Genomic DNA, 288,358 nt, shown 5'->3' on the forward strand with positions numbered 1-288,358 from the left:
TTTTGCTTCAGCCTCTGCACATTATGAAATACATAAACAATTTTTTAACGTATAGGTTTTCACAGTTCTTTCCAGCTCGAACACAAAGTATAGCAAAATGGTGAAGATGTGAAATATTTGTCTAGTTGTTCAGGTTTACAAGCTACATAGTTAATTCCGTGTAACGACTGCAGTTTAATTTTGTGTAATGAGTACTCGGGAATCCAATTTCAAGCAAAAACCTATCTTATATCTCTTCTGCTAATGTTAAGGTATGGTATTACTTTGCAAACACTTAAGAAGACAGATGAAATTGGAATCACCGGGATCGTTTCCATCTGGCCTGTTAATTTATTCACTGGAAAGGCTATTCATTTACATAATGTTTTAACTGGTTCCAAAATGTCGACTTTTTTTGGAAGGGGGTGGATTTTGACATCGTTTTCTTACGGGTTCTACAATGAATGTAGATGGATTCACACCTTAAATTGTAAGGTATTTCAAACATACATCTGAGACCACACAGAGGTGTAGCAAACACCTGTGTACCTACCGCCTCACTGTATCAAACCTTGGCAGGAACTATCTGGTTGCTTTGTAATATGTCATCTTGCTTAGGCTGTAGGTATCTGGTCAGGGTGGGCCGCAGGAGACATCTTGCCTGGGATTAGGAGGGTGGGAGTGAAGCAGCCATGGTACTGATGCTCCAGAGGTCGGTGCGGGGGTAGCTTACCTGCTGGCTCCCCTCCTTGCTGGCGGGCCCTCCTGCTTCCAGCTCCAGGTGCGCTTCCTTCTGTGACAAAGGACACCAGCCTTTCCTGAAGGACATCAGAGTTGGGAGCAGTGAGAGACTGACATGAGTTCCAGTCTGTCCCTAGGGGTTCCAGTTTGTCCTCACTCTCCCCCTCTTTACATCCATCTTCCCTTCCTGACTGTCTGCTCTGCAGATTTCAAGCTTCAGCATCAGATGAAGGCAACAGCCTTATAGAGACTATTGAACCAGACCTCACAAGCTCATAGTACCTGTAACACATATATTTATATATATCACTGTATATATTACATGACTACATAATTGCATAATACCTGTAGTTCATATCTAAAAAGTTACATTATATATAATACACATATATATATATTTTTTCTAGATGGTTCTCATTCTCCAACTGAACACTGATTTACCAAATTTCCTTCAGGTTTTTCATTTTTTAATAAAAAGAATCACACATTTTGGAAGATCCTTTACAGGTGATCACAGGAGGAGACGGAGACCGAGGACAATTTTAACTGCAGGAGAGAGATGTACCCTCAGGATGAAGGTCACCTCTGAATGACACAGTCTCTGGGCTCTAAGTCAACAGAGAAAAGATCGATTACTTGACTCATGGGTCTGTTATTTCTGGCAGCAGAAAGGAAGTGGCTCTTTGTTCAGGTGGCCTTGGAGGTATATATCACACCCAGACCTCTAGTCAGGAGTTTCCTCTTGGAGCTCAGTACTGAGATGAGCGTAGGGAGGAGAGAACTCAGTAGAACGTCTGATCAGCCTGTACCCGAGCTCTGTCTGCACAGCATGCAGCAGACAGAACTATGAAGGGGAAAAGTCTGTTTCTCCATCCTCCCTGTTCCTACCTCCATAACTGATCCATCAATACACTTACACTGTGTCCTTTAAGGCAGGCATTGTGCTGCACAATAGGAACAAGAGGATGACTCCAATTGGGTCCTTCCATTGACAAGCTCACTTTTCTTGTTAGCGGGGAGACAGACATATGTGAGAACATGTCTAGAACCTCCCTCCCTGGAACTGTGCCTTCTTACCTGGAAGTGTGCCTGTATCTTATTCCCCTGGAATTTTGAGTCCACAAATTCTTTTTCTTTTTTTCAGCTTTATTGCGGTATAGTTGACATTTAAAATTGTGATATATTTAAAGTGTAGGACGTGGTGATTTTATATACGCTTGGATTGTGAAAGGATTCCCACCATCAAGTTAAGAAACACATCCATTGCCTCATATATTTACTTTTTTTTATGAAAACACTTAATTCTACTTTCTTAGCAAATTTCAATTATACAATACAGTGTTATTAACTATAGTCACCATGTTTACATTAGATCCTTAGACCTTATTTATCTTATTAACTGAAAGTTTGTACCCTTTTACCAGCCTCTCCCTATTTCCCTCACCAGCACCACCCGGTCCCTGGCAACCATCGTTATTCTACTCTCTGTTTCTTTGAGTTCCATTTATTTTTTAAAAAGTTTCCACATATAAGTGATGCCACACACTATTTGTCTTTCTCCGTCTGGCTTATTTCACTTAGCATAATGCCCTCCAGCCTCATCCATGTTGTCACAAATGGCAGGATTTCCTTTTTTCTCATGGCTGAATAATATTCTATTGTGTACATATATGCCACATTTTGTTTATTCATTCATCCATCAACAGACACTTAGGTTGTTTCCATACCTTGGATATTGTGAATCATGCTGCAATGAACATGGGAGTACAGATAGCTCTTCTAGATAATGATTTCATTTCCTTTGGATATATACTCACAAGTGGAATGGCTGAATCACACGATAGTTCTATTTTTAACTTTTTGAGGAATCTCCATACTGTTTTCCATAGTGGTTGCACCAATTTACATTCTCACTCATAGTGCACCAGAGTTCCTTTTTCTCTACATCCTGGCCAGCATTTACTATCTCTTGCCTTTTTAAAAAGAAACCTGACTGGTGTTAGGTGATATCTTATTGTAGTTTTGATTTGTATTTCCCTGATTAGTGATGTTGAGTAACTTTTCATGTACCTGTTGGCCATTTGGATGTCTTCTTTGGAGAGATGTCTATTCAGATCCTTTGCCCATTTTTTGTGTTATTTTTTTTTCTATTGAGTTGTATTAATTCCTTAATATTTTGGATATTAACCCGTCATCAGATGTGTGGTTTGCAAATATTTTCCTCCATTGCGTAGGTTGACTTTTCATTTTATTTATGGTTTCCTTTTGCTGTGCAGAAGCTTTTTAGTTTGATGTAGTCTCATTTTTTATTTTGTTGCTTTCTCTTTTGGTGCCAAATCCAAAAAATCATTGCCAGGACCACTGTCAAGGAGCTTACCCCCTGTGTTTTTCTAGTAGTTTTACTGTTTCAGCTTTTAAGCTCAAGTCTTTAATCCATTTTGAGTTGATTTGTGTGTATTGTTTAAAATAGAGATCTATATACATGGGTTTATTTCTGGGCTCTCTATTCTGTTCTATTGATCTATGTGTCTGTTTTATGACAATACCATTCTGTTTTTATTCCTATAGCCTTGTAGTATAGTTTGAAATATGGAAATGAGATGCCTCCAGCTTTGTTCTTCTTTTTCAAGATTGCTTTGGCTATATGGGGTCTTCTGTAGTGCCATATGAATTTTAGGATTTTTTTTCCTATATCTATGGAAAATGCCATTAGAATTTTGGTAAGAATTACACTGAATCTGTAGATCACTTTGGTAGTATTGACATTTTAGTAATATTAATTCTTCGAATCCATGAACACAAAATATCTTCCATTTATTTTGTCTTCTTCAATTTCTTTCATCAATGTTTTATAATTTTAAGTGCACAGATCTTTCACTTCAGTTAAATTTATTCCTAAGTAGTTAATTCTTTTTGATACTACTGTAAATAGGATTGTTTTCTTAATTTCACTTTCTGATATTTTATTGTTAGTGTATAGAAACACAACTGATTTTTGTGTATTGATATTATATCCTGCAACTTTACTGAATTTGTTTATTCTAACAGATTTTTGGTAGTCTTTAGGATTTTCTTTATATAAGATCATGTTGTCTGCCAAAGAGACCATTTTACTTCTTCCTTTATGACTTGGATGACTTTTTATTTCTTTTTGTTGCCTAATTGCTCAGGCTAGGGCCTCCAGTACTATGTTGAATAAAAGTGATTAGGGTGGGCATCCTTGTCTTGTTCCTGATCTTAAAGGAAAAGCTTTCAGCTGTTCACTGTAGAGCATGATGTTAGCTGTGGTTTTATCATTTATGGGCTTTATTATGTTGAGGTACATTCCTTCTATATCCAGTTTTTTGGGAGTTTTTATCATAAAAGGATGTTGAATTTTGTCAAATGCTTTTCCTCCATCCATTGTGATGATTATATGACTTTTGTCCTTCATTTTGTTAATGTAGTGTATCATACTGATTGATTTATGGATGCTGAACCATCCTTGCATCCCTGGAATAAATTCCACTTGATCATGGTGTATGATCCTTTCAATGTACTGTTGAATTCAGTTTGCTAATATTTTGTTGAGGGTTTTTTGCATCTATGTCTATCAGGGGTATTGGCCTGTCATCTTCTTTTCTTGTAGTATCTTTTTCTGACTTTGGTGTCAGGATAATGCTGGCTTTGTGAAATGAGTTTAGAAGTGTTTTCTCCTCTTCTGTTTTTTGGAAGAGTTTGAGAGTATTGGTATTAATTCTTTAAATGTTTGGTAGAATTCACCAGTGAAGCCATCTGGTCCTGAACTTTTGTTGTTGGGAGGTTTTGATTACTAATTCAATGTCCAAATTAGTAATTAGTCTGTTCAGATTTTTTATTTCTTCATGATTCAGTCTTGGCAGGCTGTATATTTCTAGTGACTTATCCATTTCTTCTAGGTTATATAATTTGTTGGTTGTTCATAGTAGTTTCTTATGATCCTTAGTATTTCTGTATTATCCATTGTAATGTCTTCTCTTTCATTTCTGACTTTGGGTCCTCCTTCTTTTCCTTAGTTTAGCTAACAGTTTGTCTATCTTGTTCATCTTTTCAAAAAACCAGCTCTTAAGTCTCATTGGTATTTTCTATCGTCTTTTTAGTACCTATTTATTTGCAATCTGACCTTTGTTATTTCATTCCCTCTACTAAATTTGGGATTAGTTTGTTCTTCTTCTTCTAGTTCCTTGAGGTTTCAAGTTAAATTGTTTGAGTTCTTTCTTTGTTCTTATTATAGGTATTTATTGCTACAAACTTCCCTCTTGGAACTGCTTTTGCTGCATCCAGTAAGTTTTGGTAGGGTATGTTTCCACTGTCATTTATCTCTAGATTTTTTTATTTCCCTTTTTGATTTCTTCTTTGACCTATTGGTTCTTCAAAAGCATGTTGTTTAATCTCCACATATTTATGAATTTTCCAGTTTTCTTCTTGTAACTGATTTCTAGTTTCATACCATTTGTCATTGGAAAAGATGCTTGATAGGATTTCAATCTTTTTAAATTTATTAAAACTTATTTTGTGGTGTAATATATGATCCATCCTGGAAAATGTTTCATGTGTGCTTAAGAATGGTTATTCTGCTGCTGTTGGATGGAATGTTCTGTGTATGTCTGTTAGGGCCATCTCGTCTAACATGTAGTTTAAGTCCAATGTTTCCTTATTGATATTCTATCGGGATACAGGACAGTGAAATTCGTCCAGAGGAGCCTACTCCTTCTGCACTGAGCCCAGGAGTACAGCCACTAGGAGGTGCTCTTGAATCTGTTTAAAAACTGCTTTTTGTTTGATGTGGTGCTGTGGGACTTGTGAATGTAAGCCTGGTTGGCTATCAAAGCCAGGTAACTTGGGGGCCCACACTTGGGTGGCAGCTGTAAATGCTGGGGCACTAGATATGTGGACAAGGTCCTCCAGGAAGAAACGGTGACTTGGTTTCATTGTTGGAGTGAACCAGTGGGAAAGTCAGGGAAAGCACCCATCAGCTATTTGGGGCTTCAAGGAGGATCACAGCCAGCCTTTAGATGAGTGCTAAATTAGAAGCAGACCCTTGGCAGCAGCTTGAAAAGTATGCAGTCAAATCCCTTCCAGGGAAAGACAGAACGATAGGCATTTTTGTCTGCTCCCTCTGCACTGAGCCTTGGGGAAACAGCCATTGCACGTGCTCGTGTGCCCATTAAGAACTGCTCCTTTGCTTGCTATAGTCCTGTGGGTCTGGTGGATGCAAATCCCACTGGATTTCAGAGTCAAGTGTTTTGGGGGACCGGCCCTCAGTGAGACTCTTAAAAGTTGAGGTGCTGGATGTGCAGTCCAAACCCGTCACTCCTCAAGGAGAAGCTAGGCGTTGGGGATTTCTTCCCAATCGTATGGAGCTGTGCAGGAGGTGGGGCTTATGTGGCAAGAGTGTGTCTCAGACTTTGCTGTCCTTTTTTTTTTTTTTTAACATCTTTATTGGAGTATAATTGCTTTACAATGGTGTGTTAGTTTCTGCTTTATAACAAAGTGAATCAGTTATACATATACATATGTCCCCATATCTCTTCCCTCTTGCATCTCCCTCTCTCCCACCCTCCCTATGCCACCTCTCTAGGTGGTCACAAAGCACCAAGCTGATCTCCCTGTGCTATGCAGTTGCTTCCCACTAGCTACCTATTTTACATTTGGTAGTGTATATATGTCCATGCCACTCTCTCACTTTGTCACAGCTTACCCTTCCCCCTCCCCATATCAAGTCCATTCTCTAGTAGGTCTGTGTCTTTATTCCCGTCTTGCCCGTTTTGATGTTGGTATTTTCTCATTCACCTTCCGTGTGGGAGTCATTCAGCTAGTTTCTGGATTTCTCTCAGATGAAACGACTCTGTGTGTAGCTGTACATTCAGTGCATTTGTGGGACAAAGGATGCTCAGGAACATCCTACGTCTCCAACTTGGTCTCCCCTTCTGAGTTCACAAATTGTCTGTGCAAAGGATCTAATTTTCTATTTCTATAACTGGACTTAGTTTTGAATCCCCATCATGCTGGGCGACAGAATCATAATTCAGGATGACGTAAGGCAATCAGCCTCCTCCTCACCCTTCTTTCCGTGGTTGGAGAGAGGAAGTGGGTACTCCAAAGCCCTTCATGGGAAAGGAGTATCTGGTGCTCAGTCCATACTAGTGACCACTGAGTCATCTTCATTCCTCTCTAGTCTTGTGGCCTTCGGTGGTGGTTCCACCTAGGCCACAGCTAGCTTCTCTTTGTCTTCATCTTATGGCATCTCAGGTCTGGCTTTCTCTGAATTACTTCTGTGCACAAGTAAAACATTTGGTTGCTTCCTGCATCAAAGTAGCGCTTACCGCCTAGACACTCACATGGCCACAGCTACCCTACTGTTGTTGCATCATGCTTGACACTGAGGGGAACTCTGCAAGGCTTGCCACCTCCCCAGCTCCACAGGGAACAATGTACACATCCACATCCTCTCTCCTCTGAGATCTCCAAGCACATCTAAGTATCTATCATCATTACTTCTCCCACCTCACACCCAGGCAACACCCTAGGAGTGTGAGAGAGGGGGATGCATCACTACCTAAGCTTTCTTGCTTCCTTGGCTTTTGAAACTTAAAAGCATTTTGATTTCTGGTTTTGTTTGTTTGTTTGTTTGTTTTTTATATCATCTCTCTCCTGTGGCAATCAATGCAACTGACTGAACGGGGCACAGGAGGCAAAGTAATCCAGGAAGTAGAGGCCTGCTGGGGAGAATGCTATAATGCTATAAAATGTTATCTCACCACATGTACATAGGACTTTGCACTTCATTTGTATCATCTAATGTAATATTTGCAATAACCCTTTGAGGCAGGTATTAATCTCATTTTACAGAGGACGAAACTGAGGTCAAAGAAGTTAAGTGAGTAGTCAAAGGTCATACAACTGGTAAGTGACAAAACCAGAACTAAAATTCAGGTGTTCCCACCTAAGCCCTGGGCTCTTTCTACTACTCTTCCAACAGCATTTGTTCTGAGAGAGAGGAAAGAATTCTTTAACCTGGAGTTTTCAAATTATGGTTCCTGGAGCCCCAGGGTCCTGTGCAGGTGCCTTAGGGTCCCCCAGGGAGGTAGAGACTGAGGGGTGGGCAGTTCCTGGAAAAGGCCAGAGGGATGTACTCTTAGATCTCAATCCTCTCACATTCAAGCAGGGTAGCTCTGTGTCTATTTAATATATTAGAAGTTCTGACAGACTTTGGCGGGGGGATAAAAAGGGAAGAGGGGATTTTGCTACCCTAAAATTCTTTGAAAATTATTACTTTAATGTCAAAACAAGTCTTTCTAACAGGAGAATGTCATACACCAAAGCAAGTAAGGACAGTAATCTTTTGTTGAATAATGATTAAGGGCTGGGAACTACTATACATACAATCATAGTACCATTTAATTTTTTTTTTTCTTGCCCGGCACAGTGCAGCTTGCAGGATCTTAGTTCCCCAACCAGGGACTGAACACAGGCCAGGCAGTGAGTGCCAAGTCCTAACCACTGGACCACCAGGGAATTCACACCAATTTTTTTTTTTTTTTTACTTATTTATTTTTGGCTGCATTGGGTCTTCTTGCTGCACGCGGGCTTTCACTAGCTGCAGAGAGCGGGGTCTGCTCTTCGTTGCGGTGCACGGGCTTCTCACTGTGGTGGTTTCTCTTGTTGCAGAGCACAGGCTCTAGGCATGTGGGCTTCAGTAGTTGTGGCACCTGGGCTTCAGTAGTTGTGGCACCTGGGCTTAAGTAGCTGTGGAACGCAGGCTCTAGAGAGCAGGCTCAGTAGTTGTGGTGCACGGGCTTAGTTGCTCTGTGGCATGTGGGATCTTCCCGGACCAGGGCTCAAACCCGTGTGCCCTGCATTGGCAGGCAGATTCTTAACCACTGCGCCACCAGGGAAGCCCCACCCATTTAATTCTTAAAGTGAAATTCCTACTAGAAAAGCATTTACTATTAGTTATTTTACATATAAGACACAGAGACTTGAGAAAGGTTACGTAATCAGTCCAAGGATGCACGCCTAAGGAGTGACAGAGCTAGAATAAGTACCCAGATCTGTCTCATGTCCAAATTCCAACACCGCCTCCCTAAACGTGAAGGTCTATTCTGCCAGGCTGGATAAGAAGTCCTGTTTCCAAACCTAATCTGTGAGGGATAACCTAAACTAAAATCTTGAGTTTGGTCAAGAGGTTTGCTGCAAGGGCTTGAACTCCAAGTGCCAGACATACTGAGCCGTTCCAACTGCCACAATTCACAGGCCCCAAAAGCTGAAAAGGGCGATGCCCTGTGCTCCAAGGTCTGGGACTGGGCACTATGGGGAGATGCCACGCTCTGTCCCGCTTAGGCCACACACCGCGCCTCGCCACGTGCAGCAAACTTTCTCCCTGAAGCCAGAGGAATCCGCGTACGGCGCAGTCCGTACGGTTTGGTTTGATCCAGCGGTCACCTGAGGTCTCTCAAAGAGGGGGGAAAAAAAGCCCACAAATGCCCGGAGGGACCCTGTAGATGATAAAAATGGGCAAGTTGCCTGGCTGAATGCTCGACCGCCCGTAACGCAGGGGCTTCCTTTGCACCTTTACACTCCCTTCTACAGAAAACTATGTCCGTTTCATTTTTCTTTAAACACGTAACCCTCGCCTTCAGCCAGGCCAGAAATCTGCGAACAAACTACAAAAACCGATTTCACCCTCAACTTAACTCTTACAGTTATAAGAAACACCTACCCAGGACACAAACGGGAACGAGCCCACGGAGGCGCGCCAGAAGTTGAAGGTGGGCTGCGAATTCTTCTTCCGGGCCGGCAGCGGCCACTTCCGGGACGACGGCGAGCGAGGCGGAAGTGCGGTCTCCTCGCGGCAGCTGTCTTTGGGCGGGCAGAGGGAGGCTCCCGAGGCTGGGGGGCTGGGCCGGGATGGCGGCAGCGGCGGCCGGGACAGGAGCTGGGGCGGCCCAGGAGAAGCAGTTCCCGCCGGCGCTACTGAGCTTCTTCATCTACAACCCGCGCTTCGGGCCGCGCGAGGGAGAGGTAAGCGGAGCGGGGCCGCGCGCTGGCGTCCGTAAGCGGCCGAGGAGGGCGTGGGGCGGTCGTACGGCGTCGGGCCCGAGCAGCCGCGGGGTGCGCCCGGGAGGCGGCCCCGGCCTTTCCGGAGCCGGGCAGCACCTGTCACCCTGCCCTCGTCGAGCGGCATTTACCGGGCTGCTTTGTGCCAGGTGTGTGCCCGGGGCAGGGGCTACGGCGGAGGCCAGACAACGCGGGCAGGGTCTGTTCTAGGTCCTGGATCAAAGCCTGTGTATTGAGTGAAGGTTCGTCAGGCTAATCACTCCACACAGGTGGAGTCTCTCTTCTCTACATCAATCCTGGGTGATTAAAGTTGAGTTTACGTCTTTGTTGCTAGAAGTCCCCGCCTAGAAGCGTGGAACAAGAGTGGGAGACTGTAGTCCTTTAAATGCAGGCTTGGGGGATCTTCGGAAAGGTTTTTTTTTTTCCAAATTAATAAATTAAATCGGATGGGGGCGGGTGGGTTTTTTTAATGGTTATTTTTTAAGGTGGGGACGGTGACTTTCTCAACGGATGTCCGGCGGTAGGTTGTGTTGGCAGGAAATCACGGTCCTTTTAAAGGCTGTCAGTCCAAATGCCTGTGAACCTGCTGGGTTTAATTTGTGGGGAGGTGTAAATCTGTGCACCTGCACACACGCTTGTTTCTTAACAAGCGTTGGTGTATTACAAATTAGCATGAGGAAAGAAATCCAAAGACTGAGTTTTCAGAATAGTTGTCTAATGCTATTTCAGATGGCATGTGACTTACTGAATATCACAGTTGCCTTTCAGGCAGGTGGGCGTTGTTTACGCCGTGAGAAGATAATTTTTGTTTTTCTAAAAAAGGGTCTTTTGTTTTGCCAGCTAAGGTGTATGGCATGAGAGGTTGACAGTAAATGTAGCACTTTCAACAGCTAAGACGGAAAAAATGCTTATGTCAACGTTGTGATTCTGTTTCTTCATACTTTAGGAGGAAAATAAAATTTTGTTTTACTATCCAAATGAAGTAGAAAAGAATGAAAAAATTAGAAATGTCGGATTATGTGAAGCTATTGTACAGTTTACAAGGTAATACCTTTCAATGTGCTTTTGCAGAGTTCAGTGAATTCTTAAAACTTAGGCTGGAGAATTGTCCCTAACATTCTTTTAACCTTTTTAGGACCTTTAGTCCATCAAAACCTGCAAAATCTTTACATACACAGAAGAACAGACAGTTCTTCAACGAACCAGAAGAAAATTTCTGGATGGTCATGGTATTTACATACACAGTACACCTTTTTGAATTTGTATCATAAAGTGGTGGGTGATCTTTACTGTTAGGAATTCAGGAAAGTCCTCCAGTCATTGCATCTGAAGAGATGCATAAAGTTGGTGGCAGTTTAAAAATCAGACTCCTGTTTGGTGTATTTGTTATTGGGACTCTTTTAAGAAGTTTTGGGTTGGGACATGTCCAAGTTTTTTAATTTAGGGGAAAATTTAAAACACATATAGTTGATATATTGTGTAATTTCAGTTGATCAAACTTTGTAGGTTGTTAGGAATCCCATAATTGAAAAGCAAAGTAAGGATGGAAAACCAGTTGTCGAATACCAAGAGGAGGAGTTGCTGGTAATGTGTCATTTTTTATTTCATATTTTTAGAAAAAAATTTGTTAGTATCTTGAGTGACTTATTTCTTCAGATTTAAGCTATGTCACTTCTGCAGAAGTTTCTCAGGGTACACACAGCAAAATTTTATGCTTATCGTTTCCATTAGCACAATCTTATAAAAATGTATATGTACCGTCTCTTACGAATGCCTTCTACTGATCATCTGTGTTTAAAGCCCTCCTAAAAATTAGGCTTACTGGTTCATAATTGAATTTAAGTACCTCTTATTTTCAGCACACAACTACTATAGGACCAAGTTTATGAGTGTTGTATTGCTTTGCCAAGAGTCACTGTACCTTTGCTATGCAAAGACTTTTTTTGCTTTCCCTTAAATTAATATCTGTGCCATGTCTTTGTGTTGTTTGTAGGACAAGGTTTATAGTTCGGTGCTCCAACAGTGCTACAGCATGTACAAGGTAAGCGTGACATGCTTTCTGAATTGAGAGTCTAGCCAGTTACCCCAGTTTACATGGGATGCTTAAAATAATTCTTAACTCTTTACATGACTGCAAGGTGACTGTGTGTCCATTTTAGGGGGAGGAAATAATGGGGCCTTTGAAACAGTATTGAGGTTTATGCGTGCACATACTCAGTATTGAGCCCTTCTCTCTTCGCAGACTTGTGCTAGGAGGATATCTGCATTAGTAAACAATAGAGTCCATGTTCTTGAGGAAAGTACATAGTGCAGGTATTTGCATGATTGAAGAAGTCTGGCGATATTATTTATATAAACTGAAACTTAGCTGTGAGTTCAGGTTTAAAAAAAAAATGCCTAAAACACTTAGGTGATTTTATAAAATTTACAGTATCACTTAACAGTGTTTCTGTATTTTGTGACTTATAACTCAGGCTTTCTCATGTAAGTATTTTCTATATTCAGAAGGAACTGGGGGATGAAATTAGCAGAATTAATGTAAAAGGAAAAGAAGAACTTGTTATATTGGGAAATTGAAGGACATAAGAAATTGACTGTTTTTTTTTTTTAATCTTTTACACCATTAGCTTTTTAATGGTACATTTCTGAGAGCCATGGAGGATGGAGGTGTCAAGCTCCTAAAAGAAAGATTAGAGAAATTCTTCCATCGGGTAAGTATTTTGAATTTTATTTGTAATCTTGGTAGTTGTCCAAACAGACTGTTAGAGAGAGACACAGTCAGGTTTGTTTCTCACATACAAAAAAACCCTAGAAGTTGGAAATGGCAAAGAGCCTCAGGCATAGTGTGACAGGATCACACCAGTGAGGAGACTCCTTAGATTTGCACTCTTGGATCAGAGCTTCTTGACATTTGTACACGGCTCCTTAGAGCATCTTGGAGATGTCTTTCGGCTTCATCTTGTTGCACCTGTGTCTGTCCCTGTGGGCTTTACTCAAAAGCAAACTTCCTGTGTGGTGGATTGGTTAATTAGCAAAATCTCACATCCTTACAGATCGATTATGTTCACTAAACAGGCGTAATCTGTATTGACTCAAGGTGAAGTCTGTGGCTGTGACACAGACTTTCTTCCCTTAGTGGTGATTAGTGTGATTTTTCTTTCCCAACTGATGTGAATGTGTCTACACAGTTGCCATTCTCCTTCAATGTAAATTTTGCATATTTGACCTTCCCCTGGTCAAATCCAGTTTATCTTAGAGAAATGACTCTCAATTTATCTTTCTCCCTCCACTACCTTTGATGTCTATTTTTGAATTGTTTTGTTTTTATGAAGTACTTTTCTTTCATGTTTCTTCACTTTAATGACCGTAATTATTCACTCTGACTGTCCCCTCTTCCTCTTCTTGTCTTCATTTCTTTTCTGTCCATCAACACTGACTGTATGCCCTTCCAGCATGATTTTAGTATAAGATGGTATCATGTGTGGAGGTCAGTCTAATCTGAGGAGCACTGATATGAAGACTTAAACGCTTCAAAGAGAGATAACACAATGCTGAATGAGCACTACTTATGTTTGAACTTAATTTTTTGAAATTGGTACTGATTTCAAATCCAGTTCCCTGTGGCTCACCTCTGTGTTGGTCTTGGCAGTGTGCTGTTTGCTAGCATGTAATTGTACCATAAATTAAGACTAATTATTTTCAGTTGTCAGAGTACTATCTTCAGTATAGTATTAGTAACTTTTATGCCTTATTTTTTTCCTACAGTATTTGCAAACGTTGCATTTGCAGTCATGTGATCTACTTGACATTTTTGGCGGGATCAGCTTCTTCCCATTGGATAAAATGACTTACTTGAAAATCCAGTCCTTTATTAATAGAATGGAAGAAAGCCTGAGTATAGTCAAGTACACTGCCTTTCTCTATAACGATCAACTCATCTGGTAGGTATACCCTACAGCTTGGTGTGTAGAAGAAGAAAGTCTTTTAGGATCATAAAAAATAGCAATGACTGCGTTGATATCATGTTGTCAAACTGGAAGTAATAGCTGGTGGGGGGGTGGAGGGGTAGGATGCGTCTTTTTAGATATTGTTAAAATAAGGCAGTGATTGTTTAAACCAAAATTAGGGTAATTTTGTTTAAAATTACCAAGCAGGGGAGTTTAAAACTGGTTCCACGGAAGATAGAGAAAATGTTAGATTGAAGAATCCTATTTTTTTTAATTGATTAATTTATTTATATTTGGCTGCATTGGGTCTTTGTTGCTGCGCGCAGGCTTTCTCTAGTTCCGGCGAGCGGGGCTACTCATTGCGGAGTGGGGGCTACTCATTTCAGTGCACAGGCTTCTCATTGCGGTGGCTTCTCTTGTTGCGGATAATGGGCTCTAGGCACACGGGCTCAGTAGTCGTGGCTCGCAGACTCTAGAGCGCAGGCTCAGTAGTTGTGGCACCCAGGCTTAGTTGCTCCGCGGCATGTGGCATCTTCCCAGACCAGGGCTCGAACCTGTGTCCCCTGCATTGGCAGGCAGATTCTTAACCACTGCGCCACCAGGGAAGTCCCAAGAATCCTATTTTTATTTTGGTATTTTTCCAAAAACATCTTCAAAGAAACAGTATGGTAAATGTGCAAAGCATAATTTTCATACTTTTTTTTTAATAAATTTATTTATTTTATTTATTTTTATTTTTGGCTGTGTTGGGTCTTCATTGCTGCATGCAGGCTTTCTCTAGTTGGAGTGAGTGCGGGCTCCTCGTTGCAGTGGCGTCTCTTGTTGCGAAGCACAGGCTTTAGGTGTGCGGGCTTCAGTAGTTGCAGCACACAGGCTCAGTAGTTGTGGCTCGTGGGCTCTAAAGCACAGGCTCAGTAGTTGTAGAGCACAGCCTCAGTAGTTGTGGCGCACGGGCTTAATTGCTCCGTGGCATGTGAGATCTTCCCGGACCAGGGCTGGAACCCGTGTCCCCTGCATTGGCAGGCGGATTCTTAACCACTGTGCCACCAGGGAGGCCGCATAATTTTCATACTTTCTTTTAAGGAAGCTAGTTTTTTAAAAATATCCAACAAGTTATAAGTGCTATAAAACCAAGAAGTAACCCACTGTCATCAAACTGTGTTTGCGTCCTGTAGCAGGGACAAATACATAATTTCTTTGATGAAAGCATTGATACTCAAGAAGCAAACATAAACTGTTACTAAAAGCTTTCAACTCCCGAACACGGACTCTGGAGGAGCTGTGTGAACGTGCCTGAGACCGCGGGGAGAGGTCCCTGAAGACTTGAGGGGGAGCCAGCCTGTCTGTGCGCAGCTGAGCCCGGTCTGCCTGTGGTGAGCCGCTGAGGTCCGCGGGGAGCCGCCAGCTGAAAGCCCTCCGGCAGCTGCTCAAGTGCACTCGGTTTTTGTGTTTGTATCTTCTGGCACGTTGTTTGTGCTCCGAGAGCGTTGACGGTGAGCTCAAAGCAGATGGTAGGAAATACCTTAGAGTTCCGTTTGGACCGTGTTGCGTCTAAGTCGTGGATTTGGTTTTAGCAGCGGCTGTGAAAGGATTTAGCAGTGGCCCCTCCTCTGTTGGGAGGAGGGTGTCAGTTGACTGTCTCGCCCAGAGTTTTTGGCCTGTTTTTTGAGAGGACTTTCTTTTTAGTGAATTGATTTCCTTTTTCAGGGGTGAATGCTTTTATGAATAAATGCCTTAGCTATTTCTTAAGTTAATCAGAGTTGACCAGACTCTTTGATCTTGGCTAGATTATTTTACATTCAACACTTGACAGTGACATAGTCTGTATTATAGACTAAACTGATCCTACCGTGAAGGATTCTGTCGAATGATGGCCACTTCATTCTCGGTAACGCTCCCGCTGAAAGAGATTCTCGAATAACTTGGCATCGCCACCAGAAACAGAGTTGGCGGGCTCTGGAGAAGTGCACAGATCCCGGACCACGGCTGTGCGCAGCTCACAGCGCTGGAGTTGAGGCCTCACTCAGAGCAGGTGTGGAGGTCTTAGAGCAAAACAGGTGAAGTCCATTTAGCATTGAAGTAAAAACAAGGCGCAGAGTGATATATAAAACAGAAAGAAAAATCAGTCTTGAGAAAGTCGTAACATCTCATGCACACAAATGAATCAGTTGAGCAGAAGAATAATTTTTCTTTTTTTTTTTAAATCATATCAAATGACTATTTGAGAAACTTTGAGAACATCTGTACTTCTGAGCACCAGTAGGCTGTTTCCTGTTTGACGTGAGCCAGTGACAGAGTCCTGAATCATGTGGACCTGTCAGTACAGGGTTTTGTTTGGTTTTATTTGTTTACTTGTGCTAAGAAAGGAACTCTTTGTTTTTTTTGGGTTTTTTTGTTTGTTTTTACTTTTTATTTTGAGATTATTGAAGATTGACATGCAGTTGTAACAACTTTTCTCCAATGGTAACATCCGGCATAATTATAACACAGTATTACTTCATTGACTTTTGTTGGGGAGCAGGAATAGGGACGAGGGTGGCAGATACTGGGAAGAGGGTTGCTACAGTCGGAGCTAGTGGACATTCCACAACCCCGGGCAGGCCTCCCCATAGGCAGAATGGGAACCACCTACTTGCTGCTTCATGCTCTGAACAGCTGGCTGCGACTTATTTTCTTTTTAAATTTTCTACCCAGAAAACCAGCATCAAATTACTTCATGCCTAACGTTAAATCTTAATTGCAAGAATAAATGCAAAGCCCTAAGCACAGCGCACATAGTAAGTAGTTAAGAAGTGTCTTCCATTTCCTTTTAGAGGGTGTTTTCTGTTCAGTGTCCTCTGGTCTGGAGTAGTGCTGTCCAATAAGCATATAATGCAGGCCACAAGTATCATTTTAAGTTTTCTAGCAGCCACAATAAAGTAAAAAGAAACTGGAGAAATCACTTTTAACAGTATATTTTTTAGCCCAATGTATCTCAAAGATTTTTTCAACATGTAAACACTATAAAAAATAATTAACGAGCTATTCTTTTTGTGTTCAATCCTAAAAGTCCAGTGTGTATTTTACACTCATTTCCACCAGCCACATTTCAGGTGTTCAGTAGCCAGATGTACCCAGTAGCTACCGTTTCCGGAAGCGCAGCTCTGGAAGAAATTGCGCAGAGCGTGATTCTTTACATACTGTCTGCTGCTTACCATTAGCAGGCTCTCTCCACCAGGACTTATGTCTTGAAAGGAAAGTAACATCCAGAACCTGTTTTGTGTCTTCCTCCTTCTTTCCCCTGCCCTCAGTTATTTCCGCAAAAGAAAAGAGTGGGGTACCTTCTGTGTGTTTGATTTGAAAGGTCCATCTGCCCGGTCGGCTGCAGGTTACTTGCAGAATTGGTGTTGTCACAGGCCAAGCGCTGACAGTTCTCAGCTGTTTCTGTTTTGGCCTCACCTTTGGACCCGGGACTTCGTTCTACTTGGCAGGAAGCTTCAAACCTGCTTCAGGGTGTTTGGCCCCTTAGAGTTTTAGCTGTGGACAGACATTCTGAAAATGGGTGAGGAGAGGTGGTGTAGGAGGAGGAGGAGATAAGACAAACGGGAGGAGTCCAGGGAAGCAGGCAGCGTTTGTGTGCCGAGCCAGGCCGGACTTCTAACATGACCTGCGATTCCACTGGGAAAGAAGACAGAGCCCCTGGAATGTGGTGCAGAGGCTTGGTTTATATCAAGTTAGACTTCCTCAAGGATTTTTTTCAATTATCTTGAATAGAAAAAAAAACCCAGATACAGACTCATTGTCTGTTTATATCCTTATCTGAAAAACCGGTTTCAGGTAGAGTCCAACAACACCTGCTAGTTTCTCAGCACTTTCCCAGGTGCCACTTATTCTTGCCTCGTTTCAGATTGGATGGTTTGCCCAAAAGTTTGTTTCTTTCTCTTCCCACTTTTTGCCTACACTGAATGGAGAGAATTAAAATCCAAATACATTTCTGAGACATAGCGTTTTGAGTTCCCCGTCTGCAGCCAGCATAGCAGTGTGTTCAGGATGCGGGGTGAAAGAAAGTGGCCTTCCCGTGTAACCCAGGGCGTGGGCAGAAACCTGCTACCCGAAGGGAGTGTCGCGGCTGCTAACGCTCCCTGGCTAATCCCACGTGGAAGGCAAATCAAATCTGCTGTGACTTTTTACTTCAAATGGCATATAAAATGCAGGACTGTAGTAGTAGCCTTTAGCAGGTCAGGGTAGAGTTCTAGTGCTGGACTCAAGTTTAATTCATTCCATTCTTGAACTTTCCATCAAGGAAAGGGCTTCTTGATATCATGTAAAAAAAAAAAAAAGAGAGAGAGAGATGAACTTTTATCACAGAGCAATGGAAAGACAGAAGACCAATTCCAGACTTTTAACACAGTGCTTTTCTGATGTTTCAGGAGTGGATTAGAACAAGATGACATGAGAATTTTATACAAATACCTCACCACATCTCTATTTCCAAGGCATATCGAACCTGAGGTATGATGGGGTACTAATCTCTAGATAAATAGACAGATGGATAAATAGATATATAGACAGACATATATATACATACACACACACACACACACATATACACAGATTTGGGGGTGGAGTAACTTGGTGGGTGGGGCAGTTCTGATCTATATTTTACATTTTTTTTTCAAGAGTGTTGCATTCAATTAATTTAATCCATATATTTTACATTATTAGTGTGATGTTTAGTCATGCAGCTGTCCGTTGGTATCCATGGGGGATTGCTCCCAGGACCCCCCAGATACCCAAATCCACACACATATGCTCAAGTCCCTTATATAAAATGGCATAGTATTTGCATGTAACCTACACACATCCTCCCTTATACTTTGAACTGTCTCTAGGTTATCATAATACCTAATAAAATTGAAAAAAAAAACCCTAATACAATGCAAATGCTGTGTAAATAGTTGCCAGTGTGCAGAAAATTCAAGTTTTGCTTTTTGGAACTTTCAGAAGAAATTTTTGCCCCAAATATTTTCAACCTGCGGTTGGTTGAATCCACAAATGTGGAATCTGCAGATGTGGAAACCTCAGATACCGAAGGCCAACTGTATATATTTAGCGTGTGTCACTTAGCACAGAAAACCACGTATGTCAGCTTTTCTTCATTTTGTTACGTTCAAATGCAATTGCAAAGCTATGTTTTTAAGGGGAGCAATTCATTGAGTAGAGGAAAAACTGGATTTTTAGGTCGGGTTCTGGGAACTCTGAAAATGCCAGGGATCTTGGACAAAACAGTGGTTAATTCTGTGGTCTTTTCATGTGCAAACATGAGATCTGATTTTGAGTTGACTATATACTTCCTGCCTGACTTTTCCATTCTGGCACTTAATTTCTCAGTTTTCTGCAGAGAACTGTAAATAATACTGCAGTGTTTTCCGCAAAGTATCTTTTTTTAGCTTTAGTTAGGTCGGAAGTGAAAAGTGTTCGTAACCCATAACATTATCATTTTGACCCAGGAGCGCACACACGCACCCTCTCCCTAGCTCTGTTTTTTAAGGCCATGACTTGAAACAACAGGAAAAAAGTCTCTTTGATAAGAAATCTCAAGGTTTTGAGAAGGACCTGGTCCTGCACTTTGCTCCTTTCTGGGTAGTTTGAATACAGTGGCTAACGTTTCTGGAGTGTGTACCACACGCCAGACACGGTGTAAGTGCCCAGCAAACTCGCATTATCTCATGACATCCTGACAGCCATCCTGAAAGCCGGGTACCTTATCTCCATCTTACAGATAGGAGACCCAGGCTTGGGGGGCTTACATGATTTAACCCCGTGTCACCCAGCTAGTAAGTGACGGAGCCAGGACTTGATCTTGGGGTCTGCCTAATGCTAAAGCACCTGCTTCCAACCACACCCTCAGAAGGATCCTTCAGGAGGCTGTCCCGTGGTGGACGGTGCTGTTGTAACAGCAGAACACTCCATTGGTGCGTTATTATATGTCTAAAGAGCCGGGCTTATAAAATGGGAATGTACGAAGTGGCAGTGAGGACACGGATGTGTGAGGACTTCTCTCGGTACAGGCTGCACGCGTGAGACTTAGCTGTGCATTTTCACTGTTGGATTCACTGTTTTTCAGTCTTTCATTTTCAGTTACATGCTAGAATTTTATATAGGCTAGAAGAACATCAAAAAGTTTTAGAAGAATAATACGTGTTAGCTAATGTGACTATTAGATTTGGAATTTTTTTTCATTTCCTATGCATATTGAAGTAGCGTATCCTCAGCAGAAGAAACCAGGAATGGGCTACAAATATAGATCTATGAGGAGGCACCATGTCATGGCTGAAGGCAGGGACTTTCAGGTCACACAGGCTTGGGTTTGATGCCTGGCCCCTCCACTCAGGGGCTGGGTGTGTTGGTGAACTTCTTCAAACTTGTTTCCATTTCTAGAAAATAGGAAGATGGCATTCCCCGTAGGGGCGATATGAGATGAAATTACGTGATTTATGTCGTCGCCTAGCACGTATTAAACACATGGGAGATTTCAATTATTGCTGTAAAAGGAACTAAATCAGTATGTGGAATTTAGGGCACAGTGAAGTTATGATAGTTCTGTTTAAAACCAGTGAGTTCTTTCTGTACCCCTGTAATCACCCCTCCCTTTTTTTGGTGGGGAGGAATATGGAAAATTGATATAGAAAAATGGCATGGAGCCAACTAGTAAATATAAATGCTGTTTTTCAAAGCTTTGAATATAGGAAATCTAATAAGTCACTTGTCAACATTAAATTTGTTTACAGTTGGCGGGAAGGGATTCTCCAATAAGGGCAGAAATGCCCGGAAATCTTCAACACTATGGAAGGTAGGACTTCTGTCCTTTGATAGACAGTATTGGATTTTATTATCGTTTTTGGTAAAGATAAAATCAAGAACACTGAATTACCTTTGTGCTACTTTATTGACAATAATCAACAAAGGAAATTCTTTTGTTTCCAATGAATTAAAACGATTACTTTTTTATATTCTGATCTGGTGTTTTCCAAGTAATGTCTAGCTTCCCAAAAAGGCCAAATATTAACTAACACCCTTATAGGAATGCACTGTTTATATATTCCTGTTTGTAATCTGCCTAACTGAATCAAGTCATCTCTGTGCTTCCTTTTCAGATTTCTCACTGGACCCTTGAACCTTAATGATCCAGAAGCAAAATGCAGATTCCCCAAAATTTTTGTAAATACAGATGACACTTATGAAGCTCTGCATTTAATTGTTTATAAGGTAACCGTGGTCTTTCTCTCCAGGGTTACAGAGTGATACTGAAGTAAATCTTTCTTGCACGGGTGCACTAGTCAGTGGGCAGACCTCGTATGTGTTTCTTGGAACAGGTGTCGCAAGTTCTGATTATTGTAAAACTCAAAATGGGTGCTTTCTGGAGTAAGAGGGTTACTTTCAGTCCCCATTAAACAGTAGTTCTGTGATTAGCAAGAGTCACTGTCTGAGGCTGTGACTCACATGTTTCAAGTCCTGCACGCGGACAGACCAGAGGCCGTCAAGGCCCGTGTTGCCTGTTGTTCGATGCCTGCCCACGCTCCAGTGGGTTCTGCCTTCGCTCTGATTTGAAAGCTGAGGACTTGCTAATTCCATAAGGATAGTCTGAGTTTCTGTCAGGATATTATCTTGTAAGGATGTATATTTATGTTAGGTTGGGGTTTTTTTATAAATTTATTTATTTACTTATTTTTGGCTGTGTTGGGTCTTTGTTGCTGCGCGTGGGCTTTCTCTAGTTGCAGCGCGCGGGGGCTACTCTTCGTTGCGGTGCGCGGGCTTCTCATTGCGGTGGCTTCTCGTTGTGGAGCATGGGCTCAGGCTTCAGTAGTTGTGGCACACGGGCTCAGTAGTTGTGGCTCACGGGCTTTGGAGCGCAGGCTCAGTAGTTGTGGCACACGGGCCTAGTTGCTCCACGGCATGTGGGATCTTCCCGGACCAGGGCTCGAACCTGTGTCCCCTGCATTGGCAGGCGGATTCTTAACCACTGTGCCACCAGGAAAGTCCCAGGTTGGGTTTTTTTTTTTTTTTTTTTTTTTTTAATTTTTTTTTAAATTTATTTATTTATGGCTGTGCTGGGTCTTCATTTCTGTGCGAGGGCCCTCTCTAGTTGTGGCAAGTGGGGGCCACTCTTCATCGCGGTGCGCAGGCCTCTCACTGTCGTGGCCTCTCTTATTGAGGAGCACAGGCTCCAGACGCGCAGGCTCAGTAGTTGTGGCTCACGGGCCCAGTTGCTCCGCGGCATGTGGGATCTTCCCAGACCAGGGCTCGAACCCGTGTCTGCTGCATTAGCAGGCAGATTCTCAACCACTGCGCCACCAGGGAAGCCCCCAGGTTGGGTTTTTTAAAAGCAGTTTTTGGTTCAAGAAAGAGGGCTGAGCCTGTGTTGTTTTTCTTCTTTTCTGCCTGATAGTGCAGTTACGTTTTAGTTCATAAAGGCTTAGAGGTGATGCGGTAAGTGCACAGGAAGGAGATGAAGTCAGAGGATGAGGGGGATCCTGTAACTTCCGGGAAGATGGAAAGATGTGTTTGGCAGAGGAGAGTGAGGAAGCTGCAGCCTGGAATGTGAGTGCAGGACAGGGTGCGCTGAGGCGGGAGCCCGCCCGCCCCGAGGGGCCTGAGCAGCTCCGGCTTGGAGGCAGGCAGTGACCCAAGGAGTCAGGAGTGGGCAGTGGGCTTGGAAAGAAGGGGAGTGAGTGAAGTGTTGGATGTAAGCCAGCCAGCCACCTGTTCCCCATGCTCAACACAGACAGCCGAGCATCTACCCCTGGATGCAAACTGAGGAGCTTCTGAAAGGAAGTAATGACCTGGGGAAAGCTGGAGAGGCTCACGTGGATGTCGGCACCTGCTGCCCTCAGCTCCAGGCCAGGCCTCTTCACCCCGTCAGCCTTTCGGTTCCCTCATCCGGAAGTGTGACTGGGAAACCAAAACTGTGGGTCCTGAGAGATGCAAGAATGATTCTGGGATCAGAAGAGAACTTTTAAAAATTAACATCCACGAAGACTAGAGAAGTTGTATCTATAAAAATGAAATAGGACGACAGAGATTCGGGGTTATGTTAAACTTAGGTTAATTGAAAATATAATTAAAAAAATTTTTATTGTGGTAGATATGTATAACATAAAATTTGCCATTTTAACCATTTCTAAGTGTACAGTTCAGTGTACATTCAGTATGTTGTGCAACCATCAGCACTGTTTCCAAAACCTTTCTTCACCCTAAAGAGAAATTCCCAACCCACCAAGCAATAACCCCTCATCTCCCCTCCCCCTGAAAATGTAATTGTTGACTTCAGAAATTTATTAGAAGTGTTAAAGATGTTGGCCTGTCCCCGAATGTAAGATAAAATGACCAACGATAAAATATGAGCAGAAAGATGAGAGAGAGGAATTTCAACATCTAATTAACAAAGTGGAGGAGAGGAAATTAGTAAAGTGGTCTTATGAAGAAATGTGTAGCTGAAGAAGAACACGTTTTCCAGGTTGAAAGGCCCAACTGAGTGTCTAGCACAGTAAGTGTAAATGACCCATGCCTGCACACAACAGTGGGCAATTTCAGAAGTGTAGAGAAGATCCTCAAAGCTTCCAGAAGGAAAACCAGGTCACCTATAAAAGATAAAGCTGAGATTAGCAGTTTCCTTACCAGCACTAGATGTCAGGTGACAATGGAAGAAAGACTTTCGAGTTCTGAGAGGAAATGATTTTTGGTGTAGAATGGTGGCTGAGATAGAAGAGAGAGAGATTAAACATGAAAAGTCTCAAAAGGCTCCCTGTGCATCCTTTCTTAGGATGTTGCATGAGGTTGTATCTCAGTAGAATAAGTCAGGAAACCAAGAAACAAAACACCTTGGAATCCAGAACAGTGGATCTTACCCATGAGAACAGTGAAAGGAAGGCTTGAGATGACAGCACTCCTCAGATCTGCTGAGGGACTTCTCACCTGAGATGCTTCCACAGTGGACCAGAGGGGTGGGGGGCTGGCTCTGTATTAGGGGCAGGGGCTCCATAATGAAAAGAGGCTTCATTCATAAGGTAGTATGACTAAGAGCTTTGACTCAGGGACTTCTCTGGCAGTTCAGTGGTTGAGATGCGTGCTTCCAATACAGGGGACACGGGTTCGATCCCTGGTTGGGGAGCTAGAATCCCACATGCTGCACGGCACGGCCAGAAAATAAAATTTAAAAAAAAAAAAAACAGTTAAAAAAAAAAGATTTGATTCAGTATGTGATGTGATAAGGAGTGGGGAGGGAGGAGGGAATTGTAGGGAAAGTATACAAAAAGGTGTGGTCTGAAAATGAGCCAAACTAAAATAAGGCATAATTTAGAGCAGTAATTGGAGGGGAAATGTCCATTTTTATGTCAGGCTAAACTCATTCTCCTTTGAATGACTCAGGGGTAATGACTTTGATCCCTTAATGAAGGAAACACGAACCTGGCTTGCTGTGTTGTGTATTGGATTTTCATTTTTAGAGTCAACCATAGATGTAATTTTAGGTGTAATGATGGCATTTCAGTTACATTAAGAGTTCGTGTCTTTTTTTTTTTTAATAAATTTATTTATTTATTTATTTATTTTTGGCTGCATTGGGTCTTCATTGCTGCACGCGGGCTTTCTCTAGTTGTGGCGAGCAGGGCTCTTCGTTGTAGTGCAAAGGCTTCTCACTGTGGTGGCTTCTCTTGTTGCGGAGCACGGGCTCTAGGTGCGTGGGCTTCACTAGTTGTGGCTCGCGGGCTCTAGAGCGCAGGCTCAGTAGTTGTGGCACACAGGCTTAGTTGCTTCATGGCACGTGGGATCTTCCCGGACCAGGGCTCTAACCTGTGTCCCCTGCATTGGCAGGCGGATTCTTAACCACTGCGCCACCAGGGAAGTCCCTGTGTCTTTTTTTAAAACAGCTTTACTGAGATACAGTTCACACAGCGTGTATTCATCCATTTTAAGTGCACAATTCAGTGGCTTATGGTAGCAAAGTTCAAGGGTGCCCAAGATCACCTTCACTTCTCACACCAACTGCTAGTTCAGGGGTCCTTTTGAAGGATTTGTCTGGTTTTGGTATCAGGGTTAACACCCTGTTTTTTGGAAGACTTTGTGAAGGATTGGTGTGAATTCTTCCTCAAATGTTTGGTCACAGTGAAGCCACCTACATCTGGGCTTTTTTTTGTGGACAGTGTTTAAATTGTTAATTAGTCTCTTTGCTTATTATAGATCTTTTCTGATTTTCTACTTCTCTTTGAGTTAGTTTCAGTGGTTTGTATCCTTCTAGGGATTTGTCCATTTTAAGTTATTCAAGTTGGTGTATAATTTTTCATAATATTGTAGCCTTATAATCTTTCTTTTCCTTTAAAGTCAGTAATGATGTCTCCTTTCATTCCTGATTTTAGTAATTTGAGTCTTTTCTCTTTTTTCCTTGGTCTAGATAGGTTAGCTAAAGATTTTTCAGTTTTGTTGATCTTTTCAGAGAATCATCTTTTGATTTCGTTTTTTCCTCTTCTGTCTTTCTGTTCTCTATTTCAACTTATTTCTGCTCTAATCATTGTTATTTCCTTCCTTCTGCTTGCTTTGGGTTTAGTTTGCTCCTCTTTTTTTCCAAGGTCTTAAGATGGAAGTTTACATTATTGATTTGAGATCTTTCTTCTTTTTAATACATGTGTTTACAGCTATAAAGCTGAGAGACTGTAATACTAAGATGTAGTTGATTGTCTTTTATAACCATTCCTCCATTTGCTGTCTGCTGTTAGGACAATTTCCCTCTGGAAATTTAAGTGATTGTTTTTTCTATTTTTCTCCAGTGATGGTGTTTCACTGGGGAGGGAGCATTGATATGTGGACTGGGGCGGTGGATGGGGCAGGATTGTCCACGAGGTGACAGTTACTGAGACAGCGATGGTCAGTGGGGTTCACGTGTACCATTCTGTGTACATTTTTAATATATTTGAAATTCTTCAACTTTTTAAATAGAGACTTGAAAAGGCACTTTTAAAAAAAAAAAAATCAACCTGTAAGGGATCAGTTGTGCAAATGCCTGCGGCGCAGACCTAAGGGAAGCAAGCTGGATCAGGCTTCAGGACCCCGTGGCACACAGAGTTCGTGTCCCAAGGAGACCAGCCGTTGTGCAGGTCTGCCAGGTAGTGACCAGAGTGAAGAGCCAGCGGTCCCAGGTCTCTTGACGCTTTAGGAGAGGCTGGAAATCGGAATTTTGGTAGAAAACCAGTTGGCATCTGAGTCAAAATTACTTTAAACACAAAGAAACACCTACATTGGATGGAACTGGCCTGTAAGTCTCCCAGTTTGCAGCCTGTTTATGGGCAAATAATAATTATGATTCGGTTGCAAAATAGCATAAATGTTATTCACTTTGGCCACTTAAAAATAAAGTTAACAGCTGATAGAGGTTGAGAGGCAGAAGTGGGGAGAGGTGCAGGGACAGGGGCAATGTTAATATCCTCGTTCAGAAGTGGCACTTCAGGAGCTTGTGCCTGTGGCTGGTGGCGTGAGAAGTGAGCCATTTGAGGCTGTAAGGTGACCATCCAGTGGAGGAACTAGAGGGGCTGTAAGCTCTGGGGGTGGGGGGAGCGGCTGGAGAGGGGCCTCATCCCTCATGACTGCCAAAGGCGACGGTGGTGTTGACCATGTTATCTAGACCGTTAACAGTGGTTGCCGGGCGAACAGGCCTCAGAGAAGGAAGTCTTTTGCATTTTCATCATAAGCCTATATGTTCTGTTTGACCTTGTTTCTAACACTATACATTGCTTTGATAAATTTAAATATTTGGGGCTATTTATTTATGATCTGGCTTGCTGTAGGTTCCTGTTACTCATGTCATAACTGCAGTATTTGCTATAATAAAAAGTGAGATGAGGTGACATTAATTTGCTGGTTTTTTTTAACTTGTGTTAATGGAGATTATCAAACATTCACAAAAATAGATTAGAATAATGAATACCCAGGTACCTATCACACAGCTTAATTAATAATATGCTAATGTTTCATCTCTCTTCTCTACATGTTCTGGTGTTTGGGTTTTTTTAATAAATTTATTTATTTTATTTATTTATTTTTGGCTGCGTTGGGTCTTCGTTGCTGCGCGCGGGCTTTCTCTAGTTGCGGTGAGCGGGGGCTACTCTTCGTTGCGATGCGCGGGCTTCTCACTGTGGTGGCTTCGCTTGTTGTGGAACACGGGCTCTAGGTGCGAGGGCGGTAGTTGTGGAACACGGTCTCAGTCGTTGTGGCTCGCGGGCTGTAGAGCGCAAGCTCAGTAGTTGTGGTGCACGGGCTTAGTTGCTTCGCGACATGTGGGATCTTCCCAGACCAGGGCTGGAACCCGTGTCCCCTGCATTGGCAGGTGGATTCTTAACCACTGCACCACCAGGGAAGCCCCATGTTCTGGATTTTTGTTAGAGCATTTTAAATCATCTCATTTCCCTTATAAATAGTTCATTTTGCGTCTCTAACTAATAAGGACCTCTGTTTTAATATCACCACCCTGCCATTATCACACCGGACCAAAATAACGTTAATAACTTCCTTAATACCATCTATTATCCAGCCCCATCCAGATTTCTCCAGTTGACTAAAAAAGTCTTTATAAAGTTGATATATTTAAATAAAGATTTAAACAAGGCCACTGCATTTGATTATTTAAGTCTTCTTTTTTTGTACCATTTTCTGATCTTTGGTTTCTTTTTCTCCCCTCCTCCCACAGGCCATGAGTGCAGCTGTGTGCTTTATGATTGACGGTAGGTACACACCTGTATCTGATTTCACCTGATTAGCTGAGCCTTTTCTCTTCACACTTTGCTGTGGTCTGTTCCTAAATGATAAACAAGTTGTCGCAGCAACAGGGAGGCTGTATTAAGCCTCCATCTGGGGCCTCTGCCATCTTAACCAGCTATTTCTAATATCGTTAAAGTCCCAGCTTTCCTGCTTCCCAGCAGTAGGACCTGGGCACCTTTCTGTGCCTTCCTGCCCGGCAACGATTACGGGAGTACCCATCTCAAAGGGGGCTTTAGGATTAAACGAGGGACTGTTTGTAAAGCGCCAGCAGTGCCTGCCTGGCCTGTGAGTGCTGTGTAGTGTTTGTTAAATAAATATTTGACCTTCCTAGGTCTGCTGGGGGTAGGCAGTCAATTCACTACCCCGCAGGGAGTGCTTCAGTCAACATGCACAGTGAGATAGGTCTTTGCCTCTTTTTCATCTTAAATATAACTAATTCTGGCTCCTCTGTTTCTCTTCTATTTGGGAGGGGAGGGGGATCTGATCATTTAATTGTTTTATTTCCCAGATCAGTACCGTTTTCATTTGAATATTGTTGTTAAGATGGTAAAATGAAAATTGACCTTTTTAACACAGTGTCCTAACACTCACTGGTGTTTCTTGAATTACTTGTTAGCCTCTATCCAGCCTACGTTGGACTTTTGCCGAAGACTGGACAGCATTGTCGGGCCCCAGCTCACAGTGCTGGCATCTGACATTTGTGAGCAGTTTAACATCAACAAAAGAATATCTGGGTTTGTACTTTGCTTTGTGTTTGCTTTCAAGCATTTAACTGGCTTTGGAAGAAAAAGGGTGGTTTTTGCTTAGAACATGGATGGTGTTAAGGTTCGTATAAACTCTGAATCCAGAGAACAAATGTGCTGTTTGGTCCTGTCTGCAAAGCTTCCTGGGGAGCTGTTCCTGAGTTTTTCTGCCCCACAATGACGGTCGGGGCCGGGTCTTCTCTTAATGCGTCCCCTCAGCCCTCCGCAATGGTGGTGTGAACGTGTGGGGTTAGGTGTGCTAGCTCTGCCTGTGGTCTTGGCCTTGTGAGTTCACCTCACATCCCACATGACCCGCCCAGGCTGTGAAATCCACACTGGCAGAGGTAATCATCAGGGTTTTGCTTTGCATAGACGGAAAGCACTTTGCCTCTTGTGCAGAAATATTCCTGGTGAGGTTGCCTGTGACGTAAGCCAGTAGGCGTTGGTGCTGAGTCTGGCATCTTGAAAGGCTCTAGGCTGAGTATCAGGAGACTCGAGGTTAAACTCACCTTGGTTCTAAAAACACCCTGAAAAGTCACTGAACCTCTTTCTACTCTCTTCTCAGTGCGAAGTCGAATGACTGTAAAGGTAAAGTGCGTAGATGGAAAGTACTTTAAGGAATAAAAGGCTTCTTTATATGGGCTTCCCGTGTGTTTGAGAAGTTACTAAAATGCTGTGAATTTATATATAAGCTTGTGCTTGTAGTGATCATATGTTGTATGTATGTGGTCTTACATAAGCACCAGCCCACAGAGAGGTCCCACACAGGCTCCAGGTGAAAGCACGGGTAGGTTTTGTATCTGCAAGTGGATTTTTACTGCTGACAGCTTACTTAGTTTTAGAAAAGATACAGCCAAGGAATGAAAGTGCCTGACCACTTACATCTTGACAGTGCTGTTTAATCTAACTTTTTGACCATGAACCTGCCAGATTTTCGATTTTGAAGGAAGCATGTGACTTAAATCTGTGTTGGATCATGCAAGTTATGAGTGGAGAATGATCAAGTGTAGTTACCTACATCCCCAAACCCTTGGGAGATGACTGGACATTTTAACTGCTCTGCCCATGCTTTCGGCAGATATGGTGAATATCAAGTAACTCATTGACAAATATCCAGAGGTAAACTTGCTGTCTAGTACCTTTTATTTTACAAATCAGGTTAACCCTCTTTGGGATTGTACAGAAGAAAGGAGATGGCCTTGGATATTAATTATCCTATCATTAGACAGCAGTTTTCTCTCCGATATTTTATTATGAAAATGTTCAAACATAGGAAGGTTGAAAAAATTGTACAGTGGATACGCATATACCCCCACTTAGATTCTTCCATCGGCATTTTGCCAATTATGTTTGGGCACAGATCTGTCAATTCCTGTCTAAAGGACAATTTCTTGACTGTTAGGAGAATCACTGAACAGTACCATTAGCCCCTGGAGGATAGGGTACCTGGCAAACGTGATGGTAAAATAAGTGCCACACAATTTAGGGGTGTGCCCAATAACAGGAATTCTAGGAATGTAGTTGTTCTTATCTTTGAAACCATGACCTGAAGATGGTTCTCGATTCATCTGAGATGTTATATATAAGGAGCTTTGATTGCCAAACCGTAACCATCAACTAACTAAAGATAAAAGCTTTTGAGTACAAAAGATAATGTAGTTTTCTTCCAGAAATCCTTCTGACGCAAATCAAGCCATTTTACATGCCAGTCCTGGGACCTCCATAAGTCATATCCCAGAGAAATTAGAGGCAGCCCTGAGGGAGGAAAGACCCCAGCCAGCAGCATGTCAGGGGCATTGTTGGGGGGCGGAGGGGGCTATGTTAGCCAGCCGTCCTGATCCCAGAGGCCAGCTCCGGGACCTCTGCTGTCTCGGCTGCAGCCCCCGCTAGAAAGTGCCCATGGGGCTGTGCGCCAGTGTTCAGCGTTGAGTCCAGATTTATAAACTGCAGCTCTTAACGTTCCTTATGAAATTGGAGTCAGCCCTTTAAAGAATGGTGTGAAGTAGGTTTGTTTGGTGATTGGTTTCTATTCCTTTGTGGGCCACCTCAGTATTTTTCTTCTCCAGCACTTAAAATTCTATTATTTTTAATTTTTTTTCTTTTTTTGAGAGTAACTTATGTCCTTAATTTTTAAACAATTCCAAAATAGAAATATTGGAAATCTTATTTGGCTTCTGTCTTTCTGGACTTGTACACACATATAAACACAGTGACATACATACATGGTATTTTTTACACATGGACTTTTGAAAATATATCATGCTGTAAATCTGTAGCTTTAAATAAATAAGTAAATAAATATATGGTATGAGCATCAGTTTAAACCAATAAATACAGACCTACCTCATTCTTTTTAATGGCTTCATAGTATTTAATAGGAAAAGTGTGTTCTATTTGCTTAATCGTTCTCCCGTTTAATGGTTAGGGCTGGTTATGGCTATTAGTATTACAAACAGTTCTGTATTTTACAGTCTGGTACTTAAACACCTAATTATCTCCTCAAGAGAAATCCCTAGGATTGAGCTCTGGGGCAAAGGATATGCACATTTACCGCGTGGCTCGGCACCCGTGAGGGTGGAGCCATCTTCCCCTCCCGCCGGTGCCACCAGCTCCCGTTCTCCGTGCTCTCGCACTTTGACAGTGACACTGAGGTCGGGCGTCTCCTCGTCTGTTCATGGGCGTTTCTGTCTCCTGCACAAGTTGTCCCCGTCCTCTGGCTCTTTCCGTTGAAGTGCTTTGTCTTTTTTCTTTTACATCAGGTATTACTTTTACATCAAGTATTTTCTTTTACATTAGGTATTACTCCTAATGTAATACCCTTTAGTCATGTTGCATCCTCTCTCCTTTATATTCAGTCAGTTTTATTAATCATTGCCTTTGGATTTCTCTTTAGTGGCACACTTGGAGCTTTCCACCCCAATATTGTAAAAATGTCCCATTTTTATCTCTGGTACATTCCTGGCTTTGTTTTCTGTGGTAAATCTCTAATTCACCTAGAATTTTTAAGGGCTTGCAGGAGGGCTGTAACTTAAAATTTTCCCCCAAATTGATAGTTTTCTGAATCTGAGACTTTAGTTTTTGTTTCTTTCACACACTCCTATTCACCAGCCAATTCTAATATTAAATCTGAAAAGGCAGGAAGGAGGAGGAGGATGTAGAAAGTTATTAGAAACGGAACCTCTGTCCCGTGAGCAATTTTTTTTTATAATCCTTTTTTATCAGTCTTCTTGAATAAATGTGTAAAGTAACCCAGTTGCCTGGGAGGCTGAGTGCGCTGGGATTCCTACCACAAGTGAGGGGTGTAACCATTAACAGTACAGGTCGGTTATGAGCAGACCCGGGATTGGACACGGGCAGGAGCAGGAGGAAAGCGAGATGGGAAGACCTGGCCCCGGCTGTGGTCAGTGGTGTCTAATGGCGGAGCGGGGTGGAGGAAGTCTTCTTTGCCTTAAGTTTGGTCTGATAAGTGAGGAATGGCCAGTAGCCGTATTCAGCTAGAAATCATCTATCTGGCAACCTTCAGCTCTCTGGAACACAGCCCAGAACGAATGAAAACCACGGCTGGTCCCTGCTCCCAGCCAGCTGCCCAAGTCCACAGGCGAAACTCTGCGAGCAGTTAGGTGCGCACTGAACAGCCGGTCATTTCCTCCCCTGGTTCACAGCTCACAGTAACCTTTCCAGGTAGGCTTTGGAAGTTTGGAAAGGTTTTCACGTAACTGGTCCTTAAACACTTAAGTCTCTGGCATCTCAGTGAAACTGATGCTCTTTACTCATGGGAGAGATCCCTGTGACCTCTTTTTTTTATATAAATTTATTTATTTTATTTTTGGCTGTGTGGGGTCTTCGTTGCGGTGCGCGGGCTTCTCATCACGGTGGCTTCTCTTGTGGAGCACGGGCTCCAGGCACACGGGCTTCAGTAGTTGCGGCACGTGGGCTCAGTAGTTGTGGCTCATGGGCTCTAGGCGCAGGCTCAGCAGTTGTGGTGCACGGGCTTAGTTGCTCCGCGGCATGTGGGATCTTCCCAGACCAGGGCTCGAACCCGTGTCCCCTGCGTTGGCAGGCGGATTCTTAACCACTGCGCCACCAGGGAAGCCCTGCTATTTTTAATGTGAGCAATCTTGTTATCTTTTCTTTTTTTTATTTTTATTTTTATTTTTAAAATTAATTAATGTTTTTGGCTGCGTTGGGTCTTTGTTGCTGCGTGCGGGCTTTCTCTAGCTGCGGCGAGTGGGGGCTACTCTTCGTTGCGGTGCATGGGCTTCTCACTGCGGTGGCTTCTCTTGTTGCAGAGCGTGGGCTCTAGGCACGCGAGCTTAGTAGTTGTGGCTCACGGGCTCTAGAGCACAGGCTCAGTAGTTGTGGCACACGGGCTTACTTGCTCCGCGGCATGTGGGATCTTCCCGGACCAGGGCTGGAACCCGTGTCCCCTGCACTGGCAGGCGGATTCTTAACCACTGCGCCACCAGGGAATCCCCACTATTTTTAATGTGAGCAGATCTTGTTTTCTTTTATTAACAGTACGTTGCAAGTAACTTTTTTCTATTTTCGTTTTTACATCATCCTTCATGGTGGGTGGAGTGGAAAGAGGCCACATTTGCCCCTGTCCTAACTACCTAAATAACATCTCTCATGTGAATGTCCATGTGGGGTTACAAAGGGAAGAATTCCGATCTTCTTAGAAGAGTGTTGTACATGTTATAAATGAGAGAAAGAGGAACGCCACACAGAGTGTTAGACAAATAACCAGAACTTTAAGCCTGATCGAAGGTCATAGAAGTTAGTCTGTCCAAACAACTAAATTTACAACTCTTTCCAAACTTCTTTTAAAATTTTCATTTTTCCAGACAATTTTTCTTGTAGTTATACTTGCTTTTCTTAGATTTAGGGGCCTACTAAAAACAAATTCTGGTTTTATAAGAATTCTGTTTTCATTTTCCTGGGAACTAAATCGTCCACCTTCTTCCTCTGCCTAGAGGTAGAGTATTACAGTAGTAACCCACTTCCCCGGAGGTCGGATTTCCGGCACGCCCAGCCCCCCAGCGCCTGGCTGCTCCGCCTGCAGTAAGCAGAGAAGGCTTCTGGCCCCTGTGGCAGGGCTGCCCAGGCTCTCACGCAGACCCCCGATTGTGAATTTAAGGCACAGCGAGAGGTGAGGGAGGGGAGGCCCTGAGAGCCGAGTGGCCCAGCTGTCAGGGTGGCTCCCCGAGGGGTCTCAGACTCTGACCCGGGAGACAGCGAAGTAGCATTGCCCAGTCATCCAGAATAATAAAAGGGTAAATCCCAATTAAATACTTCCGAGGAGGTTGATACATTTTAGAATGATCTCTGAGTAGGATGATGGAAGCTTTGTTACTCACAGAGCTAAGCTTCTGTTCTGTGGCCGTTTACATACATGCAGCTGCGGGATAAATGAGATGTACGGGGGTCAGCAACCTTTTTCTGCAAAGGGCCAAATAGGAAGTACTTTAGGCTCTGTGGGCTGTGTATGTTCCAAGTACTCAACTATCCTTTAAGCACAAGAGCAGCTGTAGACAATACATAGGCATATGGGTGTCCCAGTAAAACTTCATTTAGAAAAACAGGGCCTGGTTTGGTCCTAGAGCCATAGTTTGCTGATCCCTTCACTGGAAGATAAATGACCTGCCTTGATTTACTTTGTTTTTTGTTTTTTAAGTGAACAAATAACTGAGTGACTGCCATTTATAAAACACTGTACTTGAAAAAAAAAGTTGTCACACAATGGTTAAAATATTTGGGGTTTTAAAAGTACATACTTGAGCTCGCTGGGAAATTCAGTCATTTTGAATACCTCGCGGATACCAAATAAGTTACTGCTGAATGTTACATCTTAACTGAGGTTCTTGATTTGAAGGCCCAGCCATTGAAAATACCACCTTAGCCATTACACATTTAGAGTTTTTACAGTGTAGTTGTATATTTGGGTAATTGTTCTTTCAGAATGTTACCACCTCAATAACATGTTTTCACAGGTCTGAAAAAGAACCCCAGTTTAAGTTTATCTACTTCAACCATATGAATTTAGCAGAAAAAAGTACAATTCACATGAGGAAAACACCCAGTGTGTCACTTACGTCTGTTCATCCAGATTTAATGAAGATTCTGGGTGACATCAACAGTGATTTTACAAGGTAATTCTAACCACCTCACCAATTAGACGTCCACTTTCTAATAAGAGACATTAAAGGAATCATCTTCAAAAACCGAGTGACCCCAGGCCCCTTCAGAGGTCTTGACCACCTCCCTGGGCACCAGTTCCAAACATCATTAAGCCCAGAAGGGGCTGGTCACTCACAGGGGGCTCCCTGAACTTTTCAAATGGCTCAAGTTTCCTGTTTCTTGTTTTAGAATGTTTTTCACAATCCAGCTATGTATATAAAATAAACAATTGCGTTTTGAAACTCTTTTCTTACAGAGTGGATGAAGATGAAGAAATCATCGTGAAAGCAATGAGTGATTATTGGGTTGTTGGGAAAAAGTCTGACCACCGGGAGCTGTATGTTATTTTGAATCAAAAAAATGCAAACCTCATTGAAGTAAATGGTAAATAGGGTTTGGTATTTGAGCAGAATTTTAATGCTACTGATATTTAAAAACTATCTTTTCAGTGTACTAAGGAGCATGCTAAATAGGACAAATCATGACTGTTGAGATTTTAAGCAGATGCCCCTGTTGCTTAAAAGAAATCATCATTTGGTCTATTCAGGAGTGGGACAGTGGGGCGGTGCACCCCAATTGTCAACTGTAAGGACAGTCAGGTGTGAGGTTTCTTCTGCAGACATCTTCTGGGGTGTATTACACTTTTCTCTCGATACCAATACTTGTATTAATAGTCTATGCATTAGAAACAACCTCAGTGAATACATGCCTCATTTATTTATTTATTTATTTTTGGCTGTGTTGGGTCTTCGTTGCTGTGCACGGGCTTTCTCTAGTTGTGGCGAGTGGGGGCTACTCTTTGTTGCCGTGCGCGGGCTTCTCATTGGAGTGGCTACTCTTGTTGCCGAGCACAGGCTGTAGGCGCGCAGGCTTCAGTAGTTGTGGCACGCGGGCTCAGTATTTGCAGCACGCAGGCTCAGTGTTTGCGGCTCACGGGCTCTAGAGCGCAGGCTCAGTAGTTGTGGCGCGCAGGCTTAATTGCTCCGTGGCATGTGGGATCTTGCTGGACCAGGGCTCGAACCCGTGTCCCCTGCATTGGCAGGCGGATTCTTAACCACTGCACCACCAGGGAAGCCCCTACACGCCTCATTTAAAACGGGAATTGAGTAAAGTCCAGATAATGACACCACTGTTGGAGCTCCTGATCCACAATTCAGGGTTGCAGCTAGAGTTTCTGTGTTTTTGAATCAGATTCCTCAAGATTTTACAAGTTGTGATCCTCACCCCCCAACCCGCGGGTGTCTTAGACACTTTGGGTTTGAGCTGTCTCAGGTCCAAAGAAGCAATGTTACATAGTGTTAAAGTCTCCTGTGCGTCAGGCCTTTTTTTCTTTCTCTCGACCTAACATTTATCAAGGCTTCTGAGATTTAAGGTCAAAATTAATGCAGACCTTTATTTATGACCAGCTTTACTCCAGGGAATTTAAGGTACTGATATATATTATATAACCTTTCAAGTGAGAATTTCTAGACCTTACTCACCGTTTTCTCTTCTTTTTGCAGAAGAGGTCAAGAAGCTTTGTGCGACGCAGTTCAGTAACATATTCTTCTTGGATTGACTGACAAGGGCTCACCGAAACATCTTTTAAAAAAACAGCTCAGCAAGCATTTTGTTTACCATTGCAGGTTATTGGTCATATTATTGACTGGATTAATGACAACAGTAAAGCAATACTTGCTTTGAAGAATCAAATTTCTACTCAGCCTGATGATCCCCTGAGGTTTTTAGATTTTAAATATTTATGTGGAATTAAAGGTAGTCAGCTACATCTCTTTCATTCCATTCTTTTGACATTATGTGACTATTTTACTGGAAAATAAGACTAATAAATTGTTAAAGTTTTTAAAATTCTGGTCTTGCATTGAGTCTCTCTGGTTGCTTGTTTGTAGACCACACCAGCCATGGGTCCCTGGTTCATCCTCAGGAATATTCTAGCAGCTAAAGGTGCTCAGAGTTGGGATTTCTTCCCCGGTCCCTAGACCTGAAGTGGTAAACTATGAGGCATTTGCCCAAAGTAATTGCTGGACTTGGTTTTTATCTTGAGCAATAATGTGATTTTTAGACCACAAATAAACATCAGACAAAGAACTTAATGCAAGTGCCCCAGTGTGCTCCAAACATAAAGCCACGTAGAACTCCCAGGTAGGCACAACCCCACCTGCATGCTCACAACTGAGATTAAGCTTGGCAGGATTTGATTTAACTTAACTTTTGGTGGTCTGGACATCCCAGAGTTTGGTTGAAAACTAGCCGGGCATGGTCTGGAAAAACCGGTACCAACCCGGCCCTAATAGGAGCTCTCCACAGCGCCCCTGCACCCAGCCTGTGAGTTAGGGTGGAGCAGGGAAATGACTTCTCATCTATTTGCAGTTATTTTCATTGTCACCCGCTAATTCACAATCTCCCTTATGATTTCCTCTTACCCTGTGAGTTACTTAAAATGGTATGTTTTAGTTTCCAGTGATCTTAGGCTTTCTTTACTGTGTGTTTATTGCTGACTTAGTAATTGCAGCAAAAATAGATCATGGCTTCTGATGTATTATTTGAAGTTGTTGCAGTTTTCACCCTAAACCGTAGTCACTGTTTTTGTCAGTGTTTATTCTCTGTTGCATCCTTGTTGCTAACTCTGTTAGTTCCAACTTTGTAGTTTGGTTGGTAAAATTATCTGTATCCTTACTAAGTGTGTGTCTTCCTGATCTGTTTCTTCCCTCATGGTTGTAGTCTTCCCTGTAATTCTCTCTGCTCTTGCAAGGCTAGTATGTACGATGTATGTGAGTAATGCCTCTCTTTGGTTGTTGGTCCTTTTATTGTTATATTTTTATCTGTATCATGCAGATGTTTGCTTTAAATTCTGTTTTGTCTGTTCTTAATACTGCTTGTTATTCTGGTCATCTTGATTAGATTGTCCTGGTACATCTTTTTCTATATCTTTATTTTCATCCTTTCTATCTGGTTTTGTTTAAGATGTTTGCCTTGTAAAGAATAACATTGAAGTGAATTTCTATTTTTTTTAAACCCAATCTAATTATTTATGGGATTTTGAAGCGGAGGAAGAGGTGAGTTAACGTGTTTGCTTGGTGATGACGGGTAGATTTGTACTTTCCCTGCCATCTTTTGCATTTTCTGTTTCCATTCTTTTTTTTATTCTTTTTCCCAGCTTTATATCAGATGATAGTTTCCTTCCTTTTTGCTAGTTTGGAAGCTTTAGGTTGTATTTTTATGCTTTTGGTGGTTACTCTTATATTTAACACAACTATTAGCTGTAACATTTTCCTAACAGACTTAAAGTATTCACTTAACTGCTGACTGCACACCTGGCTCTTTATCCTACGTTGTTCGGCCTTTTGTCCATGCAGTGGTGTTTGCGATACTGTGGGAATGGATGGGAAAGGACCAGGGAAGAGGCCATATAAGAGGCAGCATGTGAAGGCCAGGTAGGATGTGGGCACAGGGCAGTTACAAGGGGCAAAGGAGGCGTGCCAGGCTCTGGGGAGGGAGGCCTAAAGAAACGTTTAAACAACTTCACTCCCCACTGGTTTTATCAGATTCTAAATTTAATCACCAGTTTTATACTTGGATTAAAAAAAAAATGAATACACGCTCATTTAATACCCACATGTGTGTATTTTCATTCAGCTCAGTTGTCAAAACGCAGGCATTTCAGTGATCCAACCATATTAGAAACCCAAAACCCAGTGGGCCCAAGTAGTGGTATTTCAAGAAACACTTAGACAAGAAGTAAAACACAAATAATTTTATTGGGTAGGAAGTTTGTCACAGGCTTTGGTTCTAAATTCCCTTCACACCTGCTTGTTCTCGTGGCTCATTTACAAACCCAGTGATGTCTACTTTTTCTTCTTCTTATTTGCAATGGATTTGCTGGACTGGGACACCACTGTGTCCTCTTTCAGGGGGCTCGGCGTGACATTCAAGGATGGGGCATCCACTGGTTCCTTGATCACAGTGATGGCGACCTCATAGTCTTGCCTTGTGGTCTCTTCCTCTCTCAAGCTGTTCAGCCTAACAAGAAGCAAACACAAGAAGGTATCTTTTTTTGTCTTTGAAATTTCAAAACCGGTTTTTATGTTGTATGTGGTGTAAAGTAGTCCATACCTGGATCTCAACAGTTTTTGTGAACAGAACTAAACTGTCATCACTTTGCCTGAAATAAAAAGTGGTGCAATAGCTAGATAGTTTAAGACAAAGTTTTCACACATCTAAGGTGACTTGTGATGCACTTGTCTCTGAAGCAACTTAGCTAGTAAGTAGCCTTTTAAAATACTGTTGTAAAAAAATAAAATACTGTTGTAGCCGTTTTCCTTAAGTCTAATGCTCTCTTCCACAGACCAATGGGCTTGAGATGCCCTTTACAGAGGTCAGACATTTGCACTTGGGACTGACCTGTCTGCATGGAACTAAGCCTGGACAGTGGTTCTAGAAAGGTAAGCGTGCGGCCTTTGCTAGGTGCTCACCACGCACCAAGCATTGTTCTCGATGCTTCACAAACAGTCGCTCACTCAGTTCTCACAACAGTCCTACGAGGTATCACCTCCACCTTAAAGATGCAGAAACAGGCACACAGGGACAGACCTCACCCAAGGTCACCCAGGTGATATAAGTGATGGGGCTGGGATGGGAACCCGGGCAGTCTGGATCTACGTCACGCTGCCTCCTCGTGGATGCCCGGGGATGCCTTAGACAACCAGGACAGAACTGGTGGCTACGGGTTCCCAGCCCCACAGGAGGACGTGCCGCCCTTCGGAAGGCGGAGACTTTTTTTTTAATATATATTTTTAAATTATTTTATTCATTTTTTTTTTGGCTGCGTTGGGTCTTCATTGCTGCATGCGGGCTTTCTCTAGTTGCAGCAAGCAGGGGCTACTCTTCATTGTGGTGCACAGGCCTCTCACTGCAGTGGCTTCTCTTGTTGCGGAGCGTGGGCTCTAGGCGTGTGGGCTTCAGTAGTTGTGGCTCGTGGGCTCAGTAGTTGTGGCTCACGGGCTTAATTCTCCGCAGCATGTGGGATCTTCCTGGACCAGGGCTTGAACCTGTGTCCCCTGCATTGGCAGGTGGATTCTTAACCACTGTGCCACCAGGGAAGCCCAGAGGTTGTAGACTTTTAATGAAAGTGTTTGGTCCTGAAGCTTCTGGCGGCTACAGAGGACAGGAAAGAAAGATGCCCGAGAGCCCGGGAGGGAGGGATGGAGCCGAGAGGTTTTACTGAGTTACCTCGCCTCCAGCTCCTCATTCTCCATCTTCCTCTGATGGGCCATCGCTTCATTATGCAGCCTGTTTTCCTTTACTTTCTCCTTGAGGGTTTCTTCATGTTTATGTGCTTGGAAGAGAGTGTTCACAAAAAAGATGTACATGTTACTGACCCATGTGTTGAATTTTTCCTTTTGTTCATCCTTGGATTTTTCTTTTTTCTCTGGAAGAAAGTTTGATTAAAATGAGCATTAATACAGTCTTGCAGTAACTCTGGGGTCTGTGTTCCTGTTCCCCAGTTCTGTCACTTCCTGTGCTGGGCTGAGTGTCCTCATCCCCCCATAAGGTGGGTGACACTGTGCTTCTCATGGGCCTGTGAGGATTAAGGTAACTGCAAAATGCTTCAGGGACCACCTGGAACAAGGCTGGCATCAGCTGACCACAGCCATGATTGTCAACACTTCCTTTAAGTCTCCTGGTACCTGTTATTTTTTTCCTAAATAGCTTAAATATTTTGGTTTTCTAAAATTAAGATCTTAGAAAACTTACAACAGTCCCATGTTTCAGAGAAAGAAAAAAAACTCTTGGCTTTTGTATACATTGTCTTTAAAGGCAGTTTTCATTAAGAAAATTTTATTTTATTTGTTTTGTTTGTTTGGCCGCGCCACACAGCCTGCAGGATCTTAGTTCCCCCACCAGGGATCAAATCCGCGCCCTCGGCAGTGAAAGCACAAGAGTCCTAACCACTGGACCTCTAGGGAATTCCAAGAAAATTTTAAGAAGGATTTTAACTCTGAATTGAATAAGAAGGTAGGTAAAATTATTGACTTGGTAAGGAGTTGCTTCGCATCTACTAAGGCCAGCAGATACGCACTTTGGAATGTGTTTAATATAGTTGATTCCAGGAAGATAACGCTTTGGTTGGTTCTATAATATCAGTAAGACGGGGGATCTTTCAAGAGAGCAGTTGTTCTTTGACTGTGTCTACAGCTTGGGCTGATCTGCTGTTTGATGGCAGTGATGGGAGAGGAGTATGGGCACAGGTACTCTGTAAACGTAGCATTCTGTGACCCATCTACCCTCCCTCCATCCAGGAGCCACTGTGAAGGGCCCAAGAGTGGAAGACTAATGCGGAGAACCTTGATGCTGGTGCCAGATTTTTTTTTTTTTTAATTTTTATTTATTTATTTATTTTGGCTGCTCTGGGTCTTGGTTGCAGCACATGGACTCTTAGTTGCAGCGTGCATGTGGGATCTAGTTCCCTGACCAGGGATCGAACCCGGGGCCCCTGCATTGGGAGCGTGGAGTCTTACCCACTGGACCACCAGGGAAGTCCCGCCAGTGTCACATTTTACAAGGACTAAGAGAAATGAAAGCATATCCATAAAGACTTGCACACCAGTGTTCATAGCAGCATTACTCCTGATAGCCAAAAATGGAAACCACCCAACCGTCCATCAACTGATGAGTAGATAAAATGTGGTGTATCCACACAGTGGAATACTACTCAGCAATACAAAGGAACAAAATACTACTATGTGCTACAACATGAACGAATCCCAAAATAATTATAAGTGAAAGAAGCAGATGCAAAAGAATATGATTCCATTTCTAGGAAATGTCCAGAAAAGGCAAATCCATGGAGAAAGTAAGTCAGTGGCACCAGGTGGCCCACAGGCACCCCCAGGGCTCCAGGCACCTCACCCACACATACCTCCACCCTGTGGCCAGCTCCCTGTGGTGGTGAGAGTGAGCTCTGGCAGGTGACTAGTGAGCACACACAGAAAGCTGGCCCAAATCTGTGGGCCACGGAAGGACCACAAACTTGAGCTTTAGCACCGACCTTGGGAAAGCAAGGTACATGAAAAGGTACTCAACATCACTGATCATCAGGGAAATGCAAATCAAAACCACAATGAGATGGACTTATATACACTACCAAATATAAAACAGATAGCTGGTGGGAAGCAGCCGCATAGCACAGGGAGATCAGCTCAGTGCTTTGTGACCACCTAGAGGGGTGGGATAGGGAGGGTGGGAGGGAGACACAAGAGGGAGGAGATATGGGGATATATGTATACATACAGCTGATTCACTTCGTTATAAAGCAGAAACTAACACACCATTGTAAACCAATTATACTCCAATAAAGATGTTAAAAAAAAAAATAAAAACAATGAGAGGGAATTCCCTGGCGGTCCAGAGGTTAGGACTTTGCACTCTCAGTGCCGAGGGCCCAGGTTCAATCCCTGGTTGGGGAACTAAAATCCCACAAGCCACGAAACAAGGCCAAAAAAAAAAAAAGAAAAGCACCAACTCACACCTGCTAGAATGGCTTGCTTCAAAAAGAAGAGAGATGCTCTGTCAAGGATGTGGGAAAACAGGACCCTTGTACGGTTTTGGTGGGATTGTAAATTGGTACAGCCAGTATAGAAAACAGTATGGGTTTCCTCAAAAAATAAAAGAAGAACTACCCTATGATCCAGCAATTCCACTTCTGGGAATATATCCAAAGGAAATGAAAACACTATGTCGAAGAGATAGCTGCACCATCACGTTCACAGTGGCACCATTTACAACAGCTAAGACAGGAGACGGCCTAAGTGTCCCTCAACAGATGAATGGATAAAGAAGAGGTATATATACACAATGGAATAGTACTCAGCCATAAGAAGGAGGAGAGCCTGCCATTTACAACAACATGGATGGACCTTGAGGGCATTACGCTAAGTGAAATAAGTCAGACAGAGACATACAAATACTGTACATGAAAGCACAAGAGTCCTAACCACTGGACCTCTAGGGAATTCCAAGAAAATTTTAAGAAGGATTTTAACTCTGAATTGAATAAGAAGGTAGGTAAAATTATTGACTTGGTAAGGAGTTGCTTCACAACTCCTGTGTTTTCTACTTATAAGTAGAATCTATTTTTTAAAAATACAAACATATAAAAAGAGATCAGATATACGGTTACCAGAGGAGGGAGATGGGGGACACTGGAGGAAGGTGGTCAAAGGTACAAACTTCCAGTTATAAGGTACATAAGTACCAGGGATGTAACGTACAACACGATGACTGTAGCTGACACTGCTGAATGATATCTGTGGAAGTTAAGAGAATAAACCCTAAGAGTTCTCATCACAAGAAGAATTTTTTTTTTTGTATTTATGAGATGATAGATGTTAACTAAACGTATTGTGGTCATGATGTCACAATACATGTAAGTCAAGTCATGTTGTACACCTTAAACTTATTCAGCACTGTATGTCAATTATATCTCAGTAAAACTGGGGAAAGAAAAGGGGGAAAAGATCAATGCCTTGAAAGGGAACTCTGTCAAGCCAGGGGACAGAGTTGGGAGCAGCTGTCCCAGCCTAATTATATTTTAAAAGATGGCTGTACATTTTTATAAATGTTAAATCATTTATAAGCAACAGTTTGCTAATACCAAAGTTGTATAATTAAAATACTCACCATTTTGAGATAAAAGAAAGGTTAGCTCCTTTCCTGGAGATTTCAAATTCATTTTGGAAGTTTTTCCATCACTTAAAGACTTCTTGATCTTGGGCTTTTTCATTAAAAAAAAAAAAAGAAATCATAAAGCAAAATATAACTTCTGCATCATTATGGACTAAAACTAATTTTACATTATAAATAATTAGAAAAGTATTAATGAGGCCATTATCTTTATGCTAATTTGACTATTTTTAATATGCCTAAAATTTGACTTTTTAACCTGTATATTTGTCCATTAAGGAAATGAATAACAGAGCTATTGTATCTGCTGGAAGGCTTCCCCTAGGAAAGCAAAGACTAGAAAATACTCCCCGGGTCTGTTGGGAAAGTATTAATCCATCTCTTAGTGGCTTTAAGTACTATATATATATATATATAACCATATATCAATACATGCTGTTTATGCCCACATTTTTATCTCCAGTAGATCTCACCCTTGAACTCCAGACTTTGTCTCCAGCTGCCACTTGCTGTCACCACGTGGATGTCTCATCAGGCACCTTAAGTGTGACATGCCCAAACCCAACCCTTTAATTTCACCCCCAAAACTCATCTCCCCCTCAAACCCCAGTCCTCCCCTTCATGATAAATGGCAGCTCTGTTCTTCCAGTCGTTCAGGCCAAAAAAAATCTTAGAATCATCTTTGCCTTCTCTTTCCCTCTCAAACTCCACAGCCTTCAAAATACATGCAGATACTTCCAAGAGCTTCCTTACGGGTTTGTCAACAGCAAAGCCATCGTGAGCCTACTGACCCCCCTTGCTCAGGGCCCCCTCCCGGCCGGGCACTGCCTCACTCAGTGCATCTTCCTGGGCCACCCCGACGTGGCCACGCCTGCTGCTGCACCCCTTCCAACACCCCAGAGGTGCTCCCTCCTCAAGGCCCCCGCACAGGACAGTCTTCCCCCAGCTGCGCTCACGTGTGGCTTCGTCCGAAGACCTTCCCTTCCCGCCCCACCCTGTCTCTCAGTCTCCACCGACTGCCTCGCTTTCCATCGCATCACTGATCCCTCCCAAGTGTAAAGAAGTATAGCACTGCGGTAACGGGTGTAAATCCTGGAGTCGAACTGCCTGCGTGCAAACCCCCAGCTCCACTGCTTACCAGTTCTGTGACGGTGGGCAAGTTACTCGACCTCTCTGTGCCTCAGTTCCCCCTTGGAGCCGATGAAGCACCTACAGGTCGTCTGGGCATTAAATGAGCGGACCCCTGGGAAGTGCACAGCACCTGGTAAGCACCCCGAGGGTGTTCACTCTTCCTGTTCTTCACGTGTCACCACGTCCCTCTCTCCCCCGGAATGTGATGCCCACGAGAGGACAGGCTTTGTGTTCCCGCCAGAACCCTGGCACCAGAAGAGCCCTCACCACGTAGCAGGTGCGCAACAGCGGTAGATACCATGGCCGCGGCACTGTTTTCATGGTTAGCTGTGAATACAAACCTCTGATTTCCTTATCTTGCTCATGTCAAGCAAGACTCCTAACTTGCTTGAAGACGACTTAGTGCTGCCGTACTGCACCTCAGACTCCTGGCTTCTTAGCGCACTTGGACTCCTGTTCTGGGTGTTCTGATCAACGACAAACACATAGGAGGATTTCTGTTTTCCGTGGAGACACACGTGCACGTGATTTTAACGTGGTATGATTGATGTACAATGACCTGCACATAACGCACACTATGACGGTGAGTTTCGACGTGTCTACACCTGTGAGACCATCACCTCAGAGAGGGGACGTATCCATCACCCCAGGTTTCCTGTGCCCCAGGAAGCCCTCTTCCCTCATCCTCGGGCAACTACTTATCTGTTTTCTGTCACTACAGATCACTTGGCATTTCTAGAATTTTCTGTCATTGGAATCACAGCGGTATGTATCCTTTTCTGTCTGGCTTCTTTCACCCAGCATAATTAATTCACCCATGCTGTTGCCATGTGTCATGAGTTATTTCACTGCTGGCTCATTCTCCGTTGTATGGTTATAATAGGACTTGTTTATCTTGATGGATGTGCGGTGCCAGATTGGAAACCAGACGTGAACTTGATCGGATGGTTTCTGAGGCTGTTCCCGAGGCCAGCGCGTCCGTGTGTGGTTGCTGGAGTCCGCGGTGCTGCCGTCCACGACGGCCTGGATGAGTTTAAGGTGGACGCTGCACTTCCTTCCGAGCAGAGCCCCAGACCCCGCCTGTGGCCAGGCTCTCGGATGACCTGGAGGGCGCGCATCTGCTGATCGGGTGGACTCTGCGCTACTGACGTTGAACCTGCACGAGGGTCCGAGGCACATCCTGGGACTCGTGGTCAGAGGCGCTCCTTAGGTGACCAACAGTGAGAGGTCTCCCTGAGCGAGCAGCTCTGGCGAGTTTCCCCGCTGGGAGTTCCGCTGGCCCCCAACACGCTCCCTTGTGGCTCCGAATGAAGGACTCAACGATCAGAAACCCTTCCAGCCCACGACCCTGAAACCCCCGCTCCATCTGACCCAGCAGCTAGATCTTTCGGTCAACGGCCCATGCTGTCCCTGCTCCCCCAGGGCTTTGGCGGGAAGCCCAGTGTCCAGCCCCATGAGCAGGTCCTGTCCTCTGGGACGCGCCCAGCATCCTGCACACGCTCGGGAGCTGTTCCTTGGCATCTGTGCTCTGGGACGGGCGATCCACTCTTGTAAACACTAGATCATGGGACGAAACGTTTCATAAAATCCACCTCAGATGCCGTAGGCCTCGTGGTCCAGCCAGAGGAGCCCCACACCCCTGAGGGTGTCGGTAGGCGCTCTGACACTCATTACGTATCTCCACTATCATACGTCATGACCAGAAAATACATTTTCCCTAATGTAGAAAAAAGACAATACACTCCTTTCAGAATGTGAAAAGAAGTCTTAAGTTATTTCCTGAAAGGTTACAAAAGCCCAAGATAGTCTTGATGATGGTTTAACCATTCCAGAATAAAACCCATTCCTTACTCTGTAAATTCTAAGGTATTATTTGTTACCTGATTTATCACTGTATAAGTGCTTCCAGCTTTGTTTCCAGACAAGTCATCATTTGGAAAATTTAAATAGAATTTAGTCGATTGGTTAGTAACAGAGATGAGTGCGAAGCTTAACAGAGCTTCAAAGAATTCCAGGAAAACCAGCTGAAATATAAGAAAATATAAAGGGTCTTATTTATCCTGACACACCTCGAGGTGGACCAGCAGGTCTTCTGGTGTTCGTTCTCCAGAAGGTACCACCTTGTTCAGCACTCAGGCATCATGGCCGCACACCAGTCTGCAATAAAAACTACAGCATTTAAAAGATCTGTGAGGATGTACATTCTCTCCTTTGTAAGTCATTTTTCTATTTGACGGAAACATTTTATTTTATATTAGCTAATTGAGGACAGTCACTTCAGAAGTATTTCTTTCTTTCTTGGACAACTAGAGAAGTGGCACCTGTAAGAGTTGGTGCTGGAATGGCTAAGCGCTCTGGAGATGCTGGGATAGGGTGAACGTATTTTGTACACAAGGAGGATATGAATGGGGAGGGGGGGTTGCAAAGGGAAGACTGTTACGGTTTGAACTGTGCCTCCCAAAAAAGCGTTGGAGTCCTAACCCCCAGTATCCTCAGATTTACAGATAATCGAGCTAAAGTGAGGCCATTAGGGTGGGCCCTAGTTCAATGTGGCGGCTGTCCTTAGAAGAAGAGGGAAATTTGGACCCACAGACAGAAACATAGAAGACAATGTGAAGAGACACAGGGAGCAGACGACCTCTACAAGCCAAGGAGAGAGGCCTGGAGCAGATCCTTCCCCACAGCCCTCAGAAGGATCCAATTCCAGCAACACCTTGATTTCTGACTGTTAGCCTTAAGAACTACAGGCAAGATACGTGTTATATAAACCAAAAACAGGTGGTGGGGGCGGAGGTTAGCAAGTACAGATGTCCTGAGGTAGGGGTGTGGTGGGCGTATTCAGGGAACAGCTAAGCAGCAGGTGTGACTCTGTCAGATGTGGACCCAGAGAGGTGGCCGTGCTGGCACCATTGGTGCCAATCCAATCTTGGTATCCAAGGTAGAACAAACAGCCTGAGTTGGACCTGTACCATTCGTGACGCCTCTTTACAAACCTCAAGTTTAAAGTTGCTGTCAATTCCATCATGCATGAAAGGATTATCCTCTGCTATGACCTCCACAAATTTGCTTGCTGTTAATTCTTTATTTATCATTTTAAAGCTCTGTAAAAGAAACAACCAATCAAATCATAATGGCCGATAATTACAAACAGCTATATATTTTTAAAGTTAGTTTATACCAATACAGCACTTTAAGGAGATGGTCTAGAAATAAGTACCTTAAAAACTGGTAATTTTGAAAAGCATTCTGGATTAACATTGGTATTTACCTCTCTACTCCTTCCCTAATACCTCTAAGACAACAGTCAAGATTTTTTTAGAGGCATAAACATAGGACAGAGAACGGGAGAGTGGATGACCCAGATGTGAGATGTCAACACAGCTCTACTGGTGGGAAAGCGCTGGACCGATGGGCTTAGCAGAACAAGGAGCAGAGAGCTCAGGGAGTCAAGAGGCAAGTCGAGTCCACTCGGAACTCAGGAAGGAGTCAGCTCTGAAAGCCGTGCCTCAGGTAAGGCTGAACACAGGAAGACTCCCAGAAAGTCTAGGTGAAGACCCTTTCCGTATCTAGACTGAAAACAGAAGGTTGACTCGCTGGAGACACTGAAGCACAGCGCATTTGGCTCCCCTGAAGTCACAGTCCTGCTGAAAGCAAGAATGAGGGGAAAGTGCATGTGGGTAGGGCCCTCCCTTCACACTCACCCTTCCCTCCACTCTACTCTAAGAACCATGAAAACCGGCTTCATATCCCCCAGGCAGGAGTTAGGAGAAATCCTCCCCTGGAAAATCGAACATCCAAGAGAAAAGCTCTGTCAACCGTAGGCTGGTGGAGGGTCTTCCCTGGCAGTCCGGTGGTTAAGACTCCACACTTCCAATGCAAGGGGTTTGGGTTCGCTCCCTGGTCAGGGAACTAAGATCCCACATGCCGCGTGGCACAGCCAAAAAACAAAAGACAAAACTGTAGGCTGGGGAGGAGAAAGGGGAGAGGTGGGGCAGTTTCCTGGCTTGGTTACTCCACAGTGAAACCTAATCTTTGACAAGTGCCGCTCATCCACAAGCGCTTCCAATCAGCCTTAATTTATTTTATTTATTTATTTATTTATTTTTGGCTGCGTTGGGTCTTTGTTGCTGTGCTTGGGCTTTTCTCTGGCTGCGGCGAGCGGGGGCTACTCTTTGTTGCGGTGCACAGGCCTCTCCTTTCCAGGATAAGGATAAGGAGCACTTATCCTTCCTTTCCTGTGTATTTCAGAGTCATCAAATAGCTGATGAGGTAAAGTTCTTTATATCAGATTCACAGCTAAGAAATGCAGATGGAATGACGGAAAATTACTATTGTGGGACCCTTAAGGAAATAACGGATGTTAGCAATGACTGTCAGGGCTACTCGAACCACTAGTGAAAGGTTTATGGGGAATGTTGAAATGGAAGGATTCTGCTGACACCATATGACCCACTGGTTGATCTCAGCATCACTAAAAGGGAGCATCCCTGATGTGACACAACAGGAATTAGCCAGAAGCACCTGCAGCTTTGTCATGAAAAAAAACAAAACGTGAGGGACTTCCCTGGTGGTGCAGTGGTTAAGAATCCACCTGCCAATGCAGGGGACACAGGTTTGAGCCCTGGTCCGGGAAGATCCCACATGCCGCGGAGCAACTAAGCCCGTGCGCCACAACTACTGAGCCTGTGCGCCACAACTACTGAGCCCATGCGCCTAGAGCCTGTGCTCCACAAGAGAAGCCACCACAGTGAGAAGCCCGTGCACCACCACAAAGAGTAGCCCCCGCTCGCCACAACTAGAGAAAGCCTGCGTGCAGCAGTGAAGACACAACACAGCCAAAAATAATAAATAAAAATTAAACAGCTTCTTTTTAAAAAAAAAAAACAAAACCTGAATCTAATCAAGCTTCTAATTCTAGTGACCACTTTGATGGAAATAAAGGGGAAAAGGAACACCTGTCATCAACTCTCTGAGGATGCAGCCAACCAAAACTGAAGTCTGACCACTCAATCTACAGGGACAAATGGCCTCATTTCATCAATAATAAGGAACCACGGAGAAGAGGGAAAGTGAATAAACAGCTGTATAATATTCTATCCCAAAAAACCACATACTTCAAAAAAATTATTTCCTATCAATACTAGTTTTTCGTATATATGACATTTAAATTTGTAAAACCAGTTTTTGTATACATGTGACACTTAAATTTTTAAAATCACTCTATCCCCTATTAGTAGTCAATCATTTTAGTTTTACCCTTTATGTACCCACAAGTATAAATTAAAAATATCATGAAAGAAAAACTACCAAGAATATGAGAATATTGTATAAATTAGATATTCTCACTATTTTCCAAACTAATAACTTTCTTAAATCACTTTTTTGATGAACAATAGTTTTTTTAAAGTGACATCCATCCCCCCATTTTCCTTTAAATGGAAAGGTCTGCATCAGTAAAGATGCTGGAGGCCCCGCCGACCATACCCCTCGCCCCTCACTGGGAAGCCCATTGGGCAGAAGCTTCTTCTGTTTCTCTTCCTTCCACTATCACAGGCCATTACAGTTACTCTCCTCTGCTGATGGCTACGAAAATTTATCTCAGACCTTCACCTTGTTCCTTGCACATCATAGCTAGAATATTTTGCCTTTCTTAAATTAAAATCAAAGTACCTATAAATATAAAGCCAGTATCAGCCATGAGTGGTTACCTTCAACATCCAGAGGAAGTGTCTCATGTCCATTGTGAGCTCATGGGGAGGGGCTGCATTTGGTCTGCAGTAAACTGTGTAGATCTCCCAGCACTTATCCACGTAATTCATTGAATAGAGTGTCCGGTGGGCCTCGCAGAATAAATTGCCTAAAGATGTAATGGAAAAATAAACATTCAAAAGATGATTACAAAACTCTATTTTGGAAAAAATTATGGTGAATATAATCCTATTGGCTTTGTATTTACCTTTTACACGGCAGGCATTTGGGCGAATGTTCTCATTCATCAGTTTTGTAAAACATAGAAAGAGTGATGGGCTTCTGTCTCTGTGATTAAGAAGATCCCATAATCACTGCTCCTTCCAGGAGGTGGAACTTAATTCCCCTCCCCTTGAGTATGCGGTGGGCTTAGTAACTGGCTTCTAACAAGTAGAGTATAGCAAGTGGAAAACAGTAAGTCTGCAGTAGAGAAACCTGGCTGACAGCACTTAACCACGTGATCAAGGTTAACATCCCCAGTAATGAGACAGATCGACATCATTTACCTGATAGGATTGTATTCTTCCCCCAAACTCATAACCTCAGTGTGATGATGAAAAACATCAGCAAACTGAAATCGAGGGGCATTTTACAAAATAACTGACCAATATTCTTCCAAAGTGTCATGGTCATAAAAGACAAACTATCACAGTTGTAGGGGACTAAGGAGATGTGATAAACACAAGGTGGGATCCTGGATTCAGTCTTGAAACAGAAAAGGGAAAAAACTCAGGAAGTCCTAAAAAAACCTGTAATTTAGTTAATGGTGTTGTAGCAATGTTAATTCCTTAATTTTGATAAGCGTACCGTGGTTCTGTAAGATGTAATAATTAGGGGAAGCTGCATGAAGGGCATATAGGAATTCTCTGTGTTACGAGAATTGTGTTGGCGACACTGTAAATCAATTATTTCAAAATAGTTTTTTTTTTTTTAAAGATACAATATCAATTTTTCTCTGAGAAAGACAGGAAATTCTGGTCTAAGGAAGAGCTGGTGGTGACTATTTCTGAATAAAAACTTGAGGGCTATGTGCAGAATTGAAACATGACCCACGTCAGAAGGGTTTTCGGAATTTAATCTCGTTTCTCGCGGTTTTGTGGTTAATATTTGTGGGAAACTTTTGTTTCTGATCCTTCATTTCAAGAGTATGAAAAATAATAATATCGAAGAAAACAGAACAATATCATAACAATCCTAACAGTGAGCTCAGCCCTCATCCTATCACGGGGTCCAGAAGGAGTACTTACTGGTATTCTTTGTGATGGATGTGGTAAGCCAACTGCAGGAGATAATCCAAAAATGTTCTCAAAAGTATTGTTGTAAATGGAGAATGAATTTCTTCAACTGGTATGTCCTTATTGGCTAAAAGAAGAAAATTGGGGAGGATACCTGGTGGTCTCTAGAACCTTCTATCTTATTTGCTCCTGGTACACAACTCAAAGAACTGAATACAGTGGAGTACATTTTTTTCCTAGAGACTACCCTGAACAGCATATAAGCGTCCACCTAAAAATTAAGGTCCACACGGAAGAGCTCCATCTGGTCACTTTAGAAGAAACTTACGAGATACCTTGTCCTGGTGTTTTTCAAAGTGGTCTGAGCCACAGTCTGATTAACGCTGCTAATTCTAAGTGGGTTTGAAGTGTGTTTCAGACACTGAAATTTTAAGTAAATAGGCGTTAGTTCTAACATCAAGAAGGTGATCTGAGGCCTTCGAGCCTGCCTGCCTGCCACAATTCAGCTGAAAGGAATAAAGCCTTCAAAGTTGTTAATTTTACTGCAGGGACTTTTCAACTTTAAATCAAGCCCAAGCCCAAGATTATCTAAAGCCTTTTCTTTCTTTTTTCTTTTTTAATTTATTTATTTATTTTTGGCTGCATTGGGTCTTCGTTGCTGTGCATGGGCTTTCTCTAGTTGCAGCGAGCGAGGGCTACTCTTCGTTGCGGTGTGCGGGCTTCTCATTGCAGTGGCTTCTCTTGTTGCGGAGCATGGGCTCCAGGCATGCGGGCTTCAGTAGTTGTGGCGCACGGGCTCAGTAGTTGTGGCTTGCGGGCTCTAGAGCGCAGGCTCCATAGTTGTGGCGCACGGGCTTAGTTGCTCCGCGGCACGTGGGATCTTCCCGGACCAGGGCTTGAACCCATGTCCCCTGCATTGGCAGGCGGATTCTTAACCTCTGTGCCACCAGGGAAGCCCTCTAAAGCCTTTTCTAGGCTATTCCAAGCCCTCCCTGATCCTCTCTGCTTTTGACCTGACAACTGGGCAGTTCTGGGGCTTTTTTTGGCGGGGGGGGGATTGTTGTTGTTTTCTCAGGGATAGGCAGGCTTCTCTGTAAAGGGCCAGACGGTAAATATTTTAGGCTCTGTGGGCCAGCCTCTGTCACAGCCACTCAGCTCTGCTGGTGCAGGGCAAAAGAAGCCGCAGACAAGATGACAACAAATGAGCATGGCTGTGTTCCAATAAAACTTTATTTACAAGAACACGTGGTTGGGCTGGATTTGGCCCACGGGCCGACTTTGCTGCCCCTGCTAGAGATGGTCTTTGACTGTTGCTGTTATTTCACGAGAGTCTCTCCTCAGTCACATTTTAAGCACCTTGGGAACACGACCGTGTGTTGCTTTCTGGAACACCTCTCCCAACATCTGCCTTCCTCACTCCCTCAACATTTCCTAACTGGTGTCAGGGTGCTGTGATGTTATACTCTTTAAACCAGATGCGAAGGATCTGGAATACTCACCACTTAGTACCCTGTCCATATCGGTGAGGGTTATTTTATGGTGATGGAATTTGCAATCTTTTAGAAACCTCCAGAATTGAAGCTTTGTCATCAGAAAGGTGTTATCCAGAGAGTGATCACATCCTAGGCTGCTGTAAAAGCTATAGATTCTTCTTAATTCTGTAATATTTCTTAAGATAGCATATTCTACCTGAAAAGGGAAAGCCATACATATCTTCATCTTACCTGATAAGAGCAAAGGTAAAAGAAAACCTGTTTTCTAAATTAAACGAGGTAACACATGCAATAGCATTTACCTCAATAAATGTTATATTCTCCCCACCCATCCCCAGGTCAGTAAAGTGCAATTTCTGAGTAAGAGTAGAAAGACATGCTGTTATCTGGACAGTGGAATTACTTTCATACTGCTCTGTCCAATCCTATCCTGTTTCATCCTATCTCAATGACAGCGATAAAATTCTCTTGTCTACAGATCGATATCCCTCATGGACAAAGACACAAAAATCTTCAACAAAATATTAGCAAACCAGGATATTCCCTGGCGGTCCAGAGGTTAGGACTCCACACTTCCACTGCCGGGGGCCTGGGTTTGATCCCTAGTCGGGAAACAGATCTCACAAGCCACGCAGCATGGCCAAAAATAAATAAATAATCAATTTAAAAATTCTTAAAAAATAAAAGACATTCAATACATGACAGCAGTCATCAACTGCATCTTCCCAGGACTGTGGAGAGTCTGCTAATGTTTTAGCCTGAAATATAAATTTATAACAATACAGAAGGTTTTTACCTGCTTCTTTTCTTCTGATTGGTCTCTCTCCGGGTACATTTTCAGCAACAAACTGAGATCCAGCTCAATGCTCGAGCCTAACATGGAATTACTTTCACTGCCATCAAGCTTTCTGATGGTTTCTAGCAGGTGAGGACAAATATACAGGATAAATGTGAAAAACAATGTTAAAATATTTCAGTGTCATGTCAAAATGATTTTCTGCAGAAGTGTGACAGGAGTCTTCAAAAACCTATAAGAAAGCAGTTGCTCACAGGAAACTTGTGTTTTCTGAAATATTAGGTGTATTTTCAATGCGATGTTACACATTAATTTGCCTTTAGCTGACAGGTGGACGCTCCCTACCGGCACTGATGGAGGATCTGCGATACTGGTTCCTGAGGGCAGATTCTGGAGTCGTGTCCCGGTAGCTGATCAGTTCACCTTCAAGATCTGGAAACTCTGCTAGGTGGTCATTGGAAAATGGGCCGTCATACACACGCCCATTCTTAAAAGTTAATCGGCCCTGCAGAGAGAAAAATAACTTTTTGCAGCTTAGGAAAAGTGTTTTTAGAAAACCATTGGTAGGGATTTCCCTGGTGGTCCAGTGGTTAAGAATCCCCCTTCCAATGCAGGGGACGTGGGTTCGATCCCTGGTTGGGGAACTAAGATCCCACATGCTGTGGGCAACTAAGTCCGAGCGCTCCAGAGCCTGTGTGCCACAACTAGAGAGCCCGTGTGTCCCAACTATTGAGCCCGCGTGCCCTGGAGCCTGTGTGCCACAACTAGGACCCAATGCAGCCAAATAAATAAATAAATATTTTTTAAAAATTATAGAAAAAGAAAACCATTGGTAAATGTACATCAATATCTTTTTCAAGGGTTTGGAGGCTTCTGTTTGCTTGTTAAGATCTGCACTTAGGGCTTCCCTGGTGGCGCAGTGGTTGAGAGTCTGCCTGCCAATGCAGGGGACACGGGTTTGAGCCCTGGTCTGGGAAGATCCCACATGCTGCGGAGCAACTGGGCCCGTGAGCCACAACTGCTGAGCCTGCGCGTCTGGAGCCTGTGCTCCGCAACAAGAGAGGCCGCGATAGTGAGAGGCCCGCGCACTGCGATGAAGAGTGGCCCCCGCTCGCCGCAACTAGAGAAAGCCCTAGCACAGAAACGAAGACCCAACACAGCCATAAATAAATAAATAAATAAATTAATTAATTAATTAATTTTTTAAAAAAAAGATCTGCACTTAATCCACATACAGTCAGGCTCCTGGAGTCTCTTGTCACCGTGCAGATCCTCTCCTCTTCCCGATCCCCCTTCTCTCCCCTCACTGTATCTGCCCCACAACCTCCCCCCAACTTTAAGCACCCCGAGGTCGCAGAATGTGGCTTATTAAGTATGCTGATGACCAGCAGAGGTGCCTATCACAGAATGGGGACTCTCTTGGTATTTATCAAACCCAGGCCAGTGGTTGGTCTGACTCAAAGGTGGGCAAATGACCCCCAGTTCAGCTCAGTGAGGCTAAAGATGTTTGTGGAAAACTTCTCCAAAAAGAGTTTCTTCTCTCCTTCTACTTAGTGGGGTATGAAGATGTGAAGCCTGGAACCACAGCAGCCATGTTGCAGTCATAAGGGAGGGCAGCATAATTGTGAAGCTGACATGGTAGGAGACATGGATGGATGGAGGAGAAACCCTGACGTCATAGAGCTGCTGAATCAAACCAACACTGAAACCCACATTATTCTTTATCATTTATGGAAGATTAAGTTAGATTTTCTGTTACTTGCAACCAAAACCACCCTAACATACACACACACACCAGACTAATTAAATAACCTCTAAATACAAAGGAAATTGATATGTTAGAAGTTATTTGAAAATTTATGTAATCATCTTAACAAAACAGTAAGTTATCCTATGCAAAATGGATAATGCACTTTACTAGACAGAGAATGACATGCCTTTACATAAACTTTAAAATGTAATCTTCACAGGTCTGTACTCACCATGCCATGTTTTTTATTGGCAACCCATTCTCCCTCATACATGGCTCCACTGGCATAGTAGAACTTTCCATGGCCATGACGGTATCCATTCACAAACTCTCCTACGTATTCATTTCTCAAAGGATACTGGGAGTAGGGGATTCTCTTTAGAAACCATGTGTGTGTGCCAAAACCATTCTGAAAAGAAAGCATATTTCCATGAGAAATGCTCAAAATGTTTCCTCTTTTTACCTAAATCCATTTAAAATTAGGTATGAATCAAATACAGGGACTCATTTGAAGGGGCAAAGAGCACACGTGATGGAGTCTCACAGACTTGGGTTCAGCCTCGGCTCAGTTATTTACAAACCAGCCCTTTGACGTAAGGCTAATTAGTTAAGCCCTCTGGGTCTCATCTGTAATAACACCTACCACAGGTTGGATGTAACAATTGAAAATAGTGTATATAAAATGCCTGGCTTAATATTATTTTAAATTTTAATTATTTTTAACATACAGATTGGTAAAAATATTCCCTCCTCGATCCCACATTCCAGAGGTAACCACTGAAATTCATCTCTGTTTTCCCCAGGCACGTACAATCATACTAAATCAACATATTATATACATATATAAAGACATACACAATTTTTTCAACAATGGAATGTTTATATACACCATTCTTTTTTTTTTAAAATCCTATCTGACTTTATTCATTGTTATACAAGCTTAGACAGCTTGGATATATATACCATTCTGTAAATTCTGGGTGTATACTGAAGAGAAATGAAAGCAGGGAATCGAACACACAATGTGTACACTCATGTTCATAGCAACGTTTGCAACAGCCGAAAGTTGGAAGCAACCCAAGTGTCTGTTGAGGAATGAATAAACAAAATGTGGTCCATCCATACAACGGAATATGATTCAGCCTTAAAAGGGAAGGAAATTCTGACACATGCTTACAGCATGGATGAACCTTGAAGACAGTATGCTAAGTGAAATAGGCTATTCACGAAAGGACAAATACTATATGATTTTACTTAGATGAGGTATCTAGAATAGTCACATTCACAGAGACAGACAGCAGAATGGTGGGTGCCAGGGGCTGGGGGGAGGGGGAAGTGGGGAGTTATTGTTTAATAGGTACGGAGTCTCAGTTTTGCAAGGTGAAAAGAATTCTGTGGATGGATGGCGGTGACGGCTGAACACAGTGTGAATGTACTTAACACTGAACTATATACACTTAAAAATGGTTAAGATGGTAAGTTATATGTATATTTTACCACCATTAAAATTAAAAAGAAGAAAACAAAGTTGGAGTGGCCATATTCATATCAGAAAAAGTAGAGCTCAGAGAAATAAAAATCACCAGGGTTAAAGAATGACATTATAAAATTATCAAAAGTGTCAACTCACCAGGAAGACATAACAATCCTAAATGTGTATACACATAACAACAAACTGTCAAAATATATGAAGCAAAAACTGATAGATCTGAAAGGAGAAATAGACAAATCCACAACTATACTTGGATACTTAAACACGCTTCTCTCAGAAATGGATAGAAAAAGTTGACAGAAAATGAGTAATGATATAGAAGATCTGAACAACACTATCAACCAACTTGATCTAACTGATATCTATAGAAAACTCCACTCAACCAAATCAGAAATACACGTAACATTCACCAAGATAGACCAAAATAAACCTCAACATACTGAAAAGAAATGCAATTATAGACAGTATGTTCTCTGACCACAGTGGAATTAAACACACAAAAAACAATAGAAAAGTATCTGGGAAAATACCCAAATATCTGAAAATTAAACAACATACTTCAAAATAATTTATAGACCAAAGAGAAAGTCATGGGGAAATTAGAAAATATTTTGAACTGAACAAAACTTAAAGAACATAATATATCAAAATAAGTGGGATACAGATAAAGCAGTGCTAAGAGGAAAAATTGTAGTATTAAATGTTTATATTAGGAAAAAAGAAATGTCTCAAATCAATAAAGCATCCATACAACTCTAGGAAAAGAGCAAATTAAACCCAAAGCATGCAGAAGGAAGGTAATAACAAGAATAGATATCAGTTATTTTGAAAAACATCAAAGAAAACAAAACTAAAACTGGCTCTTTGAGAATTTTAATGAAATTGATCCATCTCTAGCAAGACTGATGAAGGAGAGAGAAAGCACAAATTACTAATATTAGAAGAAAGAGGGACCATCACTATAGATCCTATATATATTAAAAGAATAAGGGAATGTTATAAACAACCTTGTGCCAATAACATTAACAATTTCTATGAAGCAAGCAAACTCCTTCAGTATAACACAAACTTCCACAGCTTATTTAAGAAGAAATAGATAACCTGAATAGCACATTATTTACTAAAGAAATTGATTTTATAGTTAATATATTGTTAATTTAATCATCCCACAAAGACAACTCCAGGCCCAGAAGGCTTCACTGGCATATTCAACTATATGGCTAAGGAAGAGATAATGCCAATGCTACAAACTTCCAAAAAATTGAAGAGAACACTTCCCAATTCATTTTATGAAGCTGACATTACCCTGATTACTACAAGCTGACAAGATGTTATAAGGAAATAATACTATAGATCAATATCCCTTATGAACATGGACATAAAAATTCTCAATAAAACATTAGGAAATTAAACCCAGCAAGATATAAAAAGGATGATATCATCATGACCAAGTCGGGTTTGTCCCAGGAATGCAAGATTGGCTCAACATTTGAAAATCAATTAATCTAACTCAACTGATCAATAGACTGGAGAAGAAAAACCACATGATCATCTGACTGGAGGCAGAAAAAGCACTAGACAAAATTCAGTTATCTATTCATGATGAAAACTGTTAAGCAAATTAAAAATTAAAAAAGAGCTTCCTCAACCTGATAAAGGGTAGCTACAAAAAACCTACAGCTAACATCATGCTTGATGAGAGGCTGAATTCTTTCACACTAAGATCAGGAACAATGTGAGGATGTCCACTCCCTCCACTCCTAGTCAATATTACAAAATATCCTGGAGGTCTTAGCCAGTGCAATAAAGCAAGAGAAAAAAATGGCATACAGATTAGAAAGAAACATACAAAGTTGACTGTATTTGCAGGCATGGTTATCTAGATTAAAAAGTCCTAGAGAGTCTACAAAAAAGTGACTAGAACTATTATGGGAGTTTAGCAAGGTCCCCAATTAGTAGGTTAATATACAAGATGTCATCAGAAAATCCTAGCTATGTAAACTATATAAAATTAACCATAGAAAGCTTTCCTTTTCGGTGCAGGAAATACATAGCTTTTTTTTTTTAATTTATTTATTTAATTTATTTATTTTTGGCTGCGTTGGGTCTTCATTGCTGTGCGCGGGCTTTCTCTAGTTGCGCTGAGCGGGGGCTACTCTTCGTTGCGGTGTGCAGGCTTCTCATTGCGGTGGCTTCTCTTGTTGCAGAGCACAGCTCTAGGCACGCAGGCTTCAGTAGTTGTTGCTCGCAGGCTCTGTAGTTGTGGCGCACGGGTCTAGTTGCTCCGTGGCATGTGGGATCTTCCTGGACCAGGGCTCGAACCTGTGTCCCCTGCATTAGCAGGTGGATTCCTAACCGCTGCGCCACCAGGGAAGCCCAATACATAGCTTTTAAAATGTAAATAGTGTGTGTGCTTCCTGACTGTCCTTTGTGGTTTGTGAGAAGTGCTGATCGCAATATGTCTTCAGGAAATGCCAAAATTGGGCACCGTGCCCACCAGTTCAAAGCAACTGCTGTAATGCCAGATGGTCAGTTCAAAGATATCAGCCTATCTGACTACAAAGGAAAATATGTTGTGTTCTTCTTTTACCCTCTTGACTTCACCTTTGTGTGCCCCACGGAGATCACTGCTTTCAGTGATAGGGCAGAAGAATTTAAGAAACTCAACTGCCAAGTGATTGGTGCTTCTGTGGATTGTCACTTCTGTCACCTGGCATGGATCTACACACCCCAGAAACAAGGAGGACTGGGACCCATGAACATTCCCTTGATATCAGACCCCAAGCGCACCATTGCTCAGGACTATGGGGTCTTAAAGGCCGATGAAGGCATCTCATTCAGGGGCCTTTTTAATATTGATGATAAAGGTATCCTTCGACAGATCACCATAAATGACCTTCCTGTTGGCCGTTCTGTGGAGGAGACACTGAGACTAGTTCAGGCCTTCCAGTTTACTGACAAACATGGGGAAGTGTGCCCAGCTGGCTGGAAGCCTGGCAGTGATACCATCGAGCCTGATGTCCAGAAGAGCAAAGAATATTTCTCTAAGCAGAAGTGAGCACTGGGCCATTTTAGGGCCAGGCTGCAGCAGGTGGCCATGAGAGCAAAACCTCTTCTGTACTACTGTCATGCTTCAAACACAAGACCTTACACTCAGCCCAGATGTGCTGTGGGACAGGACAGGTCTTTCCTGCAGGGGTTGGGGAGGCCAGCCGTTCTTCCTCTGGAGGGAATGGCCTGAGCTGTATTATGGGGCAGGCAAACTGATGTGTATAGTAGTAGGATGTCACTTTTGGTCTTTTGTAGTTTTACTAAACTTGAGCTGAGACCTTGTTGATTCTTTATTTTAGGGGGACATTAGCCTTTGAGTGTAAGAGGAATTGACTTTTTGCTTTCCCTCTTTAGGGGAAAATGAGGTGTGAGAGTGCCTCAGAGCAGGAAAATTATATTGAGGGGAAATGCAAGTAGATACAGAGAATGGACCTTGAAGCAAGGTGTTTCATTTCACCCTATCTGGAGAAGAGCAAGGCCTACTACAGTATTGGCCAAGGCACTGCAATTTATGCTATAGGCTGGGTTGCAAGTTAAGAGCCCAATGAGATTACTGACATTTACTTTTACACTACTGGGAGGGCTGTATGAAAACCTGAAGCCTGGCCTCTTCTGATAAATGCCTGGTACTGGTTCTGTAAAACGATCAGAGTTAAGAGGCTTCAGTATCTTTGGAACTAAAAGGGGGAGGGGGAGACAAACACAGCGCTGGTGTTCATAGGGTAGGCTTTCTGTGTCAAAAGCACAGTGCTGGTGGCTCAGTGGTTGAGAATCTGCCTGCCAATGCAGGGGACACGGGTTCGATCCCTGGTCTGGGAGGATCCCACATGCCGCGGAGCAACTAGGCCCGTGAGCCACAACTACTGAGCCTGCGCGTCTGGAACCTGTGCTCCGCAACAAGAGAGGCTGCGACAGTGAGAGCCCCGCGCACCGCGATGAAGAGTGGCCCCCGCTTGCCGCAACTGGGGAAAGACCTCGCACAGAAACGAAGACCCAACACAGACAAAAATAAATAAATAAATAAACTCCAATCTCTTTAAAAAAAAAAAAAGCACAGTGCTGAGCACCTCGTGGCTTCCCTGGGCTTCTGTCCTTGATTTAAGGGTAGTTCATGTCCTCATATCATTGTCCTGAGGAAGGGTTGTCAGTGGGGCAAAGGCGGATTCCTCCTGGGCTTTTGAGGCTAGGGCAGAGTCAGGACTGAGAATCCTTCTGTGTATCATGTGGTGCCCTTCTGGACACCTTCCAGACACGGCTGCCCCAGCCTACCTACCCCTCCAGTATTCAGACAAGCAAGAGCTTTGAGCAGCAGTATAGAATTCCCGGGGCCTTCAATAATAGCTTATTATATATGCCAGGCACTATTTCGTATTTATTCAGTCTCCATAATAACCCTCTGAGGCAGGTACCATCATTTAGGGGATAGCTGCTTCTCAAGCCCTGTAACAAGTAGCATCTTGAAGCACTGCAGAGAAATGGTAACAGGTAATAATCCCATATTCCAAGGCAGGTGGCAAGTCTGGATCTGCTTTGGTCTTTTGACCAAACTTCTTTGAGCCTTGTTCTCTTCTTTGAAGATCTCTACTATAATGCTTTATCAAAAATGATCATCTTGTACCCAATAAAATCTTGTCTAGCCAAGTAAGTCCAAAAAATAAATAAATAAATAAATAAAATAAAATAAAATGTAAATAATAGTCCTCCCAAGAGTCATGTGACTTATGAATTTGCCAATGGAAGAACCTTGCTTGTGTGTGAGACCTCTAGAGAAAACTAAATACTAATAAAACAGCACTTAAAAAAAAAAAGGTCAATTTAGCCATAAGAAAGAATGAAATAATGCCATTTGCAGCAACATGGATAGATCTAGAGATTATCATACTAAGTGAAGTAAGTCAGAAGGAGAAAGACACCCTATGATATCACTTGTATGTGGAATCTAAAAGACGACACAAATGAACGTATCTACAAAACAAAACCAGACTCACAGACATAGAGAACAGACTTATGGTTGCCAAGGGGGAGGGGAGGGTGGAGAGGGATGGATTGGGAGTTTGGGATGAGCAGATGCGAACTATTATATATAGAATGGATAAACAACCAGATCCTACTGTAAGGCACGGGGAACTATATTCAATATCCTGTGAGAAACCATATGGAATATGAAAAAGAACATATGTACATGTATAACTGCATCACTTTGCTGTAGAGCAGAAATTAACACAACAGTGTAAATCAACTATATGTCAACAAAATATATTTTTTTAAAAAAGGCTGATTTAGACAAGTAATCATAACGTGAGTTTGTGAGTTTCTAAATTTAACACAGCTTGAATTTCAGATGACCAGGCAATACCCTACACCAAATAATTCATGGGCTGAGGATCAGCAGAGCACCTGCCTCTGGGTGTATTCTGCTAAGACCAGTAAAAGCAGCTAGCACAGTACCTGGACCCCCTTCTCCCACTGACCGGTGTACTCTTCATTAGCTGTCAGCCACCTCATCCTGCCTTCCCCATGACGCATGTTGTTCTCCCACTGACCTTCATATATATTTCCAGATTTGTAACTAGGACAAAAAAAAAATCAGTTATCTCATGTACAACATTTACCTTTAAGACTTTCTTAAACTTTCTCCCTAAATACCTTTGAAGAAATCCAATCCTTGTGCCCATACAATCTTCCCTGTATTTAAATTCAATGAATAGGCATGTGGTCCATAAAAACAATCATCTGGGTGGGTGGGGGGGGGGTAGAATAAATCACTTTGTAAAAACTTCTAATTACTTAATAAGGTGACAGTGGGTAAGAATAGTGTTTTTAACCTTTTTAAGTAATTCCCTACAGTATTATGATTGGTTAATATTTTGCCCCCAAATATTTTAATCCTTAAAATATTTGGCTCCATCAGCTCAATCTAAAATCAAGTCGATATGTCAATATCCCTCAGAAAATATGAAACTAATAATGGAGACCCATGATTAATATAGAAAACAAAGGGAGGCGGTTTCTACGTATAATAAAGTGAAACAGTATGATTAGACATCATATTTAATATGGTGTTTTTCTAAATTTTCCGAAGAATACTTCATCCCTGTTGAGATTATATTGGGGTTAATTTAAATATTCCACCCTGCTTATATAGAAAACGTGTTCTCTGTAAGTTCTGCGCCTTATCTTTAAATAGCCTATGTGAAAGTTATCTGGGCCCACAAACGCTTTTCGCCAACACCCCAAACATGGCGGGGGGATACCTACCACCTTATCCCCCAGCCTTTTTTGATGTTGTGCACCCAGTCTCCCTCGTACCAAGAGGTGCCCTCTTGATTGTAATAAATGGAGCCCTAGAACAAAGAATATCATTTTATAAAATCATCAAGCCTCATAAAACAAATGCTTTTTTAAAGGTAAAGATTAAAATGTATGATTTTAAGGAGTCTAAATGATGCAGAAAATGTCATCCTTAGGTAAGACATATAATCCGTGTTATGTTTCTGGTTTGTGATTAAGAATACTGTAAAGTGCCCACCAAGTGAGAATGAGATAATGTCACAAATCAGTTACCCCTGAATAACAAAGTGTCACATACGGGATGAAACGACTACATCCATTACATTCAGTATATTCAGTAATTATTAGTCAAATAAGTACCTAAAGAAATCCTATTTTGTTGTTACCTAAGGTGAAGAGTAGTACCTTCCTTATAACTGAAGGTCACTCTCTTTTATGTACCAAAACCAGTTTGTTTTATCCATTTTGACATCTTATTTTACTGCCTCCGAGCATAAGTGAACACGGCATAATTTTTCTTTGATGATTCCTTTAAGGGAGTGGGAGTAGCCACTGTGCAAAGCATTTGGATCTACGCTAAATGGCCTCAAATTGCTTGTTTATTCACTGGTTTATTTCTGTGTGTGTGTGTGAGTTTTCCATCTTCTTCCTCATTATCACGCTAACTTGTTCCTTCTTGCAGCCATCCTGGTGCCTCCATCTAGAAGTCACCATCCCCAACTCTCCCAAATATCTGAACTGATCTGCTTTGAGCTAAAAAACAAAAAAACAGAATGCAGAACACAAGGGAACAGTCTAAATCTGAGTAAGGTGATAATTATGAAGACAGACTTTCTTTTTCTTTTGACATTTTCTAAAAACAGTGCTACAGTATTTTATCATCCTATATAAAAGTGAAACAATAGTACCAGAAACAGCAACCTCGCCTCAAAGTACCTATAACCTACATTGCTGGTGAGAGTGTAAACTGGTTTAGCCACCATGGAAAACAGTTTGGTGGTCCTTCAAAATGTTAAACATCAAGTTACCGTAGGACCCAGCAATTCCACCCCTAGGTATATACCCAAAAGAACTAAAAACAAGTACTCAAATAAACCTTTGCACTCATAGTCATAGCAGCACTATTCACAGTAGCCAAAAGATGGAAACAGCCCAAATGTCCATCAATGGATGAATGGATAAAGAAAATGTGGTCCATCCGTACAGTGGAATATTACTCAGCTGTAAAAAAGGAATGAACTACCTACAACACAGATGAACCTCAAAAACATGATACTCACTGAAAGAAGCCAGACACAAAAGGTCACATATTGTATGATTCCATTTATACAAAATATCCAGAATAGATAAACCCATAGAGTGAGAAAGCCGATCGGTGGTTGCCCAGGGCTGGGGAGGTGGGGAGTAACTGCCTAATGGGTATGGGGTTTTATTTTGGGATGATGAAAATGTTTTGGGACTAGACAGAGGTGGTGGTGGCACAATATTGTGAATGTACTAAATGCCAATGAATTGTTCACTGTAAAATGGTTAATTTCTGTGATGTGAATTTCACCTCATTAAAAAAAAAGTGAATATACCCTTCACAGCCCCCCACCTCCTGCTCTCTGTGTTTGCACATTCTATTCATAGCCGGGGGTCGCATGGCTGCCTCACCCACCTTGCCGTGTCTCTTGCCATGGCACCAGTGGCCGATGTAGGACACGGGCTGCGTGCTGCACTTGAACATGCCGAATCCGTGTCTCACGCCATTGACCACTTCTCCTTCGTAGGTGCTGCCGTCCGGCCATGTGTAGACGCCATGGTTCATGGGGATGTTTTTCACAAAGTCCCCCTGGGGCAAAATGGTCATCAGTGTGGCAGAAAGAAGGCAGTGGAGAGATCCTTCGTCTTGTGGGCTGCTGGAGATGCGGATACCACGCCGGTCTCTCCTCCCTTGGAAGTGGTTGAATACCCCCTCCAGTTCCCACCCCCCTCCTCCCGTCTCTACACATCCCATCCTCCCACACCTGGTCCCTCCACCGGGCAGAAGCCCAGGCGGAATGAACTATCGGAAAAGCTGTGTGCACACTAAGCTCCAAGAAGCCAGCAGGTGACGTGGTACAGTGGTGGCTTCCAAGCCTGGCCTTGAGAATTTTGGATTCTGGAACCCGCCTCGAAGGCGGCTAATTCACTGGGTTCCAGCGTTACCCCCAGGAGATGCTGACGATTAGCCAGGCTCAGGGATCACTGGTGGAAACCCTAACATACTGCAGACACACCAGCCAACCGCCTGCCCCAGGATGAGCGGCCAGCACGCGGTGCCCCCACACCTCAGCCCAGAGGCATCGGGTTCTTTTCCAGGAACATGAACTCCTGGAGGCGAGGTCCCAGCAGAGGTCCCAAGAGGCCAGCCAACCTCCCAGAGGAGGCTTCTGCGAGAGCCTGAATCCTGCCCATAAACCCTCCCCTGACTGGGTGTGTGTGTGTCTGTGATGGGGGCGGGTCTGTGTCTGCAAGAATGAGCCCCACCTGACCTTCCAGAGCTGATGAACCAGAGGTCCAGGCCAGGAGGCGGGGCTTGGGGGCAGTGGGGAGTTTCCTGGGAAAGACTGGCCTGAAACGGCAGTTGGGACTCAATCCTCTGGCGGTCCTGGACCTCGGCTGTTCTCTCCCCTCCGTGACGATGACGGTGGACCCTCCCCTCGCTCTTCCCCAGCCTCATCTCCCACTGCCCAGTCCACTTAGCTGCCCACCTGGCCCAAACGTGCCTCTTTCCCTCACCTGGCTGTTGTTTGCATGTAAGCCTTACATCCCATTTTAAATACTATCATTGAAGGAGAGAGATTAACCAAGATGGCGGAGTAGAAGGACGTGCTCTCACTCCCTCTCGCGAGAGCACCAGAATCACAACTGGCTGCTGGACAATCATCAACAGGAAGACACTGGAACTCACCAAGGAGGATACCCCACGTCCAAGGACAGAGGAGAAGCCACAGTGAGATGGTAGGAGGGGCGCAATCAGAGTACAATCAAATCCCATAACTGCTGGGTGGGTGACTCACAGACTGGCGAACACTTATACCACAGAAGTCCACCCACTGGAGTGAAGCTTCTGAGCCCCATGTCAGGCTTCCCAACCTGGGGGTCCGGCAACAGGAGGAGGAATTCCTAGAGAATCAGACTTTGAAGCCTAGTGGGAACTGATTGCAGGACTTTGACAGGACTGGGGGAAACAGAGACCCCACTCCTGGAGGGCACACACAAAGTAGTGTGCGCATCGGGACCCAGGGGAAGGAGCAGTGACCCTGGGGGAGACTGAACCAGACCTACCTGCTGGTGTTGGGGGGTCTCCTGCAGAAGCGGGAGGTGGCTCTGTTTCACCGGGGGTGGGGGGGGGGTACAAGGACACTGGCAGCGGAGGTTCTGGGAAGTGCTCCTTGGCATGAGCCCTCCCAGAGTCTGCCATTAACCCCATCAAAGAGCCCAGGTAGGCTCCAGTGTTGAGTTGCCTCAGGCAAAACAATCAACAGGGAGGGAACCCAGCCCCACCCATCAACAGTCAAGTGGATTAAAGTGTTACGGAGCTCTGTCCGCCACAGCAACAGTCAGCTCTACCCACCACCAGAGCCTCCCATCAAGCCTCTTAGATAGCCTCAACCACCAGAGGGCAGACAGCAGAAGCAAGAAAAACTACAATCCTGCAGCCTGTGGACCAAAACCCACAGTTACAGAAAGATAGACAAGATGAAAAGGCAGAGGGCTATGTACCAGATGAAGGAACAAGAAAAAACCCCAGAAAAACAACTAAATGAAGTGGAGATAGGCAACCTTCCAGAAAAAGAATTCAGAATAATGATAGTGAAGATGATCCAGGACCTCAGAAAAAGAATGGAGGCAAAGATCGATAAGATGCAAGAAATGTTTAACAAAGACCTAGAAGAATTAAAGAACAAACAAACAGAGATGAACAATACAATAACTGAAATGAAAACTACACTAGAAGGAATCAATAGCAGAATAACTGAGGCAGAAGAACGGATAAGTGACCTGGAAGACAGAATGGTGGAAGTCACTGCTGCGGAATAGGATAAAGAAAAAAGAATGAAAAGAAATGAAGACAGCCTAAGAGACCTTTGGGAAAACATTAAACGCAACAGCATTCGCATTATAGGGGTCCCAGAAGGAGAAGAGAGAAAGGACCTGAGAAAATATTTGAAGAGATTATAGTCGAAAACTTCCCTAACATGGGAAAGGAAATAGCCACCCAAGTCCAGGAAGCGCAGAGAGTCCCATACAGGATAAACCCAAGGAGAAACACGCTGAGACACATAGTAATCAAAATGGCAAAAATTAAAGACAAAGAAAAATTATTGAAAGCAGCAAGGGAAAAACGACAAATAACATACAAGGGAACTCCCATAAGGTTAACAGCTGATTTCTCAGCAGAAACTCTACAAGCCAGAAGGGAGTGGCATGATATACTTAAAGTGATGAAAGGGAAGAACCTACAACCAAGATTACTCTACCCGGCAAGGATCTCATTTAGATTTGATGGAGAAATCAAAAGCTTTACAGACAAGCAAAAGCTAAGAGAATTCAGCACCACCAAACCAGCTCTACAACAAATGCTAAAGGAACTTCTCTAAGTGGGAAACACAAGAGAAGAAAAGGACCTACAAAAACAAACCCAAAAATGGTCATAGGAACATACATATCGATAATTACCTTAAACGTGAATGGATTAAATGCTCCAACCAAAAGACACAGGCTTGCTGAATGGATACAAAAACAAGACCCATATATATGCTGTCTACAAGAGACCCACTTTAGACCTAGGGACACATACAGACTGAAAGTGAGGGGATGGAAAAAGATATTCCATGCAAATGGAAATCAAAAGAAAGCTGGAGTAGCTATACTCATATCAGATAAAATAGACTTTAAAGTAAAGAATGTTACAAGAGACAAAGAAGGACACTACATAATGATCAAGGGATCAATCCAAGAAGAAGATATAACAATTATAAATATATATGCACCCAACATAGGAGCACCTCAATACATAAGGCAACTGCTAACAGCCATAAAAGAGGAAATTGACAGTAACACAATAATAGTGGGGGACTTTAACACCTCACTTACACCAATGGACAGATCATCCAAACTGAAAATAAAGAAGGAAACAGAAGCTTTAAATGACACAATAGACCACATAGACTTAATTGATATTTATAGGACATTCCATCCAAAAACAGCAGATTACACGTTCTTCTCAAGTGCGCACGAAACATTCTCCAGGATAGATCACATCTTGGGTCACAAATCAAGCCTCAGTAAATTTAAGAAAATTGAAATCATATCAAGCATCTTTTCTGACCACAATGCTATGAGATTAGAAATGAATTACAGGGAAAAAAACGTAAAAAAGACAAACACATGGAGGCTAAACAATACGTTACTAAATAACCAAGAGATCACTGAAGAAATCAAAGAAGAAATCAAAAAATACCTAGAGACAAATGACAATGAAAACACGACAACCCAAAACCTATGGGATGCAGCAAAAGCAGTTCTAAGAGGGAAGTTTATAGCTATACAAGCCTACCTAAAGAAACAAGAAAAATCTCAAGTAAACAATCTAACCTTACACCTAAAGAAACTAGAGAAAGAAGAACAAACAAAACCCAAAGTTAGCAGAAGGAAAGAAATCATAAAGATCAGAGCAGAAATAAATGAAATAGAAACAAAGAAAACAATAGCAAAGATCAATAAAACTAAAAGCTGGTTCTTTGAGAAGATAAACAAAATTGATAAGCCATTAGCCAGACTCATCAAGAAAAAGAGGGAGAGGACTCAAATCAATAAAATCAGAAATGCAAAAGGAGAAGTTACAACAGACACCGCAGAAATACAAAGCATCCTAAGAGACTACTACAAGCAACTCTATGCCAATAAAATGGACAACCTGGAAGAAATGGACAAATTCTTAGAAAGGTATAACCTTCCAAGACTGAACCAGGAAGAAACAGAAAATATGAACAGACCAATCACAAGCAATGAAATTGAAACTGTGATTAAAAATCTTCCAACAAACAAAAGTCCAGGACCAGATGGCTTCACAGGTGAATTCTATCAAACATTTAGAGAAGAGCTAACACCTATCCTTCTCAAACTCTTCCAAAAAATTGCAGAGGAAGGAACACTCCCAAACTCATTCTATGAGGCCACCATCACCCTGATACCAAAACTGGACAAAGACACTACAAAGAAAGAAAATTACAGACCGATATCACTGATGAATATAGATGCAAAAATCCTCAACAGAATACTAGCAAACAGAATCCAACAACACATTAAAAGGATCATGCACCATGATCAAGTGGGATTTATCCCAGGGATGCAAGGATTCTTCAATATACGCAAATCAATCAATGTGATACACCATATTAACAAACTGAAAAAGAAAAACCATATGATCATCTCAATAGATGCAGAAAAAGCTTTTGACAAAATTCAACACCCATTTATGATAAAAACTCTCCAGAAAGTGGGCATAGAGGGAACCTACCTCAACATAATAAAGGCCATATATGACAAACCCACAGCAAACATCATTCTCAACGGTGAAAAACTGAAAGCATTTCCTCTAAGATCAGGAACGAGACAAGGATGTCCACTCTCACCACTATTATTCAACATAGTTCTGGAAGCCTTAGCCATGGCAATCAGAGAAGAAAAAGAAATAAAAGGAATACAAATTGGAAAAGAAGAAGTAAAACTGTCACTGTTTGCGGATGACATGATATTATACATAGAGAATCCTAAAACTGCCACCAGAAAACTGCTAGAGCTAATTAATGAATATGGTAAAGTTGCAGGATACAAAATTAATGCACAGAAATCTCTTGCATTCCTATACACTAATGATGAAAAATCTGAAAGAGAAATTATGGAAACACTCCCATTTACCATTGCAACAAAAAGAATAAAATACCTAGGAATAAACCTACCTAGGGAGACAAAAGACCTGTATGCAGAAAACTATAAGACACTGATGAAAGAAATTAAAGATGATACCAACAGATGGAGAGATATACCATGTTCTTGGATTGGAAGAATCAATATTGTGAAAATGACTATACTACCCAAAGCAATCTACAGATTCAATGCAATCCCTATCAAATTACCAATGGCATTTTTTACGGAACTAGAACAAATCATCTTAAAATTTGTATGGAGACACAAAAGACCCCGAATAGCCAAAGCAGTCTTGAGGGAAAAAAACGGAGCTGGAGGAATCAGACTCCCTGACTTCAGACTATACTACAAAGCTACAGTAATCAAGACAATATGGTACTGGCACAAAAACAGAAACATAGATCAATGGAACAAGATAGAAAGCCCAGAGATAAACCCACACACATATGGTCACCTAATTTATGACAAAGGAGGCAAGAACATACAATGGAGAAAAGACAGTCTCTTCAATAAGTGGTGCTGGGAAAACTGGACAGCTACATGTAAAAGAATGAAATTAGAATACTCCCTAACACCATACACAAAAATAAACTCAAAATGGATTCGAGACCTAAATGTAAGACTGGACACTATAAAACTCTTAGAGGAAAACATAGGAAGAACACTCTTTGACATAAATCACAGCAAGATCTTTTTTGATCCACCTCCTAGAGTAATGGAAATAAAAACAAAAATAAACAAATGGGACCTAATGAAACTTCAAAGCTTTTGCACAGCAAAGGAAACCATAAACAAGACGAAAAGACAACCCTCAGAATGGGAGAAAATATTTGCAAACGAATCAACGGACAAAGGATTAATCTCCAAAATATATAAACAGCTCATTCAGCTCAATATTAAAGAAACAAACACCCCAATCCAAAAATGGGCAGAAGACCTAAATAGACATTTCTCCAAAGAAGACATACAGACGGCCACGAAGCACATGAAAAGATGCTCAACATCACTAATTATTAGAGAAATGCAAATCAAAACTACAATGAGGTATCACCTCACACCAGTTAGAATGGACATCATCAGAAAATCTACAAACAACAAATGCTGGAGAGGGTGTGGAGAAAAGGGAACCCTCTTGCACTGTTGGTGGGAATGTAAATTGATACAGCCACTATGGAGAACAATATGGAGGTTCCTTAAAAAACTAAAAATAGAATTACCATATGACCCAGCAATCCCACTACTGGGCATATACCCAGAGAAAACCGTAATTCAAAAAGACACATGCACCCGAATGTTCATTGCAGCACTATTTACAATAGCCAGGTCATGGAAGCAACCTAAATGCCCATCAACAGACGAATGGATAAAGAAGATGTGGTACATATATACAATGGAATATTACTCAGCCATAAAAAGGAACGAAATTGAGTCATTTGTTGAGACGTGGATGGATCTAGAGACTGTCATACAGAGTGAAGTAAGTCAGAAAGAGAAAAACAAATATCGTATATTAATGCATGTATGTGGAACCTAGAAAAATGGTACAGATGAGCCAGTTTGCAGGGCAGAAGTTGAGACACAGATGTAGAGAATGGACATATGGACACCAAGGGGGGAAAACTGCGGTGAGGTGGGGATGGTGGTGTGCTGAATTGGGCGATTGGGATTGACATGTATACACTGATGTGTATAAAATTGATGCCTAATAAGAACCTGCAGTATAAAAAAACAAACAAACAAAACAACTAATACTAAACTTTCATTGGGTTATTTGTATGGAAATATGTTAATATAAATGTTTCAGACATTACATGAAATTTCTAAAAATCTTATATGTTCTGGTATAATGTTATAAGTCATAATCCTAGTTATTACCTTAAAATGTATATCTCAGAAATAACTAATTTTCTTGTCAACTGCATTATTATGAACTTTCATCAAATTTTTAACTGTGGTCATTTTTAAGTCTTTTGTCATTTACAGACAGTTCTGTGTGTACTCTGATGTTTTTGCAAATATGTTCCTATAAAAGGGTTTCATCTTTAAGAAATTCATGGAAAAGACTCTGACAAGTACAGGTTTCTGGTAACTGACTGTACTGCTGAACTGAATGAATAAGCATTTTCAGAACTCTAATGAAAAACTGATGAACTCATAAAAGTGCTAACAAAAGATCAGGATGAAAAAAAAAAATTTAATTACATGGGACTGAGTGAACTGATGAGGATGAGTATAATTTTTGTGACTTTCTGTCTGAATTTAAAAAAAAAAAAATCCAACAAGGACTCAGAGGCAAAGAATATACAAATCAATTTTCACTGCAAAGTAAAGGAGCTGTTACAGTGGAGGATTACTGGACTGAATGTCAATATTATGACATAGTATGAGTGTGTTTCATGTTTGGTAATTGCAATCATTGTTGCTTTTGCTGTGGTCATCCATGTACAATGCTTGGTGTCAGTCTATTTATCTCTTGTAAAAATAAAATACAGTGTGTGTGTGTGAAAAAAATAAAATAAAAAATAAAAAAAAAAAAGATACCATGATTAAGAACCAGCAGGTACAACAGACAATAAAAATAGACTTATAAAATTATATTCCAAATTCCAAAAATAATGAGGACTGAGAATTAAATTTTATCAGTTCCTTCTTTTGGCATTTATGGTAATGATTTTTAAACATTTTTTCTTTATTCACTTAATTTAATGAACTGTATTAATAGGTCTTTTGGTGTTCAACAAATTTTACATTTCTGGGATCATATTGCTTGAATGCACTGCTATATTAAGTACACTAGTTTTAAAATGTAGGATTACACTAGTTTTCTTTTTGTGTGTGTGTATTAATCTCCACATTGGAAGAACTCTTCCTCAAAACTATCTGGACCAAATGCTTTTTGGGTTATGAGTTGGTCTTTGACTATTTTCCATTTTCTTGTGTTATTTATTCATTCATGTTTTCTACTTCTTGTGTCATTTTTGTTAATTTATAGTTCTTACAAAATGATCCATTTCATCTAGTTTGAAAATTCTGTTGGTAGATGTTGTACTTAGTAATCTCTTATAATATCAAATCTCTTTTTTTATTCTTAGTGAGCCTTGTCAAAATGTTGTCTTATTGGTCTTTTTTCAGAAAAAAAAGCTTTTGGTTTTGTTGATTGAGTTTATTGGTTATTTTTCTTTGTTTTAATAAGGCATAACTTACATATAATAAGATACAAGGATGATAAGTGGACATTTTGGTGAGGTTTTGATTTTGGGTACACCCATGTATTCGATCTAATATGCAAAACAAGATAAAGAGCGTTTCCATTACAACAGAAAATTCCCTTGTGCCCCTTTTCAATCAGTGGTTGCCATAGGCAACCACTTTATGAATTTTTGAAATCATAGAATAGTTTTGCCTTTATTCAACATAAAGTTTTTGAGATTTATCAGTGTTGCATGTTAGCAATTTGTTCTTTTTTATTTTTTGCTTAATCATATGAATATGCCACAATTTATTTACTCTATGTTGAGGGACAGTTGGTTTGTCTTTTTGTTTTTTTTTGGGGGGGGTTTTTTTTTGGCTATTATGAATAAAGTTGCTGTGATGAACATATAAAAAAAAAATACTATCATTACCACTTATGAACACCATCGCGTTAGCAGCTCTGCAACTGAGATTTTCAGGGCAGTGTTTCAGGCCCACACGCACTGTGGAGGCACCGGTCTAAAAATACACATTCCCCGACCCGGCAAGACCGTTAAGTGAGGCCCAAACACAGCACAAGCAGCCAGTAGAGATCTGAGTGAGTGGGTATGGTTTGGTCTCTAGAGAAAAAAGGTACAGAAGAGAGTGTATAACAAACTATTTGTGGGGCTTCCCTGGTGGCACAGGGGTTAAGAATCCGCCTGCCAATGCAGGGGACACGGGTTCGAGCCCTGGTCCGGGAAGATCCCACATGCCACAGAGCATCTAAGCCCGTGCGCTACAACTACTGAGCCCACATGCCGCAACTACTGAAGCCTGCATGCCTAGAGCCCGTGCTCCGCAACAAGAGAAGCCACCGCAGTGAGAAGCCCGCGTACTGCAACGAAGAGTAGCCCCCGCTCGCCGCAACTAGAGAAAGCCCATGCACAGCAACAAAGACCCAATGCAGCCAAAAATAAATAAAATTAAATCTTTAAAAAAATAAACAAATAGACTATTTGTGTTTGCAGAAAAATGGGAGAGGCTGAAGAATACCTCTAGAATATACAAACGAAACTGGAAACTGGTGACAATTTATAGAGGGTCCCCTGTGGTAACAACTTACTTGTCACCTCTGTTCTTTGGTTCTATGGATATTTTTTTAACCCATGTGCTGAGTTACTTTTATGAAACTAGTATGTTTAATTGTGGGGACCTGACCATTAAATCACATAATTCGTTTAGAACTATAACATACTATACACTTTACCTCATATTTCAATCCATCGGCCCAGACATAAGTCCCCCGTCCATGCATGAGTCCTTCTGAAAACGTACCCTTTGAAACAGAGCAACAAAGCGTTAGGCCCAATCTTGATTAACACAACTGCCACGCAGGGATTCAGCTTTTAAAATGGAACCATGTTGCACAAATATGCTTGTCCAGTGTTCAGCTGGGAGCTGGCACCACACTGGCGTCCATCCTGTTCTAAAAAGGATCTGAGGAGGAGTCCAAAAAAAACCCAGTTCCCTAAAACTGACACTAGGCAGTGCTGCGCAGCTGTTAAACTGAGCTGTAAATTCAGCCTTCCTCACCTAATTAAGCTGTTGGAAAACTCTGTAGTTCAAAAGGACTCATATGCTTTGGGCTTTGCATTTCAAAGTTTAAGGGTCTTTTGAAAATTATTTAGACTAGATTAAAACCATTATCTGGATATCAGAAATTATGACATTTGTCAACATCACACTTTGTTTTCCCTTACTGGGAATTATCAGTACGTGTGTGTGTGTATTGACACAAACACAAGTGTACATAATGTACAGTCGTCCATATCGTTCATTTAGAGTGTCTATCGTTAATGTATCGGAACTAGTTGTTAAAAACTTAACACACCTGAATGTCGCAATGCAATCAGAGAAAATGCATATAACATTACACCCAGTTCTTCCTCGGAATCACTTCTTTAGAGGTGGTGAGGTCAGGGGTTGATGACTGGAGAGAACCGAGAATCTGTAAACAGTGCCCTGACGCAGTGGTTCTAGACTCGACTGTGCATCAGAGCCACTGGGGTGGGGGGAGGTGAAAGCACAGATTACTGGGCCCACCCTGCATGCTGGAGATTCTGATTCATCACCAGGTCTGGGCTGGGGCCCAAGAATTTGTACTCTGCACAAATTCCCAGGTGCTGTTCCTGGTCCCTGGGAACACGCTTTAAGAACCACTGCCTTAACTTCACTAGCGAGAAGGTCCATTATGTCATCCATCCAGGTGAACCTGGCCGCACATCAGGCAGGGCTGGAGCTCAGGGAAATTGGCGGCAGCCAGAGATCTTCCTACTGCAGGCTGAGGTGCTCGTTTGGATTATGGAATCAATCGTGGTCGCAAGAAGCAGAGTTTTGTTTTGTTTTGTTTTTTTTAACAGAGTATTGATAGGACAGAAAGGATTGCACTTCATCTACACGGAAAGGGCAAGTGTTTCATGAAATGTTTGTTTTCAAGTTTTCTCTTTAGGAAATTGTGATCTAAACATGTGACCAATGCAGGTCTGACCCCTGTGGGTCGTGGGGCTACTGTGTCGTTCCACTGGGTCTGCCTCCTTCACCATTTAAAGGGGATCCAACTGATGATTACTATCATTCGGAAGAATCTGAGTCTAAGGAAAATATGCAAAGTTTACAAAGCAGGTAGCTGGCAGCGAGGAAGTGGGCTCCTCCAGAAATAAAGGGGTGTTTGCCTCTCATTAGTAGGAGGGGCAAGGCTGCCTGGCCAGGCTTGAGCCACCAGGTGACGGCGTACCTGAGGTACCAGGTTACCAGGGTTAGCAGAAGCTGTGATCACATCCTCAGCAGCCCAGGAGGGGTTTAGCCCGTGTGGTCAAGCACTAGGTATCTTTGGATGGTATACACACTGGTGCCTTGTAGAAGCACCACAGCGGTGAAAGAAGATTCTCATCAGGATAAAGAAACACTATAAAGGCCAGAACTGGCCGAGGCCAGACGGGACAGTCATTTTCATGAGTATCATCCAGCCATAATAAATGGTGTGGGGTTTTTTTGTTTTGTTTTGTTTTGTTTTTGGCCAGCTGCATGGCTTGTGGTACCTTAGTTCCCCGACCAGGGACTGAACCCGGGCCCTCGGCAGTGAAAGTGCAGAGTCCTAACCACTGGACCGCCAGGGAATTCCCATAAATGGCATTTTTAAGAGTTTTTACAACACAGGAAAATGAACATGTTATAATGTTAATGGGAAAAATCAGGATACTGAAACCCATGCTTTTTGACCTCAACTACAAAAATCTGTTCTCCTATAATAAGCACACGTTTCCTGGATAATCTGAACGAACGTATGAATGACTACTGCCACTGTAGCCTCATTGATAAAGACAAAAAATGAAAACACCCCAAAAGTATCTAATGATTATGGCATAGTTCTGAATGGTAAATTAGAGCACTATGCAATATTTTAAATAATTATGGAAGAGGGAATGGGAATTTAGTGTTTAATGGGAACAGGGTTTCAGTTTGGGATGATGAAAAAGTTCTGGAGATGACGGTGGTGATGGTTGTACAACAATGTAAATGTACTTAATGCCACTGAAACTAACACTTAAAAATGGTAAGTTTAATGTACATTTTACCACAAACAAACTTTTAAGTTATGGAAACCATACATTAATACAGCAATGTCTTCATAACTGAAAAAAGATTCAAGGTGTTATCTACAAAATTAATACGCCCATGTAAAAGCACTGATCCATCCATTCAAGAAATAAAAGAGGAACTTCCCTGGCGGTCCAATGGTTAAGACTCTGCACTTCCACTGCACGGGGCGCAGGTTCGATCCCTGGTCGGGGAACTAAGATCCTGCAAGCCACGCGGCGTACCCCCCACCAAAAAAAAAAAAGAGACACAGCAAATTGAAAACATTTATGGCAAAAGGATACTGGGATTTTTACTCTTTGTTTTTTACTTTAGTGACCTTAATGTTGTTTGTACAAAATAAAACTTGGCAAAAGGAAAAAATCTAAAATGACTACTTTGTACTGAAGTAGTCATGTTTTTACCTTAACATATGTACTCAGGGTTCAAAATAAAATCAGCATCAAGTACTTCCAATTTCTTTTGAGGAATCAGTGGACTTTCTGAAGATGCAAATCTAAAATTATCACCCTGCACTGTGCGCCCTGCCCAGTCCCAAAAGGTATAACTCACGCGGTAGGTGCAGCCGCCTTGAAAGATGGCAAAGGCTTCTCCCTCATACAGTCCACGGACTTTCTCCCCTTCATAGCTACGACGAAATAATGCTCAAGGCAATGAATTATGTGAGCACACCTCAGTGACTGTGTGTTAAAATACATAATGAACATCAACGAAAAAGCACAAATATCTCACATTCACTCAACAAGCATTCCCTGCCGAGGACCACTGTGTGCCTGCCCCCTTCTAAGTACCAGGGCTGCAACTGTGAACAAGTTCCTGCCCTCGGGAGTTTATGGTTCAAAGAGGAGAGACAGACAGTAAAAAGGAAACAAATGAACAAGATAATTCCAGATCGCGTTCAGATTTTGTGAAAGAAATGATCGGGGAACGTGATCAGGAGTAAGGAGACGGCTACTTATAATAAAGAACCTGGAGAAGAGGATCCCCAGGGAGAGGAAACAGCAAGTGCAAAGGCCCTGAGGCAGGAAAGAGCCTGCTGGCTCAAGTTCAGCTGCACAGCTGGACCACAATGAGTAGGGGAGCAATGGATGGGAGGGAGACCAGGGGAAGAAGAGGCTGGGCTGTGATAAAGACTTGCTATAAAATCGAAAAGCTCTAGGAGGAATCATGAGAGGGTTTTAAGAGGTGGGTTGGACAAGACCAGATTTACATCTTAAAAAGATCACTCTGGCTGCCGTGGAGAACGGACTGTGTGTGGGGGGGAGCTAACTGCCGGGAGGGAGTAGTGGGAGGGGAGAGAGATGGAGGCGTATGGAATATTCTGGACAGTTTTCTGTCTGGGGTGATGAAAACATTCTGAAAATGGGTAGTGGGGATTGTTGCATGACATGGTGAGTGTATTTAATGCCTGTGGATTTATACTTAAAATGGTTAAAATAGTACATTTTATGCTATGTGTATTTTACTATGATAATATTTTAAAATTTTTAAGATATATTCTGGACATAGAACCAACAGGGCTGGCTGACGTGCTGCCTTTGGGGAAGGGAGGTACCGAGAACAGCACCCAGATTTTTAGTTCAGCACCGAATGGATAATGTGTGATGTGTCACCTAGCTCGCCTCTAGGCTCTGAGGTAAGTGAGGTGGAAAACAAACGGACCTGTGACAGCTATGACCACATTGGGCTTATTCCAAGAATCCAAGGAAGAGTAAACATTAGAAAACCTATAAATGTAATTCATGATATCAGTAAATCAAAGAAGAAAAACCATGTTTATATCAAGATGCCAGAAAAGTATTTGATAAAATTCAGCAATCATTTTTTAAAAATTCTAATTAATGGCAGTCACTATGGAAAACGGTATGGAGGTTCCTTAAAAAAACTAAAAATACAGTTACCATATGATCCAGCAACCCCACTCTTGGGCACATATCCAGAAAAAACAGAAATTCTAATTCAAAAAGATACATGTACCCCCAATGTTCATAGCAGCACTGTATACAACAGTCAAGCCAGGGAAGCAACCTGTGTGACCACTAGGCTGTTGTGGAAATGACAGAAGGTGACGTCCGAGACTAGGTCATAAAAGACACTGAGGCTCCCAAGCTTGCTCTCTCTTGATCACTCTCCAGGGAAGCCAGCTGCCATGCTGGGAGGACACTCAAGCAGCCCTGCGGAGACAGTCCATGTGATGAGGAACTGAGACTGACGGCCACTCCAGGGAGCCACTGCGAAAGACTGTCCAGCCGGCCAAGCCTTTAGACAAACCCTGGTTGACATCTTCGCTGAGCCTCACGAGATCCTAACCCAATACCATCCAGCATCCAGCAAAGCTGCTCCCAGACTCCTGAGCCCCATAAACTACGTGATATTTATTGCTTTGATTGTCATGTTTTGGGGTGACTTGTGACATAGACAATTAATACAGGGAGTGATGTAAACCAAGTCAGCATTAGGAAGGTAAATCTACACAGGAGGCCTGGGGAGAGAGGCTAGAAGCAGGGACTCTTTAGGAAGTGAGTCCAATGGCCCAAGCAAGAGGTATGAAGACAAGTCTGTGCACAGTGAAAAGGACGAATGAGAGAAGCATGGAGGAAAAAGAAACACAAAAGGCAGGGGGAGGGAAGAGATTAGTTCTGTGACTTGGAGCCTGGATGCCCGGATAGAAACAGGGACCAAGGGAGGAGCCAAAGGCTGGGAGAGAAACAGCAGCGTTTAGAGGAACCTTCTAAGGTGCGAATACTCATTTATTTCCCCCCATTAAGAACCTGAGGCTCAGAAAGGTTCGGCGACAGGGTTCATGTCCTAGAGCTAAGACTCAAATCCAGATCATGGTACTTCAAGTCCTGCAGTCTTTGCGTTGGGACACAGAAAGTTTGAAGTCCAGTGGACGATGTCCACTAGGGAGGTAAAAATCTGAACCTAAAACTCTCGGAGGGAGAACAGTGCTAAAGACATAGACGTTTACCGTCATCTAGGGAGATGGAAGTAAAGCTACAGTAAGAGATTATCAGGGGCTTCCCTGGTGGCGCAGTGGTTGAGAATCTGCCTGCCAATGCAGGCGACACGGGTTCGAGCCCTGGTCTGGGAAGATCCCACATGCTGCGGAGCAACTGGGCCCGTGAGCCACAATTACTGAGCCTGCGCTTCTGGAGCTTGTGCTCCAGGAGAGGCCACGACAGTGAGAGGCCCGCGCACCGCAATGAAGAGTGGCCCCCACTCGCCGCAACTAGAGAAAGCCCTAGCACAGAAACTAAGACCCAACACAGCCAAAAATAAATAAATAAATAAATAAGCTTTCATTTAAAAAAAAAAAAAGATTATCAAGAGACAGAGAACAGAGAGCATGAAAGTCGTAGAAAAGGGAGCATGGACGATGCAGCTCATTAAAATCACCTTTCAAAAGAAAAAAAAAAATCACCTTTCTACTATGAGTTTGGTCAGAATGGGCTCTTCATACTGGGTGGTATCTTCATTCTGCAGATTATCATTTTTGCACTCTCTCTTGAGTCCTGGTTCTTTGAGCTGCATGTCCAACGGTGGCACAGCACCTGGGGACATATCTTGCCTAGCAGCGTTGCCATCTTGTTTGCAAAACTCTGTATAATCGGAGAGAGACGAGGGAGAGCAGGCCAACTTATCCCCTTTTTTATCTGCTCTTTTCTTTTCTTTCACCATTGCCTTTAGAAGACCTAAGGTTTGCTTTATATAGGTAAGTATCAAATGACTCCTTTGGTTGAAAGCTCTTTGTTTCAAGGCGTTGATGAGTTTTATCTGAAAAATAAAAATTATGTCTCGTTTTACAACCCCAATGTCATTATCATTCTCTTCCTACAGCCTGAAAAATTAATTACAAGTATCGAGTCTCACCAGTTTATAAAAATAATACTATTTCAATATTGCATTGGTTGTTTCCTAAAATTTTTTAAATTGGAACCACCATCTACCACTTCTTTTCAAATAGTGCTCCAGTAAGAAGAGCAATCCTGTGTGTGAAAAATACCGACTTAACCTCTAAAATCCTACAAGCCACCAGATCATGCTTTAAAAGCCCGTCTCTTTGTATGTCAGCATGGCAAAGTGCTCGTGAGCTGCACTGCCCCTTCCCAGCTGTTACTTGATGTCCTTCTGCTTCAGTTGTCAAACAGGAATAACAGCACCTTGTCTGGTTATAAGGATGAGATGATGCACAAACTCCCTATGGATCAGACAGTGTGCACAATCAATAATGAAGTGGTTATTTTTTCACTTTCCTGTTTCTGAACTTGAAATCATCGGCTACCTACTCCCTAGGACAGCACTGCCAGGGTCAAGCAAAAAATCTTGTGCTAATTATTTGCCCAAGGTCTTAGAGCTGAGGGGCAGGGCTCCAAAGCCATAGTTTCCGTGGCCCTCCCGAACTCGCCCCACTGAAGACATCCCGGTGCATCCAGCAGGACGCACAGGTGAGTCCCGGAGTGCAAGGCAAGGCCCCCTTCCCGTGCTCGCGGGGTGCAGTGGACGCCCCATGCCCTCCTCTGCCTGCATGGCATCCTCTGGCATCCTCCCGCTCACCCCACCTCTAGGCTCTGCTCTCACCAACATGGTCCGGCTTCCCTCTTCCTTCAAGACTCCATGAGTCTTCCCTGCCCCGCACCCTCACTCCATGACTGTCAGCGAAGCAAGCTGCTCTCGCTTCTAAGCTCTCCTTTACCATAGGCTTTCTGGTTCTCCATCAGTGAAGCCTGAGCTGCTAACAGGGCAAACTTCCTTTCTCGTGGCGTGTTTCCCATTAACTTTTGTATATCTTCTGTTCTCCCTGCCTTGAGACTCTATCATCGACCGTTGACCTTCCTCAGACCGCACAGGAGGGGCGCGCATTCTCTGAGCTGGGGGTTCCAGCTCGGTCCTACCCCTTCCTAGGGCCCTCCCCGCCTCCCGCGCACCTGCTCGGGTCCTCGGAGGCCGAGGAAGAGCCGGACCTGGCCGTCACGCCCGTCGCGGCGCAAGCACGGCCACCGGCCTGGGACCCCGGGACCCCGCTGGGGCGCTCACCTCGCTGGGGCGCTCACCTCGCTGCGGACGCCGTGGGGCTCCGCCAAGCCCGGACGGAGGCGGCGCGGCGTACTGATCCTGCCGGTCTCCAGGCAGCCGCGGGCCCCGCCCCGCTCTTAAAGGGGCCGCCGCGCGTGCTCAGCCGTTAGAGCAGAGCTCTGAAGCTGGAAGCACCTGACCTGGGTTTTCCCAGCTCTGCTAATTGCCGCGCGCGAGGCCTCTCTCAGCCTTTATCTTCGCTTAACACTAGAATAACTCAGGTGTTACTTTTTCATTATGGCCCTAAACGAATTACCCCAAACTTAGAGGCTTAAAGCAACACAAGTTTATCATCTCACAGTTCTGTAAGTTAGGAAACCAACAGGCCTGGTTCCTTTGGCGGCTCCAGGGGAGAATCTACGTCCTTGCCTTTTCCAGTTTCTAGAGGCCGCCTTCCTCCGTCTTCGAAATCAGCAACGTTCCTCTCTCTGGCCCAGCTGGGGAAAGTTCTCCACTTTTCAGAAGCCACGGGCTAGACGGGGCCCACCCAGCCAATCCAGGGTACTCGCCCCATCTCACCACCTTTCCCTTACTCACACCTGCCGAGCCCCTTTGGCCACGTAGAGCAGGTTTTCAAGGGTTCTGGGATGAGGACAGGTGGTCTCTGGGGAAGGCCTGCCTCCCACAAACCCCAATATGCAGAGTTCTTGCAAATATTAAATCTTAAGGACAGGTCCACCAGCGCAGTGCTTGCACAAGTGGCAATGATCATTACTTGACTGTCTCCTTACACCTAAGGGATTCTAAGTTTGTAAATGGAAGGAAGCCCACTGTCTGGGCAGAGAGGTCAAGAGCAGAGTGCGGGTGGGAGGTCCACTGGCCACTGTACCCCAACTGCCATCTGGACCCCGCAGAGGGCATTTTTACTTCCATTTCTGGCAGAGTTCAAATGGGACGAGACTCCATGAAAAACCATTTGACAACAGACAGGGATTCTTCTACCTCCAGTACCAGTCAGTAACTAGACCATCTTGCAGTTCACACTCCCAGAAAACCAAATCACAGCATCAAAGTTACAGAAAAATCAGTCTTTTATTTCCCCTTGCCTACAACGCTCTTTGCCACCCTGGCTGCAGCGGGGAACATTTAAAAATAGAGACCCCCCAGGAGTGCCCTGGTGGCCTCCTGGTTAGGATTCCAGGCTTTTGCTGCCGTGGTCTGGGTTCAATCCCTGATCAGGGAACTGAGATCCCGCAAGCAGTGCAGCGCAACCAAAAACAAAAAAACAAAAACAAAAGAGACATCACCCCACGTGGTCGATTTCTTCCAGCTGGACAGAGTATATCCCTTGAGTTTTTTTGGATTATCTTCTAAATTTAATATGCATCAGGGTTGAGAATGACTAACTCAAAATGATCATAATTTTCAATTTATGAAGTTAAACCATTATAGATTTAATCATCATTAAGAGCTGAAAGTGGCAGGCTAAAATACGTCGGGCCAGAGCAGAGGTCTAGGTGACTTCCAAAGTGCTCTCTTTTTGTAAAACATGCTCTTGCGGCTACACACCACACACACACACACACACACACGTATGTTCAAATGTGAAACAAAAAATGTTGCAAGCAATGCTCCATATGGAATGAAAAAGTTCTCAAGATCATTTCTAAACAGATCTGATGCATTTTTAAGTAGCAGGTTCATTTAGAAACAAACCCCCAAAATGGTTACTTAAAACCCTGCCTTGCAAAACAGAAAAATCTGCAATAAGATCAATAGCTCTTTAAAATGAGAAATGTTGTCAGTTTTGAGAAATGATGTCCAGATTGGCAATGTGTCTCATGGTGGGCCTTCCATGGGGACAGTTCCAGGGATGGTCCATCTCCCCCATGTGAGTGATGAGTTTCTTCATCTCACTTGTGTTAAGAGCAGTTCCAATCATCACCTGCATGTGAGACATGATGGCTTAAATTAAAGTTTTACTGGTTTTTGGTTAGAAAAGCAACTCTTCAGAAGCCCTGTTCTCTACAAACAGGCTGGACAAGATTACAACAAAAGCAACAATTCTCTGAAAAGTCCTCCCCCGAAGAACCCTACCTTCTAGTATCTCAGCCCTCGGCCTCTTTGTGAAATCCAGCCCCTCCGTGGCTCTGTCGTGGCAGCACATCCTCAGGAGAGACGCCGACCACTCCCGTCCAGGGCCAACCAGTCTCGCCAGCTCCACCAGCATCCACATCCCAGCCGACCCGACCTCCCACCATGGTGACTGCAGCGGCCCCCTGATGGGCCTCCTCGCTTTCCTCTTTCTCCCTTCAACTCATCCTCCACTCGGCGGCCAGTGATTCCTTTTAAAGGCGCGTCAGATCACGTGGCTCCTCTTCGAAGCCCCGCCTCCCACCTGGATAAAAGCCCAAGTGCATCACCTGACTTGGCCTTCACTGGCCTTAGTGCCCACACCTGCGAGCAAGCAGCCCTTCCGCCCCCACTGCAGCCACACTGGCACCCCCTTGCCTCTAGTACAAGCCCATAAAGCGAGTACCTGCCTCAGGACCTTGTCACTGGCTGTCCCCTCCACCCAGGATACGCTTCCCTCAGATATCTGCATCTCTCATGTTCCCTCTCCCGCAGGCTGCTGCTCAAATGTCGCTGCCTCCCCGCAATGAAACAGCTCGCCTTGTCTGTCCTCTGTAGCCCTCGGGCTGTGCCTAAGCACCCGGGAGAGGCTATGTCAGTTGGGTGCTCAGGGAGGCCCGAGGATGGGAGGGGACCAGGTGGGCGAAGAAGGCGTGCGGAGCGGGACATCCAGGCAGAGGGACAGCGGGCGAGGACTTGAGGCGGGAAGGACATGGTGTGGCCGGCGTGGCTAGAGCCAAGCGTAGGACACGGGGCCCACGGGTGCAGCAGAGAACAGCCCGCCCCATCAGCCCGTGTGCTGCGTGGAGACAGCGCTGCAGCGCCAGGGACCCGCCAGCGTGGGGACTGAGGAGCGGCCCGCGGCCCCAAAGATCTTTGCGTCACACAAGGACACGGCATTGTCAACGCCTGGCCATCAGCACAGGCCAGGCCCAGCTCTGACTCTTACCCCCGACTCCAGGATGGGAAGATCAAGGTTAGGCCTTTATCAAAGAACCATCTGTGGCTGAAGTCAGGTCCTAGGCCCTATTCTCTCCTCAAACTCTTGCCTGGAGGAATTTCATCCAATGCCATGGCCGTAACTTAGAAAACCTAAACCTTTCTCTCCAGCACTGACACTTCCCCTGGCTCTGGATTCACTGACTTGACTGTTCTCAGACACCTCCTCTCACGTCTAATAGGATCTCAAATACAACGTGTCTAACAGAGAAGGCTGAACCCCACCGCCCCCAAAGGTGAAAATGCCACAGCCCTTGCCCCACCTCCCTCATTTCCGTTATGACACCCTCTCTGTGGTCTCTTCCCCATGGTCACCCTCCAGCACCTCCTGACACGTGCAGCGCAGACGCCCAGGTTCGGACCAGGATCCCAAGGACCCTAAGTGGGTCCCCGGACGGGGCCCCGCTCCCATCCTGGTCCCCCGCCCCAGTCACACGGGGTCAGCCTCTGGCTTCGCCAAACACCCCGAACCTTTGCACTTGCTATTTCTTCTATCTGGAAAGTTCTTCCCCAAGGGGCTCCAGCTCACCTTCCAAGCGTCAGCTGGGAGGTCACCTCCTCAGACAGCCTCACCCCGACCGCCCGCCTCACTTCCCGGTGCTCACTCCCCACCCCCATGCTGTTTTCTGTACCGAACTTGTACCTGAGGCTGCCGTTATTAATGTTATGTCCATTTCCCCCACTAAACTGTAAGTTCCACGAGGGCAAGAACCTCATCTGCCAGGTCACCTGTGCCCCCAGCGCCCGGACCAGGGCCGGCCACCCAGCAGGGGCTCAAGGGGTCTCTGCTGAGTGAGTGAGGGGAGGGGGGAGCCAGGTGATGCAAACACACGCGCTCTGCTCTGACGTCAGGCTCATCACCAACCATTGCTATCGTCTTCTAGAACCAGTCTGAGCAGCGGCAGCCAGACAACATGCAGTGCCCGCCCCTGGGGCTCCTGTGAAGAGCGAGCTGACCGCAGGGTTCTGGATAATCTCGTGCAGGGCCCCTGAGGGCTGGCGGCACCTAATCTTTACCTACCAGTGTCATTAATACCTATAAGGTCCACAGACGAACCACGTGGATACCCAGCCAACTGCATGGGAGTGAAGAAAGCTCTGAGGACATCGCTTCAGGGACACCGAGAAAGAGCAGTAATTATGGGTCGGAGGTCTGACCTCGGGCAGACGTGCAGGGCTTATGTGTTACAATGGCTGAGGACAATGGGACTCTACGTACACAGCCTAGAGCGACCATCACCCACATTTAATAAGGCTGACAAGTCAGGGGCTGAACTGAGAACTTCCAAGGCCCACGAGCTGGAGCAGACCCGCCAGGCTCCTGCAGATAAGCTTTCTTTACTTACAGACTTCCGACAGGCCCTGGAGGCAAACATCTGCCTGACCCGGGAAGGCCGGCACATGACACCGGGGCTGTCGCTCAGCATGAAGATCAGTTCATCTATGTCCTGGGGTCCAAAGGTCCAGCTTTTACTAGTTGGCAAGGAAATCAATTTAGCTCTTTCAGTGACCGGCGCTAAAAGAAGAAAATTTGGAGAAGAAGCCGTCATTTGAAAAATCCGTTTCATTTGGGTGCTATTTGTAAGGAACATCTGAAAGAGAGGGCAGAAGCAAAACGCTTTTGCGGGGAAGCATGTTCATCTCTTATAAAACACGCCGAATTCTATGACCTCAAAGATCGTTCTCGGGCTTCCCTGGTGGTGCAGTGGTTAAGAATCCGCTTGCCAATTCAGGGGACACGGGTTCGAGCCCTGGTCCGGGAAGATCCCACATGCCGCGGAGCAGCTAAGCCTGTGCGCCACAACTACTGAAGCCTGCGCTCTAGAGCCCGAGAGCCACAACTACTGAAGCCCGCACACCTGGAGCCCGTGCTCTGCAACAAGAGAAGCCACTGCAATGACAAACCTGCGCACCACAACGAAGAGTAGCCTCCGCTCGCCGCAACTAAAGAAAGCCTGTGTGCAGCAACGAAGACCCAACACAGCCAAAAATAAATAAATAAAATAAATAAATTTATCAAAAAAAAAAAAGATCGTTCTCAGCTCTAAAAGGACACAGTTCTACAGTCCTAAGTAATAACTTACCGTTTTCATCGATAACAAAGTCAAAGCCATTCTTTCTGAATATTTCCAGATTTTCTATTAGAACTGCTTCATTGACAGCCGTTAAGTTGAGAGTCTGAGGTCTGAAAAACAGAGACCCAAACTAGACCTTGAAGTCAAACATTTGGCTCTAAAGCAGAAATGAAACTAAAATAACCATTCTGTGATCCTTTGAATTCATTTCAAAAAGCAACACGAATAACATGCTTTCAGCTATGAGCCTCTCCTGTCACAAAACTCTGAGCATTTCCTTTTAATTTCTTTTTTTTCTAAGTTCTTTTTAGAAGTCAGAGTAACTCCAAAAGTAGTTTGCCTTTCCTCAATCTGCCGTACCACCCCAATGACTGTCTTTTTTAAAATTCTCTTCTCCAAGATAACGATATGACCTAAAAATGCTATTTTTCCTCCTCACAATAAAGACGATTTGAAAAGTGGGGTTCGGTCACTACAGACATTTGAAAACAGAAGAAACAGCATCTGTTTTGCTATCCTGCTCCTTCTGCTTGCATTTTTTTTTTCTTTTTTTTAAAAGATTTTATTTTTTGATGTGGACCATTTTTAAAGTCTTTATTGAATTTGTTACAATATTGCTTTTGTTTTATGTTTTGGTTTTTTGGCCCCAAGGCATGTGGGATCTCAGCTCCAGGGATCGAACCCGTACCCCCTGCACTGGAGGCGAAGTCTTGACCACTAGACTGCCAGGGAAGCCCCCCCTGCCTGCATTCTTCATCCATCCATCTCTCCTCTTGGATTTACTGAGTGCTTAGTAAGACAAGACACCACTAAAGGCAGGAGATATAAAGGTGAGCAAACACAGACCCGTTCTCTGCTCTCATGAAACAAACAGTCTAGTGGGGAAAAAAAGACACTGATCAAACAGTCAAACAAACAAATTGTAATTACAAACTACACTGAGAATCAGGAAGAAGAGACACCCAGGGCCATAGGAGCACAGAGCATGTGAGACTTGGCCTGGAGAGAGAGGGCGTCAGGGAAGGCTTCTCTGAGGAAGTGACCTTTGAGCTGAGATCTGGGGCTGAGTGGCAGTTAGCAGGTGATGGGGGTGAGGGGTGGGTGCAGGGGCAAGTATTCTAGGCAGAGACAACAGTCTGTAAAAAGGCCCTAGGATGGACCACGGATGTTCCCAGAGCCACACACAAAGATCTGCTTCATTCTGCTTAATGGCTCTGTAGGAATTCATCAGGCCTGTCAAGGGAAAAGGAAGGATGGCCAGAGTATAGAGAACAGGAGAAGAGGGCTTAGGAACAGCTGAAGAGGTCATCAGGGCCAAACTATGCAGGGCAGGTAGGAAAGGATGCAGCTGTGGTCTTTATCCTTTCATCCTGAAGTGTGATCCATGTGGGACCCACAGTGGCCTGTGATTATCCAGGTCAACTTGAAATGCCACAAACGAGACCGTACTTACACCAAATGGCTAAAAACTAAACGACCTCTGTAACAGGGGCAGGAATAGCTCAGTATTATAAAGTGGCTCATTCAATGTCTTTACTATTACTACTTACTCCTACTGAAAATAAATATAATTAAGCCATTCTGTAGGATACAGAGTACTCAGCAAATAAACTAGGTATGTTTTCCAGCTGAGTGGCTGTTTTAGTGGTAACTTCTTCATGCTGGGATCTGCTGCTGTTGGGATCTGAGTTAATTATGTAGTTTAATTTCCCAAATGAAAATCCAAGACCTCTCCTTACGACTTCGCTTCAGAAAAGACTTCTGGTTTATATGCTACACCATCACACCGCCTTGTAAAATGGTCAGTGTAAAACATTCAATTTGGCAAAAGAGAGATAAATACCAAATTCTGCAGTGACTAATCACTGGAATTGCTCTACCATAGCTAAGGACAGACACACAGGCACTGCTGACCTTCTGAACGCGTGAATTCCACGTACTCTAAGTAGATATACTCCGTACTATAAATTGCTCTTCATCAAAAGGATTTTCTGGCCAACCAGTGATCAGCATTTTTGAACAGCTTAAAAGAACTTTAAGTATCTTTTGATACTTAAAGAATCCATCAGCTGTGTGACCTTGGGCAAGTTATTAAACGTCTCTCAGTTTTATCACCTGTGAGATGTTGGTGGTAATACATAGTAACTACTTCAAACTTTGTGAGGATTAAATATAAATTGCTTCAACAGTGCCTGGCACCAAATAAGCACTCCATAAATGGCAGGTATGACTATTATTATGCAAAAAGTATAAAAATCTGCTGCAAGGATATGTACAGCCAAAAAATATAGATAGATAGATAGATAGGTATAGATAGGTTTAGATAGAGATAAAGATAGACACACCTATAGCTAAGAGATCTTAAATTTGGGGGATGAAACAACACTGAAAATTCTGAACACTGAAATGAACTTACGCTATAAGCCTTTGACCTTGGAGAACAGTGTGCTGTTGAAGCATCTCGAAGTTGTATTTCTCATCCGTGGCATGCTGGTCCACTATGAAGATATCCGCATTCAGTTTGGTGATGATAAATCCCAAGTTAAACTGACCAATGATTTCCATTTCTGCAAACATCGTTTTGCTGCATGTAGAAAATGTTAATTAGAAGACATTTTAATTTCTTTTTTTGTCTGCGCTGCACGGCTTGTGGGGTCTTAGTTCCCTAACCAGGGATTGAACCCGCGCCCTTAGCAATGAAAGCACAGAGTCCTAACCACTGGACTGCCAGGGAATTCCCATTTTAGAAGACATTTTAAAAGATTCCTTCTCTACTTATAAAACACTAATAAAAAAGTACAAAAACAGGGCTTCCCTGGTGGCGCAGTGGTTGAGAATCTGCCTGCCAATGCAGGGCACACGGGTTCGAGCCCTGGTCTGGGAAGATCCCACATGCCGCGGAGCAACTAGGCCCGTGAGCCACAACTACTGAGCCTGCGCGTCTGGAGCCTGTGCTCTGTAACAAGAGAGGCCGCGACAGTGAGAGGCCCGCGCACCGTGATGAAGAGTGGCCCCCGCTCGCCGCAACTAGAGAAAGCCCTTGCACAGAAACGAAGACCCAACACACCCAAAAATAAATAAATAAATAAATTTATTTAAAAAAAAAAAAAGTACAAAAACATAAAATAGACAAAGTCCCTAAAAATCCCACTTTCTAAGGATAACATTAGTTATTCATTCCTCCAACTCTCCAGGTGACATTAGTTACTACTATTAATGATTTGGTCCATATCCTTCCAGACCTTTGACTATACACTGTTTAAAAAGAAACAACAAAAATGGAATCAATTCTTCATACCGTTTCACTCTCATCACTTAACAATGAATCTCAGATATTTTTTCAGACCCATATATAGACACCTACTTCATTCTTTTTAATGTCCATGTAGGAATTCATTATGTGGATGTACCAATTTGTCTGACAAACTCTCTACTAAAGGACACTTCAGTTGTATCCATTTTAAGAAACACAAACAAAGGTGCAACATCCCTGTACATAGATCTTCTCTAATGTGGATGTACCTGTATGATAAATCCCTAGATGTGTTATTATATGTGTACACTTTACTTTGATAGGAGATCTATAAAAGTTTACACTCCCACCAATATGTACAGTTGTCCCTGGGTATATGCAGGTGATTGGTTCCAGGACCCCCAGGATACAAAAATGCACAGATGCTCACATCCCTTACATAAAATGGCACAGTACTTGCATATAACCTATGCACATCCTTCCCATATACTTTAAATCATCTCTAGATTACTCATAATACCTACTACAATGTCAATGCTATGTAAAATAGTTGCCAGCATGCAGCAAATTCAAGTTTTGCTTTTTGGAACTTTCTGGAATTTTTTACAATTTTCGATCTGCAGTTGCAGAACCGGCAGATATGGAGGGCTACCTGTATATGAGTACCTTTTTGTCAATAGTGGATATCAATCCTTCTAATGGGGGCACCCGCCCCCCCACCCCCTGCCCACCCCAGGCTGAGCTTCAGACTTTGTCGGAACAGGCGTGGCTGCATTTCATTCATTTATGAATGAAAATTGGTTGGAGAAGCAGAGTGAGCAATGCTGGGCCTCCTGCCTGCTGCCAGTGGCTGCCTTGTAGGAGGAAAAGACAAGGGCATCACAGCGCCCCCTGCTGATCAAGTCTAACAGTGCACCAGGAGAAATGCTTACATGGTTTTCAGCCTCTAGGACTGCAAAGCAGGGCAAAGAGTGGATTTGGAACTGAGAGGCAATAAACTGGTAATTGGCACAAATACCAACTCCCTGGCTCTGACTGTTCTTCCAGGAACCGTCTGAGTCTGCTCCGGTTGCCCAGGCAGATTGCCCATGGGAAGAACCTGTGCCGGCCTGAAGACCCGGGTCTTCTGTGTCTTTGGCAGGTGTATCTCCCACCATAAACTAGAACCTAGCATCTGGCTTAAAGAAACAAAGTTTTACAGCTTGGTATATTTAGTTATAATTCAAAATGCAGAAACAGGAGCTGGTAAACACAACCTCAGTATCTTCACTGCTGCCTAATCTTTAGCTCAGTACTTTTTCCTGTGCTTCTCAGGAAAAAGTAAACCTCATCAGACCAGTAGCTCAGAAGTACAGCCAATCCAACAGCCGTGCCCTGAAAGCCAGAAGCCAATGCCAGGCCCTTGTGGATCAGCTTCTCAATGTGACCTTCTGGGGTACTTGTCAAAGATGCTGATTCCTGGGCTCCACACCCAAGATCCACCAGATCTACTAAAGCAGAAACACTGGAATCTGGCCATACGTAGGTCCTGCTTGTTTAACAAGCTCTCCAAGTGATTCTTAGGCATACCAACATCCAAAAACCACGGTAACAGGTGATCAATACATGTTTGCAAACTTAATTAAAATCTCTATTTAAAAATATTTAAGTAACCTGGCTCTCTTCACTGGCTCCCTCTGAGTTCACAACCCGAGAGGTTCATTTCCATTAATTACACACTTTTTAAAAGAAAGAAAGGTTCCTGAAAACCCTTCTCCGTGTAAGCTAGGCACTATGAATAACAAAGAAATTATATAACACTCGGTGAAGAATTTATAACTGAAATTAGGCAAAGCCTGTGTGGTCCAGGCTAAAAGTGCTATAAAATTGCAATGTACTTGCTGAGTTGCACTGTGCACAGGACACAGCACATTTCAGTAACTGGTGACACAAAACAAAGACAAAATTTTAAAAATAAAAACTATTTCAAAAGAATTCATCATTTTTAAGAGTCACAATGTTGGACATGACTACTGTCACGAAAGTGCTGGTGACCAGTGTTTTCTATTATCTGTATTGTGAAGATTTTTCTTTAAATTGACTTTTTCACTTAGCCTTATCTGATGCAATCTTCTTGAAATCATAGCTTTGGTAATGTGATAATTTCTCCTCATACATGTTAAAATGGAAAGATGGGAAATAGCAATGTTCCCCAAAGCTGCCCTGAATTCAATGCAGGGAGAAGTCACCATGGGCTGAAAACCTCCAGGAAAAGGAATAAAATTGGGATCAAGAAGGCCTTGATTGATTTGGACTGATGGAAAAGATACGCAGAGAAAATCTAAGGAAAAAAATTCTTGAAAGATTTCAGGCTGCAGAACTGCCTGGTGAAAGAGTTCTTTAAAGAAAATTAATGTGATGGATGTGAGAGGCAAGTAAAAGAAGTTGGTGAGTGGAAAAAGTGTTACCTTATCTCTTTTCTTAGTTCATCTTCTGCTGCTTGATTTTCTCCAGGGCAAATCTTTGCCCGAAACTTCCTATAATTTTGTCCACCTTCTCGTTGCTGTTCTTGCTGACATAACTGCTTTATTCGTTTGGCTAAAGAACTCATAGAAAAGTCAAGGGGCACTATTTTCTTGTTAATTTCAACAGCTACATCCACCTCATACGTTGAAGCGTTCTGAGTTTTCACGGACTCTGGAGGGACATCGGGATTTAAAGGAACCCCTTCTTTTTTAAAACGTTTTGCATTTGGGGATGAGAGGTGAGTAGGCTGCAGCAAAACTCTAGGTCGGGAGCCGCTTTCTTCGTGGTCTAAGTGGCAATTCGTGCCCGAAAGACGATGGTCAGTTTCAGGTAACTTCTCCAAAGACTCCACATTTTCTTGCGAAAACCCATCTTTGGGGGAGCTTGCCACATGGTCACTGCTGGGGTGGCTGCCCGTTTTGGGGGTGCTGGACCCCTCCTCAGAGCCAGCAGATGCGCTGCTGTGCCCCCAGCCCTCCTCCGTGTCCACTCTGCCTATCGGGTCACAGGGCCCCTGAGTGGAAGTCATCCCTTCCTCCCGAGGTTCAGAGATGTGCTTCCGGGAGCAGAGGGGCCCTGAAGCGCTAGGAAATGGGGTGCTGCTTTTCTGTCGTGGAGAAATCCGTCTTGGGTCGGTGGCCTTCGGGCCCCGAGACTTGTTCTCCACTGTGTGACGAAGGGAAAAAGCCTCTCTCAGTCTGGAAATGGTCACTGCCCTTTTCTCTTCCCCGCGAGTCCTTAACGGGGCGGGATCATCCTGCTTTTCTGGCACGGGCTTCTCCACCTCTGCCGAATGCCTTTTTATTAAGTGACCTAAGCAGATGTGAACAGAGAAGGGCATCAGGGGCTGCGCAGAAATAGAATAAGCGGATACTTTTACGTGAACAGGCACTTCACAAAAGAGGAGCTCCGAATGGCTGATCCAATGTGTGAACACAGTTCTACATGAACCATAAAGGAGACACGAATTAAAACCACAATGGGATGCCACTATACACTCAACAGAACAGGTAAAATTTTTTAAAAAAATGTTTACAAGGCTGAGGATCAAATGGGATGCTTAAATACTGCTGGTGGTGTTGAAATTGGTATAACTGCTTTGTAAAACTCTCTGGGAACATCTAATCTGAACATGCACACCTGTGACCCCGCACTGCTATCCTACCAGAAATGTCTACCTGTGCTGGCCTAAACCATGGATGGGGATATTCGTGACAGCTATATTCATGGCAGCCCAATCCTGGAAACAACCCACTTGTCCACACATAAGTCGTGGTATTTAAATACAACAGAACACTGTATAGCAACGAGAATGAATAAATGAATTGTCATACAGGACTTGGATGAATCTCACATACAAAATATGGAGACAGAAACCAACGATGGAAAAATGTAAATACTGGATGCCTTCAAATTAAAAACAGATAAAACGAATCCATGGTGTTAGAAGTCAGGAAAACAGTTCCCACTGGCGGTTAGTGTCTGAAAAGGGGTACAAGGGTGGTTTCTGTGGGTGCTATTTCCTGATCTCAGGGCAGATGCACTCAGGACACATTTGCTTCTGTGTGGATGCTGTCCTTCGATGAAAGGGCTAAGAAGAGGGCGTTGATTTGACTGTGCCTCAAGATGCAGAGGTAAGTTGAGCAGTTTCTCTCTGTATGGGGTGGCCTCTCTGACCACATGCGCGTGCGTGTGTGCGTGCGCGTGCGCTCAGAGCTGCCACGACCGTCCTGTTCCACAAAGATGTAACGCTCCCTACCATCCTCCGCCCCATCCCCCCGCCCGTGCGCGCGCATGCGCACGCGCACACACGCACGCACGCAGCCATCCTATCCCATGCAGAGAGTGGGCGGCAGAGATGTGAGGTCAGTAGCTCGGCCGCACTCACGGCAGCGCTCCTGTGTGCCTCTCCCACCACCCAGCAGCCCCTCCCCACCCTTAGGAGCTTGTGTCCCCACCATACTCTCCGACTGTCACAACTGCCGACCGTGGCACTTGATGAGAGCGCACCTCACTGTCTTCCAAGTCAGCCTCTCCGCCCCCCAACCCCCCGGGTGTTAGGAAATGCGAGGACAGAGCCACTCTGGGTCCCGCCCCTCCTCTTAACCCCTGGCTTATGGCTCCTGGTACCCTGGGGTTACGAAGCCTCATCCCAGAACGACTTCCTCCCACTCTCACCTGAGCTTTCCACCAAACATAATTTCAGCTTCCTGAGCTGCTCTGGTCTTCCCCCCCACCACACCCCGGAGGACACAGTGATAGGGACCCGCCACCTCCGTCTCTGCACAAACAGACGTGGAGGTCGGGGGCAGGTTGGCCTAGAGAAGCGTATCCACCCCAAGGAGTGGATCTGGCTGTCAGAAGGGGTAGCCGCCAGCTCCCGCCTCTGCTACGGAAGGCTGCTGGGGCTCAGCTGTGGACTCCTCCCAAGGTGCCCCGGATGCACTTGGTTTGGATGCAAAAGAATAAAACCAACTATTTAAACGAAAGGCTGCTCACTCAGGACCAGGAAGTAAAACAGTGATTGTGCATATTTTTACAGAGGTCAAACCAGCCTTGGGCCAAGTCTCATCTCAACATGCTACTCAGTGATGAATGCACAGGGGGGCCGTGAGGGAAAACGGCAGAGTAAGGGCCCCCTCAAATTCCCTACTCCACAAAAGATAGGAGAAAACGGGCAAAAATGGTCAGAATCAACTTTTTCAGAACTCTGGAAATTAACAAAAGGCTTGCCATGATCGGGGAGTGTTTTTGTTTGTTTGGTTTTTGGTTTTGGCCGCGCTGCTTGGCTTGCAGAATCTCAGTTCCCCAACCAGGGATTGAACCCAGGCCCCGGCAGTGAAAGTGCTGAGTCCTAACCAATGGACTGCCAGGGAATTCCAATGGGGGCGTGTTTATTGAAAGGAGAATGGGTGAGTCTTGGTAAGAATGTATCCCTGGGTGATAACGGAGGTGGCTTGCATCCGTTTTAATCCAGATTACCTTAAATCTGCAGCTACATACTTTCTAGGGTGACACGTCCTCTCTGAGCTGGCCATTACCCCCTCTGACAGCGAGATCCACTTCTTGGGGCAGATACTCCTCTAGGCCAGCCTGCCCCCCATCTCCACGTCTATTTTGTGCATTGTACAGAGATGGAGGTGGTAGGTACCGATCAAAATCTGATATTTTGTTTCATGCCAAAAAAAACTTTACCTCCGGAAAAATAAGGAAAGTATCACAACAGCTACAAGTTTTAGAAGCTGTTTATACACTTGTGTTTTTCTTACCTTCAACATCAAACAGCGGCTGCTGACTGACGTTGAGTTTGTTAACATCATTATCGAACATTCCTATCAAAGAGGTCTTTAAAACTGCCAACAAAAGCTTCTCCTCCTGTAGTAAAATTTGCCTTTTATCTGGAGTAACGTTGATGTCGACACATTCTACAGCAAAATAGAAAAGATGCCAATTGTGTTTAAGTTCACGTTTAACAAGAGAGATTTCCCCATCGACTATTTTATTCACTTGCACTTGCCAAAAGCCGTGTCCAGATTCATATTCATACTATAAAACTAGCCCTTTCAAATAACAAGGAAAAGATGAATAATTTTTTAAACACATGAAATATGCAAGCATTTGAGTAGGTAAATTGCAAAAGAAAAAAAGCAAATAAACCCATAAAAAGGTATGATAAAATTGCAAACTAAAATGTCATTTTTATCACCTATTGAATCTGGTTAAAAATTATAATACCTAGTACATTGTTGGTAGGTGTGTAAATCGGTATAACAGGATCACATTCACTGACCCAATGATTCTACTTCTAGAAATTTATCTTAAAGAAATAATCAAAAATATAGGTAATGACTTATCTATAAGAACATTATTTGAATTTCTAAAAACTGAAAACAACTAAAATAGGCACAAACATAAAAGTTTACAATCAAGATATAGCCACACATTGAAATACAATACAGCTATTAAAATCATGTTTCTGAATAAACTTTAATGACATGGAAAAGAAAATGTTCACATCTAAGGATAAAGAGCACAAAATTACCCAAAATTATTTTCTCACTCCAAAAAATATGGATAGATATATATATCATTATATATACATTTCTTTAAGGTGTGCACATATATATTTCTAAGCACCTAAAAAAAATATTGAATAACAATAAACCATAACATTAGCAATCAGAAGAAAAATAACTACATGAAATGAATTATTTTCAAAATCAGGGAGAACATTTAGTCTACTTTCTCCCTCGGCTGACATGAAAAAGTCACATTTTCCGAATAATACAATTAACGTAGTTTCTAGTAGAAAGCAGGAAAGTCTGTATAAAAAATAAAAGTCTAAAAAGATTTTTTTTTAATTAAAAAAAATTTTTTAAGTCTATAAAAATATATATCACCATTAATTGTTACTATAAAAGTCTCTTTCTGGTCATATCAGAGCTTTATAATCTCATTTTATTCTTTTAGGAGTAAGTCACCAGGGACTTCCCTGGTGGCACATGGGTTAAGAATCCACCTGCCAATGCAGGGGACACGGTTCGATCCCTGGTCCGGGAAGATCCCACGTGCCATGGAGCAACTAAGCCCGTGCGCCACAACTACTGAGCCTGTGCTCTAGAGCCCACATGCCACAACTACTGAAGCCCGCGCGCCTAGAGCCCGTGCTCTGCAACAAGAGAAGCCACCACAATGAGAAGCCCGTGCACCGCAATGAAGAGCAGCCCTTGCTCGCCGCAACGAGAGAAAGCCCATGTGCAGCCAGAAAAAAAAAAAAGAGTAAGTCACCAATTTTACTGAAATGTCAGTGGAACTTACCCATATCAACAGAAATGTTAAGAACAACAAATGGATACTGATGCCGGTTATACATGTGATAGACCTCATTCACAAGTCTGGAAACCTATACAAAAAACATAGAAAAGAATAAATGTTTCCTTCCCCCAGTTTCTAATAACATGCTACTCTAACCAACCATTAAAAGGATACATTTTGAACAGCTTTCTTGAGGTATAACTGGCCTAAACAAACTGCACTTAAAGTATACAATTTGAGGACTTCCCTGGTGGCGCAGTGGTGCCTGTCAATGCAGGGGACACGGGTTCGAGCCCTGGTCTGGGAGGATCCCACATGCCACGGAGCAACTAGGCCCGTGAGCCACAACTACTGAGCCTGCGCGTCTGGAGCCTGTGCTCCGCAACAAGAGAGGCCGCGATAGTGAGAAGCCCACGCACCGCGATGAAGAGCGGCCCCTGCTTGCCGCAACTAGAGAAAGCCCTTGCACAGAAACGAAGACCCAACACAGTCAAAAATTAATTAATTAATTAATTTAAAAAAAAATATATACAATTTGATAAATTCTGATATATATATATACACCCACGAACCCATCCCCATAATCAAGATAATGAAGATATCCATCACCCAAAAAGTCTCCTCTTTCCTCTCAAAGGGGTATCTTTAATCATAGATTCATAAAACTGAATCTTTTTCCATACTCAAGAGGCTCTTGAAGAAATGTCAATAAAATGAGGTGTGGTTTAAATGCTCATAAAACACATTCAAATGTACACAGAAATGTATTTATATGACTTTATAATGAGATTATTAAATGGCATTAGGGATAAGCCATAAAATCACACCAATTACAATATAGGTTAAAAATTTAGAAGCTGAGGGACTTCCCCGGTGGTCCAGTGGTTAAGACTCTGTGCTCCCAATGCAGGGGGCACGGGTTGGATCCCTGGGTGGGGAACTAAGATCCCGCATGCTGCATGGCGCAGCCAAAAAAAGACAAAAAAAAAAAACAAAATAAAAACTTCTACGCTACAGATGCTAAAAAATATTAAAAAAAAAAAAAAAAGAAAAGAAAAATAATAGAAGCTGAACCATATCTGGTTGATAGAAGTAATTTTGGGGAATCCCCTGGCAGTCCAGTGATTAAGACTCGGCGCTTTCACTGCTAGGTATAATGTTGCTGAAGATGCAAAGTCAAAACTGGCCACTAAAAGTGCTATAATCATATCAAGATCATCAGTTTAAGTCTGAGGCAGAAGTAATCTGGGCCCTTATTTTCTTGGAAAATGGACAGAACAAAGAGAAAATACAAAAGCATGTGCACGTGTGTCAGTCTATACCAAAAAGTCTAGATAATAGTGAATGTTTTAAAATGTTTACTTTCTTCTAATAGTGATAATTTTTACGATAATAAATATATTGGTTATTAATATGTGTCCATATGTATGCACGTGCACATATATATAATTGAAACCACTGTATGGTAGGCGTTTTTAAATGCCTAAAATAAGATAATTTATAGATAACCAACAAAGGATCTACTGTAGAGCACAGGGAACTGGAGTCAATATTCTGTAATAACCAAAATTGGAAAAGAATTTGAAAAAGAATAGACACATGTATATATATAACTGAATCACTCTGTTATACACCTAAAATTAACACAACACTATAAATCAACTATACCCCAATATAATAAAAAATTTTTTAAAAAAGAAATTAACAGCGAGACATTTTAAAGATATTTTTTAAAATATTTTAAAATGACAATATACCATTGTCTGTTAAAATAAATAATATCAATATATTTGCATAAAAACATGTTTTTAGAATAAAATTGATTAGAAGAATGAAAAAAAAGATAAAGTAATGTTTCTGAGTCAAAGTCCCAAGTTCCATGTAAATTGCCTGTGTCAGAAAATGTTATTTAATAAAAAATAAAATTAAAACTAAAAGCTAGGGCTTCCCTGGTGGCGCAGTGGTTGAGAATCCGCCTGCCAATGCAGGGGACACGGGTTCGAGCCCTGGTCTGGGAAGATCCCACATGCCGCGGAGCGACTAGGCCCGTGAGCCACAACTACTGAGCCTGCGCGTCTGGAGCCTGTGCTCCGCAACAAGAGAGGTCGTGACAGTGAGAGGCCCGCGCACCGCGATGAAGAGTGGCCCCCACTTGCTGCAACCAGAGAAAGCGCTCGCACAGAAACTAAGACCCAACATAGCCAAAAATAAATAAATAAATAAAATTAATAAAAACTAAAAGCTAAAAGAAAAAACTAATCCCCCCATATTCTGAAATACCTTTGCTGGGTCACAAGGCCGCCGATTGATAAAGAAAAACTGTCTGTCCGTTGAACTTCTTCCCACGCCGTGAGCACAGTGAGAAATAAAACCTGAGATACTGTTCAATGTTAATGCCATTAGGGCGGGATTCCAGAGCAGAAAGGATCAGACACACATCAAACAGCACATTCTCAAAGTGAAAAATAAAAACATAACCCCTGGTGACGAGCTGACAAGTATTAACATTTCAGGTAACGTGTATCTGTGCTCCATTCTGGTGAATCATTAAGGAACACAGACCCTCTGGAATGTTCCAAAGCTCCCATCGTTAACAAATCCTCCATGGGCAACCCAGCGGGTTCAAAACTGATTCGTTTCAGCTCTCACTTTCCCTATTAAATCCTTGGCCTCCACACAAGGAGTGGGTCTCACCCCACACTCACATTCTAGAACCTTCGTGCAGTCCCCACCAAGCTGTCCAGGGAGCCCAAGGACCTGTATCCAGGCTCTTTGCCCACATTCCCCGCCTTTTTAAAATCTGTTCTCTTGGGATTTCCCTGGAGGTCCAGTGGCTAAGACTCCGCACTTCCAGTGCAGGGGGTGCAGGTTCAATCCCTAGTCGGGAAACTAAGATCCGTACGGTGCGGCCAAAAAAATAAATATAAAACATAAAATCTGTTCTCAGTTAGCAAACTTCTATCACCTATGGCGTTGGTTAAGGGCTTCACCTGAGATTTACCCCAGGGATATTTGAGTTTCCATAAGAATGATACCTTAGCATAAAAAATGAATCCCCATCTTTAATTTCAGGGATAAGCCAAAGGCAAGTGGAGGGAGGGTAAGCAATATGGGCCCAATTCTGCTTATGGAAAAATGTCTATTTTTCTTACACTAAAACTAATGATGCTGGATTGGATTCTGGGTAAGGCACGAGTTAAAGGAAAAGCGCCTCTGTCCCTCTATGCCAGGCCCTGACAAAGTGAAACATTATACATAATTGAAGAGTTATTCTAATTGTTCACTAAACAGAGCCTCTTACACAAACGCTAATTTAATAAGAAACCCCCTAAAATGCACCAGTTACCCAGAATATTGTTTACATTAAAAACCTGGCTCCTCCATATAAATCCTCTTTCTCAGCAACAATACTGCCTACAGTTTATAATGGACATAAGAAACTATAAGCTTTAAAATCACAATCTTTAAAAACAAAACCAAAGGGAAAAAAAAAAAAAACTCAAAAAAATTGTTTGATCGTAATTTTCCTGGCACCAATCAACTTACCAAAACAGGTTATGCAGAGCCTGGGAAGAGCTCAGCCCGTATTCTTCACACACAGTGTCACTAGGGGGCAGCTGCACAAAAGGGATGAGGCTTTGCAACTGAAAGAAATCAAGGTTTACAGTTATTTCCTAATAAAGCGAGAATCGGCCTGACTTCAGAAAGGAAGATATAACGAAGGTTTCGTGTGTTTTCCTTCCTAGCCAAGCTATCCACATCAAGAGGACAAAGAATCTCAATAGTTGCATTTTGCAGTTCTATAATAAATAATTTTGATTTATTAGCAAGATGAAACACTTGTGCTCCTACTCATCCATAAACAATACATTGCCCACAATATTTTTTTTTCAAGGAGAGAGTAAAAGGATGATTTTAAAACTTGCAGCTCCTAAGATTAATTTTTGTGATAGGGACATAATTTTTAAAAAAATCAATTCTTAGATTTTATTCTCTATGCTACTGGAAAGGACAGGAGAAACCTGCCATAAGCACTAGAGCAATAAAATGTTTTTAAACAACTGGCCACCCAATTTTTTGTTCTAGAATGATTATTTTCATTGCGTGGTGGTGGCTGGATAAGAGTGAGCTTCGGTCTAGAGGCTAGGTGATCACTGAAAAGACTGCCAGAGAGCTCCAGGTGAGAGATTGGAGCACCTGAATCAAGAAAAAAACCAAAAAACCAAAAAACGGGCCACCACTACCTGTTTCTGCCCAAATACAGATCCGATATTTTCCTTCATGCTGGAGCCTCCACTGGTGCACACCACAGGCTGCCTCTTACCCTGTCCAATCTGATTGGTGCAACTTACACGGACGCCCGCTGAAATGATACAGTAGGCGTGTAAGACCTGGACCATTTTGGAGAACTCCTGTTTAAAAAACATAAACACAAGGACTCAACGTTACTTCAATCTTACAAGAAGCGCATGATTCAAGTTATACAGTCAATTCAAGGTTCTCCTATCATCTCACAAATAAGGCAAATTATTCCTGACAGAATGAGCGATGAGTTGAATCTCCCTACGTGGTACCAAAGGGAAATCAGAGGATAAGGTTCTTCACCACACTTCCCTCATTTCCAGAATGTCCAGGCCTTCTGCTCTAAAAATCGAGAAGTATGTTCCCTTTGACCTTGAAATCCCCCCTCTGGAAATTTATCCTTGTAGAAAGACTGGCATAAACAATCAAAAATCTATTATGAAAGGGCTTCCCTGGTGGCACAGTCATTAAGAATCCGCCTGCCAATGCAGGGCACACGGGTTTGAGACGTGGTCCGGGAAGACCCCACATGCCACAGAGCAACTAACCCCGTGTGCCACAACTACTGAACCTGCGCTCTAGAGCCCGCGAGCCACAACTACTGAACACGCGTGCCTAGAGCCCGTGTGCCTAGAGCCTGAGCTCTGCAACAAGAGAAGCCACCGCAGTAAGAAGCCCGCACACTGCAACGAAGAGTAGCCCCCGCTCGCCACAACTAGAGAAAAGCCTGCACGCAGCAATGAAGACCCAACACAGCCAAACATAAACATAATAAATAAATTTTAAAAATTTTTAAAAAAAGATATATTATGAAAATGTTCACTGAAACAATCTGTAATTGTGAAAAATTATAAACAACCTAAGCAACCATCAACCAGGGGCTAATTAATTACAGTATATCCACATAATGGTGCCATGATAAAAAATAAGGTAGTTACCAATCAACCAAAAAAAGGTATCTACAATATACTATATTAAAAAGTCAAGGTATAGAACAGTATATATAATATGATCCCAATTGTTTAAAGAAAAATAGAAACATATGTATAAAGATTGTATATACATGTACGCATTTAAAGTCTAAGGGATATAGGGACTTCCCTGGTGGTCCAGTGGTTAAGACTCCACACTCCCAATGCAGGGGGCCCGGGTTCGATCCCTGGTCAGGGAACTAGATCCCACATGCATGCCGCAACTAAGAGTTTGCAAGCTGCAACTAAAGACCCTGCACACCGCAACTAAAGATCCCGCATGCTGCAACTAAGACCTAGAGCAGCCAAATAAATAAATAACTAATAAATATTAAACATAAAAAATAAAGTCTGGGCTTCCCTGGTGGCGCAGTGGTTGAGAGTCTGCCTGCCGGAGCAGGGGACACGGGTTCGAGCCCTGGAGGATCCCACATGCCGCGGAGCAACTGGGCCCGTGAGCCACAATTGCTGAGCCTGCGCGTCTGGAGCCTGTGCTCCGCAACAGAGGCCACAATGGTGAGGGGCCCGCGCACCGCAATGAGGAGTGGCCCCCACTTGCCGCAACGAGAGAAAGCCCTCGCACAGAGACGAAGACCCAACACAGCCATGAATAAATAAATAAATAAATAAAAAATTAAAAAAAAAAAATAAAGTCTAAGGGATGTAAAACAAACTCTGGGAGGTAGGCAGAGACAATACCAACTTTCTACTGCACACAGTTCCATGTGACTTAAATGTTTAATATTCTATGTCACTTGATTTCATTTTTTTAATATTTATCTTGAAAAATTTTCCAAGATTTATAAATACATGAAACTAAAAGGAGTCTGGAAAGACTCACCAAACTGTTAACAATGGTCATCTCTGGCAAGTACAAGTTCCTTATGCCTATATTTTCTGAGACACCAATTTTTTTTTACCTTAAGATACAAAATAATAATAAAAATTTTCTCTGTACAAAAAATTTTTAATATTTAAATTAAAAAACATTTTTAAAGTTTATATTTTTGCAAAATTAATAAAGTTAAAACTCGCACAAATTGCTTTAGAGGTAAAGAAAGTTTTTAGCAGCATATGTTTAAGTTTTTTGATTACAAAGAATATAGGTACAAAACAGAAAAGTACAAGGAAGATGGCAAAAAGCACAAGTGATCACACATCCAAGAATAACCACTGGTAGCATTCATGCGTCTACTCTCCCAGGCTTTTTTCTATGCATATTTTGGCCAGTTGCTTTGTTTTTACAAAACTGTAATCATACACACACACACACACACACACACACACACACACACACACACACACACACAAACACACACGTACTGAAGCCCTCGCACCTAGAGACCGTGCTCTGCAACAAGAGAAGCTACCGCAGTGAGAAGTCCGCGCACTGCAATGAAGAGTAGCCCCCACTCGCCGCAACTAGAGGAAGCCCATGTGCAGCAACAAAAACCCAACGCAGCCAAAAAAAAAATAAATAGATAAATAAAATAAATAGATATATTAAAAAAGAAAAGAAAAGGGTAAATCACCCAAAAGTTAGGTCTTTGAGGGGAAGAAGCAAGCTAAGCACTTCTCCAAAAATTAAGGGAAGAGAATGAACGGGAGTGCAAACCACCCTGACTGATCTTGTACTACATTTGGGCATCACACTCTCTAGGCTCTCGGATTCTGAATTTACCGTACCTTTCTTTTTTTAATTAATTAATTTATTTATTAATTTATTTATTTTTTGGCTGCACTGGGTCTTTGTTGCTGCGCGCAGGCTTTCTCTATTGCAGTGAGCAGGGGCTACTCTTTGTTGCGGTGTGAGGGCTTCTCATTGCAGTGACTTCTCTCGTTGCGGAGCATGGGCTCTAGGTGTGTGGGCTCAGTAGTTGTGGCTCGCAGGCTCTAGAGAGCAGGCTAGTAGTTGTGGTGCATGGGCTTAGTTGCTCCGCAGCATGTGGGATCTTCCCGGACCAGGGCTCGAACCCGTGTGCCCTGCATTGGCAGGTGGATTCTCAACCATTGCACCACCAGGGAAGTCCCACCGTACCTTTTTAATATTCCTCTGAAACTCCTTATGGCGCACAGGTAGCGTATAAAATAACTGCTGCACGCTGACTGTCGTCCCTCTGGGTCGTGGGTAGGGGGTTTTCTGGAGGATTTTTCCATTGTGATCAAACACCAGCCGAGTCCCAACCTTCGCAGATGTGTGGCAGGTAGAAATAGTTACATCACTGTACGAAAAAGCCAGCAGAGCACAGTCAGCTAGAGACTCCCACGTGCTCGTCATCACGTGCTCATTTTCTCACTTCTGTTCTCTCTAAACTCCCCTAAAAAGATGATGAGCCCTCCGAGATCATCAAGAGAGTTTAAATGGGTGAGGGGTCATCATAAAATCCAAGGTTTGGCCCCCAATAGATAGTGAGAGAGTTCTGTAAATGTTTTGTTTTGATAAAAGCTTTGATACTTATTTTGGTTAAACTGCAAAATAAAAGATCTCAAAACTTACATATTCACCAATAAAGATTTATTTCTCAGTTTGGCTACTACTGTTCTAACAAAATCTTAGAAGCTGTTGTGTAATTAAATAAGTGCTTCAGCTAAATTTTTTTTCCTCAACATCAAAATAAATTAAAACCAATAGCATATGGCATCTATAATGTATTATCTATATGTCACTTTTAAATTGAGAAGTTACTGCTTTAATAAAGGTAACAATTTTTTTTACAATACTATTTGCTTCATTTCGTTCATTTATTGCTTACATTTCAGAAGTATTACCACTTAGGTTGGTAGTAAGATAAAACAGAATGCAGAAGTTAGCAGTTGAGACATTCAGATGGAAAAGTGTAAACAATAATGATTCTAATCATACTTTTTAATTTTCAGAGAGATTTTTATAAGGGGTCAAGTTAGTGGATAAAATTATTGCATCACCTCAGTGCACAGAGTGAGCTCAGAGCTTCCCCCCGAAAGCCAAAAGTTTCAACCTGAGTGAGGTCAGCAAACTCCTGAATCTTAGAAGTGTGATGCTTCAGAGCTGAAAGAGAGGTGGAGAGTAAGGCCGAAGAGATCGCAAGTGACACAGCAATGAACACACACCATACCCACCCAAGTGACTGGTTTTAAAAAGCTGTTTTGTGTTTCCTAAGACAGTGTTAACCCAAATTCTCAGACATTTGGCCCAAATATTTTAAAATAGGATTAGCAAAATTCAACTTACTTAAGCCTTCAAAGTTTTCCTCTTCTACCCCGCATCCATTGTCTGAAACTTCAATGAGCTCCACGCCATAGTCTTTAAGCCTGAGCTCTAGAAAGTTTAAAATATTGATTTCTCAAATTGATCCATGCGAAAAGCCTTTAGAGTGACAGTATTTATAACTTACAAAATGCAACTTTGAGTCCTAACTATATTTATTTAAACGTACTACTGTCATTTTGTATATTTTATTTTTTAAAGTCCTTCTTGGCTATTTACTAGCCCAGATAAAATAGTTTTGTTTTTATTTTCTTTCTTTTTTCTTTCCTTCAAGAGGATAATTTTAACACAGTCATTAAAGAGAACAAGTTCTGGAATCAGACTCCCTGGGATCATATTTTACTAGCTTTATAACCTCAAAAAAAAAAGTAAATTCCTTGTGCCTTAATTTCCTCATTTGTAAAACGGAGATAATAATTATAACAATAATAATAATTCCAATCTCATAAAGTTATTCTACAGATTAAATGAGGTATCCCATCTGTATAGTTCTTAGCACAATGCCTGCCTGGCACATAGTAAGAACACAATAAAAGTTAACCGCTATTATTATTATTACTACCTAGCTAAATACTAGGCACATAATAAGCGCTAAATTTATGTTTAAAAAATAATAATTTCTCTGTATATCAATACCTGATTGTCTTATTACAGTAACAAACATTTCTTGAATAAAACAGCATAAACTGATTATTTCTTGTGGTTTAAAACTCTCCCAAACTTACCAATGTTAGTGGCACTGGCATCCACACTATTTTCTACCAACTCCTTCACAGCAGTGCTTAGACTAAGAACCACTTGCCCAGAACAAATCTGATGGACTGACTTCCGATCGATAGGTTTGATGGCCTTAGCAAGTTCTGAACTAAAGAAACGGGTTACAAGAAACAGCAAGGAGGCAATTACGCATTTTCATCCTGGTTTTAACTGTGGGAAATGATTCATCTCCGTTAATAGCTAATGGGTCTAATCCATTCATTATATTAACATATCCATTTATTATATTCACAAATATAAATGTTGGTCTACAATCCTTAAACATCTGTCAGAAAGTCTTCTGAATAGATACTTCAAATGAAACAGACATTTAAAATCTAATTAAACTGGGATCTACATGGAAGAGACACATCCCCCTAAAGCTATGGGTGAATAATCTTTTGCAACAATAGTATCTTCTTTCTTGAAAATTGAAAGCAATGTTTCCCACACAATTTGAAAAGCCAAAATTTTGCTGGGAAATCCAGTGTTCATGTCAAAATCAAAACCATCTCAGAAATCGGGTACCAGTTGGGTAACTATTCCTATGGTTGCCTACAAATCCCCACTCCAAATCCAGGCTGCCAGCTCCTGCCTTAGCAAAGGCCCTCACAGTTCTGGCTGTACCTACCTTCAGAATTTTCCAACTGGTTTGTCTCCGTTTTCTCTCTACTTCAATCAATCCTCCATGCTACCACCAGAGTTACTTTAGAAATCATAAATCTGGTCAAATAATTTTTCTGCTTTAAGAACTTACTAGCAGACTTCCCTTGTCGCGTGGTGGTTAAGAATCCGCCTGCCAATGCAGAAGACATGGGTTCGAGCCCTGGTCCGGGAAGATCCCACATGCTGCGGAGCAACTAAGCCCGTGCGCCACAACTACTGAGCCTGCGCTCTAGAGCCCACGAGCCACAACTACTGAGCCCACGTGCTGCAACTACTGAAGCCACCACGCCTCGAGCCCCTGCTCCACAACAAGAAAAGCCACAGCAATGAGAAGCCTGCACACAGCAATGAAGACCCAACGCAGCCAAAAAATAATTTAAAAAAGAAAAAAACTTACTAGCATCCCACTGTCTGCTATATGAAGTTTCAAATCTAGTCACAATTGGACCCCAATCTACCTTATTTTCTCTCTCTCTCCAATCCTCCCATTGCCAATTCCCCTACATTCTGGTCACAGCGAACAACTCTTTCCTGAATATCACAAGCTCTTTTAGACACTGCATCTTGCCCATACAGGTGTGTAGCCTCCTCCTCCTCTGCCTGGCAAACTACCTCTCGTCTACATGTTCACTAATTTAGCAATTTCTAGTAAACGGTTTTACTGATAACTTGGGTGTAACTGAACACAGGAGCATCCTTGGGAGGGAAATCTTTGGGTATTTCCCACAACATATAACACATAATAGACCCTCGGTAAACCCTTATTAAAAAAAAAAAAAAGAACGAACATCTTTACTCTTATTCGACCTTGCACAGAATTCCACTCAAATTTGTCTTAAATGGAAAAACTGCAGATGACACCACTTAAAATGGAATAAAGTATCTCTAAAAAATTTGTTGATTTGGCAAGACACCATAGGCTACAGGTCCATTCCTGATATTTATTTGCAGGGGTGGAGATAAAACATTTAAACACAGACAGCGAATCTGGATTCAGGAATCTGACACAGTGCAACAGTGCTACCCGAAGATTCGCTACCCCTAATTCGGTGTAGCTGCCGGTAATCGCATACTCAAGGAGATACAGAAGCAATGCGTTTTTTAAAACTGTCCGCCGCAAATTAGCATGTGCCTTAAAGCCTCCCCGAAAATAACCCTCAATTTTAAAAAAGAAGAGAGAGCAACCAGGTAAAAAGGAAATTAATTCCGTCTACTGGGATTTCAAGCTCCGGCTTCAGGTCCACAGATGCATGGCGGCGCCCGGGCAGCGGGCCGAATCCCCCGCGGACCCCGACCTCAAAGTGCACCCACAGGGCAGCGGGTTGGGGGAGCGCCGAGGAGCCTGGCCTGGGGCCTCCGTGCCGCCGGCTCGCTCAGCGCCGCGGGCACTTTCCCCTCAGGGGTCTGGAACGCTGTGGGCCTTAGACAGGGAGACCGCGAGGGGAGGCTGCAAGCTCAGCTCACCTCGGCCCGTCGGCTCGCTCCATGGACGCAGAGCCTAACTCGGGAATCGGAACAGTTTGCGCCGCCGCTCCCACGGTTTGGGGGGTGGAGGGAATTCCCCCCCCCACCCTGCCGCCCATTGGCTGCTTCCGACACTGTGTCCCGCCACTTCCGGATAAGGCTACGAACGCCTCCCACCTCTCCTTCTCGCTGATTGGTTGTGTCAAAGGTCGAGTCCATGACGTCGAATGAGCAGGGGCCAATTAGAGCACAGGAATTGCGCTTTCCCGGACGCCAGCCTCCGGGTCAGAAAGGAGGTGGCAGCAGCCTGTCGTGGACTTGGACGGTTTCTGAGCGTTCGTGTCTCTCACCCGCCACCTTCCCTCCCTTGGGTTCCACAATGCCGATGTACCAGGTAAAGCCCTATCACGAGGGCAGTGGATCTCTCCGTGTAGAGCTTCCCACCTGCATGTACCGGCTCCCCAACGTGCACGGTAGGATCGGCAGCCCCGCGCCAGCCGCGAGCCACGTGCAGGTAGGAGCGCGCGGCCCTTGCCCCGGCCCCGCACCAGCCCAGTGCCAGGCGCCAAGGCTCTAGTCCCACCGCCCGCCCGTCCAGTGCTCAGGCGCCCTGGCTCCACCGCGGTCCCGCCCCGCCCCGCTGCCCTCTTGTTCAGTGCGCACGCGCTGCCGCCCTGGCCCTCAGTTGGAGGACTAGGGGCATGGGTCCTTCCAGGCCCGGACCTTGGGACCCGAATGTCTCGAACAAACCGTGGGGACCAGACCCGATCGCCTACCCCACTCCAGCCTCACGCGCCCGCCGGCCTCCGAACGACCGTAACTCTTATCTATTAAAGGAGCTATCCATCTGGTATCTGTTTTTGCGCTTATGACTACTTAAACTTTTATATGACGAAATTTTACCCACAGAAAAGCGAATAGCACGTGAATGCTCGTTTTGAGGAATTATAAAGCGAATCCCAGTGTCACCACCACTCAAGTTAACACGTTGTCAGCGCCCCATTTAAAACTACCCCCAAAGTTCCCGACTTCCGCGGTCATTACGTCCAGCTTTTCTCTCTTATTTTGTCACCTGAGTATGCATCCCTAAACCATGTAGTCTTGGTGTAAGTGGAAGCATGCAGCGTGTGCCCTGCAGTGTCTGGCTGCCTCTTCTAGATATGATTTGAAGAATCCCTTTGCTGCCATGAAAAAGCGAGGCGTTTTCTGCTCTGCGGTCTGCTGCTCCTTGGCTTGACTGTGCCCCCACGGCTTTATCCGTCCCGCTGCTCACGGGCGTCGGCTGGTTTTGCATTTTAGGCTGTTATGAATTATTCTGCAGTTCTTGTACACGAGCAGGCATAGGGTATATACTAAGGGATGGGATCGCTGGCTCAGTGGGCTGGTCTGTCTTCAACTGGACTAGATTGCTTTCCAAAGCGGTCATCCCGGTTTATGCTCTCACCCGCGGTGTATACGAATTTCTGATGCTGGCACCCTCCCCAAAGCTGGTGGGTGTACAGTGGCATCCTACTGTAATTTAGTTCAGATCTCCGAGACCTCTAAATCAGTCGAGCCCCTTTTCATGTTTATTGGGCATTTTGATTTCACCTCTTTTGTAAAGTACCTGCTCAACTTTGACTTTTTTCATTAATTGCAAATACACATTTTAATTTTCCAGCTGGAGAGACTTTCTGTCCATTCTGACTCAAGATGAGTGAATAGATAACGTTCCTGGCTTGTTTTCCTTGTCATCCTTTGTCGTAAGACCTTTCTGCCTCGATTGGAAGGGCGGTGGTTAGTTTAGTTTGAAACCAAATAACACAACTGTTGTCTCACTGCAGAGCTAAGGCAAAAACGCAGGCATGGTCCAGTATCTCTTCACCTGGAGATTCCCATGGAGGCATGGTCTGGTGCCCCTTAACTGGACAGTCCCATGGAATCAAAAAGAAAACCCCAGAGTGGGGAGCATAACATCCCTTTTGAGACCAAGTCCCCCTTTCTTTTTTTTTTTTTTTTTTTTAAGTATGCTGCCTAACTTCCTTTGGGCATTTAACTGTGAACTTGCAACTTTGAAGGTGATAACTTAGCAGATGATAACAATGTGGACAGATCAGTAGAAATCTAGCATCTCCAGAGGAAATGAGAGCAACACAAAGAATAAAATGCTTCTAAATCCATGTAAAACAACACAAATGGATAAACACAACATGCCAAGTCACAGTCTCTCCTGAACAAAGGAAACAACAGGCCAGCATTAGAAGGTGTGGTAGGTAAAGCAGAACTTGAGCATCTTGCGTTCCTCAGATCGAGCTATGCTGGGCTCTTATCACAGGCCACATTCCACACGCAGTACTGGGTTCAGTCTTCAGTGAGTGTTGACAGGTTTTGAATACAGTAGGTGCTTCGCCCCTGGTTGGGCAGGGACCTGACTGCCATTTGTAGAAATGAGCAAAGTTGTACACAAAGAATGCACATATACAGGCTGGATTAAAAGATTGGAAGTATTACTCAGGAGGACTGATATTGAGTAACATGAGGATATCACACAGGTGGTAGCCTTACCAGTCACACATTTGCACACTCATTTCCAGTCACCACCACATTATTTAATTGGCACACTGAACTCTATCCTTCTTTATCCCACCCAGATGGTAGTCATCTTGCATTTCTCTGCTGTTTGATCTTAAACAAGAGCAGCAGGTGAGGGGAGCTGAGATCGTGGAGATCCAGCTCTAGGGTAAATCGGCATTAACCAGCCGAGAGAAGGGGGAGGGATGTTGCAGACAGAGGGAACCTGATGAGGAAAAGCCCTGTGGCAGGTGGGGGCCTGTGTGTTTTAGGATCCAAAGAACAGCATGGCCAGAGCCCAGAGTAATGGGGGGAATGATGGGAGAGGAGGTAACCAGAGAACCATTCATACAAGCTATTTATCAATCTGGGTTAGGCTTTTTAGCCTAAGAGGTTGTTTTGATTTCTGGCTGCCATCATAGGGATGGGTGGGTTGGAGGGGTGGACCAGAATGGATGCAAGGTGACCAGTGGAAGTAGGCCAGGTGAAAAATGGTGTCTTGGACTCAGGCATTGACCATGGAGGCACACTTACAAGTCATTGGATTCCAGAAAATTGACAACCGCTGGTGATGAATTGGCTCTGCGAAGAGGGCAGTGTTGTGAGTGACAAGGGGAGAAACAAAATGTTCCTTAAACTCACCAGCATACAAATGTGAGCAGGCACTCTTCCAACACTCACATTGTATCATGAGTGCATGTTTATTTTTTATTATTTTTTTAAATAAATTTATTTATTTAATTTATTTTTGGCTGCATTGGGTCTTCGTTGCTGCACGCGAGCTTTCTCTAGTTGCAGCGAGCGGGGGCTACTCTTCGATGCGGGTGCGCGGGAAGGCCACGAGTGCATGTTTATAATAAACTCAAGGTCATTGCCTATTGACCCTTTTGTCTAGTCATGAGTGTCTTACTCACGCTTAACGTGTTCTTTGTTCTCTTCACTCAAATGGATTATCTTTTGTGAGAGCTTGTGAATCTGAAAATAGGTTGCACAGTGTGACTGCTGGGAGGTTTCTTGTTATTGCTTTTTAAAGTAAGTCGGTAGGGACTTCCCTGGTGGCGCAGTGGTTAAGAATCCACCTGCCAACGCAGGGAACACGGGTTCGAGCCCTGGTCCAGAGAGATCCCACATGCCGCAGAGCAGCTAGGCCTGTGCACCACAACTGCTGAGCCTGTGTGCCACAACTACTGAAGCCCACGCGCCTGGAGCCCTTGCTCCACAACAAGAGAAGCCACCGCAGTGAGAAGCCCATGTACCATGGCGAGGAGTAGCCTCCGCTCGCCACAACTAGAGAAAGCCCACGCACAGCAACGAAGACCCAACGCAGCCAAAAATAAATAAATTAAATTAATTAATTAATTAAATAAATAATAAAGTAAGTCTGTAGAGATTTGAGATTTATTTCTCAGCAAATATTGGGTTGGCCAAAAAGTCCCGTTATGGAAAAACCCAGACGAACTTTTTGGCCAACCCAATATTGTTAGTTACTTATGGTGTACTAATCCACTGTACCAGGCAAGAAAGATGCAAAGATTCAGTGAATGAAGGATGTAAATATTCCCTCTTTATGAAGTAATACATTTCAGCAGTGAAAAAGTTCTAGATGATTCTAAGATAATGTGAGTGCCAGTATTGCCTAGAAAATGATTTGGGGAATGGATCGTTTGACCCCCCCGGACATACTTCCAAGCTTAAGGACACTGTTTTTTTAACCTGTGTGTGCTCCCTTTTTCCTTCGATTAGTCTAAATGGTTGATTACATCCTCATCGCCACCCCCAATCTTCTTCTATTCATTTACGCAAAGTATTTTGAACTAGTTTGATAGAAAGAACAATTTGTGTTCGTCTTCTCTCATTCTCTGTTCTTAAAGACTAAATCACCTGAAATAGGAGTCCCACAATTTCAAAGTGGCTTTCAGGCACAACATTATTTGTTTTATAGCATTTGGGGATTGATTTGCAGGACCTATTGGACTGGGGCAAATGAGATGATTCTGCTACCTCATTGTAATGTCTTCTGAAAGGTGGGAGGTTCGAACTAAGTGGAAGACAAGTGATCAAACAGACTGCTTTGATGTGAGAGGAAGTGAACGTTTTGATGTTGGTCTGTTTAGGAAGAGTCGGACCCATCTCTTCAAGCTCTTGAGTCCCGCCAAGATGATATTTTAAAACGTCTGTATGAATTGAAAGCTGCGGTCGATGGTCTCTCCAAGATGATTCAGACACCAGATGCGGACTTGGATGTAACCAACATAATCCAAGCTGACGAGCCCGCTGCTTTATCGACCGGTGCATTGGACTTAAATTCCGTGCTTGGAAAGGTAAGTGCATCTAGAAGGATAAAGAACATCAGCGCGCTAGGTGGATGTTAGTGCTGGAAAATTGTGCCGGTGTGATTAAAGCCTTGGTTTTCGAGTTTTCAAAGGTGGTGCAAAAAGCACATTCCTCCTCTGATTGTGCCTTTGCACAGAACAGATTCATGAGCTCTGAGTGAAGCCAGGCAGGCTCTAATGCAGCTTCTGGATTTCTCAGACCCAGTGGAGAACGGGGGCGATCCTTAGGCAGAAGAGGAAGTCAAGAGTCCCTGCTTCCTGCCACTCGGGGCAGCTCCCGGCAGACTCCGAGCCCTGGAGAAATGGTCATTCACTCAGTGCTTCTCTGAGGTTCAGCCGAGTCAACCCTGACTCTTTGAGAGTGGCCTGAATTTCAGAGCCTTGGCTGTCCAGGCGCAAAAATCCCACCGATCCTTTTGCAATTTGTTGCTAAAAGCCAGTCACAGTCTCATACCTCAGACATATTTTGCTTAAATTCAGTTTGCTGTGTTAAAATTCAGTTGCATCAGCCGCCTTTAATGTCAGTCTACAGGCTTCAGTTGATTTAGAGGACAATCTGATACGCAAAGAAAGAATGTCTTGTTACAAATGGGTGCAAGAGGGTTCGTCCCGAGAATCCCTGCTAGCATCCCCCCCTGGAATTGGTGATAGAAAACGGTCCTGCTTAAAGACCTAACAAGCGGAGGCAGCACTGCCATGTCTCCCCCAGAGCTGTTTTTGGTAACGTCCGTCCCTCTGCACTCATGTATCCCTTCATCCCCCAGTTCGTGTTTGCATGCACCGGGGGCCCATGAGACCCCACTCAGCCAGTCCCCCAGGGAGCCAGTCTGCATAGGGGGTGAGTCGGTAAGACAGCTGCGCCGGGTGTCCCAGCATGCCGGGGGGCCTCCCAGAGCACACGGTGCTTCAGATAAATCTTGATACCGCAGAAGGCACAGCATCAAGTAACACGATATGTTCAGAGAAATGCAGAGCATCCAGCATAGGTCCACATGAAGGGCATCGGTCAGGAGTGGCAAGACCAGAGGCCAGATTGTGGCCGGCTGTGGAGAGAAAGCCACAGAGTTTGGCCTCTGTTGTATCATATGAGTTCATTAGTTATGAAGAGCGGATGTACAGAAAGAAGATAGTCCACATCTAAAGGCAGTGCGTGTTGCAAATCAACTATACTTCAATAAAATACATTTTAAAAACAAATAAGATAAAAAGGCAGTGTGTTTTGGCACTTTAATTCACACCTAGTTTTTTAAAATCTCCCTGAGCGAAGACCCTTTTCCAAGGGGTTCTTCACTGACACGTAACTCAAACAAATTGCTGTAGAAACTATATCCTGTCGGGCATTAGAAAGATTTAGTAAATGGAGTAATTACACGTGTGATTTTTTTTTTTTAACTTAGGGACATAGAGGTGTCAATCCTAACATGTTGTGCTAATTTGAGTAGAGTCACGTGTTATTTATTGGGAGCAGCATTGCAGGGGTGGAGGGGTGGAGTCGGCTGCCGTCCCCTGCTTCCTACCCAGCCGAGCCCCCTTGGTAGCTTCCTTCCATCCCCAGCACTCGCGGCCTTGGCTGCAGGTGGGGTGACATTAGTTCCTTCTTCCCGAGAGGTGACGATTCTTTAGAGAAGCCTGGTGGGGGTCTAAGCACAGCACCTGGTACAGTGTCGGCACTCAGGTTGCTGTTGGTGTCATCTGCGCTGTTGGGGTTTGCTCCCCAGGATTACGGGGCACTGAAGGACATCGTGATCAACGCCAACCCTGCCTCGCCACCCCTCTCCCTGCTCGTGCTGCACCGGCTGCTCTGTGACCACTACAAGGTCCTGTCCACCGTCCACACGCACTCAGCGGTCACGAGCGTGCCGGCAAACCTCCTCAGGTGCTTCGGCGAGCAGACGAGGCAGCAGCCTCGTCACGAGTACCAGCTGGGTTTCACTCTGATTTGGAAGGACGGTAAGCAGAGGGGCGGAGGGGCCGGGTGACTGGGAGGCAGTGGGGGATGGGAAAGGGGCGGTCTGCAGCTGCTTGCCGGCAAAGTCCAGAGAGCTTGCTGGGGGGTTGGCGGGGGGTGGGGGAGTGTGCTCCAAGTGGAGCAGGTGCACCTTGGCCCAGAGATGCTCTCCTTCCTCTGGGAAGGTGGAGGTCTCGACTGAGAGCAGTCTCCGAGGGAATCCTGTCTAACCAGCCAGGGCAGGGGAGTCACGGCTGTCACGGCCGTCTTGCCCTCACATTCCAAAACCTATCATTATGGGGACATCGACGTCCTCTTGTAATGGACGTTACCCATTAAAGGCTGGCAGGATGTCATTTATTCATTATCTCACTGGTGTGTGCGCTTCTCCCGGTTAAGTTACTACAGAGGGAATTGAGTTCATGTCCATCCATCGAGGCCTTGCTGCCCTCAGCCACACGTGGAGAGCCAGGGTGAGGGCGGCAGGAGGTCCTGGCCCGGGAGATGGGACCCCTGGTTTGCAGGCCTCATGCCCAGATCCTTAGGCACAGGCGTTGGAACAGATGGTCTGAGGTCCCTTCTAGCTTGAAAACCGTCATCATCTAATACCAGAAATGGTTACTTTATAACTTACAGTTTGCACTGTTTAAACCTGCAGTTTAAACTTTCTTGAATATTACTAACCTTTTGGAGACTGAATAAAACTGCGATTTTCTTGAAAATACACTTTCCCTCGCCACCGGTTCGTGACTAACAGGGACTCCCCTTGCCACGCTCTACGAGCACTTCCTCCGGCGGCGCTGCTCTTGTTGACATTTCACAGAGTGCTTATTTCTTTTCAGTGCCGAAGACTCAGATGAAGTTCAGTGTCCAAACGATGTGTCCCATCGAAGGAGAAGGGAACATTGCACGCTTCCTGTTCTCTCTCTTTGGCCAGAAGCAGGATGCTGTGAATTTAACCCTCATAGATAGCTGGGTAGATATAGCTATTTTTCAGCTAAAAGAGGGAAGCAGTAAAGAAAAAGCCGCTGTGTTCCGCTCCATGAACTCTGCTCTCGGGAAGAGCCCCTGGCTCGCTGGGAATGAACTCACGGTGGCAGATGTCGTGCTGTGGTCCGTTCTCCAGCAGACAGGGGGCTGCAGTGGGACAGCGCCAGCCAACGTGCAGAAGTGGATGAGGGCCTGTGAAAACCTGGCCCCTTTTCACACGGCCCTCAAGCTCCTTCAGTGAACCTCAGTCACCGATTTTAAAGGGTTTAAATTTTAAGGATGGTGCTGTTTTGTGCCTATTATTGGTAAAGGGACTTGTACTAAAATCAAAGTCTTTATTTAGGCCAGTGGTTAAATATCAATAAATGCATCATATAATTAATCTGTGGTTTTCATTTTATTTAAAATCCAGCAACACTGTATGCAATATACCGTGACAATTGCCAGCTATGTGGCAGGCACACTGGGGTACAAATATGAACGTATCATATCGCTGCCTTCGAGGAATGTAGACTTGGGGGGAAGCAAGTCTGTGAGGAAGGAGGGAGCCCGTGGGAACAGCGCAGTGTGGAGGGTAGGAAGGCCAGCAGCTGTCAACCTGGAACAGTGCAGCTAGTGCGCGGGCCTGGGCTTGGGCAGCGATGGGTCCAGAGCACACTTAGGTCTCTGCAGCAGAACCTAGAGGAGGACTTGGTGGTCAACAGGCAGAGTTCAAAAGAGAAAGAACAGCTGAGGATGAGGCCTACACTTTCACTTTCAGAGACTGGATGGATGGTAATATTAAAGTGAGAAGTCCAGGAAAAGGAGCGTGCGGGGTAGGAGAAAGGCAAGAACAGAACAGGTTTCGTTTTGAGCAGTCTTAGGTTCAAAATGCCAGCCTTAAGAGGTACTTTCACAACCTCACTTTAATAAGTCTTATACAGGCTTACTAAATACGATTAGAGTTATACCAGCCATACCCTAATAAAGATTGAAAATTTACATTCCAGTTGACTATTTAGCTTAAAAAGTCCACTCATATTTATAGAGCCTATTGAGGCTAGATGGGCACACCCCCATCTTTCATGTCACTCTCTTAACCCCTTTGTCTTGAGAGAGGAGACTTAACTGCTTCTTTAGTTCTTCAATTTCTTTTTCTTGCTCTAGTATCTTCATCTGTAGGGTGAGATTAACCTGTAAAGAGAGAAAATTTTAAGCTCCGTTACAACGGCTTCTTCCTTTACTTTTAAATATACAGGGCTGCCTCTCTTTGCACAGTTCCAATATGCGTGGATTCCAGTTCTCACAGCTTATTACGCGTCACCCAGCAACGTGGGTCGAGTGTCAGTTACCAAGGTACAGTGACTCTAATTGCCTTAGCGCTTCAGTCCACAAAGCACTATGTGACCCAGCATACACGTCATCATCAGGAACAATCGTCACTTCTTTCAAAGGCTCCGGTGGTTGGTCACCGTGCACCTGTTAGTCGGTTCACACACAGGCAGCGTGTGGAGTTGTGCTGCCTCCTGCCTCCCAGTGATAAGCCCACGTGACATTTTTGAAAGAGGGAACTGGCCAACAAAGATGAAAGTACAGCGAAGTAATGAAAAGTGAGGACACGAGAAGCGAGTATCAAACGCACGGTGTTACAGACGGAGCAGCTGATCGCGGGAACGCCGATCCCGCCACCATCAGACGCGCTGAGTGCAGACAGCTTATCAACGTGAACAGGAAGAGGGTGAAGATGTCCCCAAGAAAACCACGTTAAAAGAACTCCTGGAGACAGATCATAACATCAAAAGTGCCAAAGGTAAAATGCCAGAAGCTGATCCAAACTTAGCAAGGAGTATGACAAGTCACCAAGGCGTAGAAAAGGTGCTCACTCCATGTGCTAAGTTACAGGACAAGATGAAGGTGGGCACTATTCAAGCTACTCTTGAAACACTTTAATTCTCAATTATAGTTTTATAAATTTTTTCATTTCCGCATACATCTGTAACTGATAATAAGAGAGTTTTAATGTTCTGACAAACATTTTTAAAGGTCATGGAACAACTGTAACTTTTCCCATTGATTTTTAAGCTCCTTTTGTATGCTGTGGGCTCTGCGTGGTCATTTTCACAGTCCTGCACTACACAAAGTGCAAAGTGAGGGCCACCTGTCTATGCAAATTTATCTGTACAGGTATGCATAGGTTACTCTATAAACAATTCTACAAGAAGGAGAAATCCTTACCATTAACAACAAATAACTATGGTCTCTACTCTAGCTTCACGGGGAGTTAGAAAATTCTCTCCATACAAGGATATCAATTCAACAACCACATCTGCTATTTTCAGAGACTGAGAGAAAAGCACTACACCTACCTGTTTACCGTTCAATCTACTAAAATTCACTGTTTTACTTGAAAAGAAATAAGCCTTAAACAAAAGACAAATCAACTAACCCAGTTGCAAGTGGTTCCCCAACTCGTGTGCATCAGAACCGCTTCGAGGGTTTGTGGAAGCACAGAGAGCAGCCCCTTCTCCCCCAGATGTCTCTTTTAATAGGTCTGTGGGGTAAGGGGAGGGTCTAAGAATTCTGTCGAGTTCATGGTGATTTTATGCTGCTGGTCTGGAGACTGCACTCTGGAACCGGTGCAACCACACAACGCTGCGTATAAATTACTCGGCGATCTCGCTACAATGCAGGTCTGGGGTGGCGCCCCGGAGCCTGTGTTTCTAACAAGCTCCCAGGTAAGGCTGAGGCCGCTGGTCGGAGGACCCACTCTGAGTAGCAAAGCACTAGAGAACCTGTGCCTTTCTCTTTGAATCAAGCTTTTTTTTAAGTCTTAGAAAGTTTCTGTTTATACCTGGCACTGAAACGACATGTCAGGAAGGAGGAAGGGGATGGGCTGCCTGGAGCAGGACCTCCTCACAGGACAGAAAACCAGACTCGCACACTGGGATGCTGAGATCTTAGGTTGGGTAAGGCGGTCTCGGCCACAGATGCTCCAGCTCCCCTGAGAATCACTGCTGTCCTATATCCTTTGGTGTGTGTCCCTTTCTACTAGTAGATACTTTGCAATAATTCATAAAAGGCCACATACCGTAGTTGGAAAGGAAAACTAAAACCTTTTGACTTAGCAAGCTGAGGCTCGAAACTGGAGCCCATGTGACCATTTTCAGAGCAGACAGTTGGCAGTGGTCATCTAGCTTACCTGACAGGTATGCCACTGGCAACTCTGAGAATGGGTTGAAATATTTTGTTTCCATAAACCTGATTCTAAGCTCAACTGCTCTTCGTGAAATGGGATTCACAATTTAAACAAATTCCATTTTAAGCTTCATATTTCCCCCAGTATTAAAAAAATCATACATACATTTCCAGAATTTTGGAACAGTTCACTCTGCAGCAGCTGAACAGCAGACGGCCTCTGGGATGAGTTCTTTCTGGTTAAGTGCTGGATGTACTTGGCTTGGACGGGACACCTTTTACTGAGGGACTCGGGGATCTGTCCAGTTCTTAAACCTGTTAAAACATGTGCTCGCTCCATTTCTGTCCCAAACGGCTGAAAGAGCTCCAGCAGGATAACACCCAAGCTATACATATCTGACTGAAAAAGGGGGGAAACGGTCAATGAGTAGTGAAATACACAGAGTAACATTTCCATTCCCACCCACCTTCCTTTCAAAAGCGAGAGGATTTTCTACAGAAGGATGATTGACAGTCCCTACAACGGAGGGAACACAGCGGGCTGGCTCGTCCCTCACAGAGGCAGGTGTCTGCCAGCTGGATCTACTGTAGGTGATCTACAGACAGGTGACGGTACTCTTGCAATCCCCAGCTCTAACACCAAAAAGGGGCATCCAGGGGCACGAAGGACTGAGGGCCAGGCGAGGGGCAGGGGCGATCGCGGCCACCCAGAGCGGTCACTACCATACAACTGACTCCACTGCTCCTTGAAAACTCAGGCCAGGTATAGCCTGAGAGAGACATGAGAGGCCACCGAGGGTCCCTGTGGCCTACCCCGGTCCCACCTCTGCCTCCGCTCAGAGTTAGGCATTCTTGGTAAAGTTTTAGCAAACTCTGCATAAAACCTGTCACTTTTCCTAAAAACAGTCTTTTAGGAAGGTGTTTACTACATAGGATTTTCGGAGCTGCCATGGTTTTTCTGGCAGCTCTTTCCCAGTCACTAAAAAGTTGAATGATTCATCAATAGGAAGAAAATTTACTAGGCTGTTATTTTGAGAAAAGAATTTACTTAACATTCCTTTGAGGAACGAGCTGGATTAAAACTTTTCCACATCTTCATTCTACCTCAGAGGGAAGCAAGTGTCACACTTGTCAGGGGCACTGATTTACCTAAGCTTGAAAGCAGAATGAACAGCTGAAAACAGACTTTGGTGAATCCTGCCTTCCTGAGGGGACGGTGATATCTTAAAGGGAAAGCTCATTGCAAAAATTATTTTGTGACACCCACGGATTTGGAAATAGTAAAATAGCCTAAAAAAGTCAGATTCAGTTGAAAAGTGAGGCTTCGCACTATGGTAGTTTGATGTAAGAGAGAACCTACCACACTCCGCTATTTCCAAATCACTTCGACGTCAGACCTTCCACTGCATTTACTGTACTTTTTGTTACTTATGACTGCAGGGTAAGTCCACTGAAAGGGTAGACGGGAACAAACACTACCTTGGCATCATACTCGGATCCCTCCAACTGTTCAGGGGAAGCGTACAGGCAAGTGCCCACTCTGGAGGTATGTGTGGGTGTTCCTGTAATTTGAAAAGCCAGAGATGAAGCATGGTGGGGTTAGCACTGTCTACATAAAGACCCCTGACTCAGCAGGGCACTGCAGCTCCCAAGGAAATGACAGTTGCTTTTTTTTTTAAATCTCACCTTTGCTGTTAAGTGTTTCTGATTCTCTTTAAATACTGACAGCGTTCAACCATGTCTCTCTCTCTCTTTTTTTAATGCAAAAACAAACAAAAACAACCACCAAAAGAAACTTACTCTTTCCATTTCCATTGGCCCAGTCTGTGTTCTGTATGATGTCTGCACAGGCCAGGCCAAAGTCTCCTATTTTTACTTGCTGATCGGGGCCGTGAAGAAAAATATTTCTGGGCTGTAAACAAACAGAACAGGTCAACTCCACGGTGTTCTAGAATGAACAGTGAAAACGTGTGGATGTTGAGAGTTTTCAACTCAGGAGCCAATAGCCCCTCAAAAATTAAAAATGAGAGCAGTGGTTCTCAAACTCGGTCGCACGTTAGCATAACCGGAGGAACTTTAAACAAATCTCAGCGGCCAAGCCACTCCCTAGACGGATTAAATCAGATTGCCTGGAGGTGGACACAGGCATCGACGTTACTTACAGTCCCCAGCTTATTCCACTAATGTAGAGCGTGCTTGTGCACAAGTGCATTTCAGCCCTGACGGAACCTCAGAGTCACCAAGAAGGTTTTAACAACTACTATCCTCTCAACAAGTCAAAGACTTTGATTATTATTATTTTTAATGAAAACACTGATTTTTTTAAAGCTCCCAGATGATCTAACATGTTAGCCAGGATTGGGGACGGCCAGGTCACACTCTAAAGGTACACATTTCACTCTACTGACGCAATCATCACAGACCCAACACATTTCCCAATGGAACTAACCCCAGACCAGTGGAAAACGCACCTCTGTTGGAGGTGGGGTGGAATTCCATTAAAAACTAGAAAGTGTTTAGCTTAAAAGTTAGGTCTTCTTAATGTAAATGTTTTGTTTGTATAAATTCCCTTATTTTAGCGTTGTCAGGTTTTTTTTTAACAGTAGGTGAATGGGAAGAGAAAACAGAAACAATCTTAGGTGCAAGATGATAATCTGGATACACTTTTGTGACTAAGTAGAAAGTCCTGGAAACTGTGCTCCTGTATCTGGCACTATAGATACAGGAACAACACGTGAAAAAGTTTGGTTCTGATATAAAAATGCATCATCTTCACGGATACCATTCTCAACAGTTCTAGAACTGAATGGAAAGAATCATAAAGAGACTGAGACTGACCAATTCTGTAACGCGTTTGCCCTGAATTCCTAAGTCCCCTCTCGAAGTTGTACTCATGGGAAACATAACCAAGAGAGGCAGCAGGGGGCTGGTGGCTGACGGGGCCCGGGCCCTGGAAGAGGGCGCGGCGGTGTCATTCCACACCAGGCTCTACGAGGCCATCCTGAGGGAGGACTGCACCGCACTCCGGGCTCTGCTCAGAAGCCACCCCGTCAACGAGCCCATGACCGTTCTGGCCAGCTCCACCGGCTACAGATTACTGCTGAGCCAGGTACCCTCTTCCTCGTCTCGGTCACTTTTAGAAAAAAGACGTGATGCTTCAGAAGGAACGCCACCTGATTCCTGAGGACTCACTACACCTGGCTGCCCTCACCGTGCCCGAGGCTGGATGGTCCACGCCGGGCACCTGCACACGCAAAGCCGTGTTCTGCCGAGTCTGCGACGACTCCTGCCAGGGATCACAGGGGCACTGACTGAGCAGAGACTGGGGCTCGCGTGGCTGGAAGAACATTGATCTCATCCTCTCAAACGTGCCAATGCTGATTATGTCTGTGTGCTGGAATTATTTCTCCCTTTTTTACATATACTTTTTCATTTTCTGAATTTTTATACAGTAATTATTACCCTTATAACTTAAATTTTTTTCAGAAAGTCACCCTCTGCCCTTATCTTGCAGTCGTGCTGTAAAGGCCTGTGTGTGTGTGTGTGTGTGTGTGTGTGTGTGTGTGTGTATAAAGAACTCGCATAAACAGCTCTGCTAATCATAGACAGAATACAAGCAGCATTAACTTTGAAACCCTAAAAGTGCAGGTTATACTACTGATACTATGACTTTGGCGAAGCCTTAAAAAACAAAACCTACTTGTCAATGACTCTCTGGGTTAATTTAAGGCCTAAGGGACTTGATAGCAATTACCATTAATTTTACACAATGAGCTCTTCACAAGAATCAACTTTCGAAGCTTTAAGTAAATCATATCTGCTGCCTTGGTAAATCTGCATTTATGTAAAATACAGATTTTTATAATATCAATATAAAATTGACTGGTTTGGGGTAATTTAAAACAGGCAAAAGGAGAATTTCAATGCACATAACAGAGAAATACTGAACCAAAGAGATGCTAAATACAATTATTTCCTTTGAAATAGCAAGCTAACACAATTATTCTAACTATATTGAGCTACTTGTAATGTATTTTTTCCCCCCAAAGCAGACGCAGTCCATCATCCCCATCTACCTGGCCGCGGAATACCGCAAGGCACAGAGTTTGCTTTGTTTGTTAGAACACGGTGCAGACCCAGAAGTAAGGTAAGTTAACTCAACAGGCGACTGTTTCTAAATGAGGACACACATGATCTGTGTTCCTTTCCCGGTCATGTCTGGACTCATCCATTCTCCATGGGTGATGGACTACAGGTTACCACGTTTGGAATAAACCAATTTCCTTACTGACTAGATGAGATCCTCTGAAAAACCGGAAATAATACAGGAACACAAATGAGTCAGCCCACTCAAAGCATCGTGAGTATTAAGCGCTCAGCAATGGTGTTGTGGCAAATTAAGTCCTGGTCACAGCCCTCAGGGAGTTTAACAACCTAAGTTAGATATGAAAAATAAGAAAATGGAAATAGGCAAGGGATTTTCTTGGAAAGAAGTTTATCTTGCTTCCCAATATATGTTCACCACCTAAACCAATGCTGACACTTCCTAAGTGCCCAATAAATACCATCTGAATGAATGGGAGAAGTACACGGTATAAAAGAGAGTCGAGCCCCAAATCCTTACCACGCTCCGGAAGGGCGCCCCCACCCCGTCGTGCTCTCACCCTGCCCCCGAGCCCCACCCCAGCTCTGCAGGTCCTCCCAGGACTGGACCATCACCTTCCCCCCCACGACCCAGAGGATTCCTCAGTACACCCTTCCCACCCTTTCTCGCCCTGGATGGGGCCTGCAGACCTCTCGAGAACTTTGCCCACTGGCCTGTTTACTTAGCTCTTTCGGATTAATGCTTCCACACCTGACTGTAAGCTCTGCAGCGTGGGGACTCTGCTGTTTCCCCACACCCCTGGTGCAGGGCTTACACTAAATCAACAGGTGAACTGAAAGTCATCTTCTAATCCCAGTGGAGCGGTCAGATGCTCATAAGAGACCTTCCCTTTTCTCTGCCACAATCAAGGAATTTTGGAGGCAATCCTGAGAGATTTCAGGAAAGGAGATGAGGGCCGAGTTGTCAAACTCTCACTCCGCCTGTGCTGGGCAGGGACTGACGATAAACTCCAGCTGCAGCCCCTGCCATCCACACACGCGAGTGAAAAGGTCAGGTAGAGGAGCAGGTGTGGGGCCGCCAGGGACTGAGTGAGCGGGCGTTCTGGCCCTTCACGGCTCACTTCTGTGGGAATCCCGGATCACACTCGAGTCCGCACAATTCTACTGACTGGCTGCTATCTCAGCACAGCCCTGAGGGGCTGTGGACACAGAGCTAACTGAGATGCAGCCTGGAAGAGGCCGCCGTCCCAGCAGGATTAACAGAGCTGACACGAGCTGCGACAGGAAGCTGGGCCCCTCCGTGCTGGGATGCATACCACTCTGTCCCCCCAAGACGCTGGGATACCCCAAGAAATTAAACAGCAATGCAGATTCTCAAACACTTCTTTAGAGTAATTACAGGGGATTATCTTAAATAAATGTTGCCTTCTTAAGTAGTAGCTCTCCGCGTCGAGCCATTCCCGCTGTGAATTGAGTGTAATCTGCCATCAGTACCTATTCCAGGGACACGAGAGGCCTCACCACGCTCCGCCTGATGCTCCTGCCCTGGCCCATCGCCTCTACCACGTGGACGAAGCCGGGTAACAGAATCCAAAGGATGCTGACGGACATCCAGAACGACGCAGTCCTGTGTCTGCGCATTTTGTGCGAACACGGGGCCCAGGTGAATGCGCGAGTGGCCGACAACTAGCGCTCCCCGCTCCATCTGGCCATCACGTACGGCACCTCCCCGGTTCTCTCCATCCTGGCCCAGAACGGTGCCCAGGTCAACGCCATGAACGAGTCCAGCATGACACCCCTGCACGTGGCTGCAGATATACTGAATAAGGAGATGATGGAAATGCTCACTGCCCACGGGGCGAACGTCAACTGCGCCGTCTCCTCCACGGGCAACACGGCCCTGAAGCTGGCGGTGTGCACCGTGTCAAGCAAGGCCGGCTGCTGGCCGCGGGCCTGAGCTGCACCCGCCTGCTGCTTGTTCACGGAGCCCAGGTAAATACCCAGGACCATGAAGGTCAAGCCGCGATCCACAAGGCGTGTTTTGGAGGCAGAGAGGCAATAATCAATCTCTTGCTCGAATTTGAAGCCAATGTTAACATATTGACAAGAAATGGGGAATCTCCGATATATATGTACCTTCAGCACGGTTCCAATATAAGAGACGGCACTTCTCACCAGGCTGCTTTACCACTCTTATCCTTTGAGACTGACCAATAACCAAGGAATTCTACCTGCAGGAATCATGCTCCCAGAATTCCACCTCCTACGGGAAACCCCAATAAAGTTATCTCAAAAACCCTTATCCCTAGAGGACAACTGTAAAAGAAACGTCAGAAATATTTATGGGGAGAAATACAAACAGCACTTGAAGCGACTTCTCCCAGGGAAGATCTGGAATTCTGTATATGGTTATTATGATTTAGCTCACCTCCTGAAATAAGATCTCAAAGTTGCACAGAGCCACAGAACTTCAGTAACTCACGTCGCATTTTCTGGCTAGACGTGTACCCAGAAAATACTTAACCCATCACCTTATACATCCCAAATGTACAAACTACTGGTTCTTAAACCTTTTTCAAAAAATAAAATGATTTGCACATTAACTTTTTCTTCCTAAATAGTCTTTTAAATGCATTTTCCATGATTTAATTTTTGCCCCAAAAGTAAGTAAATTAAAACTCTCAGCCAAAGTAGTAAATATATTTTCTCTCTCTCGCTCTCTCTTTTTTTATTTTCTGGCCATGCCGCACGGCTTGCGGGATCTTAGTTCCCCAACCAGCGACTGAACCTGCACCCCCAGCAGTGAAAGCATGGAGTCCTAACCACTGGACCGCCAGGGAATTCCCTATTTTCTCTCTTTCTTGATATTCTTTTATAAAAATTGGAATAGTCATTACAGATATTTAAAACAGCAGAAAAAAATTTCCCATGTTAAATTTCTTTTAAGAGGGATAATTACAGAAACATTTTATCTCTAAGGCAGAAATGAGTATTTTTGTCAGCATGAAATACATTTAGCATCATCAGTTATATTAGTACTCAAAGCACACTTACTACCTGAAGACAGCTAGAATTTTCGAATGCCCAAAGATTACTCCTTTTAAATTCAATCTAAAGTTTTCACATTCTAGACCTATGGAACAATGATTTATACAATATAAAGGTAATGATAACCTCCGAGGTAAATAAACTAGGGTACATGATCTCATTTAATTCAGTAAACCAATACCCAAGTCATCCCTGTAAGCAGCTGTCAATGATTTAATCTTCCCCACTTACCTTTAGATCTCTGTGTACAATTCCCATGTTATGTATGTGAAATACACCTTCCACCAATTCTTGAAAAATTTTTGTTGCAACACTGGCCATAACATAAGGACCTTTAAGTTAAAAAAAAAATAGTTTTATTTCTCTAATAGTTTTTCACTTGTTACATAACATCAAAATGTAATGAGGGGACTTCCCTGGTGGCGCAGTAGTTCAGAATCTGCCTGCCAATGCAGGGGACACGGGTTCGAGCCCTGGTTCAGGAAGATCCCACATGCCGCGGAGCAACTAAGCCTGTGCACCACAACTACTGAGCCTACGCTCTAGAGCCCGCGAGCCACAACTACTGAGCCCACGTGCCACAACTATTGAAGCCCGTGCGCCTAGAGTCCCTGCTCCACACTAGATAAGCCACCGCAATGAGAAGCCCGCGCACCGCAATGAAGAGTAGCCCCCACTCGCCACAACCAGAGAAAAACCCGTGCACAGGAATGAAGACCCAACGCAACCAAAATAAATAACTTTATAAAAAAAAAAATGTAATGAACGTAGTTATAAGTACATTAACACCTGACACAACATTCAGATTGTCAACACAGTCAATACTCCACAATGGTTTCAAACCTAGAAAGCAGCAAACCAAGAAGCCACTGCAAATTAGCTCCCAAGAGTCGATGGACTTCCTGTCACCAGGAAGAGAGGACCTCTCATGTCACTCAGAGCCCCTGTATTAACTGCTTTGTAAACAATTCTCAGGCATCGGGTGGCTAGATTAAACTATGTTTCAGTCCCCTTCAACCCCTGACATCTGGGGCTTAATGCTAATAAATCTGGTGTCCTGGCCCGCTGTGGATTAAACACATTATTACGAATAACAGAATAAGAAAAAAGATAAATTATGTTAGCCCAAGGGGTGAGCTTCTATTGCCTGGAAGATTTGGAATGCCGCATTTTCCAAAAATGATGGACAAATGAAGTATAGGGGCGAAAAGGTAAATGAATTAATTAATCTATTAATATCATAACATAATATGGGAATTTAGAGGGTGGAGAGGTTTGGTAAGACTAAATCAGGGACTTCCCTGGTGGCACAGTGGTTAAGAATCCACCTCCCAATGCAGGGCACAAGGGTTCGAGTGCCGGTCCGGGAAGACCCCACATGCCGCAGAGCAACTAAGCCCGTGCGCCACAACTACTGAGCCTGCGCTCTGGAGCCCACGAACCACAACTACCGAAGTCTGAGCACCTAGAGCCCGTGCTCCGAAACAAGAGAAGCCACTGCAACGAGAAGCCCGTGCACCACAACGAAGAGTAGCCCCCAGCTGGCCGCAACTAGTGAAAGCCCCCATGCAGCAACGAAGACCCAATGCAGCCAAAAATAAATAAATATATTAAACAAATAAATTAATTAATTAAATAAAATCATAAGCCTATTGTTTACCTTTGAGCACGAGAGCACCACGTGGTCCCTTCTCCCTGAATGAGCCGACTTTGTTATAGAGTTCAAACCTATTCCACACCCTCCTTTTACACTGTCTAGCATATAATTTAGGGACCTCAAGTACTTAAGACAGAAAACTGTGTGTGTGTGTGTGTGTGTGTGTGTGTGTGTGTGTGTGTAAAAACAATGGTTCCAGGGAATTCCCTGGTGGTCCAGTAGTTAGGACTCTGCGCTTTCACTGCCGGGGCCCGCGTTAAGTCCCTGGTCGGGGAACTGAAGATCCTGCAAGCCTCGTGGCACAGCCAAAAAGTAAACAAATATTTAAAAAATAAAATAAAAACAACGGTTCCACTACAAGTACCTCTAGTATGAGCCCCCCGCCCCTGAAGTGACCAACCTGTCCGGGAAGAAATGCAAGAAGGCCTTTCTGACTTTCCCAACTATTCAGAATAACTACCTTGCTTTGGTCTGTCTTTAATTCGGTTTTCCTTTTCACTCACCTAACACATCCAAACGGTAGGCAACTGCTGGAGGATTCAGTAATCATACACAGACCTGCTCCGGTGATCGCAGTTTCCACTCAGTGCTGCATCCTTGCAGGCACTGCTTTAATCCTCACAACGACCCCATAAAATGGGGATGGTCCACATTTTACAGGTGAGGAGAGAGACTGAGAACTGTGAACTGACTTACCCAAAACCTCCTAGCTGGTGAGTACCAGAGCCATGACTCAGACCCAGGTGTGCCGCTCATGGGAGTGTTGGGAATGATTCACGTAAAAAATGTGATTGATGTAAAGCTGGACACACAGGGCTGGAATGCTACAAAGATAAAACTTTTTAATTTAAAACATTTTTTAAAAGAAAAATATACATCCTGCTAGCAGTATGATCCATCTCTTGCCTTCACTGTTTTGACGGGTTTATCGTACTGGATGGTATAGATTAGAGTTCTCACCCCACACTTCATTAAAGACTCACTTTCCGAACGTAAGCTTCAAGATCAACTGCACACGGGGCTGGAATGAACCGTTCTCTTTCCACAAAGATGGGCACATAGCACTATAATGCGCATGCAGCAGGCCAAGGATCCAATTTTACTGGGCCCTAAAAATACCCCACGCACCACTTACCATGACTGAACTGAACTGAACAAAGTCTGGCATGTTCTAATTTCATGGTAAACCGAGGGGCACTGAGGAGCTGCTGGAGAGAGACGTTATGTCTCCGTCTCCATGGGAAGCTAGTCTAAGATTCTGAGTAGGCCAACTGACCTGTGTTTTAGGCCAAATAAAGGGTTATAGTGTCACTAGGAGTGAACAGCAAATGATTAATGATCGATATTTAGTTGAGCCTTTACTTAAAATCAGGTCACTCGCATCCCCTATTTTGATCATCTACCGCAGTGAATTTCAACTGTGGCCACACATTAGAATCAACAAGAGAACTTTCACAAAAAAATAACAAAGGCCAAGCCCTATCCAAGACCAATTATATAAAAATTACTGGTGTGGTCCCAGACAACACCCTTTTTCTAAAAAGATTTCATTTTTAAAAACAGTCTTAGATTTACAGAAAACCTGAGAAGACAGTTCCCACTTACCCCACAGCCAGTTTCCCTGTCACCAACACCTTACATCAGTCTGGTACATGTCACAATGCACCGATCCTGATACAAGTCCACAGGCTATTCAGACGTCCCTAGTGTTTACCTAATGTCCTTTTTCTGTTCCAGGATTCCATCCAGGATACATTACATTGAGTTGTCATGCCTCTTGAGGGTCCTCTGGTCTGTGACAGTTTCTCAGACTTTTCCTGTTTATGATGACCTTGACAGTTTTCAGAAGTACTGGTCAGGTGTTTTGTAGAATGTCCCTCAGTTGGGATTTGTCTGTTTTTCTCATGATTAGACTGGGGTTATGGGTTTTGGGGAGGAAAATCACAGAGATACCGTGCCCTTCTCATAGCCTCTTATCAAGGGCACATACTATCAACATGAGTTATCGCTGTTGATGCTGACCTTGATTACTTGCTGAGGGGGTGTTTGTCACGTTTCTTCCACTGTAAAGTTATTCTTTTTTTATTGACAACATCTTTGTAAAGGTTCCCCAGGTGATTTCAACATGCAGTGTTAAGTTGAGAACCAGTGTTATAATATTCTACAAATATTAACCTAACAGAGTACTTCTAGAGGCTATTGTATAACTGCAGGGGAGCGGGCGGGATATGGATCTTGAAGGAGACAAACTTTTGACCACATGCCCTTCTATAAGGGTTTCTTTAAAGGTTTCTTTTTATAGAAGTATCGCATTTTCAGTCTTTTCTTTTTTTTCTTGGCCACACCGCACGGCATGCAGGATCTTAGTTCCCCGACTAGGGATCGAACCCATGCCCCCTGCACTGGAAGGGCAGAGTCTTAACCACTGGACCGCCAGGGAAGTCCCAAAGTATCACATTTTCAGGTTAAAAAAATAAAACAAATATTTAAATTTTCCCTTAAAAAATGTTTAAAAGACCTTTTCTACCTGAAATCATTATACTAAATTCTAGCATCGTACTCTTAAATATCAACAAACTATGTATCTATAACAGAAAATATTAACTTCCAAATACCTACTTATATTTTAAAAATGTGATTTTTTCCCCCGATCCAAAGCACGTGGAGGCAGAAGGCGGCAGGTCTGTCTGTAGTTCCCAGCCCAGCCCTCGAGCACCCACGTGGTACTTACACGCGGATTCACCCGTGCTCTCCCGGCCCTGCTGGTTCCTCTCCGTGATCCAGTCCCACAGCGAGAGCTCACACAGCTGCATCTGGATGTGCAGCATCAGGTGGTACTGCACCTAGAGGGCGACACACCGCGGGCTCCCATCTGCATGATTTAGCGGACAAATGCTCCCTTGCCTGCCCTAGGCCAAGCACCAGGCTACGTGCTGTGGGCAGAGACCACAGACACAAGCCTGCCCGAGAAGCCCGAAGTCCAGTGAAGGAGACAGAGGAATAGAGCAATACTTAACACAACGCGTCATGACCCAAGTGGGCAGAGGCAGGCCCGGCTGGGGTTAGGCAGGTATTAAATGGAAGAAGCTCTTGAACGTGACAGAGTCCGTGGGCCCGAAACTGTTTAGTCTGCTCTCGAGATAAACAGTTTTTAAAGCTGAAGATAAAGCATCAGGCTGGCTGTACGGTATTCTACTACTCTATGGATACCCCAGAGTGTACACACACTTTATCTGGCTTCACATAACTAAGAATTTGTCCGAGAAAAAAGTAAGCAAAAATTAAGCTCACTGTAGCCCATTCAGGAAAATTTTCCAAATGTATTACAGAGCAGTGAAATGATTCTGATGAAAAGTCCCTCAAACTCAACTCCTTTATATTCAGGGAACCTACTCAAAGTTTTTTGTGTTTCATAAAAATACAGAACCTCATATTCCCGGACAGCCAGAATTAATTCTACGTGTGAGTGTACAGATGGTATATACAGTTTTGTGATCCCAACACGACAGGTTATGCGCAGACCCTGTTAACGTTCAAGTTTAAATACTAACACTCAGTAAGGGTGAGAGTACCAGCACATCAGTGTAATCCTAATTACTACAATTAGGACACTGAAAGCTGACCTGGTGATCTGCCTAGGACTTGTCTCCTAAAGTCACGTTCCAAAATACAGAAAATCTTTCTGCATAAATATATTTTGATAGCATGATGCTAAACAACCACAGAAATAGAACGTGTGTGATGCTTCCTGCTCCAGGGTGTACCTGTGAAATGCCCCCATCAGGGAGGTCAGAAAAGGACCAGGAGGAGTTAACTAAGAGAAGGAGGGAAGACCAAATCCTACGGCCACGTGTCAGGAGGGAGCACGAGAGCAGAGACAGGGAGGAGGAGCCAAGGGAAGCCAGCTGAGGAGGAGGGCCGGCCGTATCCAATCACAGCCCTCCACACCGCTATTACAGGGAAACAGCAAATGGGCAGGTTCTGGGAGAGTCATCTACCTCCGTCTGCCCCAGCAAGTTGAAGTTTTCTTCAGAAGATTCCTCAGTGGATGCGAAGTTCTCTTCCAGGTCTGAATTATGCCGAACTGGCAGCCGACGCCCAACAGTCGATCTGGAAGACCCGTCAGCCACACCTTTTTCTTGGGGCTCAAGGGACGGTGCAAATCCACCGGCATCTCTTGTGACTACACTGGCGCTGCAGTTCACCAATCTATTATTCTGATTTTCAACGCCAGATTCTCCCAAGGATTTTTCTTCTTCTGGGGTGAATTCGGCGAAGATAATGAATGAGCTGTTACTTTCATCACTTTTAACATCACACTGATCTCTGGAGGCCAAAAAAAAACAGTAACGATAAAAACCAACGTAAAAAAAGATCCAGAGTACCTCAACTGTTCCTTCAAGCTTGTATGAACCTGACTGGTAAACTCCTGACAAAAGAGACAGCCAGTCTGTCTAGCAGCAGCATTTACTTAAAAACACTGACAGGAAATACCTGAGAGGAGGAAGAAAATAACTTAACATTTTGTAATGAAAATAAGCAAAAAGAAAGTCTAAAACACTCCTGAGCTCCTAGTTGTAAAAGGCAAAGGCGACCCAAGGCAGGTGACTGGAGGTAACGTCCAGGGCGTGAAAGGACACGGCAGCCCACGTACCTGGGGTCCTCCTGGTCAGAGATCACTTCCAGAGACGGCAACTGAATAGAAATTCTATCTGCTGAACAGAAACAAAAGGAAATCTTCAAGCAGCCCAGTTTTCTAATTTATAGTCAAAGGCAGAGCTAAAATACATAAGTAAGACCAAATGAGACAACAAGTTAAAAATGTCACGACCTTCTGGCAAAATGCAAATACACCAAGCTTATTCAAATGACTGGCAGATTTTAGAAAAGACAAAAACAGAGCTGTTCAACGATGCGAGGGCTCATCGAACCTTCCGTACAGGACCTGACAGTAAATATTTCAGGTTCTGTGGGCCCTAGGGGACTCTGCTGCCACTACTCAACTCTGCTTTCGTACTGCAAAAGCAGCCAAAGATAACACACGCGAGCGAGCCTGTGTTCTAATAAACTTTACTGACACTGAAATTTGAATTTCACATAATCTTTACAAAATAATTCTTCCTTTGATTTAACTCTTTAAAAAAAAAAATTCTCAGCTTGTAGGGTGCACAAAAACAGACGTAGGCCTGGTGTCACCCACAGGCCGAAATTTACCAACCCTTCAACTGTTTCATCTGAAACCGCTCACCTTGCCTTTGGGCCACGTGAACATGTTCTATCCAGGCAGTGTGATAGCCGACAATATTAGGATGCTGAAGACCCGCCAGCACCTTAACTTCCCGTAGCACCTGAAGAAGAAACATACTTAGAGCTGGTTTTTACTTACAAATTTGTTAAATGTTCATGGTATTAAATAATACTTGTTCCCTCTGTACGAGGAATCTAGACTGTGTTAAAATAATGGGAATACTTTTGTGAGAGACAAATGCAGTTGTTATAGCAACTAAATAACTTACATGCATATAGCACTTTACACTTTTCATGGCTCATATATAATCATTCCCTCATTTCATTCCTACAAGTTAGTCCAGACCTCCAAGGTAAATAAAACCATTCTTGTCACCACTATTTCAAGGGCAGGAGACAGAAGTGGCTTAGAGGACTAGGTTGTTTGCCTGGGACCACACAGTATGTCAGGGAGAAGACCTGGACCTGAATTGAGCGCCTGTGTTTTTCATAAAAAGCTTGTTATATATTGTATATGAATAGTTTACTTAAAAAATTAATTTCCCCAGCAATGACCCTGAAATGTGGTCAACCTAAAGTGCCTATAAAAAATTTAAGTCAAATAAAAATTTAATCTTGATGTTTATTTTACGGTAACCCATTCCGAGCAAACTGCAATCCATACCACCAAGTATTTCCCAAATACACACAAACACGCACAAACTCTTTCAAAAGGACCTAAATACTCAATTATTCAAAATAAGTAAATGTTTTAAATCATACCTTCATGCAATCTGTTTTAGTTGCACCCTTAATCAGGATTTTTTTAATTGCATAGTACTGACCATCTAATTTATTCCTGACCTAAAAGTAGAGGAAAAGACAAAGTATATTGTACCATTAAATCCAACTGAATAAAGAAAGTTCTTTTAACCTGACCTTAGATAATCCAAACTAGCCAAAGAGATAAAATTAAGCTAAAGACACACGTCCTGGGGAATTCCCTGGCGGTCCAGTGGTTTGGATTCCACGCTTTATGCATCCTCTTTACTATGTGTTCAGGGAAGTCAGCTGTAGTCAACTAGACTAATAGTTTTTCCAACTGTACTGACAGTCCAACTCCTAGAATCTCTAGGTCTGAAGAATGGGAATGTTAGCAAAAAGGCTATGTGCAAAACACAGCAGCAAAACTTTTTCAACTAATACATTTTTTAATAAAAATTAACTAAAGAACAAAAACTCAAAGTTTCCAGAATCCACCTAAATCACCAACGTGGTTAGGAAAAAATTAAAACCTGCCCACGTTCCTGTAAATGACAAATCTAAATTAAAAGTAAACATACATGATTTCTAGGAATTTTCCTTTGAGCACTTTAAATAATAATAATGAAAACAACTTCTGCAAATACATTGTTTAGAGTAGGGGGTCAAAACAAATATGTGGAAAACCACCTTGTATACTCTTCCATATCCACCTTTTCCTAAGATGGCAAGCTCTTCAAATTCATTCAAGTAACGTGAAGTTTGTGCTTCAAAGCCTACTTCCCTTGATCTGAAAGTTAAACACAATCAATCAATCAATCCCCAAACATGAGAGAACCGAAATGTTCTAAGACAGATCATGTTCACTGTATTACTAACCTGGCAAAACTCGTTTATCACTAAACTGTGATAATTTGGAAAGGATGAGCTAAAATGAAAGTTTTCATTCTCTATGAAGAAAACATTTGATAATTAACAAATCAATAGTGTAACAGAGATAGCAAGGGGATCATTAATTTTAAGTATTTTATCAGTAATTAGTATTCCAATTAGAAATTATTGTTTTAATAATTATTAAGTTAATATTATGATTTATTATTATTGTTTTAACAGGAATCCTAAGGATGACTAACAGGCAGGAGTTAAGTAGCTAAGCTCAGTGATAAGTTTACTTTAAATTTCTGAATGATTCAGACCAGTTACAGATTTTAAACAAGCATTTCCTACATACAGCCGAAATTCAGTGGTGTTCCCCTGACAGAGACTGGATGTCAGTGCTCTGAATTAAGAGTGGGGCTTATGGAATCCACGTGGAATTGTGGGGGAAGGGTGGTCAAAGAGAGAATGAGAAATCTTACAAAGTTTTTAGCAAATCTTAAAAAGTTTTTAATCTTACAATGTTTTTAGTTTTCATAAACTACCCTAACTACGTTATTTTTAACCCCACTACTAATTTCTGATTAATTCAGGATTAATTCTTAATCCTGATTTCTTTTGGATCAGTTTACTCCTTGCATAGTCAAGAAAGTATTCAACACATACCTGATCTTCTGGATATGAGAATTATCCTCACAAGGACCCTAAAATCAAAAAGTTATTTTTAAAAAGCATTTTGAAAATTTCATGGAATAAGGAATCTATTAAAATTCAATGTTAGATCAGTATAAATGCTCAAACTAATATTAAAAAAAAAAAACCACACCCACCCAATGGCTTTTTCAATATTACTTAAGAGTTTGCAATTGAAGACATTTTTCTCTTAACTAAAAGATCACCCATGAAAAAGCTATATTCTTGCCATCCAAGGACAAAGCTGAGATTTACCAAGGAGTTGCCACCGGCAAACAATGCCAGCTTCCCTTTCACATAAAAGCAGAAACTGACCACTGCTCCCGTGTCACCGTTCCAAGCCCCCAGCACCTTGTGCCTGTATGACTGCACGTGTCTCCCTGCTTCTGCCCTCAGTCCCCTCCTCTATGTATTCTCAACACAGCAGCTGGGGAGAACCCGTTAAAGTCAGGCTATGTCACTCCCGTGCTCAGAACCCTGCAGCACTTCTCATTTTACTGAGTGAAAACCAAAGACATTAAAACGGTCCATCTCCATCTGCCCCTCGGCCCCGCCTCTCCCATATGCCCCCTTGCTTACTCCAACCTCCACCACTGGCTGCCTGTCAGCCTCACAAACATGCCAGCACACAGCTGCTCCTCTGCCTGGAATGCTTTCCCTCCGCGTGATTCATTCCTCAACCTCAGCTCCTTGCTCCTGTCTCAGCGAGGTCCTACCTGCCACGCTACATGGCCCCTCCCAACATTTTCTAATGCCCTTCACTGCTTTATATGTTTCTCCTTAACACTTACCACCACCTAACACCCCATGTATTTTTCTTTTTCTATTGTTTACTGCCCGCTTGTCAGAACATAAGCTCCCTGAGAGCAGGGACTTTTTTTTTTTTAATACAGCAGGTTCTTATTAGTCATCTATTTTATACATATTAGTGTATATATGTCAATCCCAATCTCCCAATTCATACCACCACCACCCCCGCCCCAGGGCAGGGACTTTTATTTTGCTCACTGCCTGAACCCCAGCTCCTACAAGAGAGCCTAACACATAGCAGCCATTCGATAAACATCTGTTGAATAAACAAATGGGAGTTAACATTAAACCTATGTTATAATCAGGATTTCAGAATGCTTTAAAATACAGTTCTCTTGAAATGAGAATGTCTTTATCACACTCCAAGTACATTTCTTAGTGCTTACCTGACGAACTCTCTCCTTAGCTGACCTCATTAAGTGCGTAATAGCTCTGTTGTGATGTAGCCTCAAGGAGCTAAACTCATCACTACACGTGAAGGATGACAGCAGCCCCATTTTGATAAAGGTCTGACAAAGTACTATAAAAAAATATGGAAAACAATTATTAGAGAGGCCATCGATGAGATGGCAATTTTCAAGAACACACAGAAAATAAAGAGTCATCATAATAGCCTCTATAAGAAAAAAGTTATGTTGACGCACACATTACAGCTTGGGGACTGATTCTCTGAAGAGATGGAATGATTGGTTACCCTTGTTGATCGGGGGCTCATCTGTTATTTCTTATCTGACACTCTACATTCTACAGGCATTTGTTTACTGTGCTTGGTCAGTCAGTAAAGTACTAAGCTCTGTTTTTAAAAAAGGCAAGAAAGGAAAAAAAAAAAAAAAAGGAGGGGGAGGGGTAGAATATATAAATAAATAAAAATTTAAAAGGCAGGAATGGAAACAAATGATTAGAACTGACAACAAAAGTGAATACGAATTGTTGTTTTCAATTATGGAATATCCTTAACCAACATACAAAGAGCACATCTGAGATGTGTGTACAGACCAAATACCAGGGAGGAAGTCAAGTCTCAAGTCTCAAGTCACAAGGCCAGGCTGCTCAGAAAAAGAAGTTTCTACAGAAGTGCTTGGTTTTTACTCATTCAAGGAATACAGGTACTACAGAGAAAATTCTATGTGAAAAACTCTCCATTTAGATTGTCAACTAACTAAACCACATCAAAAACATTTACTTAAATATCCTTTATTTTGAACACCATGACACGAAGGAAGAAAGGAAACCGAAATTCATAGTCAGAAGAGGGAAACAGTAAGTAAAAGGTAATAATGATATTAACACTGTCTCATTTCTCTTTAAAAAATAACCAACTTTGTCTTAAAGTTCGGGCTTTAAAAAGGCTGTATATAAGGAATTTTAAAACATCTTAAAACCAGCAAGATTCACAGCTTTGCTTTAATCAGGACCAAGAGTACTATATTAAAAGCATTATAATCTGCGTCTCTATACCAGAAAATAATCCCCGGGTTTGGAACCTACAGAACACCCCTTTTGTGCGACCCAACCCCCCCAACACATATTCAAGAAAATAAGTGTATACTGGACAAATAAATTTTTTACCACTTCTTATGTCCCATGAAGCTTATCAAAATGATAATTACCTTTAACTAAAAACATTATATTCTTCTAAGATCACATAGAAGTATCTGTAAGTTTAAGGCTTTCTAACACCAAACAAGACTTGGGAAGACTTTTGGTAGAAAAGACACTTAGAATCTGTGGTGTGGGCTACTCAAGAGTTCCACCTCTGAAGCTGAACCAGAAATGCCATAATCTGTAATTCTACTCATTTCTGTGCTTGCTCCTCAGACAAGTAACCTATGGCAGGAATAAACATTTTCAACACTGGGTCGGCTGCTGCTGATTATTTTGATCTTTGTCTCGGGCTCCTGACACACAGCTCCACAGTTATAAAACTCTTATAATCTTCTGAGTGATAGGGGTATTAGGACGATCTTTTGTCTTAATATTTGGTCTCTGACCTCAGTTCCTGACACAAGAGCTTCTCAGAGCCTTGGAGTCTCCAGTGATGAGTCTTTTCGTATGCTAATGAGATGACTGGTGGCTGGAGCCCCTAGGTCACTTCAGGATGGGGGCTGGTCCCCAGAAAGACCAAGCCTTGATTAGAAGCTTAGAGCTTTCCACTTCACACCCCCATCTTCCAGGGAGGGGAGAAGGGCTGGAGACTGAATTAATAATCAAGCACACCAATGTGATGAAGCCTCAATAAAAAATCCCTAAAGTACAGGGTGGGTGAACACATCCACTTCCCAGGAGGGTGGGGAACCCAAACTCTGTGGGGACAGAAGGTAGAGCACTCTGGACCCTCAGGACCTCACCCTGTGTGCCTCTGTATCCTTTATCATATCCTTTATTATAATAAACCGGTAAGCATAAGTAAGTGTCTCGAGCTTCCCTGGTGGCGCAGTGGTTGAGAATCTGCCTGCCAATGCAGGGGACACGGGTTCGAGACCTGGTCCAGGAAGATCCCACATGCCGCGGAGCAACTAAGCCCACGCACCACAGCTACTGAGCCTGCGCTCTAGAGCCCGCAAGCCACAACTACTGAGCCTGTGCGCCTAGAACCTGTGCTCCGCAACAAGAGAAGCCACCACAATGAGAAGCCCGCACACCGCAATGAAGAGTAGCCCCGGCTCGCCACAACTAGAGAAAGCCCACGCGCAGCAACGAAGACCCAACACAGCCAAAATAAATAAATAAATAAATAAATTTATTTTTTAAAAAAAGTAAGTGTCTGCCTGAGTACTGCGAGCTGTTATAGCAAATTATCAAACCTGAGGAGGGGCACTGGGAACCCCCAATTTGGAGCCAAGTCAGACACAAGTGTGGGTAACCTGAGAACCTAGGGACCTCCTACTTTCGACTGGCATCTGAAATAAGGACAGTCTTGTAGGACTGAGCCCTTAACCTGCCAGATCTGACACCAACTCCAGGGAGATAGTGTCGGAAGTGGATTGTAAGACACCCAGCTGGTGTCAGGAGAACTGGTCCGCGTGGGAGGAAAGCCCCACACATTTGGTGTCGGAAGTATTCAATGTGTAGAGGCAAACAGTTTCCTTCAACGACACAAAACACAACCGTTCCAGGGCTCTGGGCAAAAACGAGTTCCGAATCAATACCTGGGATTTTCACGTACCTGGTCACCAACTAAACCGTAAGAGATCTTTGAAAATTGTATGAATTATCACTTATAAATCAAAAAGAACTACCTTTTATTTATTTAAATACACACAATTTTGTGGCGATTAATCTTTTGCAGGGTCCCCAGGGATGATATTCATAAGGAATTACCCAAAGGAAAACATAAAATAAATTTACAAGATGTACTACTAAGGCTTATCTCAAATTTTTATATACCAGCTGCTTCTCAGACTGACAGCGTTAAACAACAGAGTAATTTTACAAGTTTTATTTAGCAAGGTTAATTTATTCTTACTAACATTTAAACACCTGTCTTGAACGAAGCGGGTTTGGTTCGTGCACATGGCTCAAGTGTTCCAGCAGAGAAACCAGCAATAGCTGGTTTGCAACTGCAAAAGGGAAGGTCGGCTGCTGTAGGGGTCCTTTCAGCACCTGGAGTTCTGCGGGAACATCAGATTCTGCAAATTAAAAAAGGAAAAAAATGTTAAGAAATGGTAAACATATCTCATAATGACAAAACAGCATATTCTAATTAGGAAAACACACTATTTAAATTTAAGGAAATAAAAAGCAAAACAGTAGTTAAGGTGAGTGGGGTTAATCAAGACAGACATTCTGGAATTGAGTTTTGAGTTGAATTCTGGAAGTCTGGAAGGACTCGCAGAGAGATGCCAGTTCGGGAAGGGAGGAAGCTCTGGTTAGGGATGATGTGTACAAAGGTAGAAACAAATAAATATTCCAGCAAACAAGCAAGCAAGCAAGCAGGAACAGGACGGCTTCCTTCCTTCGAGAAGCAGAGAGAAAGAAGTTTGGCAGCAAAGAAAGGGAAAGGGAGGAAGAACGGAATCTTTACTCTGAGCTACACACTATGGACCAGGTGTTTTATATGCACAATCTCATCGAATCCTCCCGAAACGCCCTATGTTACCATTCCCATTTTACAGATGCAGACACTGATCTCATTGAGAGGTTAAGGAACAAGTTAGCAGGCAGATCAGACTGACTCCCAAGCCCATCCTCTTTCCACTGAACAAGACCAAGCAGACAGCTGAGTTGGCACTTAAAGCTGGCAGTCGTTAAGTTCTCACGCACTGTTTAATACGTTATTTAACAGGCCGAAAACACAATGCAGGAAACATGTTTGAGGAAATTGTTCTGGACACGTGATAGGTAGCCTGGAAGGAGACATGCCAAGAGTCAACAAGAAGGGGTTTCCCTGGTGGCACAGTGGTTAAGAATCTGCCTGCCAATGCAGGGCACACAAGTTCAATCCCTGGTCTGGGAAGATCCCACATGCCGCGGAGCAACTAAGCCCGTGCGCCACAACTACTGAGCCTGCGCTCTGGAGCCCGTGAGCCACAACTACTGAGCCCACGTGCCACAACTACTGAAGCCCGCGCACCTAGAGCCTGTGCTCCGCAACAAGAGAGGCCACAGCAATGAGAAGCCCGCGCACCGCAACTTAGAGTAGCCCCCGCTCGCCGCAACTAGAGAAAGCCCACGCACAGCAATGAAGACCCAACACAGCCAAAAATGAACTTAAAAAATAAAATAAAATAAATAAATTAAAAAAAAAAAAGTGTCAACAAGAAGTCAGGGTGAGCCTATAAAGCAGGTAAGTGACAGAAACGTGGAGGAAAGGACAGGTCCCAGAGATACCAAGAAAGAAATGGACTGGTCAGGATTTAAAACACTAGGAATGAGAGGAAGGAGAGGTTAACGAGAGTGAAAACTGGTAAGAGGGGCTGTTGGAGGAAAGATGAGGAATTTCAAACGCTCAGGAGCTGCTGACCCATTCAGCTGGAAATGCCCTGTGGAAACAGGGCCCAGGTATCCTACACCTTCTAAAATCAGCCCCATTCCAAACATTTTATTCCACACTTCTCTATCAACTACTAAAGGTCCTGGAAGAGAGGTTTTGAAATCGAGACTTCATTCACCAATTCACCTCTCCGACCTGTAGGTGGCCCAAAAAAGACCTGCATGAATGGAGATGTGCTATTCATTTTAAATGAATACTTATTGCCTGAATATGAGAAAGAAAAAGAATGGAAAATGTGGCCATGTAAAAACTTCTCTATGTAAAGACATCTTAAAGTTAAAATATGAATCACAAAATCAGATACAGTACAGATACCTTTACTGTACATGACAAGAAAAAGGGAATAAAATTTATATAGCGCTCTTACAAGCTAGTAAGAAGATGAAGCACAATTAAAATTCAAATAGTCTTAACAAAACTAGTAAGTAATGACATACATATTAAAATAACCACAGTACAAGAGTTTGCCATCAGACTGGTAACTATTTAAAGCCTGGAATCCTTGGTATTGTTAAGGGCACAGAAAACTAGATACTTTCAAACACAAGGGGGTGTTTGCAACCTTTGACAATACACTGTAGAATTTCACGTGTGCAAAACTTTACTTTTGGAAACATAAACCAAGGAAATAATTAAACAAAGCACAACAACTATATATGTACAAGGTGTTCAGGATAACAAAGTATTAAAAATTTGTTAAACAAGTTATGCACATATAATAGAATACTATGTAGTTGTTATAAATGATGGTGTATAGAAAGATAATCATAAATAATCCTATATCAAGTCAAAGAAGCAGGCCATAAACAGTAACACAATGAAGGTGAGGGAGATAGTTTCATACAAACCAATGCAACCTTTCTGGTTATCATTTTAGCAAAACGTATCAAAACTTCTTTTAATATTTTTCTTTGACCCAACAAATCCTACTTCTGTGGCTCTATTCTAAAGAAATAATCAGATATTAACAAAGATTTGTGTATACACGTCAAACCCATCATTATTTCTAATGGTAAAAAAAAAGATAAATCTGTTTTCCACCAATACAGCGAAGACTAAATATATGATAGTACAGAATGTGATGGTCTTAAAATAACATTCTTAAAGGCTAATTTGTCACAAGAAAATGCTAATAAAAGTTCACATTTAAAAAGCAACATAAGGAAATTCCCTGGTGGTCCAGTGGTTAGGACTCTGAGCTTTCACTACTGGGGCCTGAGTTCAACACCTGGTCGGGGAACTAAGATTCCGCAAGCTGCAAGGCATGGCCAAAAAATAAAAATAAAAAATAAAAAGCAACATAAAATTTTTACGATCACGATTTTAAAATATATTTATTTTATATCTATATAAATGTACACACACACAAAAAGAATGGAAACATCAAAACAGACAGAAATCTCTGCCCCCTGTGTTTTCAATGACAGAGGCTACAAAAAGAGTGAAATTACAGTGAGCAGCTATTTTATAGTCTGCCTGTTTGATCCTTCATATCTAGGCATCTACCTGGCATACAGCAACTCTCAGGAAGTATTTGCAAATGAATACACCAAATTATTAGCAGTGAGTTCTCCTCAGAGATGTGAATAAATACACTTTCCCCTCTTCTTCCTTTATGCCTTTAAATTTTGCACATGATTTCTCTAAATTTTTATCTTATCTGGACGACGAAATCAGACAAAGCTTGAATCCATTCAGAATACCTTTCTTTGACAAACAGTTTTAAATGCAAAATTCACCCAAAAAATTGTCTCTAGCTAAGCCAAAATGTAATGTTTGTATATTTAAATTACAAACAGTAATCTCTGGGCGATGAGATTATGGTTTTTCTAATTTTCTTCTTCATGCTTTTCTACATTTTTAACATACTCTGTAATGTGAAAAAAAATTTTAAGTACTGAATTGTCAACAGCGGTGAGATTTTTTTAGGAGGGCTTTCTGCTTCTACACTTTCCTATTTTTATACTCTCCTATTTTCTACAATGAGAAAATTCTACTTTTTAATAAAAAACAAAAAAGAATGGTTGCTCAGTGGAGTCAACTGAACCTAATAAATCAAGAAAATGACAACTTTAAAAAAGACCAATGGACAGACACCCAAATGCAGGAAGGAGTAAAACTGAAAGGAAACGAAGGCTGAGGCTGAAAGCTTCCCATTTCACAGTTCTGGTCATGAGAAAAGGAAGAGGTTAAGTGGCTAAAAGGAAAGGTGAGGTCAAGTTCTCTTATTAAAGAGTAGGAAATGGTATCTACACCCGATGTGCATTAGAGTTCTAGAATTCTGCCAAGAAGGAGGGGAGTAAGACAAACAGGGAAGGGATGACCTGAGTCAACCTCCTGAGCAAAGTATGATCCAAATGGTTCATTATTAAATTAAAGAACCTGTAGAATTAACCTGAGGTGAAAACATGTGTGTCAGATGAAAGAAGGAAAATGATTGAGTCTGACAATGGGCTTACTGTCGGCCCTCCTTCTAATGCCGTGCTGTTCCACAGGAAAAAAAAAAACATGCGGAAACTCTGATCAAAGGCTGATGGAGACTCCCTGCAGGCTGAGGTGCTAGAGAACACAGGTGTTACTTACATCTAGGTTGCAACTTTTCTGACGCTACCATTGGCAGGCAGAGTGACCTCCTCACATCAATACAGACGACCGTCGAGAAATCGTCTACCTATTGTTTGAAGTCTAGGAATGAAACTACATTTCTCACAGACCTAACTTTTCATATAAAAAGATAAAGTATGTCTGGACATTCTGGGCTTCTTTGGAAGAAAAGGCAATACGTAAATGCGGCAGCATTATTAGTAACCAAAGGAGGAGGAAAGTTTTAGAAGCTTATCGACGATCACTCCCTTCCAGAATAATCTTCGGTTTGCAGAAAACCTTATCACAATGTTACAGAACAGACAGACTTGCCTGTTTACAGCTGGGACTTCTATGACATAATGCTTTACGCATCATTGAGCTGCTATAATATGACACATGTGGAAAAAATCAGTTTGTCCATTAAAAAGTAGTTACCTTACAACTGTCTTGTGCTAAGGGCCTACTTAAATCGCCCTCACAGTCTGTTTTTGTTTCTCTTTAAGATCAAGAATTGTAGGTAGTAATAAGGATGAAAATCAAAGAATTTAAGGAATAAATTAAGACCTTTTCAACTTGGCTTGCACCTTTAAATCCCTGCAACATGTTAATATTTGTTTCATGCTTCAACTCAACATGTATTCTCTGTAATCATTCTATTCGAACTACCACATAGTAAAAACCTCCTTGAATCGATGTATTCATTTTTTTTTATCTTTTTTTTTTAATAATTTTTTTTTATTCAAATCTGCAAAGTACAAGCATATTTCTTTATTTATTTATGGCTGTGTTGGGTCTTCGTTTCTGTGAGAGGGCTTTCTCTATTTGCGGCAAGTGGGGGCCACTCTTCATCGCGGTGCGTGGGCCTCTCATTATCATGGCCTCTCTTGTTGCGGAGCACAGGCTCCAGATGCGCAGGATCAGTAGTTGTGGCTCACGGGCCCAGTTGCTCCGCGGCATGTGGGATCTTCCCAGACCAGGGCTCGAACCCGTGTCCCCTGCATAGGCAGGAAGATTCTCAACCACTGCGCCACCAGGAAAGCCCAATGTATTCATTTTTTATGGCACAATTTTATTTAAAAAATGGCCATACAGGGACTTCCCTGGTGGTCCAGTGGTATAGAATCCACCTTACAATGCAAGGGACGTGGGTTCGATCCTTGGACAGGGAACTAAGATCCCACGTGCCGCAGGGTAACTAAGCCCGTGCGCCTCAACTAGAGCCCACTGAACCCTGGAGCCGGCATGCTACAACTAGAAGAGAAAAAACCCACACGCCACAACTAGAGAGAAGCCCGCGTGTCGCAACGAAAAGATCCCGCATGCCGCAACTAAGACCCGACGCACCCAAAAAATAAATTAATTAAAAGTCCATACACACTACTATATATAAAATAGGTAAACAACAAGGACCTACTGTATAGCACAGGGAACTATACTCAGTATCTTGTAATAACCTATAATAGAAAAGAAACTGAAAAAGAATATATATGCATAACTGAACCACTTTGCTATACACCTGAAACTAACACAACATTGTAAATTAACTATAATTCAATTTTTTTTAAGTGTTCATCTACTAAGAAAAAAAAAAAAGACCACATTCTGAGAACTTGGGATATTTGTTGATACTGGGTTACAGAATATCGATACCTATACTACCATCATCAATATATTTACTGCGGAGACCAAACTTTTTAAATACATGCTTTCCCCACTCCCCTATTTTTAGTTGTCCAATATCTAAACTGAGCAGACGTTACATACCAGACTCTCTCCATTTTGGCCCCTATTTAATCTTAGTTCTGCTCATAATTATATGCTGTAATGCTCACTCTCAATTCTTATGTTGATGTCTGCAAGGGCTTAGCCAACTACAAATGTTACAGGGTAGACTGTCCACATGAAACCTCCCTCCCTTCTGACACCAACTGCAAGTTTGGAAAAGTTCTCCAAATCACGCTCATGTTCAATTTAAAAAAACATTTTTTTTTTTTGCCAAAACAACTGGTTGCAGCTAAAGAGCCGATGGCACTTTCATTAAAACATTAGATACTCTGAACTGGTTAGACTCAATGCTGTAAGTACCTCTCGCTTTATGAATAACTTGACTGACTTTGCCGACTTAACCCTATCTCCTAGAAACCAAAAGCCTCAAGAAAACTCGGGCGTTTTTTTTTTTAACCGAAGAGGATGATGTCCATACTGCCTCACTATGAGAAGTCTTTAGCTACGCGATTAGTGAAGCAAAAGACGAGAGAAGCTACAAATTAAAACTCTTAACCCAAACTGTTCAGCGCATAGGGTCTGCAGAGTTCCATTCCAGTAGTTTACAAAGCTCAAGCTCATCGCCCGACAACACCCCGGGGCTCAGGAGCTGGAAAACAGCCCAGCACGTCCGCAGCCCCGAGTCTGCAGAGGAAACCAAGGAACAGAAATGTAAACGATCGACCGGGCTGCAGACACCTGTTTCAACACGAGTTCACCTAACCCAGACGGCCCGCCCGCCGCCCCCATACGGCACCGCTGGGTCCCGGTTCAAGCCCGGATCCAGACGAACTTGTCCAGGTCCTGGGCCGAACCTCGCAGCTACCTGCCAGCCCCGGGAATGAAGGTGGACGGGGGCGGGGAGGGCCGCCGCCGCCGCCGCATTCCGGGTCCCTCACCATCATACTTGGGGTCCGAGCCCTCGGCCGGGAAGTCGATGGCAGGCGGCGCAGGCACAGCCCCTGCCGCGTCGCCCTCCGCCTCGCGCTCCCGGGCCCCCAAGATACCCCCCAGCATCGCCGGCCGCGCGCGGGCTGCAAGGCAACCCTCCCGCCACCCAAGCGCCGCCTCCCTATACACTCCCAGCAGCCGCCACCGGATCCGGAAGTAGCCTCTCGGAAGGAGGAAGATCTGCCCGCCCTCCGGGCGCTTGAGGGGGCGGGCCCTGGCGCAGGCCCCGCCCCCTCCCCTTCCCCTTCGAGGAGGGGGGTTGGTCCCGCGCCGGCGCACCCCAGGTGCTGGCGCGTGGTGGGCTGTTCTGCGAGCGGCGTTGCGGAAGGAATTGGGTAGCCCCCACGTGGGGTCGACCCCGGCCTTTGCTCCCCGCGGTTCAGCCCCACTATCCTCGAGACCTGAACACCCGACGAGTCAGCGCTCTCACTTCTCACGCCAAGACTCGGGTGCTAGTGTAAGAATCGGATGTCTGCAGGGACGCTGATCCAAATGTTTACTTTTTGCGGATACAGCGGTGACTGTTCATTTGTCATTTATTTATTTTAAAAAATCAAAAGCATCTGCAAGACTCGTCTCAAGGAGAACTGAACATATTTTGGTGAACCGTTAGGCCACAGCAAAACGGGAAATGCCAACTAGATTCCAGAGTGAATCAGCCTAATAAAAATTCCGCTGGTTTTCTCAGGGTATATGCCCAGTAGTGGGATTGCTGGGAGTCATGTACCAAAATGTTCATTGCAGCTCTATTTACAATAGCCAGGACATGGAAGCAATCTAAATGTCCATCGACAGATGAATGGATAAAGAAGATGTGGCACATATATACAATGGAATATTACTCAGCCATAAAAAGAAATGAAATGGAGGTATTTGTAATGAGGTGGATGGAGTTAGAGTCTGTCATACAGAGTGAAGTAAGTCAGAAAGAGAAAAACAAATACAGTATGCTAACACATATATACGGAATCTAAGGGGAAAAAAAAAAAAAAAAAAAAAGGCCATGAAGAACCTAGTGGCAAGACGGGAATAAAGACACAGACCTACTAGAGAATGGACTTGAGGATATGGGGAGGGGGTGGGGTGAGATGTGACAGGGTAAGAGAGTGTCATGGACATATATACACTACCAAATGTAAAATAGATAACTAGTGGGAAGCAGCCGCATAGCACAGGGAGATCAGCTCGGTGCTTTGTGACCACCTAGAGGGATGGGATGGGGAGGGTGGGAGGGAGGGAGATGCAAGAGGGAAGAGAAATGGGAACATATTGTATATGTATAACTGATTCACTTTGTTATAAAGCAGAAGCTAACACACCATTGTAAGGCAATTATACTTCAATAAAGATGTTTAAAAAAAAAAAAAAAAATTCCGCTGGTTTTGAGACGACTTTCACAAACCTGAGACAGGCTTTTCCAAGTGATCCCATGGCCACAATGGACCAACGGTGGTTTGAAGCCATTGGCTGCAAAAATCCTCTTTGCCCTCTGGCGATGTCTCTGAAGACTTGGTCGCTGACACAATGTTGTTGGAAGTTGATTCTTAGATCGCAGATCAGATAACATAGCTGGAATAAAAAGCGTTTGGGGGAGTTCCCTGGCGGTCCAGTGGTTAGGACTTGGCGCTTTCACTGCCCTGGCCTAAATTCCATCCCTGGTTGGGAAACTAAAATCCCGCAAGCAACGTGGCTCGGCCAAAAATAAAAAGAAAAGCCTTTCAGATTTGGGGCCTCAACCCCAGTGCGATGTGCAAAAATGGTATTGTTTAAGAATTTTATTTGAACTTCCCTGGTGGCACAGTGGTTGACAGTCTGCCTGCCAATGCAGGTGACACGGGTTCGAGCCCTGGTCTGGGAGGATCCCACATGCTGTGGAGCATCTAAGCCTGTGTGCCACAACTACTGAGCCTGCGCTCTAGAGCCCGCAAGCCACAACTACTGAGCCCATGTGCCACAACTACTGAAGCCCGTGCACCTAGAGCCCGTGCTCCACAACAAGAAAGGCCACTGCAATGAAAAGCCCGTGCACCACAGCGAGGAGTGGCCCCCGCTTGCGACAACTAGAGAAGGCCCACGCGCAGCAACAAAGACCCAACGCACTGAAAAATAAATAAATAAATAAATATTTTTTTAAAAAGAATTTTATTTGATGGGACTTCCCTGGTGGCGCAGTGGGTAAGAATCCGCCTGCCAATGCAGGGGACACGGGTTCGAGCCCTGGCCTGGGAAGATCCCACATGCCACAGAACAACTAAGCCCGTGCGCCACAACTACTGAAGCCGGCGTGTCTAGAGGCTGTGCTCCGCAACAGGAGAAGCCACCACAATGAGAAGCCCGCGCACCGCAACGAAGAGTAGCCCCCGCTCACGGCAACTAGAGAAAAGTCCTCGCTCAGCAACGAAGACCCAACACAGCCAAAAATTAATTAATTAATTAATTTTTAAGAAAAGAATGAGCAAAAAGATTTAGCTTAAAAAGTTATTAATTGCAACACTAATTATAATACCCAAAACAGGCAATATAACTGGTTAAATAAATTACAAACATCAATACAATGGCACACTTCGCAACCATTAAAAATATTGGTATGCATTATCTGGTTCTCACCACTTTTCCACCACCACCAGAATGGAGAAAAAAAAAAACAAACTCATTCTGGTCAGAATAGAATGAAAGAAATCTTTCTAGAAGATGACCTGCAATTTATAGCTAAAAGCTTTTAAATAAGCACACCCTTCCACCTATATATATAGGTGTATATCTGAAGGAAATAGAGTGGTGAAAAAAGATAAATACAAGAATGTCCATCAAAGTGTAATTTATAATAAGAAAGCACTGAAATAATCCAATTCCAGATAGAAGAGCAGTTAGGGTACATCCCTGCAATGAAACCACATGCAGGCAAAAATTGGAAGAAAAAAAAAAAAAAGCACGTTCCTCTCTTGGCTTCCATAATATCACACAATTTTAGTTTTTCTCTATTTTACTGGCCCTTCATCTCAATATCCCCTTCTGGATCCTCCTTCTCCAAATGTGTAATTCTGTAGGGCTCTTGTCATGTCACTCCAAATTCTGTCAGGAGATAACCACATGTACCGCTATCACTTTACATACCATCTATAACCTGACAACTCCCAAATGTATCTCTGCAACACAGACTTGTTCTCTTGGATGGCTTAAAAGCATCTCAAATTTGTCTGAAAGTGAACTCTTGATATTCCTCCTAAAACTTGTTTTCTACTACCCTTCTCCATCCATTTAAATTAGTACACAATCCACCCACTTGTCCAAGCCTGAAACCTGAGAGTCAACTTTTATTCCATAGCCAGAACATATCTAGGCTGCCTACAAATTAATAAAAAAATAAATAAATAGAAACATGATACATATAAAGATGCAGTATTAAACATTCAGGTAACCGAAAAGGAACCCCTAATGGCCAATAAACATAGGAAAAGATGCACACATTTCACTAGTTACAGGTAAGTGTAAGTTAAACAATGAAATATCATTTCAAACTATCATTTGCAAAAATTGAAGTTTTTGATACCGAGGGTTGGTGAGGATATGGAGAAAAGGAACTATCTCATACATTGCTAAAGAGCTATTTAGGGATATTGAGTGAAGCTGAAATGGTGTATACCCAAGATCCAGTAATTAATTCCCCTCTTGGGGACTTCCCTGGTGGTCCAGTGGCTAAGACTCCATGCTCCCAATGCAGGGGGCCTGGGTTCGATCCCTGGTTGGGGAACTAGATCCCACGTGCTGCAACTAAGACCCAGCACAGCCAAATAAATAAATAAATAAATTTTAAAATATATTCTAAAGATAATAATTCCCCTCTTGGTTCCCTTTGGACACCCCTATCTGTGCCTAAGGATATGTGTATAAAGATATTTATTGCAACATTGTTTGTAACAACAAATACAAAAATAGCCTAATATCCATCAGTAGGGAAATAAACATATATGCCAACAAATATTATAGAACAGTTAGAATGAATCAACTAGATATACTTGTCTTATCATGGACATTTAAAACAACACAGTGGGGAATTCCTTGGCGGTCCAGTGGTTAGGACTCTGCGATTTCACTGCCAAGGGCATGGGTTCAATCCCTGGTCGGGGAACTAAGATCCTGCAAGTCATGCAGTGTGGCCAAAAATAAATAAATAAATTAATTAATAAATTAAAACACAGTGAAAGTTGCAGAAGCCTTATTTTATATGTATAATAATGTTTACTGAGAACTGTGTCAGCCTCACTCACACAGTTCTATGTGCTTTTACAAATATTAACTCATATATATATATACAAATATTAACTCATATATATACAAATATTAACTCATATATATCATATAGGTATAACTGAATCACTTGGCTGTACAGCAGAAATTAACACAACACTCTAAATCAACTATACTTCAAAAAAATACAACAAAAATTTTAAAGGCCATTTCACTGTTCTGTCAAGCCAGCTGCTTCAGGAAGGTAGGGGACATGGTAAGACCAGAGAATTTCATGAGCATAGATCCACTGCTGCACTCCACTTGCTGGAAAGTGAGTTCCTTGATCAGAAGCAATGCTGTGTAGAATACCATTTCAGTGGATAAAGCATTCTGTAAGTCCAGATGGTAGTTTTGGCAGAATAATTGCATGCAGGGAAGGCAAATCTCTACCCAGAGTAAATGTCTAGTCCAGTAAGAACAAAATACTGCCCCTTCCATGATGGAAGTGGTCTAATATAATCAACCTGCCACCAGGTAGCTGGCTGATTACCCCGAGGGAATGGTGCCATATTGGGGGTTCAGTGTTGGTCCCGGCTGATGGCTGATTGGGCCATCAGCAGTGGCTGTAGTCTTGGTGAGTGGAAGCCCATGTTGCTGAGCCCACCCATAACCTCCATCCCTGCCACCATGGCCACTTTGCCCATTGGGTGATTACAGGGGCAACTGGGGGAAAAGGCTGACTGGTATGCACAGAATGGTTCATCTTATTGACTTGATTATTAAAATCCTTTGCTGAGGGACTTCCCTGGAGGTCCAGTGGTTAGGACACCACGCTTCCGCTGCAGGGGGCGAGGGTTCGATCCCTGGTCAGAGAACTAAGATCCCACATGCCACACAGTGCGGCCTTATTTTAAAAAAAAAAAAAATCCTTTGGTGAGTATTCACTTGGGACAAAAATATCTTCACCTTTTTCACCCATCCAGGGACGTGGATCCACATATCTCTTCCCCAGACTTCCCTGTCATCAATTATAGACTTGCATTCCTTCCAAGTCCCTGACCATACAACCAAACCATTGGCCACATCCCATGAATCGGTAGATAATCACATCTGGCCACTTCTCCTCACAAGCAAAATGAATAACCAGATACATTGCTCAAAGTTCTGCTCAGTGGGAGGATTTCCCTTCACCATGTCCTTCAGGGATGTCCCAGAGAGGGGCCGTGGTGCTACAGCTGCCCACTTGTGGGTGGTGCCTGCATACTGTGCAGAAGCATCTGGAAACCAGTCCCAAGTCTTCCCTTCCTTTGTATATGCTCTGATCATAGGCAACTCTCCATAAGGCCATACTCGTAGGCGTGGAGAGAGAAGGTATTGTAGCGGGAGTGGGAACCGTGAACATTTGGGCCACTTCTTCATGTAAATTATGTGTGCCTTCAGGGCCTGCCTGGGCATGATTTCACTTCCATTTGGTGATGCAGTGCTTCTGCGCATGCCCAACTTTATGGCTTGTTGGGTCAAAGAACACCCAGTTCATGATAAGCCACTCAGGTAAATAAGATGTAGGATCTTACTTCCCCGACCAGGTATCGAACCCACATCCCCTGCATTGGAAGCACGGAGTCTTAACCACTGGACCACTGGATCCTTGGGAAGTCCCAACGATCTCTTCTTTCAAGGCAGGCACAGAGTTTCCACGTCAGTTAAAATCAAATCTGTAAGCTCATCCTTTTCTTTCCCCTCTTTGTCCAGTGACCTTAGGAGTCACCAGTCAATCTCAATTTAACAAAGTGTTTTAAGGTATCGTATACAAGGTCACCCAGATCCTTGCTTCTTGTAAGTGTTTGATTAAGAGTATCCAGTGGTGATATTTTCTGTATCTTTATTGGCACATCATGACGTGGGCTATGAGCATTCTCTTTACCTCTAGAAATAGAGGCACTACTCTTTGCCACATCTATTTCGAGGTGAGAATGAAGACCATTCTCAGCAATCAGACTGTCGACATTCCAGAAAATGTCGACATTACTCTGAAGGGACGCACAGTTATTGTGAAGGGCCCCAGAGGCACCCTGCAGAGGGACTTCAATCACATCAGTGGAGAACTCAGTCTCCTTGGAAAGATAAAGAGGCTCCGGGTTGACACATGGTGGGAGAATAGAAAGGAACTGGTGACTGTTCGTACTATCTGTAGTCATGTACAGAACGTGATCAAGGGTGTTACACTGGGCTTCAGTTACAAGGTGAGTTCTGCGTATGCTCATTTACCCATCAATGTTGTTATTCAGGAAAATGGTTCTCTTGTAGGAATCCAAAATTTGGGGGGTGAAAGATACAACTGCAGGGTTTGGATGAGGCCAGGTGTTGCTTGTTCAGTATCTCAAGCCCAGAAAGATTAGTTGATTCTTGAAGGAAACAACATTGAACTTGTGTCAAATTCAGCTGCCTTGATTCAGCAAGCCACAACAGTTAAAAACAAGGATATCAGAAAATTTTTGAATGGTATCTATGTTTCTGAAAAAAAAACAGTTCAACAGGTTGATGAATAAGTTCTGAGTGATCCAGCTACAGAAACTGCAAGAGGCCAGACTCATATGTGATATTTTAAAAATGAATACAATCTCTTTTGACTTGGGAATTTTTCTTAAATTGATTATCCTTTCCAACTATTTGGCCAGTAAGCAGTTAAGTAAATTCTAGTGTGGTAAGAACAATAACAGAAGGAATGAGTGGTTTTTTTTTTAGTAAGACTTAATGGGAGAAGTGGCTTGAAGGAATAGCAAGGGTATTTCAGGCAAGAGGAACATGGGTACTGGTGACAGGCAACACTGTGGTTGTTCATTATTGGATGAAGAACTTTGAGAGATGTCCTGAAGGTATCTGTAATTTTGCAGAGGCACAAATTTGAATATTTGTGAGGCAAGTGCCTGAGTCACAGTAACTTTCTGTGAAAAAGCAGCTGAGAAGTGATACAGCCTTAGTAAGAATTAGGAAAATTAGAAGATGGAGTTAATTTATATTCGTGATAAACATGGTTCCTGTGGCCCAAGTTTCTCTCAGTTTTACCCTAATCCCAGCCATTTACTCCTATGTCCTAGTCCTTGATATCTAAAAAAAAACTTATAACCCTTCCATAATCTCTTCATTCCATGTGTCATGCTTCAGATACACTACCATACTAGACTATCTTAACTCAATAGGATTGCCTCTAAACCTCTTCCTTGATAGAAACTCCAACCTTATGATTTCTCAGGCAAAACGTAACATTCAAGTTTGATTTCTCTTACATACTATGTGTCTAGTCTATCAGAAAAATCTGTGGGCTGTCCTTCAAAGTAAGGTATGCTCAAGGAATAAGCAAGAAAAAATAAAACCTATTTGGAACATAAAAAAAAAAAAAGAAATAGTCACTAGTCTTTCAACCTAATTTAACTAGAGAGCCAATTCCAGAAAGCCCGGAGCCAACTCAGAAAACTCACCCTTAAGTTTCCTCTCCTCTAGAACAACTCCTGGTATCAAAACCTGTGTAGTCAGTGTTCTCCAGAGAAAAAGAACGAATGGGATGTGTGTATATACAGAGATTTATTTTAAGAAATTGTCTCATGCACAAATGTTTGGACACTGAGAGGGGGAAGTGGCGGGAGGGGGTGGTGGTGGTGGTGTGATGAATTGGGAGATTGAGATTGACATATATACATTAATATGTATAAAATAGATAACTAATAAGAACCTACTGTATAAAAAAATAAATAAAATAAAATTCAAAAATTCCAAAAAAAATTAAAAAAAAAGAAATTGTCTCATGCAATTATGGAGGCTGGCAACTCCACACTTTGCAGGGTTCACTGGTATGCTGGACACCTAGGGAAGAAATGATGTTTTGATGCATCTGAAAGTTCAAGTCAATCTTTTTGCTCTATTCAGGCCTTCGACTGTTTGGGTGAGGCCCACTTAGATTATGGAGGGCCAGCTGCTTTATTCAAAGTCCACTGATTTAAATGTTAATCTCACCCCAAAACAGTCTCATAGAAACATCTAGAATAATGTTTGACCAGCTATCTGGGCACCATGGCCCAGACAAGTTGACACATAAGACAAGTGAGACACTGAGATAGGAAGGGGGTGGGGCAAAGGAGGGGGTGAGGAGGCACATCAGATTTCAGGACCAGAGGAAACCTGCCTGAAGAGGCCTCTTTTGAGCTGTCAGTTGAATTATAAGAAGGCATCATCAGTATTAGGACCCGGGAGGTGTCCCGAGAGAGAAAGAAAGTACAAACACCCTGGGGGTAGGAATGAATTTAGTACATTTCAAAGAAAGAAAGAGACCAGGAGAAAGAAACAGGAGTGGCAAGAGAACCGGTTAGCTGTTGTGATGGGTCAGCCTTCCCACTGCACTTAGAAGAAAATTCAGAGTCCTCTGTAAGGCCCACAGGGCCTTTCAAGAGCTTCCCCGGCCTTCCTTTTCAGTCTTCAGTCATGCCACTCTCACGGCAGCCTATGGGACCAGGCCGATGAACAAGACCCATGACTTAACACATTCATGAGGGAGGGACAGAGCAGAGACTGTTCTCAAGGTCACAGTTTCTGGAGCAAGGACAGGGTCACACAAGAAGTAGGACGGAAATCTCAGTAACTGAACAATTGGCCATTGGCTGCATAGATGGCCTTCACCCACCTCCTCCACCTATATTGCATGGACAGTATAGCTTTTTCTTCATGGTGAGGTGAAGACGAACTCTCTAAAGAGATGGAAATTTCTTGGTGGCAGGGGTGGGGATCGCAGAGTGGGGGCTGGCATCCCGGAGGAAGGCTCCCTCTTTTGGGCAGTGTAGGTGTGCGTCTGTGTACATCTAAGTGTGTGTGTCTGTGTGTGTGCACAAATGCCTACCCAGTCTCTCCTTTACCTCCCCCATCACTAAGCCCCCCAATGTGAAGCCTTCCCACCAATATCCAAATGGACTTCAAAGTCACCTCTCAGTCATGGGGGAGAGATCAGTAACCTCAGAGGATGTCTCCGCTAGCTACCTTTATCAATCATCCTGTTACATAAATAATTATGGTTGCCCAACAGGAGGTAAGTGCTATAAACCTTAATAGAATCAGTGGTATATCCATACATGTTTGGAAGTAACAAGATGGGGAGAGGTAGAAATTTCTCATCTATATGGTGGGGAGTTAGAAGATACTGTCTCAATTGGATGGATCAGTAAACAGATATTTATATTATAGAAGGTAACTAATAAGGTGCTTAGTATACTGTGTACAACTGGGGGTTGTATACATTTTATCATCTTTCCTGAGTACTTCCTCATCTGATGTTAAGGAAGTTGTCCAAGTGGCGCATTGGGATCCAGTCTTCTCCAGTTTGTCTCTAATTCTACCGTGTCTCTAATTCCTCTGTTTTTACCACAACAGCCCCAGCCACCTGTAGGCATCTAGTAATGACAGGTGAGAGTGAGAGTTTGGGAGAGGGTACCACACCTTGGTAGCTGGCCTTCAGGATGGCCCCCAGTGATCTCTGCCTCCTGGTCTTCACACCCTTTTCAAGTTCCCACTCACACTGTACTAAGGTTGGTTCGTATGATCGTTAGCATATGGAGAATTGATGGTCTGAGATGTCCAAGGTGAGTTTAAAAGATACTGTGACTTCCACCTTGCCCTCTCTCCCTCACCTCTCATTCTGGGGGAGACACGCTGCCGTGTTGTGAGCAAGGCCCAGGTGATGAGCATCTGCGCCTGCCAGTGACACGGAAGCGTGCTTGGAACAGACTCTTCTTCCCCAGCAGGACCATGAAATGACTGCAGCCCAGGACAACTGCTGGACGGCAACCTCAGGAAAGACTGAGCTAGGACCACTAAGCTTTGCTGCTCTCAGATTCCTGACCCTCAGAAACTGTGTGAGAAAATAAATGCTTGCTTGGGGGTAATTTATTACACAGCAATAATAAATACATACGCTTAACTAGATTTCCAGCCTCTTATCAGGGTGAGAAACTGCCTAAGCCAACGCCTTGTAAAGATTCAGTTGATCTGACTGGTTACCAGGCAACAGTTGTGACGTCATAAGGATTAGAACCCTCATTTAGTAGGGTCCTGCCAACCGTTGGATGGCAAGTCCCAAATGAAGAGCGACTTCTTTCGGGTGAGCATATCTATTTCTCCTTTCCTCTTTACTTTCCCAAATAAGGTGAATTACTAATGGATCCTCAAGCCAAAACTGTTTCTTGATATTCCTTATGTCAGTGGACACATTTTACATGGCGATTTCACGTGGTTATCGCCAATTAGAGTGGATCACTCCCATTTCAATCCCTGAACTTAGCTCTTTCAGTTTTGGGGCCTCAATCCCAGTGCAATGTGCAAGAGATGTTAAGTTTTTGCTTTTAACAATTTTAATATAGGGCTAGTCAGATAAACAATTTTAGCAAGTTGTTAATATTAAAAATGAATAACTTTGTAAGTAATAATCACTTTATAAAGTTAAGCTATAAAATATTCCAACCGGGGCTTCCCTGGTGGCGCAGTGGTTGAGAATCCAGCTGCCAATGCAGGGGACACGGGTTCGAGCCCTGGTCTGGGAAGATCCCACATGCCGCGGAGCGACTAGGCCCGTGAGCCACACCTACTGAGCCTGCGCGTCTGGAGCCTGTGCTCCGCAACAAGAGAGGCCGTGATAGTGAGAGGCCCGCGCACCGCGATGAAGAGTGGCCCCCACTTGCCGCAACTGGAGAAAGCCCACGCACAGAAACGAAGACCCAACACAACCAAAAAATAAATAAATAAATAAATAAATAAAATTCAAAAAAAAAAAAAAAAGAGGAAGTAGGCTCATAATATTGTCATTAGGATTAAAAGGAGATTAAAAAAATATATATTTCAACTGAAAATACCAGGATACATATTTGAAAAAATATTTAATATTACTTAATGCTTCTGTTTCCATCCAATATGAGCTATGTAATGCAGAGCTAGGGCAGTTTGAGGTAACATTTTTTTTAAGCTCCCTGAGACTAAATAATGAAATACTGCACTATTAAAAACGACTTTTAATGTCTCTTTTGAGAGTCCCTGAGAACGTTCTACTTCTATGTTCATATTCTTATAACCCTCACACCTTAATGGTGGATTTTATTTCTCAAATTATTCAAAAAAACTTTGTAAGGATACAGTTCTATTTTACCATAACTCTGGAAAGGAACTTCATATTCTTTACCTCCCTGTTCCCAGTAGCTGTGTAAAGTAGCTCTTCCAGGAGCTAACATCAAATTTGCTGCCCAGGAATCGGAGAACCAACCTCTAAAATTTTACACTATTGAAATTTTGTTTGTATATTATCCTTTGGAATTACCTGAAAGCATTTTCTTTGTTATGCTCACCAGTGCCTTAATGGTGCATTTCTTTTTTGGAATCCAACATAGAGGTTAATGTAGAGGAATAAGAGTGAAAGCTAAAACAAAATCATATATTTGGTAAAACAAAATTTTTATTATTAATAGTATCATACAATAGGTAAAATCTTCTGGGAAACATTAAAACATTTTGAGTCAAGTTCCATATGACCATTAAACTCTATCCCCTCTTCTTTCCCCTTTCTAGAATTAAGCACTCTTTACTTTTTTTGTCCAAATCTTTTTCTGTTCACTTCTTTGGCTAGCCATGTGCCCATAGAAAAATATATATAATATTTTGGACTTTAGTTTTTGGATTCTTACTGAATGTTGTATTATTGTTTTACAAATTGGTTTATTAGTCAGTGATTTGACTCTGAGAACTTCTTTCATTACTGCATTTTAAATACTACTCACGTGCAGAGCTTCTATGACAGAGTTAGGTGAAAATACTTTCAGATCCCCCAGCAAGAGTGGATTTGTACTTATGTGCAACATAATTGCCTATGAGGCCCCCTTTCTGACCACCATTGCTACCTTTTTATGCCAGTGTCCCCCACTCCTTTTATTTGCCTAGTAGATCTTTCACAGTTTTGTTTTTTAGCCATTCTCTTGTAGTTGTTGGAACCTGTAAAATGCAAATCTAATTCTCCCTTCCTCATGGTGTCGTTGAATGTAATTAATGAGTTAACATGTAATTCACACATACAGAAGAGGTACCGGGCATATAATACCACGATAACAAGTATTATTATTATATTATTTTATTATCTCTGATGTATGTATTACCTTATTACCCTAGAAGCAACTCTTCTAAGAGACTTCATTCTGCCACAGACACTGATTGACAACACTGAGATCAGAGAAAACACCCTGGTGGTAGCAAAACTTCTTTAATCCTCCTTTATTGAACTGAGATATTTTTCAGAAGGATGAAAAATATGTGAATTTTCTCCAACAGCTCTTTAAGACAATCTACACACTGAGATCTCCCTCATTCTCTTTTATTTCTGCTTTTTCATACACTGCCCCATCTGCCTACAAAATCCCCATGTCCCTAGCCTGCATTTCTAGTCTTACAGTAAATCTGTGCATATACAGCTTAATGTTGAAGAATATATGTTCGGACACTAATTGTGAGATCATGAGCAATGTACTTAACCCCTAATCTGTAAAATGGAAATATTAATTTGTACCTACTTCATAGTCTTGTTGTAAATAGTAAATGAGTTAACATATCTAAACCATTTAGAGGAGGTGCCTGGGGCATAGGAACCTTTCAGCTATTGGCTGGTGTTAACACCTTTGCTTAATGATGATCCTTCCTCTTTGCTCCTAGGAGGCTGATTCTTCGTGCCAACGCTGACCAACACCACTCAGGTCAAACACTCTGACCCTGGTGGTAGTGTCAGCTCCTTCGTCCTTCACCATTAGAATCTCCCTAAGCAGAAAGATTTCTTCTGAAAGAGTATGATTTTGTATCTTCAACACTCATCCAGGTGAGTTAGACATTATGCTTCCTTTCTCTCCATTTCTTCCCACTGCCCTTCTCCTTGAAACCTGCAGTGTCCTGAATTCCCTGGCGGTCCAGTGGTTAGGACTCCACACTTTCACTGCTGAGGGCGCAGGTTCAATCCCTGGTCAGGGAACTAAGATTCTGCAAATCGCACAGTGTGGCAAAAAAAAAAAAAAAGAAGAAGAAGAAAGAAAAAGAAACAAGAAACCTGCTGTGTCCTAAGAATGTAAATGTTGTATACGTGTGGTTAAGTTTGTGCAGCCACAGAAGGAAACGAGAACAAGACTTGGGAGGAAGAAGTTGATTATACTCCCAGGTCCCAAAGAAGGGGTCACTACATGCCATGCAAGGGCACAAGGAAAGCAATGGGTTTTGGTCAAGTGGCACAAGACGGGAGTGAGGGGAAAGTCTGAGCCAGAGCCTGGATTGGGTTTCCATGGGAAAGGCAAGGCACAGCAGAGTGAGCAGCTTAGGATTGGCTGGTTGGAATAATTCCAGCAGGCTTTGGGCCATAGGGGTATCTCTAGTGGCCTGGTACCTGGCCCTGGGGTGATTTAGGGCAGAGGAAGTATTGACTCATGTGTGAGAGTTAGATAAGAACAAGGCACGATCTACAGGCTTGGGATTGGTTGGTTTGCATGGGTTGATTGAACCCTTTGCTATCTCTAAGAATTGGCTAGCTCTGGGAGGGATACTCTCTCCTGGCCAGCAAGCTTTTTTTTTTTTTTTTTTTTATTTATTTATGGCTGTGTTGGGTCTTTCATTTCTGTGCGAGGGCTTTCTCCAGTTGCGGCAAGTGGGGGCCACTCTTCATCGCGGTGCGTGGGCCTCTCACTATCGCGGCCTCTCTTGTTGCGGACCACAGGCTCCAGACGCGCAGGCTCAGTAATTGTGGCTCACGGGCCTAGTTGCTCCGCGGCATGTGGGATCCTCCCAGACCAGGGCTCGAACCCGTGTCCCCCACACCGGCAGGCAGACTCTCAACCACTGCGCCACCAGGGAAGCCCAGCAAGCTTTTTAAGATGTCAAAACATCATAAAATACAGAAAATAAAAACACATGATTGGGACTTCCCTGGGGTCTATTGGTTAAGACTCTGCACTTCCAATGCAGGGGGCATAGGACACGATCCCTTGTCAGGGAACTAAGATCCCGCATGCTGCAAGGCGAGGCCAAAAACAAACAAACAAACAAACAAAAAACACATGATTGGGGACTTCCCTGGTGGTGCAGTGGTTAAGAATCCACCTGACAATGCAGGAGACCCGGGTTCGATCCCTGGTCCAGGAAGATCCCACATGCCACAGAGCAACTAAGCCCGTGCGCCACAACTACTGAGCCCGCGTGCCACAACTACTGAAGCCCGCATGCTGCAACTACTGAAACCCATGCACCTAGAGCCAGTGCTCCGCAACGGCACCGCAATGAGAAGCCCGCGCACTGCAATGAAGTGTAGCCCCCGCTCGCCGCAACTAGAGAAAGCCCGCGTGCAGCAACGAAGACCCAACGCAGCCAAAAAAACCAAAAAAACAAAAAGAAACCCCCAAATAAAAACACATGATTAATCAATGCAGATCTGGTTCCTTCGGCCCAGAACACTCCCCTGCTCCAACCCCCACTTCACCCGACTTCCAGTTACTTATCCCTCAGGTCGCTAATGAAATGTGACTTGTTGCATTTTATACATATCATACTATGTCCCTTCCTTTATTAGTTTGCTAGAGCTACCATAACAAAGTACCACAAACTGTGTGGCTTAAACAACAGAAATTAATTTTCTCATGGGTCTGGAGGCTGAGCGTCCAAGATCAAGGTGTCAGCAGGATGGGTTCTTTCTGAGGGCTGTGAGGGAGAATCTGTTCCATGCCTCTCTCCTATCTTCTGGTGGTTTGTTGGCAATCTTTGGTGTTCTGCGGTTTGTAGAAACATCACCCCAACCTCTGCTTTCATCTTCACATGGCATTCTCCGTGTGTGTGTGTGTGTGTGTGTGTGTCCAAATTTCCCCTTTTTATAAGGACTCCTGTTACTGGATTAAGGTCCAATTCAAGGACCTCACGTTAACTAGATTACCTCTATAGAGACCTTGTCTCCAAATAAGGTCACATTCTCAGGTAGTGGGAGTGATGACACGAACATATCTTTTGGGAAGGGACACACTTTAACACAGAACAACCCCCTCACAGCTTTCTCTTCACCCCACTATGTTAGTACCTCCTGCTGTGCACTTTATAGCACTTGTATCCACGCTCCCCCCCATGGCATTTAGCACACTTCATTGTAGATGTTACTTTTTTAAAGCCAATTTCTCTTTCTCCCTCTAAATCCTCTCCCCATATAAACACAGTGGAAATCCCATTAGTACAAGCACTGTTATATGTCTCATTCATTTTTCTCTATATCATGCACACCCTCTGATGCTCAGTGGATACTCAATGGAAAATTGATGAATGAATGAAAGAATGAACCGTTTGGAGGGGAAGATGGTCAATGTACACAACTGTACTCTAACTTAATGTGTTTATTGCCTAGAGAACATTTAAAACATTTTTACTAATTTCCAAAAGGAATCCTCTTGGGATGCATGACATTACGCTTGTAACTTAATTAAAAGGTATTATACATTTATCTAATAAGCAATTTATTATGTTCTAGAAAGAATCCCCTTGGAATCAGTTTCATCACGGTTGCAATCTAATCTGGGACACATGATACCTATTCAATATTGCGTTATAACTCTGCCTTCAGCAAGTATCACTCGGTTGTGTTTAATCATGTTCTTCATGTAAGTCCTACAAGTAGTTTCAGCTTATTATTTATTATTTACTATCTTGTTTCATCTGTGATGAGAGTCACGGCTTAAAACATTTCTAAGCTGTTATTGTTAATACTTAGAGATCAGTTGACTTTACATATATGTCTCTTTTAATCAACCAACCTTTTTTTTTTTTTTTCAACCAACCTTTTATACTCTAATTGGGTTTCCATTGATTATATTGATTCTCTCTTATCTTATTATTTTTTTAATAAATTTATTTATTTATTTTTGGCTGCATTGGGTCTTCGTTGCTGTGCACGGGCTTTCTTTAGTTGCGGCGAGCGGGGACTACTCTTCGTTGTGGTGCGCGGGCTTCTCATTGCAGTGGCTTCTCTTGTTGCGGAGCATGGACTCCAGGTGCACGGGCTTCAGTAGTTGTGGCACACGGGCTCAGTAGTTGTGGCTCACGGGCTCTAGAGCGCAGGCTCAGTAGTTGTGGAGCACAGGTTTAGTTGCTCCGCAGCATGTGGTATCTACTCGGACCAGGGCTCGAACCCGTGTTCCCTGCATTGGCAGGCGGATTCTTAACCACTGCGCCACCAGGGAAGCCCCCACTCTCATCTTATTTTTATTCTTGTTTTTTATTTTTTTACATTGGTCCAAAAAACACGAACCCTGTTAACCATTACAGTAATAACACGCACTATGGTTTTGTTCCTAATTAGAAATTATTTTAAACGTAAGATGTTTTATCTTTCTTTATATGATCAGCCAGCTAGCTAAATCCTTATTTCTTAGTAAACATGTTTTCACAACTATTTCTCCTTCCTCACTTGAAACCTGAGGTCATTATACATCACTGCCCTTTTCCCTGCTTTTGTCTTCTGACTTTTGTTTCATTCCCTTATGTTCATGGGAAGGCTGTAGTACCTGACTCTGTTTTAGCCATCCTGCTCCTCAATTAAAATTATTACTCTCAGGACTTCCCTGGTGGTCCAGTGGGTAAGAATCCACACTCCCAATGCAGGGGGCCCAGGTTCAATCCCTGGTCAGGGAACTAGATCCCACATGCATGCTGTAACTAAGAAGCCTGCATGCCCCAACAAAGAGCCTCAGGTCACAACTAAGACACAGCGCAGCCAAAATAAATTAATAAATTAAAAATATATATTTTAATATTACTCAATTTCAACATCTATATGGATGACAAAGTCACCTTGATATATAATCTGTACCATTTTTCAAAGAGAAGTAGGGAAAATGGATTAATAGAAGAACCAAGAGACTGGTGATTAGTGCTCTTTGAACTCTCTTAAGAACCAGCCCCCGCCCCCATGACCATGTTTCTTGTATTTTCCACGTGTAACACCACTTCTATATTATGCCCAAACAAAACTGGCATTAAAAAAAAAAAAAAAAAAACTTTTAAGAGTGATGTCAGCAAAAGCGGTAGAGCATGAACCTGAAGGAGCCAACTCTAACACTGAAAATCCTGGCGAAAACTGTCAGAATCACCCTTATCAAAACTCTGGAAGATAGTTAAAGGTTTTCAGCAACTAAGCAAATGCTTAACCATGAAAAAGGTCACTGAAACAGGCTTGGGAGAAGGCTCTGGCTTTTTTTTTTTTTCTTTGCCACGTGGCTTTCAGGATTTTATTTCCCCGACCAGAGATCGAACCCACGCCCTTGGCAGTGAAAGCGTGGAGTCCTAACCACTGGACCACCAGAGCATTCCCAGGCTCTGACATTTTAACTTAGTCTTACCCTATTTTAATGAACCCTTCCCAGGGTAGCAGCGATCTTGAAGATGGCAGCCTGTTCCCAGTGTGGCCACATCTAGTCCAGGAACAGAGAAGACCTTGATCAGAAGGAAGTCTATTTTGACTTGCCTATGGGTGCCTGAAAGATACAATGGCGTGCCTTTGTTTTATCTAACCCAGAGCACTCTCAGGATGGAAAAATGGCTATGGCTACCTGGAGAATGTTCCTGGAAAACACTGAAAACCAAGTGAACAAGCCACTGCTGCCTGGGGCAAAAAATAGCAGTTGAGACAAAGAGTAGACATGATAAAAGATGGGGAGGAAAAGCTGGGGAGTGAGAAACTTTGGAGAAAAGCCTTTGAAAAAAGTCCCACATATACTGGGAACCTAGGAAGACATGTGCATGGCCAGGGTAGGATGCAAGCTCAGAAAAGATCTGGGAAGTCTGGCTTGTCTTTAGACTCTGCATAAGCAGAAAGTGATGGTTAGGGCAGAGTTGCAAATGGCCTGGCTAAGAGTTGAAGGGATGCCCTATATACAGCCAACTTGCAAAGAACTAAGGACTGTTTTTTCTTTCTTTCTTTTTTCTTTTTGTTTTAACATAGTATTCAAAATATCCAATTTTCAATGCAAAATTATAAAGCATGCAAAGACACAAGAACGTATGGTCCATTACCAGGACAGAAAGAGACAAACAGTAAATAGGGAAAAACTCACACTCCTCCTGTGTTTCTCCTTTAACTCTTACAGTGCTATCACACTCACAACACTTCTGACACCAGATGTGCGGGGTTTTTCCCTCTGGCAAGAAATTGTGTGACATCAGATGGGAGTCCTACAGTTTAACTCAATTCTGACACTATCTGACTGGAGTTAGTGTCAGATCTCACAGGTGAAGGGCTCAGTTCCACGAGACTTGCCACAGTTCAGATGCCAATCACAAGTAGTAAGACCCAAGGTTACCCACAGCTTCTGACTTTTCTATAAATTGGAGGTTCCCATGACCCCCACCTGGGATTTGATTCTTTGCTAGAAGAGCTCACCCAACTCAGGAAAACACTTTCTTACATTTACTAGTTTATTAAAGGATTTGTTAAAGGATATAGATGAAGAGCCAGATGAAGAAATATATAAAACAAGATCTGGGAGGGTCCCAAGCACAGGAGCTTCTGTTCCTGTGAAGTTGGGGTGCATTGCCCTCCTGGTACTTGGATATGTTCATCAACCTGGAAGCTCTCTGAACACCATACTATTGGGATTTTATGGAGGCCTCCTCATACAGGCATATCAATTATTAACTCCTTTTCTAGCCCCTTTTCAAGCTTCTAATTATGGCTTGGTTTTTCTGGTGACCAGCCTCCATCCAAAAGCCCACCCAGAGTCACCTCATTAGAAAAAAAGATGTTCTTAGGGCTCATATCACTTAGGAACTTGCAAGGGTCTTAGGAGCCCTGTGCCAGGAATGGGAAGAAGATCAAATATATATTACTAAGTATAAATCACAATACCACAAACAGAAACTGTTTGTTTCACAGACATTGGTCTTACTAGATAGACAAAGATTTTAAAGAAACTGTCCATCAACAGATGAATGGATAAAGATGTGAGATCTTATATATATATATATATATATATGTATATATATATATATACATATATATATATATATATATATACTTTATACCTTAAGGAACTAGGAAAAGAAGATCAAACTAAACCCAAAGTTAGCAGAGGGAAGAAAAAATACAAGTTAGAGTGGAGATAAATGATATAGAGAATAGAGCAGTAGAGAAAATCAATGAAACCAAAAGTTGGTTATTTGAAAGGTTAATAAAATTGATAAACTGTTAGCTAGATTGACTAAGGAAAAAAGAGAGAAGACAATAAAGTCAGAAATGAAAATGGGGACCTTATTATTGATCTTATTTTTAAAAAAGGATTATAAGAGAATACTATGAACAGTTATATGCTGACAAATTATATAACCTAGATGAAATGGGAAAATTACTAGAAACACACAAACTCCCAAAACTGACTCAAAAAGAAATAGAAAATCTGAGTTGAGTGTTTTTATCATGAAAGAGTGTTGGATTTTGTCAAAGACTTTGTCTACATCAATTGAGATGATCATGCAGTTGGGTTTTTTCCCCCTCATTCTATTAATATGGTATATAGCAAATAAAGAGACTGAATTGGCAATCAAAAACCTACCAACAAAGAAAAGTTCAGGACTGCATGGCTTCCCTGCTGAATTCTACCAAATATTTATAGAGGAATTAACACCAATTCTTCTCAAACTCTTCCCAAAATATAGAAAAGGAAGGAATACTTTCTATTTCACCCTGAGGCCAACGTTATCCTGACGCTAAAGCCAGACAAAAACATCACAGGAAAACTACAGGGAAATTCCCTAGTGGTCTAGTGGTTAGGATTCAGTGCTTTCACTGCAGGGGCCGGAGTTTGACCCCTGGTTGGGGAACTAAGATCCCGCGTGCCGTGTGGTACGGCCAAAAGAAAAGAAAACTACAGACCGATATCCATTATGACTATAAATACAAAAATCCTCAACAAAATACTAGCAGCATGCTGGAATGATTAGACATCACGACCAAGTGGGATTTATCTCAGGAATGCAAGGGTGGTGTATATACAAAAAATATACGAAAAAAAAAAATCAATGTAATACACCACATTAATAGGATGAAGGGAAAAAAAGCCCAAACACATGATCATCTCAATTCACACAGAAAAAGCATTTGAGAAAATCTAACACTCTGTCATGATAAAAACACTCAACAGACTAGCAATAGAAGAGAACTTCCTTAATATTACAAAGAGTAGCCCCTGCTCGCTGAAACCAGAGGAAGCCCAAGCACAGCAACGAAGACCCAATGCAGCCAAAAATTAATTAATTAATTAATTTTTAAAAAATTAAAATGGGCAAATGACTTGAATAGACATTTATCCAAAGAAGATATACAAATGGCTAATAAGCATACGAAAAGATGTTCAACATTATTAGTCATCAAGGAAATGCAAATCAAACCACAACGAGATACCACTTCACACCCACTAGGATGGCCATAATTTTTAAATAAGAAAAAAAATAACAAGTGCTGGCAAGGATGTGGAATCTTCAAACATTGCTGGTGGGAATGTAAAATGGTTCAGTCACTGTGGAAAACATTTCAGTGGTTCCTCAATAAGTTAAACATAGGGAATTCCCTGGCAGTCCCGTGGTTAAGACTCCGAGCTTCCACTGCAGGGGGACATGGGTTCGATCCCTGGTGGGGGAACTAAGATCCCGCATGCGCATGGCGAGTGGTGTGTCCAAAAAAACCCAACAACATAGAATTACCCTATGAGCCAGCAATTCTACTCCTAGGTATATACCCCAAATAATTGAAAACAGGTGTTCAAACAAAAACTTGTACACAAATATTCATAGCTGCTTTACTCACAATATCCAAAAGGTGGAAACAACCGAAATGTCCATCAGCAGATGAATGGATAAATAAAATATGGTATATTCGTACGACGAAATATTATTCACTCATAAGGGATGATGTACATCCTACAATGTGGATGAATCTTGAAAACATGCTATATGAAAGAAGCCAGACATAAAAGACCTCCTATTGTGTGGTTCTGTTTACATCAAATACCTAGAATAGGTAAATTCATAGAGACAGAAAACAGATTAATGGTCACCAGGGGCTGGTGGGAGGGGCAACTGGGGAGTGATCACTTAATGTATAGGAGGTTACCCTGTTGCAGGGGGTGGGGTGAAAAGGCTCTGGAACTAGTTAGTGGCGCTGGTTGCACAACATTGTGAATGTACTTAATGCTACTGAACTACACACTTAAAAATGGTCAATATGATCAATTTAATGTTGTGTGTATTTTACCATACCCTTAAAAAAAGCAATGAAATGAGAATTCTTAAGTAGGTACTATAAATATTTTGATAGTCTTCGATGGAGACATCTCTAAGGGATTTCTGTGAAGTGACATTAAATATCATAGAAACTCAAGATAGGCTTAAATAGTTTTGGGGTTTCATATCTATAAATCTATATAGATATATAGATATGCAACTTGATTTTATCATTTGATAATATGCCTCATGGAACTTTTGCCCACTAGTAGGTATAGAATAGTTTCTTTCCTTTAACTGCTGATTAGTAGTCTACAGACCTTTATTATCCAATATGGTAGTCACTAGCCGTAAGTGGCTATTGAGCAACCAGAAATATGGCTAGTGCCACGTGTTTAAATGATAATATTTGGGGTACACTGGGTTAAATGAAATATATTATTAAACTTAATTTCACTTTTTAAAAAATAAATTTATTTATCTTTTGGCTGCGTTGGGTCTTCGTTGCTGTGCGTGGCCTTTCTCTAGTTGCGGCGAGCGGGGGCTGCTCTTCATTGTGGTACCTGGGCTTCCCACTGCGGTGGCTTCTCTTGTCGCGGAGCACGGGCTCTAGGTGCGCGGGCATCAGTAGTTGCGGCACACGGGCTCAGTAGTTGTGGCACACAGGCTCTAGAGTGCAGGCTCAGTACTTGTGGCTCACGGGCTTAGTTGCTCCGAGGCATGTGGGATCTTCCCGGACGAGGGATGGAACCCTTGTCCCCTGCATTGGCAGGCAGATTCTTAACCTCTGCGCCACCAGGGAAGTCCCTAATTTCACTTTTTAAAAAAAAACTCCTTAAAATGTGACTACAAACATTTTAAATTACACATGTGGCTGACATTATATTTTTATTGGACGGGGTTGCTATGGACTGCTCATTCAGGAACCATGAGAGTAGATTAGGGCCCAGAAGAAAATCAGGAATCCCAGAAAGTGTGGATCTGTACTTTATGCAACGTATGTTTACCCAGGCCCTCTGTCCTGATGTTCCAATTTTACAGTTTTTACCAGATTTCTCCATTCCCCTCATTGGACCTGTGTATATTTCTTTTTTTTCCTTTTGGCCGCGCCACACAGCACGTTCCCTGACCGGGGATCGAAATTGTGCCCCCTCCAGTGGAAGTGCAGAGTCCTAACCACTGGACTGCCAGGGAATTCCCTGGACCTGTGTATATTTCATAGTCTATTTTAGCCATTCTCCCATTTAAAGTTGTTTCTAATTTTTCAATATTATAAGCAATGCTACAGTGAATATACTCTAATCAGAATAACTTAGAGCTATGCTGTCCAATACAGTAACCACATGTGGACATTTTAATTCAAATTAGTTAAAATTAAATAAAATTAAAAACCTAGTTCCTCAGGCATACAAGCCACATTTCAAGTGCTCAGTAGCTATATGTGAGTAGAAGCTACTTTGTTAGCACAGAACCTTATCATCACTGCAGAAAGTTCTACCGAACCGTGCCAGCTGAGAGATTTAAGAACATGGATTCTGCCACTTACTAGTTTGTGCAGTCTTGAACGAGTCAGCCTTTCTTTGCCTCAGTCAACTCACCTATAAAATGGAAATGCTTATAGTACCTACATCAAGTGGTCGTTTCAACAATTAAATGAGTTAACTGGTGTAAATCTTTAGAAGTGATGTCTGGCACATAATCACTTCTGTTGAACTGTTAACAATTACTAGTATTATCATTTGTAAACTCTCTTGAGACTTGAGTCTACTGTCAGACGTTGATTGTCATTCTTCACCTAAGAGAAACTCTGAGCCTGGCGGTAGCCCCTTCCTTTGGCATCCTCCACTTTGTTCAGCTCCATGTTGAGACATTTTTCTAATAAAGTTGTAAATTGTTTCCTTCAAATGCGTATCAAGGTGAATTACACATTAAGTCCTCCTTTCCTCCCTTGATTTTCTCTACCTGTCTCTGTCTCTGAGTCTCTCCTATCTGAATCGGCCCAGTCCTCATGTCACTTTGCTCATTGCCACTCAACCCACAGGCTTCAATCTCTCTGTACTTTCTGCAGGGAAGCCCACTCTGAACTTCCCCCTCCTGTTTACCTGTACCCCACACCCCCCAACTATGTTATTTTTTCCCACGCTTCTCTTCTGGAAAATTGTCATTAATTGCTTAACTGTTTTTCTTAATAAATGTATTTATTTTAGGCTGCGTTGGGTCTTCGTTGCTGCGCGTGGGCTTTCTCTGTTTGCGGTGAGCCGGGGCTACTCTTCGTTGCAGTGCGCAGGCTTCTCATTGCGGTGGCTTCTCATTGCGGTGCCAGTAGTTGCAGCACATGGGCTTAGTAGTTGTGGCACGCAGGCTCAGTAGTTGTGGCACACAGGCTCTAGAGTGTAGGCTCCGTACTTGTGGATCACGGGCTTAGTTGCTCCGAGGCATGTGGGATCTTCCCAGACCAGGGCTTGAACCCATGTCCCCTGCATTGGTAGGTGGATTCTTAACCACTGTGCCACCAGGGAAGTCCCGCTTAACGGTTTTATATCAACATCCTGAAAGCTACCGAGGCAGGAACAGTTTGGACTAACATATCATTTCTCCTTCCCTGATTTCCAGAATAGATACCCATATATTTGGTTATCTAGGTGGATATTTGCTGAACGAATGCAAGTGTGAACTGTTTCAGGAGAAAGGAGCTATACACAGCTAAGGGTTGAGTGTGTGAACAAATGGCTTTATTGCCCAGATGAACATTCAAAACATTATAAAACAAAAACAAAACAAAACAAACAAAAAATAATAAAAAAGTTGTAAGGGCTTCCCTGGTGGCTCAGTGGTTAAGAATCCGCCTGCCCATGCAGGGGACATGGGTTCGATCCCTGGTCCGGGAAGATCCCACATGCTGAGGAGCAACTAAGACCATGTGCCACAACTACTGAGCCGGCGCTCTAGAGCCTGTGAGCCACAACTACTGAGCCTGCGTACCACAACTACTGAAGCCCGTACACCTAGAGCCCGTGCTCCACAACAAGAGAAGCCACCACAATGAGAAGCCCGTGCACCGCAACAAAGACCCAACACAGCCAAAAATAAATTTAATTAATTAATTAATTAAAAAATTGAAACATTGTAGATCAACTCTACTTCAGTTTAAAAAAAAAAGAAAAAATCAAATATATTCTTCCTTGAAAACTTTTGGGTTGTAAGGTCTTATGTTGGGGTGCTAATTATCCATTAGGATAAAGTTGGCTTTGATAACTTTGATTTCATGAGAGTCCAAAGCAAGACTCAAAGACCTGAACTAATAAATAGAAGCTGGAGCTGGAATTTACACCTGGTCCGTGTGTCTCCCAACAGGACTTCTGCTCTGGGTGTCTCCAAACAGCACTTCCTGGTGACGGCGTCTCAGGCCAGGCAGCATGGACAAGTCTATTGGTGGTGGTATCTGTGCACTCTGATAGTGAAAGGTAGGTACACTTTTTCTTTTTCTTTCCTTTCCTCTTCTTCGTGTGTGTGTGTGTGTGTGTGTGGCCAAATATGGTAGGTACTACTTTGGAATATGCTTTGTGACTAATCCATTTTTTGTGTGTTTATATCATTTCTTCTTTGTTCATACTGATTATGAGTGAAATCCATAAGAGATAAAGGACCTAGTTTATGTTGGCTCGGAGGAGTTCAGAGCAAGGATTGACTAAGATTCTAGGTACTCCTCCATGCCGTTGTGAGTGTAGAAGAGTGCCAAGGGATGGAGTGGGTTGTGGTGGGATTCAGCTGGTGCTAGATGAGCCCTTGTTGGTTAAGTTTACAGTGGTCCCTTGTCACCCTCCATGATCCATCCAGTTTTTGCAGGGGCCAGACTGGTTACTAAATAGGCCCATGATGGAGACCACTAGCCCTGCATCCTCTGCAACTCTGAGGGTGGCACTGTTCCCAGCCACTCCCCCCAAGAGTTGCTCTCTTGGCCAGAGAGGACAGTTTCGGGGGCTTCCACACAGCTTTTTCTGCTACAATAGCTCTTACTCTACAAGTCCAGGAACCAATGTGAGGGCTCTTGCAACCACTAAGTATGACCATTTGGATATTACATTTGGAAACCAGGGAAGTGACCACTGTAGCCTGAATGCACTCGCTGAGGGACTTGGGGTCAGGACCCAATATATTGCTTGACCCCATATATTCTTACTCCCTTAGCCAAAAAGGATCCCTGTGGGTGCTTTAAGTCCCCATCTGTCTGCATTAACTTGGTCTCTGTATCCAACAGCCTGGAAATACCTGAGTATTGCTCTTTGTAACCCAGTGTATGGCTCCCTGAGTAAATTAAATGGCCAGAGGTCTCTTTGGGAAGGATTTGGAGAATCACTGCTGTGTACATTTGCTGTGGACCTGGCTTCTCTTTTACTGAATGGGTGTTTTGGATCTGAGAACTGGCTCAGGTGGGGAAACTGGGAAGGAGATTGTGACTTTCCACTGGGTCACCTGACTTCAGTCTTCTGCAATCCAGATTTTATATATATATATATATATATACACATATATGTATTTGATTACATATATTATGCCTTTGTTGACCGCCCATCTATCTAGTCCCATGTCCTATCAGCCATCTCCATGGATCCCTGCAAGTCAGGTGCCCCTATCTGTCATTCTGACCCTGCTTCCCTCTACAGCAATCATGCCCACCATTGCTTCTAATGGGTAAGTGCTGCCACCCAGCCTCTGTCACTCCAGGATCCCATTACTAGAGAGCCCAGTTCTGTAACAGCATCCCCTATTGTCGGCCCTGGCCTACAGATCCCACTGGGTGTCACCGAGTTTCTCAGCAAAGCTGGTGGTGCCCCCACCTCTCATGGCCTTGGTAAACAGAGTGTCCTCCGGGTCTTCTTATGGAATATATTCTGCTAGGAGCATCCGTTCTAACAGGTTCACTTCCCTGAGCCTGTTGATCTCTTCCTTCATCTACCATGGAAGTCATATTATCTTGACTTCACTTAATGTGTCTCACTTCTCTTGCCAAGTACTATCCATATGGTGTATCAGAAGCAGTCCACTCAGGGCCCTTAACAAAGTGTTAGACCTATATTATGGGAGAGTGAGCCCATATCTACAAACCCTTCCTTATTCCCACTCCCACCCCTTGATCTAGCCCATTTGGGATCCATTTTGAGGCTTATTTAAAGTTCCTGCTAGTATATATTAGCATGGTCCCGCAAGCTCATTCCATTCCTCCCTTAGGAAGCCTACAACACTTCCCCAGGTAGGCCATACTGAGGCCTAATTTTATTTTATTTTAAAAATTTATTTATTTATTTAGGCTGTGCCGCATGGCATGTAGGATCTTAGTTCCCCAACCAGGGATCGAACCCGCTCCCCCTGCGTTGGAAGCTTAGAGTCTTAACTACTGGACTACCAGGGAAGTCCCTGAGGCCTAATTTTAGTGAATGGTCTAGCGGCCAGAGGGGGCTATGGGGCAGATCCTGGAAGACGCATTGTCTTGTAGGGTACCTGCCTCATTTGAAGCTTCTGCATAGTCTTCAGATTGGGGGGTGGGAGTTGGCCACTTCTACAGGCCCCAAAGGTTCAGAGGAGTCTGAAATTCTACCACTGTTTGGTTCTCATCCCTAGTCTCATCCCTAGTCTTGGAGTCCCACCTCTTCCTAATCAGAGCCCAGACTATGGTGTTGGGGATTAACCATGGCTGAGTTGACCATTTCTAAAGATCAGCTCATTTTAAGTGAACCTGAGCCTGGTCCTCAGAATGAATGCTCTGCTGTCTGACTGCAGACTCCTAAGCAGGCCCACTGGCTTTGCTGTATATTCATGACGGATTGACCAGAGGCAGCCATTTTCCCTCTTTCAAGCATCAGTGGCCACCTAATTTCAGTTTAGAAAATTACTATTTCCCCCACGTCCTCAATCACCAGAGAGATTGAATAAGCCAATGCATCCCCATCTACCTCTCTCTCACCCAGCTCCCCCAAGGTGAGGGTCATCACACAGCTGCCGGCATCCCAGCTACCACTTGAAATCCTATCCTTAGACTCTGCTTCTTAGGACCATTCCTGGTACTGACTCTCTAAGCTGGACCACCGAGAAGCAGGGCTTGAGACTGAATTCAGATGCATAGGATACATCGAGGGAGTGTTAAAGGGAATGAAGGGAGGCAGAGGGCAGGGAAGAGTTAGGCAAGGATGTAGTCTCAGTAGGAGATGAGCTTCCTTCTGATTCCATGGGCTCTGGAATGTAAACCGCATGGCAAGGCTGGTCACTAATTGAGGCAAAGTCTTTCTGAACCCCTGCGTTGGTGAGCCATTGGTGTAGACTGAAAGGGGGGAGGGTAGGTGGGCTTAACCTCCCCAGAAGGCAGCTCCCCATCAGCCAAGAACAGCTGTCAGAAGGGGGCGGCTGTGGGTTATTAGCGACTAACATATGTAACAGCTGGGAGGGGAATTCGTGAATCAGCCAGCAAAGCGGATCTAGATGGGGCATTAACAGAGCCCCCCACAGGCGCCCTCAGTATCTGGAGGTCCTTGAAAAATCTAATTTATTCCTCTTTGACACCTTTTGCTCTTTGATCATGTGATCACCCGGATTGGGAGGTGGCGCACTTGGTGTCAGTTTACCTCTCGCCTGAAGACAGTTTTGGTCAAGGCAACTGGCTAAGTAATTTGTGTAGGTCCCACAGCTTGTAAGAACAGAGGCAGAGTGAAATCTTCTCCTAACAGCATTCACTTTGGATTAAGCTCTGGTCTGGAGGAAAACAAATTTCTGGGGCAAAAGCCAAAGACCCAGCTGTTTGAAGGCAGGGACTTCCTAATGTCCTTTGTTAACTACTCTATTTATGTCATGAGTTTGCACTAAAGTGGCACCAAAATTCTTTAGAGGAAAAGGGCCTCTATGTTTGCTTTCAAGGCACGGAGGAAGGAGCAGAGGACTGTGTAACAACCCCTCCCCTCCAAAAAAATTCTGTTCTGGAGAGAATGCCAAGGGATGATTTTTTTTTTAAATCTCTTTTCCTACTCTACTGTATTAAGACGTTGACTGCAGGGGCAGTTTGTCAATAGGATGTGAAATGGAAACTGACATTAGAAGTCAAACTTCTCATGTTACTTCCAAAGGAAGCATTTTGAAATAACCACAAAGCTCAGGTGACTATTAGGCATTTGACTCTTTAATTCCTTCTTATTCTGTATTTAATCACCTGAAAGTCATTTGGTAAAGGCAAGCAAATTACTGGATCCATTCCTATGGCTATTCTGTTCTTCCAAGTCTCTTATTAGTGTTGCCAGGACGGTGCAGGTGAGATTTCATAACCATTCTTCATCAGGAAGTAAATTGTGGTGTTAATCCCAAAAGTGGGTACTGAATTTTGGAGGTTTGGAATTCACCTTTTCCTTTTTTGTTTTCTCAGACAACTTCAGTGTTCTGCTCCAAACATACAACTGCTATTTTTATCACTTCAGTGATTTCTTTCCATAATAGTGAAATTAGCACTACTTTAAAAGACATAGGCGGAGCAATAAGATTCTCATGGCGGCTTCATGGAAGAAGAGACACAGGCAGGATTTCTATAAGCAGAAGGAGTGGGGTGTTTGTAGGAAAAAGGAGGTTATGTCTGGGACACAAAAGAGGAGAGGGAACTGTAGGCTTTCAATGCCAGGTAAAGGAGTTGAGACTTTTCCGTGGGCAAAGAAAGTAGCTAAAGGCTCTTAGGAGGGGACCAACATCTGATCTGTGTCTTTGAAAGATCATCCTGGCCACAGTGTGGAAGTTGAAAGAGAGTGGAGTGACTGTTAGGAGATTGTGGGCAGGCGAGGGGCGAGATTAGGAAGGTTGCCCCGGGAGGGTGGGGATTACAGCCCGTGGGTAGGTCGGGTGGGTGTGACCTGGTGTAAGGGGTTAGGTCAGGAAAGGAGAAAAGAGACAGAGGGAGGACTCAGGTTAGTGCGGGAGAGTGCCACGTCCCTAATCAGAGCAGGGAACCCCACAGAGAGGAGCAGGGTCGTGGTGGAGGGGAGATGCCACGATCAATCAATTCGTTCTCTGCTCGACCTCGCGGTGGAGACATCCAATAAGCGGCTGGAAGTATGGATCTGGCCCTCTGGAGCAAGAGCTGGTCTAGCTGCCCTCCAAGAATGCGCAACGCTCGGATCTGAGATGAGATCGTGACGGGATAGGTGGAGGTCTGCCTTTTCTGGAGCCGGGTTTAAAATTCTCCGCTTCCAGTAACAGTTGGCGAAGTCTGATGGCGCGCTGGAGCACCGCTGGGTCCGGCGTTCTTCAATGCCGGGTCTCTAGGCCGAGGGGCATCTCCTGGAGCCGTGTCCATTAAGGGGGAACCAGGTGTCCCGCGTGCGCCGTGCACACGCCGGGGGCTGTCTCGGCCCTCCCTTCGCGGCAGTCGAGGGCCGCGCGATCGGCTCCAGCCGGCCGCTGGGGAAAGACCTCACCCGCCCGCGCCGTACGGCTCGGCTCCACCAATCAGCGCGCTCCTTCCGCGGCCGACCGGCGCTCCAGTGACGCGCGGGCCAGCCTGCGCCCGCGGCGCTTTGGCGATGGCCCCTCCCGCGCTAGCCCGGCCAGTTAGCTGCGCGCTGCGCCTCCTGTGCGACGGCCCCTGGGCGGCGGCGCGTGCGGGCGCGGCCTTGGCGCGCCCCCTGGCGGCCCGGCGGGGCGCTGCGGGCGCGGCGCTGACCCGGAGGCGGCGGCGGCGGTGCCCGGATGGAGGCACGTCATTGTCCCCCGCCGGGCGGCTGGGCTGTGTGCGGCGGCGGCGGCGGCGGCGGCCGAGGGGGATGGAGCGAGCGCCGAGCCGGGTCAGGTAAGCTCCCGCCTCCTTCCTGCCCGCCGCTGGCCGGCGTGGGGCCCGCGGAGCGCCCCGCTCGCCTCGGCCGCAGCTGGCCTGGCCGCCCCTCTGCCGGCGCGGCCCGCCGGGGGCTGGCGCGGCCCCTCGCCCGCCGCCCCCTCCGCAGCGGCGGGCCGCCCGGGACCCCGCCACGCCGGTAGCAGTGCCGCCACCGCCGGCCGGGCCAGGCCGCTGGGGAGGGGGCGGTGGCCGCGACGGCCGCGGCGGCCGGGCTCCCAGAGCCCCGGGCTGCGCGGGGAGGCCGGACCCCCCTGGTTGCCATGGACACTGCTCTCCCACCCCCACCCGGCCCAGCCCGCCCCCCTCGGCCCGGGGGCTGGGCCCGGCTGGCGGCTCCGGGGCGGCCAGGCCCGCATGGGTCTGCCCGGGGTGGGCGTGTGCCGGCCGCCGACCGCTGAGCCGCCCGGAGTCCCCGGGCCGCCTGCCGCCCCCCGCGTGGCTGCCACCTCCCGCCCCCGAGCGCTTCTCGGAGCCCCGGGCTCGCCTCCCCACCCCCACTGCGCCCCCCAAAGAGACAAACTTTCCCACCCGGGCGTCCCGCCGGCCCGCCCGCCGCGCCGGTCCGTCCTCGCGGGGCCGTCCACCTGGCTAGTCCACCGGGTGTCCGAGTTCCCCACGCCTGCCGCCGGGCGGAGCGGGCACCCTCGGGAGGAGAGGAGGGGCCGGCCGGCCCGGCGTCGCGTCCCCCAAAGCGCGTGTGCCCTGGTCCTGTTCTTTATCTTCGGGGCAGGAAGACCCAACTTACCTGGGGCGGGGGCGGTGGGGGGGGGGGAGAGGGCGGTCAGTTTCAGATGTTTGAGAGGAAGATTTGATGGGACAGAAGTTTTACCATCTAGGACTTTAACCTCGCTATAATGAATGCAATTGAGATTACTTTTGTGGAATAGCTCTTTTATAATTACGGGAGGCCTTAGGGCTTACTTGTTAATGGGAAAACACGTTGGTTATTTAAAGTAAATACACTCAAATAACAGTAAAACTTGTTGAAAAACTAGTTAGCCTCTAAAACAGCAGTATTTTAGTTTCTCATACGTTTTAGTGGAGTCTCAAATTTTAACTTGTGCATTTGAAACATAATTCTCCTCTTCTGACTGTATTATTCATTCAAAGTGCATCGGTGTTGTGAATAATCGGTTTCACTCATTTGTATTTAGGGTCAGTTTCACTTTCTTTTCTGTATCATTGAATTAAGTCTACAGAGTTTTTTTTGTAAAAGTTTAAAGCGAATTGATTTGTTTACTTACAAATAAGTAAAATCCAGGTTGTCTTTTTAAAGCTTGTGAGTTTTCAAATGGAAATGCAACAAGAATGTGGATTACATTGTTTATTAAGAAGCACAGGTATAACAGTTTGTTTTTGCATGTATTGATATTTTTACCACAATGTATGTGGAGTGCCATAATGTTCAAATAGCCATATGCTTATTCTTTTAAAAATGAAAAAGAATAATGTATTCTAGCATTTGGTCACCACAAGGGAGAAATACCATATAAGGGACAGCATTTTAAGACTTTCAAGTAAAACATTGTACTTACAGCAGGTACACTTAATGGAAACAATTGAGAAGTCACTTTGTCTCATTCCTCCACACACATCCAACCTTGATTTTTGTACTCAGTTTTTTTCAAACATGCTTTTGTAACTTTTTGTTTGTCTATCATCAGGAGGTGTTGAGAGAAATTTAAACTTTTCATTGAAGTAGTTGCTTAAAAGTCCTGAGATTTATTTCAGTAATGTTTAGAAGCTTTACTGAGAGTAAAGAACATGTGACATCTGAATCCTGAGCCCTACGCAACATTGTTTGGCTTCCAGAAAGGTTTTCTCCATAGCAGATGGAGTTTAGTTTAATACCTGATGGTTTCAGGGTAAGAAGTCATTGGCTGAATATACATCTGAAGGAGAATGGATGTTTTTGGTTTTACCAAATTATAATGCTATATGGTTATCAATGACTGCGTTGTACGTTTTCCTTGTTTTTTTTTTTTCTTAATTTAAGAGTTGTGTGACCACACCCCCCCCCCCCACGCCGCCGCGACCCCCCAAAGGCAACTGGAGCAAGTAAAATGGTTTTATTTGGTCATTTGTTAATGATTGTCCTGAAGGGATGTTTATCCCAGAAAATCAAGGTTTTTGCTATTTAAATTACTGTAAATAAGGCTGGCTTAACCTTCACTGTTTGGCTTTCTTTTTCCTTTTCCTCCTTCTCTACTTCTTTTTCCCTTGTTGTCTTACTCTTGCCTCCACACTGTTTTGTAATTTCTTTTGACTGTCAGATGAGGAAAGTATAAACTTTATTTGGATAATATGGCTCAGGCTTTCTTCCTGAATAAAGGTCCTGTGTTTTACCTAGATTGACTTAAAATTTCAGTTCAGTTTTTCTTTTCGTTAAGATCCAATTAACATCTTCTTCTCTATTTCTACGTAAGATTCCAAAAATATTTAAGTTTGTACTTTTTTGGGGGGTGATAATCTTAATTTAAATCTTTAATTTAAAATCACAACAAAATTGAGGCTTTTAAAAAAACCTTATTGTGAGTAGACAGTGCATCATAACATTTGTTGAAGTGTCACATACATGGGTAATTATTTTACTGTGTTGAATATTTTTTAAAACAAGTTTTAAAGGCTATTCCTACTTCAGAATTTTTAAGGATTAAATGAGATACTTTATATAAAACAGTCAGCGAAAATTGGTGCTAGGAGCAAACACTGGTTACGTCCTGTCTTCACAACTCATTCATTTGTTCAACACGTGTGTGGCGAGCTTTCCTTGTGCCAGGTCAGGGCATGTAAACAAGAACATGATGGAGAGCCACAGGCAGGACGGCTGTGGAGTCCATGCCCGGGCGCTACGGTGGAACTCAGCCTGAGGGTGCCCAGGGCGCCCCAGAGCTTCCAGGAGGGGTTCTCAGACTGTCTTGGGGGAGGGGACTATCAAGGAAAGTGTCCCAGAGAAAATGAATTCTAAACGGAGAAGGTGGGTGGGTGTTCACTGGCTGGAGGTGGAAGGGTGGAGGAGGTTTGGGGAAAGAAGAACAGCATGTGCAGAGCCCGGAGAGAGAAGGCGGGACAGGACCACGGGGCGCGGAGAGGCTCCTAGGGCGGACGGGCAGTGTCCAGAGTCCAGGTGTCGGGATGCTGGGCCGGAGGCAGTCGGGGCACGCCTGGAAGATCATCTGCAGAGCAGTGGCCTGCCAGATTTGGTTGCTGCTGGGCAATATGGGAAACATTCCTGAAGTGCTGTGTTGTGGAGTTTGGTAGAGCCCGAAGGGACCCCAGCCGGGAACTTTGGGCTTGAGACCTTTTCCCAGTTGTGACTAGTTTGGGTAATAGTTGCTCCATTTCGTAGACCCAGTGGATTCTGTCCAGTCTCTTGTAGGTCATTATGAAAATTAAGTAAGTTAGTGTGTGTTCAGTGAGTAACGCAATGCCTAGCACATAGAAAGTGCTCAGTTAGTGGTGGCCCTAAGATTTTAATAGGGTTCAGAGAGAAAATTATCATTAAGTACTTTTATAACATGTATTTGTGTTCCAGTTTGATGTCAGTAATGCCTTATGGACTTCATTTTAAAAAATCATATGTGCGAAATAAATGAGCCTCTTCAAAATGTGTTTCAAAAGGGAGACTTCCTATATTTAAAAAAAAAGTAATATATTTCAAACAGTGTCATTTTGGACTTTAAGCTTCAAATTAAAGCTAGATTTTCTCTTCATGTAGTTGAGACTTTTCCTTGAGGAATTATATATGAATTGAAAATTGAGCCAAATGTGTTAGTGCATTTCACATTCTAGGTTTAAGCAAGGGAGAGAAAAAATATAGGTTCTTGGTGAATGTATAGAGTTGGAAATTGAGGTACCTGATTATAAAACGAAATATCAGATTTTCAGAGGGCATGAAATAGAATGACAAGATCTAATCAAATACTTCATTGAAGATTTTATAATTAAAAATTGTTGGCATGTTCAGATTAGCACAACAGTAAATATCCCAAGGAAATTATTACAAAGTTAAAAAATAGTGTTGCTTTTGTATTGGGGTGATTTGTTGGAAAATTAGCCTAGCCGTTTTTAATTGTTTTCAAAGATCTAATGGTAGAAAAAGTAGATTACTTTTCTTACCTTATGAAACAAATGTATGCTTTTCTCATCTTTTACAGAGGTGAACAATGACCATAGTTGACAAAGCTTCTGAATCTTCAGACCCATCAACCTATCAGAACCAGCCTGGCAGTTCTGAGGCAGTCTCACCTGGAGACATGGATGCAGGTTCTGCCAGCTGGGGTGCTGTGTCTTCGTTAAATGATGTTTCAAATCACACGCTTTCTTTAGGACCAGTACCTGGTGCTGTAGTTTATTCAAGTTCATCTGTACCTGAAAAATCAAAACTATCACCACAAAAGGATCAAGGTACTACTTTCTAAAAGAATCACTACACGAAACTCCTGTATAAATGCTGTCAGTGGGTTGGTGGTTTCAGAGAGGGGCTTATTTTGCAAGACACACTGCCACCTGAATGGCCAGCAGAGTAGCATTATTTGACAGGCTTCATTTTCCTCTGCTGCTTGTTCATGATTAACATATGTATCATAACAAGGTAAGATTATTTTTAGTTACTATGAATTTATTTGTAGTTGAATTCCTAATTTTTTGAAGGATAAACTTTGTCTTGGTGAGAATTGAGATGGGCAAACATTTCATTAACTTGTCAATTAACTATAGTGCCCTAAGTAAATGTCTGCCTTTTAAAATTTTAAAGATTTTTTTTTAAGATGTTTTTAAAAATGGTTGCCTTTTGACAAATGAGCTCCACCCAACTTTGTTTTTGTTTTTTGTTTGTTTAGTTTTTGCCAGTTAAAATCGTCTGTAGAAAGAAAGCTCTTTGAAAGCGAGCAGATCATGTAAATGTTACATTATGTATAAAGCCAGGTTAATGTGGTTATATTTGTTAAAACCCATCCTGATAAGTAAGACATTGACACTTTAGTTGGTACTCCTGAGACTTTCGGATTTGGAAGCTTTGAAACCTTAAGAGATCAGTTCCTACTCAGAACATTGTTTGGTTTAGAATAATTTGGCTCTCACGTTGTTTTGAGTCTTCCTAGTGCGTGTGATATTGTGATGTGGAGGTGGGTGGTATGATTTGCCGAAGGTGTTTTGGGTGAGGGGATACTTACATCACAAATCAAACAACGTAACTGAATGTTATACAGAGAGGTTTAAAGACCTTTATAAGCAGGGCATTCCCACAGGACATCCTCTCGCAGACTCCAGCCTCCTGTCACCTTGCTGGGGCTCCTCTCTCTTCCTCAAGATTTAGTTTGTATCACCCCACCTGGCCCTTTTGGGGGCCTTGTCACGCTCTTTGAACATCCCTTTCTCCTTTCCTGATTTTGCTCTCCCTTCTTCACGAAGCTGAAGCCTGCCTGTTTGCATGCTTAAACACTCAGTATTGCTGTTAAAAGAGAGAACCATCTATTGGGCATCTCAGTCTTTGGTAGTACTGAGGAACTGGCGAACTTTTGAAAAAACAGTCTTGCTATGGATGATTTTTGACCTTTCGTAAATAACAAGTTTTTGAGCCTCACCTGAGTATCATTAGCAATCTGTTTCTAAGTTTTAAAAATAGATAAGAAATTTTTAGGCCATGTAGACTATACTTATGAGTATGTATAGTGATGCCTAACAGCCTGTTTCCCTGCTGGTAAATTTGGGATGACATCACTACCAACCTTTGGAACTGAGAGTATCTGACAGCTAGTGAGGACTGAGTAGGTGAGATGATGGTGAGGATGCCGTGCTGGTGGGGGTACAGAATACGAGCATCCGAAGCAAATATTACAGGGAATCCACTTTCCTGCACTTTTATTGTGTTGTAGTTTATTTATTTTTAAAACTATTTTAATGAAAAATTTTAAGTAGGTGCAGAAGAGAGAATAATTGTAATGAAGTCTCAGCCCCTCAGCCAGCTTTTTTTTTTTAAATTAATTAATTAATTAATTTATTTATTTTTGGGCTGTGTTGGGTCTTCGTTTCTGTGCGAGGGCTTTCTCTAGTTGCGGCGAGCGGGGGCCACTCTTCATCGTGGTGCACGGGCCTCTCACTGTCGCGGCTTCTCTTGTCGCGGAGCACAGGCTCCAGACGCGCAGGCTCAGTAGTTGTGGCTCACGGGCTCAGTTGCTCTGCGGCATGTGGGATCTTCCCAGACCAGGGCTCAAACCCGTGTCCCCTGCATTGGCAGGCAGATTCTCAACCACTGCGCCACCAGGGAAGCCCCCTTCAGCCAGCTTTGATGTTTATCAGCTCCTGGCCAATTATACCTGCACCCAGTTACTCCTCTCCCCACTCCCCATCATTTTAAAGCAAATCCAGGACTTTATACTTCATCTATAAATAGTTCAGTGTGTATATTTAAAGAATTCATGTCTGAAAATTAAAAGCTTTTTATATTAAAAATCCAGTCAATGTGCAGATTTCCCAGGTTGTCGTATAATTTTTTTTAACAGTTGGCTGTTGAAATCAACCTCCAAACAAGGTCTACGCTTTGCATTTGGTGAATGTCTTTTAAGTTTTTTTTAATCTGTTAAATGCTGCCCCCCCCCCTTTTTTGTCCTTGCAATTTGTTTATCAAAGAAACCAAATCATATAGAGTTTCCCACATTCTGGGCTATTTCTTTTAAAATGTCCCTTTCTCCCCTGTATTTCTGGTTAGCTGGTCATAAGAATCTTGATCAGATTCAGGTTTGATGTGTTGCTATTTATTCAGCTTCGGAAGTATACGAAGCTTTCTTTTTAAATATTTGTTTTATTTTTCTAGCCCTAGGTGATGGCATTGCTCCTCCACAAAAAGTTCTTTTCCCATCTGAGAAGATTTGTCTTAAGTGGCAGCAAACTCATAGAGTAGGAGCTGGGCTCCAGAATTTGGGCAATACCTGTTTTGCCAACGCAGCGCTGCAGTGTTTAACTTACACGCCACCTCTCGCCAACTACATGCTATCACACGAACACTCCAAGACATGTAAGTGTTCTGTATTATGTTATGTGTGTAGTGTTATGGTATGCTAACCTACTTTCATTTTTTTTCTCTGAAATGAAAGTGAAGATTTAAGCCAAGAATTTGATTATCACTAAGGAGTTGGTTTCTTCTTTTAGAAATCATGGAGGAAGACTGTTAAAGATTTACATTCAGATCGCATAAAAAACACTGTGCACGTAATTTGACCTGTAGAATTATTTAAAAAGAAACATATTGTATCAGCATTTGGCATTTCTGAAGCCCCTGCTGGCTTTCTACACTTGCTAAAAAAGGTGACATAAGTGTCTGCTGCCAACAGCTTAGGACAAGCAGGGTTAAGAATCCCACTTCTCCTGGCGTCCATCCCGTGTTGAACGCTTGATTCATTTACAGGCTTTAAGCATTGGAGGAGAGGAGCCTCTTGTCACTGCTGCTCACCTCCTGGAGATTCATGCAGGACTTTCCCTTTAGTGTGTGAGAGCTCGGTTTTCAACCCAGAGGGCAGGAAGTTAGTTAACACATGTTATGTCTTTAATTAGGTGAGAGCCAACTCAGTGGTCAACTAGTGAAGTTCAGAATTTAGAACATATCCGTTTTGTGAGGTTTTGACCTTCTGCGTATAGTATTGTACATACTGTTCCCCCTTTATAAATGAAATCTCCTTGTTCTTTGATCTACATTAATGTGTGTGTGTGTATGTTAGGGTGCTAGTCCTTCATTATTAGGGTGAAAGAAAAGCCCCTTGGTTTCTTTTTGAATAGCTCTTTACTTTATTGTTTTTTTTTGCGGCTTGTGGGATCTTAGTTCCCCCACCAGGGATTTATTTATTTATTTATTTGGCTGTGCCGGGTCTTCATCGCAGCATGCGGGATCTTTGATCTTCATTGCGGCGTGCGGGTTCTTTAGTTGTGGCATGTGGGATCTTTAGTTGCAGCATGCGAACTCTTAGTTGCAGCATGCATGTGGGATCTAGTTCCCTGACCTGGGATCAAACCCGGGCCCCCTGCATTGGGAGCGTGGAGCTTAGCCACTGGACCACCAGGGAAGTCCCCCAACCGGGGGTTGAACCTGGGCCCTCGGCAGTGAAGGTGCTGAGTCCTAACCACTGGACCACCAGGGAATTCCCGAATAGTTTTTTACTTAATGGAGAATTTAGACTCATTCTTTTAAAACTTTTTTCCCCCAAAGAGCAAAATAATGGTTTTAAAGGATTTGGAAAGTACAGAAAATTTTAAGGTAACCAAAAGAAAATCACCTAGAATCTCACCATCAAGAGGTGTTTGTTACGCCAGTGTTTCAAATTACAGAAGGAAGATTCTGTTTGCCCTCATTTTCTTCTTTTTTAAGTCCATAATGCATTCCCCACAGACAGCTTTCCTATCACTTTTGCACTTAATGCAAGTAGGATGTGGATGAAAACCCAGCACTGGCACCTGGACAGAGAGAGGGAGGATGGAGACAGAAATGCAGGTGCTCGGGGTGTCCAGAATTACGTGCCTATCTTTCATAGGCCATTGGTAGTTTTCTCTTTCTCTCTGTTTTCTCAGCTTTATTGAGGTGTTGTTGATAAACAGTAAATTGCACGTTTAAAATACACAGTTTGATGCATTTTGACATTTGTGTATACCCATGAAACGATCACCACAGTCTACGTCATGGACATATTCATCACCCCCTAAAGAGTCTCAGTGCTCCTTTGAAATCAGTCCCTCCCACCCTTTCCTGTCCCTCATCCCCTCCACCCCAGGCAACCACTGATATGCTTTCTCTTTACTACAGATTAGTTTGTATTTTCTAGAATGTCTTATATGTGGAATTACACAGTATATATTTTTATATTGCCTGACTTCTTTCACTCAGCACAATTATTTCAGCATTATTCCATGTTGTTGCATGTATCAATAATTAATTTTTATTGCTGAGTAGTATTCCATTGTATGGATAGACGTACCACAGTTTGGTTCTCCATTCACCTATTGATGGACATTTGGGTGGTTTCCCATTTTGGGCCATCACAAATTAAGCTACTATGAGGACTTCCCTGGTAGCACAATGGTTAAGAATCCACCTGCCAATGCAGGGGGACACCGGTTCAATCCCTGGTCTGGGAAGATCCCACATGCCACGGAACAGCTAAGCCTGTGCGTCACAACTACTGAGTCTGCGCTCTAGCGTCCATGAGCCACAACTACTGAGCCCACGTGCCACAACTACTGAGCCCACGTGCTGCAACTGCCAAAGCCCGCATGCCTAGATAGAGCCCGTGCTCCGCAACAAGAGAAGCCACCACAATGAGAAACCCGTGCACCGCAATGACGACTAGCCCCCCCTCGCCGCAACTAGAGAAAGCCTGCACGCAGCAACGAAGACCCAACGCAGCCAAAAAGACAAAACAAAACAAAACAACAAATTAAGCTACCTTGAAGTCCTTGTAAGGACATGTTTTCATTTCTTGTGGGTAAATATCTAGGAGAGGAATGGCTTGGTCCTATAGTATGTGTGCGCTTAACTTTAAGTTACTTCCAAACTGTCTCCCAAAGGGATTGTGATATTTTACATTCCCACCAGCAGTGAATGAAACTTCCATTTGCTCCCTATCTCCCCTAATACTTGGCGTGGTCAGTCTTTCCAATTTTAGACACTCTAATAGGTGTGTAGTATAATAGTGTCTTACTGTGGTTTTAATTTGCATTTCCATAATGAATAATGATGTTGAACATCTCTCCATATGGTTCTTTGCCATCTGTGTATTTGCTTTGCTCAAGCGCCTGCTCATATCTTTTGCCTGGTTTAAAATTGGGTAGTTTTCTTATCGTTGAGTTTTGAGATTTCTTTACGTATTCTGGATAGAAGCCCTTTATCAGATATGTAATTTGCAAATGTTTCCCAATCTGGAGAAAATAGTCTCCTCACACTGTCTTTCAAAGAGCATGCTTTTAGTTTTGAAGAATACTACTTCATTATTTTTCCATTTTTATCATCTGTGCTTTAGATGTTGCATTTAAGAAATCTGCCTAACCAGAGGTTGCAAAGATTTTCCCTTTGTTTTTTTAGCAGTTTTATACTTTATTTTTTATATTTAGGTCAGTGATACATTTTGAGTTAATTTTTATTTGTGGTGTGAAGAATGGATTAAAGTTCATGTTTTTCAATATGGATATCCAGTTGTTCCAGCATTATTGTTCAAAAGATAGCCCTTTCTCTACTGAATTATTTTTGTACCTTTGTCAAAAATCAATTGATCATATACATATGGATCTATTTCTGGACTCTGTTTTGTTACACTGATCCACTATCTGTCTTGACACCATAACACAGTGCCTTGTTACTATATATTTAAAAGTTTTGAAGTCAGGTAACTTTTCCAACTTTGTTCTCCTTTTTCAAAGTTGTTTTGGCCATTCTTGGTCCTTTGCATTTCCAAATGAATTTTGAAATCAGTTTGTCAATTTCTACAAAAAAGCTTCCTGAGATTCTGATTAGGATTGTGTTGAATCTGTAAATCAGTTTGGGACGAATGACATCCAAACAGTATTGTCTTCTGACCCACAAACTAGGTATTTATTTAGGTTATCTTCAGTTTTTCTTAGCTGTGTTGCATAGTTTTCAGTATACAAGTACAATGTGTACATTTTTTAATCCGATTTATCCCTAAGTATTTCATATTTTTGAAAGCTATTATAAATGGTAATATTTTTTGAATTTCGATTTTTGATTGTTTATTGCTAGAATATAGAAATGCAGTTGAACTTTGTTTATTGATCTTGTATCCTACAACTTTGCTAAGCTCCTTAATTCTAGTAGTTTTTTTTTTTTTTTTAATACAGTTACTTGATTGATTGCCCTTGTGATTACTTAGAGGCACGTTTTTAGTTGCCAGATGATTGGGGATTTTTCAGAAATTGTCCTGTTACTGATTACTACTTTAATTCCATTGTGGTCAGAGAAGATACTTTTATTGTTTGAATCCTTTGAAACTTGAGACTTGTTTTATGCACCAGAACATGGTCTAGCTTGTTAAATATTCCACGCGTACTTAATAAGGATGTGTATTCTGCTGTGTTGGTTGGAGTTTCTATAAATGCTGATTATGTTTAGTTACTTGATAATGTTGTTGAGGTTGTCTTTTATGTCCTTTTACTGCTTTTCTGTCTACTTGTTCTATCAAATTTTGAGAGAGGTATGTTGAAATAAAATAAATTTCTGAATTTGTTTCTTCATTCTGTTCTATCAGTTTTGCTTCATGTATTGTGAAACTCTGTCACTTAAGGTTATTATGACCTCTTGGTGAACTGACCTATTTATAACTTATGAAATGACCCTCTTTATCCCAAATAATATGCTTTACTCTGAAATCTGCTTTGTCTGAAATAGAGCCACTCCAGTTTTCTTATTAATGTTAATATGGTATATCTTTTTCCATCTTTTAACTTTTAACCTATTTATGTTTATATTTAAAGTGGATTTCTTGTAAACAGCCTATAGTTTGTTCTTGTTTTTTAATCCACTCTTACAGTCTCTGCCTTTTAAAATATAAATCATTTATATTTAATGAGAGTATTGATATGATTGGTTTTACATTTACCATCTTGCTATTTGTTTTCTAATTGTCCTGTATTCTTTGTTCCCTTTTTCATCGTTTTCTGCCTTCTTTTGGAATGAGTAATTTTATATTTCCTCTCCTTTATTGGCATATTTTCTCTGACTTTGTTTTCTCTTTTTAGTGGTTGCTTTAGGGTTTAGCATACATTTTTAACTTACCATAGCTTACATTGAGATACTATTCCATTTCTTGTGTAGTATAAGGACTTTATGACAATATACTTTCATGGTCTCTCTCTAGGCATTTGTGCTATTGTTGTCAAACATTTTATTTTTACTTAATTTGTATCCACATAATATATTGTATTATTTTGCTTTAAATAAAATTTAAAAGTTTTATTTTAAGTAGTTTGTTAAGGTTTCTTTACCAGTCTTTTATATTTACTTACTCTTTCATCATTTCCACTGCTTTTAATTCCTTTGTGTAGATCCAGGCATCCATCTGGTATTTTTTCATAAGCCTGGAGGAATTCCCTTAACTTTTCTTGCTGGTGACAAACTCTGTTTTTTGTTTGTTTGTTTTTTAAATAAATTTATTTATTTATTTTTGGCTGCGTTCGGTCTTCATTGCTGTGTGTGGGCTTTAGTTGCGGCGAGCAGGGGCTACTTTTCATTGCGGTGCACGGGCTTCTCATTGTGGTGGCCTCTCGTTGCGGAGCACGGGCTGTAGGCGCGTGGGCTTCAGTAGTTGTGGCATGCAGGCTCAGTAGTTGTGGCTCGCGGGCTCTAGAGCGCAGGCTCAGTAGTTGTGGCGCCCGGGCTTAGTTGCTCCATGGCATGTGGGATCTTCCCGGACCAGGGATCGAACCCGTGTCCCCTGCATTGGCAGGTGGATTCTTAACTGCTGTGCCACCAGGGAAGCCCCCAAACTCTGTTTTTTTGTTTTTGTTTTATTTATTTGTTTGTTTTTTATTCTTGGTCTGAAATATCTTTATTTTGCCTTTTTTGAAGCTAAACTTTATTTTGAGGTAATTTTAGATTTACTTGCAGTTGTAGGAAATCACACAGAGGCATCCTATGTACCCTTACCCAGTTTCCCCCAGTGGTGACACTGTAGTTCAATCTCACAGCCAGGATATTGATATTGATACAGTCAAGGTACAGAACATTTCCATCACTAAGGATCATGTTTCCCTTTTATAGCCAAGCCCACTTCCCTCGTGCCCCCACCTCCTCCTTAATCCCTGGCAACTACTAGTTATCACTTCTATTATTTTATCATTTCAAGAATGTTACATATATTGAATTATATAGTAGGCATTGGCTTTTTCACTCAGCATAATCTCTGGATATTCATTCACTTTGTTGTGTATATTAATAATTTGTTCCTTTTTATTGCTGACTAGTATTCCATGGTATGGATGGACCACAATTTGTTTAACCACTCATCCATTAAAGGACATCTGGGTTGTATCCAGTTTCTGGATATTATGAATAGAGCTGCTGTAAACATTAGTGTGTAGAGCATATGTGTGAACACAAGTCTTTATTTCTCTGGAATAAATGCCCAGAACTACAGTTGCTGGGTCATAAGGTAGTTGCATGTTTAGTTTTGTAAGAGATTGCCAAATACTTTTCCAGATTGGCTGACCAGTTTCCATTGCCACCAGCAGTGTATTGAGTTCCAGTTGCTCTGCTTTGTTGCCAGCATTTGGTGTTTCACTGTTTTTCATTTTAGCCATATGGTAATGATGAGTATAATGATATCTCATTGTAGTTTTAATTTGCATTTCCCTAATGCCTAAAGGTCTTGAACTTCTCTCCATGTGTTTATTTACCATCTGTATATATCCTCTTTGGAAAATATCTCTTTGTGTCTTTTGTTCATTTTCTGTTGTGTTCTTTGTTTTTATATTGTTGTTTTGTTCTTTATATATTCTAGATATTAGGTCTTTTTCGGATGTATATTTCCAACATTTCCTGCCAGTTTGAAGCTTGTCTTCTCATCCCCTTAACAGGGTCTTTCACAGAGCAAAAGTTTTAAATTTTGGTGAAGTCCAATTTTTCCTTTTATGGATTGTGCTTTTGCTGTCAAGTATAAGATCTCTTTGCATAGCCCTTGATCCTAAAGATTTTCTCCTATTTTTTTTCCTACAAGTTTTATAGTTTTACATTTAGGTATGTGATCCATTTTACGTTAATTTTTATATAGCATGAGGTTTAGTTTTTCTGTCTGTGGATGTCCAGTTGCTCTAGCACCATTTGTTTAAAAGGCTATCTTTCCTTCATTGAATTGCTTTTGCACTTTTGTAAAAATTCACTTGAGTGTATTTGTGTGGGTCTATCTCTGGGTCCCCTATTCTGTTCTGTTGTTAAAGTATGTATCTGTCCCACAACACGGTTGGTCTTTGTTATTGTAGCTATGTAATAAATCTTGATATCAGGTAGAGTGAGTCCATCCACTTATTCTTTTTCAAAATTGTTTTTTTCTATTCTGGTTCCTTTGTCTTTCCATATAAATTACAGAATAATCTTGTCTATATGTACAAAAAAATCTTGTTGGGATTTTGATAGAAATTTTCTTAAACCTGTATCTCAGTTTGGGGAGAATTGACGTCTTTACTATGCTGACATTTCCAGTCTGTGGATGTGGTATGTCTCTGCATTTACTTAGATCTTCTTTACTTTGTTTCGTCAGTGTTGTGTAGTTATCAGCATGTTTTGTTTTGTTAGATATACACCTAATCCTTTTATTTTTTGAGGAATTATAAGCATCATTATATTTTTAATTTTGGTGTTCACATTTTTATTGCTGGTATATAAAAATACATTTGATTTTTGTATATTGACCTTACTGACTTCACTTAATATTTCTAGGCTTTTTTTTTGGGGGGAGTCCTTGTATTTTTCTATGTAGAGAATCATGTCATATGCAAGATAAGGACATTTTTACTTACTCCTTACTGATCTGTATCCTTTTTTCCCTTTTCTTGCCTTATTTCACTGGCTAGAACTTCTAGCAATATGTTGAATAAGAGTGATCAGAGCTGACATCCTTGCCTCATTTCTGATCTTGGGGGAAAAGCATTCAGTTTGATGTTAGCTGTAGGTTTTTGGTATATCCTTTTTATCAAGTCAAGGAAGTTCCCCTCTATTTCTTTTTTTTTTTTTCCTCTTCTATTTCTGTTTTACTGATTCCCTCTTTTTATCTTGAATGAGTGTTGATTTTTGTCAATAGCTTTTTCTGTGTCAAATTGATATGATCATGTGAATTTCTTCTTCAGCTTATTAATATAGTGGATTATACTGGTAGATTTTCCAATTCTGAGTCATCTTTGTATCTCTGGAATAAACTCCGTTTGGTCATGATGTTTATTTTTATATTTTGCTGAATTTTTGTTAAGGATTTTTACATGTGTCCATGAGATATGTCGGTCTGTAATCTTCTGTTTTTGTACCACCTTTGTTTGGTTTTGGTATCAGGGTAATACTAGCTTTATAAAATGAATTTGGGATATGTTAACTCCTGTTTTTCGAAAGAGATTGTGTAGAATTGATGTAAATTCTTATTTAGTGTAGAATCCATCAGTGAAACTATCTTGGCCTGGAGATTTCTTTTTTGGGAGTTTTAAAATTGCAAATTTAATTTCCTTAATAAGTATAGGGCTATTCCAATTATTTTATATTGGGTGGGTTGTGGTAGTTCACTTCTTTTGAGGAATTGGTCCATTTTTCCAAAGTTGTCAAATTTATGTGTGTGAAGTTATTTATAATATTCCTTTGTTATCCTTTTGATGTCTGCAGGGTTGATATCCTTGTTTTTGCTTCTGATATTGGTATTACTGTAAATTTCCCTTTCAGCACTGCTTTAGCTGTGTCCCCAAACTTTTTTTTAAAATAAATTTATTTATTTATTTGTTTATTTTTGGCTGCGTTGGGTCTTCGTTGCTGTGCATGGGCTTTCTCTAGTTGTGGTGAGTGGGGGCTACTCTTTGTTGCGGTGTGCGGACTTCTCATTGCAGTGGCTTGTGTTCTTTGCGGATCACAGGCTCTAGGCACGCGGGCTTCAGTAGTTGTAGCATGCGGGCTCAGTAGTTGTGGCTCGTGGGCTCTAGAGCACAAGCTCAGTAGTTGTGGCGCACAGGCTTAGTTGCTCCGCAGCATGTGGGATCTTCCCGGACCAGGGCTCAAACCCATGTCCCCTGCATTGGCAGGCGGAGTCTTAACCGCTGCGCCCCCAGGGAAGTCCCTGTGTCTCCAAGCTTTTGATATGTTGTCTTTTTATTTTCATTCAGTTCAATATATTTTTTAGTTTCCCTTGAGACTTACCCTTTGAACCATGGGTTATTTAGAAGTGTGTTACTTAGTTTCCAGGTATTTATAGACTTTCTTGTTATCTCTCTCTCACTGATTTCTAGTATTTTCCATTGTGGTCAGAGAACACACTTATTATGATTTCAGTTGTCTTATTTTTTGAGGTTTGTTTGTGGCCCAGGATATAGTCTATCTTGGTATATGTGCTGTGAGCTCTTGAAACAAATGTGTTGTTGGGTGGAGTGTTCTATAAATGTTGATCAGATCTCATTGGCTGTTGGTGTTGTTGACTTCTTCAGTGTCCTTGCTGATTTTCTGTTTAATTGTTCAATCAATTGTTGACAGAAGGATGTTGAGGTTTCCAGCTCTAATTGTGGATTTCTGTATGTCCGTTTTCAGTCCTATCAGAGTTCAATTCATGTATTTTGCAGCTTTGTTGTTTGGTACAAACACATTTGAGATTGCTTTGTCTTTTTGATGGACTGATCCTTTATATAATCTCCCTTTCTCTGATAGTTTTCTTTGCTCTGAAGTCTACTTTATCTGCTATTAATATAACCATTTCTACTTTCTTTGGGTTAATGTTTGCATGACATGTTTTTCCATCATTTTCCTTTCAGCCTGCTTGTATCATTACATTTGAAGTGAGTTTCTTATAGGCAGCATATAGTTGAATCATGTTTTAAAATCTGCTTTGTTAATTTAAGTCTTTTAATTGGTGTAATGTTTATTGATATTTAAGGTGGTTGTTGATATATTAGGACTTAAGTTTGCCATTTTGTTTTTGTTTTCTGTTCTGTTTTTCATTTCTGTTTTCTTATCTCTGCCTTCCTGTGGGTTATTTGAATATTTAAAAATTTGTTTTTTTATGTTTTTGAGTGTATCTCTTTATACAGTGTTTTTAGAGGTTGCTCTAGGTTTGCATTATTTATACATAACTTTTCACAGTCTACTGATGTTGTCATTTTACCAATTCAAGGGAAGTGTAGAAACTTTACCTTCTATCTCCTGTATTCTTCCCTAGTTATCATGTAATTAAATATTTCCTCACATACATTTGGAACCACATCAGACAGTGTTATAATTTTTATTTCAACTATCACATAATTTAAAAAACTCAAAGAGAAGGAAAGCCTATTGTATTTGTCTGTATTTTTGATTACCATGTTTTTTTCTTCCTTTTTGATGTTCCAGGGTTCCTTTTTTAAAAAAATTATTTCCTTTTTGTTTAGAGAACTTCCTTAAGTCATTCTTTTAGGGTAAGTCTACTGGCAACAAATTCTCCTTGTTTTGCTTCATCTGAGAATGTCTTAATTTCACCTTGATTCCTGAAGGACATTTTCACTGGGTATAGGATTCCGGGTTGACAGTCCTTTTCTTTCAGCAGTTGAAAATTATTCTGCTACTTCCTTTGTCCTCCATAGTTTTTGATGTGAAATCCATTGCCATTCAAATAGTTTTTTCTCTTATAGGTAAGGTGCTGTTTTTTTTCACTACTTGCAAGATTTTTTCGATGTCTTTAGTTTTCATAAGTTTAATTATGATGTGTCTTGGCATAAATATCTTTGTTCTTTTTCCTGTTTAGTGTTTGCTGTGCTTCTTGAATCTATAGAATGATATCTTTTGCCAAATTTGGGAAAATTTCAGCCTTCATTTCTTATAATACTTTCGACCGAGCCTTCTCTCTCCTCTCCTTCTGGGATTCTGATAACATGTGTTTAGATATTTTGTTAACGTCCTGAAGGTCCCTGAGGCTCTGTTCATTTTTCTTTCCCAGTCTGTTCTTTCTGTATTGTTCAGAGTAGGTAATTTCTGTTGTTCTTTGTTCATGTTTACTGATTCTTTCCTCTGTCAGTTCCATTCTTCTACTTAGCTCATCCACTGAGCTGCTTATTTCAGTTATTGTGTTTTTCATTTCTAAAATTTCCATTTGGTTCTTTATATCTTCTATTTGTTGAGTTTTTCTATATTGTTTTATTTGTTTCTAGTATGTTCATAACTACCTGTTGAGGCATTTTTATCATGGCTGCTTTAAAACTTCTGTTAAATAATTCTAACATATCTACTATCTTAGTGTTGGCATCTATTCATTCATTGTCTTTTTTCACTGAGTGAGAAATTCTTGGTTCTTAGTATGATGCGTGATGTTCAGTTGAAACCTGGACATTTTTGTGTTACGTTATGAGGTATTGGATCTTACCTAATATGTGTTTTAGCTGGCTTTCTCTGACACCATTCTGGCAAAGGAAGAAATATTAGGTGGAGATAGAAGTCCACGTTCCCCACTCAGTCTGTTGACACCCAAGGTGGGGTTTGGGGCTCCATGTTCTTCCTGGGCAAGGGTAGGAGTTTCTGCTCCCCACATGATGTCCACTGACACAGCAGTGGCTTTTTACCACTGGGTGATAGTGAAAGTCCTGATTCTGACACTACCCACTGGGGAGTTCAAGGGTTGATTCTTTCTTTCTTTTCTCTCTCTTTTTCTTCCTTTCTTTCTTTCTCTCACTCTCTCTCTCGAGGTATAATTGATTTACAATATGATATGTTACAAGTGTACAGTATAGCGATTCACAGTTTTTAAAGGTTATGCTCCATTTATGATTATTATAAAATACTGGCTATATTCCCTGTGTTGTATACTATATCCTTGTAGCTTATTTTATACATAATAGTTTGTACTTCTTAATCCCCTACTCCTATCATTCCCCTCCCCCTTCTCTATCCCCACTGATAACCACCAATTTGTTCTCTGCATCTGTGAATCTGTTACTCTTTTGTTATATTCACTACTTTGTTGTATTTTTTAGATTTCATGTGTAAGTGTTATCATACAGCATTTGTCTTTCTCTGTTTGATTTATTTAACTTAGCATAATATGGAGGGATGCTTCTTTATTACTGGGTTTGTGGGTGGAAGTCCAGGCTCTTCATTTGATCTTCACTGACATTGTGGGATGGGGGTGTGGTTTGTTATCACTCAGCATGGATGAAAGTTCCCATTCCTAATTTACCTTTTCTAACACTACCCCAGTGGGTAGGTTGGGATGCTTCATTAAAGCCTGGTAAGTGGAAGATTAGGCTCCTCACTTGGCCATGGGTAGGTGTGGCACCACAGTTTTTCTGTGTGTTTGACTAGGGTAAAGCAGTTTTTGTAAGTTTTCTGCCTTGCTAGGCTGCCCCTTTCCTGGTCCTTTGGCTAGAGATAGCAGGCTTTCACTGTGGCTTTGTTCCCTCCATTTGTTGGTGTTTCCAGGTCGGTGGCTTCTTCAGCTCCAAGTCTGGAATATATGAAGCACAAAGAAATCCCAGGGAACTCACTGCCATGTCATTCCTTGGGTTCTGAAATTGCTAGCTTGTCTTTTTCTCTCTACCTTTCACAGCTTTCTTATGTTTGCTTCACATACAATGTCCAGGATTTTGTTGTACTTAGTGGGAGGAGTAGGGAAAAGTACCGCTAATCTATCTTCTGAGAAGTGGAAGGTCTCATCTTTGGTTTTGAAAGATGTTTTCATGGGGTATGGAATTCTCTGTTGACATTTTTCTTTTAATACTTGACAGATGTTACTCCACTGTCTTCTGTCTTGCATTGTTTCTGACAAGAAGTCTGTTGTCAGTTTTACCTTTGTTCCTGTATACATAATGTTTTATTTCTAACTGCTTTAAAATTTTTCTTTTTATCACTGTTTTTTGTAGTCTTATGTTTGGGGTTTGTTGAGGTTGTTAGATCTGTAAATTTACTGTTTCAGATTTGTATACCTTTCAGTCATTTAAAAAACCTATTATAATTAACATAAAGTTAATTTCTTTAGTGTACAGTCCTATTAATATTGGGGGGGTCAGTTTTACGAATTTTAATACAGGTATAGGTTCACGTAAACCACCACCTCAGTCAGAATACACAACTGTTTCGTCACTCTAAAAAAACTTCCTTGTGCTATCCCTTTGTATACAATCATTATTTCTTTGTTCTGTCTCTTCACATTCCAACTCCAATTACATGTACATTAGGGACAACTTGAAGTCGTCCCACAGGTCACTGATATGCTTTTTTGTTGTTGTTGTTATTTTGAGAGGTTTTTTTTTTTTTTTGAGGTTTGTGTGTGTGTGTTTCATTACAGATAACTTCTGTTGCTAAGTCTTCAAGTTCATTAATCTTTTCTTCTTTTGTTTCTAACCTGTTATTAATTTCACCTGGTGTGTTTTTCATCTCAGAGATTCTACTTTTCCTCTGTAAAGTAGATTTGGCTCTATTTCCATGTCTCTCCTTAACATGCTCTTTTTTCTACCTCGAGCATAGAAATTATATATATATAATGTCTTTTTTAATGTCCTTATTTTTGAGTCTTATATCTGTGTTATTTTCAGGTCTGTTTCTGTTTATTTGCTCCTTGTTAGTGGTCATTTCTGATCTTTCCATGCCTCATCTTTGAGTATATAACTCAGCTGTACTCTTCAATTAGAATTTTATGCTGTTGGGTGCTGGATTTTCTTTTTATTCCTATAAATATTTTTGAGCTTTATTCTGGGACACAGTTATGTTAATGGGAAATAGTCTAGGACTTCCCTGGTGGTGCAGTGGTTAAGAATCCACCTGCCAATGCAAGGGACATGGGTTTGAGCCCTGGTCCAGGAAGATCCCACACTCCACGGAACAACTAACTAAGCCTGTGCGCCACAACTAGTGGGCCTGTGCTCTAGAGCCCGTGAGCCACAACTACTGAGCCCACATGCTGCAACTACTGAAGCCCACGTGCCTAGAGCTTGTGCTCTGCAACAAGAGAAGCCACCGCAATGAGAAGCCCGTGCACTGCAAAAAAGAGCAGTCCTCACTCGCCGCAACTGGAGAAAGCCCACGCGCAGTAACGAAGTCTCAACGCAGCCAAATAAATAAATGAATAAATAAATTTTTTTTTTTTTTAAAAAGGAGGGCTTCCCTGGTGGCGCAGTGGTTAAGAATCTGCCTGCCAATGCAGGGGACACGGGTTCAAGCCCTGGTCTGGGAAGATTCCACATGCCGCGGAGCAACTAAGCCCATGCGCCACAACTACTGAGCCAGTGCTCTAGAGCCTGAGGGCCACAACTACTGAAACCCATACATCTAGAGCCCGTGCTCTGCAACAAGAGAAGCCACCACAATGAGAAGCCCGTGCACTGCAACGAAGAGTAGCCCCCACTCGCCGCAACTAGTGAAAGCCTGCGTGCAGCAACAAACACCTGACGTAGCCAAAAATAAGTAAAAATAAAATAAATAAATAAATTTTTTAAAAAGGAAATAGTCTGGACCTTTTGAGGCTTTTAAAGCTGTGTTAGGCAGGTCTGAGCAGCCTTTAGTTTTAGGCAGTTTCTTGACTTCAGTGTAATTGACATTTAGGACCAGGTAATTCTTTATCGTAGGGGCTGTCCTGTGTTTATTGTAGGATGTTGAGCAGCATTTGTGGGCTCTACCCACAAGATGCCAGGAGCATCATTTAGTCATGAGCTAAGAGTGGTTTTCATTTTTTTTAAAAGTTGTTTAAAAAAAAAATGCAACAGAGACCACTGTATGCGGCCAAGAAAGTCAGAATACTTACAGAGAGATTTTGAACCCCTTGTACAGGAGACATTCCTTTACTGTTTGAGACAAATGGTAGTGTAAGAAAAAAAATTCTTATTTCTTCAGTATAGACAATAGTTAAGAGCACAGGCTTTGAAATTAGAAGGGTATGATTTGAGTCCAGTTATGTGTCTGCCCCTTAATAACTATTTGACTTTGGGCAAATTTTTAACTCTCTGAGCCTCAGTTTCCTTTCTTGTAAAGTAGAGCCAGTATATACTTATCACTTAGGTTTGCTGGAGAATTAAATGAAAATGAATAAAAGTATATAGCTCAATACATGACACATAGTAACTGTTATTCTTTTTCTTTTTTAATATTTATTTGGTTGCGCTGGGTCTTAGTTACGGCTTGCCAGCTCCTTAGTTGCAGCTTGAAGGCTCTTTAGTTGAAGATCGAGAGCTCCTTAGTTGTGGCCTGCGGGCTCCTTAGTTGTGGCATGCAAACTGTTAGTTGCAGCATGCAGGTGGGATCTAGTTCCCTGACCAGGGATCAAACCCAGGCCCCCTGCATTGGGAGTGTGGAGTCTTAACCACTGCGCCACCAGGGAAGTCCTGTAACTGTTATTCTTATTTCAGGAGTGTGCCCATTATTTATAATACCCCTTGATATATATATAGAGTCATATTTTGCTAATTTGGAGGATTATCATCTGTTATCTTTCAGGTCATGCAGAAGGATTTTGTATGATGTGTACAATGCAAGCACATATTACCCAGGCACTCAGTAATCCTGGGGATGTTATTAAACCGATGTTTGTCATTAATGAGATGCGGCGTAAGTATCCTCTATAGTAGTTTATATTAGTATTTGTTAGCTAATTGGTCTTAATGGTCTAACTGGTAAATGATGAGCTCCTTTTGTATTACAACAAACAGTTTGTTGTATATGTCTTTAATGAATAACAGGTTTTTAGTAAACTGTTTACTATATAAACACATTTTGAAACCTAAAGTGAAAGATGACAATATAGTAAAGAAGGTGGTATTCAGTTTAATATATAAACACATTAAAAATTTTTAAAAACTCAATTTATTAATAAAATCATTGATAAGTTTTACAGTGTTTTTCTCAGATATTTGGATTTCTATGCTAATACTAACTCTAATATTGTCCTGCAGGTTTCTTTAGTTTTCAATTAGTTTTAATTCAGTGAATGAGTATTATACTATACATAGTGATGGGAATTACCAAAATAAAATTATACTTTTAAAGAAAATTTTATACTCATAACTTAGCAAATTTGTGGATAAATTTCACTTTTTCTATACAATTTTTAAATGACTTTAAAATTTCCTCTTGAATTGTAATGATTCTGATAGGTCACATGAAATATTTTTATGCACTTTCTGTATGTTTTTTGTAATAAGCTTTTACATCATCTTAATTAACTGAGTTGGAATAAAAAATGCTTGCAAATAAAACAAAAACCTAACTCTTAATCTGGTATCTAGCTGGGTAATTATACGGGTGGATAATTACACAGTGACAATTTATAATCTTTTTGCCTAAAAAGCTGCTGAAGATAAAGAGATGTTATATTGGCCCTTGGTACTATTAACAGGCCAGAGTAGACAATGCAAAAATTTTTTAAACATTGTAGGATCCTGGCAGAATTTTAGCCAGGGGTGATTTTGTTTGTTTAATTACATGTATAGATCACACACACACACACACACACACACACACACACACACACACATATACACATACACATACGGCAGGCATGTCTAATATTTTTAAACTTAGTCTTTAAGAGAATGTCATTGTGTGTATATACATACATCCATGAACATACACCACCCCGCCAACTCCAAACATATATGGTTGAATAATGAAATTGTCATTTTTGTAGGTCAGAACTGGTAGAATATTGGCAATTTCATATGATTCAAGTTAATATATATTTATATATATTCATACACATTAAAATTCTATGTATATTGTTTATACTTTTGTGTTGTTTTTCATTATTATGTAATTTTGTCTTGCGGCTGTTTAGTCAATTAGAAATAGGACCAAGATGATACTCAGTGGAGAATATAGTATGTTCTCTAGGTTATTGGGATAGAATTTAGATAGGTTCACGTGTCTATGTTTTACATGGATTCTCTCAGGAAGATCTAGGGCCAGATTTAAGATGTGTGCACTGACATAACATTTGGGACAAATTTTTGAAACAGTACAGCCAAAGTTGAATTTATTCAGGTATCATTTTATTGCTGAAGACATAGAGTCTCTGGGCTCTCGGAAACTCTAGCCCATGTGGACTTTTAATGGTCTAAAGGGCCTGTCCTAGCTGTTCTCAGGGGAGCTTATTAATGCTGTTTCCTCATAAAATAATTATCGGGTATTTTCTAACCAACCTATTGACATAAGATGTAACTCTGGGGGGAGTACAGCCCGGCATGTCATGTGATGATAAAGCTTTGTCTTTACTCGAACTTTATAGGCATAGCTAGGCACTTCCGCTTTGGAAGCCAAGAAGATGCCCATGAATTCCTGCAGTACACTGTTGATGCTATGCAAAAAGCATGCTTGAATGGCAGCAACAAGTGAGTACAACACAGCATCGGTCAACCCCCATTCCCACCCCCTGCCCACCTCGCTGGCTCACCAGAACTCAGTCTAGCCTTTTACGATGGGTGTGCAGAGCTCTCTTTCGGCCTCAGCTTTTGACTTTGCGCTGCCTCTTCCTCAAGTGATTGGCATTATTTTCAAATGGTTGAAATTGTAAAAGGTATGCTTACTATAATGATTTGGATTTAATTGCAGACGTCAGGACATGAATGTTGGTCTTGACGTTATTTAGTTTCTGAGTATCATCACCCCTCTGCAGCTCAAAACTAACCACGTCTCCTTTCTTGTGCCAGCGTTTTCTGAGTTGATCTCTAGACTTTGAAATCTGTATTTGTTCCCTGCGTCTTTCTCACTCTGGTCAGTTACCAGTTTCTGCAGTTTCTTCTTTAAAATCTAAATGTGGGCTCAAGAGGAAGATTGGAGAAACAATTAGATAACAAGTCCTAACCCACTTGCTATTGCCTCAACACACCCAGCAAGTCTCCCATTGCCTTCCCACTGCCACCAGCACTGCCTTGGCCAGGCTGTCCCTGTCTGGATGACAGTAGGCTGCAGAACAGGGGAGAACGCTCTGTGTTCCCTGCCCTCGCCGGCGAGTCCTCACGCGGTGTCACAGTCCTGCTTCAGGGCCAGATTCCTGCCTCACCCCAAACCCTCACTGTGTTCTCATGAGGCACGGCGATTCTCTGGCTGTCACGCATACTGTGCAGCTCTGCTGTTTGAATTCTTGTTCTTTTATAGATGTACCTGCTTTTAAAATCTGGTTATAGCCTCTGTCATTTTTGTAGAACTCTTCTCTCATTTTACTGTTTGACTTTTTCAGATTAGACAGACACACCCAGGCTACCACACTCGTTTGTCAGATATTTGGAGGATACCTAAGATCTAGAGGTAAACTTCTGTTTAAAGGTTGATAAGTGTGACACAGTATGTGGCTTAACAAATGCAAAGGATAGGAAAGGGTTACTAATGGAAAATGTATCTCCTTTCCAGCCCAGACTCCCATCCCCCATCCTCAAAGGCAGCCCCTGTCTCAGTTTGTGGTTATCCTTCCAGTAGTTTCCTGTGCATGAGCAGACTGGCTGCTTTTCACATTGGAAACCTTTTCACATTTCAGCACATATAGGTCTAACGGAGTCTTTCACAGTTGCAGTAGTATTCCATTTATTTTAGTTCCCTATCAGGGAATTTTTAGATTGTTTCTAATTTTTGTTGTTTTTGTTACCATCAGTGCTTCATTGAACATCCTTGTATACACATGCCTTTATGTCCATGTAAAAGTGTATATACACAGGATAATTTGTTAGAATCTCCTTATCAAAGGGTGTGTTTATTTTAAACTTTGACTCTGCTGTGTCACTCTGCCAAGAGGTTATGCCAGTTTACACTCCAGCCAGCGGTGAACGTGCATCACATTAGTGCCTCTCACTGTGTAGTAGTAAAATTGTTTGCCCGATGTGACAGAAGAAAAAAGTACTGTGTGTTTTTTATTTTGTGATAGTATTTATATGTTCTGTCATTTCAGTAGTTGGTATTGCCATACTGATTATACTTGGCTTATCCTTTGCATTTTCTTTTTATTTCAGTCAAATGTTTAAATTGCAAAGGTGTGTCAGATACTTTTGATCCATATCTCGATATAACATTGGAGATAAAGGTAAGTTTGATAGTTGTTGTGGTGGTGAAGTTAAAAAAAGTCAGTCATACTTTATGTATTTATAGTTCACTTATAATTTAGACTACACATGTTAGAGAATATAAATTGAAAAATTTAATATGCTAGGACTTTATTTAGAGGAGATTATTTAAGCTTTGTATTAGGCATCATAAAAAGCTTAAAACGTTTAATAATTTTATTACCCTTTGACTTTTCACTTAATCTTAATAAAACCAGATTCTGATTTCTCTATTAGCCAAATTTAGGTGGTTGTTATTCTTTAGATCCTGTTTTGCTTCTTGCATTTTCTAAACTCCTATTTTTGGTTGTCTTAAGCTTTTGTTTTTCTGATTACAAGTGTAATACTAATGATAAAAATGAGAAACATTGCAGAGACGTGTGAGATCCTGTCCCTCAGAATGTACTCTTGTTAACGATTTGATATAAACTGCTTCCAGAGTATTTGTTTACTGTTTATAAAAATGGGTTTATACCTTCAGTCTGTTTGGCCACTTCCTATCTTCATTGCATTTTGCTTGGGCTTTCTGTGTGTTGTGCTTCAGCCGATTTACATGCCTGATTCCTTGCTGGTAGATACTTCATTTGTTTCCAGTTTTATACTATTTTAAATAATGCTGCAGCAAGCAACCTCTTCACATATTTTTGTTGACTTTAATCTGCTCTTTTTTTTAATGGGAGGGGAATTAGCTTGGTGTGTACATGTATTAATATAAAACTGAACGTCATAATGAAAGAAGATTTTCTTTTTACATAAAAATTCACATGTGCTTTTATACTTTCGAGTCGTCTTTTTTCTTTTTCCTAACAAGCGGCAGGGAATGGTAATGTGGTGTTGGTGCTGCTCTGTCCCCAGGCTGCTCAGAGCGTCAACAAGGCGTTGGAGCAGTTTGTGAAGCCGGAGCAGCTTGATGGAGAAAACTCGTACAAGTGCAGCAAGTATGACGGGTGATGCTGGAGGCCGCATGGGGGGCGGGGAGGCTTGGTTTGGAGGGGTTCGGTGTGTCTGCGTAGCCCAGGGCTAGATTCCCGTTACCGGCTGGGAAGACCCGGGGTCTCTCTTCCCCAAGGGCCAGGGCACGCTGTGTCTGTGTTTACACTCTTCAGAGAAGTGCACTGAGGAATGGGAGACGGAGCCTCGCTCCTGGGGAGGTGGGTGGGCATGGAGAGGTAAGGTCCTCCACTCACCACAGGCTAGTGCTGCCGCGTGTGAAGCTTGGCTGCGGTGGCGTGTGGCGTGTGTGTCGAGCAGCATTTACATGGACTCTCCTGTGTGAGAGGGTTGGGGTGGATGGGGAGTCACTTCCTCCCAGAGCAGTTCAGGATCTCTCTTAACTGCTGGCTCTTTCCCAGGATTTGGGGCAGTATCTGCTAGAAACCTCGAATTTAAGTTATTCTTTAATGTTTCCCCATCGAGTCGAGAGAGCCTATTTATTTTTTAAAGGGGGCAGTGTATTTCTTCCTTTCTTCCTTTCTTCCTTTCTTCCTTCCTACCTTCCTTCCTTCCTTTCTTCCTTCCTTCCTTCCTTCCTTTCTTTCCTTCCTTCCTTTCTTTCTTTCCTTCTTTCTTCTTTCTTTCAAGATTTATTCATTATTTATTTATTTATTTTTGGTTTTGTTGGGTCTCAGTTGCGGCATGCAGGATCTTTCGTTGCGGCGCATAGGCTTCTCTCTAAGTTGTGGCGTGTGGGTTTTCTCTAGCTGTGGCACACAGGCTCCAGGGCACTTGGGCTCCGTAATTGTGGCGTGCAAGTTCCAGAGTGTATGGACTCTGTAGTTTGCGGCACACGGGCTCTCTAGTTGAGGCATGCAAGCTCAGTAGTTGTGGCGCACGGGCTTAGTTGCCCCGCGGCATGTGGGATCTTAGTTCCCTGGCCAGGGATCGAACCTGCGTCCTCTGCATTGTAAGGTGGATTCTTTACCACTGGACCACCAGGGAAGTCCCAAGAGAGCCTATTTTAAGAAAGCCCTGTTTCATATGTTTTAAGTAGGTTTTCATTTTAAGTCGGGTAATACAGGTAAGCGTCGTTATTGAATATGGGCCGGCCTCAGGGATAGCGCGGGTTTGGTTCCAGACCACCACAATAAAGCAAATCTTACAATAAAGTGAATCACATGAATTTTTTCGTTTCCCAGTGCACAGAAAAGTTATGTCTACGCTATACTGTAGTCTGTGTGCAATAACATTATGTCTAAAAAACAATGTACAGACCTTCATTTAAAAATACTTACTGTTAAAAAATACCAAAATAACTAGAATAGTAACATCAAAGATCACTGATCACAGGTCACCATAACAAATATAATAATAATGAAAAAGCTTGAAATATTGCGAGAATTACCGAAATGTGACACAGAGACACGAAGTAAGCAAATGCTGTTGGAAAAACGGTGCCGGTAGACTTGCTCCATGCAGGGTTGCCACAGACCTTCAATTTGTGAAAATTGGAATATCTACAAAGGGTAATAACATGAGGTGTGCCTGGGTTCATTTTGTGGGGGGAGAAGGCTCCCTTTCCTCCCAAGACCATAGGGATTTCTCCTTTGTTTTAAACTTCATGGACATTTCTAGTCTTTACTTTCTTCCTTTTGTATCTGGGCTTAGTTTTCACAGTATTATACCAGCCAGTTTTTCAGTTTGTTTTGAAATGAGAGAAACTTATATTAATCTAATTTAAAAAATATCAGTGACCTATCATACCTGACATTTCAGAGCTGTCCTTTTTCTTTCATGCTAATTAAGTAGTTTCCCCCGTACTTTAAATTTTAATATTTTCACTGTTGGTTGAAAAGGGTGGTGTTTCTCATCTCATAGCCTTCTTTTGGAAACTTAATTTAGAATGTTTCAGAGGAATAACAAGGGAAAGATTTAAAAAACCCCATATTGATCTTCTTAAACATTTGTTTCTGTTTTTTTCCAAGGTGTAAAAAGATGGTTCCAGCTTCAAAGAGGTTCACTATACACAGATCTTCTAATGTTCTTACACTTTCTCTGAAACGTTTTGCAAATTTTACTGGTGGAAAAATTGCTAAGGTATGTAGATAATATTATTTATAACCATTTATGTTGAGCCTTTCAAGGCTTAAGTGTCAGCAACTAAATTGAACAGTTCTATTATCTGATTTTCTAAGTTCTTCCAGCACTTGGTAGTAGAAAAAGATGTCAAAGAATTGAGCTAGTAGTTTGGTATGTGTGTTTATGAGCGTATGTGTTTTTTTCTATATCCTTTAGCTGGCTAGACTTTCTGAAGATAAATTGATGATTACTATCTTCATTTGGGCTTCATAGTCAGTGCAGGTGACGAGTGGCTACAGGGAGTGGGCTTGTGTCATTTGAATCCAAAGAGGGTTCCCAGTCAGATCTTGCCATTCTTTCATCAGAGCTTATTTTGTTTATTCATTTGTTTTCTGACTGGTAGTATACTGAATTTTCCCATTTTCTTCCCACTTTCTCAAGATTGAAAGTGGTCAGAAATCCAGTAACATGCAAAAGAAATCTGTTCCTGAATTGTTAAAAATAAAAATAAGACAGTCTGGACTCTCAAATCCAGAGTTGTGATTGTTACTGTCTCCTTTGATGGATTTGGAGGATTCACTTAACGTGGATCCTTATTTGTTTAAAGGAAATAAAGAATACAGTGGGATTGCATTAAACACACTTAGGTTCAGGTGTGCTCCAGGTTAATTCTGTCTTTTGAAATGAGGTTCAGTGTGTTGGGTTTCTGCCAGAACATAGGGTGCAGTGCTCTGGGGTCTCCTGTGCCTGTGCACATGGGATAACCTGCACCTTCAGAAATGATGTTCCTTTTTCCTCTTTCCATTCCTGTATAGGATGTGAAATATCCTGAGTATCTTGATATTCGACCGTATATGTCTCAGCCAAATGGAGAACCGATCATTTATGTTTTGTATGCAGTACTGGTACACACTGGTTTTAATTGCCATGCTGGCCATTACTTCTGCTACATAAAAGTAAGCTCTGTGGATTTTGCTAATAACTATTTTTACAGTACACTGTAAGATAGCCCTGGCATTTTGGGGAGGAAAGGTGGGGCTTTTACAGTTAAAATGTGAAAGCCCATTTTTCTTACGTCTGTGGATTGGTGTTCCCTATTTACCTAATTGTATCTAATATCTCTTTTATTGGCTGTTTTGCAGGCTAGCAATGGCCTCTGGTACCAAATGAATGACTCCATCGTATCTACCAGTGATATTAGATCGGTACTCAGTCAACAAGCTTATGTTCTCTTTTATATCAGGTATTGTCAGGAAAGCAAATTTTCATCTTTTCTGTTATGTCATCTCTCTTCCTCTCATCAACATATTTAAATTCGATATTGTTTGTTTAAACAGCATCTCGATGGTGGGGAGAGTAAGGAAGGTGGTTTTCAGTGTGGATCATGAGTTTGCTTTAGCTCCCAGCTCTTCGGCAGGTTAATAAAGAAACATACAGAAGAAAGGGAAGGCGGTAGTCTCAGAGGGTGGGCTTCTGCTGCTGGTGGCAAACCGGGTGGTCCAGGGGGCCTGGGAGGCAGTGAGCGGAGGCCTGGAGAAGGGGACTCTTGAGTACCTGGGTGTGGTCACCTCTCAGCCACTGAGCAAAGGCGTCCAGCCACCTCCCAGGGCCAGGCCTGGGCCAGCGCCAGCACCCCTGCTGCTACTGCACATTCTGACTCGCTAATTCCATTTCTGGGAATGTAGGGCCTTGGAGCAATCTGATGTGTGCTCCAGTGTATTCGTTTGTAGTAGCTGGAAATTAAGAACATCATGAAATTTCCATCAATAGCAGAAGATCATATAAATTGTAGCAAATCCATATGATGGAATACAATGCAGCTGTTAAAAGTGATTTTTATAAAGCTTTTTAAAATGATAGGAGAGAGTGCTCCGTATATGGAGGAAAAGCAGTTTGAAATTTTACACACTGATACTGAAGAAACCAGTACAGGCTAAATAAAGCCTGGAGGAAAATCCACTCAATCTGAATAGTGGACGCCTCGAAGCAGTGAGGGGAGGCACAGTGTTTTTGTTGGTTTCTAACTTTTCAGGATATTACAGATTTTTCTACAATGGTATGTATTTATAATTAGAAAAACAGAAATAAAAAAGAAAAGAAAAATACCTTTCAAAAAATTAAAAAATTAAAGAACAGTAGCTTTCAGATAGTGGCATCCTCGGAATCCACAGTTCAAAATACCGTTTGCCCAGTGACCCTGTTATCTCCCGATCTGAGCACCCGGCGTTGGCCTGGACCTGACGGGGACCCTGCGTGGAGCTCTGCGCATCGTGTCACCTGTTACCTGAGGGTGGGGTGTACATGCATCTCTTTGGGGGAGATGTCCCATGTGTCCCAGTGTCCCTTGAGCACTGTCACTCTCTGTCCCCAGGTCCCACGATGTGAAAAATGGAGGTGAACTTACTCATTCCGCCCACAGCCCTGGCCAGTCCTCTCCCCGACCGGTGATCAGCCAGCGGGTTGTCAGCAACAAACAGGCAGCATCCGGGTTTATCGGACCACAGCTTCCCTCTCACATGATGAAGGTAACGTTCCACGGGTAGAATGTCATCTTTATGTTCATCTTTCCAGCCCTCTAGTTAACATTGCAGTAATTGTCATGACCTCATCTACAACTGAATTTCTTGGCCAAAAAGTTTATTCAAGCTGTTTATTATATTTCAAATATACAGAAAATCTCTGAGTATGAACACAATGATCAAGAAGAAAGTCTGGTGTAAGTCTGTTTAAACGCTAGAGATTTTAGCTCCCACCTTGGACTTCCATTCACTTAATGGATTAAATATTTGGGGATTCTTGGTTAATGCTGGCCTCCAGGAAAGTGATGCCTTTACAAAAAGAACACTTCAGTCGTGTCCGTGTAGCCCTTTCAGGCATGTGGCGTTTTCTGTCTGCCGTCGGCTGGGCCTGGTCACGCTCCCTCACGGCTTCTCGGGGGGAGTGGAAGGTACGCCTGGTTCGCGTGAAGCCCCGAGTCCTCAGTGGAGGCCTGCCTTTTGCTTGACGTAGGTGTTGAGATTGTGGACATGTTGGACTTGTTGGAATAGCCTGTATACACCTTGGAATAATCCTGTCACCTGTGCCATAGTGTCGTAACAGCCTTCAGTTTGATAGGGACTCACAGATTGAGTGGCTTAGGGAGCTAAGGCAGCAGGTCCTGCACTGGGCGCTGCCTGCGTGAGGCCTCAGGACACGGCCAGCTGGAGAGCACATGCCCTGTGTGGAGGGGCCACTGCTGTTGCTTTTTCAAGAGGTTTTTTGGTTTTTGCTTTTTTTTTTTTTTTTTAACTATGAAGCCTTCCAGTGTTAGGATAGCAACTAATTCAGATATTTAAGAAAACATTTTGAAGACCAAACGAATTTATCTGTGAGTCAGAATTCACCCATGACTACCAGTTTGCAACTTCTGGGTTATAGCAGCAAAAGTTGGGATCTGGAGCAAAATAACTGCTCGAGTAGGAGTCGGAGATGATGGGGGCAGGGATGGCTTAGTGAGCGTGTCTGTCCACGTGCCTGTTGCCTTGGCCCGTGGGAGTTCCCCGTGGCTGGCACTCCCTTCTGCCCGGACTGCGGTGGGCTCCCTGGAAACCATGCAAGGAGAACCTGTGTGACTCCATGCCCAAAGGGACCTGCTTCTTTCTGTCAAATTGGAGCAGGAAGAATTTGGTCTGGGTGTTGTTCTCTGACAAAAAGAGTGGTCCCTGTTCACCAGAAATTCATTCTCAGAAAACTGTGCCCTGTGAAATGTTTGTGGTGGGCAGGCCCACAGGAGAGGGGGAGGGCTTTCTTGGTGCGTGAAACTTGTTATTCACAAAAGAAAAAGATAACCAAAGTGGGAGAGGCCCACGGCCTCAGGTTTCTGAGTCTGCGACTGTTTCTGGAGCTCTCACCTGGCTGTGGTCTGCTTGTTTCCAGAACCCACCTCATCTAAATGGGACGGGACCCTTGAAGGAAACACCGAGCAGCTCCATGTCAAGTCCTAACGGGAATTCCAATGTCAGTAGGACTGGCCCTGTTAACGCCTCAACGTCTGTTCAGAACTGGTCAGTTAACAGGCCCTCAGTTATTCCAGAACATCCCAAGAAACAGAAAATCACGATCAGTATTCACAACAAGTTACCTGTGCGCCAAGGTCAGTCTCAGCCTACCCTTCACAGCAATTCTTTGGAGAGCCCTAACAAGCCTGCCCCGTCTTCTACCATTACCACTTCTTCTGCAATACAGTCTACCTCGAGTGCCCCCATGATGCCCGCGTCTAGTAAGGTAACAAAGCAGATCACCCTGAGGGAGTCCTGCCCTGAGCCTATGATGAACGGCAGGTCCAAGCTGAGCTCCAGCGTGCTGGTCCCGTACGGCGCCGAGTCGTCCGAAGAGTCCGATGAGGAGGCGAAGGGCCTCGGCAAGGAGAACGGTCTCGGTCCCCCCGAGAGTGCGTGCGCCCCTGCTCCGGAGGCCGAAGATGTCGGGGCCTCTCCGCACGAACTCCGAGAGCCCGTGGCTCTAAATGGTGCTACCAGTACGGACAGTGACCCGAAAGAAAACGGCCTGCCCTCGGATGCTGCCACCTGCCAAGTCCAGCCTGCTGTACACTCAGAAAACCCCTTTTCTAAGGCAAACGGTCTCCCTGGGAAGGTGAGCCTGCACCGGGTGGGGCAGGGGCGGGCTTTGCTTCCACCCTCGTGTCCGGCGGGTCACGTGGCTGGGTTTCAGGTGGCCCCCAGAGCTGAAATATCTGTTTTTTTATTGTAGTTGATGCCTGCTCCTTTGCCACCTCTCCCAGAAGACAAAATCTTAGAGACCTTCAAACTCAGAAGCAAAGGGAAAGGCTCCACAGATGAGACAAGGTAGGATACTGTCCCAAGGCCGTGGGACACGGGCCGGGGAGCCACAGCAGGGCCTGTGGGTGCGGCCGCTCGCGGAAGTCTCGGTGAACCTTTTGGACCCTGGAATGATTTGAATAACGATCTGTCGAACTCGTTCATGTTCCTTTTAAGAAAGTAAAGTAAACACATACAGGGTCTGTTAGTCCAGCTGACGCCCCCCCCTCCCGCAGGGCCTCCTCTCTGGGGCTCGTCCTCAGCCCCCGGCGGAGCCTCCCGCCGGCAGCGTCCCACTCAGCCCTCCGTGTGACAGGCGCCGGAGGAGGTGTGAAGGGGGTGGCGCAGGGCTTCTCGACTGTCCAGTAGCGAAGACTTTGTTTTGCTCCCTTTAGAATTCTGAATTAAATTCCTAGTTAAGATGGTCTGTCTCCACACTTAAAAAGAAAAAAAGAAGTCAGTGCATTGACCTCAGCGTCATGTAACGGGAGTAGAAGGAAGGGTCAGAAGGCAGTGGCGTGTCACCATGCCAACAAGCTGGGAGGCGGGGCCACCGCAGGACACGGGCTGGGCCAGCAGCTTGGCGCCACGCACAGGTCACATCACGCATGTCAGCGCCGTGACGTCCTCCTGGTGGACGACTTGTGGCCAAGTTCTGACCAACCTGAGATCGACACCCTAGCGGTGTCTGTGAAGCGGCCAGTAATAGAGCCGGGGTTTTCACCCACGTGAACGCTGGGACATGGGCTCTTCTGTGGGGCCGCCTGCCTCGCCCCCGCCCACTGGTGCTGGTGAGGCTCCCCCATCGTGGGGCTGACCCAAAAATGCACCCCCCGTTTCAGAAGGGCCCTGCGGGGGGCGTGCCCTCACCAAGAACCACTGTTAGGAACGCTCACTTAGAAAAACGAGCAAAGCGCACGCACTCCCGGTCGACCGTGAAGAGGGGGCACTTGAACACTCAGTCCCTGGCAGGATGGCTGTCCTCCTTTCTCTATCCTTGTCCGGCTTAGTTTGTCTTCAAATGTAACGTGCGTGAGAATTAAGACAGGTGATTGTATAAGCAGTCAGTCCCCAGCTACGCACGTTTCCTAACCTCACGTGCGGCCTTGAACACGTCACTGCCACGCTCGAGATCACACGTGTCTTCTCTCTCCCAGATATTTTCCCGCTGCAAAGCGGGCCCGCTTTAGGGTTTTTCTTGCTTTCTGGCAGCTTTCATTAACTTCGAGACTCCATCAAAAGCAAGGCAGAGTTCTTTTACTACAGAAAGTGTTTCTAAAGCCTCAGTGATTCCTCACAATCTGTAGGTAATTCAGGGAGCTCTTGGCTCTGTCTGGAGGTAGCTACTCTAGCTCCGAGGCTCCAGGAAAATTCAGAGAAAAGGGATCCAAAGGAAAAGTAAGAGCCCCATCGTTATTTGACTTTTTTGATGGTCCAGACTTAGTTATTAAGAATTAGAAGTATATCTGAAAACAGAAGGCGCCTAGAATTGCAGAATTACTATTGCTGAAAAATGGGGTAGGCTTGATACAAATTTTTACATTTTTATTTAATGAGAAAATTTGAAGTTTCCAAAAATGATAAGCCCAGTTTTAGGTTTAAACCAGATGTAGTAAAGCCATAAAATATTTAGTAAACAAACGATTTCAAGTGTTTGTCCCTGTAAGCCAGAAAGCAAACAAGTAAATGGCTGATTTCTTTCTTTCTTTCGGTGGGGCTGCAGTACAACTGGGACAGAGGAGAGGCCTCCGCAGGACCCTGAGGCTGACCTGGAGGCTGGCAGCTCCGCTCCCGATTCCTGTGAGAACCTGGAGCTGGTCACGAGCCTTAGCAGCAAATTCAAGAAGGTTTTGTCGCCCTCGGACCCCAGCATCAAACCTACCAAAGAAGAAGTCTCTGAAAACGTTTTGGCAAAACCCGAGGAGGCTTTGCCGAGTATCAACACCTTTTGTAACACCAACAAGGATACCCTTGGGGACAATCAGCTTCCTAAACCGTGTGACCCTGGGAATTTAACAAATGATCAGAGCAAACCGTCCCAGGACGTGAAAGGGATGTTACCAGAGCGTCCCCAGGACCCGGCGGCAGCAGAAGCAGCGGGGAGGCTGAGCCCGAGTCCCTTGTCACGTACCGAGGGCGACTGTGAGCCTGAGCCCTTGGGTCACAGCAGTCGGGACAGAGGCACGGATGTGGAGGGTCCCCCTCAAAGCACAGGGGTGTCCGCAGATGGGGTGCCCTCTCCGCAATTAGACAGGATCGCAGAAAACCGTCCAGAGGGGGTCCCCGAGCAAAGTAACGGTGAGAGAGGTGAAGACGGTAAGGCCGGGCAGAAGGTCCAGGTGGCTTGTCCAGTGCAGGAAAAAAGCAGCAGCCTCAGAAAGGTGGACCGAGGACATTACCGCAGCCGGCGAGACCGGTCGTCCAGCGGCGAGCGCGCGCGGGCGAGCAGGAGCAGGACCGAGGACCAGCGTCGCCGGAAGCGGCCCCGCCACGGGCGGGAGCAGCCCCGGTCCGAGTGGCCCGAGCCCTGCTCCGCAGCCCCGCACGCCCCCTGCCCCGGGTCCCTGGCCAGGTCCGGCCACCGGCGCTCCCGGAGCAGGGGGGCCCCCGACCAGGAGTGGGGCCGCTACCACCATGGCGAGGGCGAGCACGCCTGGGCCTGGGAGAAGCACTACCCGGACAGGATGCGCTGGGGGCGGTGCAGGTACCACCACGACAGGTGCGCCCCGTACCCGGCCCGCGAGCCGCGGGACTGGAGGCCCTTCCACGCCGAGCGAGAGTACGACCGAGCCGGGCCCTATGGCGGCCGGCCCTACCAGGACCACTGCAGAGGCCGGAAGGGCTACGAGCCGGCGGCCAAAGAGAGGGACCGGCACCGCTTCAGCAGCCCCCGGGCGGGCCTGGCCCACGTGCCCCCTCCGCACCCCGCTGACAAGCACGCCCACGAAAAGGCTGCGCTGGGGGCTGAAGACAGCAGCTGTGACCTCGCCGGTCGGTTTCACGAACACAAGGACGTCAAGTCACGGAAACGGAGGTACGGTAGTGTAGGGAATGATGACAGTCACGTAGAAAAGAAAGCCTGGAGAAGCTTACAAAAGGATCCTTTAGAGGAGCCTAAAGTGAAGAAGCACAAAAAATCAAAGAAGAAAAAGAAATCCAAAGACAAACACCGAGACCGAGATTCCAGGTGAGGGTGTGTGTGCTTGGTGACCTGCGAAGGGCTGTGTCCTGTGTATGTGACTCTGATTTGTATTTTTTATCTCTGTGGGTTTTGGACTTCCCTGTTTTTGTAGATTCCTAAAACTTAGCTCTGTGTTAAGCTGGATCATATCTCATGGTATTTTGAAATGCCCGAAAACCATCTTTTAAGATGATTTTGCCGTTTTCAGTTAGTGCCTTTTAACTTCTAGGAGCAAGTGTGCAGTGTGTGGTAGATAAAACTTGGGATTCTTTGACTTCACAGTGATTGTTAATATGTTTATTCACAGATGTAGTTATATTTTCACGTCTGCTGATACTTCCTTCAACCTCAGTGACTGCCGTGTGGCAGGAAATGGGAGGCCGCCATCCTATTGAATGTGCCTGTGACCTAAAGGGCTGAGACACATCATTTGTTGCATTTGCCTCTGTCTAGTTTTCTGTCTCCATTTCTCAGTTTGAAATCTCATTGGGACATTTGTTTTTGTATTTTTAAAAAGCTAAATTGGTCAGTAGTTTTCTTGAAAATGACTTCTCCACGATGAGAGGGGTGGGCACAAACAATTACTGCGCGTTGTGTGCTGTACACACGGGTGCCTCTTAACATCGAAACCCTGGGAGACGGTTACCAGAAGGCACAGGTAAATAGTGGTTACTTGAAGGAAGAGGAAATCAAACAACCTTCCCTCCTATGTGCCTGAGACACCTGGCAAAAATATTTTTTCCTTCAGCCACTAGTTTCAGGAAAAATTGATGAAATCCTTCCTCTGGTGTTTTGGCCATAGCTCCCCTCCCAAACAAAGCTGAAGGGCATCAGTGGGGAAAGGTTGAAATTGGTGAATTTATGACCCCAGACTTAAAAAATTATTACAATGAAAACAACACATTTTTCATTAGATAAGGGTTTACCTGTGTTCACGTAATGAGTGTCAACAGTAGTGGGTATAAATCAAAGTCAAAGACCAGTTCTCCTTGGGGTGGTTTGCTTTTCCGGTGGTTTGAGTTCTGGCTTTTTCTTCCGCAGGCATCAGCAGGACTCAGACCTTTCGGTAGCGCACTCTGATGCTGAGCTCCACAGACACAAGAAGAAGAAGAAGAAGAAGAAGAGGCACTCAAGGAAATCGGAGGACTTGGTTAGAGATTCAGAACCACACTTGCCCAAGGCCGCCAGCTGTGAGACTGTGGACCATTTCCGGAGAGCGGACAGCGCTTTCCCCCTCACAAACGGCCAGCCTCTGGAGGGTGTGGGACCTTTCCGTGAGAAAACAAAACATTTCTGGATGGAAACCAGGGATGACAGGTGTCATCCGTCTGACTGTGGCCAGGGTAAGAGGACATACTTGGAACTGCGAATATAGAAACTCTTTTCTTTGGAAAGGGTGGTTAACACAGGGAAGGAGCCTCAAAGGGCGTAGAAGGTGTAAGTCCCCTCTGAGCTCCCCGCCCTGTGTCCTCTGTCCGACGGCTGGCCCGAGGCTGCTGTGGCCGGTCTCGATGGTTAGCCGTGCCGCCTCGGCGCTTACTGGAGACCTGAGTTACGCGGAACCGGGAACCTCTGGAATTTATGGCTCTGAGTGTCTGATTGTGGACCAGAACTTCTGTTTTTAAGCAATTTTTGATAGAAATATTGTTGTGGTACATTCTTTCTCTCCAGAATCCTTAAGCCTTTGGCATTGGGAGTAGAACCTAGAACTCAGTTTGGTGACTGGCTCGCTGGACGTCACGCTTCAGGCCTGGGTTGGTGGGGCTCGGGCTCCTGACGGGGTTCCCTGGGTCACTGCAGGCCTCTGGGCTCTGGGATTCTTGTCTGCTTTGCACAGTTCTGTCTTCCCTTGTACCTTCCCAGCCTTTTCTACTCTGATTGCTCTGAAAGCAGCCCCCCTTGCTTCCTCATCTGTTCCGATGACCTTCGACCCTGGAAGGAGTGCTGAGCGTATTTGAGGGGGCCGGGGGCCTAGGGCAGGGCTGGACTGGCCACCGCCTTTGCGCGGCCTGACGGTAAGGAAGAATTTGACGTTTTTAAATGGTTGGAAGAGTCAAAAGAAGAATGTTTCATTTCACATGAAAATCATGTGAAATTGAGGTGTCTGTAGAGCCGCAATGAGCCCAGCCCAGCCCGCCCGTCCGCCCGTCCACGGGGAAAGGTGTGCTGGCCTCGCCCTGGACCCCTGAGGCGCACCCCCGCGACCCTGCCCGCTGTCCTAGATGCCCAGGGGCCACGGGGTTCTCGACTGCGTCCTGGACCCGGGTGAGGTGTCGTTTGTTCGGGGGCAGCCCTGTCCCGTGCAGTGGCCCGGTCCCACGGTGGGTGGTGCAGGAGGGACAGAGGGCCGCACAGCGCTCTGGCGTTTGGGAGGAGCAGAGAGCAGAAGGGGTGGTGCGTTGCCGAGTGGCGGGGGCATGCTGGGGCGCGCGGACTGGGTGAGGAGTCGTAGGGGCGGCAGGAGAGGGACGCTACCGGTGGGTTTGCTCTGTGTTTGTTGAGAGGGGAATTCTGCATTTCCGCCCTGGCTTCCCGTGAACGGTTCAGCGATTCGGGGAAGGCACTTGGTGGGGATGAGTCCCTGCTGACGTCTGCTTGGCGCCTGGGGCGAAGTGGAGACAGGCTGTTCGTGTGCATTCTGCGCAGGTCCGCGGGGATTCTACGTTTTTGCCAGAATCTTCCCCTTCCGGCTGCAGGTCTCTGGTGAGGACCACAGCTGGAGGCCGCCAGCGCACCCACAGAGCTGGTTCGGGGGACAGTAGGTGGCGTGCAAAGCCCAGTAGTGGGCATGTGGTGGCCCAGACGCGCGTCTCCAGGGGCTGCAGGCAGGGGGGTGGCCCCTTTCCTGTCCTCGATCTGATGGCGCCCAATGACTGGTGTGCCCCTGGCTCGGGCGCCCGTCCCGTCCTGACCTCCCGGGAAGGGCCACCTGCTCGGGCCCAGGCCAAGCATCGCTGTCGGCTGGTGGAGGCCAGACCTCTTGGCCTGCGTGTGTCTGTCCTGGCGCCTTGACCACTGACCTCTCTTCCAGACTCCTGTTCTCTGGCGCCATCAAGCTCTCGATTTCTTTGGCCTAAGATCTGTTCTCACCTAATGTTGAAACGCTGATGGGTTTACTGGGGTCAGAGTGGACTATGCCCGAGGGGACGTGGCCCTCAGTTGTCACCTCAACTCTTGTTTTCAGTGAAGCACTTGGAGACACAGCTTGTGTAGGACTGATTTCAGGCAACAGACATTAAGCTTCTGAGGACCGCTTCTGAGTGTAGTCACGTAACGCACACACAGCGTAGGCACTAAAATTTTTGCAAAACCATCATTAAAATGTTTCCTAACCTTTGCTTTCTAGGTGATTGAAAACGTGGCCTCAAAACAAAAAATTCACTAGTTACGGTAAGCTGTTTTCGTCTCGGTATGTTCTTCCTGTTGGTTTGTAGAGCCGCTGAGGGGCCCTGAGGAGGGAGCTTTGGGCCTCGGCTTCGGGGGTAGCAGGTGGGGAGTCAGTCCTGGGGGGGGTGGGATTTGGGCCCCTTAAGTCAGAGAGTCGCTCTGCTCCCTCCCTCCCTCGTTGTAAGAAAGTGAGGGCGGGTCAGAAGCTTCAGAATCAAGTCATTTGATAAACATTTGAAAGATGGAGAAGCCATGTCCTCTCGCAGCCCCACCTGAGGGGCCGAGAGAGGGGAGCCCTTCCCGTGCCCGCCGCCCGCCCCGCGCACTGAAAGGGCTCGGGCTTGGTTTGATCGGAATGGGTTTTGGGTGCTTTTTTACAGCAAATCAAAACCTGGAGTGTCATTTCCTCCTGGCCTCGTATTCAGTGGCCCCGGGAGGTGGGGTTGGTGTCCTGGGCGTCCTGCACCTGCGGGGTTGCTCTCCGGAGGGAATTTCGTCCAAACGTGTAACTTCTGGTAGTCGGCAAGGGGGGTTTAAGTGAACTGTCGGCAGGAGATTAACTTGCAGTTGATTTAACACGCTTTACAGCGTGTCCTCAATGGGAAGACCTGAGCCGCGTTAAGGAATTAGCCTCTTCCTACCTAGAGCAAGGGAATCGCCGGGTTGCGGCCGGGCTGGCGGGACCGCGCCCAGCAGAGGGCGCCCTGCCCGCGGGCCTCCGCGCCACCGCCGGCTCCTTCACCGCCCGCGGGGAGACCTGGGGGCGCCTGCTAAGGGGAGGGCGTGAATGAAGACGAGAAGCCCCCCCCACCCCGGGGGGCTCACGGGGCGCTGGGCTCCCACTTCCTGCCTCTGGACCAACTAACGCCCGCTGCCTCTTGTCTTTCAGATTCAACGTGTTCAACAGAAGCCATCCCCAACCCAGCTTAAATTATAAATAGAGAAAATAACTTTGTTCAAATCTGCGTGGTGCTTCTTTAGTAAATACTGTACAGATTTTACCATGGAGGACTTTTTTTTTTTAGTTTTTACCTTTTCTTAATTACCCTTATTCCAAATGAACACTTTCTACAACTGCTGACCATTGTAAAATAAGACTGTGTATATAAATCACATTGAAAATAACGCCCTGGACTAGAACATCTCAAATGCTGCTTAATCACAGACTCAGGTTGATCACTCGTATTCCATGTAACGCTCCTCCAGGCTGGACGTCCGGTGCAAGACCAACCGGGAAACCATGGAATTAGTAAAAGTACAAACTGACAGCGTGTATATTTAATTTAAAAACTTATTTAAAGATTCACAAGCTCTCAACTCGACTTTTGAGAGCAGTCTGTTTTCTGTAATGTCTGATACTAGAAACTAATTTGCTTCATATTTTAGTTGTATTCAAGATTTGAAGGTGTATTTTATAGACAAGTTCTGTTTTTGAACTTTGTGGAACTATTCCAATCAATTTACCAGTTATGATGCGTATTTACATTATGAATGTATAATCCGAACATTATTTGTAAGGCCTACAGTATGTTTTTGTTACGTAACAACACTTTTTTATACAGTGTCTCTTGTCTTGACTATGATATTGGAGTCTGACTTGTCAGCTTGGTCCCTTAAAGTTTCTAGTTACAGACAAAAATCATACTGTGATTTTATTTTTAATATGGATATGCTATCAAACTGTGATACACTTATAATTCACTGGTCCTGCATCAGGAGTTGGAGTGGGGAAAGCTGTATTTAATACAGTTTGTATCTGAATAATCTGTATGGTTTATACAGTTTGTGTTGTTCAGAGATGTCTAAAGTTTGATCTTTGTTTTTTTAAAGATTAAAAAAGCACTTGCCCCACTGTAAATATACAGCATGTAAAATTTATATAGTATATAAATGGCAGCAAATTAAACCTTTCGTGTCTTATTTTTTACTGCTGTTTTCCCCATTTGCTTACAGACACTTCTCATGGACTTCTTTCTCTTTGCACTTTCCTAAAACCTCTAAAGCTCAAGCCACGGGCTCTCAGTCCCAGACTGAGAGGTGCAGACCCCAAATGGGTGAGGGAGAGTCAGGTGTGGGCTGTGGACCCGACAGTCTCCCTACTTCAAAGAACCCAGTCACAGGCAATCTTGTTTTAACAGTGCGTTTTTATTTAACCAACACAGTATTTGCAATTTGACAGCCATACAACTCTCCAACTTCACCATCCACTTTACAACAAAATATCAATAGATATAGGGTATTTCTTCATGCAAGTTGGAGTATATACACTGAATAACAAACACTCCAGAAGTCATATTATATATGTACATTATTTACATATTAACTGTATTTACTGTAAATAGAAATGTTTTCTAAGAAAAAAATAAAACAAGAAATCACAATGTGTGGTTTCTGGTCTACAACAGACCTAACTTCTCAGCAAAGCACATCTATGTAGATATATGCGTTTTAACTTGAAAAATATGCATTGCTTTATATGCAGCATTAAATGCTGCTTCATCTATAAGTAGCTCTTATTTGGACTCAGTCTGGTACCAGATTAAACTGCTCAAAACTGTTCCGTGATCCTGAAGACACTTGCTTGTCTGGGTCCAGGGTGGGCCAACTAAACCCCAGGTGTTAACGGGGGCTGGCGGGGCTGTGGAAGCCGCCGTCTCCCGCCCGGCGACCCCCTTCCCTGCCTCCTGCCCTCCGTCTCTGGAGGAGACAGAGCTGGGACTGATAATTCAAGCACTGAGCACAGATGGGGGGAGCGGGGAGGGGGATGAACGGGGGACCACGCTGAGGTCCAGGCAGCCGGGCCCGCGCCCCACAGCCCCGTCAGGTTAACGCTGTCACACAAAACCTGGAGTTACACGATTTCACGTAACACTCCGAGGGCAAGTGACACAGATTCTGAGCACCATGGCCTTCTGCATTATTCCGGGCAAATAGCCATCGGGCGAGGCTCCTTCACAGATGGCCAGAGGAACAGATTTCTTCCAGGTGTGTGTTTCCTTACGCTCACTTCTCCCAGCCCCACCCTGAGGCAAACCCGAAAAACAGAAAGCCCTGTATCCCCAGGGTCCTACCTGGGTCAGACAAAGGAGAGACCGGTTATTCCACACAAAATCCTGATGGAGCCGGCGCCCCAAGCAGCCCGGGTACGGGGCCAGCCCGAGGGGAAGGCGCTGCCGGGTCGTCGTCAGCAGTGTTTGGTCTGGTGGTCTGGGCAGCGTCTCTTTTCACGGAAGACTGGGGCCAGAGTTGCATATATGCCAGTCACGCGTTTCAAGAATGCTGACTTGCCTTTCTCAAAACTAGAGGTTCGAATCTGAGGTATCAGTACAGTAGCAAAGCCTAAAAGCTTGGGAATGAACCAAAAAAATCAGTTTGATGCATGTTGGAGAGTCCTGGGTGCAGACCCCTTTGCAGTCTGGTGTGACTGAGCGCTATGTCAAGGTCAGCTGCACCGAGGCCAAGGGCCCACAGCCGTTCAGTCTCGGCATCAAGGCAGCTCCCAGGAATGGTTCCTTCTGCTCTTTACATCTCCACGTAAGTGCGTACAGCCTGCGGTTGTCATTCTCCGACTCTGCTTTTGCATAGGAGAGGTGATGACCTCTCAAGTGTGCAAACGGAGGGAGTGCTTTCGCGGCTGGGACAGGGAAAGGAGGTCCTGCAGGGGAGGGACTCTCCACCGGAACAGCCCCTGTGGGCAAGGGGGTCCTATGTATTAAATGCGGGGGTCCTGGCGGCGGAAATAAAGCTCCCAATAAAAAGGCAACTGTCACCAGCCCCGAATGTCCCAGCACCCAGCGCCTCTCGGCCGGCCCACCCGTGCACCCTTGGGCCAGTTCTGCGACGTGCTGGGGCCCAGCTCCAGCCTGCCCTTAGCGCACGACTGAGCACCTCTCATTCAGCCACCAGCAACCTGACAACCTCCTGGTCGGCGATCTTCAGCAGTCCCACCACCAGTGCATATTTGGGGTTTTAAACTATTTACGGAAAAGCCTAAGCGCTCCACTTCTTCATCCCCCCCCCCGGCCTGCTCTTTTCCCTCCCCAAAATGGAAGATCAAATCTCTGAAAACATGGAATAAGGTTATCTCTATCTCCTTATATGTCTACTCATTACGTTAAGAAATCTGGTCAAATTATTCTAAGCATTCGTTTTGCCAACAAGTTTTAAGTAGTGAAGACAGTGGTCACAGCTGGTCTGAACCACGTGTTCAGTTGGACCACAGGACACTGCTGTTTGTGGGCATGATCAGAAATGGTCAAACATGAGCAGTTTCATGTGGTCCAACATATACGCTGTCTATCCTGGGATTCAGAAGTTACAGGATAAATGCCCCAAACCGAAATTTATATTTTAACAATTTGCCTCTTTAGAAAGTATCCGTGGGACCACAAAGTCTGAGCTGAACGGTCCCAGAGGACTGGCCTCCGCCCTACCCCGCCCAGTGCTGGTCGTCAAGGACACGTGCGCCTCCCTCCACCAGGAGCTCCCCTGGGCCCCCCCCCAACAGCGGGATGCCCCCCCCAGCCCCCCGGGGGCTGCATATGTGTACACATGTAATTGTTCTCAGTGCACAGTATATTCTTGTGTCCAGAAGTTAAATTTATAGCTGCCATTCTAAAAATACTACTGTTAGAAAGTATCTTTCATTATAATTTGAGAATATAAAAAGGCATATAAAAGCTATAATCCTATATATCTGAGAAAAAAAAACTCAATAAAAAACTGGTAGCTTTTCCTTTCCTGTTATGATACAAAACAGCGGCTTCCAGAACGGCGAACACCGCCACAAAGGAGCACGTGTGACCCTGCGTCTGCCACGCGGATTTTCACGGCTGAACCACCAGGCGCAGCTGCTGGACGAGACTTCGAGAAGGATGCGCTCGGCGCCGGGAGGGCGGCGGGAAGGGACGACGTGAGGCCCCTCGAGACCAGCGGGGGCCGCCGTCCCTGAGGAGCCGGGCCGGGGGTCCAGGGCGTCGCGGGGAGGCCCCCAGTCACTCTTTGCTGCGGGGTTTGAGTTTACTTTTACCTGCTGCTCAGGCCAGGAAAGCTCTATTTCTTATTGGCAATCCTCCTTTTCCTCGTGGCCAACATGTCATAGAAAGGATCCCTGCTGATACTCGCTCTGGGGGGAAAATGAGAAAGAAACTCGGTTAGGCGGGGAGGGCCGGTCCTCTCCCACGCGGCCCCGCCCCCTCCGCCCCACCCCATGACCCACCCACACCCCGGGCCCGCCCCCCGCCCCGCGGCCCGGCGCACCGGATGGACTTCATCCACTCCTCCTTCTCCTCGGGGCTGGGCGCCGAGATGCGGTACACCACGTGGTTGCCCTCCACCACCCGGCCGTCCGCCTCCGTCTTACAGGCTTTGATGACCTGCCCTTTGTGGCTCGGGTTATAAAGCTCGAAACAGTTCTGGTGGAGACAGACACGACAGTCACCCGGCGCCGGGGGAAGGGGAGGGGAGGGAGGGCGGGCGGCGGGGAAGCCAGCTTACGGGTTTCCGCGGGTCTTCCACCTCCCGGATGCTCAGGTTCTCCAGCGGGATGATTCCCCGGGGCTCCTTGTCCTGCGGGAGGAGAGCGCTCAGCCAGCCTCCCCCGGCACCCGCAGCGGGTTCCGCGACGCGACCCAGAGGACGGGCAGCCCCGCACTTGCCCTGCACTTACCGTCGTGTATTCAAAGTAATAGAGGCAGTTGTCGGTGAGGATGAACCAGCGCCGCTTCCAGGTCTTCACGCGCCCCCCTAAGAGCAGAGGAACCCCGTGAGTCAGGGCGGCGCGGGCCCTACACAAGTTAGTGCGCTTTTCAGAAATGCCACAGGGGCCGAGCTGGGTTTTAAGTTTCCTTCCTCGTGGAAAATGTTTCACATTCTGCCCCCCCCACCCCCGATACCGCCCGACACTCAGCCAAATGCTGGCCGTGCTGTGCTGCCTGGCCCGCCCCGCATGCACCCCGCCCGCCTGCGCGGCACCCGATGACCCGAGCGCTTCCCAAATCTGCTTCCTGGAAGAGTTAGTGTGATGAATGGTCTTAATTTCCCCACATGGAAATGACAACAGGATGAAGTCAGCGCGCTGCCGGTCTGTCCAGGACTTAATCCCATTACGTCAGGGCCATCATGACATTACTGAGGACTTCAGGCCGCCCTGGGACCCATCAAAATCGATTACGCCTTGGCCCAGGGAATTATTAGATTGAATTAATCTCTTAAGATCTGGGACACACACGTGTACACACACACACACACACACACACACACACAGAGCTCATCTGCACCTACTCTCTTTACACTATGGAAAAGAAAATCATTTTTACCCTCAAATATACAGCAGAAACAAGCTGGTTTCCATTTCTAGTTTTTGCTCCTGACACAAAGTTTAAATACAAAAACTGAAAGAGAAAACATGAGCCTGGTGACAGATGCCCACGATCCACGGGCACAAGGTAAGCAGCGGCTCCCCTGACCCACTGCTCCCCAGGGGACATGCAGGCAGGCGAGACCCTCATGGCCAAGGGTCATAAACCCGGTCCCTGCTGTGCGGAGCTTGGGGACACGGGGGGGACATGAAGGGACATGAAGGTCACCCTGAGGGCCGAGGCACGAGGGCCTGGCGTTTGTGGAGATCTGGGGCGGGGGAAAGAGACACGCGTGAGGACACCCAGCTGCAGAGAGGGAGCCCCGCCTGCAGATTCAGTGCCACTGAGGGTCCTCAGGGACTGAGACCCTCACCCCTGCGTCACTGATGATACGTCTGTCCTCGTGACGGCCGCAGGCAGGCTGGGTATGCGGGGCGGCCATGCGGGGAGGCAGCCTCAGCCATGCCCTGAAGGAAGGTCCCCAGATTCCCCAGCTCCCCATCTCGCTTCCCATCCCCGTCAGAAGCCTTCATCCCCCCCGCAAGGCCTCCATCCCCTTGAGGCGTCCCCCAACCCGTGTCTCTCGGACCCGTGGGCTGGGCTCTCACTCCCCGAACCCTGCGTGCAGGCTCATCCGGGCTCTCTGTTCCCTGGAAGGCCTCTCGGCTCTTCGTACCTGGGTTCCAACCCCACTGCGCCCAAGTTCAGTGGCAAGTCTAGAGGAGCCCAATCCCTGGTCCAGCTCTTGAGACCAGGGGAGCCTCTCGGGCCGGGGGCAGTGGGCATCAAGATGGAGGCGTGTGGTCTGCGTTGACCCCTGAGCCCAGCCCAGCCCCGGGCCCCTGCTCAGGGTGGCTGGTGGTGACACTCTTGGTCTCCGAGCCCCATCAGGTTTTGATGCAGGAGACCGAGCGGCTCCGCGCATGTACGTGTTTGCGGCTGGACTTCAGGACGCGGGACACACACCCACCTATAGGAAGGAGCCCGGCAACACCTGACTAGTATAAGCACCCACTTTCTCTCTGTCAACACCCTGCTGCTGGCATGGCTGTTAGCAGACACGCGCTCTCGTGCTCACTGTGCACGCCTCTCCTCCACGCCAGCCCCACTCTGACCGCACTCCTGTCTGCGTTAACACAACGGACTCACTCGCAAAACATAGTGACTACATGGTATTTACCGTACCAGCATTAAGCGACACCACCAAGCTCTGCTCTGGTGGGGCACCCGGGCCTCCCGAAAAAGCCGTGTCCTCTAACTTCACGATGAGAAACAACCAAGCACGGTCACACTGTGATCTCCGTTCCTATCCCAGCACGTGCGTGGCCACAATTCTGGCTTCTCTGCCCGAGTGTCCAGGCCATGCAGGGGCCCAGGGCTGCGTGCCCTCACCAAGTACAGGCGCTGCACCCAGGCCCAACCCAACGCGGCCTCCGCATCTGCTTCCTGCACACAGACCGCCTCCTCGGTCCCTCGGGGACTGACACCCAGTGACCCTTCCCAGCAGCTCGGCCAGTGTCAGAACTGTTGGCGGGAGTCTGGAGCGCACACGGGCCACCAGTGTGCTGGGATCCCCCTGGGGACGCTAACAGCCCCGAGAGCAGAGCGGCCTCGGGAGCCGAGGCTCCGGGCTCCAGGTGTGAGCTGCGCCGTCACCAGCTCCGTAGCCTTAACGAGGACACGAGCGCGAGGCCTCGGGAGCAGGGAGGCAGCAGACCCGGGGCGCCAGCCAGCCCTGCGGCTCGTGACGATGCTCTGTGCACTGACGCTGTGGCCCGCTTATCTGCTCAACCAGGTCACAGGCCTGTTGTCACTCATTTTGTTCAGTCTCTAGAGCCAGCCGCATCCCCACTGGCACTGGGGCACACTAGCTGCCAGGACCGCTTGTGCTGTCACCATCCCGAGGGGGGCACTTGCTGGCAACACAGCAACGGGAAGGGCCCGAGTGCTGTTCTGGGCACCTTCCTCTGCCCTCACCCCAGGACCACAGGCTGGATGGGATCTCAAAGTCTGGTGCCTCTGGAAGGTTACTCAGGTATTCAAGTCCAAGGCTACGGTTCTGGGTTTTTAGGCAAAGATCCAGAACTCTTCCAAACCCTGGCATAGCCAGAGAAAAGTCAGAGCAAGACCCCAGATCAGAACAGCTGACCGGTGTTGCACACCCCTACGCCCGCCACACTGTCACCAGGCCCATGTTTATCCTCTCTCAGTTAAAGGCATAAAATCACCAGAACTCTGTAGGCCCCGGTGTTTGCAGAGTGCCTGGATGATATGTCAGATCTCTCAGGCTCCAATGTCACAGGAAGGTGGAAATCCCAATCCCAACCAGAGTAAAAACCCCCTACCAATTCCTAAAATTGCCCAGAAAATAAAAATGCTCTTCTACTCGTTTGTCAGTGGCTATGAAGTCTTTAAAACGCTGCTGGACTCTACACAGGTGGTGCAAACGTGCACCGCCCGGTTAGTGGGCGGCGGGTGACTTGGCCGTCCCGCGCTCGGGCCCTGAGGATGCGGAGGGCTGAGCTTGTTCCCTCCGGGCATCCCCACGCGCCTCTGGTCCCTCACTCCTCACCCGGCCCCGGGCGCGCGTCGTGGCCGCCGCCCCCTGCGAGGAGGAGGAGGTGACCCCAGCACGTCCGAAGCCACAAGGGCCAGATGGATGACAGGCGAGTCAGAGCTTCACACAAACCGACAGAGAGAAAGGAAAGAGCAGCTGGGAAGGGGCAGGAAGCCACTGGGTACGTACCTCCTAACGCAGAACAAGCAGGGACAGCCCGTCACAGAACAGAAAGGTGGGAGCCACAGGCAGAAGGAAAACAACAAGAAGGCACATTTAAACCACTCATCAAAAATCAGCCACACCAAACCAAGAGAGGCGGCAGGCTCCGGGGCGGCGGCGCCTGCCTCCGGTACACAAACTGCCGTGGGCTCATCTGGACACTAGGGGGGGCAGTTTGCTAGGACGGGCACTGCGCGCGGCCCCGGCAGCATGGCCTCGCTCGGCCGGGCGCGTGGGGTGCTCCGTGGAGCGTTCGTGCCTCCGGTCGGCCGGGGAGGCCCTGGAGGCACCGCGGGGGCTGCTGCCGCGGGAGGAGGGGCCTCGGCTCGGTCCCGCCCCCGGCGCCGCTCACCCAGCTTCAGGAGCCAGCCCTCCCGGTCCGGGTTGAAGAACGTGTGCGTCAGGTCGTTGCCATCGTCCTCGGGAATCTTGAACGGCTCGTTCTTGATGCTCTCGTACAGGTTCTGCGAGGAGGGAAGGCGGCGGGCGCGGAAACTCAGGTGGAGAAGGAACGGCCGCCCCCGCGTCGCCCCCCCAGCACGGGGCCCAGGGACCCTGTGAAGACACCGTGAAACAAACGACCTGGCGCCGCTGCCCTGGAGCTGAGCCTGACGCTCCCGAGCACAGAGATCGGGGACGGGGGACGGGGGACGCGGGGGCTCACCCGCAGCAGCTCCTCGGGGAGGTCCCCGCCCTCGTTGATGCCGCGGTTCATGGTGACAAAGCGCTCGGCTGTGGGCTTGTCGCGCACGTTGTGGTTGTGAAGGCTGGTGTTGAGCATGATGATGGCGAAGGACAGCACGTAGCACGTGTCTGGGGGGAGTCAGGGCCGCGGGGCGTCAGCGCTGGCCCAGCGCGCGCCGCCCCTGCGTGTGCCCGGTGCCCGCAGCCCGCGCTCACCCGTGGATTGGAAGACGCCGGGGTTGCACAGGCAGTAGCGAGCCGCGAACGCCTCCATCATGCGGTCGATCTTCTGCGCCTCGCCCGGGAGTCTGAAGCTCCACAGGAACTGCCTGCAGGGGGACGAGAACCAGGGGGGGATGCGCGTCTCCACGGCCCGGCTGGGCGGCGCCTCCGCGCCTAGAGGCCCCGGCTGGGGCTGCGGGCGGAGCGCGGGGACCCACGGGACACAGTGGCACGGCCGCTGCCTGTGCTCCGCCACCCACTTGCGGGAGCGAGTCGGGAGCCCCCGCGGCTCTGGGCCAGACACTGACCCAGAGGAACAGAATCCGCGTGGACGCACCCCAGGCTCCCCAAGCCTGCACCTCCCCGTGACACCGTTTTCAACACTGAATCTAAAACTCCTGAACCACGGCTGCAGGACTGGAACCCGCCAGTGTGTCCTTCAGCTGAGGCCAGGGGCTGAGCCCGGAGGCGCGAGTGTCAGACAGCAACAGGGCTGCCACCTTGGTCCACAGGTGGGGGAACGGCGACAAGGAAACAGGCTCGAGCTGGGGCAGAGCACGGAGGAGAAGGGCCAGACCAGGACCAGCCAAGGCCATCGGGCACACTGGGGCCAGGGGTGGCCTCCGATGGCAGGAAACCCACACCCTCCCAGGTACACGCTGGGTGTCCACACGGTTGGTGTTCAAGGCCAAATGTGGCATAAAGTGGGCCCGTGCCTGGGTGGCACTGAGATCATGCGTAGAAGTGGGAAGGAGGCACGCCCACAACTGTCAAATATCACACAAAATGAAAAAGCAAAGCAACTATGAATGGAACGCAGGACCAGCGGCCACAAGGAGGCAGGCGTGGCCCGACACCCCCCACCTCCCCCTCCCTCCCCCACCTCCCCCTCCCTCCCCCACCTCCCCCTCCCTCCCCCTCCTTCCCCCTCCCCCACCAGGCTGTAGGTCTGCAGAGGCCCTTTGCTTGCCAGTGGGTCACCTGGCACCGCTGGGCCACCCGCCCTCCCTCTGCGCAAGAGCAGGTGATGAAACACTCACCTTAAGGCTTGTACCAGGTTGAGATCGGCAAACTCGTGGAGTTCCACAAAAGCTTGAAGAACTTTAATGTTAAATTCATCCCTAGGAAAGAAAATGTATTTTACAGCCTCACTGCATGTTATTTCAATAATTTTAAATTACACTTCCTAAAGCAAGTTTTCATGGTTTTTAACGTCATATGACTAAAAGATCAGGTATTTTTCACTGTGCGTTTGTTTTCAGGCTGAAAACAAAGAAGACCCAGTAGGATATTAAGCGTTTACTTCACAATCAGTATGAGTTAGGGTAAGACCCCAAATACAAGCCCGATCGATGGCCAACGTTCCAAGTTCCCTGCGCTGAGCTGTAAGGCACCGACCCAGGTGCTTGGTACAGATTCTCAACCTCCAAAACCACCACGAAGCAGGCGCTAATCTCGTTCCCACCTCCCAGGTGGGATTTTGAAGCTCAGAGACAGGAAGCAACTCCTCCAGGGTCATAAGGCAGAAAGCACAGTCCCGACCCAGAGAGGAAGGTTTGGAAGAGAAGTCATGCCTTACATTAATAACTAGCTTTTAAAAACTAAACTTAGCGTGAGAATACAGTAAAACAGGTAAAGTTTTATGACAAAAAACCTGAAATGACGTAACGGCGACAGCTCAATACACTGGCGTTTTAACTCCAAGCCGCTGCCACAGGCCCTGGTCTGGAGGAGCCCAGGGACGCCCCAGCGAGCAGAACGCCAGGGTAGCACCCAACCCAGGCTGCAAAGGGCTGGCTTACAGGTGTGGGCCACCGACCATGGGGACACCTGTAACTCGCCCTCCCGGGGCCTCACCTGACGATGCTCACCTCCACAGGTGCAGGCCCATGACCTGCCAACAGCAAGGAAACGCTGCAGCTCAGCACCCGTGACTGCGACGACACCACCCACCCGAGGGCTGAGGATGGAACCCAAGGCGGGAAGGGCGCCGGCACAGAGTATGTGCTGCAACTTCACCCCCTCCTTTCTCTTTGAGATGAGCTGGTGGCAGGTGTGCGGCTCCAAGCCCTGGGTGTGCAGAAGCGGGTGCGGACGGGACCCTCCCGGGAAGCAGCGAGCGCTCAGCCCGTTGGAAAGACTGGCTATTGGGCCCTGGTTTGTCCAACACTGCACCCGTCAGCTGGTGTCCTGCTGAAAAGGCCGCGTGACATCGTAAAGGGCACGCTCGGGGTGGGTGGGTGTGTGTACACGTGCGCGTGTGTGCGCAAGCGTGCTGAGCACCGGGGGAGCGGTAGGCAGGCTGGGGTACAGATTTGTGCAGCAGGGACAGGCCTGTGACCCAGCACTGCGGTCCGTTCTGAAGTCCGCGTTCAAGGCAAGCCAGCGCACAGCAGGGTCCCGGAGCGCAGGGAGCCCCGCCGTGAGGCCGCCACCTCCACCCGGAGGGGAGGAGCAGGGGGTCCGGGCTCACAGGTGTTCAGTGCTCAGCTTGCAGCCAGTGTGAAGGCCCCCAAGGCAGGGGGGTTCCACCCATCGCCCGCTGGAGGGCTGTGTCGGGGGCCTCAGTCCTGAGAATTAAATTCTACCTCCGCGCCAGTCCTCCAGGGACTGCCCGCACGCCAGACCGCTCTCCAGAGCTCTCCACCTGAACGTCCACCAGGCCTCGCAAGCTCCGAGGCCCCGAGGCCCCGCCTCCCAGGCTGCTCGGCCCACGGCCTGGAGCCTCTCACCTCTCACCGCCGCATCACCCCTGCCAGAACCAACCCCCACCCCCGGCTCTCCCTGGACCTCAGACCCAGAGTCTAGCACCTCCCACCTCCTGAGCGGCCACCGGCCTGGCCAGAGCCACCGTCTCCACTCCCGCCTCCACGCTGCCGTTCACTCCGCGCTGCCGTTCACTCCGCGCGGGGACCATCTGCTCCCGCCCCTCCTCCGCCGGGAGCCTCCCACGCCCCCCACTTCCCATCACCCGGAGCACATCCGCCCCCTCCCCGCATCCTCACACAGATGCCACCGCCCCAGTCAGACGCCCTGACCAGCCCGTCACACTGCTACCCACTCCCCCAGCTCTTCCGCGGGCCCTTTGCCCTGGTCACCTTCCGACACACCATGTTTTCTTATTTAGTTTGCTTGTTATGCACTGTCTGTATTACTGCAGCCAACGCAGTTCCACAGCGGAGGTACCAACGCCACCCAAGTGCCTAGAACAGTGCCCGGCACGGAGCCAGGACTTCATTTCTTTTTTTTTTTTTTTTCTTGGCTGCGTTGGGTCTTCGTTGCTGCGCGCGGCCTTTCTCTAGTTGCAGCTAATGGGTGCTACTCTTCATTGCGGTGGCTTCTCTTGTGGCAGAGCACAAGCTCTAGGCACGTGGGCTTCAGTAGTTGCAGCAGGCGGGCTTCAGTAGTTGTGGCTCGCGGGCTCTAGAGCGCAGGCTCAGTAGTTGTGGCTCACGGGCTTAGTTGCTCTGCGGCATGTGGGAATCTTCCCAGACCAGGGCTCAAACCCATGTCCCCTGCACTGGCAGGCAGATTCTTAACCACTGCGCCACCAAGGAAGTCCCCATATTTTTGGACTAAAAATCTGCAGGCACTGCCAGACCGCGCTTTATACTAACGTCGTAGTTAATTTAATCTCCGTAGTCGCACACCTGCCAGAGGACGCCAGGGAGTCACTCAGACTCTGGCCCTCCTAGCACGTTGTCCTGTGCTAGGTGCCTGTTAGACTCGGTGCCTGAACTCCTAGGAGACCCTTCCATTTTTTTAAAAAACAGCTTTGTCGAAACATAATTCACAATCCATATAGTTTACCCGTTTCAAGTGTATAATTCAACGGTTTTTAGCATATTTAGTATATCACAGATCTGTGCAACCATCACCACGAGCAATTCTGGAACATTTTCATTCCCCCAAAAAGAACGCCCACACCTTAACCATCACCTCCCAATGCTCACAGCCCCCCAGCGCCAGGCAACCACTCTGTGTTCTGTCTCTATAAATCCGCCAATTCTGAGCATTTCATATAAAATGGAATAATACAATATCGGGGCCTTTTGTGACTGACTTCTTTTCCTATCATAATGTTTTTAATGTTTTAAATCCATGTTGTAGCATGTATCAATACTTCCTTTCTTCTTAATGCCAAATAACATTCCATTGTATGGAGGGACCACATTTTCTTTATCCACTCGTCAGTTGCTGAATGTTTGAGTTGTTTCCACTTTGGGGCTGTAACGTGGCTGTGAACATTGGTGCACAAGTTTTTGTGCGTACAAGTTTTTTTTTCCCCCTTGGGTTTGTAACTAGAGTAGAATTACTGGATCACATGGTAAGTTTACCATTTTGAAGAACTGCCAACTACTTTCCAAAGTGGCTGCACCATTTTTTATATAGCAGTGTATGAGGGTTCCAGTTTCTCCACATCCTCACCAACATTTATCATCTTCTTTAATTACAACCATCCTAGTGGATATGAAGTGCTATCTCACTGTGGTTTTGAGCTGCATTTCCCTGATGACTAATGATGTTGAGCATCTCATCATACGCTTATTGGCCTTATCATATGCCTATGTATATATCCTCTTTGGATGAATGTCTATTCAGGTCCTTGGCCCATTTTATAATTGTCTTTTTATTATTGAGTTGTAAGAATTCTTTTTATATACTAGATACCAGTCTTTATCACATTTATATATGACCTGCAAATATTTTCTATTCTCTGGGTTGTCTTCTCCCTTTCTTGAGGACGTCCTCTGAAGCACAGATGTTTTGAAATTTGATGATTCTACTTTTTTCTTTTGCTGTCATATCTAAGAAACCCTTGCCTAATCCAAGGTCACAGAGATTTACCCCTGTGTTTTCTTCTCAGTGTTTTATAGTTTTAGTGCTTATACTTAGTCTCTGACCCACTTTAATTTCTGTATATGGTGAGTGACCCAGTGACACTCTTTTGCAGGTGACTGTCCAGCAGTCCCCACACCACTTGCTGAAAGGACCATTCGTTCCCCCGCTGAACTGTGTTGGCCCCTCAGTTGATGTATATATGAGGGTTTATTTCTGGATTCTTAATTCTATTCCATGGCCTTTTCCTCTACTCTTATGCCAATACCACACTGTCTTGATTAGTGTAGCTTTAGTCTGTTTTGTAATTGGGAAGTGTAAGTTCTCCAACTTTGTTCTTTTTTTTCCAAGACAGTTGTGGCTATTCTGGGTCCCCTGAATTTCTACATGAATTATGGGATGAGCTTGTCAACTTCTACAAAGAAGTTAGCTCAGATTTTGCTAGGGAGTATGTTAAATTTGTTTTGTTTTTAATTAAAAAAATTTTTTTTAGTTAATTATTTTTTCGCTGCGTTGGGTCTTTGTTGCTGCACACGGACTTTCTCTAGTTGCAGCGAGCAGAGGCCACTCCTTGTTGCGGTGCGCGGGCTTCTCATTGCAGAGGCTTCTCTTGTTGTGGAGCAGGGGCTCTAGGCGTGCGGGCTTCAGTAGTTGGGGCACACGGGCTCAGTAGTTGTGGCTCACGGGCTCTAGAGCACAGGCTCAGTAGTTGTGGTGCACAGGCTTAGCTGCTCCGTGGCATGTGGGATCTTCCCGGACCAGGGCTCAAACCTGTGTCCCCTGCATTGGCAGGCGGATTCCCAACCACTGCGCCATCAGAGAAGTCCCGTGTTAAATTTGTTTATCAATGTGGAAGGTACTGCCATTTTTGCGATATTAAGTCTTCTAATCCATGAACATGGATGTCTTTCCACTTATTTGGATCTTTTAATTTTTTTCAATAATATGTTACAGTTTTCAGAGTAAAAATTTCATTCGTTAAAATTTATTCCTAAGTGTCTTATTCTTTTTAATGCTACTGTAAATGGAGCTGCTTTCTTATAATATCCTTTTCAGCATTTTCATTGCTACTGTATAGACATATGAGTGAAACTGTATATTGATCTGATATCTTGCAACATTACTGAAATTATTAGTTCTAATAGTTTGTTAGTGATTCCCCAGGATTTTCTATATGCCAGATTATGTCATCTGCAAATAGAAACGGTTTTAATTCTTCCTTTACAAATTAGATGCCTTTAATTTCATTTTCCTGCCTAACTGCCTTGGCTCGAACTGCCAGTACCAAGTTGAATGGACGCGCTGAGAACAGTCTTGATCTTAAGGGGAAAGCATGAAGTTGTGGGTTTTTCACAGGTGCCCTCTATAATGTTGAGGAAGTTCCCTTCTTTTCCTAGTTTGAGTGTTTTTATTATGAAGCAGTAAATGCTGTCAAGTGCTCTTCCTGAATCTACTGGGATGATCATGTGGGTTTTGCTCTTTATCCTACTGATATGGCATCTATTGATAACTGATCTGCATATGTTGAACCAACCTGGCATTCGTAAGATAATGAATACAGTTGACCCTTGAACAACGTGGGGGTTAGGGGCACCGACCCTCCACTCAGTTGAAAGTGTGTGTAAACTTACACAGCCCTCTACATACGGGGTTCCTCCATCTTCACGGTTCTGCATCCGCAGATTCAACCAACCGTGGATCACGTAGTTCTGTAGTATTTACTACTGAAAAAAAATCCACATACAAGTCAACCTGCACAGTTCAAACCCGTGTTGTTCAAGGGTTCTGGTGCACAATCCTTCTTCGATATTGCTGGATTTGATTTGCTAGTATTTAGCTGAGGACTTTTGCTTCTACAGTCATAAATGATATTGGTCTGTAGACTTCTTTTACTGTGATGTCTTTGATTTTGGTATCAGGTAGCACTGGCCTCACAGAGGGAGCTGGGAAGTGTTCTGCTTTTCACTTCTGATCAAGTATTTTTAATGAAAAGCTCGAAACAGAAACCACGCTGGTTGAGCGACTGCTGGCCTTCTGTTTAAAAACACTGCCGTCTGCTCCTTGCCCAAGTCTATTCTGACACATTCAGGGGATGTGCTGCCTGGGGCCTCCTGCCCTGCCCTCTGCTAAGCAGAGCCAGTGGACTTTTAAGTGGAGAAGGTCGAGAAAGTAAGCCTGACTGGCCGCTCTCCGTTTAAAAAATAACAACCTTCCACCTTTACTCATACCCCCAACTAACAGGGGAAAGGCGACAGCTGAGAGACCCGGGTATTTCTGGGCAAAACAAACGAAGACGCTTTCCGAGGCAAGGAGCGAGAGGCAGTGGCATTCTTGGTTCCGTCCTGGTTTCCTGGATGAGCAGAGGATTCCAGAGGAGCGCCGACCCCGTCCAGCCCCAGGACACCCACCCCTCTCTGCTCACAAGGGCCCAGGGGAGGATGCGGCTGCCTGGACTGGCTCGGCCTCGGGGAGCACAGCCACCCCCAGAGCCCACGTGACAGGCCCTGACGCAAGGGTCGGCCCGGGTGGGCAGGCTGCCCCCTGCCCTTGAACTCACCTTTCACCCAGGTAGTCCCCGATCACGGTCTTATTCAGGCCTTCCCCTTTATACAAGAACTGGGCCACATCCTCCGGGGAGCACTGCAGCAGGTCGTTCTCTATTAGAAACTGAATTCCCTGAATAGGAGCGTAAAAAGGAAGCACCAGTTAGGAGGGTCACCAGACTCGTATTTCAAAGACAAATACATTTAGTGTCATGACCTTACTGGTTCGGACACGGCAAAACTAATACAAGAGCATGATGGGATTCTCACATCACCATAACACATCTTACCCATCAGAGAAAAGCACTTCCACTCCTCCTGGCAAATGAACAGGCTAAGAGACAAACAAGTTACTGAACAAACCGTTCTAAGTGTTATTAGAGATTATAAAGGCAGAAGGAACAATGACACCGAATTTCCCCAGCTCAGGAAAAGGATCTGTGCTGTGTGCGAAAGGAACACATCGTACATGGTTGACCAACCCAACACCCATCCCAAGCCCCCCCTTCCCAGACTCCCCTGCAACCAGAAATGACCTTGTGAACAGATCTGGTCAAACAGACAGAGACGAAGTCTGTGAGGAGGACCCAGGAAAGCTGCTCCTTTCCTGATAAAAGGGGACCTTGAGAGCTCCTTCCTCCTCCTTCCTGCCCTGAATGCAGATGTGATGGCAGGAGCCCTTGCAGCCGGCATACAGGGCAAGGCTGGGAAGAACACAGGACCCCAGTCCTGCCACCTGGGAGCCACTTGACGCCCTGCGGCCACCTCTGCCATGAGAAGACAGCCCGCTGCATAAGCTGTCTTCACAGATGCGCTGCCACCTGTGGCTGAACAGGTAACCAGTCACCATGCCACTGAGCTCACAGCAGTCAAAGCCACACCCATGGAAGGACCTACGGAGACCAGCCCAACAGTCTGTGTGAACGGCTGCAGAGGGGCTGCTGGGCCCAAACTATCGGTTCTCTGTCTCTGTCTCACGGGAAGCAAAAATTTACCTCGGGCAGAGCTTCTGAGCTGGTTTCAAAATACATGTTGGAAAGCTTGTAAGGGAAGAGGGAATTCTGCCCAGAAGCTGTTTCTACAAATGCAGCTAACAGCCTAAGGGCCCAAGACCAGGGATCCCTCATGCCCCATGAATCCATCTGAAGAGTCTATTTATTTTTTAAACACATGAATGTCCACAGCAGCCTCATTCAGAATTTCTAAAAACTGGAAACAACCCAACAGTGGGTCAGTAAGAGAACCGACAAGTACATTGTAGCACATTCACATCATGGAAGACTATAGCACGAGGTGGAATAAACAATAGCACAGATGAATCTACAGACGTGACATGGATAAAAGGACTCGGCATATTCTAATTCCACCTACGTAAATTTTTAAAAAGGCAACACTCATCTATGCTGATAGCGCAGAATTCATTCCCTAGGAGGAGACGCCAGGAAGGTGCCCTGTAATGTTCCACAGCTGCGTCTTGTTCTGGGTTGTGGTTACATGAGTATTTAAATTTGTTAAAATTCTTCAAGCTGTACATTTAAAATTTGTGCACCATGTTATTCTTCAAAAAAAAAAAAAAAGTTTACCAAAAAAAACAGTAAGTCTGACAATCTTAAATTAACTGCCCTATATTTCTGGTGGGAGCTTAAGTGGGTACAGCCACCTGGGTATCACCTTCTGAATCTGAAGACACACACGCACTGGAGCGAAGCATTCCGATCCTAGGTGTGCAACTGTCCTCACACCCAAATTCCGGAAAACAAGGCCTTGGACAAGGGCGGTGCTGGCGCTACTTCCTCAGGGGACACGATGCCACGCCCAGGTGCCCGTGGAGCAAGGCGAGGGGAGACTGCAGGGCTGGGGATGCCCTCGGGGCTCTGTGAGGGACGGGAGCTCTGTGGGGCTGGGCAGAGGTTCCCGAGTCTGACCTAAAAGCCCTGCCACGAGGCCAGCGGCAGAGCTGCCCCCAGCTGCCTCGCTGGAGCCCTTGGGAGTCCTTGTCGTGAGGACTCACGGGCTGGCTGTGGGTGGAGACAGGAGACTCTGCCGCTCCCAACACCGTAGGGGCAGGGGACAGGGCCTCCTAGGAGCCCGAGGTCGGGGACAAAGGGAGCAGCAGCAGCAGAGGCTCCCTGGGGGATGGAGGCTCACATCGGGGTGACAGTTCTGGCCCGGTCTTTCGTGACCACCTCGGCTGTGATACCAGTGAGGGTGGTGGCCCAGCGGCCAGCCTCCCTTCTGCGGATGCTACTTGGCCGTGCATCCTCAGCGGGGCCGAGGCTGCAAGAGGGTCTTGCGTCTTTCCGACCCTGTTCTCTCCCCACCCTGCCGGCTGTCTGCAGAGTCACCCGACCGGCAATCTCTGCGGCCAAGGGGCCCCAGCCACCCCGTCAGCCTATGCCCCTTGAACGGGCTGCGGATGAGGCTTTCCTGGATTCTTCCAGGTGCACATGACCTGCTCTAAAACCCAACGCTCCCCAATTGCTCGGAAACTTCTCCGAGAGGAAGTGCTATCTAACCACCTCCCAGGATCTGGGAAGGCAGACAGGCTCAGCACAAGGGGATCCCTTCTGTGCTTAAACGTCACGTAAGGCAGGCAGAGGAGGCCCCGAGGGAAGCCTGAGCTCCCTGTGCAAGAGACGGAGGCCCTCCCTGGTCATGGAAAACACGGAGCCACTGGCGTGAGCCCAGGCCACAGGCAGAGAGAGCAGCTGCGAAGGAGAAAGGGGCTGGCTGCACCTGGGAGGGCACGAGGAGACAGAGCTGAGGAAGAGGCCTGCTCTCGGCCTGAGGACACACACCCCTGTGCAGAGAGGAGGAGACGTCACACTCCGGGAGGGACGCAGCCACGGGCGAGGATGCTGGCAGCCCCGGGAGCTGCGGGAGAGGCTGCGGCAGGGGCTCCCTTGGAGCCTCCGGAAGGAACAGGCCCCACCCACACCTGGATTTCGGGCTTCCGGGATCCCGAACTGCGAGAGAATGAATTTCTGTTGATTGAAGCCACCAAGTTTGTGGCAGTTTGTTACGGCAGCCCTAGAAAACAAATACATTAGGTAAACACTAATAATTCAGAAGTCCTATTTTATTGCTATTTTTAGTGGTGACTCTTAATTTTAACAAATTTTTAAACTTATATTCATCTACCAACATCCAGAAAACCTTATAGCCAGCTTTTAATTTCCTTCCTTTCCTTCTTGCTACTTACATATTGAGATAATCTGGGACTTAACTTTTAAAAGTATTCTTACAACAATCACTATGTAGACTTAACTGTAAATTCTTCTGGTCTCTCTGCTCTTCTGTTTTTCAATCCCACATCTTGCCCTTGGGCTCCCCTCCGGCTTAGAGATGTACTACTCCAACTACTCCATTTCTGGCGCTCAGAGAAGGTCTTAGTGGTTAATTTAAATCACTTTTCCCCAGACTTTGGAAAACATGATTTCCCTGTTGCCCTTGCTTCGGTGCTGCTGCTGACGAGCTTGCTGTGATTTTTGTTTCTTCTTAGAGAATCTGGTCTTTCCTTCCTGGAAATTTCGTACACTTCTCTTCATCCACAGGTTTCCTGATATTTTACTCAATGTATCTATGCATATAGGTCTTTAAGAAATGTATCCAGCTTGGCATTTGGTGAGCCCTTTGAATTTGAGGATTTGATCTTAATCTAGTTCTGAAATATTCCAATATTTTTTTGAAATATTTCCTCCACTCTTTTCTTTTTTTTTAAAAAAAAGGTTTTTTAATTTATTTTTTTTTACTATTATTTTAAAAATTTATTTATTTGGCTGCCTTGGGTCTTCGTTGCTGCGCGCGGGCTTTCTCTAGTTGCGGCGAGCGAGGGCTACTCTTGGTTGCGGTGTACGGTCTTCTCGTTGCGGTGGCTTCTCTTGTTGCGGAGCATGGGCTCTAGGCACGCGGGCCTCAGCAGTTGTGGCACACGGGCTCAGTAGTTGTGGCTCGCAGGCTCAGTAGTTGTGTCTCAGGGGCTCTAGAGCTCAGGCTCAGTAGTTGTGGCTCACGGGCTTAGTTGCTCCGTGGCATGTGGGACCTTCCCAGACCAGGGCTTGAACCCATGTCCCCTGCACTGGCAGGCGGATTCTTAACCACTGCGCCACCAGGGAAGTCCCCACTCCATTTTCTTTTCTCTCCTTTGGGGACTTCTATTAAGCAACCTTTGAGCTCCTGGGGCTGTCACCCACGTCCCCTTGTAGTTCCGCGCACAGCTACGGCGAGAATCACCCAACTCCACCTTCGGCTCACGAATCAACCTGCAGCTGGGTCCTCTGTGGGTTCCAGCCCAGCCCTTAGGTTTTTACTTGATGCTGTTTTCACTTCCAAGGATCTTTCCCCAACTCCCCATTTCTGTATCATGGATAAGCAACGTCCTATCACGTCTCCTTGACAAGATTTATATAAAATACAAACATACGTATGCGAATACCCTACTTTTAATGTTTCCTTCTGTTGTTTCTACGAGGTCTGCTTCCTCCAGAGCCTCTTCAGTGTTGTTGGTTAAGTCCACGTCTCTTTCGTGGTGTCCGTTTCCTCCCACTTAGCTGGGTCCCGGTTGGCTGTCCAGATTTGCACGGAGGACACTCTGGGAGCTGGACCGCAGTCTGATTCCCGCTTTCGTGGCGGCTGCCTCCAGGGATCTGGCAGAGGGGCGGGTTACGCAGGCGGGGTGGGGGTGAGGGCTCGGCAGCTGGTCTCCGTCAGTGGGTGTTTCCCCCTTAGTGACGGCAGCCCCCAAAGATGTGGCCCCCTTCTCACAGACGAAGCGCCCCCCTGGCTTCTCCCACCTGGAGGCACACTCCGCTGCTCGACACGAGGGGAAGGGTCTCGATGCCCGCCCCCGCGATGGCCCGACACCCACACCTGCCTCTGAGCAGGCGGAAGCCCTGAAGCTGCTGCCCTTCCCCCAGCCTCCTCTCCCTGACCTCCCTGTGCTCTGGGCAATTCTCCTTGTGTCTTTCAGGGGTGCCTCAATTTCTAGACCACCGAGTCTGCTTGTTGCACATTTATGTATTATGTTTTTAAAGGTACTTCTAGGACGTTGGGAATAAAAGGGAGAGGCTGCCGAGTGTTTTCAGCTTCCTTGATCTCATCAACCGTCTCTCTTCTGTATTTATAAAGCCAAGTGCTACTCCTGGGTATCCACGTACCCGAACAAGCCGAAGCTCCTCGCTCAGTGTGTTATCGCTCTGGGACTTAAATCTTCCTCCTGGCCTGAAAGAACGAATTCACTCTGACAAGAGCCTCGTGTTTCACAATGTCACATGGTTTAATAGGGGCCTGGGCCACGGGGGAGATGCAAGTTTGAATTGTGAGATCATCCAGTGCTGTTACAGACTGAATGCGTGTGTCCCCTGAAAATTCCTATGTTGAAGTCCTAATCCCCAATATGATGGTATTAGGAGGTGGGCCTTTGGGAGGTGATCTGGGTTCGATGAGGTCATTTGGGCAGAGCCCTGGTCTGATGGGATCAGTGCCCTTATAAGCAGAGACGCCAGAGAGCCTGCCCCCTCTCTGCCACGTGAGGACACGGCAACTGGACAGCCGTCTGCAAGCCTGGGAGAGGGTCCTCACCAGAACCTCACCATGATCTAGGACGTCCAGCCTCCAGAACTGTGAGAAAAATTATTCTGTGGCTTACGGCACCCAGTGTACGGTATTTTGTTACGGCGGCTGGCGTTGACTACAAGTGCTGAAACCAAGTCTACAAAACCAGAGAATTTTGATAATTATTCCCAGAAAAAGCAAACATGCAGACTCAGTGTGTCAAGTGCTTTTATCGCACAACATAATTACAAGTAAGTTGTCAAATGGAACCAAGAATTAATATTTCAAAAAGTCTTTTAGGTGAACAGTAACACAAAGCGAAGCCTGTGGTGCAATTCGCCGCAGCCCAGGCACAGCAGATGAAACACCCGTGTGCGAGACGGGTCAGCAGACACCACAGGGCTGGCCAGGGGCCCGGGCCACCTAGGCTGGGCTCAAGGCCACCTACGAACCAACCCCAGAGTCTGCCAGAGCCCAGGAAGCACCACAGTCACAGGCATGAGTCTCAGAGTCGCGTTCTGTGCTCCCTGGCTGCTCCCGAACTGTGACACAGGAATTAAGACGGAACCGACCTCAGGAGGTCGCTGTAGGGACTGAAGTCTACCAGGCCACGTGCTTCCTTAGCACAGCTCCCGACAGAGTCACTTCTCGGTAAACGTTAGCCATTATTACTGTAAATCTGACGCACAGTGTATGTAAAATAAGACAACAGGCAAGACCGTGATGGTGAGGACTTCAGGCAACACTCAAAGCAAGTACTTATTTGTCTGTTTCGAGAGAAGATCTGAGTCTCTCCATGAACTGAATGCTGTGCCACCCTGCGCTGCACTTGAAAATCTAAGGCCCAGTTTTTAAAACTTCCGCTTGTTAGACCGTCCCTCTCCTGAGATGCTTCCAATGCTTATTACATCTGCTGATTATTCTACTCTACAAACTCAACTAAAAAAAAAAAAAAAAGACTGTTACTAATCCCAAATATCAAATCATCACCAAATTCACAATTTGAATTGTTCTCACCGACAATCTGGAGTTGATTTATACCCTGTAAGCAGAGAATTAGGAAGCAACAGGAAAACTGCCACAGTGGCCAGAGTACCCGAGTTAAACAGAGACCCTCTTGTGCTGCAGCCCTGCTAATATCTTGACAAAACCCAAATCTGCAAACCTTGAATAGGGAAAAGTGGTACGTCTATCTTTAAATAACATCTGCAACTGTGCTTGCACCTACAGATGTAAGTTTACAGATCTGAGACCTTGCGCAGTGTAATTCCAGCCATCAGCAAACATTTGCCGAATGAACAAATAATTAAGTAATTAGTACAGAGATGCCAGGAAAAACAAGGAAGACGTTAGAAGTGAACACAAATTAAAGACCAGTGAAGGGACTTCCCTGGTGGCGCAGTGGATAAGACTCCACACTCCCAATGCAGGGGGCCCGGGTTCGATCCCTGGTCAGGGAACTAGGTCTCACATGCATGCTGCAACTAAGAGTTCGCATGCCACAACTAAGGAGCCCACCTGCTGCAACTAAGATCTCGTGCAACCAAACAACAAAAAAAAGACCAGTGAGGAATGAAGTCACCAGCAGAGAGGGCCTGAGGCCACCTCTCTGCAGACACGTCTCTCCTCTCCTCTCCTAGACCGTGAACCTTAGCAGCTGATCAGGTCCACTCTTCTCAAAACCAAAACGATGTTACAACTGAGCCATGTGTTACACAAAGCTTTATAGGTTCAGCTAATAGGTCCTTTAGCTCAAATCTCAAAAACAAGATGCTACATGTTGCAGGTTTCATTTCTTGGGGGGTGCTTTCCTAGAAAATCCAACTTGAGGAAAGACCAAGATATTGGCTTAAATCTGGAGTCGCTTGGTCTTTCAGACAGATGTCTTCTTTTTACCGTAAATGAAAGGAAGGAAGCCCTCTCCCTTGAAACTTTTAACCCCCTAGACCATAAAATCTACCATCTCTGCCCCGAAGGGCCATGCGACTCCCTGGCCTGGGGCTTCTGAGGGCCAGCAAAAAGCTCGGCCTGGGGGAACCAAGGGGCCCGACTGAGCGTCGGGCAGCTCCTCGGAGGCCAGCCCCGAGTCGGAACTTCCCAAAGAAAGGCCTTCTGGTCCAGGGACTTCTGCTGCCCCCGCTCATCAGCGGCCCCCTTTGCAGTAAAACTGAACATCAACTCAGCGTCTTTATGAGGTATACGCCCACCCTTGTCCAAGAGGGAGCATGTCTTTAAAATCGATCAATCCATCCATCCATCAGTCTCTCACAGGCCAGAAAACTGAAGATGTCCTCTTACCTTTTTGGGATCCATGTTGAATTTCTTCCTTCCCATGGCTATCTGCTTGTTCCTCTGAGTAGTTTTGCTGTGCGTTTGAACAAATTAAGAAGTCGTTACTGGACGTCTGCACAAAGCACGGGGAGCTCACGTCCCCTCCCGACAGGACAACTCGGGGAAGGAAAGGGCACAGGCCCCCAGGCGCCCCTGCCCAGGTGGAAGCAGCACAGGTACGGCCACTGCAGCTCTTTTCTTTCGCAGTTGCTAACTTGTTCAGCAAGAGCAGAGCTCCTTGCTACACAGAAAGGTCACGTCTGGGCAGGGTGTTCTGAGGGGCCTGCGCGGCTTCCTCAACTACAAGGCCTGACGGTGAACTGGACCACGTGGGGAGGGAAGATGAGGGGGCGGAGAAGGAGGACCAGGCCCCCACAGGCTCCCCACTGCCCAGCCCCAAAGCGTCACGAGCTCGGCTGGAGGGCGACCTGCAGGTGCAGCCACAGCTGCTCACCTCTCCTCCACGGACGTGAGGTTGTCGATCTCCGTCATCACTTCCGCGATTTCATATTTCAGCCTCTGTCGAGAGAGCGAGAGAGAAAGAAAGAAAGAAAGAAAGCGTTGTGGGGGTGAGAGAGGGGGTCTCCACCTTCAGAGACCTTTTAGCCCCCCAGGTGCAAGGTCCCCTCAGGTCTCATGGGGACATCACAGGTACGGAGAAACCAGCACTGCTTACGGACACAGAGAGTCTCGTGGTCAGAGCCACTCCGACTCATGAGCAAGCAAAATTACTGTTTGTCCACCTCCCATCAGAACGAGAGCAGAGGGGTCCCGTAGGCAGATTCTGGAGTGTCTGCGTGTAAAATCAAGAAGGGACCCTGGGGAGAACATCACAGGTGTAAAAAGACACAAACAGCAAAAGGAAAGCAATGAGTCCTGTCATACGTCACCCACACATGCCCACCTGCCTTCGCCGGCACCTGACTTCTTGGGAAGACCTGGGGCGAGGCTTAAACTCAGTCAGGTCAGTATCGGGCCTCCAACCACCGTCTCAGGATGATTTCTGTCACTTTACATGAGACGAGGCACCGTGGACAGAGCCCAGGAGGTGACAACGATCTTGCCTGGGGCCCTCAGGCCAAGGACCCAGAAGGGACAGACCCCCCCCACCACTTACTGGCTGAGACAGCTCCGACCTCCTGGGCCTCGGCATCCTCAACTCAGAAGTGAGGTCGTTGGAGCTACACAAGGCTCCATGGGCACTATTATTACTAACGTCCAAATCGGAACGTTAGCCTTACAATGTGTTCTTATTCTTCAACCAAAGCACACATTCTGGGTTATCTGATTTTTCTGAGAATGACGGGTAACCTTAGAAGGAAAAGTTTCATGAATTGTCTCTCAAATACAAAGAAATTTTTATTCAGACCCTATGATCTTAGGTGCCAAGAAACTTCAGGCTCAAACTGTGAGCCCTTAGAAAGGAGCTGCTGTCTGGACACGGCTCGGCTCCGCAGCAAGTGGCCGGGGAGGCCGCGCTGACTCTGGCGTGACAACGGTTAGGAAGCGTCCCAGGCAGCAGCCGCACGTCCAGTCGATCCCCCGAGGAAGCCGCAAGTGCTGCTCCTCTGTACCGTTTCTGCAACTATCACAGATGCTCCAACTCTGAGACTGTGGCTTGACTCCTCTGGGTCTCCCATGGAACCCCCCCCACCCTGTCCTCTGAGCACACAAGTGTGGAAAAGTGCAACGGTTGTCTGTCTGTGTTTTGTCCGTCATTCTACTCCCACCAGCTAGTAGGCGCTCGGTGCACAGCTAGAACTCAATGTATGTTTAGTCCATTATTCAAAAGACACCTGAGTGCCAACAATGTGCCAGGCAGCATGCCAGGGACCCTGGTAGACGAAGCGGGGCCTCGCCATCGACTTCCGGGAGCAGTACGTGTGCAGGCGCCGCTGCCGTGTGAAGACGCCCTTCGTGACTGTGGAGTCACACGTCGCTCGCCCGTGACTCCAGGCGTGACTTCTCTCCCAGTGAGTCCACGCCGCCCCGTGAGCACGAGCTCTGCTTCACCAGCCTGGGTAACTCTTACGCTCTGCCTCGCCGTGTGGTTTGGATAAACGCATACTAAATACCCACTTTTTTACATTTTCATGAAGCTACTTGATTTACAATTTTTTAAAAAATTTATTTTATTGAAGTATAGTTGATTTACAATGTTGTGTTAATTTCTGCTGCACAGCAAAGTGATTCAGCTACACACACACACACACACACACATATAGTCTTTTTCATATTCTTTTCCATTATGGTTTATCACAGGATATTGAATATAGCTCCCTGTGCTCTACAGCAGGACCTTGTTGTTTATCCATTTTTTTTTTAATTGGCGTACAGTTGCTTTACACTGCTATGTCGGTTTCTGCTGTACATCAAAGTGAATCAGCCATACATGTACATCTGTCCCCTCTTTTTTGGATTTTCTTCCCATTTAGGTCACCACGGAGCACCAAGGAGAGCTCCCTGTGCTATACAGTAGGCTCTCATTAGTTATCTGGTTTGTTTGTTTTTTTTTCCGTTTTAAATTTATTTATTTATTTATTTATTATTTATTATTTATTTATTATTTATTATTATTTATTTATTTGTTTGTTTGTTTATGTATGTATGTATGTATGTATGTATGTATGTATGTATGTATGTATGTATGGCTGTGCTGGGTCTTCGTTTCTGTGCGAGGGCTTTCTCTAGTTGCGGCAAGCGGGGGCCACTCTTCATCGCAGTGCGCGGGTCTCTCACTATCGCGGCCTCTCTTGTTGCGGGGCACAGGCTCCAGACGCGCAGGCTCAGTAATTGTGGCTCACGGGCCTAGTTGCTCCGCGGCATGTGGGATCTTCCCAGACCAGGGCTTGAACCCGTGTCCCCTGCATTGGCAGGCAGATTCTCAACCACTGTGCCACCAGGGAAGCCCCAGTTATCTGTTTTATAGTAGTGTATATATGTCAATCCCAATCTCCCAATTCATCCAACCCCCCGCCCTTTCCCCCTTGCTATCCATATGTTTGTTCTCTACGTCTGTGTCTCTATTTCTGCTTTGCCCATAAGATCATCTGTACCATTTTTCTAGATTCCACATATATGCGTTAATATACGATATTTGTTTTTCTCTTTCTGACTTACTTTACTCTGTATGACGGTATCTAGGTCCTTCCACGTCTCTGCAAATGACTTGATTTACAATTTTACCTAAGAGCAAAAACTAAAAGACATTTTTTTACCTCGATGTCATCAATAAGTTCCTTTTTTCTTCGACGAATGTCTAAAAGTTCTTCTCTCTCTTCTAATGAGAGGTCTTCAGGCACTGAAAGAAAAAAAAAAATCAAGTTAAACAAGTAAACAACAGCTACTCCAGAGAACAATTTGCCAACTTCTGGTGAGGCTGAAGATGGGTATATGTACAAGCCAGCAATTCTGTGTGTAGGTATTATCCCAAGGAACCCTTGCTTACAGACCACATGTAAGATATTCATAGCAGCATTGTTTTAATAGAAAAACAACCTAAGTTTCCACTAATAAGAAAATGAATAAACTGTGGTATATTTATGAAACAGAATCTCACACAATTAACAATGGCTGAACTCAGTCTTCCAACACAGATGAAACCCACAAATGAAAAGAAGATAAAAGCAGGCTGAAGACATACACTGTACGTGACACCTTCCACAGAGGGGTGACATATACATACGTAGAGCATAAATAAATGCACAGAAATGATCAACACCACATTCCTTTTTTTTTTTAATGGCAGTTTTTTTTTTTTTTAATATTTATTTACTTTTGGCTGCGTTGGATCTTAGTTGTGGCGTGCGGGCTCCAGAGCATGTGGGCTCTGTAGTTGTGGCACACGGGCTTAGTTGCTCCGTGGCATGTGGGATCTTAGTTCCCTGACCAGGGATCGAACCCACGTCCCCTGCGTTGGCAGGCGGATCCTTAACCATTGCATCACCAGGGAAGTCCCTCAACACCACATTCTTGATAGTGGTTCCTTCTGAGAAGGTTGGCTTGTGAGGAAATACATTCCAGAATGATATTAGGGAACGTCAATGCAGTGGGTAAAGGCTGGCTGGTACATGGACATTTAATTTTAATTGACAGGGTTGTTCATAATATCCTTGCATTAATGATTAACCTCTGCAGTATTTTCCATTCCTACTATGTCTATATTCTCTTTTCTTTGTGCTAGAATTGGCTTTTATCTCATTAAGCTTTTCAGAGAAACAGCTTTTAATAATCCTCTACCGTGTGTTTAATTTCTATTTCATTAATCTGTTTAAAGAAACAAAAGATTAAGAATCTGAGTAAATAGCAAGAGAACATGTAGAGCTTCTACAAACAAATTAAGATAATGTGATCACGGTGCAGGGACAGACAAACGGACTGATGAACCAGAAGACAGTAGCCAGAAAAATACACACAGACCCACAGAAACTTGATTTACAACACAACTGACATTGCAGCTCAGAGAGACAGGGCAGACTCTTCTATGTATGTTACGTGCTACATCAGTTATCTCCATGTAAAAAAATGAAATTGAATTCCTGGTTATATTTTTAATCGGTTCCAGAATAAAGGCTTAAATTCAAAATTCTTAAGAAGAAAAATAGAAAATGTGTTTATAAATTCAGAGTAGGAAATTATATCACACCACCAAACACCCACCCCTGCCACCGCCAAATAACTTTGAGAGCAGCCGTTATTATCCTAATTTTATAACTGAGGAAACTGAAGCCAAGAGACGTCTAATGATTTTCCCTGGTGATAGAGAAAGAATATTTGAATAAGTACTGGCTAAAATGTTCCATATTTGATAAAAGACATGAACATACACATCCCAGGTGCTTGAACTCCAAGTAGGATAAACCAAAGATCCACAGGGTCCCCGAGTAGGCTACGGGCGGGCCCAGCAGCTCAAGAGTGTCATCAGGGACCCGGTCTTTCCATTCTATAGTCCAAAGTGTCAGCTTCATCGTAAAGCTGCTGCTAGCGGCTTCCAGAGGCTTCTTATTCATGCATGGGGTGGGGTGGGGTGGGGAGACCCAGATCAAGAGAAAATGTGAGAACCAGCAGAGAATGATGCATCCAAAACCAAGAGAGGAGAGAATTTCAAGAGGGAAAAACCCAACAACATCAAATGCCACAGTAAAATAAAGAAGCAAGTGTGCAATTTTTGAACCTCCCAAGGAATTACTCTTACCACCAAGTAAGCACCTTACTGTAATATAGAGAGAAATCAAAAACTAACCGGTTGGTTGACACTATGCTGTTAAGAAAAAAATAAATGCACCCAAAGAGTCAAATCGAGTCTGTCCAGTATGGACTGGGCTCCCAAAAGGGGCCTCATTTAAAAAAAAAAAAAAAAAGTTCTTCTGAGTTCTCCTATGTAGCTATACGAAAACAAGAGTCTGAACGGATGCCACTCTAGTTCAATCATCAACAGACTCTGGTTTAAGAAAACCCACCTCCAGTTTTCTCCCCTCCAACCCTGATGATGAGTAAGGTTGGCTGATAACAGTGAAGGTACTTTTTTTTTTTTTTTAATTTTTATTTATTTATTTATTTATGGCTGTGTTGGGTCTTCGTTTCTGTGCGAGGGCTTTCTCTAGTTGCGGCAAGTGGGGGCCACTCTTCATCACGGTGCGCGGGCCTCTCATTATCGCGGCCTCTCTTGTTGCGGAGCACAGGCTCCAGACGCGCAGGCTCAGTAATTGTGGCTCACGGGCCTAGTTGCTCCGCGGCATGTGGGATCTTCCCAGACCAGGGCTTGAACCCGTGTCCCCCGCATTGGCAGGCGGATTCTCAACCACTGCGCCACCAGGGAAGCCCAAGTGAAGGTACATTTTAAGTGAATCTAAACACCAGAATGATTCAACTCAAGATCGTAAAGCTTCTAATCATGATCTTTAATGGATTTCCTTGATTTTCTCTCAGTAATGCCCATCTTTTCCTATCCCTTTAAGGCCCTAAAGAGTTAAAGTACTGACCATTTACTTTACCCGTAATTCTGACCAGAATTTGCATGTCTAAAAGAAAGACAAATTCTGTAAGGTGGGATAACGATATTGTGACTATGTTAAAAAAAAAAGTCTTTATTCATACTGTAGAATTTAGGAGCTGTAATATTATTACATCTGGACTTTACTTTGAAATAGTTCAGCAAAAAATTAATCAAGCAAAATGATAAGTGTTAAATCTATTTGATGGATATATGGGCATTCATTACCTATTTTATACTCTAAGGGTTTGGAATTGATTGATTGATTGATTGATTGCTGAATTGGGTCTTCGTTGCTGTGCACAGGCTTTTCTCTAGTTGTGTTGAGTGGGGGCTACTCTTCATTGTCGTGTGGGGGCTTCTCATTGCAGTGGCTTCTCTTGTTGTGGAGCACGGGCTCTAGGCGCGCAGGCTCAGAAGTTGTGGCGCACGGGCTTAGTTGCTCCACGGCATGTGGAATCTTCCCGGATCAGGGCTCGAACCCGTGTCCCCTGCATCGGCAGGCAGATTCTTAACCACTGCGCCACCAGGGAAGTCCTGGAATTTTTCATAAGTTAAAAAAAAAGTTTCAAGTATAAATGGCCAGTAGCACCTTTTCAGGGTATTTGGCTAAAGTATTAATGAAAAATAATGGAATGTTTCCTGGCACATTTAAAAGAATAAATAAAAAGAAAACAAGTATATAATGAAATACTCAGGACCAATCTCTGTACAGCTGTCACTTAAATATCTTGATATCCTACTATTTCTTTTAACACCCTGAATGTACAGTGAATACCAGCATTTTGCTGGTATTCAGTGAAATTCTATCAGTATCTCTCTGCATTCAAAATAACTTTGCAGCCACATAATCCTCTCACTCACAGATAATTTCACGCATGCAAGTGCCACAGGAAAAACATGGGAAGATAAGCCATGTTCAGAGAAGGTGTTCTTACTTATCAAGACCTTTCCCACGACTCAGCAGTCTTCTCCCAATGAAGGCAAAAAGAAGGTTTGGTTCACTTTATCATCTACATTTTGTCACTTTGACATTGCTAGGTAAGATGAAACGAAAGTCTACAGCTGATTTATTTTTTCTCCTAAGAAATCCAGTGGTTTATTTTTCTTAATTGAAAGAGTTATACATGGATATGGTTATTACACACATACATACTCTCTCTCTGAAAACATACAAAAGGGCATACAATGAGAAATTTCCTTCCAACCTCAATAAAAGCTTTTTTTGAAAAAGCAAGTTAACTGGAACCTGCTGGTGAAATTTCGTGCAATCACTGCAGTTGATCACGGTCTTCCTGATTCTCCAGAGATAAGGGCCTTGCTTAAGCCTCACCACTTGGGGCCCGTTTCTCGTCTGCAGAATGACGGGAGACGGTTAGCCACAACACAGCAGGTGTGGTTTCTACAAATATAAACGTTTTCACAGGGGAAAAGCAATGTGGAAGGATGTCAAGAAATTCCCCATTTTAGTACAAAGGCGTTGCCAGAGAGGTTTCAGATTAAGAATCAGGAGCGATTTGTGTAATTTAGCCCAGGCCCCTGTTTTTCTTGAGAAGGCACTGGCTTCCCACAAATGGAGGCTTGTGGGTGGGAGGTCTGTGTTTGGGGTTCATGATTTGTATGAATTTACTTAAAGTACTTGGGTGGGAAGTTCTGCTTTCAGCCAAGACGAAGTAACAGGGATAGATTTACCCTCCTGTCTGAAATGACTAAAACAACGGACACAGTTCTACACCCTGCCAGGTATCTTTCAAAAAGGAAGGTGAAACAAAATCATTTTCAGACATTAAAAACTTGAAAGAATTCATCACTAGTTGATCTGTACTATAAGAAACGTTTAAAAGTCCTGGGGTGGGGACTTCCCTGGTGGTGCAGTGGTTAGGAATCTGCCTGCCAATGCAGGGGACACGGGTTCGAGCCCTGGTCTGGGAAGATCCCACATGCCGTGGAGCAATTAAGCCCATGCGCCACAACTACTGAGCCTGTGCTCTAGAGCCTGCAACCCACAACTACTGAGCCCGCGTGCCAAGAGCCCGTGCTCCGCAACAAGAGAAGCCACCGCAATGAGAAGCCCATGCACCACAACCAAGAGTAGCCCCCGCTCGCCGCAACTAGAGAAAGCCCGCGCGCAGCAACGAAGACCCAACACAGCCAAAAATAAATAAATAAATAAATAAATAAATTTATATATATTAAAAAAAAGTCCTGGGGTGGGGTGGGGGGTGGAGAGATACCAGATGAAAGTCTGTATCTACACGGAAGAATGGAAAATACTATAAATGGTAACTATGTGAGTAAACATTTTCCCCTCATGATGTGAATCTCTTTAGAAGATTTACTGCTACTGTTCAAAGCAAAAATAACAAAAAATGTGTTGGGTTGATAACACACATAAAAGTAAAAGAGCACAAAGGCTGGGAGGGGAGAAATGAAAGTACACTGTTACAAGGTTCTTACCCTGGATGTGAAGTGGTGTAATATTATTTGATAGTAGACTCCGATAAATGAAAGGTATATAATATCTAAAAAGCACTACTACTTAAAAACTAAAATATACCACTAAGATAAAGCATGCAAAAAATATATTAATAAGAAACTGAGAATCATTACTTTATGATGTTTAATGAAATCTCAGATCCCATCAAATATAAGATGAATCCTCCACTTCAGTGATTCCAGAATGTAGAAAATTTTGCAAATCAGAATCAATGGAAAAAGGGAGATTATCATACATACTGACATCAAAGCATAAGTAAATGGTATCTCAAAGTGTTTTCTAATTTTCAAATTATATTAATAACCTATTTACCTAACAGATTCCAATCCACCAAGAAGCTATAATTTGGTTCACTTCTATAAATATCTAATGACTCCCTTACAAATTTTACACGCACACACACACACACACACACACGATCTTCCATAAAGTTAATCAGCAGTTCTCCTAGGGGAAGATAATGTTCCACAGATGTGAACTGTGGCCAGAAATCTTCCCCTTGTTTTAGTCACTAAATGTCAAATGTGAAAATTTAACAAATTTGATAATAGGTGATAAAACAGGGTTTCAAACAATCACATGCACATGACTCACAACTGCATATTTTTGGTACCGAGTCCTAATGGAAACTGATGTCACTTAACCTTAATTTTACCTTGATTACTAATCAATACTAACTTTTTTGTTATTGTATGGTATTTTTCAGAGTTTTGGTCAATGCCATAGGGCACTAAGAATGCTGGGAAAGCATGGGCTTGGCCTCTGGTCCCGTTAATTCACTAAATAGGAACCCTGTACTGGAGTGTGGTTTAACCCAAATATTACCTACCTGGAACACCACAAAAACCAGTGACTTAAACTGTTAAAGCAGGATGAGTTCCTAGCTACTACGAAGCAGTGTGGTTATACCAAGAACATAAAGGCAGGCTGTGGCCGTTGGCAGCTGTGCCTCTAGGTCTGGTCACCACCCAAGGACTGTATGCCTTCAGTGAGGTGATAAAGCTGAGTCCAAATGGCTAACAGGGCCAGCAGTATGTCAACCACACTGGGGGCCAGGTCAGTGGAGGCTCCAGATCGCTAAAGCACTGCGACCAAACTGCAGCAGCAGCCTTTCTGCCAGGGACAAGGAAGAAGAGAGTGTGCCTCGCGGGGAGAGAGGCGCTCTGAGAGGCCGGGTTTCTATGGGACAGGAAGGTCCTGGCCCCCATGGACCACTCAGCAGTCACCTCCTGTCACGTCCCCTCATCCTCCTTCGTGATCTTTCTTTGTTCTGGGACGCTCATGCTTTGCCCAGCCTTCTTTGGATTAGGTGAAATACCCCTTTAGACAAACAAAAACTCAAGAGTGGGCCACCAGCACACCATCGTTAAGGGAAATTCTGAAAGAATGAACTTCAATCAAGAGAAAAGACCCAAGATGGGAGGGGCGGGACACCAGAAGAAATCATGGGCACAGATTTACAGAAGGAAACCTAAAGAAAAAGTGACTACACAGGATGATACCTACACAGGATGTCTCACAGAATAAAAAATAGCCAGCAACACTAGCATGGAAACGGGAAGAGAAATAACTTGCTCTGAAGTTCTTAAGAGTTCTGAGGAGGAGGGCCTGCATAATTAACTTTGACCTGGCAAGCTAAGAATCCATGTTATAATGTCTAGGCTAAGCAGCAAGGGAATGGAAATGGAGTTCAAAATGCCCAAACTGAGAAAGAGGAAGAAAAACTGGAATGAGAAAAAAAATCCAAAACAACAAAGAGAAACAGAGAAAAACTGTTAGATATGTCAATTCTATCCCAATACAGCTGAAATTTTAAAAAGAAAAACCATTAGAAATACAAAATGCAAAATATAGGAGTAGGAGAAAAAAAAAAATCCAAGCATTGATTTTTACTGTGGAAGACTGAAGAAAGAGTCTGTGATACGGCACAGTTCCTCCGATCAGGAAGGTGGGAGGCTTGGGGACTTCCTTTGCCCAAGAGAGGGTGGCACAGAGGACGCCATGCAGGACCCGGAACCCAGGCCTCGCAGCCCTCCTGTCTGGGAACCCCAAGACCACCGTGCTCCGGAGAAGCCCGGGTCAGCAAGCTTCTGAATGAAACCTACTGTGGAAAGAGACCACTGGCAGGGAGAGTCCAAGACATCCCAGCTGCTGCAGCCGCCTCGGCTGAGGCCCCGGACCTCAGGGAGGCAACTCAGCCCCAGCTGACCTGCCAGCTCCTTGCAGCCACGGGAGTGGGTAGACCCAGGCAAGAGCGGTCCGTGAACTGCCAGCCAACTCCCAGAAATGGGAGCAATAGTAACCACTGTTGTTTTAAGCCAATCACTTTGGAATACTTTGTTATGAAGTCGTAAGTAACTGATACATTTACAATGAACATGAACAGGAAAAAGGACCAAGTTTAAAAACCCGGACATAAAAAAAATGCACAACGAAAAAACACCCAACTAAATGCTCTTTATAAGAGGTTTATTTATTTATTGTTTTGGCCTTTTTTATTGAGCCAAATATACACAACATAAAATTTACCATTTTAATCATTCTTAAGTGTACAGTTCAGTGGCACTAAGTACATTCACAATGTTGTGCAACCATCACCACTGCCTATTTCCAGAATTTCTCATCATCCCAAACAGAAGCTTTGTAACCATTAAACAGTAATTTCCCATTCTCAACCCCCAAGCCCTAACCGCTGGCTAGTAACCTCTTTTATACTTTACATCTCTCTGAATTTGCCTGTTCTAGGTATATCATGTAAGTAGAATCATACAATATTTGTCCTTCTGTGTCTGGCTGATTTTACTCAGCATAATGTTTTCAAAGTTCATCCACATTGTAGGATGTATCAGAATTTTATTCCTTTTTGCGGCTGAATAACATTCCATGATGTTTAGCCACCATTTTGCTTATCCATTCATCTACTGATGGATATTTGGGTTGTTTCTAAATTTTGGCTACTGTGAACAATGCTGCTATAAACGTGAGTGTACAATTTTTGAAGTTTAAATCCACAAACACGGATTTGGTCCACAATCAAATATCATACTATATATCACCCCTCTTAGTACGTCATGATACATGTTAATATGTTAAAGATTCCATGAAATCTGTAACCAAAAAAAGAAGCACCAACAACACTAATTGTATTAAACTAAGAGGATTCTTAACTGACTTGACCACGGACTCATCTTTTAAAAAATAGAACATCTCTATGCTGTGTAGCCTACTGAACATAATTAAGGACAAACAGGCCTAGGTTTGTTTTTTTTAATTAATTTTTATTGGGGTATAGTTGCTTTACAATGTTGCGTTAGTTTCCGCTGTACAGTGAAGTGAATCAGTTATACATATACATATATCCACTCTTTTTTAGATTCCCTTCCCATTTAGGTCACCACAGAGCACTGAGTAGAGTTCCCTGTGCTATACAGTAAGTTCTCATTAGTTATCTATTTTATATATAGTAGTGTATATATGTCAATCCCAATCTCCAAATTCATCCCACCCCCCTTGGTAACCATAATTTTGTTTTCTACATCTGTGACTCTATTTCTGCTTTGCAAAAAAAGTTCATCTGTACCATTTTTCTAGATACGAGAGGCTTATTTATTTATTTATTTTTGGCCGCGTTGGGTCTACGTTGCTGCACGCGGGCTTTCTCTAGCTGTGGCGAGTGGGGGCTACTCTTTGTTGCAGTGCACGGGCTTCTTATTGCGGTGGCTTCTCTTGTTGCAGAGCACAGGCTCTAGGTGCGCGGGCTTCAGTAGTTGTGGTGCACAGGCTCGGTAGTTGTGGCTTGCGGGCTCTAGAGTGCAGGCTCAGTAGTTGTGGCGCACGGGCTTAGTTGCTCTGCGGCATGTGGGATCTTCCCAGAACAGGACTCGAACCCGTGTCCCCTGCATTGGGAGGTGGATTCTTAACCACTGTGCCACCAGGGAAGTCCCAAGGCTTATTTAAAATATAAGAACACATAACAATTGAAGGCAGAAGGGTAGGGAGTGATATACCAAAGGAAAACTGGTCCCGTGACATGAACACAGGCAAAACAGACTAAAGATAAAGTCACTAGATACTGACATTGTTCCATTAATCACAAAATTAACAAGTCTGAACATATATGCATCTAACACAACAGTTTCAAAATATATAAAGCAAAAATTGACAGGGTACACGTAAAAATGGACTCTTCCTAAAGGCAAAAAAGAAAAAAAGAAAAAGCTATAGATTTGACTAATACAATTAACAAGCTGAACTAGTAGACATAATACGCTTCATCAGTTTTAAGAGGTGTGTCTTTACGTCTCTGAAATATAATGTGACATACAGAGGTCACTGCCTTCACATCTGTGAATATGCTTATGACTGCCAGGGGCGCTACTAAAGTGCTACTCCTTGATGGTTCTGCTAAAAACACAATTTAAGAACCATCTCATAAAGAAATAAGAAGCTGACTGTTGCTTCAAACCTTGCATTGGCACCCTCTGGTAAGATCAATAAAGTCTCAGCATGAAAACCTGCAGAATTTGAACCCCGCCCCTCCCAGACGATACAGGAGGGCCCTTCAGAAGAGCTGTGCGCCTGTGCCTTGAGCAGCAGAGAGGACACTGCTGTGTGTACTGCTTCTGTCAAAAACGCAAACACCTGCTCTGTGCAGAGAACGAGGCTCTGGTCCCAAGCTTTAGGGGTACCTTAATCAACTTATTTTGCTCATATTTTACCTTCTATATGTATAGACAATTAGTAGACGTTGTTTAGAAATCAATGCTTAAAGAAGTTTAAAGAACTCTTACAAACAGTATAAGTAAAAAAAATTCTAAGTGAGAAGAAATCATTAAGTCTGGTTTAATTGACAGCTTTTTTTTCCCTTAATGGAACATAAAATAATGACGCATCTTACAACTGATGGAGACACAGATTCAATCAGATCACTGCCCCCAGCAGCTGTGCAATATGCATTCTTTTCGGGGGCATGGGGAACATTTATGCAAGCCGACTGTATACAGTCCATCAACAAAGTCTTACTCTCACGGGACCAGTGTGGTAGATACAATGAATTGGCTTTGCTCCACCAAAAGCTCAAAATTACATCGCCAGACTCTCTTACGTTTAGACTACTGAAGATGAATTAGGCCCTACCCATGGGATGCACCACCCAGGATTCCACAGAGGCAAGTGAAGCAGGGGTCCTCGTCCTGCCTTTGCTTAGAGAATGCTTCTTGGCTGGCCAGCGAGGATGCGGAAGCAGAGGGTTTCCGTCAACAGCCTTCTGGCGCTCATTCTCCAGGCTCCTAGGAATCGAGACGGTGCTGCAGCAGAGTGCCTTCCGGATCCAGGCTTGTGGACCCCTTCCTCGCTGGAGATACACGTGGATCTCAAGGATTCCAGGGGTCGCCTATGAGGAGCTCCATTAGTGACTCAATTCTGGAGACCAGGCCAGAGCCCAGTGCCCTAGTCATTCCAGGGCTGTGTCCAGCACCCCAATTCCCTATTACTTTATCCCTTCCTGCCCAAGACACAGCCAGCTTCGTGTGTCTCCCGTGGAACTCTTACAGGAACAATGATATCATGAAGACCACGTTCTCTGAGCACAGAATAATTACGTTAGAAATCAATAACAAAACAGTGATTCGAAAAACCCATTTGTTTGGAAATTAAGGAACACAATTCTAAATTACTCCTTGGTCAAAGAAGATATAATGTAAATGTGAAAATTCTGAGAAGACAATGATGATGAAAAACTACATATCAATACTTGTATGCTCCAGCTAAAACAATCCTTAGAAACTCACAACCTAAAATGCTTATTTCAGAAAAGAATTAATAAGCTGAAAATAAGCAAAGCATTCACCTTTAAAAAATTAGAAAAATAATAGTTTAAAACCCAAAGGAGAAAATAACAGAAAAGAAATTCATTTTAAAAATGCAATGAAGTGCAGCCCCTCTGGCAAAAGTCTGGCAGTTCCTCAAAAGGTTCAACACTGAGTCTGCATGTAATCCAGTGAGTCCCCTCCTCCCAGGTGTTTACCCAAGAAAACTGAGTACATACGTCCACACAAAACCTGGTGCACGGGTATTCACAGTAGCATCAGTCACAACAGTCAAGAAGCAGAAACAACCCCAATGTCCACCGAGTGACGAATGGATAAACGAAGTGTGATACACCCACACGGTGGAATATTACTCAGCCATAAAAAGGAGTGAAGCACCGCTATTTGGACACGTTATGCTCAGCCAGCCACAGAAGACCACACACTGTATGGTTCCATTTACAGGAAACGTTCAGAATAGGCCAAGAACAGACAAAACAAATCTGTGGTAATAGAGACCAGAAGAGGGGTTAATCTGGGGTGGGAGGAAAGGTGCTGAATGAGAAGTCAGACAAGAGGGCCTTCTGGGGGACGGCAAATGTTCTGTATTTTGATCTGGGTGGTAGTTTACACAAGCATGCGTGCTTATCCAAGTAAAACAGCCTGAGTTCCGTGTGCACTTAATGTTGGGGCATCGTATTTACTGCCCCTGCAAGTCTACTTCTGGGTAAGTGATCCCTTATAACCCTCCATGGAGAGAAGGAAGAATTTCCTTGAAGACACTAAAAGAGCATTCTAAGAGCCTGCCGCACACCAACAGAAACCGATGCTTGCCCACCTAGGAGGACTTCAGGACAGACTGGTCTGAGGTACAAAAAGATGAGTCAGAAGGCCTCACTGCCACCTCTGCCTCACATTCCGTACCTCTAAAACACAAAACACCAAGTAAAGGGCAAGAAGCCACTGTGGCATTATAAGGGACACGGGGGAAGGGGAATTTTTTTTTTCTTTTTAGAGCAGACCTCATCTTTATTGCACTTTACTCCATTGTGCTTCACAGATATTGCCTTTTTATTTTTTTAAAAACAAATTAAAGGTTTGTGGCAACCCTGAATTGTCAGATGTTATTTTTTAGCAATGCAGTACTTTTTCATTGAGGTATGCACATTGGTTTTTTTTGGTTTTTTATAAATTTATTTATTTTATTTTTGGCTGCATTGGGTCTTCGTTGCTGCGCGCAGGCCTTCTCTAGTTGCAGCGAGCGGGGGCTACTCTTCGTTGCGGAGCATGTGCTTCTCATTGCAGTGGCTTCTCTTGTTGCGGAGCACGGGCTCTAGGCGCGCAGGCTTCAGTAGTTGTGGCACGTGGGCTCAGTAGCTGTGGCTCGCGGGCTTAGCTGCTCCGCGGCATGTGGGATCTTCCCGGAACAGGGCTTGAACCCATGTTCCCTGCATTGGCAGGTGGATTCTTAACCACTGCGCCACCAGGGAAGCCCGCACATTGTTTTTTTTAGACGTAATAACGCTACTGCAGACTTAATAGACTGCTGTACAGTGTAAACGTAACTTATATGCACTGGGAAACCAACACACACAATGTGACTCGCTTTACTGCAGTGGTCCGGAGCTGCCTCTGTGACGTCTCCAAGGTTTGCCTGTACAGGATAACTTATTTCAGAAAATTGAAAATCCATCAATTATTAAGTACACCATTATTTTGTGTCCTGTTAAGAAAAAGCACTAAGACTACCAAATTTAATTTTAAGATGCTAAACTGTAAGATGCATTCCAGTTTTAGAGAGGTTAAAATGTGTATCTTAGGGCTTTCCTGGTGGCGCAGTGGTTGAGAATCTGCCTGCCAATGCGGGGGACACGGGTTCAAGCCCTGGTCTGGGAAGATCCCACATGCTGCAGAGCAACTGGGCCCGTTGAGCCACAACTACTGAGCCTGCGCGTCTGGAGCCCGTGCTCTGCAACAAGAGAGGCCGAGATAGTGAGAGGCTGGCGCCCCACGATGAAGAGTGGCCCCCGCTCGCCGCAACTAGAGAAGGCCCTCGCGCAGAAACGAAGACCCAACACAGCCAAAAATAAAATTAAAAAAAAAAATGTGCATCTTAGAATCAATGACAGAAGAGCTATGAAGAATGCTTACTTTATAACGGAATAACATCTCTTAATTCAAAATTGGTTTTAGAGCAGATAAAAATCATTGCTAACTGCTCTAGAAGACGAAACCTTTGTAATGACTGCTGTTACTCCAAAGTCTCCCTCACCCTCCGGTGTTCGCATCTATCCCTGGGAAGGAGTTAAGAATCATTGCACAACAGAGAGATGATAAAAGTCAGCAATAAACTAAGAATGAAAGCAGTCACTGCAAGTTTTTTAAATAACCGCTTTGTCTTTACACTCACATGGGGCCGCACGCCCTCCCCAAGTGAGTCTGCACTCGTATATAAACATCCTCTTGATGACCAACTTGCCAACCCACAACTGTCGCTTTTCCTGGTGGGTGATGCAGCCAACCACCACTAAGCAACAGGAGGACTTCCGCGGTGGCGTGGGTATCACCGAAGGCAGTGGCGAAGGGCAATTATCCCCTGGATCCATCCAGCAAAAGCACACGGGAGAGCCAAGAACTCAACCAGCTCTCTGGACTCCTCATCAACAGTGTTGACAATGATCTGAATCAATGATTCCAGCTCATTATCTACACCTGTTCTTACACAACAAGGTCCACAGGACCTCGCCATCAGCATCACCTGAAGGCACTTGTCTAAAATAGGGTTCCAAGGCCCTATCCCATGCCTATCAAATCAGAACCTCTAGGGTAGGAGGCCAAGGACTCCAAACTTTAACAAGCTTCCCAAATGATTTTGTTGAACATTGCTAAAATGTAGCTATGCACGGCTAAGTCCTTAACACAAATCATGAACACAATATATTAGAGAGGCTACATGACACAGTGGTTAGAAGCCTAAGTCCTGCAGTCAGCCTGCTTGTCTCAAAGCTTGTCTCTGCCACTTACTAGCTGTGTGACCTTAAGCAACTTACCTAACCTCTCTGTGCCTCAGTTTCCTCACCTGTAATAGGATATTACCTATGTCTGCATTACTACAAAAAGCTAATCAAAATTTAATGCTCTTCTTGACTGTTGCTTGAAATTTAAAGATAAATATTACATCTTAAATCAAAGCAAGAAGCATTTAAAGATCTTGAAAGAGACATGTTTTTACCTCAATCATGAACAACTAATAATGAACAATGAGACTTTCTATTTCTACCGTGGATAACTGAAAAAGCAAAACAAACAACTTTTGACATCAAGCCTGTTTAACTGATTTTTTTCCCAGGCAGAAGTTGTGATAGGGGGTGGAGGATAGAGTGGGAACAGCTTCACAAATACACAGGCATAAAAATCGTGTGAAGACAGATCGGCAGTTCCTGATAAAGCTAAACACCACCTTGCAATATACGATCCAGCAATCACACTCCCAGGAATTCACCCAACTGAGTTGAAAACCTCTGTCCACATGAAAACTTGCACACGAATGCTTACAGCACCTTTATTCATAATTGCTCCAGGGAATACCCTGGCGGTCCAGTGGTTAGGACTCTGCACTTTCAGTGCTTGCGGGGAAGGTTTGATCCCTGGTCGGGGAACTAGGATCCCGCAAGCCGCGGGGCATGGCCAAAAACAAAACAAAAATACTGCCCCAAAATGGAAGCAACTAAGATGTCCTTCAGCAGGTGAACATAAATTGTGGCACAACAGACAATGGAATATTACTCAGTGTTAAAAAGAAATGAGGATCAAGCCGTGAAAAGACACAGAGGAACCTGAAATGCACGTTACTAAGTGACAGAAGCCAGTCTGAAAAGGCCACACACTGTGTAATTCCAGCCACACGAACTTTTGAAACTATGGAGACAGTCAAAGGATTAGTGGTTGCCAGGGGTTCAGGGGAACGAGGGGAGGGATGAATGGGTGAACACAGGGGGTTTTTAGGGCAGCGAATCTATTCTGTATGATACCCTAACAGTGGATACATGTCATCATGCATTTGTCAAAACTCATAGAAGTATACAACACAAAGAGTGGACCCTACTGTAAATTATGGACTTTAGGTAACAGTAATTTATCAACACTGGTTCATCAATTGTAACAAACATACCACACCAAAGTAAGATGTTAGTAACAGGGAAACCAGATGTGGAGGGGACCATATGGGAACTCTGTACTGTCGGCTCAGTTTTTTTTTTTTTAATGTAAATCTAAAACTCTAAAAAATAAATCTATTAATAACGTTTCTAAAAAGAGATAATGATATCCAAAGCTTCTAAATAATTTTCTTAAACAATTTTATGAAAGTCAACTCTGGCAATGTAATCAGCCCTGACTTCCAACAAGTTCTTCTGAAGATCAGAGAGAAGATGAAAGAGGCTCCTTATCAGATTTCAAATGAGATTTTCAACCACGATGTCAGAGAAACGTCACCTAAAATTTAAGATCAGATTTGATTCTTTTCATGTAAATTACTGTCAAAAACTTTGCCTTTGAAAGCTTCATTAAGTTGGGGAGGTAAGAACGTTTTTATAACCGGTTTGCTGAAGCCATAGGTGAGTTCTGGCTAAAAATGCATAAAATCTGCATCAGTAAGCACGTCCCCAAAAGAAATCCTCAACGCATATGTCCATCTTCTTTCCAATTCATTTCGCTAGTTCTGATGAATAACTGACATCACCTTGAGTAGCGGCCCCCAGGCTTAAAAGGAAAGCAGCATCTCTCCTTCCAAGGTGTATCTTTAACTATGTATCTTTCAAAAAGAAAGATGGGCACCAGTGCTTTCCTTGGTAGACCGCCTTGACTGGTAGAGTCATCACACTTAAATATGCTTTAACAGCCCACCCCCCCCCCCAAAAAAAAAGTGGAGGACAATGATTTAATCTTATAGATCCTGAAGTCAGATTATCTTCAGGCAAGTCTTCAGTCTGATGATTGATTACAAAATGGCCAAAGAGCCTAGAATTTCTTCTCAACTTCCTTCCCAGCTGCAGTTCTGGAAGTGCGCACTCAACGAAGCCCATCCCTGCTCAGCACACAGAGAGCTCCCCATGGCCCTCAGCACAGAACGCGGCCTCCTCACCCGGGCCTGGGGTGCAGCGCCCTCGCCAGTGGACGCCGCCCGGTACAGCTCCTCTGCGGGCTCCTTGCCTCGCTTCTGCACCTCAGCGCAAACGCGGCCTTCCCCGTGGCCCGAAGGACCCCGGGCTCCCGGCACGACGTTTTCTGCAAGACTCCACTGTCTGTTTTCCTAAGCACCCAGCAGCATCGGGCCGTAGCAAGCAGTCGTCACAGTGACGGGACGCAGGTGCTCTGCAGCCGCACGGCCGGGCGCGGCTCTTGCATTAGCTTGTGATTCTGGACTCCTGCACTTCACGCTTCTAAAAATTTTTAATTTTTAATTGTGGCTTAAAAAGAAACATAAAATTTACCATCGTCATCATTTTAAAGTGTACAGTTCAGTGGTATTAAGTATATTCACATTCCAGAACTTTTTCCTCTTGTAAAAGCAGAACTGTGTACCCGCTGAGCCCTAACTCCCTAACTCCCCTCCTCCGGCCCCGGGTAGCCACCACTCGAGTTTCTGTTTCTATGGATTTGACTGCTTGAGACACCGCTTACAAAAGCATCATGCAGTGCTTGTCCTCCTTGTGACTGCTTCGTTCCGCTTGTCCTCAGGGTCCGTCCACGTTGTAGCATGTGGCAGTTCTACGTATGAATATACTGTATTTTCCTTACCCGGTCCTCTGTCGATGGACATTTGGGTTGCTTCTACCCCTTGACTATCGTGAATAATACTGCAGTGAACATGAGTCTACAAACATGTGTTTGAGTCTTGTTTTCTACTCTTTTGGATATACACCCAGAAATGGAACTGCTGGATCATATAAATTTTTTTTTTTTAATAAATTTATTTATTTATTTTTGGCTGTGTTGGGTCTTTGTTGCTGCTTGCGGGCTTTCTCTAGTTGCGGTGAGCCGGGGCTACTCTCCGTTGTGGTGCGCGGGCTTCTCATTGCGGTGGCTTCTCTTGTTGCGGAGCGCGGGCTCCAAGCGTGCGGGCTTCAGTAGTTGTGGCGCGCGGGCTCTAGAGCGCAGGCTCAGCAGTTGTGGCGCACGGGCTTAGCTGCTCTGCGGCATGTGGGATCTTCCCGGACCAGGGCTCGAACCCGTGTCGCCTGCATTGGCAGGCGGATTCTTAACCACTGCGCCACCAGGGAAGCCCTTTTTTTTTTTTTTTTAAGAACCTCCATACTGTTTTCCACAGCAGCTGTACCACTCTACATTCCCACTAACAGCGCACAGGGGTTGCAGTTTCTCTGCACGCTTTTCTCCTCTTCAATAGGGACAATATTAAACACTTCAGGAGACTGTCCTACATACAAGTACTGTGTGTTAATATTATCATCTCACTGATTTATTGTTAGTTTGTCTCCTCCTATAAGAATGTCAACTCCCAGGGATAGGTTTCTTGCCTACCTTGTTCACCACTGAATTCCCAGCACCAAGAACTAATGACTAGCACACAGTAGGTGCTCAAAAATATCTGAATTATCTTAGTATTCAGAACACAGGTTTTTCACAAAAGCTACTCCAGGGATGAGAGTTGTTTGCTTATTTGTTAATTCTTTGCAATTAAAAAAAGTAGTTCGTACACTTTCATGGTCTTGGTGGATTCCTGAAAATATGTTCCAGCATCATCCACTGTCATGCGGTGCAGAAAACAGTTTGGGGAGGAGGGGGGAAGAAAAGCCTCCCAGAGCATTTTAATAAGATTTCCATGATTTTGTGTGAAGTAATGTTCACATCGAGGGCTTTAATGACACTACTGCCAGCATTCTACACAATGAGGCAGTCTGATCCCACTCTTTTCATTATAACCTCAATCCTGGTACAATGTCCCTACATTTTTCTGCCATTGTCTTTAATTACTCAATAAAAAAAAAAAATTTAACCTCCTTGGCCCTCAACCCGGGGGCCTGGAAGCCCACAGTCTAAGAGGTACTGCTCCTAAGTGTGACTGTTCTCTTCTTGGGTCCCTGAGTACACAGTCTTGTCCCCTCTTCCCAGATTCCTTAGTTAATTCAGGATCACGCCCAGTAGAAGATAAACATTGTTCCTTAGAAGCCAGCAAAGCAAGAGCTTATCAGGATGGCCCAACACTAAGGAGAGGTAAATCTGAGCTGCACAAACACGAATTTGGAGGGAGCTCTTCTTGGCAGAAGGGACAGAGGGCAGACTCCCCTCACCTTGTGACAGTAACTAGAACTTCTAGAAGACAGGTGTTTTGGTTCCAGGTTTCTGGAGGGCCCATCTTGGACCATATAAATAAGAAAAAAACCTGCCAAAAAAGTGAAGTGTTGTGATACCTACAACTCTGAAATGCCTATAAAATAAGATGGACTGATGGATGAGAGATGGATAAATGGATACACCTGGGGTAAAGCACACAGCAAAAGGTTAATGGTAGAATCTAGGAGGTGGGCTTATACATAGCCACTGTATAATTAATTCTTTAACTTTCTGTATATTTGAAATTTTTCATAATAAAATGTTGAAATTTTTTTGAAAATCTGAAACATTAAAAAAAATTTTAGAAGCCTCATTAGAGAACTCTACAGATTTCCAAACCATTTTAAATTCTCTTTAATTTCCTGTATAAGGAATGCTTTACAAAAAAGAAGAACTCTTATTTTCTCCTCAAATAATACTAAGTATTCCCAAATAACCTACACGATATCTGGCTCTTCAAAACCACACAAACTGGTGTAATCTCAAAAACAAGCATGTATTTTCAGCCCTGGAATTCCCTTGGCAGCTGGCACCTAACAAGGCCACAGCCCTCCATGACCTGGGAGTGACCTTAGAAGCTAAAAAAAAACCGAGCACGCCTGACAAAAATCATAAGAAAAAAATTAAAAGATTGACAAATATGGAGCAAGGACAACTTGCTAGTTTAAGAAACAAGTAGAACCTGTAAGATCTATTGTTTCCCTCTTTTCTGTAGGATGCGTGAGGTTTGTAAGATCTCCTACAGTAACATAAAATTACCACTCATAAAACAAAATGATTTAAGGGCCAATGCTGACAGTCTCCCTGTGAAAGGCTGTGCGAGTCTCTTCACCACCCCAGGCGAGGGGCTGCCAGGTCACACTGTTAGTACAGAGACGATACTACGTTCTTAGCCTGATTTTAATCAGCTTTGGACAAAGCGTAAGGTTCTCGTGGTAAATAAAAACGGACAAAAATTTAAACAAAACCCACCCTACACAAAACTACAGAGTTATTTTGTGTGTGAAGAGGATGGGATGGGACACCCCTTATCCCTCTGAGGGGAATTATACCTGTTACTTTTGAGTATTCTGAAAGCTTAATGACAGGATTTTAGACATCACTTCCCAACAGGGGGCACCGGAGTCAAAAAAGTCCCAGAGAGACGGGCGTGACCAGCAAGTTGTTCTCAACTGTTGCCTGAACCCCAACGGGCCAAGAGGAGAAGCTGTTCCACAGGTGACAGGGGCATTCGATAGTCAGAAAGGACACAGAGAATTCCCCTGAAACAAATGAGGACAAAGAGGGCGGGCTGCAAAACTGCTTTTTTTTTAAATGACTGAAAACTTCCCACATCTGTCAAAAAACAAACCTATAAAATTCAAGAAGCTGAGCGCACTCTAAAGGATAAACCCAGAGACCTGTGCCAAAACACATCATATGCTTTTGTTTTTCTGTTGTTATCTTTTTTTTTTTTTAATTTTTATTTGCGTATAGTTGCCATCATATGCTTTTGAAAGAGAAAAAAGGTTTGATATCAGCCAGAGAAGATGACACCTTCCCTACAGGAGAGAAACAATTCAAATGATTGGATTCCTCATAGAAACCACAGTAGCCAGAGGAAGAAACCCAACATTTTTTAAATGAAGGGGAAAAAAAATTTTTTAACTATTATGTCAACCCTGAATTCTATATCTGGTGAAATTATCCTTCAAGAACAAAAGAAAAATTAAGACATTCTAAAATGAAGTAAAACTAAGAATTTGTTACCAGCAAACCTACCCTAAAAGAATGGCTAAAGGAAGTTCTTTAAAAACAAATGATAAACAGGGAGTTCCCTGGCAGTCCAGTGGTTAGGACTTGGTGCTTTCACTGTGAAGGCGCGGGTTCAATCCCTGGTCGGGAAACTAAGATCCCACAAGCCAAGCGGCGCAGCTGGGGAAAAAAAAAAAAAAAAAAAAAAGAAGATAAAGTAATCTTGGAATACAGGCAGACCTCAGAGATATACTGCAGGTTCAGTTCCAGACCACTGCAATAAAGCCAGTATCACAATAAAGCAAGTCACACGAATTGTTTTCTCAGTTCATATAAAAGTTATGCTTATGCTACACTGTAGTTTATTAAGTGTGCAATAACATTATATCTTTTAAAAATGTACCTACCTTAATTTAAAAACACTTTATTGCTAAAAAACGCTAACCATCATCTGAGCCTTCGGTGAGTCGTAACCTTTTTGCTGGCGGAGGGTCTTGTCTCGATGTTGGACATTTAACTGAGTTTAAGGTGAAGCCTGGTTTCTTGTTGCTTACAGTAAAATGCAAGAGGAAAGAGGTAAGTTGAAGGAAAAACTGTTACACAAAAAGGAACCAAGATGTGATGATTTGAGAAAATCTCATCTTATCCAGATTGTAAAAGATAATAAAATCAGGACATTCACTGTAAGAAACACGTGCTCTAAAGAGAAAGCCAAGGTGTGGCTGGCTAATGCCTTGCAAATGCTTTGGAAGAAATTAAAGAACAGAATATTCACTCACACAGAAAATTCTCTGACAAGCCTGCCACTCATTAATCCCTCCAACCATCTCCGCAGAAGCCAGGGATAGAAATGGGGTTATACAGGAAAGATCTATGGGGGACCCTCTTGTCTAATGGAGTGAATCCCATGAAATAGATAGAGACCCACAGGTTTCTGAGAATGTTATACCAGGAGAAACATGGCGTGCTTGGTATGAAAAAGAGAGAGGATGAAATGAAATAAAGCTGTCAGACTCCCAAAATTCTACAGACAGGAAAACAGGCTGGTAAAACTACTCAGATGCAAACATGCTAATCTCAAGAAAAAGGAAAGATCACTGTGAGGACAGAGCCTTGAGCCACAGAGGATTATTCCCAGGCCCTGACACCCAATGACCTTGCTTGGTTGGGTTTTGAAATTGCTTGGGAGCAGTGACTACTTCTTTCCTTCCCTTCCCTTCCCTTCTCTCTCTCTCTCCCCTCCTTTTGGGAATGGGAATGTCTGTAACTGCTATCCTTTGCCTGTCCCACCACTGGATTTGGGGAACAGACAACTTGTTTCTAACTTGACAGAGCCACAGATGGAGAAGAATTTTACCTCAGGATGGATCAGACCCAGAGTCTCACCCACACCTGGTTGAGATATGGGATTTCTGAGCTGATGATATTTAGATGAGACTTTCTTACTTTGATTTGATGATGTAATAGGTTGAGACTTCAGGGGATTTGGGGACGTGATGAACGTATTTCGCGTGTGAGACAGATATGAATCTTTGGTAGGCTGAATGATGCCCTCCCGCAAAAGAAATCTAGGACCTAATCTAACAAAAATTAAGTTAACACAGACAAATACTATGATAGACTATACCTTGGTGCATGAAATAAACCTCAATAAACTTAAAAGACGTGAAATCACACACAGTGTGTTCTCTGACCACAGGGGAGTCAAACTAGAAGTCAGTAACAGAAATATAGCTGGAAAGTCTCCCAATACCAAAAACTAAACACACTTCCAATTAATCCATGGGATAAATGCAAAATCCCAAGGGAAATTCAAAACGTACACTGAACTGCATGAAAATGAAAATACACACATCAAAATTCATGGGGCATCACTAAAGCAGTTCTGAGAGGGAAATTTATAGCACTAAAATGTTTACATTAGAAGGGAAAATGTATCAAATCAACAATCTAAGTTCCCATCTCAAAAAACTTTAAAAAAGAAGAGTAAAATAAACCTAAAGCAAGCAGAAAGAAGGAAAAAATAAAGAGCAGAATCAATGAAATTGAAAACAATGATGAATAGTCCAAACATTTGTAGCTTCCACCAGAATTTCAGAAAGACAATAGAGAAATATCAATGAAACAAAAAGTTGGTTCTTTAAAAAGAAAACCAGCTATTTTCTAACAAGATAAAAAGAGAAAAGACAAATTACCAATATAAGGAATGAAACAGAGGATATCACTATAGCCCTTGCAGACTACAGTGACATACAGGATAGGATATATATAGGATAGTGATATATATACATATAGGATAAATACTGCTAACAACTAAGATAACACGCACCAATTCCCTAAAGAGCAAAAACTACTACCACTCACCCAAAATGAAATAGATAATCTGAAGAACATATAACAATTAAGGAAACTGAATTTGTAACTTAAAACTCCCCAAAAAAGAAATGGCCAGGTACACATTGTTTCACTGGAGAATTCTACCAAACGTTTAAAGAAGAATTAACACCAATTCTACATAATCTCTCCCAGAAAAAAGAAGAGGGACCACTTCTCATTTCATTTTATGAAGTTAGTATTATCCTAATACCAAGATGAGACAAAGACAGTACAAAAAGACTAAATTACTAACCAATATCTCTCATGAACATTGATCTAAAAATTGTTATACAGAGATCCCAAGGAAGAAATAAGTGTCCCTATTTGCAGATTACAAGATAACCTACATAGAAAATCCTAAAAAACCTCCTAAAACGTTAAAGTGAGTTCAACAAAGCTACAGGATACAAGAACATATAAAAATCATGTTTCTATGTACTAGCAGTGAACACGCAGAAACCAAAGTTTAAAATGTAACACCAGCACTCAAAACAAAACACTTGGGCGTAAATCTAACCTGTAAAACATGTACAGGACCTTGTATGCTGAAAGCTACAAAAACCTAATGAAATGAAAAATTTAAATAAATGGAGAGATATACCATGTTCATGGATTGGAAGACTCACCATAGTAAAGATGCCATTTCTCCTCAAATTGATAAACCAGTTTAATGTAATTCCTATCAAAATCCCAACAAAATTTTTGTAAATGTATGTATATAGCAAAGATTATTCTAAAATTTATATGGCAAATCAAAGGAATATTAGAATAACTAGAACTATTCTGAAAAAGGCTTAAGTTGGAGGAATCACTCAGAGTAGAAAACTCCAAAGAGCCCACACTCCATGCAGCCAACTGATTTTTTTTTAATAAATTTATTTTATTTATTTATTTTTTGGGTCTTTGTTGCTGCATGCAGGCTTTCTCTAGTTGCAGCAAGCAGGGCTACTCTTTGTTGCGGTGTGCGGGCTTCTCATTGCGGTGGCTTCTCTTGTTGCGGGGCACGGGCTCTAGATGCATGGGCTTCAGTAGTTGCACACGGGCTCAGCAGTTGTGGCTCGCAGACTCTAGAGTGCAGGCTCAGTAGTCGTGGCGCACGGGCTTAGTTGCTCCGCGGCATGTGGGATCTTCCCGGACCAGGGATCAAACCCGTGTCCCCTGCATTGGCAGGCGGATTCTTAACCACTGCACCACCAGGGAAGCCCGGGCCAACTGATTTTTGACAAAGGTACAACAGCAATTCAATAGAGGATGATAGTCTTTTCGATAAACGGTGCTGGAATAACTGGATATTCATAGGCAAAATAAGGAGACGACCTACACTTTACACTTTATATAAAAATTAACTCAAAACAGATCACAGATTTAACTATCAAGTGTAAAACTATAAAACTTTTAGAAGACAACGTAAGAGAAGAGCTTTGGGAGCTAGGGCTTAAAAAAGAGTTCTTAGACATGACAACAAAAGCAATAACCATAAAGGAAAAAAAACCCAATAAACTGAACTTCATCATAACTAAAAACTTCTGCTCTGATAAGAGGATAAAAAGTAAGCTACAGACTGGGAGAAAATAAGCCACATGTCTGATAAGGGACTCTTATCCAGAATTTACAAAGGACTCTCAAAACTCAACAGTAAAAAGCAAACAATCCAATTAGAAAATAGTCAAAACACAAGAAGAAACATTTCACTGAAGAGGATAAACAGCAAATAAGCAGGTGAAAAGAGATTCAACATCATTAGTCATTAGAATAACACACCACACCTATTAAAATAGCTATAATTTAAAATAGTGACAATACCAAAGGCCAGTCAGGATGCAGAGAATCTGGTGGGAATGTAAATTGTTACAGCCCTCTGGAAAACAGTTTGCCAATTTCTTACAAATGATCCACACTTACCATATGACCCAGCAATATCACTCCTGGACATTTACCCCAAGAAATGAAAGCTATGGCCACACAAAAACCTGTACACAAATGTTCATAGCAGTTTTACTTATACTATCTAAAAACTAGAAACAACCAGCGTCCTACAATAGGTAAAGAGAGAAACTTGGTACATGCACACCATGGAATACGACTTAGCAATAAATATGAATGAACTATTGATACACACAACTCAGATGGCTCTTAACAGCATTATGCTGAGTGGGGTAAAAAAGGCAATCTCGAAAGGTTACATACTGTATGATTTCATTTATATAACACTTTTGAAATAACAATATTATAGACATGGAAAACAGATTAGCCACTGCCTGGGGTTAAGGATGGTTGGGGGTGAACAGTAGGTATGACTACAAAGGGGTAGCAGGAGGAAGATAAAGATCTTTGTGGTTCTGTATCTTGATTGCAGTAGTGGTTACATCAATCCACACAAGTGTTAAGATGACACAGACCTATACACACATCGTACCAATGCCCACTTCCTGATTTTTATATTACAGTTACATGAGACGTAAACAATGAGAGGGGATGGGTGAAGAGCAAGGAAGACCTCTCTTTGCAACTTTCTGTGAATTTATAATTAGTTCAAAATTAAAAGTTTTTCTAAGTTACATCACCTAAGGGGGGAAAAAAAAAAAAACAGGTGTTTTTCTATACCCTTGTGACAGGACAGAAGGAACTGGTTACACCCCTGATCTCCAGTTACAGGGCCCTGCGAGCCATCTCAGGGAAAACTGGCAGGAGGTCCGAGAAGGGCCTTTGGCTCAAGAGCGGAGAACGGCGGCCCCCCTGCCAGTGCTCATCACGGTCTCTGAATGGGGTGGGATCAGAGCGCTAATGAAACACCAGCCAGACTTTCAAGGACAGAACTGTCAAGGTCCATCATCACTGACTGAACATCAGGGCTCACTTATTCTAAAGATGTGCCACCAGGTGGAAACGAGCAGGGAACACAGAACCATCGTCTCTGTGCCACAAGAGGCAGGAGCCTGGCTTTCCTCACCTGCTTCAGCGGAGATACCCGCCCACCTGGAGGATTCGTTAACATTTTAACAGCTAGGGAAGCAGCAGCCCAGACAGAAGTTACTGTGCAGTGTTCTTCACCTGAACCATTTCGTTGTATACCATTATAACTCATTATAACACAGAAATGTTCCAGATTTTGGGGTGATGGTTAATTTTTGTTTGACAACACAGCTAATATGACAAAAGAACATTTTTTTTTTTTTTTTTTAAATGGCTGTGTTGGATCTTCGTTTCTGTGCGAGGGCTTTCTCTAGTTGTGGCAAGCGGGGGCCACTCTTCACCGCAGTGCGCGGGCCTCTCACTCTCGCGGCCTCTGTTATTGCGGAGCACAGGCTCCAGACGCGCAGGCTCAGCAATTGTGGCTCACGGGCCCAGCTGCTCCGCGGCATGTGGGATCTTCCCAGACCAGGGCTCGAACCCGTGTCCCCTGCATTGGCAGGCAGACTCCCAACCACTGCGCCACCAGGGAAGCCCAAAAGAACATATTATAAAGTAGTTCTACACAACACTTTGGTTGGCCTGTTCAAAACAGTCAATGAATCAGTAATTAATTCAACAGGGACTGAACATTTGCTGGCAGCCTCTACTGAAAGCAAGAAAAAGTGAGTAAGGATATTTCACTTCTCCACTTACATGGAGATTAGGTATTTATACACAAATTAATTCTCCAGGATTTCAAGAACAGACAATGTGTGTGACAACAGCAGTCAAATCATCAAAACCTGTGAATGGGGCAAATACTGTCTTTTCAGTTTCCACACAAATAATTCTCATTGATTAACAACTCTATCCCCATTCACTCATCTTTTAAATCTTTCTACCACACTAAAAGCAAAGACACATGTTCATGCAGAAAAAGCAAATGAGAAGCAAAAGAAAAAGGAGCTACAACCCCCCACACAGAGATAACCACAGTTAACATTCCAGATTCATCCTCCCAGGATACAGACACGTACGTACACACAGACACAGAAAGAGAAACGGAACTTTTAAGAATTTGTAATGGGACGGTACTAACATTACAGACTTTGATGGCCTGGGCAGCTTGGGGACCAGGTCGCATTGGCGTGGCTTGCTCCATCTTGAGTGCCGCTTACTTTCTTATAATAATTAGCACCTCACTGTATCACTTCTCCTCTTGACCACACAAACTGGCACTTTATAAAACACCATTCTACCCTTTTTAAAAAACTTTGTAGGGCTTCCCTGGTGGCGCAGTGGTTGAGAATCCGCCTGCCAATGCGGGGGACACGGGTTCAAGCCCTGGTCTGGGAAGATCCCACATGCCGCGGAGCAACTAGGCCCGTGAGCCACAACTACTGAGCCTGCGCGTCTGGAGCCTGTGCTCCGCAACAAGAGAAGCCACGATAGTGAGACGCCCGCGCACCGCGATGAAGAGTGGCCCCCACTTGCCGCAACTAGAGAAAGCCCTCGCACAGAAATGAAGACCCAACACAGCCAAAAATAAATAAATAAATAAATAAAAAAGAACAGAGACTCTAACCCCAGGAGGAAGAGCTTTAAAAAAAAAACTTTGTAAAGATATGATAATCAATAAAAACAAAATTAAATCTTACATCACAGGACCAAGACATACCTTTTCTATCAAAACTAAGTTTAAGTCACAATTTATCTCAGTCTTTCTTAGCTTGTTTTACATCAAAACTCACTCCCAAAAGAGAAAGACTGCACTGCACTCATTAAAGCAAAAACTAATCTAATAGCAATTCTAATAGAGAAAGAATGACTAGCTTTCACACATCCACTTAATTTCAAATGCTTAAATTTAACCCAATTTTCAAGCTCCCCATACTTAGATCACAAAAACCAAAGTGTGTTAATGTTGTTTTACACTACTATATCTTTAGCTTTCACAGCTAAAAGAAAAAAGATAAATTGGACTTTATCAAATAAAAATTTCTGTGCATCAAAGGACATTATCAAGAAAGCGAAAAGACAACCTACAGAATGGGAGAAAATATTTGTAAACCATATATCTAATAAGGGTCTAGTAACCGGAATACATAAAGAACTCTTATAACTCAAAGACAAACAACCCAATTAAGAAATACAAAGGACGTGAATAGACATTTCTCCAAAGAAGACATACAAATACCTAAAAAGCACATGGAAAGATGCTCAACATCATTACTCATTAGGAAATGCAAACCAAAAACCACAATGAGATGGTACTTCATACCAAGTAGGATGGCTATAAGAAATTTTTTTAATTAATTAATTTATTTATTTATGGCTGCATTGGGTCTTTGTTGCTGCGCGTGGGCTTTCTCTAGTTGTGGTGAGCAGGGGCTAATCTTTGTTGCGGTGCGTGGGCTTCTCATTGCGGTGGCTTCTCTCCTTGCAGAGCACGGGCTCTAGGCACGCGGGCTTCAGTAGTTGTGGCACGCGGGCTCAGTAGTTGTGGCTCGCGGGTTCTAGAGTGCAGGCTCAGTAGTTGTGGTGCACGGGCTTAGTTGCTTCGTGGCATGTGGGATCTTCCCGGACCAGGGCTCAAACCCATGTCCCCTGCACTGGCAGGTGGATTCTTAACCACTGCGCCACCAGGGAAGCCCAAGAAATTTTTTTTTAAGTATAATAACAAGTGTTGGCAAGGACGTGGAGAAATTGGAACCTTCATACATTGCTGGTGGGAATGTAAAATGGTTTAGTCACTCTGGAGAACATTTTAGAGGTTTCTCAAAAAGTTGAACACAGAATTACTATATGACCAAGCAATTCCACTAGGTACATACCCAGAAGAACTTAAAACAGGTATTCAAACAAATACTTGTACATGAATGTCCTTGGAGCACTGTTTACAACAGCCAAAAGGTGGAAACAAGCCAAATGTCCATCAACCAACAAATGGATGAACAGGTTGTGGTACATCCACAAAATGGAATATCATTCAGCAAAAAACAAAAATAAAAACAAAAAAAGAACACGACTGATACCTGCTACCACATAGATGAACCGTGAAAACACGATGCTAAGCGAAAGAAGCCAGCTACAGAAGACCACATACTGTATGGTTCCATTTATGTTAAATGTCCAAAAAGGGCCAATCCACGGAGACAGAGAGCAGGCCAGCGGTGGCCGAGGCTGCTGCGGGGACGAGGGATCTTGTCGGGATGACGACGCCGCTCCGAGACGGCCTGGGGGTGGCTACACAACGCTGTGAATTTACTGAAAAGTCACCGAACTGCACACGTTAACTGGGTGAATTTTATAGTATCTAAGCTGTACCTCAATAAAGCGGCTAGACAAAATAAGACTTTCGGTTAGTCTTTTCGTTTTGGATCCAACTCTGCCGCCGTGTGTCCGTTTTTCGTTTTCCCCTTCTCTGTATTCCCACGGAAGTCAGAAAAACTGGAATACGTGGCACGTGATGGTGGCCCCCAAACAAATTCTAAACCAACAGCCAGCCTATCATACAATGAATAAAATGTCTAATATTAATAAAGACTGAATTATAAGATAAATCGAGACAGTACAGTATTATTTATGTCATACTGTCCAACAAGATGAATCCAATAATCTGTTCACAGAAATTGCTGTGGGGGCAAAGATCAAGCTCTGTGATAAACACTGTCCAAATAGGGTCTCTATTACTATGAGGCTTGCAAAAAACTAAAGGTAGAGAAAATTTATGCTGAAAATATTTAAAAAAAAAAAAAAAAAAAAAGGTAATTTTGTCTATGAACAAAGAAAAGCCGATTTGAAACGTTCATCACTAGGCGGCCCAGAACATCAACCTCAGTCACTAGCCTGACAAACCCTACCTCAGGGAGAGAGGGTGTACTTTTTTTTTTAATTAATTTTTATTGGAGTATAGTTGCTTTACAATGTTGTTAGTAGAGAGGGGTTTTTTAAAATAAATTTATTTATTGTATTTATTTATTTTTGGCTGTGTTGGGTCTTTGTTGCTACATGCGGGCTTTCTCGAGTTGCAGCGAGCGGGGGCTACTCTTTGTTGCGGTGCGTGGGTTTCTCAATGCGGTGGCTTCTCTTGCTGCGGAGCATGGGCTCTAGGCGCGCGGGCTTCAGTAGTTGTGGCTCAAAGGCTCAGTAGTTGTGGCGCACGGGCTTAGCTGCTCCGCGGCACGTGGGATCTTCCCGGACCAGGGCTCGAACCCGTGTCCCCTGCACTGGCAGGCAGATTCTCAACCACTGCACCGCCAGGGAAGCCCGAAAGGGTGTATTTTTAAAAAGGCAGCGACATATCCGTGCTTGGCTCCCGCTTTCAGCTGGAAGACCGGACAGGTCCCTTCCATACCCTCTGCACACCCACCCCTCAAACAACAGTCCCCACCACCCTCCCCTGGAAAGCAGTGTAGAGACTTCCTCATCCTTGCCAGGAAGCCTGCACCACGGCTCAGTCTTGAGCAGGCTGGACACAGCTGTACAACAGGTGGCACTCCGCTTCCCATTCACAAACATCTAAAAGGTATAACAGAACACTCGAGGAATTGAACGTGAGGTGGGGGAGGGCTATTTTAGGGCAAAGCACGCAAATCAGGGTGGAATCCATGTGGTTTTTTATCTCACGGTCCAGGAGGGAAGGTGAGGTGGGCAGTCTGGGCTGAAAAGCCCAGAGATTGTTCCAGCTACTCTGTGGCTAAGGTCCTATGAACCTTCTAATCATCTCCTGAAATTTCAGCCTGAGCTGTCAGGTTCTGTAATGCAATTCCGAGCCCCGATTCGCAGTCAGGGTCTCAAAGTAAAGTGACAGGACATCTCAACGGCTTCAGGAAGTTGACAGCACAGCAGAACTTGGGCGAGGAGGGCTGGCTTTTCAAAGTCCCCACGACTGGGTCAAAGGGCAGCCCTGGCACAGGGGTGCGTGCTCTCCCTCCTCTAAACCCATGAAATGACAGGAGAGGCTTCTGAAGAAAGAAGAAATCACTAATAGCCTAGAAATGCTGAAATCGCCTCAAAATGGAAAGCAGACAGGTACAGATAGAAGGAGAAATCAAATTCAAGGAAAAACACATGCAGTAACATGGCTGCAAAGTTAGTGTTTTAAAGGAGTTCTAAGCCTCGGGTGAGTGGATGTACTATGTGCAAATGGTTTTTTAAAAAAGTCGAATAGTACAGAAAGGCTCCTAATGAAAAACACACGACCATCTCAGACGGAAAAACAGCATTTGATAAAATTCAACAGCCCTTCGTGATTTAAAAAAAAAAAAAAAAATGCAGTAAACTAAGAATAGAAGATTTCTCAACCTCAGTAAAGGATCTTTGGCAGAAACCTGTAACACTCATCAGACCTGGAAGTCTTCCCAACAAAGACGGGCCAAGGCGCGGGCCCCGCCGCCGTCACGGACAGCTGCCTCCAATTCACGGGGCTCCCAAAGGGAAGAAGCATTCACATCAACTAAGTTTTCAGTAATTAGCAAATCTGTAGTTCTCCACCCAAATGGGCTGTTAAGATTCTTTGTGTATCTTCCAAGACCACCTCATCTCATAAACTTTATTGAAAATGTTCCTGAAAATGTTATTACGATTCCTCCAGCAGAAAATTCCACCGTGAATGTGAAAAGCAAACTTACAGGACCTCAGCTGAACCAGCATTTAAAAACTCAACTTTTTGGAGAATGAGAGCCTCTGATTTGCTGCAGGTCTGTTTCTTTAATCATGGAAACGTGGTAGGTGGGGTAGATTTCAACAACCAGACCATTGCTCAGGCTCACTCTGACTCAGAATCTCCTATTTAAAAAAAAATATGTAACAATGAATGTGAATGTGAAAATGTGAGGCTTTCCCTTATTTTACATCCTTGTTTAAGTGTTTAACTCTGCTAAACCAAGGCTCACAGAAGAATGGTCTAAGGAACCGTGTTCTTGATTCTCCATTCCCTTTTACTATCTCAAACCGCTGCCGATCACCTTCTTTCCAGTTTCAGAGGCATGTTGAATAGACCACACAGCTCAGCACTTTCATAAAGGAAAACCGTGTGTGCCTGGCTTAGAGGACATTTCCATTTTTATATACGTTTGCTTTAAAGCTCATACTTTTCCATGTCCACAGAACAGAAGGACATACTTAACAGGCCCTCTAGCCATGCTCTGTGCAGAATACTCAGCACCAAATACGGAGTATTTTGCGGGGAAGAGAGGGGTTGGAAAGAAGTCTTTGTGAGCAAAGAAATCAAGTTCTCAAGTTGTGTGGGAGGGTAGGATTCAGGGGTCAGGCCACACTGAAAGAGCCAGGCTGGGAGCAAAGAGACTACCCCCAAATGACCTTAAAAATAAAAAATGAACGGTTTTAAAGCAAGTCGAGGAGGCAAAAGAACTTCTTATCTGCATCCAAGCCATGCTCAACGTTAACATTTCAGCTTCTGGAAATCTGGGCTGTCTCCCCCTCTGAGACGTGTCCTCCCACCCCAACACCCCTCCCACCGCCCAGATCCGCAAGAGGATTCCCTCACACTTGAGAACACTGTATTTTTAAGAATGATTTTTAAAAATCTCCCTTTTTAGTAGGAGATTTCCTCCTTCCACTTTGTCTTATCTTTTTCTTTTCCTTTATTCCTGTGATGGGAAAAGGTCCCTTAATTTTGTTAGACATCTTTATTGGTAACTGGCAGCTTCTGAGGCTGCGGTGACTAGAACAGAAGACACTGCACAGGGCCGCGAGAGACCCTTCGTTCTGAAGGCTCCCGGCGCCGACACCAACAGGATCAGAGCCACTGTGTACACACACCCACCACGCGTCCTCAGAGCAGAGAGCAACAGATGTTTAACAGCTGTCCAGTAACAGCACAGGCCAGAGGAACAGAAGGTAAAACTTGACTGAGCCAAAGAAAGTGAAGAGGGAGATCCAAGGAGGAAACACGCAGTCGTTAAAGGCGGCCGGGGCACCAGACCCCCTGACCGACTCACCTCTCCCAACCGCTACAATCTGCAGCCAAATAAATAAAAGCAGTCACGTCTTAACTTTAAATACGTTCCCCAAAATGTTAAAACATTTCTGCTTCTCCTTTTAAAAATATGGTGCCTCTTTAACCTTATAAAGAAACTACCTCGCTACCGCCAGGTGTGCTCATTTTCCTGAGAGGCACACAGAGTGGAGAGCGCGTGGTCGCCAAGGCACACCCCAGGAACACGCGACCGGGGGTCCACAGCTCAACTCCATCCTCACAAGCCTCGTTCAAGTTATTTCATCTGGTTAGGTCTCAGTTTCCTCATCTGTACAATGGGGCTGACAGCACCAATCTCAAGGACTGCTGTGAGAACCACCCAGGAGCTACTACTCCAAACGCAAAGCGCCGAGTGCAACATCTGGCACGTGGTGGACAATTAACAACCGACCATTAGTACTGCTGCTGCTGTTACTGTGATTCTATTAATAACTGTTAACATCCTTCACCTAGAAACTTACAAGGAGTTTCTCCTCCTTACAGTAGAGCCTCAGGCACCTAAAGCTAAAAACTACTTATCTATTCCCATTCTACTAGGCAGGGAAAGAGGAACTTTTGGGGAGATTTTTGGAACCTGTGGAGGGCATCAAATGACTAATGCAAACCCCGAGGAGACAGAAACAGTCAAAAATAAACACTTGGAATCCCAATTTGCATTCTACTTTATCAGCCACCAGACTCAAGGAAAGTTCTGTCTTGGAGGACTGAAATTACAATCTGAAGAATGTTCATCACAGTGCAATTTACATGGAAAAAAACCCCAATATAATCTAAGTGTTCACAATAGGAGACAGGCTTGCATTCCAACAACAATACCACACAGCCAATCAATGACAATGTGGATCTCGCTGACATGGAAGGATGTCTACAACATAATTAAATAAGAAGAGCTGGGTAGGAAACCATAAGTACATACAATTGTGTTCGGGTTTTGAAAAATATATATACTCACTCACAGAAAAGTCAAGTTACACAAACCAAAATGGTGAAAATGGCAGGATTATAGATGACTTTCATTCCCCTCTTTGTAATTTTCTGAAAACTTTTAGGAGTTTGCACTTTTACAATCAGAAAAAAGAAAATCGATCATGCTATTTGCGTCTTAAAATAAGACATCACCCCGCGGCTGAGCAGGTCGCACGTGGCGGTTCACAGACAGCTGCTCTCACAACTTTCAGCAGGGTTTCCCCTCACCCCTTGGGGTCCTCTCTAGGCCTTTTCCCTCCCAACGGTACCCACCACACCCAGGGCTTTCATTCATTCAGCAAATACTACTCCACGCCTGCCCGGAGCAGGGGCTGTGCCTGCAGCAGGGCCACGCACGTGAACAAGACCACAAGGCCTCCGCCCGGCTTCTGCTTTCTGTCCTGTAAGGCAAGGCAGCATACCCCACCCCCCACACGCACATCACCACCATCATCATCATTATTAACAATAATAATAACAGTAAGTTCTACGAGGGAAAAGAGAGACCAATAGGAACTTTAGATTGAGGATTAGGGAAGGCTGAGGAGGTGACCCGGAAGCTGAGTAGGATGGAACCAGATGAAGAGCAGGGTCAAGGATAAGAGTGTCCCGGGCAAGGGGCCCCGTCCGAGCAGGGATCCAAGGGCTCTGCAGGAAGTGAGAAACTTGCTCACGGTTCACGTGCCGTCGTGGCAGCGTTCTGCAGGGAGGTAGGGCCAGCACCTCTCCCGAGGGGCCTCACCCAGAGGTGCTCACCACCGGAGGGCCTCTGCAGGCCCAGAAGCTGGATGTGTTTATTACCTGCCAGGAGTGGACCCATCATCTCTCAGGTCCTCAATTACGTTAGTCACACCTGAGAAATTTATGTTTCAAATCAGCATGCCCAATTATCCACGTGCAGTAAGAAATACAACTGCATTGCTTTCAGTGCTGACTGATCAATTCAGAGATAAATAGGAACCTATCCCAGGGGACAGACAGATACTAGAAATTAACATGATCGCCACATCATTCCCAAAGTGGAGAGGAAATGGAAAACCGCTGTGTGCCCAAGCAATCAAACCAGAAGGGAGGCTGTTTAAGGGCATCAGGATCTTGACCAGATGCCCCCATGCCTCCACGGGGACACTGCACGAACACCCGAGCCCACTGCTAACGCCTGCTGCATGTGTCTTCACGTTCAGGACGGGGTCTCCACCGAGCTGGACCCCCAGAGGCCAGCAGGCCAGCTCTGCCTCTGCTCCTTCAAGGACACATCCCATCCTCGCCTCTGTTTTACTGGTCAGGCAGCCACCTGTGTCCCTCTGAGGAGGAGATGGTATTGATTTTACAGTCTGTAACTCCAGGATAGGAATTAACCTCCCCCATTCACAAACTCTTTGAGGATACCTCACTGCTGTCCTGAAAAGCCTCAAAACAAGGCCCTCTTCCAGATTCTCGTCCTAAGTTCTTCTCTGATCCTAACCGGGACAAGCTGGGCGCTCCGCTTTTGTCCCCCACCTGCACCCCAGTCTTTAAACTTGCCTTGTCTCCTGCTCTCTCCACACCCTCAAGGTTTCACTTCCTCCCAGTCAGCCCAGAGATGCACCTGTCTAATACTTTCCTTACTTTCTAGCCCTTCCACCAGACCCACTGCCAAGCTCAACCACCCTTTAGTCCAACCCAGACATAAGCACATTCCCGACAATTAAAACAAACCAGGAGGCAAATCAGTTCTCCCACCTTGGGAAAACGCCAGCCAGACGCAGGCAGGCCCCGGGAGTCGTGGCTGCAGGAGAGGCCAGAGGCCTCCAGGGATCAAGCACGCTCCGGCTCTGACTGCCAGGCCTGGGGACACGGGGCTCTCTTGCCTCCTGCCTGCCACTTATTCTCCCAACTGCTATCCCCCTGCTCCTGCTAAGACCACCAAGAGCGCAGTGCCTGCTGACCCTCCCGGCCTGACGTGAGGGGCCACCTGCCATCGTGCAATCCACGGAGCCCTGGGGCCGGGAGCCCGCTCAGCGAGCTACTTCTGGCCAGGGCTCTGACTCACAGACTGTGGTCAAGAAACAGACAATGTGGAAATGGCTTGGCCAGTGCCAGCAGCAAACAGGACCCAGTGGTGCAGCTGCAGCTGTAGCCAGACGGCACCCTAACCAGGCTCTGACGGCCCAGCTTCCTTTGGCAGTGCTCAGTTTTCTGGGTGGGGCTCTCTAGACTTCCCGCAGGCTCTGTAACTTTCCCTGTGTCTTTCCAATGATTTCCTTTGGTCACTCGACACCGCTCTCCCACTACCTCCACTCTTACTCCTCTTTCTACCTCAGCTTCCTGGCATCCCAGGATTCTTTTCTTCTCAAGCTCCTTGAGTAGTGCTTCTCCCTAAATATTCATCCCTCAGGCACCCACTTTCCTCACTCTACACATCCTACACTTCTCTTGATATCTCAGTGCTTTCACAATGTCAAACATCACCTAGGTATTGGTTACTCCAGTATATTCAATTGCCCGCCAGACAGTCTCATAGGATGTCATATAGAAATATCACTGTGTCCAAAAACTAACCCATCATGCTGAACTCCGCACATTCTGTTTGTCCTGTTCATGCCTGGATTCAAGCCTTTACTAGGACTCGTGTTAGACAAGCTTTGAGTTATCTTTGACCTACATCCAAGAGGTCACCAAATCCTGTCAACTCTACCTCAGTAACAAGTTTTTGTTTTGTTTAAGACAGTAAATCTGTCTCTTCACCTCTAGTCCCAGTCTGTACCCTATCTCAAGACCTTATCACTGGTCCAAACTTGACGCTGCACGGTTATCTTTCTAAATCACAGAGCTCATCACAGAGTTACCACCCTACCGGCAGAGCTGTACTCAGTAACTTTGACCACGTGCTGCAGGAGCCTGGTGGGGCCGACCTTCCCGTGTTCTGGAGCCGCTGCAGAGCTGCTCTGTCAACAGGAGAGGTCTGTGAGACAGCCCTCCCGAGGATGCAATTATCAGATGAGTACAGGCACCCACTGCCCTGGAAAAAGAATAAAAGTACCTTCTGGGTCCTGACCAAGGTTTCCTTTGCAGTAATTCAAATTCCACTCGTCCAGTCTGCATCTGGGCCAAGGAGCCTCTTGGAGGCAAAGGAGAGATGCCCTCGTTCCCTCCTGTTAGAGAAGTTCCCACAGGCAGCCTGACATACTGGGCGTCACAGGTCAGCCGGCAGGCGAGGACACCATGAGAGGGTGACTCGGGCTCAAAACCAAGGCCCGGATGCTCAAGGAGGGCGCTGGTTTCAGCACAACTTGTACTTAAGATAGAAGCCCCCGGGGACCCAGCGACCCCGCCAAGCAGCTGTGCTCAGGGAGGAGCAGCTGCGTACTCAGCGCCAGCAAACAGAGCCGCGACTCCCCCAGCTCTCCGGGCACACGGCCCGACCAAGGAATCCCCGGAGGTCTGCAGGACAAGTCCTAGGTCAAGAAGGGTCATCCTGAAGGAGACGGTGCACTTCCTAGTCCTCAGTAATGAGAGGGCTGGAGTGATTTGTTGGAAAAATAAGGGACGTGGCCCAAGCTGGTGGAGAAGGTCGTTCCGTCATGGACGGTTCTTCCCCACCTACTCGGCACAGGAACCGGAGCCTCCCTCGCGCCATGTAAGTGCCTCTTCTCTGGTCCTCGGAGACGCTTCCAGCCTCTTCTCCCGCCCGGCCCCTAGCCTCGGCTCGCTGCCCCGAGCGCACTGCGCGTCCCCGCCGCCGTGCGCATGCGTGTCCTCGCCGCCGTGCGCATGCGTGTCCTCCCTGCCGGAGGGCCCGCCCGAGCCGTGGACCGCCTGCTGGTCCTCCCGGGCTCGGTCACCGCTCGTTCCCCGAGGTCCGCCCTGGTCCCTGCGGCCAGAACTGCTCCTCCCTAAGGCCCTCCGCGGCGTGGCCCGCGATGCCACCAGCTCTCGTCCTGGACTCCGCGTCCCCCCACAATCGCCCCCAGGCTCCTCCTCATACACGATGCTCACCTAACACACATTACTCCCAACGAAAACTGGACACCACACGACAGCTGGCAGGGTCCCGCTACCGACTTCCACAGGTTGCTCACCTCTGAAGTCGAGCACACTGTAACGCCGCCAGGCAGAGAAGCCGCCCCATTCAAGTTCGGGGATCCCTGTTCTCTTCTCCACAACTCGACTCCACCAAAAGAGCAGGGCCTCCCATTATTAGAAAATTAATTAATTTAAAAAAAAAAACAGTTAAGGAAAATCAGTACAAGTCAGTAGACACAAATCCACCACTGTTTAAAGAAATCTGGAATGTTTGTATAGACAGGATTGGCTGCCGCTTAAAAATGAAACCAGCCCAGCCAGTCGAGGGAACCACACATGAACACCCCTCCCAGGCCACCTGGGTTCTCCTCTGTTAACTAACGACTCCAGGATTACAGCCTCAAGCAGGAAGACAACTTTGGAATCTGAGCAAACTGCACCACATAGACACAGAAGGGGATTAGAAACTCTGCAGAACGTATTAACAGCCAATAATCATTTCTTATGATTAACTTTCCGGCCCCAGTCTCCAGAAGTGTCCTCATACCCACCTGCTACACACTGTTTCAAAGAGATTACTGAAATTTCCAGATTTCCCAATTTTTTTTTTTTTAATTTATTTTATTTATTTTTGGCTGTGTTGGGTCTTCGTTGCTGCGCGTGGGCTTTCTCTAGTTGCGGTGAGCGGGGGCTACTCTTCGTTGCGGTGCGCGGGCTTCTCATCGCGGTGGCTTCTCTTGTTGCAGAGCATGGGCTCTAGGCACGCAGGCTTCAGCAGTTGTGGCACGAGGGCTCAGAAGTTGTGGCTCACGGGCTCTAGAGCGCAGGCTCAGGAGTTGTGAAGCACCGGCTTAGCTGCTCCGCGGCATGTGGGATCTTCCCGGACCAGGGCTCGAACCCATGTCCCCTGCCTTGGCAGGCGGATTCTTAACCACTGCGCCACCAGGGAAGCCCCCAGATTTCCCAATTAATGTTCTAGAACAGAAGGCCTGCTTCTCTTTAATACAAATGAGTAAAGCTACAACTCTTCATGTGAAAGACAGCTAAATCAATAAAACAGTTGCCTCAACGTCAACAGTCAACAGGCCTGGATCAGCTTCTGACTTTTTCTTGCGGGGGCGGGGGCATATTTCCTCACTCCACTGCTCAGAGAAGGCTCATATCTAAGCAGAGGGATCCTTGTTGAGAAGCAGCTCAGAATACTGCAGATCAAAGGAGCTGGCTGCAGGGCAGGAGCTGATCAATGGCCACCACTTGGCGGCCAGCAGCCGGCAGCCATCACCCTTGGCAGACACGCACTGTCTCAATTCACATGAGTTTAGCCTGGGACAGTGTGGCCTGTTAGGGACGGGAGGCACGGGTGCCACAGAATCCCAGGATTCTGCTTTTCAGAGGACGGCACCTATCTCCACCCATAAAGGCTCAAAAAACAAATCACCACATGGACGAAATTAGTTATTAAGAAGCAGCACCCACCTCTCACCTACCTGGTTCTCTGATTTCTATTTAAAAAAACACAACTTTGATTCCCACAGGGGTTTATGCCAATTAGAAAGTTCCACTTATGTGTCCAAGCAGTACACAGGAATTTGGCTACTTATAAATTTATCTTTATTTCGTCTACAAAAAGTCTCAGCCTACTTCCAGGGATGGCAAGAGTAACAAACCCAAGAGAGAACATAAGACTTAGTTAGCTACACACATGGATGTATTCATCCTGTATTGCTAGAAAGCGGGCTCGCACATCCAATTGGCTGAGATACTGAGCAATGAGTACAGGGTCGGCTACGGGCAAAGAACCAAGGTTCTCACTCATTCAAACATTCTAATAGAAGAAAATACATTTTAAACATCTTAGACAACCTTCCTACTCTATCAAGTATCCTCTGCGGTTGGTTATCATTCAAACCTAGGAAAATGACTACAGAACTTGTTCCAACCAGAAGAAGAATGAACTATTAATATTTTAAGAGCTAGTTGTATTCTTTTTAAAATAATTGCTTTTTAAGTTCAGGTCCATGAAAATCAGAAAAAACACTGTGAATCTTAGTATCTATTTAATTGCTTCATCTGTCACCAAAAGGAACAACCCTTAGGCTCCCATTCAAGCACAATTCCTCCCTGCAGGTAAGTGTTTGAACAATTTCCACTAAAGGAACTTCTTTACTTCTCTTCTAAAAAGAATAAAAGGAATGAGGAAAAGATATTGAAAGATTAAAGAAATGACTACTAACAAACAAGATGAAGTTCAATAAAGACTAAAGAAAGTAGTATGCTTAGTAAAGAAATACAAACCACAGCATAATGTAAATAACCTACAGTATGGGTAAGCATGCTGAGTAAGCAAAAGCAAACTTAGAAAGCCTTTTGTGAAACTGTTCTGTATGATACTATGATGGATACATGTCCTTACACATTTGTCCAAACCCACAGAATGTCCAACACCAAGAGTGAGCCCTAACATAAACTGGGGACTCTGGGTGATACAGCTCTTGGTAGAGGCATCTCTGTAACAGGTGTACCACCCCCTGGGGGCTGCCCACAGGAGGGCGGGGGGGGGGGGGTGGGGGGGGAGGGCAGCAGGTACATGGAAAACCTCTGAAATTTCTGCTCAACTTTGCTGTGAACCTAAAACTGCTCTAGAAATAAAGTCTATTTAAGAGGGGGGACGAACAAAAGAAAGCCAGCCCTTCCTTTCTGCTCTCTGTGGTCTCTGGCCATCACCGCCCACATGTTGCCACTGTTGTCTCCAGCTCTGTCCCCTTTCCCCACTGCACTTTCTCCTTTCACAAACACACAGGCTCCCAGTGTTTGAACTACCTTCTTCAGTTAATGACTTGCAAATGTGATTCCCAGCCCTAGTATCTCTCTCTTAAGCCTCAAACCTATGCCTCCATATGGAGGGCTCACTAGCGGCTCAAAATGAAAATTTTTCAAAACAGAACTCAGGGCCAATGCAAAAGGACAAGAGACTAAAATCAGAAGAATAAAAACTGAAAAGGAGGAGATAAAATTATCACTTGCCAAAGAAATGACTGTGTAAGTAGAGAATCCAAGAGAACCAACCAAAAAGCTACATTTCTAAAACCAGTAAGATAATTTGGTAAGCTAGTGAGATACAAAATATACAGAAATCAACAGCTTCCATAAATCCAAACAATAACTAGTTAGATAATAAAATGGAAATAAAATGGAAAGAACACCTCAATTAAGATAGCAATAAAACATCAAGTATCGGGAAATAAATTTAATAAATGTATAAAACTTAACGTAAGTGGAAGGAAAACTTGAACACATTCCTGAATGACCTAACAGACTTGAACGAGAAGATGCACCATGTTCTTGGATATAAAGATGCAACATCAGAAAGATGTCATACCCTCCAAGGTCATCTATAAATCTAATGTCATCTCAAAGTAGCAGCTGTTTATTCTCTGTTGTAGACAGGCGGATTATAAAGATCATGAGGGGGCTTCCCTAGTGGCACAGCGGTTAAGAATCCGCATTGGCAGGGGACACGGGTTCGAGCCCTGGTCCAGGAAGATCCCACATGCCGCAGAGCAACTAAGCCCGTGCGCCACAACTGCTGAGCCTGCGCTCTAGGGCCCACAAGCCACAACTACTGAGCCCGCGTGCCACAACTACTGAGCCCACGCACCGCAACAAGAGAAGCCACCGCAATGAGAAGCCCGCGCACCGCAACGAAGAGTAGCCCCCCCCACTCACCACAACTAGAGAAAGCCCACGCGCAGCAACGAAGACCCAATGCAGCCAAAAACAAAATTAAATTAATTTTTTAAATAAATAAATAAAGATCATGAGGAAAAACAAGCAAACAAAAAGGGCCAGGAAAACTCTGAAAAGGAAGAAAAGTGAGACGGGGGTGGGGGGGGGGGGAGGAAACTAACCCTAAACAATATTAAAACACCATAGCCTATGAAGAAGGAAAATCGTGTAGTACGGACATAATAGACAGACCAATGGAACAGAATAGTAAGTCCAGAAAGACTCAAATCAGATGGAAATTTAGTGTGTGACAAGGTGGAAAGGTAAACATGAACTTTTTAATAAATGGTGTTGGGACAAAATAGTCTTTTGGGAAAAAAAAAATAAAGCTGTATGTATACCTCACACCATACACCAAAATCAATGCCAAGTAGTTCAAAGATTTACATGCAGCAAGGGAAACTATAAAATAAAACACGGACAACATTCTTTTATAATCCTGGAACGGGGAAGTCGTTTCTAAATATGACTCAAAATTTAGATGTTACAAAAGAAAAAAAAATACATTTGGCTACATTAAAAACTAAGATTTGAGACTTCCCTGGTGGTGCAGTGG

At 44.2% G+C, this 288,358-nt stretch overlaps 7 protein-coding genes, 1 long non-coding RNA gene and 2 pseudogenes across 28 annotated transcripts in view; 7 read left to right on the forward strand and 3 right to left on the reverse strand.

Moving 5' to 3' along the window:
- The first annotated feature begins 9,537 nt into the window (after positions 1-9,537).
- Positions 9,538-36,296, forward strand: CCZ1 (CCZ1 homolog, vacuolar protein trafficking and biogenesis associated). Of its 2 annotated transcripts, XM_082429975.1 has the most exons (15): positions 9,558-9,762; positions 10,745-10,842; positions 10,934-11,027; positions 11,305-11,382; positions 11,792-11,839; positions 12,426-12,509; positions 13,564-13,739; positions 18,155-18,236; positions 20,516-20,577; positions 20,882-20,993; positions 27,460-27,493; positions 28,147-28,264; positions 34,264-34,422; positions 34,707-34,834; positions 35,953-36,296. In XM_082429975.1, the coding sequence occupies exons 1-15, from the start codon at positions 9,649-9,651 to the stop codon at positions 36,006-36,008; spliced, it is 1,443 nt and encodes a 480-aa protein (XP_082286101.1). In that variant the 5' UTR covers positions 9,558-9,648; the 3' UTR covers positions 36,009-36,296. The 2 variants fall into 2 exon arrangements, with proteins under 2 accessions (XP_082286100.1, XP_082286101.1); XM_082429974.1 differs by lacking the exon at positions 11,305-11,382 and having other exon boundaries at positions 9,538-9,762.
- Positions 36,297-38,189: 1,893 nt separating this feature from the next.
- On the reverse strand, positions 38,190-109,339 carry LOC309645191 (radial spoke head 10 homolog B-like). 11 transcript variants are annotated; one of them, XM_082429940.1, is made up of 33 exons: positions 109,113-109,339; positions 106,952-107,091; positions 106,191-106,277; positions 105,905-106,007; positions 105,018-105,201; positions 101,951-102,118; positions 101,253-101,350; positions 99,987-100,086; positions 97,710-97,794; positions 96,161-96,316; positions 92,834-93,704; positions 89,550-89,717; positions 87,143-87,243; positions 86,405-86,574; positions 80,335-80,687; positions 77,463-77,538; positions 74,521-74,589; positions 64,780-64,953; positions 63,087-63,172; positions 62,277-62,397; positions 55,518-55,694; positions 53,881-54,040; positions 53,536-53,657; positions 52,746-52,935; positions 51,259-51,373; positions 50,220-50,299; positions 49,972-50,120; positions 47,257-47,364; positions 46,144-46,287; positions 44,605-44,730; positions 43,130-43,223; positions 39,680-39,878; positions 38,190-38,470 (listed from the first exon to the last, which is right to left on the reverse strand). In XM_082429940.1, exons 1-33 carry the CDS (start codon positions 109,229-109,231, stop codon positions 38,296-38,298), a joined length of 5,268 nt encoding a protein of 1,755 aa, XP_082286066.1. In that variant the 5' UTR covers positions 109,232-109,339; the 3' UTR covers positions 38,190-38,295. The 11 variants fall into 11 exon arrangements, with proteins under 11 accessions (XP_082286066.1, XP_082286063.1, XP_082286067.1 ...); XM_082429937.1 differs by having other exon boundaries at positions 49,972-50,299; XM_082429941.1 differs by lacking the exon at positions 46,144-46,287 and having other exon boundaries at positions 49,972-50,299.
- On the forward strand, positions 59,163-60,561 carry LOC309645209 (peroxiredoxin-1 pseudogene; annotated as a pseudogene). The gene has a single exon. The product of its transcript is annotated as a peroxiredoxin-1 pseudogene (transcript).
- A 27-nt stretch (positions 109,340-109,366) lies between the features above and the next one.
- Positions 109,367-117,315, forward strand: AIMP2 (aminoacyl tRNA synthetase complex interacting multifunctional protein 2). Of its 2 annotated transcripts, none has more exons than XM_082429981.1 (4): positions 109,367-109,626; positions 113,777-113,983; positions 115,714-115,945; positions 116,786-117,315. In XM_082429981.1, exons 1-4 carry the CDS (start codon positions 109,492-109,494, stop codon positions 117,172-117,174), a joined length of 963 nt encoding a protein of 320 aa, XP_082286107.1. In that variant the 5' UTR covers positions 109,367-109,491; the 3' UTR covers positions 117,175-117,315. The 2 variants fall into 2 exon arrangements, with proteins under 2 accessions (XP_082286107.1, XP_082286108.1); XM_082429982.1 differs by having other exon boundaries at positions 109,389-109,506.
- Positions 117,312-147,731, reverse strand: EIF2AK1 (eukaryotic translation initiation factor 2 alpha kinase 1). 5 transcript variants are annotated; one of them, XM_082429972.1, is made up of 15 exons: positions 147,526-147,731; positions 140,754-140,912; positions 137,670-137,803; positions 136,447-136,484; positions 135,595-135,694; positions 134,926-135,006; positions 134,165-134,264; positions 133,571-133,631; positions 132,915-133,242; positions 131,648-131,759; positions 127,491-127,591; positions 121,908-122,019; positions 121,587-121,669; positions 120,274-120,507; positions 117,312-118,106 (listed from the first exon to the last, which is right to left on the reverse strand). In XM_082429972.1, exons 1-15 carry the CDS (start codon positions 147,641-147,643, stop codon positions 117,996-117,998), a joined length of 1,872 nt encoding a protein of 623 aa, XP_082286098.1. In that variant the 5' UTR covers positions 147,644-147,731; the 3' UTR covers positions 117,312-117,995. The 5 variants fall into 5 exon arrangements, 4 of the variants coding, with proteins under 4 accessions (XP_082286098.1, XP_082286096.1, XP_082286097.1 ...); XM_082429970.1 differs by having other exon boundaries at positions 133,571-133,628; positions 147,526-147,730; XM_082429971.1 differs by having other exon boundaries at positions 147,453-147,666.
- Positions 122,026-127,483, forward strand: ANKRD61 (ankyrin repeat domain 61). Its single transcript, XM_082430004.1, is given in 6 exon segments — positions 122,026-123,216; positions 124,160-124,254; positions 125,715-125,898; positions 125,902-126,139; positions 126,142-126,373; positions 126,375-127,483. Coding segments are annotated over 6 exon segments (1,242 nt in total). The 5' UTR covers positions 122,026-123,000; the 3' UTR covers positions 126,652-127,483.
- A 5,207-nt stretch (positions 147,732-152,938) lies between the features above and the next one.
- LOC309645205 (large ribosomal subunit protein uL6 pseudogene) lies at positions 152,939-156,536 on the forward strand (annotated as a pseudogene). Its single transcript has one exon. The product of its transcript is annotated as a large ribosomal subunit protein uL6 pseudogene (transcript).
- Positions 156,537-174,868: 18,332 nt separating this feature from the next.
- On the forward strand, positions 174,869-219,987 carry USP42 (ubiquitin specific peptidase 42). Of its 2 annotated transcripts, XM_082429953.1 has the most exons (18): positions 174,871-177,920; positions 182,123-182,372; positions 184,780-184,980; positions 200,092-200,202; positions 201,878-201,980; positions 202,829-202,896; positions 203,592-203,662; positions 204,537-204,619; positions 206,603-206,714; positions 207,512-207,652; positions 207,839-207,939; positions 209,068-209,221; positions 210,612-211,328; positions 211,446-211,540; positions 213,237-214,700; positions 215,736-216,037; positions 218,041-218,084; positions 218,971-219,987. In XM_082429953.1, the coding sequence occupies exons 2-17, from the start codon at positions 182,132-182,134 to the stop codon at positions 218,046-218,048; spliced, it is 3,972 nt and encodes a 1,323-aa protein (XP_082286079.1). In that variant the 5' UTR covers positions 174,871-177,920; positions 182,123-182,131; the 3' UTR covers positions 218,049-218,084; positions 218,971-219,987. The 2 variants fall into 2 exon arrangements, with proteins under 2 accessions (XP_082286078.1, XP_082286079.1); XM_082429952.1 differs by lacking the exon at positions 218,041-218,084 and having other exon boundaries at positions 174,869-177,920.
- A 220-nt stretch (positions 219,988-220,207) lies between these two features.
- Positions 220,208-288,358, reverse strand: part of CYTH3 (cytohesin 3) — a 93,331-nt gene continuing 25,180 nt past the window's right edge. Inside the window, exons 1-13 of one of the 2 annotated variants that reach the window (XM_082429979.1) lie at positions 246,610-246,692; positions 243,846-243,910; positions 243,359-243,425; positions 235,522-235,640; positions 229,166-229,246; positions 228,120-228,232; positions 227,884-228,032; positions 227,572-227,683; positions 223,750-223,826; positions 223,578-223,649; positions 223,341-223,495; positions 223,111-223,206; positions 220,208-221,769 (exon numbers count right to left, since the gene is read on the reverse strand). In XM_082429979.1, coding sequence (XP_082286105.1) covers positions 223,134-223,206; positions 223,341-223,495; positions 223,578-223,649; positions 223,750-223,826; positions 227,572-227,683; positions 227,884-228,032; positions 228,120-228,232; positions 229,166-229,246; positions 235,522-235,640; positions 243,359-243,425; positions 243,846-243,883 — 1,056 coding nt within the window. In that variant the 5' untranslated portion in view covers positions 243,884-243,910; positions 246,610-246,692 and the 3' untranslated portion in view covers positions 220,208-221,769; positions 223,111-223,133. Of the gene's footprint in view, positions 223,207-223,340; positions 223,496-223,577; positions 223,650-223,749; positions 223,827-227,571; positions 227,684-227,883; positions 228,033-228,119; positions 228,233-229,165; positions 229,247-235,521; positions 235,641-243,358; positions 243,426-243,845; positions 243,911-246,609; positions 246,693-288,358 lie in introns of those variants that run through there. The other variant, XM_082429980.1, reaches the window with a different exon arrangement.
- LOC309645215 overlaps positions 246,699-288,358 on the forward strand; it is a 117,561-nt gene continuing 75,901 nt past the window's right edge. The window contains exons 1-2 of the long non-coding RNA XR_014254790.1: positions 246,699-248,908; positions 249,223-249,917. This is a non-coding gene — a long non-coding RNA (uncharacterized lncRNA). The remainder of the gene's footprint in view (positions 248,909-249,222; positions 249,918-288,358) is intronic.

Source organism: Balaenoptera physalus (assembly GCF_965194825.1).
Source record: "Balaenoptera physalus genome assembly, chromosome: 16".
Lineage (NCBI taxonomy): Eukaryota > Metazoa > Chordata > Mammalia > Artiodactyla > Balaenopteridae > Balaenoptera > Balaenoptera physalus.

Coding starts and splice junctions, on each gene's coding strand:
- USP42 (XM_082429952.1), top strand. CDS start 182,132: ATGACCATAGTTGACAAAGCTTCTGAATCTTCAGACCCATCAACCTAT. Junction 211,541..213,236: donor GGCTCCACAGATGAGACAAG/GTAGGATACTGT, acceptor GTGGGGCTGCAG/TACAACTGGGACAGAGGAGA. Junction 214,701..215,735: donor CACCGAGACCGAGATTCCAG/GTGAGGGTGTGT, acceptor TTTCTTCCGCAG/GCATCAGCAGGACTCAGACC.
- LOC309645191 (XM_082429937.1), bottom strand. CDS start 109,231: ATGGGCGGCAGGGTGGGGGGGGGAATTCCCTCCACCCCCCAAACCGTG. Junction 107,092..109,112: donor GAGCGAGCCGACGGGCCGAG/GTGAGCTGAGCT, acceptor CCGTTTCTTTAG/TTCAGAACTTGCTAAGGCCA. Junction 64,954..74,520: donor CCGATGGATTGAAATATGAG/GTAAAGTGTATA, acceptor ATTTTGCCCCAG/GGGGACTTTGTGAAAAACAT.
- AIMP2 (XM_082429981.1), top strand. CDS start 109,492: ATGCCGATGTACCAGGTAAAGCCCTATCACGAGGGCAGTGGATCTCTC. Junction 113,984..115,713: donor TAAATTCCGTGCTTGGAAAG/GTAAGTGCATCT, acceptor TTTGCTCCCCAG/GATTACGGGGCACTGAAGGA. Junction 115,946..116,785: donor CACTCTGATTTGGAAGGACG/GTAAGCAGAGGG, acceptor ATTTCTTTTCAG/TGCCGAAGACTCAGATGAAG.
- CCZ1 (XM_082429975.1), top strand. CDS start 9,649: ATGGCGGCAGCGGCGGCCGGGACAGGAGCTGGGGCGGCCCAGGAGAAG. Junction 10,843..10,933: donor GCTATTGTACAGTTTACAAG/GTAATACCTTTC, acceptor TAACCTTTTTAG/GACCTTTAGTCCATCAAAAC. Junction 18,237..20,515: donor CAAGGCATATCGAACCTGAG/GTATGATGGGGT, acceptor ATTTGTTTACAG/TTGGCGGGAAGGGATTCTCC.
- EIF2AK1 (XM_082429972.1), bottom strand. CDS start 147,643: ATGCTGGGGGGTATCTTGGGGGCCCGGGAGCGCGAGGCGGAGGGCGAC. Junction 136,485..137,669: donor CTAAGGAGAGAGTTCGTCAG/GTAAGCACTAAG, acceptor TTTTGATTTTAG/GGTCCTTGTGAGGATAATTC. Junction 131,760..132,914: donor ACTTGCTGGGGCAGACGGAG/GTAGATGACTCT, acceptor GTCGCCCTCTAG/GTGCAGTACCACCTGATGCT.